Source organism: Aythya ferina, assembly GCF_964211825.1.
Source record: "Aythya ferina genome assembly, chromosome: 5".
NCBI lineage: Eukaryota > Metazoa > Chordata > Aves > Anseriformes > Anatidae > Aythya > Aythya ferina.
The window spans coordinates 9,793,461-10,081,818 of record NC_140301.1 but is presented as its reverse complement, the minus strand read 5'-3'; the positions used below and the strand labels follow the sequence as shown (position 1 = coordinate 10,081,818).

Genomic DNA, 288,358 nt, shown 5'->3' with positions numbered 1-288,358 from the left:
ACTACATTTTGTATGATAAATGAACACTATTGATTTTCATATAGGGCCTTTCATAATGATCATCTTAATATAAATAGAGTCGATTAAACATGACATTAAATATAAAGGTTTAAAGATGTTATTTAAATTGACAGATTTCACAGGAAAGACAAATAGAAAGCAGCTCAAATTAAAGTGTATCCCCTACCAGATATGAAGATAGATATGGAAGGCTTAAAAAAAATAAAAGAAATGTAAATAATCACAGTAAGCAGTCACAATTAATAAGAAGTCAGCAAGTAAAGCCATGACGTCCCCAATGGTTTGAAAATGTTGTAGGAACTTTTTCACTCAGATTGGTTAGTGGAGAAGAAGTTAGAGGAAGAGAGAATGACAGAGAGCCATGTAGTTTTGTTTTCCTGAAACTCTGAGATAAAACTTTACCTGTTCTACTGCAATGTGGTGGGAAAGATGATGGTAAGAAGCATAAGTACAGTTCTGGGAAGGAACAATTTTCAGTCTATTCAAATAAAGTGTCATAGAGAGAAATAATAAAGGCTGCTAACCTTTGTGTACTATTGGTACTGTAATTATTATAAATGAATACATTATAAGACTTTGTAAGAACACATTCTGGAAAAGAAAACTGCTTATTAATTTCATAAAATAGTTTCCATACTGGTTATTTGAAACACAGCATTAGAGCTTCCTTCTCATTTCTAGAAATAACTTAGGTGCTTTGAAGCCTAAGATTCATTTTTACTTAGGTTTTTGCTTAAGTCACTTTTGAAAGTGAAGCACAGCTTTCATCTTGCCTAGCTTTAATGACAGGAAGAAAAAAAAACAAAAACAAAAACAAAACCTAGTCTAATCTAGTTTTTAGGGTTCTTGTGTAACGATTCGACAAAGAGGGGCCTTTTTATCTCAATTGTCACAATCCCCTTTCACCCCAAGATCTCTTTATCTTTCTGGTCATATGGGAGAACCCTTTATAATAAGGTTATTATATCTGTCATGTTTTATAGTGGCTGTATAATAATGCTTTGTATATCAGTTCAACACTGCATTCTCTGTGGCTTGCACTCTACGGGAAACTAAAGGCTCTGAATCATGTAGATTTGCAAAGGCTTTCAACATTCATTCTCCCTGGATGGTGGTGAAAATTACAGACCTTTTTAATAATTTGCATCATTAAATTCCTACATTTAGAAAATGACAGTAAAAATGTATCTGTGCATCTCTACTTGCACTAACTTCAAGAAATACATATATTTTCCTAAGGAATAGAAATAATGTGCTAAATAATGGGAGTCAGCTTATCCTAGTGGGAAATTTTTCCTGTGTTTAAAATTGCTTAGTACTTTGGCACATTCACCTGACACATCTGACTGAGGAAACTGAAGAGGAGACTTATCTGACCTGGTACATATGGCAATGGTTGTCTTTTATAATTATTTTATTGTAGCTAACAAGGTTTATGCATTTACATTGCATAACCCTCCTTTGAAGATTTTCTCTGCTTTGGAGGGGAGTCCATCAGTATTTGTAACCATCTCATGTATAATTCTACTTTTTCAACTTCCTATTTGCATATTATATTTAAAAACTTTCTAAGCATACCTATTAATTTAAGTGCCTATGACCTAACTCTGATTAAAGCATTTTAAGAGGTATTTTGTAAACACTTTTTTTTCCCCATTAGCATTTTTTTCCCCATTATTTTTCCCCATATCCTTATAATCTCACTTATAAATAGCTACATGTGTTGAATCTGGATTCATTTGAATTATGCAGTAGAAAGCATTACATTCTTGTTTCTTTAAAATTTTCATTTAGATTTATTTCTGATTGTAAACAACCCCTCAAAGTCCAGGTATGTGATGCACAGCATCTTATTAGTTTTTCATATAGATTAAGGAAGGAAAAAAAGTCTTTTAAAGTATTACTGAGAGATGCATGGATAGTAGATATGTTACTAAGAAGCAATTGGAATGTAATGATTGATGGAGTAAAATAACTAATGCAAAACAGAGAAATTTGGATATAACCCTGTCGCAAACCTTACCCCAGACCTTACTATGTCTGCAAATCCTGCAGCTTTCAACACTTCACAATACCCTCATTTCACTTCTACTTTAGAGAGTTATTGACTCCAGGGTTTTGTAATACAGCTTCAGTAAAAGTTGGCACTTGAAAAACTTTCCAGTTTAAATGAGAAATTTGCAGTCTCTCTAAAAATAGGTATGACTGTAGTAACAGGAGTACAATCTTGCTTGTCAGTATTTTGCAATGGTTCAGCATTCAGAAGTTAAAATTACAATGAAGCAATGTTAATGGAAGAGTGCACATCCCAGTTTCCACATTCATTTAGTATTAGCTCCTGACAGAGCAGGTGTGCCAGTAATGGCAGTGTTTTCTACATCATGATAAGTATTAGTAGTAAATGCCATAGCCAAAGAGTTGTCATCTAAGTTTTTATTTTTTATTTTTTTCTCAATAATTTCACTTATTCTAAGTGAATGATGCAGTTTGGCCAGATCCAGAGATGATTTGAACAGCAGAAGAGGTTTATCTGCCCAGTCTCTCCTGTGATGTGACTGGAGTTAATGCACACCCTCAGTGCAGCTGTATTCAGGTGCCCAGTGCTTTCTAGAAGTGACAAGTGCAGGCAGTGATGCTCTTGCACAACATTCCATTTGCAGAAAGGATGTAGCTGTCATCTCCCATATTTTCCTTTCCTAGGGAAAGAAATAACCCAAAAATATCCTGCAATTACCATGTCAGGTCTTTTTGTCAGAAGAAGTTACTGTGGCTTGCGCTTAGCAATTGCACAGTAGTTGCAGAATGACTTCTAGATATGACTGCTTTTTCTGGCAGCAGCTGCTTCTTCAGCTGTCATCATACCTGGAGATCTGGGGACATAATCTTGTTCTGCAGCTGGGCACGTGTGAAAAAACATGAAAGTGAACGGGAGATGCCTGTCTCCGGTGTGGACCCCAGGAAATAAGTTTTCCAGGAATGGAATATAGGGCAGGGTTCTTAGAGGTTGAAAATCTCTCCCTGAGGGACATTTTGGAAAGAAGATAGGGACAGCCTCTGTGTCACATAGATTACACCCGTGGGAATTCTACTCTAGAGCATTTAAAACAAAGGTGAAATTGAACCAAAATCTCAGAAATATACTCTGTCCTTTTTTTTTTTTTTTTTTACATTATTAGCTCTCTCAGTTTGCCACTCTGGATATTGTAAAAGGTCAGTTGCCTTGTCTGATAACTTTCCAGTATTGCTTTCTTCTTGTCAAGCAGAAAGGAATATTGGCTTTATTCATTCCAGCTATCAACCTTGCAAATATTGCTACAATCTCAAATGATATTATTTACTGATGATTTTTTTTGTCCTTTGAATTGATGAAAGGGGTATTTACAAATGATTCAATTTATTTATTTTAATTTCTAAAGGATGTTCTGGTTCATTCTGCTATGAAATATTTTGAGGGAAAAAATCATACAGTTCATAAGAGTTTATGTATTCCTGCTCTATATCAAAAAGATTTATTTCTATAATCATTTATTTTGAGCAGGAGTCACATGCAAACATTTTTATTTCATATACTAACTAGTTTTCAATAAAAAGTGTAAGAGTTCAAGAGTAATATGAAAGTAAAGGGAATATTATGACACTTCTATCCAGTTCCTCTGAGGAATTTATTCTATTTTTATTCCACTCTTCCTATTGTAACGGGATTCATCTAGTCAGGGGCAGATATATACAGTGTTGCTACTTCTGAGTTATTTGCCTGTATTTCCTTCAGAGTTGATTGAGACAAACTTGTGTTCCCATGGCATGTTATCTTATTTATAAAATCTAAAATAATTCAAACCAGGTTTATCATATTCTATTTTATGAAGAATGCTAACAGGATTTGTTAGATATCATGGATCTCGAAAATTCCTTAGGTGACAGCTGACTAGCCTAGCAGCCCACCTACACTGCTGTGCACCCAGACTGGAAATCTACTTTCAAAGACAAGTGAATGAACGTTTTGTTCATTTACATGTGAATTCTGTCTTTGTATGCAAAAAGCAAGAAACAGCTTTTCAACTTATTGATGCTGAGAAGCACAAAATTTCACATTTCTAGGAGGAGAAATATCTTCATATGTAATACCTACGTGTATAGGTAGGTGTTCACAACATCCAGCCTAGATATCTGGTATTTCCATTAACAAACTATAATTGCCATAATTTCCTGCAATAAAGATGCCATGGATTATAACATTAAAAATAAATCAGGAGACTGGGAACTTGGTCATTCACATGCTTGTTTTGTTTTCCAGCGTGTCATGATGAGGCTTTAAATTTTATTTGACTTTATTTATATGTGTTTTTTTTTTTTTTTTTTTTTAGAAAAAAAAACTTAGATATAGAAAAAAAAAAAAGGAAAAACAAACAAACAAACACTGTTGCATTCTTAATGGAATACAGGGAAAATATAATCCTACACCAAAAAAAAAAAAAAAAGAATTATTATTTCCACTTTGTATCATCAGAATATTTTCTTTAAATTATAGCTTTCAAGCCCTTGATACTGTATTTTCCCAAGAAATATGTATAATACTTTCTTCTTTTAAATACACTGTATATAGTAAAGCTAGGAATCAAATGAGTCTGTAACTAGCTGAGTGAAAAACATCATTCTAATTTTATTTATTTATTTATTTATTTGCATTTTGAATCATTATCTTATTCACCCTTAAAATAGTTCTTGCAGTGAAGAATAAAACTGGACAATGTAAGAAATATGATTTGATAGTTTATTTCTAAAAAAAAAAAAAAAAGAAACAAAAACATATGGTGTAAGAGCAATTTCAACCTATTCATTACATTTAAAATATACTTAAGAATATTACATCAGTATCACACTTCTGGAGATGAATGGCTTCTATTCTTAAAAAGTAAATTTAAAAAAAAAAAAAAGTCCATTTTGCTGGGTAGGAATTCATGCTATTCCAAATTAGGGGCAGTTTGAGCTGTCTGTGCAGTTTTAATGAGAATCCACCAGATGGCATGGGAAAATGAACCTCATTAACAGACTTTTGTAAATGGTGATATTTCAGGTTTGCTGGCTTACTTTATCAAAAGTCTTGTTTTGAGGCAAAAAAAAATAAATCATGTGATACTAAAATGTTTTAAAATCAAGCATTGTCTTAAAAAACGTCACAAAATCTGTTTTTTTCCTGTGTCATCTTGCAATTTTCATTTTTTTTTTTTTTTTTATTTTTTACTATAATGTCTTTAAAGGCATTTTGTGTCACCAAAGTTCTGTTTAAGTTCTGACTGAATATATTTAAGCATGTTCCTAGCTTTAAGTACTCCAATGTGAAGCTTATGTTTAAGAACATTGTTGAACTGGGGACCCAAATGGTAAAATCTTCACATCAGTGAGCTCATAAGTACTGTCTTAGATTTAAGTCATAGATGATGGTCAGAAAAGGGCTGTGGCAGTCATTAACACTTGAGATTATTGTGTTAACTTCAAGACAGATGTAAAGTATTAATATTGAATTGGCATCCTTCCAATGTAACTATAGAAAAGTCTTTAAAAAAAAAAAAAAAAATCTCGCAAGAAACCACCTGTATTGATCTTCCATCACTGCATTCAGTGATTTTAGAAAGAAGTGCAAGTGCATAAAATTTCTACTTTTTTTTCTTCATTTTTATTAACTCTTTTAACTTTTTTTTTTTTTTTTTCCCTAGAGCTGAGAAAAGCCTATGAAATGGAATTACAGTGAGCTAAATAAGTACAGTAGCCTCAGGAATATATTAATTTTTATCATTAACATATCCCTATAGAAGTCACATTTAATTGTTTCTAAGTTCACTCTACATCATTTTTACTGAAGCTAAATAGGGTCAAGATTTAAATGTATCACTTTTTCAGGTTCATCTGTAATTAAACCTAAAATACTACACTTATGACCACAGTGCAGAAACATTACTCAAAGCTTGATCTCCCTAACCCTAATGTCAAGCAAAAACTCCTTCTGACTTTACATGGAATACTATCAAATATCAACACTCAGCAAAAAATTCTTTGAATTCAATACAACAGTATTGGCCATTCAGGCCATATCTACATGAGCAAATAGAGAAGCACAGTAGGAGGAGATCTCCAAAGCAAAGCAGTTGGTGCTGATGACTCAAAATCCCTAGATTCTGCAGAATAGCTCTGGCTCAGTTCTGTGTGTTCTGGAGCCTTTGACAGGTGGCATGAATTAATCAGTTTTGGTGGTACATTCTCCACTGGAGTTTTTTCTTCAGTGAGGTTCAGGCCACTTTTAAAGCAAACCTGTTAAGAAAGAACAAACAGGGGACTTGCTTCAGAAATGTACTCCAGAGCTGAACTAAAATGCTGGTGTGAATGAACTGCTTCAGAGGACATTTGGTTTGGGTAAGCAGGACTGACAGAGTTTTCTTTATTTGCCTTACAATGATCTTCCAACTTTGAAAAACAAAAAGAAAACAAAACAGAGCAATCCCCACAGGTGTATTCTGTCTCACCTCTGACTTGTTATGAATATTTTTATGACTCTAAATTTGATAACATAATAAGATTCTCATACACTTTCTTCCCATAGATATTTGTCTGAATATTAAATAAGAAAGGTCAAAATTTTCTGGCATCTTTCCTTTTCTCTTTTTCTGTTTACCTCAGAAGGAGTTGAATATTACAATTGAGGAACTTAGATGGAAGTCCCGATGCATTTTTTAGTTTTACTTCTGAAAGATGTACTCATCTTTGGTTCAATGTAGATAGCTACAGTCATCATTTCTGGAGAAATACAGCCCGAGCTTTTGACCCCCATCTCAATGAAAAATTGATGTTCTCTATGTTCAAACACATTTTCCCATATTCCAACTTAAGTCTGCTGCCTCTCATCCTCCCGCTGTCTATATTTGAGAAGAGCGTGGCTGCATCTTCTTTCAACCCTCCCATTACATTGTTTCAGATAGGGGGAATTCTCTGAGCTAACTTTAACCCAACCCTTCCTCAGGCTGATTGACCCCAGCCCTTTCTACAAGTGCTTCAGCCTCTCACCTTCTTATTAACCCAATAATGCTAACAAGACTGATGTGCTCCATTATTCCATTGCACTGGGGAGACCCAAACTGGATGCAAAGCTCCATATGTGGTCTCAGTTCCAGAAATATTGTCTTTGATTGATTGAGATGATATATATAGAAAAAGCCTTGGGTGATGCACATGCAACTTTCTGTCCAATGACATCTCTGCACTAAGTATTGCAGCTGACTGGAGCCATGATTGTATTTTTTTTTCTGTGAGTGTAGGTATCTCGATGTAACTTAGAGATTGCCTCCTGAAGTTTTGCTGCAGTCCTTTCTCCTTCTGCTCCAGGCAGCTCTACCAACCTTTGTTAAACTAACAAGGATCAGGCCTTGTGGTGATATTATCTATTTTTTTCTATTTTTTTTTTTTTTCTGCTTTCATAAAGAAGACAGCTTGGCTGAACCTCAAAGTTACAGGATGAACAAAAACTCAAGATAATTGCAATTTTAAGAAGACATCTGACAAAGGTTATGGTATGTAGATAAGGATTTCTGAGCCTGAAATAAGTAAGTGGGTTCAGTCAGGGCTCTTGTGGATTTTGCATTACTTTGTTGTATTGCTGTTATGACTTTTCAAGGGAAATAAATTACTATGTATGTTTTTTTTGTTTGTTTGTTTGTTTGTTTGTTTTGAAAGGATCAGTAGGCCCAACAGTAGCTGTGAATGAGTCCCATGGTGTTTCTGTGCACACACGTGCACGTATAGTAGAGTGCCTGCTCTCAGTTTCTTAAAATCTAAATTACCAAGGAAGCTGGCAGGTGGAAAAGGTGAGTGGGGTGCCTTGCATGATCAATGCCAAACTTTGTACCTTACCCTGACTAAAACTACAGCACAGTCTACCTACATATTGGAGAGTCTTCCTCTTAATCATACTTTAACTCTCACATGGATGCAATGACAGCAAGAAGTCAAAAGGTCTACTCAGTTCTGTTAAGCGCATAACAGCTCTTGCTGTGTTGTGAATTCTTCAGGTAAAAAGTTAAATTCAGGATGAATTTTAGTCCTCAGTGCAGGAGAACGTGTAGCAAGATAAACATAGCAAAACAGGCCTACAGAAATAACTCAAATAATCCTATCATCTGATTGTATAAATTAGGGCACACACCAAGTAGGAGATGTTTTTTTGTTTGTTTTGTTTTGTTTTTGATAGTCAGTTTTAGACAGATGAATTTGTCATGATTTGTCATGTGATAATCAGGACACTTTTTTTTAATTTAATTTTTATTTTTTTTAACTATAAAAGTGATTTGTAAGGAATTATTACCAGTTCTTTGCACAGATAAATGCACATATGCATATTTTTTGCAAACAATGACAGTGGCGCAGGTGTATCTTATACATCACTCTTCATCAGCAACAACTGATGAAGGCATCAGCCCACACAGAAAGTTTAAAATGCACATTGAGGGCAAAAAATTAATGTGCAGTAGTAAAAAATATAAATCTCTCAGATCAAAACAAAGTTGTATGTTTCTCTATTTTGATGACCCTTAAAAACAAACACACACACACACACGAACAAAACAAAACATTTTTTTTTTCTTCTCCCAGTTCTGATTGGGATAAAAATATAAAAGTTTGGAAGTTTGGTGGAATGAGAAAATAACTATTTGGATGATTGTACTTTCCTGATTCTGGCTATCTGTGCTGCAAATTTCAAGTTGAGAATAATTTTCTAAAGCAGAAAAGCAACTTGCTGCTTTAACTAGTTTAAAGATAGATATATTAACTGAAATAGAGCTTTACAATGGAGGAATTCATCATAGTTCAGCAGTGCTTAATGTAATGGTTTTGTTTTTAACCAAAACAGGGAAACCCAACTAATAGGGAAAGCTGCTGATTATAGAAGTGGGACTCTGTTATTGATCACAGATGGAAAGCTCATGACATTCACAATTGCTGATCCTAAATTTAAAGTTGCTAAGATTATTATCAAAGAACAACAAAAAAAGTAAATTTCTACACCGTGTTTCTTCATTTTCAGCTCTTATTTATGATTTTTTGTATTTTCACATCATAGTATTATTTTTTGATGTTTTCTTTGGGCATCTTTCACAAAAGTTCATCAGAAGATGAAATGTTTTTCACCTTTGGAATGGCACAGTAAATTAAAAAATTACTAATACAGTTAATATTAGCAACTTCTAAATGTCACTAATCCAACATTTTGACATCAATTTTCTGTCATGAGTCATGCTGAAAGTTGACATGACAAATAAATCTTTGTTTTCAGTTTTAGCAAATGAGAGCAATGTAAGAACAATGAACTGTGGCACCAAGACTAATCTTTGGTTTAGCTGTCTGTCTCCCAACAGTCTTTAAAGCATCAAACGCATTTCTTCCCAGTTACATGACTAATAGTCAGCTCCTGCAGAGAAAAATTATACTCTGGGACAAATCTACATTTATTTACAGCACTCCAAATAAAAAGTAAAAATAACCCCTCCCCCCAGCCCTGTTTCTACATATCACCATTAGAGAAAATAGAGTTTTCCCTACTGAGATTTTTTTTTTTTTTTGAAAGAACAGACTGGGATTTGTCTCAAAATTATCATAAGAAACACTAAAAAAATATTCTAAATCACGGTTTAAATAACTAGGATAGGGTTTTTTTCAAATTTTGTTAAGGAAAGTCAATTCTGATACTGAACCAATTTTGAGGAAGAAAACCCTTCTAATATTAAAATTGCCATTTACCAAAGATAATGAGGCAAATTCTGCTTTCCTTTTATCGGGTTATTTTTCTCTAAATCAGGAGAATTAAGAGAATACTTCCCATCTCAATTTAAAAACCTGATTTTAAAATACAGTGCTAAGAAAAAATTTAATTTTTTTAAATGACTTTTTTTTTTATCTTAGTCTAGTATTCACGTCAAAATTTGGAACACAGTAGATCTTTCTTTAGATTTAGAGAGATATTTTCAGATGTGCCTACTCCAAGTAGTTAATTGTGAACAGTTCTTGATTGTCCCTTTCCTAATGTAAACATGTTTCTTTAGTCTTTCGCTTCAAGAGATTCTGTCCTGATATGCAGTTGTGTCTGTAGTTCTTTTTTAAACTTTTTCCCATGTATCTAGTTCCTATACCTGAGAGCTGCTTCCCCCCCCCCCCCAGTAACTTCTGATTGCAGAAACCGATAACAGACCTCTCTTTGTCTGTGTGACTAAGCATATTAAACCTATGGTTTATGCTGAAAAATTGGTGAATTCCTGTTCAGTATTCCAAAAATATTGGATGCAATCAGCATATTTTTGCAGTAGTTTAGAATAGCAAAAGCAATTCAAGCAGCGTTAAGAAAAATAACTTATTTTTTTCTTATGTGACATGGATTTTTATTCTGGTTATTCTACACTATAGTATAGATCATGCTGATCCATAGAAATTTTATGGAAATACTTAGGAATATTTTAGGGGAATGATATTTTCCGGTGTTATCTGATTTCTTTTGTAATCAGACAGTGGCTGAGGACCAGGGCACTTGAAATGTACATTTATAATTTCCTAATTCTCCACTTCCTTTTCTTTCAATCATTTATGACCAGTAATTATCAGCATATCCTTCTGAAGGTTTCCATCTATTCGGTACAAAGAAATGAAACCTTCATCTTGAAGCATTTCTTAAATGTAAATTACTCATTTCTGTCAATAACACCTTAATTTTGTCTTTATTTTAGTTTTAATGCTTTTCATAGCATTACTATTTTCAGCTATTGTCTGCCTGTCATATCCGGCTTTCTCCTGTGTAATATTGTAATTGTATGTGTAAACTAAGATTCTTACAAAGAGATTGTTCTGAATATTTAATTATAAATAACGTACAACTTTGCTAGAAGTAGAGTTGACAGGACATAGGAAATGTTGATTGTCCACATATAAGCACTTGTATATCTCTGAAACTTGTTACTGAGTTGTAATTTTAAGAGGAAAGCATGGGTATCTGTGCATCTGGAGACCTGAGTATATTTCAGGCATTTCAGAGAACCTTGGCACCAAAGCAAGGTGTATTTTCACTGTGTGCATTCACATCCATTGCCATTTGCTTATAGACACTCTATAATGTATTGTGTGTTATAATAAAGTGATTATTGTACGAAATTGCACTTTATCAAGGACATATTTTAATTATGTGCCATAAACTGGTTAAAAATTTATTTTATTTTATTTTTTAATCTGAAGTATATAGTAATGCTCCTACTGACTTGAAAAGACTTTTTTTTTTTTTTTTTTCTATTAATATTATTATATTTTTAGACTACAAAGCTCAGTCTAAAGTCAGTAGCATTATGACACAGCCGCAGAAGATTCAGGTTTTGTAATGCAGAGATTTTACCTGCATCCCTTCAGTGTTTTAATGGTTGTTTTCTCTCACTTTGGTCAATGATATGACTCAGCTCACGTCAAAATTAGTAAGAATTATTGTTTGCATTTAATAAAAAATGTTCTTATTTCTACAACTGTTTTTATTTTCTATATCTCAATAAAGCACTCTGTGACCACCTTGATACCTGTTAGTAATAGTGAAAATACATAACAACAACAACAACAAAAAAAAAACACTTTTGTTTTTTACCTATGTTTTTTGAGTTAATCCTGGGTAATCTAATAATTCAGTGATTTAATTTTAATGATAACATTCAGCTTCGGAAAGGACAGATAATTCCAATGACGAGTGCAAAGGATTTTTTTTTTTTTTACAGATTTGGTCAATGGACTAAGAAATGAATTTTGACAGAACAGAAAACTACAAGACACTCATCAGTCTTCTGATCACTCTGAGTACATTTCTTGTTTTTTGTAAATGAATATCTCAGGCAATTTGCCTCTGACTTATAAAAATGATACATTAGGCTTAAAAGTAAAAATGTTGTCTTTTTGAAAAGATATTTAATTTATGAGGTTAACTACAATGAAATATAAATATTTGTCTGATAAAAGAACAAGCACTTCCCCGTGATAAAGCTATTTGCCACAGGGGCTCATAAAAAGAATACCAAAAACTACTAATAGGTAAGAGCATACATTCCATAAATTAAAGCATACCTGGTCTCTTTTTCTGACAAATGTTCTCGTTAATGCAATCTTTATAGAGGATTCTCCAGAAACAGTCCAATTTTTGGCACAGTCCACAGAGAAAGAGAAATGCTCTGTGGTTGGAATTCATTCATTTTGTGTCATTTGAACAGTGAAAATTAGGCTGGTAGAACAATCAATCCTTTGCTTAGCAGAAAAATGGACAGCAACTTTGACGTAGCTTAATCCCTTTTCTATAATTTGGGCACCCCAGTTTCCTCTGTCAAAAGCCTATCACCCATAATTAAAATGGCGTCATTTCTCTGTTTAATTCATTCTTAATGGAGTAATAGAAATATAATTCCTATAAAAATCAACAGGGCTTGTGTCACCAGACCTCAGTACAAGCTGGATTGTGTCCTTGGTGTTTTCATTAATAAGAATCACTACTTGCTTATGAAAACCACAACATGTTAATAAAATGAAAAAAAAAAAAAGAATGCAGCAGTTCAAGGTAATTTAGTGTAAGTAAACCTTTTCTTGAATGAGAAATGCATAAACCTTTGCCAGATAAAAAATCTTGCTCTGCTGTGTCATGCTGCAAAGTATATTAAGTTTGGTATCAGGTTCACTTGGAAATTGCTGCAGTCTATGAATGTGAAAGTAAGTATAAACTCTCCATTTGTTTTGATATATTAGCATGTTATTTATTTCAAGGAAAGAAGGACAGGAAAATAAAAGGATGATGAGTACAAATAGTAACTGTGAGTAAAAAATAAGAAGTGCATTCACTATCATGTGGGATACCATAGATATTACTCTACATTTCAGTGTATAGGTCAATTAAAAAAAAAAAATAAAAATAAATAAAAAAAAAAAAAACACACATTCTGAAATGCCTGTTTATAGTAATATATTTATTCTTTTGCTTAATTATTCATCCTGGAATTTTCACAAAAATTAGCATTTTGGTTTTGGCAATTCTAGTTATTTTTGAATACATACAGTTTCTGAGAGTTGCTTGTTCTTGAATGACTATCAAAATCCCACCTACAGAAATCTGCTGTTATGTTATTAAACTGTTGTTTGTGATGAAGTTTATGTTCTATCTCATAGAATCATAGAATCATAGAATATCCTGAGTTGGAAGGGACCCTTAAGGATCATCAAGTCCAACTCTTGACACCGCACAGGTCTACCCAAAAGTTCAGACCATGTGCCTAAGTTCACAGTCCAATCTCTTCTTAAATTCAGACAGGCTCGGTGCAGTGACCACTTCCCTGGGGAGCCTGTTCCAGTGTGCAACCACCCTCTCTGTGAAGAACCCCCTCCTGACGTCCAGCCTAAATTTCCCCTGCCTCAGCTTAACCCCGTTCCCGCGGGTCCTGTCACTAGTGTTAATGGAGAAAAGGTCTCCTGCCTCTCGACACCCCCTTACGAGGAAGTTGTAGACTGTGATGAGGTCTCCCCTCAGCCTCCTCTTCTCCAGGCTGAACAGGCCCAGTGACCTCAGCCGTTCCTCGTACGTCTTCCCCTCAAGGCCTTTCACCATCTTCGTAGCCCTCCTCTGGACACTTTCCAACAGTTTCATGTCCTTTTTATACTGTGGTGCCCAGAACTGCACACAGTACTCGAGGTGAGGCCGCACTAGCGCAGAGTAGAGCGGGACAATCACCTCCCTTGACCTACTAGCGATGCCGTGCTTGATGCACCCCAGGACACGATTGGCCCTCCTGGCTGCCAGGGCACATTGCTGGCTCATATTCAACTTGCTGTCTACCACGACCCCCAGATCCCTCTCTTCTAGGCTGCTCTCCAGCGTCTCATCGCCCAGTCTGTACATGCAGCCAGGGTTTCCCCGTCCCAGGTGCAGGACCCGGCACTTGCTCTTATTGAACTTCATGCGGTTGGTGATCGCCCAGCTCTCCAACCTGTCCAGATCCCTCTGTAAGGCCTTTACGCCCTCATTTGAGTCCACAACTCCTCCAAGTTTGGTGTCATCAGCAAACTTGCTCAAAATACCCTCTGTTCCTACATCCAGATCGTTTATAAAAATATTGAAAAGTACCGGCCCTAAAATGGAGCCTTGAGGGACCCCACTGGTGACCGCCCGCCAGCCTGACGCAGCCCCATTTACCATAACCCTTTGGGCCCTGCCCGTTAGCCAATTGCTCACCCATCGTATGATGTTTTTATTTAGCTGTATGGTGGACATTTTGTCCAGTAGGATCCTTTGGGAAACTGTGTCAAAAGCCTTGCTGAAGTCCAAAAAAATCACATCAGCTGGTTTCCCTATCTCATTGTCCTTCAAACAAACAAGCCCCCAAAATGCCCAGGTGAATCCATCTAGTTCAGTAGTCTTTCTTTAGCAGTGGAAATAACAGATGTTTTTTTAGACAGAGGATATTTTGCACATAAGGTAGCTCATCTTATTTGATCAGTTGCCCTCTTGCTTTCACCACATTCACTGTTTTGGTATTTACCTGAATGTGTAACCTATAGTTTGTGGGAATAGACTTTGACAGTCTCCTTATCCTGATTTACTCTACACCCATCCGTTGTGTGAACATTACTGTAGATTACATGGTTGCTTATATTTTAAACAAAGCATGAGATTTACAGCAGTACTTTGCTGCATTCAGAGGAACCCTTATGCAAGTTTCATGTCTTCGGCCTCTCCCATTTGTGAGCTCTGAAATCCTTGCAGAGACCAGGAATATGAAGCTTGATCCCACAAGGAGCAAAGAGTTCACTTCTGGGTGAAATAGAGAGCTTATCGTTAGCTTATTTCACTTCAATATATTTGATCAGGTTAATGTAACTGTTCACCTATTTAAAGTTAAATATGTGCTAAGGACTTTGCCACACCAGTACTGGAGTGCTGATTAAGCCCCTGATTATCCTGCATACCCAAGCACTGGTCTGAGAAATAAAGTTGAGTTTTTGCAGTGGAAAATTCCACTAACCTGGCACAATCAAAAGTGATTGTGCAAGCATAACAGTTGTAAGTATGTTAAGCAGATAAGGGGAAGGTCCCACTGTCCCAAAATAAGGAGGATAGCTACGAAAAACAAGACGAGCAGTGAGAAATCAGTAAAAACTAACAACCATGGGCCCTCTAGTCATGAGAGAAAAAGAAAAAAAAAAAAAAAGAGAGAGAAATTAACGGTTGATCAAATAAATTTGTACGTATATGGTATAGTAATAAACATTGAGTAGTCTGTGAACCTGTAGTACTCAGCTATTGAGGAAACAGGACAAAATAAGCGTTGGGCAACAAGGAATATAAGGTTATGATATACTTTTGTTCTGTGCTTCTGCTCGCAGGATGCCTGCCATTGCAATTGCAAATAAAAATGCTACTTCACTGAGATCCTTGCCTGTGTTATTGGCTGCAGAGTGCTTTTCACACTGGGGGCACCCAGGCCTGGAGATTCAGCTGAGATAGCAAAGCCAGTTGATCACAAGCAAGATCAACACATTTTCCTTCCTTGTGGTCGCTTTAGTGTCATTCCTTATTTCAGTATAACAATAATTTAAATTATCCTCTGAGGAACTGTGGATATCCTTTCTGGAGCCTGACGTGATGCCACTAGCACTCTCACAGGAAAGGGCTGGCAGCAAAAGGAGTCCCCAGGTGCTGTGTGATTTCCTTGTCAGGTTACCTTTTTTACTACTCATTTGATAACCTCTGCTCCCTAGAAGAAGCATCTATAGAATAATAGCATTTGACAGGTAGGGGATAACATTGATACCACCACAGCTGTGTAATTTCTGGTGTTCTTTCAAAACATATTCTTATTTCCTAACTTAGGATTCCTGCTTCCCGCTGCTGCCAGGGCTGGTGTCCCACATGCTGGGCTGCCAGCCATGGTAGGGAAAAATTGGTGGCAGTAGCTGGGCTGCAGTCAGTGATTTGCCTCATTAGGGCTGAGTGATGATCAGAAGGGTGAATGACTGAGGCAGGGGCAGCTGGAGGCCCAGTGCAGGGCGGTGAACAGGCTGAGATGGCAAGCCGCAGGTGGGGCCTTGCCAGCTGGGCTGGCACCACACCTGTGGCACATTTCCACATCAGCTTTTAATGGATCGTCAGAGGCAGGGGGTGTTTCTGTAATTTGTCAGGAGAAAGGAGGATTTTTGTGGGAGAGAGCATATAGGATACTGCTGCAGTCCTCTTTGATGCATTGTTTTCTTTGTTAAAGTAAATCCTCTGTCTCTGGCAGGGCCCTGGAAGGGTGTGCGTGGTCAGCAAACCAGTCAGAGGTAGGTTTCTAAAAAATGTTTTAGTGTTTCTGCTGTAAGGTTGAGAAGAGTAACAAATGACAGAGGGGTATTTTTGAACTAATGAAATGAGGGAGTCATGGACTGTGGTTGTCAGCTCAACAGTGAGCTGCAAAGGTAGCATGAAAAGCCCTTTTTACCTGGGTGTAGCAGTCCTGCCTTGCCTAGTGTATGTGGTCCTCTGTTAGGGCAGGAAGGTCTCAGCTGAGATGCTGCTTTTGTGAAGGGTTTTGGAACACAGCCTGTGTTGCTGGGCTTGCTGGAATCCGTGTAAAATGAGTGTGTTTGGCTCAGAAGGGCTTCTGCTGAGCTAGAGATCAGTCAGCAAGTCCAAGCAATAGGAAAAGGTGTTAAAATATTCTTGAAATCCTTAAAGAAAGAGGTGAAGCCTAGTCACGAAGCATGAATTTTACTGTCTTCAAAACATAACCAACCTTGTCTTAAGAGCTGAAGGGAATTTCATTAAAGTAGCAGGTTGCTGCTGTTTGCTTACAGCTAATACTGTGTGCTGTTGGCAACAAGTAAGGTGGTGCTTCCATCTCAGTAGTTCTGTGTCTGTCTGATGTTTGTCTTAAAGAAACAAACAGTAAGTATCCACAGCACCTACAAATGGGAAGAGAACCACCAGTTTAAGATAAATTCTAACATAAAAGTCTGCGTTCAACGAGCATATAGAAGAATTTATGTTCAGTAACAGTATTCAAGTTCCAATATGGCGTAGATCAAGAATTGTACTGAAGGGAAGATAAATGCTTGAGACTTGGATTAGATGTAGTAATACATATTTATCTTGACTCCCCTTCTGCTTGAATGGGTACCATCCCAGATTAAGTGGGTGAAATCACACTACTGTTCAAGTGTGAGCAGAGTTTTATGTACTTAGAGTAAGGGCAGTGAATATGTGAACTATGTGATGAAGCACCACTTATAAAGGGTGTATATTTTCTCATCAGTAGCTGTCTTCGATATCAAAACCAGCAAGATCTGAACAATAACAAGGGATTTTGAACTGTGAAGAAATAATTGGTGTTTTATTCTTATATTGGAACATCTTGAGTATGTGAACAAAAACGAAAGGGCTCATAGAGTGTACTTACATTGAAAAGAAACTGAATTAATTTTTCTACACTCAGATATCCAGTCAGGATTCAGGTTAGACACGGAGGAGACTAGGAAATACAGTTAACGCAAAACTAAATGTGGAGGAAAATCAGAGAGCATAATCACTCTCAGCAGGTAACCACAAATTTGCTGCAAATGTATTTTCTGGTACAAAATATTAAAATATTATTTTCAAGTATGGAATATCCCAGGAAGTACTACTCCTGTAGATAACTATCAGGTGAAAAGAGTTAACAAGCATTTGAGGGCAAGTGTTTCTTCTTACGTAAGATTAAGGACGTTCATTTATTCCTCCCCCCCCCCCCCCCAGCTTTGGTGAAGTGCTTGGTAAGGTTTTTCCACTTTTTGTTTTCTTATTCTTTGAAGCACGATAATCCTGACTTTAGAAGGAGTAAATACAGTAGATTGCTAAGGATTGGAAACCTGTTTTTAAGAAAAAAAGACAAAACAAAAGCAAAAAGAAAAATTATTAGCGTGAGGGTAATAGAGTTGTCTTTGGTGTGGGGGTTCATATGTTCTAATGAACATACAAAAAAACCCCTGTGTGTACATAGAACACCATAGCTAATTTAAACAACTCAACACAGAAGTGCTGTTAGTTTGAACAACAACAAAAAAAAGCACATTGACAAAATCTCATTACAAGCTTTGCCTCTGTAGTTACAGTTGTGCTAAGTTGGACTGCTTAAAAATGTATGGAAATTACAGTGTATTTTGCTAGTACGCTGTCCCATAATTATTTCTGTGAGCTATGTTTCTAATATCTGCAGGATCTGTTTTGAGAGGCATTGCAGCTCTTATTAACTGGCTATTGCTCTTGATAAAATCGTGTTGGTTCTTGTGGTGGTTTTACTTTGGTGGGTGGCTGAGCTCTACCACAACTGCTCTCTCACTCCTCCTGCTCAAAGATGAAGGGGCAGAAAATACAATGAAAAGGGCTCAAGCGTTGAGATACGGACTGGGAGATGGCACAGTAATTATCGTGACAGGCAAAACAGACTTGGGAGATAGTAAGATTTATTGCCTATGACTAACAAGCTAGAGAAGTGAGAAACAAAGAAACGAAACCAAAAGCACCTTTCCCCTCCCCCCATCCAGCCTCTTCTACCTCCTCCCCTCAAGTGGCACAGGGGAATGGGTGATATGGTCAGTCTACAGTGCTTCTTCTCTGCCTCTCCTTCTTGGTCACTCTCACCCCCTGCGCTGTGGGGTCCCTCCCACAGGATGCAGTCCTTGCTGAACTGATCTTATGGGGGCTGCCCACAGGCAGCAGCTCTTCAAGCACTGCTCCCACACAGCTCTGTACCACGGGGTCCATCCCTCAGGAGCAAACTGCTCCAACCTGGGTCCCCCACAGGCTGCAGCTCCTGCCATACCCCCAGCTCCTGCATGGACTCCTCTCCACAGGCTACAACTCTGGCCCAGAATCTGCTTTGGTAGGGGTCTTCCACAGGACACAGCCTCCTTTGGTGTAGGCCCACCTGCTCCACTGCAGTCTCCTCCATGGGTTGTGGCGTGGGACCCATGGGCTGCAGGGGGACATCCTGCTTCACCATGGTCCTCGCCACAGGCTGCAGGGGACTTCTGCTCCAGAGCCTGGAGCACCTCTCCCCCTCCTTCTTCACTGACCTTGATGCCTGCAAGGCTGTTTCTCGCTCCTCTCACTCTCTTAGCTGCTGTGTGGCACAGTGTTTTTTTCTTCCCCCCCCCATGTCTTAAACATGTTCTCACACACACAAGTGCAACCACCACCACTTATTGGCTTGGCTCTGGTCAGTAGTAGGGCCCTTACTTAACATGGGGCAGCTTCTAGATTCTTCTCACAGAAGCCACCTCTATGGCCCCCTGCTACCAAAACCTTGCCATGTAAACCCACTACAGTTCTGTCTTTAATGTGGCTGCAGCATGGAGCAGTGTGGTTTACTGCAGTTTAAAAAAAAAAAAAAAAAAGTTGTTTATCTTAGGTATACAAACAAAATATACCCTGAGACTTGATTGCATTAAAATAATTAGTTTGTATTTATGTGGTATTTGCACTTAAATTTCCAAGTTCTGACTACCAGAAGGAAACAGATGTAGTGTAGTCTAACAACTCAAGAAGTAATGTATTTTTTACATTATCACCTACTCCTACAGACAATAAATAAAGGCTTTGAAAGCTAACAATTGTGTAAAGCATTCCTAGTTGAATGGGCTCCTGCCTCTCTTGAAGATATACTATAGAGAAAGCTGCTTTTATATCATCTGGTAAAGCCTAATTGCATCAGTTGCATCTCACTCCTGTTCCAGATGGGAAACACCTGACATGCCTATTCCTTGGGTGCATTATTTATTAGGTGGATGGATGGTTAGGAATGGATGAACTAGAGAGGTTTGTCTCTTTTTTTTTTTTTTTTTTTTTTCAGTTACACAGGGTTGCTTTTTCTGATGATTATTTTTTGCTTCTCTATTTCTGATGTACTATGGTATGAATAGAACCATCTAACCATCTGTCTATAAAAGAGTGGCTACAGGCTTCTCAATTTTTCCCATGTATTTCAAACTAAAATTTAATCTGAGTCTTTTTTGATTTGTCAGCAGTGCTGAAAAACTTGAGCTGACAGGGTGGTGCAGGCAAAGCTCAAAGAGTTACCAAGTTTTCTACAAACCAGCAGCAGAAACTCTGCTGTTCTTGTCTCCCATTGGGAAAGTAAGTACTCGAAATGCGGTCTTGTTTTAAGATCATGGTGTAAGATGGGAGGAAGTAGCTGACTGTGGTGATCTGAATCACTGTGAGGAAGGCAGAATTCCATGCTTTACATGGATGCTTCAGTCCTCTGTATTTCAGTACGATTCTTTAAGAGTACAGGTTACAGAATGTGGCCATCATGACAAAACCCCAGGAGCTGTTTTAATGGTAACTCATGTTGGAACATGTGAATATTATTTAACAGTGACCCCAAGTAGAGCATATTGTAGTGACAGAACCTAGAGGTCACAAGAGGTGAAGCCATGTCACAAAATTTGTTCAGAAAGATGTCCAAGAAGTCTTCAATTATCTGGTACTTCTCCATAACTGTGACCTTTGAAAGGAGCATGTGTGGTAATACCATGATAGGTGGCTGTAGCCATTCAGTGAAGCACTACTGTATCTATGATAGAGAACATCAAAGAGTTTCTTGGAGCTTTCAAGGTCTTTGTAGAGCAGATGAGCGTTTTCAGGCAGTTTAATAACCTTAGCACATCTTTCACATAATCATTCCTTGTCTGGCTCTTAGCTCTCCTCAATTTAAGGGCACAGCCTTTCATTAAATAGCAAGGCTGCTAGCTGAGGATCTGGAGCTAGCAGGTACGCTGTCCTAATTAGTAAGGGAGCAAATGGATAAAAATTTCATCTCCACTGCATCCAGATGAAACAAGATTATGGCAAATTACTGAGGGAAGAACAGACATCAGCGTGTGTGTATAGGTAGATTATGATGCTTGGGGGAGTGAACTGCTTGTATATGCTGATTTGCCTCTGGCCAACAGTTAATACTTACGTTATGCCTTGTACAATTGTATTGTATAACAGCTGATTTTGAGATGTGATTGTAGTCCAAATGTCACTAGTTTATAAGGTAACTTGGATACACAGTGCAGTCATGGCTCTAACTGCATTGTATACTGAGATGAAAGGGGACTGCTTCACAGTGCTCTCCAGCAGGGTCAGTCATAGTGTTGTTTCTCTCTGAACGTGTCACTTGTATCAGTCTTCTGATGTGATTTATTTTTCCTTGGTAAAGAAGAGAATAGCTGAGTGTAAAGTCTTGAGATGTTCTTAAATTGAGAATGTTACAGATTACTTAGGAATAGCTCTATCCTTATCTGTGTGCATGCTTAACAAGAAGGAAGAGTTATATTTGTATATAAAAATAAATATATGGGGTATTTACTAGTCCTTGTTACCTAGGCAAAGGAAAATATATTCAGACCCATCAGTGCTGGCAAACATCGTTGTCAGTTTAGGGTAGGAACTAATGGCAAAAGAAGCAAGTGGAACGATTGGTTTAATAGAGTCAAAAAAGAGATTGTGAAGAGACCATGCAGTCTTTATATGTATTTACATATATATAAAATTAACCAAGCAAATGTTGCAAACCAAATAATTTAAATCCTCGATTTCCATTTGTTATTTTAAAATGTATATATTTCCTATATTTCCTCCTGTATATATTTCCTCTATATTTCCTGTGTAGTAAATAAAGTGTGTTCATGTAGTGTCACTCTAATATTGTGAAGATACTCTAGGATGATTTGAATGATAGAATGATATGTCTACCATCATGTGATATAGATCTATCTCATGGTGCCATGGAATAGCATAGTATTGAAGTGTACATGCTGATAAAAAACTTGAAATCAGGGAGAAACTGCTCCACTGTTGATAGGTCTTGGTCAAGTATGCTGCATTGTGTTTGGTTAAAATATATCTATTACCCTTATCTTACTGACAAATATAAATGTGTGTATTATTTGGTGAGGTTTAGGCCAATTATTTCGCTTGGAGGGACTTTAAATTGTCTATTTCCTGGTTGTTGAGGAAGCCTAAAGATGCCATATAGGCATTCACAAAGGAAAAAGGTGGGTAATTTTTCAGGAAGTCGAATCATACAATGTACCCTTGCAACAAAGAAGGCTGAATGGTATTGTAGACAGCTTTAGGAGTGTAGCCAGCAGATCAAGGGAGGTGGTCCTTCTCCTCTGCTCAAGGATGTTGAGGATGCAGAGTCTTCCGTTCAGGGTTCCCCAGTACAGGAGAAAGTGGCCCCTAGTGAAGGGCCACTGGAATGGTTAAGGGGCTGGAGAAGCTCTTAGGAGAGAGAGCAGGGACTGTTAACTCAAGAGAGAAGATTGAGGGGCATCTCACAAACGTACACATATGTGAAGGGACTATATAACAGAAATGGAGCTAGGCTGGTTCTCAGTTTGACAAGGAAACCTGATAGTCAGCTTTTTCAGGTGCTCTTGTGTCTGCTCCAGCTGAAACTTAGCAGTGCCCTGAGATGTGCACTGGTCAAAGGAGGTCACATGATGACTAGTGAAAATGACCAAAAGTTGTTTCTATTACCTGAAAAAGATGTTTACTGGCACCACGGTAGTCATTGGTGTAATCTAGGTAATTGACTAAAAAGTCTCAAAGGGAGTGAGAATGAGACTTTACTGAACAACAAAATGTAATTCAAACAGATTTCCATATTCTTAGGTTGTGAGATGTGGCAGGATCACACTTTTACCATGTTATTGCATCTGATTCTGATGTATTACTTCTCTATGAAGTGTCTAAGAAGTTTCACTCATGCCTGAAATATCATCTCACCAGCCACCAAGAACAGGTGTAAGCTGAACATAGGTTGCAGGTAAAAACAAGTCACTGGATATTTTTGAACACCGTTTGAGGAAGTTAAGCATTGCTACTTTAGGACTGTTCTTCCAAAAAAAAAAAAAAAAAAAAAAAAAAGAAAATCACTTTTGCGAGGTTAACAGATTTTAGAGAACAATGAATGAGAGTGAGTGTATTATTTCATGAAAGAATGAGCTACTGTGTTAAATAAAGCATCAAGTTGTATTGTAATGGTATGTTCTTTCTGTCTCTCAGCAAAAAAAGAGCAATTGGTTGACCTAATGACTAAAAGTAACCAGTGTATCCTGACAAAAAGGAAGACATGTTTTATTTTCCTATTAAAAGATTGTAGATGGTTTCATTCAAGGTGGTGTAAATAGAATGAATGGTGTTTCTGTTCAACAAGTTGGTCTTCCACATGTATATCCTAAGGCTGCTGAAGTACTCTTTTTTTTTTTTTTTTTTTCAAAACTAAAGAGAAGGGAGAAATATTTTAGGCTTGCAACTTCTTTGCATTGTGTAGTTAAATAAACAATACAACTTATTAATATTACGCTTAGTTTAGAAAACAAGCATGTCACTCTGAAATGCAATTTATAAATATACAGATCTTAAGGAAAATTGCTTTAGTATTCATCAGAAAATAATTTGTTGATACAAAAACTTTTCTGGTAGGTGCTTAGTCTAAAAGATACCTTTCCAGTGAAATTCTGATTGAATAACTTTTCAGTGATGCTTACCTTACTAGTGCAGAAATATTGCTCGCCATTCTCTTTGTGAGTGGTTCTTGAGACGCTTCCAGCTGTGGTAACGCAACTTTTCACTAGAGTATGTAACCCAAACCTTCAATTTATATTTATATTTAGTGTCAAAGTTTATTGTGCTCAACTTATTCAGAAGAATTAACACTTTTTTATTCTTAAGAATTACACTTAAGGAGGGGGCTGAGATTCTGGCTTTCGTCTTCTGTCGTATAAGCTAACAGGAAACCAGAATAAAGGAAGTAATGGATACAGAAAAGATGTGTAATACTGATTTCTTTTAAACAAACATGGGGAAAAAATAGATAAATATTACTGGTGATGTATAGAAATCATTGAGGGGCACTGACTTTTACTAGCACAATACTGAAGTGCTATGCTTATTCCAGGTACTGAAATAGTTCTTAACTGCCAGTGTCACAGGGCAGTAGATCTGAGTGGGTAATTCAGTGACTAAATTATATGCATCTATTTTAAATATCCAAGAGGGAAAAAATATTTGTATATATCGCTTTGTGGTTTTAATTCAGAGAATTTCTTTGTTGCTGTTGATATCCTCTGCTGTGTGCTCAAAATTTAGTTTCAAAGGTGTTTAGTGACATGACCTGCTATGGCTGTTGAAATGAATGATGCCTGCCCCTTGTTGTTATGCTTGATGTATATCTTGAATTAGGCTTAGGTTAACAGCAGCAGATCCTGAAGTGAGCACGCTTAAGAACTTGATTGATGAACCATTTAAAAAAACAAATACTCTGAACTATATCGTCAAACCCTATAGGTAAATACACTGGTGTCAGCTAAAGGGCTTTGTTGTAACTTTGGTAGCAGTTGGAAGGTAACTAAGATTTTTCTTTGTGTTGTGATTTAGCCAATATGGTCAGAAAATGATGATTAATACCTGTGTGTGTCAGGGGAAGGGGTCAATGACCTGAGGAAGTATGACTTTTTGACTGCTGCTTTGATTGGGCCTTGGCAAAACATCAGCTTCTATGAAGCAATCCCCGTTGTATCATACAGGCAAGTTCTAATATGGGTATTAAAGTCTACGAGCCCAACTTTTCTATCAGAATGACTTAAGTTCACTTACCATTCAAATGATAAAGGGATAAAAGCTCAGCCAGCATTATTTAACTGTTAAAATGTGATCCAAGGCTTGAAGTGTGCTCTTCTTGGGGAGCAAGGAGGGTATAAAAAGATGTAGGTCTGCTGCTGAACTTTGAAGGATCAAGTCTTGTGAAGTAAATGATCTTGCTGAAGGAATCAAGTCCCTTCATTACCAAAGCTGAGTCTGTTGAGGTAGTGAGTCCCTCTTGCTCTCCTTTTCAGGTTCCTGATTTGATGGTGCCTGGGGGGGATATGCAGTTGAAGGTGTGATCCAAAGTGACACTGGTGAGCTCTTAGCTTGCTGCTGTTGGTGGCTGTGTATCTAAAAGCACCTTTTGGCCAAACTGAGTTGGATGGGAAGTTTAATCCCTTCTGAACTGTGTTGCTGCCCAAGTGCCAAGGATCGTAAGATACAGTGCTCGGGGCTTGGAGGGGGGAAAAAAAAAAAAAGGGTGGTGGTGGGTGGCTAGGGGTAGGGATGGGTTATTAGCGTACAGAGAGAACTACGTTATTGTGTTGAGTAGGGGGCACAGAAATTTTCCTGAAGGCTCTTGAGAAATACATGTTAGTATTACCGTAGGTAATGTCAGTTGGTAGCCAAGTACAATGCGGTTTTGAGAGCTAGTTCTTGGTTCCTCAATGTGCAGAAAAAGCACTATGATGCTTGCATTTATTGTTGGTCACATGCTCAGAGAGCTGCCTTTGCCTTGCTTGAACCCTGAATTTCTAGCTATGTATCTGAATTCCTACATATGTACTGGTATGGTGAAACCAGTTGTAGTTCTGGCGTGGTGCGTGTGCTCTGTACTACTCTTATTCAGATCTTGTTTGTTATACAGTATACTTCACTAAAATATGTTAAGAATGATTTTTCTGTTCAAGCGAAGAACCCGTTCTAAAATGAATATCTAAAATATTGAGTTAAGTACATCTTCAGTATTCAACGATGAATTGAAACTACTGAAATGCAACATCTGTCCACCCAAGTGGTAGCTAGAGCTTTTCAGGTATCATTTTATTGCTATGGATTCTTCTATGAATCAATTGGTTTCTTTTAAACGCTTGCTTCAGAAGGCTTGATTGTTAAACATTCAAAGTACCAGCATATGGAGCCAAAATAAGGATAAAAATTTCTGTTCTTGTAATCAGGTTCATAAATGAGACATCTATTTCTAGAAACCTGCTTATAATTAAGTATTAAAATAGGCATTTTCTGAGATGCAGTGCTGCTTCAGAAAGAGAAAATATTTTTCAAGATCATAGTGTTCAGAAAACAGTCCTATTAGATGGAAATGGAAAAGAACAAATAATTAAGTAGATTTCTTACTAGTTGTTAATCAGTAAGAAAGCTTCAAGATCAGGGAGTTCTGCTGTTTCATTCCAGATAAGAAAGCAGGTCAAGACACCTTCAAAATACCGTTGTTTCATTTTGACACCTAAAAGAAATTCGTTAGGTATAGCATGCTTATGAAGGTAAGAATACTCAGTAGTTTACACCTTCTGCACGTACATTGAGGTTCTTATCTCTGAAAGTCCTGCTTGCAAGCAGCAATACTCCTGCATTTGCCTCAGGTTGCCACTGGGTATAGAGTTCTCCCTCATTAGTTCTACTGGGGGCATTCAACTGTGTAGTGGCACTACTGGTGCTTGCCTTAAAGGAAGCTCTACAGGGAATCGTGGTATTTTTGTATTTACATAGTGCATGTGCTTTGCTTGTTGTAAAAAGTCTGGATAGATTTTGTGGTGAATTCTGCTTCATTACCAGTGACTCAGAATGATGCTAAGTGGGATTTGGCATGTGTTATGGTTTTACTCATTGAACAAATTACTTCAGTCGTGGGAAGGGAAGGAGTTAACCAGTGGATGTTTATTGTGAAGGTTTTCTCCCTACTAGATAGCTCTTCTGTTGCAGACCTTTGTGGGACTTATGATCTGTAGCTTCTCCCTGCCCTGTAGTTGTTTGAGTAGTGGGTTTTTTTTTTGTTTGTTTGTTTTTTGTTTTTTTTTTTTTTCATGGCTGGTCAAATAGTGATATGAGGGTACTACAGGTTGTGTTCTGTGGTTATAGGCAGCAGAATAACAATCATGGAGTCTCTAGTTGGAAGGGACCTTGAAAGACGATCTGGTTCCAACCACCTGCTATGGGCAGGGACATCTTGCACTAAACCAGGTTGGACTAATCTGTCCGTGAAAACCTCCAGGAATGAGGCACCCACAGCTTTTCTGGGCAACCTGCTCTAGGGCCTCAACTGGTCCTAAAAATAAAAAAAAAAAAATAAAAATAAAAGTAGTAATAATAATAATAAAAAGGCCAGGATCTCTTTTTGAAGTAGTGGAATAATACTTAGAAAAAAAAAAATCAGAGTAATCAGAAGTGAGCTTTACAATGCTAAGTAATTTTAAATTGTTTTTGTGTACCTCCTCTTAGCTTGTTGGCAGCTTATGCTACTACAGAAAGTAAGGTCTGGAGTCCAGAGGAAATTAGAAAAAGCTTCATGAGTAGGTCATTTTGTATCATCGGGAAAGGTTATGATAATGTTACTGCTGTAGTTATATTAGATGGATGATGAAACCATTCCTGTGAAGAACCAACTGAGGACAACTGGGGTATTTAGGAAAGTGGAGGCAGTATCAGAGAAAAAATAGGTGGGGGGAAAAAAAAAACACAACACTGCAGTTGCAGACAGTATACTAAAGGATATTCCAGGAGGCTGAGAAGGTAATAGTTTTTCCTGTATGCTATGGCAGCGCTTGAGCTACAATCCTCTTAGTGTTTTTAAATGAAGTTCATCTAAATGTCATTTTCCTTCATTAGGAATGGGGGTGCTGAAGGAATATGTGAAAATGGCTTTGTAGATGACAGAGGAAGGATTTTTCTGGATGGTACTCCTTCACGTTGCTCTTCATTATATGAATGCCTGATATAGGAGGAGCAAGAACTCGTATAGCATGGCAAATATATAATTAGACTTACATACAGAACTTTTTTCTCTGCTTCTGCATTGTCTGAAGCAAAACCTGTAATTCCCTTATGGAAAGGGGAGCTCCTCAGTGGTAAAAAATAGTTGCTTAGGCTTGAACAGCAGGGAGCTGCATGAAAATCATTAAATGATAATTGGACAAACTGGAAAGGTGGATCACTGGAAAATGGAGGGGGTGGTAATAGAAAGCAAAATAACTATTTGACAGCAGGTGTTCTTCTCCCAACAGGACAGGAGACCAATCTTTGTTTCCCAACAAAAAATAGAATGGAGTGCCAGATCATAAAAATCTAACAAATGAGGTTGTGACGTGTCCTAAATAGATAGAGAACTTCTTCACCATATAGAAGGAACTGGTGTTGTATATTGTACAATTGCAAGTGAAAATCTTGTAGAACTAATCCTTTGCAATAGCTCCATCCATATAACACTGTGTTATTGACCAAACTACATATAAATAGCTTTTGATGTTAATCCAGCTGCTGAAGAAACAGGAACCAATGTGCTTTTTCCTTTTATTCAGTTATGTGGCTGTATACAAGAGTTGGTGCAAAACAATCTGCCAAATCCAATATGGTGTTTTTTCACAAGAATTCTTCTGTATTAAAATGACTGCAGAACTGTCTTTTGCAGAACACTACAAACAGTGTTCTGCTTGTGGAACAGTAGCCTTAGGAGGGATTTGTTGCCTTCAGCTCTGGAAGGCCTATTCATTTATGCAAGTAACTTTAATGCAAGCCTCTTGGAGGAAAAAATGGCTAACTTCTTTTTTTTTTTTTTTTTTTTCTCCAATGAAATTAGTGTTTCATTGAAGAACAAGAAGGAAAAGAATACATCTTAGGCCCTGATTTACTTGTATGTGTTTCTTGATACTTGTGTTTCAGTTCTGAACACTTTCTATTTCACTGAATTTGTTAGCAATCATATGAAGCAAATAAAGTCCCCAGGTCCTAAGCTTCTGCAGTCTGAATGAATTTCTATCTGTATCGTTTTGCACATGGCATGATGTACTTGTAGGGGAAAAAAAAAGTAATAATTTGTTTTCTTCTTGGTCTTTATTTTTGCTTTTGTATTCCATCATCAGGAACTTCTAGTGATTGATTGGCTGGTTTCATAGTATGACTGTATAAATTTGCATGCAGTTTATTTTTAAACATAATAACCTATTTCTCAGATTATCTACGTTAAATAGGTACATTGATCAAGGAATGTATATTGACTTAACTGCAATAGCCACTGGCTAATCTTTGAGATGACTAAGTCTTTTGGTATTTAATACTAATAGGTTCAGTTTTTCTTTATTAGCTCTAAACATGAAATTCCGAGTAATTGAATTATTGATTTTTAGTAATGCTTAAGGCTACTATTGATGATACGGAGCTTTTATTTCTGTGTATATGTGCTGTGTGTGTTCTAAGTAAATAAGAATTGGAGGGAAAAAGTTGACAGATTAACAGCCATGTTTCAAAACTAAATGAAGGAAAAGTAGCCTGCAGATGAAAAACTAAAAAATTCTTACTGATGTTTTCCCATGTTTAGTTTTAATTACCTTCTGACTCTTATTCTTGTCTGTCCAGCTTGTTGGAATGAAGCTCGCTACCTGTTTTTGCATTGTTGCCCAAGGTGATATGAAATAAAATAGTGCTGACATAATTTTGTCACCACCCTGTTGTGAAATAATACAGGAAGGTTAAGAGAAAAAGAGCTTAGAGGTAATTACTTCTGAAGCTCAGCACGTATTGGGTAACCATTGGTTTTTATGCTTATAGTATGCTGAATATTTTCTGGGCTGAAATGGGTAATCCTTCCAATTCCTCTGATTCCTGCCTTGTTTCTAACAGCTATTTCCATCAAAGAGATGGGATGGAAGGTGAACAATGAAAAGGGGGGAGGGGAAAATTGGTGCGCTATGAATCTTTTATTTTTTTCTACCTCTACTAAAAAACTTTGTAGTGGGAGGAGGGTAAGAGTAAGATAAGGCACTGACAGAGCAAAGAAGAGCTTTGCTACCATTATCATAGGTGAAAAAAGAACTCTCTGACCTGTTCTTCACCCATTAATTTAGACTGCTGCTACTGCAGTACCTAAGGATTTGGCCAGGTTTTCTTAGAGCATCTATCTGAAAGTGTAAATTTCATCACACTGCCTTGAGCAAGATTATTTATTGTAAACCATTATATTCCTGTGTACTTTCTAGAATGTGACTTCAGTTCCAATACGCAGTACTTGTACTGGTTATATAAAAACTGAAATAGCAATAGAATGATGAAGGTACCGACTTTCTCAACTATAGAAAAGCATTGAAGGGAAGAGAAGCCTCTCAATACAGACATAGAGAAACATGCTGTTATGAACATCCATAGCAATATGTAGAATGGGTCTGCAACTATTTCAACTCATGGGTGTTCTTGTTGTAGTTTTTCTTTTTTTTTGGATGAGCTTCCAGAGCTGTAAAAAATCTTTCCTAGTGAGCTCTTTACGTGGACATTAATGAAATATGCGATAATGAAAGTTAAGCATTATGACCTTTATAATGGGAGACCTTCACAGATATAATGGTAAAAGGCAGAGCAGTATAGCATAATTTTACTAATGAAAATATCTTTTACCTCCTCTTGAAATACACAGTCACGATTTTATTTAGACAATATAAATAAAACTCTGAGAGCACAATGCTATCTCTTGTATGTTCTTGCAAGGCTGGTTATTTCTGAAAATAGCCACTGAAAACTTGGAAATTTAATTCTGCATTATGATCTGTTCCTCTAGACTGAAGGAATCATACAGGTTAATATGCACATCTGAGGAGAGTCTGAAGTTGTTTTAGTTGTTCTTTGCACTCTTCACCTATCCCAAAGTTTAAGTGCATTCTCTAACTGTCTCCAACTAGCTTTGCATTCAGTCAAGGTCAAATACTGATCTCTCTATTGCCAGGAATTTCATGAAAAAAAGCATGAAATAATCCTCAGATAGTGATAGGGATTTATAATGGAAATGCTATATCAAGTAACAGAATTGATTACAGATATTCTACCATGGAATGAGGAATAATGTGCTAATGTGTATACATCATTTAAATATCAAACTTTGAGGATAGAATAAGCCCTTGTAAATCATAAGACTTCTATAAGCACCCTCAACCCTTATGTAAGAAAAGCTTCCCAAAATGGAAATGTGTCAAAGTAGTATATTTTGCATAGTTAGCATGTTATTTGATAGCTGTAGTTAATATCCTTAAAGCATATTATGTTCATCTAATAGCTTGGATAAATTTGAAGTTGGTTGATCTCTGTTTCAAGGGCCTTTAAAAAAACAAACAAACAAAAAGTTTGATCTTGTAATAAAAATACTCATCTCCTAATGCATGGAAAGTTTACTAGCCCATGAAACAGATTGACCTCTGATTCAAAGGGTGTTTGGCCAGCCTTGCATGGGCTTGTGTTTTCAAACTTCACAGTTACGTTTCAATAGGTGTTTCTGACTGTAGAAATGAAATATTTTGCTGCAGCAATTGTTTCTTTAATACACGATACACTGCTATGGATCATAAAACATAGCTTTTTGTGTTTGTGGTGCTTTTAACTTGCTGAATTCTCAAGTAATTGCTCAACTAATAATAATACGGCATATGTAATCTGAGCTCCTTGTAATTAAAAATACTTTCTGTTTAAGTATGTGTACTCTGCATTTTCAGTTAAGACTGTTAGAGGGATCTCAGCATTTTTATAAGCTATAATGCCATACCAAAGAAATTTGCTTTGTCAGTTCGAGTGCTGTTGTAATAAATGATTGTTACTTTTTGATCCTTTCTGCTGTAATTAAAAAGCAGCCCATCAAAATACTGACAGTGTAAATGCTCAAACTTAGTAATTGTTCAGTAGTAAATGACTGAGCCAGTTTTCAAAGAAGAATACAAAATGTAAATTACATAATGTTCTCAAATTTTTCAAGGCTTTGAAAGCTTGTCCTGCAGCAGCGAAGCTGGTTTGAGTTATTAGTTCTCTGAGCTACCACGCTGCAACTGTTGATGGGCTGTGCTGTCTGCACCCAAGTGAACTTGATTCTCCGTGGTTTTTCTGAAGTAGTTAAGATGTGCTGACATAGCTAATTCCTTGAAATGCTCTGTAGCTATAACTTGCAGAAAGAGCAAAAGAAAAAGCGAGAAAGAGTTTTTTCTAGCATTGTTGTCCAAGAAATCTTGTCAAAGATCTGTGCAAGGATGCATCTCTTAATAACTTATAAACTATTCCCACAAGGTCATTGGACTTGAGAGTGAATCTGTATGTGTGCACAGTTATAAAACAGGATAAACCCTGAAGCCCTCCCACTGTCAATAGATGAATTTCATAAATATCAAGTATATTTGATTATTGTGCAATTTCAAATGTTTTTGCCCCCATATGACAACTGAATTAACAGATTGAATTTAAATGCTGTTTTCAGTTGCTACTGAGATGACTTGAAATTGCTCTGCTTGGTTAATCTATTTAATGCTGCTTTGGCTGTAACCAGACGAGATTTTTCAGAAAGGTGGGAGTCTGAGGAGGTTGGGAAAGGGGAAGCAGAGATGTAGATTATCCTTGACCTGAATTTCAGGGTTTGACTGTATAGTAAACCTGCAAGTGTTCTGGTTGAGAATGGGAAAATGGGACCACTTGAACTCTTTGTCCTATACTCAGTTTCTCAGAGCCTATAATTTAAGTTCACAAGAACTTGCAAAACCCATCATTGTCGCTCTTCTTCTTGTTGCTGTTCAGATCTCACCTCTGCTTCATTTCATTTGTCTCCTGTCAAGCACATTTGCTACTTGGATCACCACCTCACAGTTGTGAGGGTAATTCTTCTTGTGACATTTCTTCTTTTTATATTAATAGAGAATTTTACAGCTTCCATAATCTTGCTGCTAATCAGAAATGAACAAGTCAATTGCAAGTGATACAAGGATCGTTCAGTTTAAAGGCATAGGTTGTTGTGTTTTACAAATGATGTTCTGCGGTTCTTACCCTCTCCTAATAACAGAAAGCATGGAGGTACAGAATCTGTATCTGCTTTCTTTTAGCTTGAGAAAGTAATGTTTTATTGCTTAATTGGAAACTTTTATGTGGAGGGAAGGAGTAGCAGAAGATATGTCACTGGCTTCTCTTTTTTGCTTCAGGATGTTTTCAGTTAAATCAAAATATACCTCTCGGTGATGCAAGAAGAATTACAATTGTAGACATCCTGTTTCCACTGAGAACTGCTAAGAGGCATAGTGCCTTAAATCTCAATTGCAGGGGTAGAGAGAGCAAAATCGTGAGCTGCAACTTCTGATGCATGGCTGAGATAGTGTAAGTAGAGCTGCAAGTCCTAAATCCCTGATAGCAGAGCTGACTGGGAGACTTTTTTTTAAAGTCCACCCCATTCAGAGTGTTCATCTACTGGGGCTTTGCGGAATGCTGAAGTAGGTAAAGATGGAGAAACTACTGAGGAGTTTTCACTCAATCAACAGAGGTTCCTCTAAGGATTTTTCAGCAGCAGAAATTTAGGTTACCATCACACAAATCTGAGGCTGAGGATCTGGTCAAGGGTGTTTCCCTTGGATTTGGCATATTATCAGTTCAGCTAGGGTAAGAGTATGACATGAATCCCATACTTGACAGATGAGTCAATGACTCCTGCTTCTCAAAGGAACAACAAACTTCCTCTGTTCTTACAAGAAAAGAGAATGGTGTTATGGAGGTTGTAGAAAGTGTGTGATAAATGTGATTTTCCCTCTATGATTTGGTTACCATTTGCAACTGTAGCAGCAACATATATATATCTATATAAGAGCTGGATGAATGTTGAGTACCATTAAAATATGTAAAACGTTGAAAAGTCTTGACTGCACAATGGAAGAAGCAGGGTATATAGGAACTTTGAGAGTCTCTTTTTATTATGGTTGGTCAAGGTAAACTTTAGGTATTTCCCTGATCACATGTCAGACAGCAATATTGTACCTAAATACATGGTATAAAATGTCAATGCAGCAAGGAAAGCTGTGTATTGTATGCACCTTCTTATCAAGAATAATTGGTAACCAAATACAGAAACACACAACCATATTGTATGTTTTTATATAAATATTTTTAACTTTGCTCTATTCTATTGTAGTATCATGCCAAAAGCTGTTTTGTCTGAATATCACACTTAGTCTTTTTAATATCTACATAGATAAATATGGAGTCAAGCGCTTAGTCTTGCGTGCCATCTTAAGTCACCTTATATGTACTCATAAATGTATCATTTTTTTCATCTTTTCATTTTCACAAATGAAGTTGAGCTTGTTTTAGGCTATCTACTTGCACGTTGGCTGTTGGATTTCATTATGCATGACAAAACTGATTCTCATCCTGCTCTTGCATAGGTGTAGTCTGTTAAAGACCTGATTAAACCCAAGCCCCAAAGAACTTCAGCTGCAGCATGAGGGTTTGTGGCTTTCTTTGGGTTTGGATTCCCCCATGATGTGTACACGTTGTTTTCCAGGAGAATTGTGTGTCTAGATGAATAAATGCTAAGACTCAGCATTCACTTGCAAGAACTGTTGACTATTTGCAAGAAGCAGGACTAAAGTAAAATGATGTGCCAGAGTTAATTACCTGCCCAAGTTATTCATGCAGGGAGAAGGTTTGCACAGTTAATTAGTTTATTTTTTGAAGAGGCATTTATTGTTTTAGGAGAAGTGTAGAGAGCTGCATTGCTTAGTCCTGAGAATGGGTGGATTAGAATCCTGTTGATTTTGATAAAACTTCATTTATTATATTTAAAGATATATCAAATGACCTTCTCTGATTAGCCCTAACACCATCTCAGAGGAAAAAAAAATAATTATTATTTGTGCCACTGATTAGATGAAGCCCCAGAAAGTAGGGCTGTCCTGAACATACTTTGAACCAGAACTACAGGATGAACAGAAGAAGCTTGTGGATAGGAAAAGCTATTCAGCAAAATTAAGTAATAGACAGAAGTTATCAACCAACTTCTGGCCTTGGTTTAAAAATAAATAAATAAATGTGAGTTGATTAAAATTACTATAGTACGCTATGTTAATCAATAGAAAGAAGCTGGGCTATGAATATGCAGCAGACTCTAAGGTACTCTACATATGGTTTTGGTGCTCACCAGCAATTATGATGAATAGTTTTAGTGACTGTTAATGAAACAATAGTTCCATACTACTTCATAATACACAAATCTGGTCAGGTTTGGAAGGTCACTCTTTCCACAGCAGCAAACTACTTATACTTCCTGTACACATGGCACACGTCTAATTTACCATCCCCTTCTCTGCAGCATCTCCCTTCAGTCTTGAACTTTTAGAATTCATGAGCTTTGAGTGAGTGATGGCTTCAAAAGTAGGTGAAAAACATCTTGGTTCCAGGCATTGGAGTACCTGTAGCTTTATGCTCCTGGGATATCTAGTTTTTTGTAGTTGAAGTATTCAGTGAGAAGCATAATAACCAATTACTGAATCAAATACACTGTCTCTGCATACTGTATGGTAATAGATAGCATGTTTAGATGCTTTTACAGCAGAGTTCATTGTACAAAATATTGAGACATTTTCTCTCCCGAAGTATTTATAAACCAAACCCGTCTCTGTTCCCTTAACAGGGAAAAAGAAGAAAAGAAGAGGTATCTGGTTCCAGCAGAGTGAAATTGATTTTGTTTTGAGGGTCAAAGCCTACAGTCAGTAATCAAACCTTAGTCTGAATTTGTTTTACTATAGTCATCTTCTCCCACTTAATGATATGCTGAAGTTTTTCTTGAAAGTTATCCCTCTTAGTAACTTTGAAAAGATTTCAAAAAAAATTAATGTTGCAGGAAAACTTTAATTACTGTTCAATTAAGTCTGGCAATGACCCCTGAAGGCTTGAACAGGCTGTATTTAAATGTGCATGGCAAATACAGCTCCATCTTCTGCAATTTACACAGGGTCAATGAGTTGGAATAGATGACCTCTATGGGTCTGTTTGAAGCTAAATTATTCTTTGAGACTCTTTTTGGCAAATATTTAAAACATGGCATGAAAATTGTGGCAGTTGATCTCTACCTTTTGATAGTTAGATGATTTACAATTGCCTGCATCAGTCTTTGGGAGAAACTGCAATGTACCACTACGTGCTTTCTAGAAGACCAAATTTACAAAATTGCTTGACTGATTTACTCATTCTCTAATGTAATTTAGACTAAATGGTTTTGTGGTCTATTAATCCTAGTAAATTTTCTTTAGAAGATGTGAGGTCTTTCAGAGCCATTTCAGGGAACAACTTGGCTTGTGAGCAGATGCATAGATTCGCTAATATTGAAAGCGAGTGTGAGATGGGTGAAGGCTACCCTTCCCCATGGGAAATTTTCTGGCATATTTCACGAGCAAGACTGAACTGAGGAGGACTGTTCAGTGGGAGAACAGGAGGAGCAGAGCATCCTTCAATGTGCAGATATGGCAGATAAAGTTTTTAAATCATAAAGATTCTTTGATAGCTCTGATTATTATTTTTTTTTTTTTGTAGGTCTTGTTAAGCAGGGTTTGCAGTATATCTGATGAATGAAAATGGAGATCTTGCTAAAACTGAAGGGTGAGACTTGTTCTCACTCTGGAAATGGCATTTGATGAAGACAGCTCTGAGCTGGATTTGAACTTGTGGTGCTTAGTGCTGTCTGTCCTAACACTTTTTTTCCTTTTAATGATATAAGCTTCTAAATAGTACTATGTAATATTGAAAACCTGCTGTGGCCCTTGCTCTAACAGCTGTTCCTAGAGCTGTGATTTCTGTGTTTCTTCTGCTGCAAGGTGTTTAGTGGCTGCAGAAGGACATGGGAATGCATGTTAACATACTCTGGAAGTGTCCTACAATTAATTTGCAAAACACTTGCATATCAGATTTTCTGATAAAAGGCTAGCTCTTTGCTGCTTGGCTTCCTGTATGTTGCTAGTCCAGTTGGAAATGACTTGTGTGGCTGAGCAGTAATGAAGGTTTCTTTGATATTCAATGAGCTAATTCAGTTTGCTACCTTCATATTGACTCTCCTTTGAACTTTAGTGCAAAGAAAGAATGATGGTGAGGGATTATTCAGGAAGCAATACAATTTGTGCAACATGTTATTGTAGTGACTACACCTCACCATCAGCAAAGGTTTTGCTCTGACCATGCGTATGCATCATTTGCACTGAGCATGTGTCTCTGGTTTCTGGCTTTCCTCAGTATTCATGCTTTTCCCAACCCTTGCTTTGCTCGGTCCTCTGCGTTTTTCCCCTGCTGATTAGCCATATCTGCAACAAGGGATGTAAAGACTATGTTTCAGGAGCTTGGACATCTGAACATCTTTTTCAGTATTCTATGGTACCTTCTTTTTTGTTGAGGCAATATAAATTTGTAATAAGTAAATTGTATGATTAGTACTTTGTCTGTCTTCCAGACAGTTACAGGCACCTCCCATCTTTCACTCTGACAGTTCCAGGAAAAATTCTGATTGTGACTGTTTGTCAGGTAAATAAATAAAAAATCTGAGACTTGGGAAAGTTTGACAGGTGTGGTGTAGATTTGGAAAAAAAATAAAATAAAAAAAATATCTGTGAGTGCGTATGTTGAGCTGACTTCATCCTTGTGCTTTGTGTAAATTGGGAAGTCTTCTATTGAATTAAAAGTTGGAAGGGGGGTGCAGTTGAAATCCCTTTAGGTAAGGGAATATTTTATTTAGTGTGGCTGGCTAGCGTGCTTTGCTGGGCCTAGAGATAGTAAGATGCACTTCAGCTTTGACCCTGAGCTTCACCTTCACTGTGTGAGGGTTTTCAGGCTGCAATGCTATCCTGAGCTCAGTAGTGGGATGGAAGAATGGGTGGGGAGCAAGTAGCAGATTTCTCTCAGAAGCCTTAATTAAGGGGGAGGTATATGAACCAAGACACCCCTAGCGCAGTTGCATTTCCTTTTGTAGAACCTCTTTGTGGAGAGGTATATCTCCCTAGACTCACCAGCTTTATTCTGAGCTCTTGTGAAAGGTTCCTTTGCTCCCTTGTGTGAATTTATTTCCTGGTAGGATGGGCTTAAATGAAATACTGAGAGAGGTGTGTGACCAAGGAGGAGGACACTTGGATTAGTATGTGCTGTGGAACAGGGAATAAGAAGTAAAGGAGTGCTTTTTATCTGGATGACAACTTTGTTAGTTTCCCTGAGAAATGGGGGATCGATTTCAGGAATTATAAGTAAGACTGAACAGCTGATATAGGATATTGTATAAAGAGAATTTAAAAATAAGCCTGGTTTAAGTACTTTACCTAGCCAATTCCTGGATTATTTTTTATTACATTTTAAGACACACACATACGTGTGTGTGTGTGTGTATATATATATATATATATAAATGTTGGTTTGTAAATTTAGGGAAAATATGTCCATTTACCCTGCTTCTCAGTCTCAGCTGTGCCCTGTATTTAAATACAGAGTTGAACTCAGTGGTCTGATGATCGTATTTGGAGTATTTGAATAAGTTGAGCAAGGTGCTACTTAACACTGTTGATGTACAAGGATGAATGTCAGGTATGTAGATAGGCAAACATACAGCATGTGTAACTGAGATAGGCTCCAAATAAAAATTCCTCATAAAGTAATGTTTCAGGTGGCTTTGTATGAAGCTGAATGTATTGAGAAGTACAGATGCCCCAGCTGGATTCTTAGCTTGAACCACTGTCAGGCCCTCAGGGCATGCATTTTCAGCAGGTGAGCCACATTCTTAACTGCCCTCATTGCAGCCTTTTGTGAACCAAACCATATATCCTACTGGTAGCTTTGTTTTTGAGATTGCAGATCCTTCTTATTAAAAATTCTTTTCATCAGCTGAAGATTAAGCTAATTAGAGGAATCCAATAGACTGATACCTGGCTGGGTAGCTGGGGGGAGCAGGATACTGTGAACTTGATCAGCTTCTTTCCTTCTCAGCTGTCTTCATCATAGCTTTAAGTTTTCTTATAAAAATGGTGGATTTTCTGCTCTTAGAAAGCAGAATAAGTACTCAGTATTTAGGGCCATGTATTTTATTGCATTATACATCTCCTAGTATCATAGTCTTAAAAGAAGTCACTTAATATACATAAACAGTATGCAATAGCCCCAAGGTTTGTACTGCTTTTTATAAAGGAAGAAATGAAAATCCCAGTTAAATATTTTTGCAGTTGTTCAAACAGTCATTGTCTCTGTAGTAACTGAACATATGTTGCTGGAATAGCTCATTCTTATCAGGGCAGCTGCAGGAAAGATAAAGGAAAAGGAGTGCACTGTTATCTTTTGGGGGATGGGTTAGATACCCATTCTTGATGGAAAACTAGTCTTGCTACCATTATTACTAACATGCAGAGCATTAGTAAGTTAGACTTGTTTCTCTGAAACATGAATTAAAAATATCTGTAGACCATGTGTAAAATCAGCCCACATTCTTATAGTCCTGACTTAGTTGTTTTTTTTTTTTATGTCCAATTCTGTCAGTCGTAAAAATGGCTTCTACTACGTGGACTAGTTATCTGAGACAGTGTTCAGGTCTGTTGTTGCCTCTCATATAGCACTACACTCAAAGTTGCAGCAGATCAAAAGCTTGTGATTAGGATCTTGGTGTTTTGTATCTGTCCTGGAAGCTTCTTCACATGGCGCATAGCTCTTTGGTGGTTTGTGTAAAGGTTTGCTTACAGAAGATGTGAAGCTTAATGCACTTGTTAGCACCTGGTTGTACAATGGGTTTTTTGGTAGTGAAAACATGGAGCTTAAAAGCTTGTAAACAAGCATAAAACTGATTCTTGTCCTTATGCCTTGGCCAAATGTTCTTCTTTGTCTGTCACTGTTTGTTCTTTCGACCACAGCTATGCAAGTCTTTAGTTCGGTCATTGCTCGGAAGTTCCATCATCTGTGTAAGGCGTGATTAAACCTCTTTTAAAAAGTGTGTGTGTGTAAGGAGCATTAACCTGGAGATCCTTTAGGACCCCAGATTCTAATAGACTGCAATTGAAACTTGAGGTTATGCAACCATTTTCAGAACCTTTCTGTCTTTCGACAGAAATAAGTCAATAATTATTAGAAGTATTAATTCCATTAATATTAGAACAATGCTCAGGATATGTTGGGTATATAGGAAATGAATTTGTATGTAATAGTAGACTGAAGTGTCAACACCAGAACTGATATTCATGCGGAGGGCTAGTACTGTTCTCATTTGCATTGTTTCTACATTTGGACACTTTGAATAATACTCTGTAACCCATACTCAGTTTGTCATAGATTTTCAACTTTGATATCATACTTGACTGTTCCTTGCTTCTGACCACAGTTAAAGGTACTGAAAAAGAGTTCAGAGGGTTCAGTGTTGGGACATACCAGAATTACTAAACATAAAAGCACCCTTAATGAGAAACAAATTTCAGTTACAATGAAAACACTTTGTCCCTGATTAGCGTGCTGCCATGCTCTGAGCTTTCCAGTTGAACTGAGAAAATAATAAATTAGATGTATATGCATGAGTGCCTGCGCATGCATGTTTAAAGAACAAAACAAAAAACAAATGAAAAATCAAGAGCCAAATTGCTGCTATAAATGACCAACTAGAGAGGACTAAAAATACTACAGAATCAAAAGACTCAAAAGGAGAATAAAAATACAGAAAGCAAAGGTGAAAGATGAAAGGAAAGTTGCAGAGAAGGTTATGGTAAATAATAAGAAATTTATAAGCAACAAAAGGTCAGTGAAGAAGACAGCCAGGCCTCTGTTCGATAGCGGCAGTAATTTATTGACAAAAGAAAGTACAGTGCTAAGAAATTAAATGAATTCTGTTTCACTGCTTGCAATGGAGAATCAGGGTGAGATGCCAGATCTAGTAATAAATATTCCCAGAGTGTAGAGAAGTAGCGAATAAAATACGGGCTGGGCAAAAATACGTGCTTTAGAAATAAGTGTCTGATCCAGATACTTAACTAGATGGCACAGCTAAAGGTTGAGAGTCTACTTGTGAGCTGTACCTAGCACTGCTAAGGAAACCTTTTGCCTTTTTCATGATTTTTTTTTCTTTTTCCCTTTCTCTTCGTTAGAGAGAAGGTTCTGTAGGGTCTTCGGTTTCTGTAGAGTTTTTTCCACTCATCTTCCCCTGTTTTCAGCACCCCATGTCCCAAGTCACTGGTGAATAGTGTCTGGAAGAAAGAAGAAACCAAGTATGGTCACAGAGGCTAGAGATGCTTGTTGCAAATGAGTATTGGCAAATGAGAAAATGAGGAAGACACAGCATTGGGAAATGCTTTAGATGAATGGCACACTGTACAAAATTTGTGATCTGTTTCAACTTCCTGAGGTGAAGCTGAAGGACAAGTAGGCATTATCTTTGCACTCTGTTTCAGCTGGGCTTAGCTGCAATGGGAGAAACGCAGATGGCAACTGCAAGTCCATCTTGCAGAAAAAATGGTAACTGCAGGAAGAGGAAGATGATGGTGAGTGAAGCCCTGGTGGTGACAGAACGTGAAAGCTGTCCTCCCTTCAGCAGTTAGTTAACCTCTGCCTTGACCTAGACCTGGAGAGATTAACAACTGAGGGAAGGGTACTTTGGTCCATGTTGTAACTTTGCTTCAGACAGAATTTTTGTAGTTTCCATCTGGATGCCACCAAACAAAAACATTCTGATATTAGGATATTTTATGTGAGAGATGAGCATGTGTTTTTTATTTTTTCCTGTAGTAGTGACTAGTGCCAAAGTGACCTGCCATATGTGGTGGCCTTCTTGGACTTGACGGTAACTAGAACTTCTCTGGGGAAGTGAAGGAAAAATGAACATACATGTCTGTGAGAGAAATGGGAGCAGAAGCTGAAGATGAGAGTAGGGAATGTGAGTGTGTTGAACACGGTAAAAATGAAGTAGAATTTCAGAGAGGTAGAAAATGTATTGATAGTTAGGGGAGGGCAAAAGTTTTCCAGGATGAATGACTTCTGAAGAGGAAGGAGATGATAGGAGCAGATGAAATGCTGCAAGTTCAGAGTCTTTTTGCTACTGTTATTTTTCACCTTTGTTGTTCTTGAACTGTAACAGAGCTGCGCAGGCTTATGAGAGTTTCTTGGCAATCTGAGGCTTTTCATCACTAGCCTTCCAAGCCTTCTGCTTTCCATGACTGGCTGCAGAGAAGTGCTACGAGGCTTTCATTGTTGCCTTCAAAATCGGTGTACTACCAACTGTGAAAGAAAAGAGGTATCGAAGGACTAAATGATTGTTTATGAAGTCTTCATAATTCATTTCCTTTTCTTATGTCAAGTAGTTTTTCAAAGTTATGTGTGCAAACAACCTAAAATACTTTGATCTTTACTTGTTTCCCATGTGAGTTTGAATATACCTGAATTGACAAGTAACCTGTGATAAAATCTGATAAGCTAAGAGCCGTGCATAACTTGATCTCTGGAGCACAGACAGCTTTGTTACATAAAGCTTATCCATGCTTTGATAAGGTACTTAGAGGGAAAACACCAAAATGACTTAACTATTTCGTGCACTCAGGAGCTTCTAGAATTCCTCTTATAAAACTTGAAGTTACAACCTGCTATGTACAGGATTTGTATGTAGTAATACAAAAAAAAAAATCTTCATGCATCTTTTAAATGTAGTCTGAATTTATTAGATTGATCCCATGGTATCTGATAGCTCTAACAGTGAATTCAAATATATTTGGCTGGGGGGAGCACTTCCATTTGTTTAGCAAGAGACCTCTGAATTCATTTTAACACTGGAAATGCGAGCTACAGTATATAAAATATTATTCCACATAATGTTAATTAAAACCAAGACTGGACCATCATGATGAGTTTCTCGAGTATGGAGGTGGACCAGGTATACCTGTGGTACTGTTACACACCTGAAGCTGTATCTCTAGCCTGTTTTGTGTAATGTTCCTCACCAGGCCATGCATCGACAATGGCAGCTGAAAAAATTCTGTTATGTTATCCCTGTTAGTATTCAAGTATTTACTTTAATATAATTATGTTTATATACGTGTGTTTATAAAGTAAGTGTAAAGAAGTGTGTACCTGTGTCTTATAGGGCTCTTTTTTAAGAGCAGTGATAGCATAAATCACTGGTCCAACACCTGGGGCAATGTTGGTTCTTACAGCCTATTATCTTGTTAGGTGATAAGAACACTGCTATTCAGTGAATGAAGTGTGACCTTATGTTGGAAAGATGAACTTGATGGGAATGAGACAGGAACTCACTGCTCTGTCTTGTTGATGCTAAACAATTTATTTATTTTAAAGTTGCTGCTTAAACTTCTGACCCTTGCAACGTGCAGAACTAAGTTCATGCCAGTTATCTAGACAGCAGAGTTGGTGCTCTAGGTTTAGGGATGCTATAGAAAATGAGGTGTGTTTGCCTGAGACAGGTTTGTATGTGAGAAATGAAGTTATCCTCCGTGGATGCTTATTTTCCCTGCCAGTATTAATTACAGCAAGGCTTTAGACCCACCTTTTAGATGTTTATGGTGTCTTTACTGTCTCCTTTGAGCTAGGATAAATCTCACAGTAGTTTCCCTTTTGGGGATAAAAGGAATATAGTTTGTTTCTCCATTTAAACTGAGGCTTTTTTAATGACTGCCTTGCTTCACACAGACTGTGTGTCTAATGGTTATTAACTAGGTAGAGAAGATGAGACCAGAGGAGGATTAGCAAGCGGTGTTTTTTTATTATTATTATTATTCCTTGAGTAGCACCCACACGTTGAGGGAATTGAGTGAAACTTGTTTTTCTTCACTTTTTTTTTTTTTTATTTCTGCATCTGCCTTGGTTTTCTTCCCTCTGTTCTTTTCTGTCTTTATTCCCTTTTACCCCCCAACCCTCTTGTTACTTTTGCTAGCTGGAACATCTGAAGAGTTATTCTTAATCAGCGAGGAATTGATAAGTAAAATGCAGGCTGTTCTCTGCGAAATCAAAGACATGCATATGTGTATGTGCCATAAAGGAGAATGCTGGGAAGACTGTGGATGCTATTTCAGTCAGTGTTAAATAAATGCAGCTTTGTGTGCAGCTAACGAATGGCTTGCATTTACTTCTGGGCACCAAGAGGAAGGAGACTTAATTGTGCTGTGTTTCTTCCCCCAGGAACAGCTGGAAGAACATAGTATCTAATATTTGAATTTTATCACACGTGCTTAAAAGCTCTTACTTGTTTTAATGTTATTATGGACACTGTTTTCTGAATGGAAGGATTTATTCAGTCTTTTTTTCTGGTACTTTTTATTTTGGCAACTGGGCATGTAGCTTCAATTTTCTTTTCACAGCATTGATTGGGAAGTTGCTGCCCCTACCACATACTAATGCCTGTCAAACACTCGGTTCATTCTGCAGTCTGAAAAAGTTTGAGCTCTGCTGTCTGCCAGCGTTACCGGAGCGCTGTGGGCTTGCGTTCCAAGGAGCTGTCACGCCGTACATTGCTTACAGCTCTCGTGCATCCAGCCGCTTCCCATGTGATTGTCTCCTTTGAGAGTGAGCTTCCAGTTGGCAGCACCTGGTCCTTAGCACCAGAGGCTCCGCTGGGAGAAAGCTGGCAGGGAAATATTTGCCAAGAGTTTTAAATATGGAAACTGTAACTGAATTAAAGAGTAAACTATGCTCAGATAATGAATAAACTGTTTCATTCCAATGCAAAATGTGTTGCCTTACTCTCATCCCTAAGGAAGGTGGTGGGTGCCAACAAACTCATTTGAATGGAGAATGGTGTATATAACTCCTCTGAAATCAAGAACTGGGAGGAGGGCTGGAACTTCACAGTGTTATTTGCTATCATGTCTTATGTGCAGCTAGGATAGATAGGCTTGAGGGGTTTTACCTGCAAGAAGGACGAAGTTTGTGTTAGTGTGATGTGAACTTCTCCCTAGAAAAGCAATTTACCCACCTGCAGCTTTTTAATGTTAGTTTATTTTGTGCTGTTAGTGTTTGGTTTTGTCAGCTTAGTATATTGTTTCTGTCTTGCCCAACATTTTCAGAGCTTACTGCATTTACTGATGAATAGAATAATCCCTCTAACTTTTTAATCCTTAAAGCTTTTTTTTTTTTTTTTTTTTTGTGAGCTTCAATTTCTTAAGGCCTGATCAACTGCAACAATTAGGATTTTTGCTGATTCAGGTGTTGAGCTATATTAGTGGCTAACTTCCTTAGCCTTTGTAAAATATCTCAATATTACTTTTTCAGTAAAGATATCACAGAAGTGTTAAATATTGCTGCTCAATAGCAGAAACATTTTGTAAAGCTAATCCTGTATTTGAATTCCTCAGTAATGATATTTCTCTACCTATATAGTAAGGGACTTGAAAGCAAGTCCATTTATCTCTAAAACTGTCAATTTAACGACAGTAAGCAGAAGGGCAGAGAAGGAATACTAAGGAAAAAAAGCTCTGCTTGAGACAGGATAGCTAATAAGAGTCTTTTAAAGCTGGTGATAACTACTTCTTTTGTGTAATGATGCCAAACAAGAAAGTGGAGTTACTGATTAACGATTTGGCAAGGTTCTACTGAGTAATACACGGTTCTGGAATTTCATGTGTGCCAGATCCTTTTGAATCCGATTAAAGAACAAGCTTTGATTAATGAACAGTTGGTTTTTTTTTTTTTTTTTTTTTATTAATAAATGGTCCCTTCTCTCTCTACCCCTTTTTCTTCAGCAGTTGCTGGCTTTAGTTCTCCTTTGATTGGCACGTTGTGAGCTGATAGCATTGAGTGAGGACAGCAGAGAACTTCTGCAGAAGCTATATATCAAAGCTGTCAACGGCTTCTGGATATTCCTTAGGGGGACTTCTTTCCCAAATTACTTTCAGTGTCAAAGAGGGCAGTACTGCTTTTTCTCACAATAGTTTTTGTTGTGTAATGATGTAAATAAGCTACCGAATTCATATACATGGGGCTAAACTGTCTGGTATGAAGTGCTTCCCTATGCCTTTCAAAGTGCTTAAAACATGGCATCATTGGTTTGTTTGATATCTTGGCTAAATTAGGTCTAAAAATACCTCTTATGCTGTCAGGTCATGTCCAAAAGGACATGGTTTGGTTTAAAATAGAAAATAAGAAGTTCTGAAAGCTGTTATGAGGTTATGGTAAATTCACTGTGAAAGTCAAGGAAGAACTTCATTAGGTAAAAGTTGGACATTTCAATGTCATTCTGACAGTAGTTTCTGGCTCTGTATAAGGGACTTAAAAGATAGTGTGCTGGGAGTCAAACTGAGCTTAGGTTGTGCTCAGCTTTTCAACACAAATGTGGCAAGATGTACGTCTTTGGTGTTCATACAGTGAGTCTCAGTGATACTGTAAGTTGTGATGGCTGCTGGCTAATGTGTCAGATGAACTGAGATCCTCACGGTCCTAGATTTAAATGACTTAATTTTAACCCAAATTTGACTGTTGGTGTTCCTTTCAAGCTATTTCTAATCTCCATCTATTAGAGAGCTGTATCTTAACCTGGAAGTAGGCCTCTATTTTTTTTTTAGTTTTACAGCAACAATGACAACATGAGTTGAAGTAGAGAGCTTTCTTCAACTAATCATATAGCTTATACTGAAACTATGTGAACATGCAGCTGGCTGGCTGAGCAGCTTGCTCGCTATGTGTAGCTTTTTTCAGGCTCTTCCTCTGTCAGTTTAAAAGCAGTAATGAATTCTAAGAAGATCTGTTGAACAGAGAAGTACTGTGTTGTGCATCCCACATAATAAATATCTAAGTTGTGCATTGCCTTCTGGCTTCTTAGACTTGCAGTCTTTCCTCGGCAGACCTATCCCAAGTGGTCTAGGACTAGGAATACTAGTATGCTTAGGAGGCATGGTTTGAATAATGAACACTTATTTTGAGTTACTTGTTAGACTTCTTGCCTTGGAGACTGTATTAATTAGCTTAAATGCAGAGGCTTTCCTATCAGTACACAGATTGTGATATTTCAAAAACAAAAATAAGATAAAAAGGATGTTAATCATGTTCAAATAACTAGTGAAAGGATGGCAGATTGTTCAGGATGTTATTCTGCTGGGACATTTTGTTCCACAAAGCTTCTTTGCTGTTATGCGTGGCTCATGTATAAATGGTTACATGTGATATGGTGTTTGAGGTAAGTGACTTGTGTCATAGAAAGCTGCTGGAAAAACTGGGGTGCACTTGAGATGTCTGGAATTTTCCCAAAGGTGAAACCAGATCTAAATGACTGGACCAAGTCTTAAATCATAATGTAAGTACAGACATGCAAACCTGACAGTAAGTTCTGAACAGTACCATGCTTTTCAATGTTGTAAGTAGGGTAAAGGTAATCAAAATCCATTCTAGCTGGTAATTTTACTTAATGATTAAAATCAGGGCTGCTTTGGTATTAGACTTGATTGCATTTACTAACTTTGATTATTAAATCTAGTCTCTAGTTCTTCTAAGTAGGACAAAGTTTTTATTCCATGTGGACTTCTCAGTGCCCTCTTCATATTGAGAGTATGCGTAACTTCAGTACTTTTTTTCTAATGCAGAAGTGAAAATTTGAAGAAATTTTGAAGGGTTCCAGCATTTCTAGTCACCCTACACAATTCTAGGGGCAAACCAGGGCTATTTGAGCAGAGATTCCTGTCAAGCTGATTCCCAGGCATTTACAAGGTGTGTTTCTTTGTATAAGCCTTTATCTTCTAGATTTATCTTGTAGAACAACTCTTCACTGTAACTCTATTTTATTGGTTTTGTTATACCTACACGTGCAACAAAAAATCTCTGTACAGAATAATCTGTAGTTCACTGCAGCTTGTACATTGCTCAATATTCCCTCAGTCAGTTTTGATTTTTTTTAATCTTATCAGTTTTGAACTCCATCAATTAAACTGGCTAAACTGGCACAGCAATTTCAAACACATCCAGTATTGTAGTAGTTGCCAAAATCTTCTTTTTAAAATTTGTTTTTCTTCACTTATATTCATGAAAGAAAACTAATTTAGGTAAGTATGCCAGAAACTTAGGTAAAGTTTCTGGTGAGCTTATAGTTTTTAACTGCAGTTGAGCACCTTCTTTGAAATCCAAGTCTTTGGAAATAATAACATCAGAATTGAAAGCAAAACATTTGTTGCTTTGCACTTGATTAGACTAAAGGAGTTTATCTTTCAAAGAATTATCTTCTGGTTTCATCTCTATTTGGAGCTGGAAGAAAGCTAAACTGTCAGACTTCTCTTAAGGTGTCATCTACCACCATTCTACCACTAATGCTGTAAAAATAGTACAGTTCTGGCTCTAAGTATAGTTGGAAGAAGTGTAGGGATCTTGTTTCATGTTTTCTTAAATTAGTTGTATTGAGGTGCAGAACATGTGGAAATGTTTTAACAGTCTTTAGGTCACTCTAGAAACTATGCAGTGAAGAAAGAGCCATAAGGCGTTCAAAATTAACCTAAATTTTTCATTACAGATAATAATAATGAAAAGCCCAATGAAACTGGCTTCTGTGTGGAAGAGTACAACTTGATAAACTTCAGAAATGTACTGGTGTTTAATAATAGGCTTTGAATAACACACTGCTTTTAGTCAGGGAGTTGTGATTGCATGTTTTTATTTTGATGAATATTGACATTTTCAGCTCGAGAAATGAGTCATTGAATTACGTCCAACCATGTCTTTTTCAGTTGCTTCTTTTTCCTGAAGTGCATACGTGCTTTTTGCCATGATGTTTAGGTTAGGTGCTAAGAGCTCTGTCAGTATATCCTCTGTGCAGCTTAATAAGCTTCACTTGCCTAAACTTAAGAGTCTAGAAACCCTAGAAACTGAGAGTCAGTCACTGCTCAGATGTGGTTGGGGACATCAACACCCATGTCTGTGTCCTAACAGAAAAATTTAACCCTGTTGAGGTCCTGATTAAAAGTCCATATCCATAGTCAATCTGCAGACTTTGCTGAATGGACAATGGTGTCTTTTTGTTCTGAGGAATTAGAAAACACTCAAAATCTTTCTGTTATTCAAGCTGCTTTTGAAAACTGTACGTCTGATTTAGTTGATTGGTTTGTCTGCTTTGAGGAATATATAGTATTTCTTATTAACTCCTCTGGTAGGTATGGCTGCCTTTTTTAAGGACAAGGGAGAATAGAAAACTGCAGGTATAGCATATAGCATTACGTACATGTCAAGCATTGTGCAAGACCAGGGTTGATTATCAGAATGGGAAGTCTTGCCTATACTGGATTTTTAGGTTATCCTAATGAAAAGGTTTTGATTGGTGCTTTTGTCCTTTGTTCTTCCATCAGTTCTTCAATGCTGAAAAAAATAGCCCCTAACCTTAGAACTGTTGTGCACCTACACTAGATTTTGAATCCTTATTATTATTAATGCTAACTGTGTGGTGCTGATAGGTGCCCGTTGTGAGCACAGTAATGGTTAGGAAGCCTGTATGTGCTGTTTTCACGTTTCCAGGTCTCTCCCAGTGTGTGGAGAGAGGGTGTGAATAATGAGCTGAATTACGTCGTTCTTTTCATTTTGTAGCTTGAATTTTTATCTGCTACATTTAGGAGGGAGTTGGTGTTAACGTGGACATGTAGGAATACTTGAGGTGAACAATGGCACATTCCTCAAGCTATTTTTTTGAAGTGAGCTTTAAAAAAAGACAACATATGCAAAAACCTTTTAAATTTTAATGTAATTAGTATGAAATAACAGGGGCATAAATGTTTGGTTGGGTTATTGAATTAATTTTCTTCTAAACCTCCAGGTCCCCAGTAATTAATATTTTCATAGTTATTTGAGAAGACAACCATCTTCTGTTCCCAATTTCCTGGAGTCTTTGCCATCTTGTTAAATTTCTCAGTGTTCCTAAGCTGTGCTGGGTAACAGTGACAGATGCTCACCAGCCTTTGCAGAGTTCATATTGTAACAGGTCAGTTATCCTCAAGTACTGGTGCTACAAGCCGCGTTTTACTTTCATTTGTCTTGGATGTGGTACATTGCCAATGAGAGTCAGATCATTAGTTGGGTTTACGGACCGGCAGCATTTTTAAAGCCAGAATTAAGTTACTTTACTTTCTCTTTTGAAACTTGGTTCCTTTTGAACTGTTGGAGTACGCTCTACTAACACTAACAGTGGAGATGATGGGGCATCATACTTCTGGTTTAACTCTGGGGGTTGTTATTGAAGCAGTAAAAACAGACTGATACCTAAGAAATCATTCCAATATTCCATTGGTAATACGGTAGTTATAAGTTTAAAAAATAAATAAATAAAATGATGGCAGCTTTCTATGATGTTTAGCACATGCTAATTAAACAAATGACTCATATTTCTTGAAATTGAGCTGAAATTGTCATAAGCACAAATGTTTAAGAAGAGGACCCTTGTTTTCCCCATCTCTAGTCAAGTAACTTACAATAGACCAAAACTTGTCCTTTTAGTAAACAAGTGTTTAGACTACTGGTAGTCCTCCTATAAGGTTGCAGCGTTTCCCAGCTATATTTGTAGTTACTTATAAACAAAACCTAATTTTGAAGCCCTGGACTTGGATTAGGTAGTGTGATCAATGTTAGCAGATTCCGAGACCTAAGAAGTGGTAGTCACTGAGTTGATATTCCAACTGTTATTTTAAGAGCCTGTTTAAGAAATGTGTCAGCATCTAGTGCAGTTCTGAAGCATGGGTCACGTTCTCCAGCAATCTTAGCAGGCTTCACATTCAGTAACTTGAATTTGTTGTTCACTGTACCTTGCAGTGGCTTTGACAGTACATGTGATTGGCAAAAATTAGAACAATGGAGAACTGTCGATGTGGGTGAATGCTCCAAAACAGAGCTTTTCATGTGTTAAACACAAGTCTGCTACCTTCTTAGTTGCAGCTGGTATGTAGTGGTTGTGAGCTTGGACAGCACTTGATCAACACCTGGTTTCCCAGTAAGACACTTATGGTAAAGTGTGATACAGAGCCACCAGTCAGAGGCTGGCCATGCACTGTGCTTCTTCACATCAGCTACTTTGAGTGGGAAAACCAGGAGGTTGAAGACCCAGATGAAGGAAGTGGCTGGAAGAAAAGCATCTGCAAGTCAGGGAGATAGGGGAAGACACATGGCGGGGGATGCTCAGGGGCCTTTGTTGCTAAGTCCCTGGACTAGTTACTGTACAGTGTGAACCAGTGTGACTTTCTGCCTGACCTTTCTGGTTCTGCAGTAAACAAGTGGGAATGTAATGCTGCAGGGGGAAGAAGTGGGGCACAAGCAAGCTAGTGAGTGTTAAATAGTCTAGTGAAATAGATCTCATCTCCACGACCTTTTAATCAATGCCAGTGGATCACTGTTCTCTGTGTCACCTCTGACAGCAATGCCTAGGCATGTGGAATCTTAGGATGGCATTGCACGTGTTGCTGTAAGGCTCTTGGTGTGAAAAAGGAAAAAATTCATCTTGCCCACTTGTATGCATGTGTCAGTGGAAGAGCTGAGAACAGAGTCCATAAGGAGTTTTCCTACATGACATGTGCTAGATTATTCCGGTGGTATGTTACTGCAAAGCTGCTTGTTTTAGAAGTTGTCAACAACATAAGCTAGCCCAAAGTCAAAGGAATTCTGAATAAATAGCTGCATACATTAGGCACTGATCTAGCTACATGCAGATGGCAGAGGCTAATGGAGAGATGTTCTGATTATGGATACTGGTTCACAGACAATCTGGATTCATATGCAGTTACCCACAGAGACAAAATTAGGGTTTTCTTAAGTTCAACAGTATGAAGAAGTTTTGTAGTTCTTGAAAGACAACAGGTGTACGTGCAAAAAAAAAAAAAAGTAAATTCCACTTGCTGTAGAGGAAAAGCATGGTTGCAATGAGATGTTTGTATGTAATAAGTAGTGACAGTGTTTTGTGGCTGAAACTGTCCAGGCACTGAATTCACAGCTGGTTTCTTAACCCCTGTGCAGCAGGGTGTTGTTAATGCTTTTGAAATGTTGCCTTGGCTAATAATATGTATTACTAAAGTCAAGTTTTGTACGCAAAGGAGTAGGTAGACTTGTGTGATAACTTGGTTTAAATGAAAAGAAGTTAGCCATAGACAGCCTGACAAGCTGCTGGCCTCCTTACAGTCATCGAGGAGAACAGCAATTGTTTTGCTGGCTGTAAGGAAGTTAAGAGACCAGGATTTCTATCACTCTTCTGGTTACCAATACATGTAAAGGAAGTGTAAGATGTAGGCATTTAGGTGGCATAACAACATGCATTCTGATAGCTGACAGATCAGAACATGCTGTAAAGTAGTACAGACCTGATACTCATCACCTGATTTGGAAAGCAGATCACGAACTCCTTTAAACACTATTCTCATTTAAAAAACAAACAACAACAACAAAATGTTACTATAAACAAGATGAGGCTAGAATTGCTACCACCCCCAATTCCCATGACACATTGAGGACTATAACAGCTGTCTTCAGATCACGGTTTACTAAATCATTGAAGTTACAGAAGCTCAAAACCTTGATTTATTTCAAAACATAGTTAAACTGAATATATATGCAAATGTCATCATTATAAAATCTCCATTTTCTGGAGATTTTAAACAGTCAAAAGGAGTTTGAGGCATAATTTTATGATGCATCTTTATTACATAGATGTTATGAACCATGTTACTGGCACTGTCATTAACAACAAGTGCACGAAAGCTACTTAGAGCATCAGGTAAAGCAATGCTCCAAGCAATTTTGAGTATCCTTTGATTTCTTCAAAAATTATTTTATTGTTTCTCCAACACTTAAATAACCATATTCCAGTATGGTTGAGGAAGCAAAGCAGGATTAATCTATGTATCCGCTTCACAGATGGATAGTCAGAGTGCTAAAGAGTAGGTGATGTACTGGAAAGCACTGTACAAGCTGGTATCCAAATGAATTCCTGGTTATTATAATTGGGTTGCTAAATATGCTGCATCTGAGGACTAGTTGTTCCTGGAATGGAGTGTGGGTTGGTTTCTTTGCTTTTTGTTTTGGAAATAAGGTCTTGGAGTCTTTCCTAGGTACTTAAAGCAGGATTATACCCTCTAACTTGTTTTTCCTTAGTTATTTACTGTCTATATTAGCTTTTTTTTTTTTCTTTTTTACTCTAGCTGTCAGTGTCTTCTTTTTCTTTGTAGGTAATGTGTTGGAAGTCAGGTATCGTGAGGGGCTGTTATTCCTGTTACTTTTATGCTTTAGCATGTGGCTGACTAGGTGTCATGTGTGCAGTGCTAATTATTTGTTGTTGGCTCTGCATGAAAAACTGAAGTTAGACTGTTCTATTATATACAACTAAACATGCAAGACTACATAAAACTTTGCATGTGGTAAAACCAAGCAATCTGAAAATGACTTTTTTCCTAACAGAAATCCTCAATTAGAGATAAACCTTATCTCATTACTCCTGTGCGTAGTGAAAGAGAAGCAATTATAAAAGGGAATATATAAGAGTGGTTCTGCCAACACCAAGTCTTCATGTGCTGTGATGTTAGTGCAAGGAAGAACACTAAGAAATGTCCCCCATATAAGTTTGCTCTCAAAAGCAACAAAACGTTTTAAGGGAGCTGTACCATAGAATTGGCTTCTACCAACAGAAATGAAGTTGAGGGGCAAACAAGTAGCATTGAGCAGAAGTCCTGGCTAGAGCTGAAAGAGGTGTAAGGTGGATCCTCTGCCCGACTACTGTGCTGCTTGCCAGCAGCTCTAGCTAACATTCTGTAAGTTGGAAAAAAAAAAAAAAGGGGGGGGGGAGAGGGGAGGATTAATGTTACATTTGTATGCAAGAGAATCAGCTACAAAAATAAATTAGATCAGATACGATCAATGGGTATTGCGTACAAAAGATGAGTTGAGAAACACTATGGGGGTTGACTTGTTTTTGAGCATTTTTTCATAAAAGTGAACATCAATATCTTTTCACTTCTATTTTTCAAATCTAATCTATTGTATTTGGTTTCAAATACAAGATAAAATTAAATTATGTGAAAAAATGTAAATGACAATTTGTGACTTGTTTCTGGTATAGTAAAGATCATTGTAACATGCTAATTGTGAAGGGTAGACTTCTAAATTCTGTATTGTTAACACATTTCTAAACTAGATGTACTGAAGTGTATTATTAGTATATTTCTCATAAGTACAAATAAAATAGAGGATGACTAAAGTGACAATTATAGCATTTTTAATACATATTTCTCAGTGGTCCACAGAGCAATCTGCTTTGAAGGAAATTAAGGTATAAGAGCAGGGTTTGCTCAAAGAAGAACAGCAAGGATTTTGTCAGATGTTTTTAGTCTCAAGAAATGAAATCTACCGTGTCTCTGAGTGACTGAACTCTGTAAAGGGCTTGATTCTGCACACAGACAGTAACCAGAGTAAGATACCGCGGTCATTAGAATGCAGCCTGGTGCTTGTTCTGAACAAGTCTGCCATTTATGTCATTACACGTGGTGACTCATCTGCACGACATCTGATGATGTACTGATGATGCATGCATCTGACTTCGTCAGATTGCCTGAGTGTTTCCTTTGAGCACCAGTAGTCTTTATATATGTGCTTCCCCCTGTTGAAATTGGGAGTTGCAAATTCCCTAAGCATCCTAATGATAGCTGAAGCAAGTAATACTTGTATTTCCTTTATTTAACTCCATTTGCAATATCTAGTTGGCTGCTATGTGTCACTGGGAGTTGTAAAACAAAACAAGAAAAGCCACAAATGAAACGCCCACAAAAATGTAACATCTTTTGCATCACAAGGTTTTTTTTTTTTTTTTTTTTTTTTTGGACAAAAAAAACAACAGCAATACCTTTCCTGAAAACTGGACATGCATGTAATGAAAGATGATACTGCTTCCATCAGCTGTAGTTTTCTCAGGGCAAGATCAGCCTAGCTTTATTTGTCGAGTATTTAGTCAGCAGTTACTTGCATTCGGTATCTGCCACTTACAAGAAATAAAAGATTCCAAATGCCGTAATTGAAGGAAAAAAAAGGGGCTCTACTATTCTAGAGAAAGGGAGGGGTTTAAAACTGAGGCCAAGATAATGCATTGAAACTAACACTTAACTGTTTGGTTCTTCGCAGGGGGCGGGGGGGGGGTGGTAACTATTGTACCTTAAGCTCTGCAAACTGCAATCTAAAAGTTGTAGAAGGCTAACGAGGTTTGGACAGGAAGTTAGCAGTGTCACATGTGGTTCACACTTCTGTAAATCAAATTTTTTCTGGTTGTGGTCATCAGTGATTTGATCTAGTACTACTGAAACAAACCGCAAAGCTCCCATGGTAGGTGAAGTGCTTGGGTAGAGCTTAAAAGCATTCTTGTTGGCATTACTTCAGTTTGATCCTGACTGACTTGAATAAAAACCACTGAAACAAAAACCTCTTAAGGAAGTATGAGTTGGGACTGAGTACTCTCTGAGTGTGGAGGCTCTTCTGAATCCCACTTTGTACACCCTCCTGAGTTCTTTTACTATTTTCATAAAGACAGTGATAAATTTCAAGACATGGAAATTCACATGAGCTCATCAACTAATTCTTGGAATATGGATATCCTGAGTAACAACTGCTTTTGCAAGTCTCAAAATACCTGAGTTTTCCTTATGCTCATTACAGTCCAATAACATTTATTTTCTGACTGGGATTGCTACCTCTGAAAAGGGACGCATGGATGTAGAAAGACAAATTGAATGCTTGCAGCAAACAACTTCTCTGTGGTGTTTTACAATATGTAATAGAGCAAGCAACATGCGTTTATTTTCAGGAAGTATAATTGATCTCCCAGACATCCATCCTGAATATTGGGGAATAGATTGAAGATGACAGTTCGTTCGGGTGAGTTATTCAGTTCTCAGCTGCTCACAGTAGAGGGACAACTGCTGGAATTGCAGAGAGCCAGCTTCTTAATTGCTCAAGGCTGCATTAGAAGAATTCATCACTACCTCCAACAAATTGTTTTTGGAAGAGAAGCTACTTAGGCTTGTGCAACAACATATTAGTAAGAGTAATCAATAGTGAAATACACTGTTAAATAAAACCAATTAGAACCCATTAAACTATCATTTCACAAGGAATATCCTATCAGTATTTAAGCAAGAATTGGAGGCTTCTTTGTGAACTGAAGCATTACTCTTCAGAAGTAACAGAAATGTGTGAACATATTTACTTTAAAAACTTTCAGCCCATGTGCACACAGAGCATTGGTCTGTATTAGAATGAATGAGATGTTCAGTTATACTCACTATCCTGAGAAACTTTTCTGCACTGCAGATTTTATATTATTTTATAAATGGACCTGTACACTAGTTGGCTTTCCAAGTCTTGCAGAGATCTCAATTTCTGCAGAGCCCTCAGGCTATCTGACTTGCCTGGAAGTACATGCTGTGTAGAGGTTCAGCTAGCTGGGGTAGTGGCTGTGCTTCAGTGTGGCAAAGGAATGCTTCAGGCAGTTTGATGCAAAATGAGGGATTTAGCATAGAGGGACATGCTGCTTAGAGTAGTATGCGCTCCTATAGCGAGACAGATTTTGGAACTAGAGCTCACTTTGATGGGCTGCTCTGCAGGTGGGTATGAACAGATTTAATATTGAACCTGGGTAAAGGTAGACTTCAGATGGTGAAACGTGACTTGTGCTTCTGTTTAATCTAAAAGTCAAACTTCCCACAGATGGTAGAAAACAACAGTTTTAGGAATGGAGTGCCTCTACTGTGATCTAAAGCTAGATGTTTTTGTCAGTCTTCTCAACAATATACAATACTGAGAATGTTTTGTTCAGTTGTAGACAGTGTGCTGTTTGTCTTCTTTTCATGATGAGGACAGTCATAAAAAAAATTGGTCACAGTGACTGTTGTAGTAATTGTACAGCCTAAATGGCTGATGATAATTGCTCCAAGATAAATTAACTCTGTGTGATTGTCTTCTGTGTGTGTTTTTTTTTTTTTTTTTTTTTTTTTGTTTTTGTTTTTTTTTTCCCCCCTGAAGAATTCCCTGGGAGTGTTATTCACTGGAAAACAGGGCAATTCTGACCTCGGGATGAAATTCAGCGAGTGGTTTTGTGATGCTGTGGTTCTGTGCTGGCCTGCTCTTGAATACATTAATACCTACAGTTGGAAAATTGAGCACCCTTTTCAGTAAATGAAGGATTTCACTAAACAAAAATAAAGATCCATCTGTGAATAATAATAAATGAAAGCTTATGCCAAATGAATAAGAAGTTTTATTGTCACTTATTTTTCTTGCTGCATATGCCCTTTGGTTGAGTGGAGATGTTTCTGTAATGCATACCTATTCTGACAGGTACAAACTCATTTCCTCTAATGGTATAAATAAATAAATAAAATAATGAGAATACTCTTGCTTTTGTGAACTGCAAAAAAGTACAGGCAACACAATACCAAGTACACCATATGGCAAGACGAAGCACAAGTCACTGAAATAAAATATGTATGTATCTTTTAGGTATATATCTGCCTTGTAATTTTGATAATTTGCAATTACTTTTGATAATGGGAGTATTGCTCTCTTTTTATACCATGGAGATCTTTTTTTTTTTTTGTTATTGTTGTTCCCTTCACCAAAATGGTACCTTGTGTATCTTCATGTTAACAATAGAAAGAATCAATATGGGGGCAGAATTGCTGAAGATCACCCAATTCTGTCTTCAGAACTTTGTGTCAGCTTTACAATAGGTAAATGTTAAAATGCTTAGTCCATCTTGTGATGTCTCTACTTTTCTTGAAGCAGAGTCTTGTTATTGGGGGCAACAAATGAATGTATTCAGATGAATTTATTGGAACAAAATTTTGGTTTCCCATCTACTTGAAGGAGAAGCAGTAAGTTTCAGTCATGCTGACAATATATGCAAGCACAAGATGAGGCCAGGTACTGTTTAAAAGTAACAACTGACATGCTGGAGAAGTATGCATACGTGAAGAATGGAGGAAGAGGAATAGGAGAGGGAAGGAGATGGTGGGTAGAGATAATGTGACATGGAAAACTTGATATGCTTTTAAAAGTAGAGAACGAGTAGAGATGAAGGACTTCGATAAGAATTGAGTAGTTATTTGTAGGTTTAAACTTGTAATTAGAAGAAAAAGTATTAAAGGAGGGGGGTTGAAGGTGAGAGCTGGGTTTCTATTTCCAAAATGACTCCAAGATAACAAAAATGAAGTTGTCTGTCCTAGTCAGAGTCCAGATGGACAGTATTACAAGTTGATTATAGTGATTGCTATTTTTCTTTATGAATCACAAGCCATGAGTAATAGCTGTTATGTCACCTTTCCATGCAAGCATGCATAACACTCTTCCATATGCATATATTTCATTTTACCTATAGTCATATATAGTCATATAGGCACATACTGGAGAATTTTGGAGATACCAACTGTCCTTTCCAAAAAAAATATCCCATTTCTTAGGGTTAATGGTCTTGTCTGCGACACTTCAAAGGGAAATGCAAGCTATAGAATAGTTTAATAAACCTATAATATAACAGATAGGTGAGGTTTTGTTTTTTCCATTTTTTTAAATTTAAAGGATAGTTGCAGAGAAAGTACATTAATTGTCAGTGATTGTTGTCATTAGTTTCTGTTAGAATTCTAACTTGTTAAGATATTGCCTAATAATTTTTTAAATTAGCTGCAGAAGGCCAGGCTGTTCATAAAAGAACAGCCCTGACCCCAAAAATTTGGCAATGATAGCTTTGCTTACCCATGACATATTAGACTGAAATACAAAAGAAAACGTAGCTGTGTCACAGGACTTGAAGTAATGAAGATGGGGGAGAGGATACAGAAATGATAGTGTACTGAAACTGAAGCATGACATCAAAAACCCTGTGGTTCATATAGCCATGGAAGAAGCATACTGATTGTTAGAATCCATGCTCCTTCAGGAAAAAATATGATATAGATAAATAATTACCAAGGAAGTTGGAAGTTGTTGAAGTTGCTTTCCATCTAGTTTTGTCAACTCTACTTGACTTCTGTATGGGCGTTTAGAGAGAAAATGGATCTTTGTTAGTCTGAGATAACTTTGGAACATAGTTCTTCAACAACTTTGCTCATTTCCTCTATGGTCTGTGTGCTTGATCAGCATATTACTTCTGCCTGCTTAGCTGTGTAACAGTGACTTAGTCAATGACAGTATTTAAATTTATGAAGACCCTGGCTCCCAGTAGCTTTTCCCCATTGGGTCTCACAGAAGGCAATGCAAGATTAACATTCACAGGCCCCTTTTGATCCTGTAAGAAAATGCAAATGAAGGACCAAGTAAATTGATGGGGGTAGTACAGACAAAAGGGCTTTTTTTAATGCATAACCTAATGAATAGCTACCACAAGGTATTTTTGAGAGTAAGGCTAAACATTTGAAAACCAGAGATTCAGGTTTTCTATTGAGACTTGTTTTTCCCCTGCAATTTCTGTTTGGGATTTGAGCATGAGTTGTCTGTTAATTTCAGTAGGCCGAGGTTCCTAAGAGTGCCTCCTGTTATTTTTAATTATTTACCTGGTTGAGAAACATAGGACTCACGTTACTATTCTGCTGAAAAAACACCCTTTGAGATCCTGGTGTTAATAATTTATTTAAAAAATAATCCCTACCTAAAATTATATTTAAAAAAAAACTTGATTAAACACTTGAGAGAGGAACAGTACTGAAATACTGCTATGAAGGATGTTCACCTTTCCTTGGCACTTAATTGTTAAAAGAAATAAAGGCTAAGAGTTGCTGAAAGAAATGAAGGTTGAGTTTTTCAAATGAGATGTAAGATACTGTGCTTAACATAAACTTCAGTATAATTGGAGCAATCATTTCCTTGAAGGTGTCAAAACCATATATGACAGATGAAGACTTAAACAAGCCCTCAAAGCCTTCTGTAGACTAGGGCTACAGATTTTCAGGGTTGGCATGAAGCCTGCTAGTTCATGGCACTAGTTCTGTAGAGTGAATAGGGTATTAAGTTGATTAAAAAAAAAAAAATAAAACACCAAAGTCTGTGTTCTGGAATTGTTTCTTTGTAATAAGTACTGTTCCAGCTACTTTACATGTATCCTTGAAATAAAATCATCTGCTGCTGCACACAGAAGGCTGACTACTTCCACAGCTTCAGGTATCCCCAGAAAATAAGTGGATGCACCTCAAACTGAACCCTGAGATCTAGGTCCAATATAAGGCAGCATGTTCTAGGTATAGTGTCCTTTTCTTCCTCTTAGGAATTCAGAAGTAGGATTTATTGTAGGCATTAATTACTAGTTTGCTTCTTTATCTCTTTCACGTGCATATAGTGGGGTTGTCTGCCTGGGTTTCTAACTAGCAGAACATAACTGTTTTTGTAGATATTTGTATGTGTTTTTCTTTTTTATTTTTTTCCCCACCTTCCCTGCTTTATGTCAAATTAAATCTGTGGGAAAAACTTCCTGGGAAAGACTCTTCCAGCCCTCCTGCTTGGAGCAAGATGGTCACACATATAAGAAAGCCCCATCAACTGTAACCAAAGCTGTAGTTTGAATACCTTAAATATTTAACATGCCCTGCATTATGTTCTTGAACAACATGTAATTAATGATCAAACTAAATACAAGGTGTAATGGTCCTGTTTGTAATTCATGGCAAGGATTAAATTAGCATGTGAGTGTGTGAGTCTGCCTGAAAAAATAACCAACTCCTAGAAATAACCAATTAGATTGACTATAACTTTTAGATGAAGCATGGTGAATTAATAATAAAATTAAGCTAATAAAAGAAGGGTGCCTAGTTCAAAAAAACAGTGGATGTCTTTCTCTGTAAACCGAAGTCATATTAACCTTGTAATTCGCATGCAATAAATTCCCTGATCTTTTGTCCCAGTATGTGGAAATGAGAAAACTATTTCATTTGCTCTTATAATCACTAGAATAACCCAGGAAAAATAGCTTTTCCCATTTCATCGCTAGTTAACGTAGCTAGAGAATCAAAGCTATGGAAATGACAAGAGATGAATTCATCCTGCTGTTCTCTTGTTGTATAGCTGGGATTCATGAATACAGATGTGACTTATACCACTGGATCGTTATCTTGTGAAGCTAGAGATCCAGCACTGCTGCAAGTTACTGCAACTTCATGAAATCCTGATGTATGCTTCTATGAACAAGTCTATTAAACTCCAAAGTTGTGTTTTAATTTTCTGAGTGTTTCAGGATCTGAAAATTGGGTATGCTTAAAAATTAGTTTCTTTTGTGTTTTCAGGAAGGCATTTGCAAATCTTGATATGACAATTCATTCTGGAACTCAAGGGTGAAATTTTGTATAGTAGTCAGGTTGGGAATTTTTAGGTAGGGTCTAATATTGAGCAGGATCATTCTGAGAAGAAACACCGAACATGCAGAGACAAACTTTATTCATCCTCTTACTCTCTTAGCACCTTACAGCTGATGTGGAGGATGTGGTCACAAGGGTTTGTCCTGTCCTATCATTGAGAAGGACAAATGCAGCAGCCCTCATTTCTGGTCCTTTAAACTAGGCTGGTGCTCTGCCTAAGCATTAGGAGGTGGTCATTTTCGCCTTCTTCACATGTCCTGGACCATTCTGCACATTGCTCATGATCCACGTATCACTCTACAAAAGTATTTATCTCAATGTCCTAAAAAACTTTTGGTAAAATCACTCTAACTGGCTTTAGGGAGGAGAGAGACTTGACTTGATATGAGTGGTAGGTTACTTTCCTAGATCAAAACAAAGGAAATTGGAAAAAAAGACTAAAAAATGTTGCTTACAGCATGGGAAAATTATTTTCGAATAGAACTTGGAGCATGAAGAAAAACTTACTAATAATTTAGGAAGGAGCATTAATGGGCATTGACAATAGATCCATTGGAAAGAATGGGAAAACCAATGTGGAAAAACAAATAACTGGCAGATTTAGGGTAGATAAATTTAAGAAAATGTTTCTACAATAGAGTTATGTAGACTCATAATTGCTACAACAAAATTCCTGCAGGAAAAGTATTTTATTGCTCTTTTAAGAGAACAGTGAACACCTCAGCTGCTCAACACTCCTTCCCTCCTTCCCACTCCAGCCCCCCCAAAAAGGAAAACCAAACGAAAACACACAAAAAAATAAGTCTACTGAAGTCATTAAAACTACTTTACAAGAATTATAATGGGAGTACACCTATGTAAAGAAGCATCATAGCATAAGAATAGTACACCAGATAAGCTGAAAAATAATTAATTTAACAAGGATGGGGCTTAATACTCATTTAATAATAGTTTTCTTATATAAATTCTTTTAAGGGAACTGATTTGTGCAGAATATCAGATGGTAAGGAGTTAACTAAAATGATTTGTATATGAATGTGACTCTTAGTAGAATAGGCTAAGAGAAATAAAAGTTTTAAAGTTTGTTTTTTTAGACATACATGTAAACTGTAACCCTCAGAAAGGACATTAACTATTAACTGAAGTTAATCTGTACGCAGGAATCCTGAATAGGGGTTATCAAATTACTTCTACGAAATGCCAAAAAAAAAAAAAAAAATACAAAAATTGTTTTTGTAAAACTGATATGTTTTTTCTATTTTGTAGCTTTGAGAATATATGCAAAAACAAAGCTCTGAAGCATATCACCTTAGTTCATTTTTTAGACTAAGTACATTTCTAACTGTATGCTGTAATATCTATTTTTTTAAATCCTGTTACAGTTTTCAGGTTTGCAAAGACCACATTTCTGTTAACCTGATAGTATAATTACATGAAAAACGTCTGTCAATTATTCAGATGATTTACAATTATTCACTACTTACAATGAGTTTTTTATGCAGCTGACTAGAGACCTATGCGTCTTCCAAGGAAGTTATGAAGCAGTGTTTATTCATCACCACCTGCTGATTTGAGAGCAGTAAGACTCACAAATATAGCTGCTACATGGCTGAAGAATATGAATGCCCAAAAAGGAGAATGGCTAAAGAAAGGCAAATATATATATGTGCATATATTGATGTATATTGTATATGTATATATTTGTGTATATATATAATATACACAAATACGTATATGTTTGTGTGTATGTATATATATATATATATATATATATATATACACGTTACACACACAGTATATCGTCAGTAACATGCCAATTGGATTTGAAAGGTATATTGCCAGGCTGTACAAAAACTATAAGCAGTATCACCTTGTATGAAATTCAAATAAAATTCTGTTTCTTCAATCTATATTTCTATACAGATCTTACTAACTGAAAACAAAAAGTGCTACAATTTTGACTGTTTAGTTTGTAAATGTTTGTTTTCAGATGACGGGTCTCCTCCACAGCTTTATGGACTTATTTTCATCTTATTTCTTTCTCCCAAGTTTTTTGTTATCTATCCCCCAACAAGTAACTTTTAATTTTTCAAAAAGATATTACTCTTATTATTACCAAGAGAGACTGGTCATTCTTCATGAGTCTGATATATGGCATAATCCTGCCAGTTGCTTAGTGTATTTGGCACTTAATCAGCCTTGTCTGCTTCTAGCAAGAGCTGTACTGCAAGGCAGACTGAGTACTTGAAATCCAACAAGGTATTACTCTGTCTAAAATGGAAAATAGATTTTTAAAAATTATAAACTCAAACAAAATGGATGAGTGGTTTCAGAAAGCTGGATGAAAGTATTAGGGATATCAAACCTAAACTCCAAAGGGTTGTACTCTAAGCCATATTTATCTGCATATGTTCTTCGCTAAGTTCTAGATCACTCATAATTATATGGAGATTTCCAAGTTTCACAAAGTCTAACAGCTCAGGAGATCAAATAGCTCCCAATGGAGCTTAGTTTATTTTATGTATACATTGGTATATTTTTCTTGTTTCCTCAAAAAAAAAAAAAAAAATAAATACAAATGTCCAATTTTATTGGAGTGGAATTAAATGCCTCTATAAGTTAAAATAGCACTAAGATAAGGATTCAGTTATTTTGTTTTTAGGGTATTGTAATTACTCCTAGTATGAGTAATTTAAATAGTTGAAGTGGAACGAGTGTTTTGTCTCCAGTTAAATTAAATCCACCACAGTTACCTAAGCTATCTAATCTTATCTTGCTTCAGAATATTTCTGCAATAAGGTTCAGTCAAGCTGCCTGAAATTATGGCTGTAAAGTTTTGAGCAAGGATGGGGAGAAACAGTAACGTGTTACTGAATGTGTAATAATAATGTGGTATAATCTCTAACTGTAGAAATGTGGTTTTAAGACTCTTGTATTGAGTACCGTTGAAGATTCTGCGGTAGGCTGAGTGGTTTATTTTGTGGAAGGATGCCAAGGGCAAGAAGTTGAAGAAATATTAAAAAGTTCAAAGGTTAGTATAGGGATATTAGAAAGATTTTGGTAAAGGAAGGGATCTTCCCTAGATGATGACAAACACAAAATGGGAAATCTACTTCCCTAAGTCCTATAAGTTATGTTTTTTTATCATGTAGTCTGCACATTAACCTTTTGATGGGCTTCATGTGGTTGCTTACAGTGCTCTGACAGGTTGTGTAATTAAAGATAATTGTATGCCTGGTTTATAACCTGGAAAACATATTCTTTCTGTTAAAATCTGACAGAATGAAGCCCAAATTAAAAAACTACAATAGCAGAGTCCTGAACCATCTAACAGTAAAGGTCATTTAGTATGAAAATATAAAGATCAAAGAAAATACATGAAAGCTTAATATGGAATAAGTTATCAAATTTTTAACAGGAAAGAGTAAACTGAAGGAAACTATGAAGTATTAACTTGTGTATTGCAGATACACAGTACTTTCTGAAGTTATTCCTACTGTTTATACAACTTTTCATTGCCACTTTTTTAAAAAGAAAAGAGTTTTGCACATGAATCTTCACTAGATAAAGAAAAGTGATTAACTCAAAGATTGTATTTAAAAAATCAAACAATGATTGATTGGCAACCTAGATGCGTTCCTTTTCAAACTAGCAGATTTGCAACAATCGTGGTGCTTAATTTTAAGGCTATAGTAACATGATACTTCATCCTTATTCTCCAAGGGTCTCAGCCCACGAATGCTTTAACTGTGGTTTTTAAAAACAACCAAAAAACTTCTGTTATACCTATCATCATAGACAAGTACAAGCCTGAAGAGCAAGCAGCAATGTGTCTAAATTGATTTGCAGATAACGTGTTTTCCTATTTAGAGAACAACAACAAAGCCATTTACCTGTTATTGTTTTTTCTCCTTTCCTTAATTTAATTTTCCTATTTAAGTCATTGACTATAGGTCAATCTTCTGCTGGGTATCTTGGCTACAAGAAATAGTCAAGATAGTCTCTCAGTCACTTATTTAAAAATATGAAATGATATGCTGCTTTAAGTGCAGAGGGGTTTGTCTTCTGAGAGACTCAGAATACAACCTTGTAAAGATAGACCTAGAACTACCAGGAAAATGCTTTGGATTTGGTGCTGTATGATTTCAGTTAACATAGAAAATTGAATAAATTAACAAATTTAGGTGAAAATATAGGAGAAGATAGTTCTAAATACATGATTTCATAGTTGTATCTCACATTTAATGTGTGCAGAAGCTGAAATGTGTCTTGAAGCAGAACTTTAGGAAGCTCACTATCAGTGGGCTGAAGAAGGTATTACCACCTACGAGGTACTGTATGAATGTGCTCAGCCCTCATGTCAGACAGAGGGAGCTTAAACAATTCAAGTGGAGGGTAGTGTTCTGAATCATGGTAGGTACTGTAGGTCAATGTATTGTTTTACTCAGTTTAGGCCAGAATGAAGACTCGCTTTTCCTAGTGAATTACACTGTGAAGTGCTTTTCCTGCAGGTCTTTATTGAAATGCAAGTGTGGGCCACATCAGCCTACCTCATGCAGAGTTCAGAAAAATGACTTTTCCACAGAACCTACTGTGGTTAAAAAACGGAATTGGAAAACTGCATAGTAACACAGATAGAAACCATTTTGCACGCTGTTCTTCAATGTCGACCTTTGCATGAGCTCATTGTGACCCAGTTTTGCTATGACAAAAAAAAAAAATCATATCCCTTCTCCAACCTTCTAACCAGGGGTAATAAAACTGGAATAGTTGTTAGACAGGTAGGCTGTTGCAAGAATTGATGTTCCTTGAAAGAAAACAATGATCCACCCAGCAATAAGGTGACTGTTTGCAGCTTTTCTTTTGTATCTGTGCCCAGATACAGTCCCTTGTATCATTATTGGTTTCTCCAGTGTAGCTTTTCATCTTAATGCTGGTCTATTTTCCTTTTACTTTCACTAATAGAAAACCAGGTTAGGGAGGAAAGATGAGAGTAGACAGGGGATCTGTTGCAATGATGGGTGTTGTGTGCTTGTGTTACTCTTAAGGGATTCACATGTGAATATTTTTTTTCAGATTTTAAGCCAAATATCTGTAAGGACAGTGCATGAATGAGTGCTCACTTTTAATGATGAATGGAAGTAATAAAGCAAAAAAGTTTTTCCTGTAAATAGAAAATAAATCTATCCTGAAGAAAATAACAGAATTGTCTATATATCTAGTTGGTTACACAGCGTTTAGTGTTGCAGTCATTTTAACAACCATTTAAGCATGGGAATTTCAATAAGATTTTGGAGATATCTGAACTCTGTCTTGAGGTATCTTGCCTACACCCCTTGTTTAAACTTTTCCAAAATAACCATGCATAAGATGGTTTTCCACACTTGGTGTGTGCGTTTCCTTTCTGCCCTGCAGCAATCTCAACATGGAAGAAGAGGGCTCACTTGCCTTTTTCACTATGTTCCTCCATATCAGTCTTTTAGATTTTTCAGTTATCTTAAAAACAGGCTTATTCACTATTCTTTCAAAGTTACTACTTTGCAGGATTACTAGCTTTTGCTTTTATGTGAACATAATTTTACATCCTGTTTCATCTAAACAAAGTGTGGACTATGGCTTGGGAACATTTTTGAACTTCTTACCTTATCACAGTAGTTGCAAGGTGAGCTAGAGAAACAGCTTAAGGATTGCAGCTCTATCTTCTGGACTGAGCCAAAATATATTAATTAAATCAAAGTCTAATTGATAATAGACATCTTGGGTGACATATGGTACGTCCTAGGCTTGACCACGTTCTTAACAATGATAAAATGGTGCATTTTATGACATGTAGAAATGACATGAAAAAGTAAGCAGAAAAAGTAATCATAGATGCCACAGCTCTGAAATTTAGTTTTTGTTGGTTTGTATTGTTTAAAGGTGAAGAAATTGTTGTAAGGTAATTAACTAGAAATACTGTGACTTTGGTTTTGATTTGAAAGTCAGGAATGCTGGAGTAAATGAAGAAAGCTCTTGAGCATTATTTTCTCTCTCTCTCTCTCTCTCTTTTTTTTTTTTTTTTTTTTTTTTTTTTTTTTTAAATTTGAGGCATTGCATTAGTTAGTTCTATTGTGGCTCCTACAATGAACCTTTTGAGTATAAACGTTTTGCAGAATGGCAAATGATGACAGGAACTGTGAAACCTAAGCAGCACAAATGGATTACTGTCATTCCGTAATTCATGACTAAGTTAAGGCATTTTTTAAATCTATCTTAGGTGAAAACTATTGAGAATCGTGAAGGTATCAGGACTTCTATTTTCCTAGCCTTTCAAAAACTATTTAATCACTTTAATAATTAACTATTTTCTTTTTGGTGACTACTTTAAGGTCTATTGCAATATCTGTGTAGGACTGCATCATGCTCTTGATGAAATATAACAGGAAAAACAGGGTATCATCTATCAACTTTCTAGACTCACTGAAGACATGGAAATATGTTAACCTCTTTTATCAACCTGATTAATTCAATTAAACATTTGCATTCACTGAGTAATGTCTTTATTTATTTATTTATTTATTTTTTTGGGGGGACGATGTTGATTGACTATTAAGTTTACATCCAGTATCATTCTCTAGATTGTCAGGACTTCATTTTTGTTTTTAACTAAGGCACGTTTACTCATACACTGCCATTAATGGGATTGCAGCTTGATAGCTGATTCTTCTTTCATACAGATTAAGGGGTTGGAAACCAGAATTAGACTCAAAGCTTTGTAACTTAGTACTGTATTAAAAAGCCAAAATAAAAGCCAAACAAACCCTTCTCGATATCTAATCAGATGTGAACAGTAACACTCATGAAAGGATTGAAGTCCCAAGTTACTTTGGGTTGGTTTAAGTAAAATGTTATTTTTATTTATTTATTTATTTATTTATTTTTGGGGGGGAGGGGCTTAAGTAAATGTTTTTCAGCAGTATTTTTTATTTTTTTCTTTGGAAAATGTGAACTAAATAAAAAGCTTTCTAAAATAATTTTTAGACTACTTATTCTCTTCCCCCCACGCCCACATCCTTTTTTTTTTTTTTTTTTTTTTTTTTGATGGCATTGAATAATTCAGTGGAAAATTACTAAACGGTCTCAATAATGCTAATTGAAATTAAAAGGTAGTGACACTGTAATTAATCTAGTGTTCAACTTCTTTTTGTACTAGTGCTTTTAAAATATGCCTGGTATTTTTAAGTAGATGTCTAATTCTACATACCTACTGGTTTTAATTTGAAACTATAGATGAGTAAAGAAAAAGAATTCCTGTGTTATGAAACCTTTTAGGTCAGATTCTGAGAAAACAGTGATTTAGCTGAATTCAGTAGAACCATTAAGGTTTTCATGAGCTCAGTTTCTTTCTTCTGAGCTTGTATTTTCATTGTCTTTTTCAGTTTTCACTGTAGATAGGATCACAGATGGCTACAGAGAAGTACAGATGCTGTTTTCCTACTGTGGTTTCCAGTACTGCACAGGGAGGCAAATGCAATGACTTAATATCTGATTCTTTTCAGGTAGATCGAACAAAAATGTCCCTGTCATACTTGTTTGGTCTGTTTGACTGATTCTTTATGCTGTTCATTGCCATACATTTGTATGGACTCTGTAAGCTTTAGATGATGAATGATATGTACATAAAATGTATGTACAATTAGTACAACAAATATATTGAATAATGTGGTAGTCTGATATGACTGCTTCAGACGGCTTTTACTTTGTGTTGAAAAGATGGTGCAATTGTTCTGTTATAATGCAGAAACCTGCAAGAGTTTTTAACTATGCAATTATAACATAATATTAGTGTGACAATCTCACTGTTGATGTAATGCAGCAATTTTCTCTGAGTTCCCATTAATTCTGTATTTATGACATATTGATATTATCTTGATAATATAATTCTAATGCATGTCGTATCTAATAAAATTTGATTTAGAGCTGCACTTTTGTTGGCTTTTCAAGAACTATTTATTTCATAGGGTATAACAGAAAACAGTTGGAAATATTAAGAATTTCTCTTTACTTTCCCAAGGAAATTCAGTTACGTGCTAGAGCCTTACACTACTTCTGCTTTATTGAGAAAAGTTATGCAGACTTGTTAAGGAGAGGGTATGGAAAGGTGCATATGTATATCGCTGGTACAAATGAGATCATGCAGTATGTTCTAGTATAACTCTGAAGATAGCATGGAATGTTGTCCTCTACTCACAGTCTCTTACAGTATCCTCTATTTGGTCATAAAAGCACTGCAACTACCTGTATATTATGAAACAACAAAGGAAAGCAAGCAAAATATAGAACAAACTGGAAAACATATTTATGAGCATCATAAATAGCTATAACAGTTGCAGGTTGACACAATAAAGGTACTGTTTATGCATTTTTTCCTACACTAACAGTAATTATACTGCACATTATCTAAATCTCCAGTTATACTTTTTGTTATGACTGCTCATGATTGTATGTAGCACAAAGTCATAAATATTTTGTGTAATATGGGATTCCTATTGAGAAGCTTATCAGTCTTAGCTTCTCTGTGATTCCCTCTCTGCTGCCCCCAAAATGACTCAAGTTATTTCACACCATCAGTTCCTAAAAGGTCAACGGTGATCTAATAATATATTATTTTATCAAAAATGCTTACGTACTCTGGGCATATGAGTCTCAGTAGCATGGATATCAACTTTCATACTTGGATCATTGGGATATTTGTCAAGTCCAACACTGAAATAGCCTATTGACTTAGTTGTAAGAAGTTTCTTGGCTCACGTTCAATCTCATTAGAACTGTAGAAGGCCAAATGCTTTACAATAATTGGATTTAATTTCTTTCTCAACTTTTTTTTTTTTTATTGATAACTGGTGGTGAGTTAGGATTCGAATACAGTACTGGGAGAGGGAATCTCTCCTACATGTAAGTATGGGTGCCCGCCAGCCTTTAATGTTGTAAATTGAGGGGGGAAACAGCAAGCACATTTTAAATGACTAAAAATATTTTGAAGAAAAATATTGGTTTAGCTTTTATAGTGTTCTTTATTCAGTGCCTTAATTTCCGAGAGAAAGCTTTGTGATGCTGTAATGAATTGATGATAAACTACTCGATGCTCTACTGAATTGATGGTAAGTATGATATATTCAGCTTAAGAATTCTTAAAAACAAACAAACAACACTTTCTTACATTGTAAGAACTGTTCTGTTCTCAGACAAGGTCAGCCATACCTAATGTACCAAAGAAACATTAGAGAAGTACTCTCGAACTCAGACTTGAAAAATAATAATAAATACATAAATAAAATATCAAGTTTTTACAGCAAGTTTTAACATGCTTCTGACATACATGTATGTTGAACCTTATACCCAGAGTTAGTCCATCCATTATAGAAGAAGTAGCAATGATTCCTGACCTCTTCATGGCTACTCAAATGTGACTGAAACTTGTTATCCTTGGCTTATTTTGCTGAAAATGCTATTAAACTACTGTTGCCCAGCCTTTTTGGCTTTTAACCCAATTAGTCTCACAAATGGGAAAAAACAAAACAAAACAAAACACTTTTTTTTTGAGAATTGATTTTAATTTTCTCTGGGAGGATTACCAGTAGCTTTTGTTTTAGAGAAGTCAGACTTAAGCAACTTAACATTATGTATTAAGCAAGGGATTATTTCAGATTTAAACAATAAATAGTTTTTTAACTACTTGTGTGTGGATTGTCGTATTGCCTTTGTATGCACGTATTCTTTCTACCTTCAGCATGTAATGCATGTTGACTTCAACTGCATTCAATTTTGGTATGAGATGGCAGATTTGCCCCAAGGTATCTAGTGGATATAAGAAAACCTGATCCCTGAGATGCTGAAAAAAAAAAAAAAAAAAAGAAGCTCTAAACTGCTGTCTTGAAACACTGTTTCTGAAGATGTCTTAACTCACTTTTTTCTGACATTGGTTAACCTGGTAGCTTTTGTGATTTAGATTTCAACTAGTCTAGTAATAAAATGAGAAGACTTTGCGAAACCTTGGATTTGATGTGCTTGATAACGCGTTGTCTGAATAACACAAGTGACAGCATCTCCATGTTAGAGGCATAACCTGTTTCAGATATGTGAGGGGCTGTTATATTTATAACAGCTTCTGCTTCACAGGCTTACAAATGAAAAAAAAAAAAAAAAAAAGAACCTTTTAGGTTTTCTTAATACTAAATAGTGCACTGCAGGTTATTTGTAGATGTTGAGGGCTCATCTAGTTCTTGTACTTGTAGAATTTAGGCATCAAGAAGTAAAGAAGACTGGATTTTCCTAGTGCTGTTTTCTTTCAACTCCTCCATTCTCTCTAGCACATGCGAACTGTGAATTTATAGTGAAGTGATTCAGCACTGCTGACTCAATGGTCAAGAAAGAGAAGTCCAGAAATTCTTTACTAAGTTGGCTTTGATCTTGTTTCCTGCTTCCTAAAATCCTAGAACTTTTGGCCATCAGTAGTGGTTGGATCAAGTCTTGCTGTCACTGCCAGAATTACTGCAGTTGTAATATTACATAAAATGTAGGATTTTGTTGTGTAATAAAGCTAGGCAGCTAAGGTATGTTAAGTATTTAATATATAATCAGTGCTGTTTTGGACAGTGGAAAAGGAAATAGAAGTTTAAACGAATGAAATCAAACACTTTTTTCAATGATCACATGCCTGTGAAATTGCTCGTTTCTCTGCATTTCAACTGCAGACCTCAGTGGGCTGCATGGATTTGCTAAAGGTCCATGGGATAACTTGAGTTGAAAATCTAACCCGCTCAAAGCAAGGGTAATTATTAAGTTAAATGTATTTTTTTATTATTATTTTAATGAGCTTCTGAATTGACTGGTTCTTAGCTACCAGCGAGGAGCTACCTTGAAAGTATTTTAGAAGTTTAAATGACCTTCAAAATAACTTGGCAGCAGCCATTTCTGAACTTTGAAATTTAAGCTGTTATTCCAACACTGATAGGGCATTTTTCTTTTTTGGTATTAAAGTTAGGCACACTTCTTGGGCAGTTGCATCTTTCATTTAGCTGAATACAAATGAAGTATCAATGAATTCTGAGTTCATATTTCCAACTTTGTATTTATTTATTTTTTTATAGGATGGTATTTAAGCTTCTTACTGGAAAATTATTTTAATACTTAGAAAAAAATAAAAGTAATGAGATGAGATGACATCAGGCTTCCTCTAAAGATGCTTGTGCAAGTCCAATGAGTTAGCTGTGATTCTGAATACTTACTATTCCATGTGTGTGCTTGTAAGAGTATTAATAAATATCCTGTCTCACCTGAAACATACTTTTACATGCAAATGAAGGTGGTTTTAAAGAAGAAACTGGTAGAAACTCGCCCATGTTTTACCCACTTCTGTCACTCATGTGCCTTCCTTTCCCATGCAAACAAGTCATTCAGAATGAGGGTATTCCTACAATATTTATAGAAGCACGTGTTGAAATTTTATCTGTGAATCAGTCACTACAAACCTATTATTTCACAAAGTCATTTTTGCTAATGTGTCAGGTCTCAGTCACAAGAGCATTAATACAATTAAAGTATGCAGTTGATGCAGCTGCTTGTGTTTGTGCAAGTTGATATGAAATACTGGGCCCAAGTACTTTCCAATATTTCACCTAAGACTTATGTTTTGCCTTACTGCTTTGGTAAGAACATTTTGCTCTTCAGCATCTTAACACACGTGCTGAGATTTCAGTTAAATCAAGGAGTACTTCCAAAGGCAGAAACTCGGTCTACTAGGTAAGGGAAGAATGAAAATGTGGAGTCAGGAAAAACAGAAGAAAAAGTTGTAAAATGAATGCTGAACCTATTTTTGAAGCTGTAGTGAAATACTTCTTGAGGGGAGAGAAACGTGAATCCAATCTGAAGACGGAAGGCTGGAGAGCCTTCCTACCCCTCCCTAGGTGTGAAGCAGTTGTTCTTGGTAGTTGAGTAACCACAACAGAGAACTTCTGGCTTACTTTGTAAGAAAGAAAGATTAAGTAGGACTTAGTTTCCATCACCTGCTTTATAAAACTTTATGGTTCTCTTTCCTAACTAGCATTTTGTAAAATAAGATTGTCTTATTACTATTTATTATTATTCAAGTATTTTAGATTGGTTTGCATTTACTGGCTCCTACTCTTCCATCTTTACAGGAGGACTAGTTCTTACAAGCAAGTTTCTGGATCACTTATCTACAAAGGTCAGTGGTCCTAAGATATTTTTCAAAAATATGTAAAATGTACCTGATTTAGGAACTACTAACACAAGGGGCAGAGAAAGACAAACTCCCATTGGTGATGTTAACCAACCTTTTAACAAGGCTGTGCATGTGGCAGTGTAACAGGAGACAGTTACTTTCTGAGTCATCAGCAAAGAAGAGAAACTGGTTTCTGTAGCTCTTGCCCCGTCTGCTCCTGCTTAACAAGCTTTACCATCTCAGAATTTCACTGGTGACTATTTTGCATCCCTGAAGTCTGCAATATGTCCATTATTTAGCTCATAAGAGCTAGCCTTAAGCATTGATGCCTGCTTTTCTATTTCCTGTTATTTAAATTACATGTTATTTAACTTGCCATTTATCAGACCTCAAAGATTGTTATTACTTGGTAACTCAGTGTCTAGTATTTATCCAACATATTGCAGTTCTATGTCTTACTATAAAAGCATATCAAGTTACTGTTCTAGTTATCTATAATGATGCTACAGTTCAACGAAAATAGATGTATGTGTGCATTTGTGTATCTATGTTTGTATACAAACAAACTAAAATCTGGCATTCTCTGAACTGCAGTAGTGATATAGCATCTAAATTATAATACAGTCTGCTTAATAGAGTACTGGCTATGAAATTGGCATGATTGAGCTCTACCCAAAGCTTTGCTGCAGTCATAGTCTTACACTAATAATAATGACACTAAAAGTATACTGAAGTTAAATGTATTATATTTTCTGAAAAGTTCTGCCATTATTCTTCTGAAAATATTCGGTGTAAACTCTTGTGAAGACTTCCACATTGACAATTTTGTTGTTGTACAAGATATGTTAATGGGCTGCTTCATTAAGTGCATTTATAGAAATTTCTATCAGCACATATGCATTCAAGATAACTGAATATCACATACGGCATTACTTCATGATCCTTTCTTTTTTCTTACTGCTATTTCCAAAGAATGAAAGTAAAATTGGAACCCCTGCTAAAATAGTTACTTTAAAAAAAAAAAAAAAAAAAAAAAGGCATAAGTGAATGTTTTTCTGCTCTGGCAAACGTAAGTTTGTACTGTATTTTGCAAAGGGAGAGAGTACATTTCTCTCCCTAAAACAGGAAAACAGGTTACGATCTTCCCATATTATCAGTGTATTTAGTCAAACTTGCAAGAGTCTGTTTTATGACTACGTGGCACTTCTAAGGAAATGCATAATTTTTCAGTTTCATAATAATCTTTGCATTGTTTTATTCTTATATATATTTCACGTGTAGGTATTTGTACAAGAGCATATATAATCACCTTAATTCTTCTTGCTATGCTAGGAGAGTGATTATATATTCAATAAGACTGTCAATACATTTAAAAAGGGAGAAAATTTAATTGTGAGTGAAAATAAAATATTTTTGAGTTGTGTGTGTAATGATTTTATATGGAAAGTTTCTATCAAAGCTCTTTGAAGTTTGTTATATGTCAATGTGATCTCACACCTTTAAGTATGCATAGCACCAAACATAGGCTTTGTAAAACTAAGAAATTCTACAGTTCTCTCCCATTTTTTTTATATAAATAATTATTTTTGTAAGGTGTACCTCATGCTGTTAAGATAAATCTCTAGAAAAAATAAAACAACAACAACAAAATGTCTGGAGCTTAAGATCTGGGTCAGTTAGATGTATTGGAGGGCTAAAAGGATGCCTTTTTATGTGTCTTCAGGTGAACAGCTTGAGCACAATCAAGTCTGACAACAGTAGCATTTAAGATGTTAAAGTGCCTTGTCCTTAATTATAGAAGAAGTTTGCCTCTAAAACTCCAGCTTTTCTTATATCTACCTCCATTCACCACTGCGCATTTCCCTTAACAGTAATAAAACTTCATCTGTGCATATTAGGGTTGCACTTCCTGTGATTCTGGGTTAGCCACTGCTGCGATTTAACAGTCTGGTTGTGTACAGGCTGTGCCTAAGCAGACTGAGATTCCCCATTCCCATATTGTGACCTCAGATGGGAAAATTCACCGGAAATACCTTCACACCAAGTCTGATGTGTTCATAGGCTGAAAATGAGCTATGGCATTATATCCTTAAGTATCTTTATAGGATATTCACATGTAAGTATGACTAAAGTAGCAGTATTGGAAAGCATGGAAAGTTCCTAGTTGTCACTTCTGATCAAGGTGTCGAAATTATGCCAAGAACAGTAAAGTGATGTCTGGATGCTGCCAGACTACTTGTGCTGGTGTCACTCAACTTCACGTTGAATTCCTTTCCCTTATAAGGAATCACAGAATCACAGAATTTCTAGGTTGGAAGAGACCTCAAGGTCATCGAGTCCAACCTCTGACCTAAGACTAACAGTCCCCACTAAACCATATCCCTAAGCTCTACATCTAAACGTCTTTTGAAGACTTCCAGGGATGGTGACTCCACCACTTCCCTGGGCAGCCTGTTCCAATGCCTAACAACCCTTTCAGTGAAGAAGTTCTTCCTAACATCTAACCTAAAACTCCCCTGGCTCAACTTAAACCCATTCCCCCTCGTCCTGTCACCAGGCACGTGGGAGAACAGGCCAACCCCCACCTCGCTACAGCCTCCCTTGAGGTATCTATAGAGAGCGATAAGGTCGCCCTCCTCTTCTCCAGGCTGAACAAGCCCAGCTCCCTCAGCCGCTCCTCATAGGACTTGTTCTCCAGGCCCCTCACCAGCTTCGTTGCCCTTCTCTGGACCCGCTCAAGCACCTCGACGTCCTTCTTGTAGCGAGGGACCCAAAACTGAACACAGTACTCGAGGTGCGGCCTCACCAGAGCTGAGTACAGGGGGACGATCACCTCCCTAGCCCTGCTGGTCACACTGTTTCTGATACAAGCCAGGATGCCGTTGGCCTTCTTGGCCACCTGAGCACACTGCTGGCTCATATTCAGCCGATTATCCACCATCACTCCCAGGTCCTTCTCTGCCTGGCAGCTCTGCAACCATTCCTCTGCCAGCCTGTAGCTCTGCTTGGGGTTATTGCATCCCAGGTGCAGGACCCGGCACTTGGCCTTGTTGAACTTCATGCAGTTGACCTCAGCCCATCGGTGCAGCCTATCCAGATCCTCCTGCAGAGCTTTCCTACCCTCGAGCAGATCGACACACGCACCTAACTTGGTGTCATCTGCGAACTTACTGAGGGTGCACTCGATGCCCTCGTCCAGATCATCGATGAAGATATTAAAGAGGACCGGCCCCAGCACTGAGCCCTGGGGGACGCCACTAGTGACTGGCCTCCAACTGGACTTGGCTCCATTCACCACGACTCTTTGGGCCCGGCTATCCAGCCAGTTTCTAACCCAACGAAGCGTGCGCCAGTCCAAGCCATGAGCAGCCAGTTTCTTGAGGAGAATGCTGTGGGAGACGGTGTCAAAAGCCTTGCTGAAGTCAAGGTAGACCACATCCACAGCCTTTCCCTCGTCCACCCAGCGTGTCACTTTGTCATAGAAGGAGATCAGGTTCGTCAAGCAGGATCTGCCTTTCACAAACAGGAAGGTGAGAACCTTGATCAGAAACCAAGACTTTGGAGAAGGCCTCTTTATTGACCCTACCCCCAAAAAAGACGCAAAAACTGAGATTAATTCCTGAAGTTGCAAAATTCCATTATGTGTGTTAAGCATGCTTAACTTGAGTCATAAATGATTCTCTTGTGATTCATTTGATGTACTACTGCCTTCTCCTGTTTTTTCCACCCTGTATGCGTGCATGTAAAGGAAAGGTGGAAGAAGTTTTAGCTGCTCATTCATAGGTGCCTGAGAGGTGTCTAGTAGCCTGGGAAAGCTGGCTTTTTCTGGAAGAGAAAATGACAAGCTGACTGCACTTTTTATGACCTTTTTACTGTTCTGTCATAAGTATCCATGGTAACATGACTGTTTCTTTCATGCTGGTATTGTAGCATCAAAATAACAATAAATGCTGATTTCAGTTAATGTGGTTGAATAGAACTTGCTACTATGTGTGCTGGAAAAAATACTATACTTGGGACACAAACAGAAGTTGTCAGACATTTTTTTTTTTTTCTGTGTACGTTGCCTTTCCCTTTTCATTTCTTTGTTCTCCCTCTCATTTGATCAGGAAGTGTGTGTAATTTAATTTATTAATTCCGTCTCTTTGCCACGTAAGTGCCTTATTAAGGGTCAAACTTTGCTTTGATAAAATCCCAAATTACTCCTCAAAGAGTTGAATGCAATGACACAGCAGCTTACACTATGGAAACTTTTATGCAAGTGATGTATAATGTAGTTTTTGCATGCCTTTCATATGACCCCCAAAATACATAGACAGCTAGAACTCCCTCTTATTATGATCAGATATTGTTCACTTGCAGACCTTTTTTTTTTTTTTTTTTTTTTTTAATGTGTGGAAAGTTTATTTTTGTTTAAATGATGTGTTTTCGTATGATTTGCCATCCAGTGAACTTCATTTGTGTTAGGGCAGGGAATACTTCAATTCTGAAAGCATCTTCATTGGAAAATGTCATTTATTTATTTCTTTAATTGGGATTAAGTAAAAACAGACAAAGTGGGAAAAAGAGTCTTAAATGCTCTGAAAGTCTTACGAATTGTTTCTGGTGGGTGAAGGGTTTTAGAGATGACATCAATGTTTCCAAAATATAATTGGAAGCTGTTTGTGTTCTCTGAACTTGATGTGGTAGTGGGGTGAATGAATATGTAATTGAAATATAACTTGTGAACTGTAGCTGCACAGAAGTGATACCTTTCCAGATCTAGTCTGACAGGTTGATTTGTAACTTGACACCTACTTCAAAAAATTCCTGCCTCTGTCTCATGAATCTTGTGTAGATTGACTTCTAACAAATGGAGACTCTGATTATAAAATATTGGTGTTTCTTTCATTGCATTTTCTTTCTCCTTCCAGGAAGAATTCCTAAGATCTGTTCTGCTACTACAACCTTAAAGCAAAATGCTAGCCACTGCGTTCTCATCCCTCCCTGCCTGCCACTTAAACGGCGAGTACTAACAAATCCTTCAGGACGCGACTAGAGCCAGCGTGTTGAATAATCACAGGCGATCAGGCTGTGGGCTTGCAGCAGCAGCTTGCTGCCTCGTGACATCACTCCTGGAGCTCAAATCCCACTCTGAGCTCCCTCCGTTAGTCGGTCCGTTGGTCTGTCTGTTCACACAGCTACGGACCTCACACGCCGGGCAGGCAGCTCCCCCAGGCAAGGCTCCGGAGCTGCTGGGAGAGGAGAAGGGGTAAGAGACAGTGTGAAGAGCGATTAGTGGGGAACGGAACAAAACAGCGGAGCTACAGCATGAAATTCATCTGTGCTTATTACTTGCTGCCTCTTTTTCCTGCACTAGTCTTCAGCACTAGGTGAGTACAGAGAGCTATTTTGTGTATAGTTCTCCTGTTTTGTTTGCTGTTTATTCTTTTAGATTCAGTATTCCCAAGAGAAGTAATATGTATTTCATCTTGTACTAGAGTAGTAAGTTTAAAGTGCAGTTATTGTTTTTGATTCTTATCTTTCCCCTCACTGATCCTCTGAGAGATACTGAATCTTTTACTTGGCCTTTCTGGGCTTTTTATGATGTAAAAGAGCTGCTCCAATATAAGTTGACCCAGAGCTTATGAGGTGAAGGAAGATAGTCAACAAATATAAGCATCGTATGTGTGTATCTATCTATCTATATATATACACACATACACACACGTATATATACAGCAGCAATAGCAAATACACTGCTTCACAGGCAATAAGGAAGCCAAAGACCTGAAATTGAGAACATGTTAACATTTTCCCCTATTGAGTGCGGAAAAACAAATACTTGAACAATCTCATCTGAGTTGAGGCTTTTGCATCTGAATAGAGACCTAGGGCTTAGCTTCTTTACTGTCAAATACAGGTGAGATGTTGCAGTATTATATCAATGCTAGGAAACGTGTTAAAAAGTTACTGCAGTCTAGAAGCATTCCTTTCTGTGCAAGTATAATATATCACTGAGAAAATATGAACAAAATCTATTGCAGCCTAAAAATAAAAGCTGTTCTGACCGTGCAGTGTTCTGATAAGATAATGCGTATTGCACAGTTGCTCAGAGATGGTATGGTCTCTATGCTGTTGATATAACCTGTTCAGCAAAGGGAAGATAACACCAAAACACTCTATCTCATTGTTTCATTCACAGATGAAGAGTTAATGCCAGGTGTGAAGTAGATATGTCCTAATGACACTGTCCTCAGTTCAGGCTGCTTAGATTCCAGTTGCTTCTCAGAAAATAAGCCTTAATTTTAAGGAAGGTATTTCTCTACTGTGCTAATAATAAGCAACTTATAAGTCAGTAAAGCATATTATCAGAAGATAAAGGCATTTTTCAGGAAATTATCTGTTCCTTTATTCTTGGTCTTTTCTTGTAAAATGTAGAATGCTTATTTGAAGTGTCCCCTAATTCCGCCCCCCCCCCCCACCCCCCGCACTTCTTGTTTCAGATTCTTGTTTCAGATCTTAATTGTTTATAGGGTTAAAAAGAAAAAAAAAAAAAAAAGTGCCTGCTAAGTACTCAAGGTAAGATGTAGCAGGAGCACATCTCTGTATGTCCTCAAACCCAGGAAAGTGATAACCAAAATCTGAGTGGGAAAAGACCTGAATGCAGGGAGAAGTGATATCAAAATGTTTCAGTTATTTTATTATTTCACTCCCTTGGGGGGGGTATAATTTTTCTGTAACACTTGTGATTTAAAGACTGCAGTGCCAGTCAGTATGAACAACTCCAATGCTCTTTGAAATACAAAACTCAGAGGAGAATTGTAACATACAGTGATTCAATAACTTTCCTTTCTGATTTAATAAGCAGTCTAAGCACTATTCACTAGCAGCCAAGTGTGAAACTTCTTGTGAATTCGTATTAATAGTTCTACTCATTTGAAAGTAGTATTTTCTTCTCTGAATTATGCCACAGTTTAAAAGAAGCGGGTGGGTGGGGTACCAAGCCACTTTTTGCAAATGCGAGTTTGCATCTTGCATGGTTTTGTATAGACTAAAATCTAGTGAAGAGATGTGGAAAATTAATATAATTTTTTATACTTTATAGGTTTTGTAAAATGCCAAGTAAATGACTTCAATGTACAGGGGACTGAACTGCGACAAGACGTCTAGTGTAAAACCCCAAAACAAGTGCCTCTTATCTTTATGAGGAAAACATTTTTCTGTATGAAAACACAAATTCATAAAAATTTGTAGTTCAGTTTTTCAATTTTAGTCATATTTTCCCCCTCCAAAAGAAAAAAAAAAAAAAAAGAGTTGGGCAGAATATGAAGGAATATGAAGAATATGAAGTTGTCACGTGAATGTTAATTATGAACAGTATGAGTTGGAGTGTATATATTCTTAAGAGTATAACTTTGTGACTCATGATGATTTGTATTCTTATCAAAGTGAGGGATGGAAATGATCAGAGAAATTCCATTTAAAATGCCCCTTGAGTATAGTATGTGTTGTAATGTGAAGTTTTGCTTTTGATACTAGATTGATCACCGTGTTCTAAAGGATATTGGCACTCTACCATAGTACTGGTGATTTACAGAAGTCTGGAGGCAGTGGACTGTCCTGGTCAGCAGCTGCCATCAGTTGCCTGACTTTTAACTGAGTTAGTTTTTCAACAGCACGTGTTAGAAGCTTAAAAATGATACGGTGCTATCAATATGCCATCTACTGGAAAGAGATTATGTTTTAATTTGCTCTGGTGGAAGACAGTTCAGTTAGCATTTCTTGGGAACGTACAGTTAAAGCATTCGTTGGACCCAAACATAGCAGGTTTTCAGGAGCAATTGAGTTAGAAAAAAGCAGGGTCTAATATCCTGCTGTGTAAAATGTTTGGCTAAGGAAAAGCATCAGCCTCATGGGGCAAAAAGTTTTCCATTTTGAGTTTTTGTTGCATAAGTTTCTAGAGAAGCAGAGTATCCCTATTTAAAGCATTGGTGTTGAAACCACTGAGCGCAGTAGTTGATGCAGAAGTGTACAGCAGCTTTTTCTTCTTTGTCACGCAGTGAAGCTATCGTCTTTTGCATCATGACATGATTTTATAGTTTTAGAAGACCACAGCACATCTTCAAGACTAATTATAAACAAATAAGATTAGATGAGTTGAATGATGTTAACACTCATGTTGACTTTTCTTTATTTACTTGTCTTAATTTACAGTATTGTTAAAAAGTGGAATACACAGCTATTTCTCTAAAGATTGTGTCATTTCTGATTTTCAGAGCTGTATGTAACTAATAGCTTGGCATAGCCTAAAGCCATATGCATGAACTAAATGTTAAATTGCTGGAAGTTTGTGTTCTTGAAATGGACACTTTTCTATACTAGTGATTACTTTTAATCATATTTCAAGTTTGTTCGTAGTGCCAAAGAACAAACGAGATTAAGGTATATTGGTCCAGTTAACAGTGTGTTTAGATGGAAGGAGTAAAAATCACTGCTCTGAAGCCCACAAAATGTTAAAGGGACTAAATTTGTAAAGGTGAAATTATTTTGGTACAAACTATCCTGAAGCTTGTGTTTCCTTATCCAGTTTTCTATTTCCTTGGACTGTTTGGTTTGGGCAGATGTAATGTGATGATGGCGCATGTGTTACTTTTTTATACTATGCTGAAGTCTATAAGTCTGACTGCATCAAGTGCTCAGTAAATTGACATGGCATAAAAGAGGTTAAGGCTCTGATATTTGCCTGTGTGCTTTTGTGGATGTAGATGCCTAAACCTTCAGGCTGGGTAAAAAATTATTTGTAGAAGGGAGTATCTGCATGAAATTACTTGTTTGGGTCAGTAACAGATCTGCAGTAAAGGTAATCTTGTATAATGAGACATGTCCTTTTTTAGCTAGAAGGGCCTTTTTCTGCGTATTAATTAAACTTCACCATTGGAAGGCCAGATATTTAAATTCTTGATTGCCAACTTTTTTTTTGTCCAAATGACAAATATCTGACTCTTCAGAAGAGGCTTGGTGTGAAATAACATTCCTTTTTATCTAGGACAGTAATGAAGACTCTCCTGTCCACACATGAAATTTGACAGATGCAAAGTACTTAAAAAATTTGAGGTAGAATTTTACAGTTGAGAATAGGCCTATAAACCCAACAAGATGCACTTTAATAGCAATTTTAATACTAATACAGCAGCGTGTTAAGTGGAGATACAAATAGCATGGCTACAAAAGTCAGATCCTGTATTATTTTAATGGCAGTGAAATGGCTGGTGCTATTTTTTTCCTAATAGCTCAGTTCAATGATAGTCTGAAGAAACTGATGTTATAAAGCAATCTAGAATTCAGTGGCTTCAGAAGAAATGCTACCTTTTGTTTTACTTTGGGATAACAGCAGTGTACCAATTTCTGCTTGATAGATGATGCTTAATGAAGGTATGGGTTTTGATCTATGTACGCATGTTGTTGGAAGTCATGCAAATATCTTCAGTTCACTTACCTTATGAAATATGAGAACCTGACTCAAATGCTAGCTTTTTCCCTGTAATGAGTTTTTGAGGTCAGATATTTCCTTTACAGTGTTTGTTGGTTTGGGGAACTTGTATAAAAGAACATGAAAACACAAATATCTTTAGCTTCTGTCAGATAAAGTTTTATGAAGAACTCAGTCTGAGACTTGAAGAAGAGTAAAGGGGAATGCCTTTGGCTTTTTACTGGGGTGTGTCTGTATTTAAAATCCTTAAATCCTTATTTTCTAGTTCTTCACCTTTCCCAACTTAAACACCCTTTAGACTATAGCCAGATGTTCAAAGTGACCTTTTCATTTAGACTTACATGAAAGTAGGGAGAACCCTACCCCTTGCTAGATTATGAGGTAGAAGACTCAGACTTACTGCGTGCTGATATCCTTGACTATAGCCGCTCCACTGCAATGTGTCTTAGCCAATGACTAAAAGCAACTTTACTCAGAGGTCTCAGGCTGAGGTCCAGCAGTGTCCGTTCTTTTCCTTGTGACTCAAAGTGAACTGTGCATAATGGTAATGTGTTGTAGACTGTTTTAGCAGAGAAGAATGTGGGTTTTTGCTGTAAGCTTCACGGATAACGAAGACTGTTTTAATATTGTGCTTTCCGTATTCTTCTTGAAATGTAGGGGTGTTGACTCTACAATGTGTCTCCAGCTCAGAATTCCTTTCACCCTTATTTCAGCCATCTGAATTTTCTAGACTGCAAGCGTGTTTTGCTTTTTATCAGTCTTGGATGATTACACGTCTTGGGTTAACTGTTTGTAAGTACTTCAGTTGCAGAAGTGGCATTCAGTATATGACTCTCAACCTTTCTATACATGGAGAAAGCACGCTCCTTGCTGTGGACTGTGTTTAAAAGTAATGGAACACATTTTCCTGTGGTACAAAGCCATTATTTCAAGGAATGCACTTAGCTCATTATCTACTGATGTATAAATGAGGACCTAATACAGCCAACTGCTTGGTTTCACTACTTGGTGAAACAAAATCTCTTCCTTCTTCTAGGAGAGGTTTTGAACTTCAGTGGTATTAAAAAGAAAAAGAAAAAGAAAAAACCTGAAATCAATAAATAAAAGCTAAACCAGGCTGCGGTATAATGCAGGCATTTTCAAGGTAGTTTTTAAATAAGGTAGTTCGGTTACATCTATATTTAATAAAAAAGCATGCCAGAAACTGCTGTAGGTTGACTTCTTGGCATCAGAATGAAATTGCTTAAGGCTAGTTTGGGAATACCTGTAGTTTTACTACAGTTTACTATGTAGATGCATGTAATCTTAATGCTTGCCTTATGTAGTATACACCAGAGCAATCGCACATTTATTCTACCTTTCTCCTACTTGGGGTGGGGGAGTAGTAGATTCTTGTCAAAAGGTTTTAATTTTATGGGATTTTCTGCTATGATGGTGAGGCTAGTTTCTGGTTAAGAATGATGACCTTGGAATTGGTATACTTTAAATGTTTTATCCCAGGCCATAAGATTACATAGCAAAATGCTCCACAAATTTGAGCCTGCCAACGTAAATTAAAAGTCCAGAAATCAAGTCTTTATCGGTTTGGCCAGAAATACTACAAAATAAATTTTGTAATACTTTGTTTCTAACAGACAAATCTGAAAGGAAAAAGAGGGAAAACAAGTAAGGGAAGAAAGGACACTGCTTCAGGAAAAAAAAAAAAAAAAAAGTAGCTTTCAGGAAAGACTTACTGTAGATTTGATCTAATCTACAGTTAAAATTTTCTTGAAGTTCCATGTAATATCAGGTAAATCTCGAGGATCTCTAGAATTCAGTTTTAAAGATGTAATCAAATGTTTGGACTTCTGCTTGTTATGCTATGTATAAATATATTTCAGCTCAGGTGGCTTGCAGTGGATCTACTTTTGACATTTTAAATGCATTCTCTGTGTTCAGAGAAATTATAATGCTGATACTTCCCTATTTCTTTCTCATTTATTAATTCAGACAGGGATGAATTTAAGGATACCAAACTAAATTTGAAATCCCTCTTTTGGTAAGAATGTGGATTTGATATTGTTTCTATATTTAACAGAAACCTGTTCCCAGACAGTAATCGTTGTGATTTATCTGTAGACAAATAAATCTCATTTATGCAACTTGTCAGAAAACATTTTCTCCTCATTGTCAAGTTTTGCACAATGGGTGTACAAGCTGCTTTGCAAGGGTCAGATCTGTAAATGTTCTCTGTATAGAAGACAAATAATGTATCTGTCAGAAAGAATGAAGACACTTCATACTCTCCTTCAATCTTAATATTTTTCAAAGGTTTAAGAAGTGTATTGTTATGTTTGCAATTTCAACATTTCAGAGTGGCAAGTACTTTTTAGAAATTTTAAAATTTGGCATTGCATTAAATAGCAGTTCATGGTACTCTATATATTTTTTTTTTTTACCTTTGCTTCTTGAGCTGTTAATTGCCCACCTTCTCCCTTTACATCAATTCACTCCCATGTTTAATAATCTTTATTTTTTTGTGTACTGTCTTAGAGGGAACACAAAAAAATTCATTGTTGATTGCTCTGCTAGATTTGCTGAAAAAAACTGTTTCAGTGAATCACGAGAGAAATCAGTGGATACGGGTTTTGAGCTGAAGAAATAAGTCTGTGGAATTTCTCAATATTTTATTTGCTAATATTGATTGATTCTTTCTATGGAAAGCAGTATAGTGTAACATCAAAATTCTGATGTGTTTTGTTTCCACGTGCTGTCTTAAGAAGATAAGACTATTATGCTGCCAGTTGGTCTATTTTTACCAAAACAACTAATTTTCCTAGCCATTCACATACTTTCATTGCTGTTTATTATGAATACTCATGTTTTGCCAATTTATGTTCTCAACTTCAATGTGGGGTGTAGATAGGCTTGTTACTCATTTGCAGAGTAGGATAGTAGAAAGTGGTTAGAAGACAGACTTACTCAGTTTTAGAGAAGTTGCAGCATTTAGGAAACTGCAGAACAAACACCTTTCACGTTTACTTGGACACAGAGCTGCAGCAGAACCTTACTCTATGCAAACTTCTCCCCGGCTACCACACTTCTACCAAACATTGTGCTGTCTCTGGCTTAGCTAATAATCTCACCTACAGACCATCAAAATACCTTCTAATTAAGGAGAGGTGTTTATTATACAGTACAGTCTTTGCAATCTTGTAGTATAACCCTTTAACGTTTTTGCAGTAGCCATTAGGGATCTTTGAAAAACTTGGTTCAATAGTGTAAGAGGCCAGGAGAGAGACAAGTTGCCTAGTATTATTTGGGGTATACAATGTTCTTGTTTGCTGGTACCACATGTGTGGATTCACAGTATGATAGTTCTTTTCAAGGGCTTTCGTCCCATTGTTGATGTGAGTGATAACAGAAGGAAGTAATGAAACTTGATCTTGGAATTGGTGAACAGGAGGATCTAGAATGATGGTAACCACAGTAATATACTGTGACCATGTTACTAAGCACCTTATGCTAAGACTTTTTTTCTAGTCCTCATCGCATTTGAATGATTTTGCATTTGTGCTTATTTCAGACTAGCCTGTGGTAGCAAGCTAGAGGGGAAAAAAAAAAAAAAGTGAGATTTTACTGAAATGTAGATGAGAAAAAGTGTGAAAATCAAATTGGCGTGACGCTGAAAAGCAGATGTGCTCTGGGTGACATTAGATTGGCTGTTGAGGAAGATTCTTCCTACTGATGCAGCATAATGTGTGTGCTCAGAGTGCAAAGAGAATGTCTCTCTTGAAAATGGAGAAATAAAATCAATTCTACTAGTACCTAACTTAGAGATTTTTTTCTAGAAAAAATATTTTTCAGGATAGGGTGAACCCTCGGCCAGGGTACAAATCAAACACTGAATAGCTCAAACCTTTGAGCTGTTTTGCTGAAACTAATTGGTTCGTGATTAATTCTAATTTTCTGTGCTAAAATACCCAAGATATCCATTGTATTCTCACCACTTCTTAGTGACTGGCTGAGTCTACAACTGTAGTCTACAACTGTAGTCTACAACTGTAGTCTACAACTGTAGTCTACAACTGTAGTCTACAACTGTAGTCTACAACTGTAGGTCTACCCCTCTATTCTGTAGAGTACACAAGTTCCTGGCATGCTCTCCATAGAAGATATGCACTGTAGCTTTTTTTTTTTTTTTTTTTTTTTTTTTGGTTTTGTTTTCTTCTTTCTGTGTATATGAAGGAATCCAAGTTCTGCCTAGGGACCAGACATTTCAGAAAGACTTAAAGTCCACTACAGATTATATTCTTTAAATGTGTGGAATGAGTCTAATCTTGATGCCTTTTGAATTTCAAAAGGGGGGAGCATGTTGGCTGTACTAACCTTGTGAACATAAATGAGAGAGCTATGTACTTTGAAACTTAGATTGTTATTTAGCTGTTGAGGTGTATAGTGGATACCAAATAGTCATGATGGTTAGAAATCAATCCTAACCCCTTTCAGAAAGCCTAGCCTTGCAGCTAGCTTTGTTTCACTCAGAGTGAGGAATAAGGTTATTTGGCTTAATGCAGAGGTTAAGGCTTGGGAAATGATGCTGTAACCATGGTGCCCAGATGACAATAGAGCAAGGGGGCTATTAGAACCCATGGTATCCTTGCTGCTTTCCTTGGGTTTTCTTCATTTAGTGTCTCTAACTTCGCAATTAATGCAGCCTGTACTGTTTAATTTGGTGAAAAAAACAGCCTGAGATACTGCTTTCTGTGAAAGCTCTGCATTCATACTTGAATGATGTATGAAAAAAATACTCAAGTGCATAGAGAGTGAAAAGAGACTTCTTTGCAGTTGCTTTTTTATTTACTTGCAAAACAACTGTCTGCTGTTCAGTATGCACAGATGTGTTCTGTTTGGCTAAGAAAAGCTTATGAAAGCAGACAATTTAATATTTTTCTTTAACTTGTGCCTTTCTCTTTGTCCCTGTTTCAGTCATCCTACTTCCTTCGCTAATTTCTACCCAGCTGGAGCCCTTTTTGCTCAAGGGAGTAGTGCTATCAATTCCTGGAAGGGGAAAGAAATGTTGGTTTTTCTGAGTCCATTTGAAGAACTGATTAATATTTCTTGAAAACATGCTTTTTTTATTCAGTTTTTACAGCAATTTAATTCTGTCTGTTTAAAGTGATAGTATATGGCATTACACATTTCATATGTGCCGAAGACAACATTTAAATAGCTTTTGAAATTGCTAGGAAGAAATACAAGATGGTGTGTACGCTAGAAGGAAGTGCATAAGGAATACAGGATTCTTTTGTCAAAGATGAATCCCACAGGACTGGTTTATAAAATTTAATCTGAAAGACTTAGATTGTCTGCATCAAATAGATGATGTACAGAAGCTGATACTGCAGTTGGGATTAAATATAATTTCAATACGTTCACCCTTTCCTCTAAGAGCATCGTATGGTTCTTTTGTTGCTTAAACTTGATTATATCACATGTTAAAGTGGTACCTTTATATGTAATATAAGTGGTACCTTTATATGTAATAGAAAACCTTTCCCAGTAATATTAAATATAAAATATACAGGAACATGATTTTTTTTTTTTTTGACTGGATTAAACCTGTGGAACAGTGTAGTGTTGATGAGAGTGGTTGCTACCCAAGGAAGGTGAAAAATCTTGAAGGAAGCAGGATGAAATAATTTCCATCTGCCTTAAATGTCTCCTACTTCTAGGGAATTAAAGGATCCTTAATGTAGTTTGAACTATTCCTGTAGAAGAATATTCAAACCGGTACCAAGGTCTTTGTTATTTTGAATACTTGCAAAAGAGCAATTTGGAGAAATAAGGAGATAAGTTTTCAGCATTTAAATTGGTAACTAAACTGGAAACAAGTACACTCAAACAAGCAATCCCCCAACCACCTAACTTGCAGGGAAGTTGTCAGGAAGTTTCTCTATATGGTGTCAGAAGTGAGAAATCACCATAGCTGTTGTAGGACCTAGTAGGATGAAGATACAATATCAAAGGGTTGGTAGTGGGAAAATTCTTTTTAATGTCTGCTAGAAGGAAGTAGATAAAAAGCAATTTTAAGTGATGAATGACTGAGCTGGAGTATTGATATGAATCTGGAGACTGTCTTTTTACCTTTGTCTTAACAAAACCCAGCTACATCAAGCTTCTGTTTAAAATACAGAAATGAGTAATGTTACATATGTAAGATGTGCATAAAACTTTGAGAAACTTGGGAGTGTGGAGGAAAGGAGACTTGCTCATGACTTAAATTCTGGTATTGGTCTAGGTTTAATTCTTTAAAGCTTAACAAGTTTTAGAAAAACGCTCTGTACGCTTCTTCAGACTTGATAAGTGACATATACCGAATGTTCACTTTAGGATGTATCTTTCACTTGTCAACAGATAACACTAAGAATCTTCTTAGCTGTTGTTACATTATATGTGTTAATGAGGATGGAGAGAATTCTTACCTTCTTAATTTGATGGAAAAGAGCAGCAGCAGGAAAATTCCTGGATCCGAATTAGATGCAAAGTCATCATAGTTGTTACTGACAAAAATAAACTAGAGATTGCGCAATTTGATACAGTTCCACTAGTGTGTTTTTCAAATGTAAAAAGATCTTTTGCTTCAGGAAAAATAAATAAATATGTATAGTATATGTGCATGTGTGTAAAGGATTTCTAGTTGTAGACACATAACGAAGTATAAAAAATTGATCTTTGGCCATCTTTTCTCAGTGGCTTGAATTAGATGTGTGCTTCTACTCATATACAGTTAACTGTTTCAGAATAGCTGAATTTTTTTTGCCTTTTAAAAAAACAAACAAACAGCTAAGGCATCAAATTTGCACACATCTTTTGCAGTCAAAAGTATCAAATGATTTCTACAAATAACATTAGATTTTAATTATTTTTTAATATTCTACCACTTCCTTCAACTGCAAGAAGTTACACTGGAGACAAGCATGGTTTCTAGCAGGTACCATAATAATTCAACATTAATCTAACTTCTAATATTGCAGTGTTTCCGTTGAACAGTTTTGCACTTAGTATAAAAAAAAAAAACACTATTGAAATGCAGGGAATTTACAGATCTTTTTAATGTTGATACTGACATTAGTTGTTGCCATAATGGAATTGGCGTAGCACTCCTGAAAAAGTAATGTGAGAAATTGCAGTTGCTTCCTCCACAATATGTTTTCTGTGTCATTTTTTTCACTGTGTTGGGTTATCACTGTAATCTTCTGTTGCATCTTGACACTTTATGAAGGCTCTTCCAAACCATCCCCATGATGTATGTGGATGCTCTTGTCTCAACTGGTCTTGAAGCTTTCATGGTCTTGACATTTGTATGCTACAAAACTCCAGAGAAAGATCTGAGTCCATTTGGGTCTCAATTTTTTACTTTATTTTTTTTTTTTTAATGAACTGAGTGCATTTAATATAACACCTAAGTGTATGCTAAAAATATGTTCCAATTTTACAACCCAGTCATTTTCTAAAGTGTATTTCAAGCATCATTGAATTAATAGGTGAGATGAGCAGAATCCTGTATCTCTTTTTGAGTAATAATAAAAAGAACTGATGCAATAAATAAAATAAAATATACAATAAATAAATAAAAACACTATGATACTTGTGGTATGCCACAATTAAAAATAAATAAATAAAATATTTATAATAGTCCGGTCAGAAGGGACCTTCAAAAATCATCTAGTCCAACTGCCTGACAACTTCAAGATTAATAAGAAGTTCAAGCATATTACTGAGGGCATTATTCAAATGCCTCGTGAACATTGACAGGCCTGGGGTATCAGATGCCTCCTCCCTAGGAATCCTGTTCCATTATGTTGCAGTGTTTGACCATCCTCATGGTAATTTTTTTTTTTCCAAATATCCAATCCGAACCTCCCTGATGCAGCTTTGTGCCATTCCACACATCCTGTCACCAGTTGCCAGTCTGAAGAGACCGGCACCTTGTTGTCTGCTTCACCTTCTCAGGTGAAGATAGTAGTGAGGTCACCTTTCTGCATCTTCTTCTCCAGACTGGGCAACACAAGCCTCCTCAACCTGTCATCACAGGACATGCTTACCAGCTCTTGTGTCAGCTTTGTTGACCTCCTCTGGACATTTTCCAGGTTCTTAAGGTTCTTAACATCCTTTTTGTGTTGTGGAGCCCAGAACTATACACCGTATTCAACGTGAGGCTGCATAATGACCTCCTGTGATTAACATGTGTATATTTATGCTGGTGTACAATGGCTGAGGATTTAACACTCCCTTTGGATGTTAGAATGATTGTTTTCTGCTTCCAGTAGTTCAGGCTTTTGCCCTATGTTACTGTAAACTGTTCTTAAAAGGGGGGTAGGGGTGGGGGGGAAGCTTACAGTCAGTCAGTGATTTAGGATATATACTTACAGAAACCACTGGGACTAGAAGCTGTTGATCTACAGACTTTTATCAAACAATAGTAATACCAATTCTGCAAGACAGATGACTGAAGCCAAGAACATTGTTTATTCTTTCACCATTATTACTGTGCCTTGCAGCATCACTTGGAATAAAGGTAACTCTGAATGAAGTGTTCAATGTTGTGGTTCTAATTTTTGAGAGGAGGAGAAAAGTGGGAAGACTTCCTTCTATTTCCTCTTTTTTTTTTTTTTCTTCAAAAACATTATGGAAACAAGAGTTTGGTTTAAGTATAAAATGAATTAAATCCTGCGTTCATAAAAAAAAAAAAAAAAAAAGGATTTTTTTGACATTGTTGTGATCACTGCTAGTTGATTTGTTTTAGTTTTTCAGCTTGCCGCTAGTCCAACGATCATGCTAATAAGTTCTTGTAAATATCTGCTTGAAAGAGTTGAAAGATGCAGATTTACACTGCAGCTCAATTTGGAGTATGGGGGAAAAAAAGAAAAATATAATAAAAACAGGATAATTTGTGGGGTTTGGTACAGTTCTACCTAGTAGATTTGATGGAAATTCTCCCTGGTTAAACTATAATGAAGAGTAGTAGTTGCTGTGACCAGTGTATAATGAGTAGAGGACTGTTGTGAATTGTAGTCAGTCATCTTCCATATACTGAAACACAGGAAAATAGGAAATAAGTCTTTCATTATAATATATAGGAATATATATGTGACACATCAAAATGCAGTCTTTTAAAGATCAATAGTAAATGAAAATATCTTCAAAAAAGAAAATGACGACTTAGATTCTGTTTGGTTAGAGATGCATTCTGAAAGCTTAATCCATTAATGTTTTTCAGTGAATGTTATCTCTCTCTACAATCTCTCCTATAAGTTACTGAAAGACATTGTAATTAGTGTCTGTATACAAGAAAGCTCTTACTTTTACAAGAGAATTTGTTGCTTTGAAAAAAAGCAATGAGAATTAAAAATAAAAATAAAAAATCTGCCTCGCCCTTAATGTTTTCTTAACGATTGCTTAGACAACTTTGAAACTTCAGGCCGTGTAAAAAAAAAAAAACATTTTATTCACAACTATAGACCTGATCCCATGTGATACTTCCCTGAAAGAGACTTCAGATCAAATAAACTTTTAGCCATAAATGAATCCATTTATAGACCCTCACACTGCATGAGTCCTTTGCCTACTTCTGGTTTGAATTACTATCTTTGTGATTCTGAGTAAAAGGTTTCTTCTTATATACAAAAATATATTTAAAGCATTTACAGTACCACTATTACAGTGCATGTAAGGCTGCATTTTTTAATACCTGGTTTCAAACTACAAGTGGAATGAACTGTCTGGAAGTTTCTCCTTAGTAAGAAATAGACTTGAGTGACTCTGTCACAATGATGGAGGAAAGTGGCCTACTAAAATATGTTAGCTGTAAAAAGATCCTGATGGTTTTCTAAGCTCCATGTGTCAAGGTTATAGTTCTCCATGGGTCAAGGTCATAGAAATGTGCCTTGTTCACGTGACATGTAACCCTGAGAATATTAATTGTCTTGGCAGGATTCTACCGGAGTAAAAGCTGTAGCTTTAAATGAATTATTTGATCATCTTCAGTAATAGCTAGAAAAAAATGCTCATTTAACAGCTTTGGAGTCATAGTGCCATCCACCGAGTTGACCAAATTGCCGTGACTCTTAAAATAATATAATGTTCCCAGTGAAATCCTTATAGCCTTGATGTGAGGAAAAAAGATAAATTGGTATCTGGTATAACAAAGATAGAATGAAGGCAGCATTGGAAGACTTTGGATAGAGAATTCTTTTCTTACAGGGGAGATGGTTCCAAAATAGTTTTCAGATTGGCCTTTGATACTTAATTCTATTTTCTCCAGCTGGAAAATCTCTCTGGGATAATGCTTCTAGTGTGAAGGACAGTTCGTTTTTTAACCCTTGTTCAACTATTCCCTGCTAGAAGAACCTAAGTGTGATTTTTTTTACTTATTTGCTTCATGATTTAGATCCTCAAAATTCTGACCTATATTGAATTTCTGATCTACTTTTATTTCTCTTGTAAACCTTTTTCCCCTTACACATATCTGATTTACCACTCCCTTTAGTAAGCAGCCAAGCACAGTAAAGATGGAATGAATAGTACACAGATCATTTTCCATTTTTGTTCAAAAAGTTTCTTGTTTTTACAGCCTACTGACATTTACTGTGCTGGTTTTGGTACAGAGAATTGGGAGACAATGTGAGATTTTTTTGTCTTGTTTACTTGATTTTGGGACTATGAGGAGACAAGGCAGATTCCTGATGCAGATCAGAGTGACTGTCATTTGTGTTATGCGAGTAATCTTTTGGTCTTTGCCCACTCCCCTTTTTATTTTTGACATGTGTGGTATCCACATGTATGGATATTGTGCTTCAAGAAGTTAAATTTTATAACTTCAGATTTGAACAAAAAGTACAGAAATGAACCTTGTGTTCTCACTGTCCCAACCTCATGGAATCTTGTTGCCAAATGTACGACAGCTATCACGTATGTTAAGCAATCTAACTTAACTTTCCTTTCTGTTTCTGAGTCATCTGATTCCATGAGGTATGAAGCATACTGCTTTTGAGTCTTTGGAGTTTGTTTTTTATTTCTTGAGTGATATCTATGGTGATCTGAAATATTTGTTCCTGATGAATAGTGAATGAATGTACGTAATTGTTGTGAAAAGTCTACCAAATACACAGCATCCTAAATATACCCATAACAGTTTCAGTTCATTTGTCATTTTAAGGCTTTCTTTGACCTAAACATTGTTTTGCTGTTCTTAACTGCTACTGAGAGTTGTTCATGAGGTATTGTTAGATACCTGCATAACGTGAAAAGTGAAACCAATAATTGAGAGAATGTTTACTTGATCAGTACTAATTTAATGAGTACTGAGACAATGTGGCTTTTAATATGTAAAAATTAAGAATACAAGCATCACATAGGCTGTACTTCAATTTATCTGAGAATTCAATAGGGAATTCAAAGGAATAAAGTGAGTATCTGTAAGTAATTGGACATTGCGCAGTGACAGGAAGAGCTGTCTATCACAGCTGAAGGATGGCTCTGTTGAAAACAGGATCTGGTTATTCTAGTGCTTAAGTTGTGGCTGGATCTGTGCCACCAAGAAAAGAAGAAAACAACACTCTCCATTTAAGACCCTCCCTCTGAGGTCATTGACTACGCTGCAATGTGAGAATCTCTGTAGTCCATTCCAACACATAAAGAGATGCGGTACTGTGTTTCAGAGTGGAATTGGCTCAGATCATCAGCTGGCATCTGCAACTTTATTCCTGCTATGGATCTGGCCGTGCACCAAATGGAGACATCTTTTAATTGTAAGCATTGTATCTTTGCCAATTCAATGATCACTTTCTATATTTTTATTCAAATCGGTATTTGAGACATGATTCTTAAGCTGAGCTGTTAAAGAACAACCCCTGCTTAACATAGAACAAGAAAACCAATAATGTTAGATCCCATCTTGTTTCCAAAACAAAACTAGCCTCTTTGAGGAAACTGCAATATATAAAACAGGGCTCCCTCCAGACTCTTCGTGTGGGAACATGCTGCGAACTTCATGCAGTTCTCCATTTCAGACTATATTTGCTTTGTGTCTGTATTCACTGTGCAGTCTAATGCTTACCTGCATTCTTACTCATCTGCACAATTACTTTCAAAATGCTCCTTGTTTGCTCTGTACCAAGCAGAAGACATGGGAATGGACAAGACAAAACCATGTGTTTATGTGGGGTATAATGGTGCATAACACATCTGTCTCCTATCACTCACCCTCTTTCACTAATAGAGAAAATCAGACCTTGTTAAGAGCAGAATCTTAGTTGAAGTGAACTGTAATAACTGAGTTTACTTTTGTGGATGACACTTTCCTTTTCCTTCTACCCGCTTTAATTGACAAGCTTAAATATTCAATAAATTGGGAAATAAGATTAGGCTATCAGAAATATTCCCAATAAGTGCTAGGCAGTTCCGTTATATGTTTCAAGTGTATGGATCTTGGAAAGATATGGGATAGAAATATGTTATAAAATTATCTTACACTTAGGGAACTGAGTTGAAAACGCCTGCTTCAGCTTTCATTATGGGATGAAAGGAACAGGGACAGAAAATCAGTTCAAATTGAAGAAAGAGAAATAAGGTCTGGTAATGGGGTGAGAGAGATGGAGCTTGAAATCCGATTTCTTTCCCTCAGTGCTCTGATACTCAGTGATGTCATGTATAAAATACTAGTGTCAGGAAAGATTCACGTGGTTTCACCAAATGACTAGCATATGCTGGACACACCACAGTGAGAGAGAGAGCTAATAAATGTTTTCTATGTGAATGCAAGACTATAACTATGGATTTTAATTCCTTCACGAGCTGAAGCATGAATTGTTGAAGAACTTGCTAAATGAAACAGAACTGAAACAATGGGGCTGCAAAGGAATATGTCCTTTTGCTCTCCTGTGTTCTCAGCGTGATGGTTTATGCAGCTGTGAAGAGAGGCAATGTGTCTGGGGCCTGTGTTTGGACAGTCTGACAGGTGGAGGTGAAAGATTTGCTCAGCGGTTGCCTGGAGAAGGAATTGCTGCTGAAAACCTAACTTGCAGGAATACAGCTGTCATCAGGCAGTGGAATTATTTCCAACAGGTAACAAAGTGCACTTCTGGAGGAACTGATAAGTAGGGAAGGATGAAGAGGAACATTGCTTGACAGAAACAGATCTGGAAACAAGGGACTTGTAAAAGACTGAGCTATAGCACTGGAATTTCCTTTGAGACTGACTGTAAAATTTATAGGAAGAGTTACAGAAATAAGACAGACGATAAAATTAAACATGCAATCATATGCATGCATTTCTCTAATTTAAACAATGACTCATTATGAAAGCCTCACTGTTTTCAAGTAAAATGGCTGAAGAGACAGTTTTGCACTTTTTTTTTATACTGTACTAGGTCAGAAATGTCTTTGCTTTGTCTTTGCAATAGAACTTTGTCTGGATGGATTTCAACACAGGACCAGGGTCATGCAACTGTAACCAAGGGAATTGCATCTCACGCACATATACTTGTTTTACTGTGTACAGCAGTTTGGCAGATGGTCTCAAATTTTTCTGCACCAGAATCCCTGTTATTCTTGTGACATCTTTCCTCCAAAGAATCTTATGGGAAGAGGACAAGGGAAAGGCTTTAAATGAGCAGAATGTGCAATAGGAAGGATAGACTTTATCTTAAAAATGATGAGGGACATATGCTGATGAAAATGCATCTTTTTTCTCCTTCCCTCTTGAACTATTCCACTGGCATGAGGAAACAAGCTTTCTAAATGTATTTTGGTAAATCTTGACAGAAGAATCTGAACAGTTTCACTAGAGCTGTGCTTTGACAATAATGAGTAGAAAATATAGGACTTCTAGAGAGTGCGACATCAGAAGTTATTCTGTTCAGAAGCAGATAACTTTCTTCAGGAGAGGAAGAAAAAAAACAAACACCACAACTATGTCTTTGTCTTCTGAGAGAAAAACATAGGGGAGATAGGATTTGCAGAACTGGGGAGCAGAGAAATGCTATGTTTTAAATGGTCTTTGAATCAAAGCTACACTAACTGGTGGCAGTTGTTACGCTGTGATACTTTCAACAGTTGGCAGGAAGATTCAAGTAATGCCTGCATGGATGAAACATTAAAATTAATAGGTCATTTGCTTTCCTAAATGTGTTCCATGTGCATTTGCCTGCCTACCGTATTTTTCAGTATTATCTATGGCCAAGACAAAACCCACTCCAACTGCAGTCACACCTCCAACCCAAATCCAGCTCAATCAGAATCCCACTGACAAAACATGAAGGAAGCTGTTGCACTTGAATTACTTCATCATGAAAACCCGTGTTATAATTGAAGGACTTAGTTTTACCATGGTTGCAGTCTATCTCAGCTTTTGCAGCTCTTGAGTCAGTATTTGTAGCAGAGAGTTGTAGGGAAAAGGGTACTGCTGAGATGGTGCCTTTCAAGTACTGATAAACTAATTGGAAATACTTCCAAGCAAAACCATTGCTCTGTTTTTATAATGCCTTGACTTGGCTCAACTAAAATAATGTAAAATATTGTTGTTGATGTTAACAGCAGTACAATCAGCTACTTGGTGCTTTTCAAGGACCTTCCAGTTGAAGAGCAGAACACATTGAAGTTAATGCTTGAGTTATATAAAGGAAGTAATTGCAGACACTGAAAGCAAGCTGTGGTGTTCAACCAATAAAAGTTTAAATGCTTATTCTTGGGGGGGGGGGGGGGGGGGGGGGGGGAGGGTGGGTAGGGTAATATTGTTAATGTAGAAATCTTACACTACTAAGAACTTGTTATTTTTTGCATAGAAAATGTAACATGAAAATATTTTTTAACTATTCCTTTAAAAACAACATCCTTCAAGGGCAGATTTCATTTGAATGCCAAAGGGGAATTGTAGGAGAGAATTGAAATAAGTTTTGAATTACCCTTTTTCTTCCCAAAGATCGTTAGTAGGCTTATGATGGAAATGATGTGGTTCTTATTGGAATATTCTGCTTAGCTTATCTTTGTTTTTCTTTCATTTTATGTAGGCATGGCAGTGTAATATCTGAAGCTTTGGTTTGGAATTTATGTTTCAGAATTATGTTTAACTCTGAATAACCAGAGTTTTGTATAATGAAAAACTGGTTAGGCATTTCAGATTTTGATAATTTGATTCCACCTAAGTATACGGTAGTGAAACAGCATCTGTTTTATGTTTCAAAACAAAATACTTTTTTTTTCTTTCTGCCTTAAGGATTTTTATCTCTTGAGTTATTTATTTTTGGAACATCAGTAGGAAGATGAAGCATAAAAGCATACAGTGTCTTAAAACCTGTTATAAGAGCTAGAAAGGGCCAGAACCTGCCTCTTCTAATCAATCACAAATGTTTGATTGATCACTAATTAATTGCTGGGGCTTCCAGTTCAAATTATTGAATGGAAATATGTCTTAAAATACTAATGCACCAAATATTTTATTAGAAACCCAGTTTCTGATAAAATTTGTTACTGGTTAATGCATTCTTTAATGGAAAAAATAGCATTAAATTGCTTACAAAGGAAGCTATTTTGTGTTACTTAATATGCAGAGATGAAATGTAAGTTTTCTGCACCTCATCAGTTGGAAATTTGAGATTTCTAATTTAATGTAATTTTCAGGACCCAAACTGTAGTGTTAGAAAAAAATCTGTTGTGAACAGAAATGTCAAAATTATTTCTAATATTCTATATAAATAATTTCTAAAATATTTCTTGGTGTATTTGTAGATTGGTAATGTATTAGCTGCTGCTTATGTTATTTCAAAATCATATTTCTTTAAACTTTTATGAAGCCATGTCAAGTCACTGTAGTCAACTATTAAAAATTCAATATTTCATTAGAGATGTATATCTTTAATGTGTTTTCATGACTTTTTACATGTTTTAGAATAGAAAAAGTATGAAAATGTCTGTGGGGTGATTCCTTAAACAATTATGTAATAATGGAGAAATAGAGTAGATTGAAATTACAGGAAGTTTGACCTGATCCTGTATCAAATATGGCTTTGTTGATCTTTGTTAAAAATGACTTGTTTGTACTTTCAAACTAAGGCGTTGCAGTTTTGCTACATCTTTTCATTTTATCTTTATAGGTCCTCTGGTAAAACTTATGTTGTTACTACAGGAAGAGAAGATTATGATCTCTGTAACTCTTGTGTTGGTGCAACTTCTGGGGCTTCATGAATTGTTTCTTTTCTGTTGTATAATTACTTGGCAATGATGGATACAGTATTTTCTGGAAAAAAAAAAAAAAAAAAAAAAAGAGAAAACTGAGCAGGAAAAATTTGAAACAGTGGTAACTAGTAATGTTTAGACCTTGGCAGGTAAATGACTTCTTGAGAGATTCTTAAGCCTGTATAAGCCCATGTAAACATTTAAGTAGAAATGGCAAAAATAACAAAAACATACTTTAATAATATTACTTAGTTTTTGTGTTTCATTTACTGTACATGGGTCTGGCTTGAAATCAGAAGGAAACCATGCTTTTTACTTTATTGAAATCAGTAGCTGTACGTACCATCAAGAGCTGTAAACAGTTACTGGATGAAATCCTCCTGACAACAGTTGAGTATTATAGCAACATAGAAGTCTGTTTCCAGTTTTCTTGAGGATAAAACAAGATTGCAGTTCTCCTCTGTGATCAAGTTACTTTTCAGTTACATACATTTTTCAATGGATCAATATCTAGATGTTACAGAAAGTTGGTGTTGTATACATAAGTAATTTCTAAGGAGCATTCAGATGCATTTTTTAATGTCCTTTCAAAAACAACAAGGTAAGGTAATGTTTAATGTTAACAAAAGAGGCAAGAATTTCAGTGCTCCTATATAAATCAATGCCTAGCTGCACTCAATTGCAAGTCAAAAGGAAAGTTGAAATATAAACTTGACCTAAGAGTCCTAACACAAGAAATCGGTTATGGTAGCAGAGTTGAAAACTGAAGAATACTTGCATCCACACTTAGTGGGGAAAAAAGAATAACCCATTATTGCTATTGAGTTCAGGCAGTCTGGTGACCCTCAAGTGCGAATGATGTTAAAAGGTGCCATCTGTCTTGCTAACCCCTGATGTGAGGTATGAGGTTACCAGCAAAGTATGAATCTAATTAATGTATACTATCATTCTACTGACTCAAAACGAGGGGTATAGCAGGTCTTGTAATTCAAATTGCTTGTATTACTTGTACCTTAAACTAGTACAAGGAAGAGTTAGGCTTAGCTCAAAGGTCTGTAGTGGCCCTTAGGTTCTCCTGCTATATTTAGCTCAAGAAATGGTTTCTGAAGGTGATGGCACCCAGAGAAATAATGTCTCTTTCTAGTCTTTTGTTTTGTTTTGTTTTGTTTTGTCTACTAGTTGTTCGTAGTGTCCAAGCAGATAGAGATCAAATTGGCAAAAATGTAAGTAGAGGCTTATTATTTCTCATTTTATTGAGAAATAGCTTTCTCCAGTTAAGGAGAATGTTCTGCTCTTTTCTGTTCTGGCTATATTACGTAATAACCTGTTAATGTTTCCAGAGACATTTCCTGCTAAAAATGCCAACCAGATTGTTCTTAAGATATTCTGCCTATGACTGCAGACACATTTGGCTGCTTTGTTCCTCATTTTTTTAGCAGTAGAATGATGGTGGGAAATAACTTTATTTCTCTGTACCTTTTAATTCATAAATACTATATCTAAAACTCTTTGGAAACTGGTGTTTATTCCGGTTACATACTGGCGAGGTCAAGAACTATGATATTATGGATAATTCTGTACACTGTAGATTGAAGTGAAATACATTTGTGAAGTGTCATTCCTTTAGAAAGCTTATAGGTTAAAAAAAAAAAAAAAAAAAGCTTTTCAGCTTTAACTGCATACTTGGAAGCCAAGACAAATTGTTGATGATTCTATGGTATGGCCTTTATGCCATAATACGTGTCTACCTCTGGTAGAAACAGAAAATTAATTGTAGTCTTTTATACATGTAACCTCTACCATGTTGTAGTTTGGCTACAAATCTTTTCTAAATATATTTAAAAAAAAATAAAATAAAAAAAAAAAAGAATGAAAGAGTACGTATGACTCAGAAATAATTTTTAGGTGTTACTGTTTTAAAGTAACTGAAAAAAAACAAACGCACTATTAAACTCTGCAGGTGTGATAATCACATTTATGCATATAGACTGTATAATTTTTCATTAATGGTATAGATTTAGACTGGTGAATTTGCTACAGATGTCAAGATGAGGGGAAAAAAATGATCACAAATCAGTCAAGCTCCTATTGTGCTGTCCATTTAACCTGCACAGAATTCATGCTGTAATGAGGATAGTGTAGGCCTTTTAAGTGAATTCACCATAGAAGACTCTGTCTTTTAACATCACAAATCCAACAGTTCTTAAATCACCTACTCTTCTGGTTGACTTTAATGCAGATACATCCCAGCAAAATAGCCAGTAGTCATAATGGAGACGCTTTCAAGTTTAATTACTATTAATATTGCATATCCAACAGCACCAATTTAAACAGCTTCCCCTGCTACAAGAAAATAGAAAAACTGATTGACAAAAGCAGAATTGCACAATGAATTTTCAGGCTGCTGTCATACAGAGGAGTAGTTCAGACATGCTTTCTCCAGTTTTCAGTGTTAATTAGGAGCCCTTTGGTTGTGGACTGGGTGTATGGTTAATGTTCTTTGATGTTAGCTAATTAGCTTTGAATTTTCAGTACACAGTGCAAGTAATTGGAATATTTTGTTCAAATGAATGGAATAATTCCTTTTCCTGTAAAAATAAAAACATGACATAGCTGTCCATCCAATAGAAATAAAGGAATGGCTAAATACAAGTCATTTCTTCTTTATTAATTCCTAATGTCATATTATAGCTATTTTTCATCTCTTTCTTTCCAGATATAAGTTAAAGCTGTAGCTAATTTGCCTTGAGGGGGGGGAAAAAAAAAAAAGTAAAATGTGTTTGTATTTCCTTGACAAAAATGTCATTAGACCAACGAGTTATATTTGTTCAGTAGAAATATATAGTTGCTGTTGTGTGAATCAGACTTTCTTGTTGTTTTAAATGATCCCATACCTGTGATAGCTCGCTTGGTTTTATCTGCTGGAAAAGACTGACTTCAATGAAGACCAGCTAGTGAATGGTAAATGACCTTAAAATAAATTTCAAGTCCTAAGCAAAGTCCTTCATGTCTTGATGAATTTTGTGACAACACAGCAGTGTTAACATGCAGTTAAGGAAGAGATGCTTGTGTCATGCTTGGAAGAAGTGTTCGGACTGTGCACCTAGATACATGGTCTCAATTTTTGGGTAGACGTGTGATTCCAGGAGTTGGATTTGATGATCCTTATGGTTCCCTTCCAATTCAGGATATTCTATGATTCTTTTTTCCCATGCGTTATTCTCTGCAGCTTCTTCTGCTGACAGCTGAAGCATTATGTGGACTTTTTCTGAGCTATGACAGAAAAACCATGTATGTTATGGTCAGAGGTGTCCTTATCATCTTGGAGAAACTGATTTGGCCTCGAACATTTGAGTACGAGATTCACATGGTATGGGGAATCACACAGTAGAGGGATATCCAACTTGATTTCAGCTTTCAGTAGGAGAACTGAGATGGCAGCTGAAATACATCACACAAGAATACTTCTTAACATCAATAAGAAGAAATAAATAACTTAGCACTAGGATTTTTATTTTGTCTTCCTGTATTTCTGTTTATGGAAGGACAGACTAAAAGCACATAAATAATCGTGACTTGTAAATGAATTTACCTTGGTCATAATTATTGATGACCACTTTTTTTTTTTTTTTTTGACTTATTATTTTGTAGAACTATTTTATTCAAAGTAATGCTTATGTAAAGTAAAATTAACATTTGAATATGCAGACATAAGAATTGATGGCAAAATTCTTTCTGCATGGATATTTGCAGCAAAAAATCTGAAGAATAAGAATTACCCTAATGTGGGCAGAATGAAAAACACCTTAATGTGAATGGCTTTAACATGTCCGAACTGTAAATTTTTCTGTGCATTTATTTGCATGCAGAAAAGTGGATAGATGGTGGTGTGTTAAATAAATGGGTCTGACTATCTCTGAGAAATAAATGGATATAGTGAAATAGGCTTCCAGCTCTGCCTCAGGGTCCTCTCATGCACCTGCAACTCTGAAGGAGCGTGGGAAAAGTGAGAGTAGCTGGCATGTGCGGGACCATGGAACTTTTTGACACCATGGTAGGTTGTTAGGAAGCCTTTAAAGGCATCCCTTGTGACCTGAAATTGGCTGGACACTTTTCTAGTTCATGGAGAACACTAGTCTAGGAAGTCAGGAAAATAGCTTTGTTGCTTATGTTGTACCTTCTTTCCTGTGGCCCATGATTCTTAAAAATTCATCACAGATTTCTTCAAGGTAGTTATGAGTTAGCTACATTTCAAGTTCTACATTGCAAAATTTAGAACATATACCAGCATGCAACAAAGCAAACTAACTTCTATTAACAAGGAATAATGGTGGTGTCACCCTTTTCAGGTAGGAACAGAATAATAGCAAAAAAAATCTCATGAATAGATATATTTCCTGTATTGTAAGCTGCAGTAGATGTAATTGTGATGTGATTGTTGATAGGGTTTTGTAATACCCTAGCGATATACTAGTACTTATGTAGTGGTTAAGTCTAATGTTGCGACTGTTATTCACATCAGATAGTTTTCTGGAGATGATTGTAGTATATATATATAGGAACTGTTTAAAGAGACGCAGTTGTGGATGAATAAATGACAATGGAAGAATTGACTATTAGTACACAAACAAAATTTGTTCTTGGAATTATAGATTTTTTTACAGTTCTTTAAGTTGTACTTCACAAAAAAAGTTTTATCTTGAAAGGAACAACAACAATATACTACAATATTGAATCAGTATACATTGGATTTGTAGGAACTTTATATGTGAAATTTCTTTCTTTTTTTTTTTTTTAATCTATGAAAAGATTCTTCTTTATAAGCATATCGTGAAGTGTCGGGTTTATTTGTTTTTGTTTTATTCATTTATTTATTTATTTATTTCTCCCTGTATAAAATAGGCTGTAGTGATCCTGGGACATGTTCTTATAGATGAACGTTTTCCTCTGACTTGGATGTTATTGTGAGAACCTCTTGGTGTTTCTGTACTTTGTAGTTTTCTCTTTAAAAAAGAAATGTTTTGTAGATTAAAAAAAAAAAAAAAAAGTATTAAAAAAAATGCTTGCACAGTAACTAGCGTTAAGCACTTGAAGGATCCTTTTGAGATTTTTTACTCCCTAACATTTATAGCTTTGCTCTTATTGTTTCAGTGTCTGAGAAACACCCCAGTAATATAAGCAATATGCAGACAAAATGTCTGCATATTTAGATTAGGTTGCTAATGCGTGCATGTAGGTGCTGGCTGTAGCTGGGTCTAGCTGGGAATGGAGTTTATTTTCTACATAGCAGTGCATATTGTGCTGTGTTTAGGATGTAGCTAAACCAGTGCTAATTACCCACAGATGTTTTCACTTCTGCTGAATGGTACTTGCACAGCATCAAGGTTTTTTACTTTCCCACCGTGCCCCCCCATGCAGCAACTAGGCTGGGATGGGCGAGAGGCTGGAAAATGACACAGCCAGGACTGCTGAGCTGAATGGCCCAGGGAGATATTCCTTGCCATGTAACGCGTGTTGATGTTGGTCCAATCCATCACCACAACGGTGCGTGTCTGTGTGTCATAATGAGCAATAATGGTGCAGAAGACGTGGAGGAATGTTTTCTTCCAGGGTGGCTGTTTTTTTGGAGGCTGGGTATGGATCTGCTTGTGGAAGGTAGTGCATCACTTGCCTTTGTATCACTCGTTAACTGTTTGTTTTTTGTTTGCTTGCTTGCTTGTTTGTTCATTTGTTTTTTGTCCCCTTTCCTTCACCTTTTAAACTGTCTCTATCTTGACCCATAGATTTCTCACTCCAGCTTTTCCTGTTCTCCCTGCTGTTCTGCTGGGACTGAGGCAGGAAGGAAGGGCTGTGTTGGGTGCATATCTGATGGCTGGGGGTAACACACACCAGTAGTGTAAGGGTTGCCTAGTCAAAACATTTGCAGACAGAGTACTGTAAGATGATATTTTGAGACACACATACACACATTTAAGGTTCCTTATAAAATGCGTCTTATAGGCAACCAGGCCTGAAATGCAACTTTTGCTTTTTAGCTTTTCTGAAGAGCCTGGAACTCTATTTCTTTTCTAAGAGCTTGGAAAATATTGATTTGAGAGGAATATATGGTCATCTGTACACTAAAAGACAAATATGAGGAAAGAGAAATGGCATGAGCTGGTTTTCTAATCATTCAGTAGATTGCATATCTCTTGATACTTATGTGCTATAGCAGTCTACTCTCTAATACTATTCTTTGTGTTCTATGCAGTATTAAGTAAAGTTTTTGATCTTATTAAGAATCATTTTAATGTCTTAAAGTTAGATTTGTTCTTAAAGTCTGTACTCCATGGACTTTAAAAAAAAAAAACAAACAAAAAACACAAAACAAGGGTATTTCTGTAAGCTGTTTCATGGGGGGTGGGGTCTGGGCATTCTTTGTTTACTAAAGGCTTTTTATGTTTAAGACAAAGCAAAGTCTTTGTCATTTGTTTTCTGAAGAATTCAAGCTTTGGTGTCAGAGGCTGTCTTTTTGATTTGTGCAAAATACTAAATTATTCTTACGATAACTTGTTGTTTCTTTGTAGTTGCTCAGTGGCCTTCCTAAGAGCAGCATGCTCTTGTGATCTCTTAGGGTAGACCCAATGTTCCTTGTAACTTCCTGCTGACTGGGAATCAGTAAGAGAAAGCCAGCTATTCACATTGTAGGTTAAGTTTACTTCAGGGTTTGTGTGCATATTTCAAACAGAAATTGGAAAGCAGTGCTTGGAAAGGCAATTATTGTTTGGAAAAATGTTTCCAGGTTATAATAATTAGGTTCTACCTTAGTATTTGAAGACTCTTCATACCATAGGATGTTAGAATCAAGTAGATTTTGTTGAAGCAGATTGTTTTTTCAATTTCTTCTTGGCTGCCTCATTTCTCATTTGTCTTTGCTAGCTCACAAGTGGTGCAGTGTTGAGGGGTTTGAGTACAGAAAATGCAATGTACAAAACCACCTTTGGATAAAGGAAATCCAGACAAATGTTTTTATCTTAGTCAGATCGTGTTTTACTCATGTCAACTTTTTAATTTGTAGGGTTAGATTTTTGATGGAAGACCTCATATGTGCTTTAAATTTAATCTGCTGAGGAAATATATAACCATTTAATTTGAGTTAGATATGATTCTCATCTGGAAAAGTCCTTTGTTGTTGTCGTTGTTGTCACTCTAAATGGGAGTACTGTGATACAGAATGTAACATGAGTAATTCAGCTGGATAAAAGCTTCTAACACAATGACTTTGTAAGTCACCACATGAAATTTGTAACAGCCTGTGGTTTCTGTATTTGTTAAATGGGAAAACTGTTTAATTGCTTCCATCACAAATAATTCTAGAAGAGAATATGTTTAAGTATTTTAAATATGGAAAATGTTAATCTGGTATTCACAGTTGGGGTTTGGAAATGTTCACACCTTTATTTTAAAATTTCATTTCAAGCTATTACTATATTCATGATAGTCTAGCTGCAACTTTCTTAGTAACACTATACACATGGGAAGTTTTCATACGTATGCACTGTACTTTAGCTTTTGTATTGCACAAAGATAACTTGAACACCTGTGATCCCTTTAAGCTTTATAGTATGATTCTATGATAATCAGAGAGAAAAAAAAAATAGTGGCTTGAACTCTGACATTCCATTCACAAAATGGTTTAGGGACAGTTAGATCAGATAGCAAAATGAAAAGCAACAGTGTTCTGTTGCAGCACTAGCATGTGAAGAAACTGGTATTTCAGAGTGGAGTAATCATTTTTCTCTTCCATTTATATTCCATTTTATGGGAAGCCAAGGTTTGCACTGAAATATTCAACTGTAATGAGCATATAGTCTCATTCTGGCACTCCGCAGAATCATTGATCTACTCACAGCTCACCTTGCAACAGGGGTATTGCAGCAAATAATGCTTATGGTACTGATCCTATTGAAAACATGCTAGTTTTGCTAACAGTAGTCTAAAATTGCATGCAAGTCAGCTGGGCCACTGTGTCATTGCAAATGGTGTCTTGGATTTGGCTAAAACAGCATAATTTTTCTGTGTATAAGGTTTTAGTTCTGTCTAAAATTTTTGAAAATTACTGTACCTGTAATGTGGTAATTGGTAAAAGACATGGAGGCAAAATAGTAGTGTACTGTGACACACAGAATTTCTGCTGATATGTTGCTAATGCATGGACTGTCTACTTTGCTGTAGTGGTCCATCTCTGATGGTTTTGAATCAATAACAGGACTTGTATCTCAAATTTTCCATTATAGTATGTTATTATCAAAATAACATACTAGTTACTATCAAAATTAATAAGTATAGAATAAGATAAAGAATAAGTAGAAGATAAAGTGAGAATTAGGAATAATCTTGCTAAAAAAATGATCAGATATTGGTTGAAAAGATAAAGCTCTTGCTACTCTAAGGTGGGGCTGCTATCAATATAAAAGCTACCTTTTTCTGTATTTAATGTCAAAGATGTGAACTGTAATTGTAGAACAACAAAATGTATTAAAATCTATTTATAGTCTTGGGTGACGTATAACTCAATATAACTGCTGTAATTGTAGCTGAGAAGATTTTTTTTTTTTTAATTTTTTTTAATGTACACATTGAATTGTTTTGGACTCGTGTTCAGTTCATTCTGTTGTATAGGAATCACGTGCGATATGCATCTGTAATTCCTCTAAACTGCTAAAAATAAATACACTTACTAAAAGACTAGGGGGGAGGGAGGGTGGGGGGGGGGGGAGGAGTAGGAAGCAGCCAAGTGCAACAAGAGATGGCTTATGCTCCATAAGAGGGAAGTGCTTCTTTCCATTAAGGATGTTTTAGGATCTTTTAGGATCCTTTTTAGATATTATCTGATAATTGGGAAATTCTTTAAAGAGTTAGTAGTGTTTATTTTATTGAAGTTCTATCTAAAACAACTTGAAGCTTCCCGTAGGTCCATTCTCATATAAATATACCCTGTAGTTTATTTATTCTGTAGCAATATTATAAAAGTCTGCCTCTCTCAGTAGCTGTGGCATCTTCCTTCAGCCCTGCTTGCTGCCTCTCACCGACAGTTGTTATTTACTGAGTACTGGCAGTCATCTAAATGTTAGGCAAGGGTAGCCTGTGACTCAATATATGACCGAAAGCATCAAATAATTTAGTTTTCTTTCTATTAGAAATTTTAACCGCCAAAAAGCCCAGTAGAACAAATCTTCAGAACATTAATATGTGTTTATCTTGGTGCCATTTAATATAGAACATAATTATTTCACCTTATGTGCACAAGACATATAAAGACAATATAAACAAATAAAGATATAAAGACAATATAAACAAATCCTCAAGGTTAGTTGCATTGTTGCAACGTTAGGTTTGGTATTGACGAAGGGGTTACTTTGCCTGCTTCTTCAGCATGAAGCAGAAGTAACTTGCTAGAATTATATATATTTCAGACAAGTTGTGTTTAATAAATTGAGTTGTTAAGCAATATTCAGTATTGTTGCCTTTAAGCATATTAAGAGTCTGACTTACTTGGAAACTTGATTTAGACTGGCAGACCCATATTTATGAAGTCCTAGAAAGACTCTCCCATACCATTTTCACAGTACACTGCTCTTGTGTCAGAGGCCAGGGAAGACAACAGATGACTTTAGTGATTTAGCAAATTATGCTTCTAGAAATGTATTTATATACAAAAAAAGAAAGTATTAAATGTATGTAAAATCTTGGAGAGAGTAAGAAGTACGTAATAGCTGGAGAGAGAAAATATAAATAATATAAAATGATCTGAAGTTCTGTTGCTGTTGGATGCTTTGGTTGTTTTGGTCAGTATTTCATTTGTCAAAGCATTAGTCCTTCTGCACTGCAGTAGATTTGTACAATTTCTTTAATAATCTTTGGGATGGGGGTGGGGGTGTTGTATATTTTTTGTGCTTTGGAATAAAAACAATTGTTCTATGGAAGCCTTCATACTGAAACATTTGTATTGAAAATAATATAGATATAGTTTGAACTGTTGATAAATGTATTGATTAGCTCCTTTTGTAAATTTTGTTAATGCTTCCATTTATAATGGAAGTAGAGCTATTGAACTGAAAGCAAGGATAGATGAGAAGGGATTTTATATGCATTAGGAAGCATTTTCATAAATCATATTAATGAGAGTATTAACTTTTAATGGGTGCTTGGTATTCTTTGCATACTCTTCTAAGTAGGTAATGCAGATTATGGTTGCCACAGTGTAGCAATGTATCAGGGCTGGCCGCAATTTTCCTATCAAAGTTACAGAACAGATTGGGTCTTGCAAATAATATATATCATATTCATCTGTTTCTGCATCTTTTAAGTAAACAGTTTTGCAAGGGGAGCAGGAAAAAAAAAGGGCTCAGCTGTCAAACAACTGTTTCTAGTTATGTTGTACAAAGCTATTAAGAGTTTCAATGGAGAACCTGACAAGGTATGAGAGGCATGATGTAGAACAAGAGCTTTTTTCACCATGTTTGCCTCCTTTCACTTGGGGCTTAATCATTGTGCTGGCTGTATTGTTTCATTGCAAAGTGTTGTAGGGTTTTTTTTAACCTTTGGAGGAGGGAGGAGGTTGTATATTTTTGAGCTTGTTTAGGGGGGTTGCTTGGAGGAAGCTTTTCAGCCATATTGTAGGATAGTTTGCTATCTGATGAGGGATGAGGGGACATTTTTATTATTGTTATTATTTTTACTGGAGGGTTTTTGTTGTTGCTCAGGGAGCTCTTAGGAATTAAAGGGTTAAAGATAATGATCCCTGAAAGCTGAATCATTTTTCTCATCTTCAGAGTTAACATAAGTGGCTTCTGGAAGTCATATAATTCTTTGAAAGAATGTTTTTGAATTCGTATAATGCCCGTATATTACAGGCCATTGCTGAAAGCTTAAGCACCTTGACTCTTCTGAATCTGTGAAATTATGCAAGAGAATTGAACTGAACCATTCAGGTGCTTGTGTTGTTCTAGTACCTTGGAAATACTGGAAGTGTGCAGCACTATACCTGTAGTGGTTATTTGGAGGCACCTACTGTTCTTTACTTCAGCCTTTCATGCGGGATTTTACTTTGGTTTTGTCTTCTACCTTAGCTTTAATTTTACTGTTAGAATGCTCTATTAATATTACTTGTTATTAATATTTACTTGGGTTTTAAAATTCATATATAAGAAAAAATAGACCAGCCAGTTAGTTTTGCTTTTATGTATATTTTTCTGTATGGTTTTGTTCTGCATTTCCTTTCAGAAAACAACACTGGATAAAACTGACTTCATAAAGTACCGTAAGCATTTTAAGGAAAAATATCGAATACCATGTAAATGATGATTTTTTTTTAAAGTAAGATTTATTCCCACATCTTTATTTTTTCTGTGAATTTCATAATATCGCTTCTATGTTTGTCATCTTCTTGTCCTCCTTTCTTCACTTCTTTAGACTATGCTACTGAATAATGCTTCAATGTTATTCAATGTTTGATGTTATTAGTAGACCAGTCAAAGTGCTTTACAGAGAAGACGACATACACTTTTTGGAGGTAGAATTTGAGCTTAGTGGGACAGTTGAAAATTGAGCTATCAGAATATCTGATCTCTTGTCAGCTAATTGGAGAACTAGAGTCAAGCTACTCTTTAGTTGAAGTGTAAGCCTGAAGTCCTTATGTAGCGTTGAAGGAAAATAGTAATTACTGATGCATAATCCATTCACAGCACTTCTAGAATAGTGTTTGGATAGAAATAATAGTGAGAACATAGCATACCTGAGCAGAATGGTTAGCCATTGCCTTCATACACAATGACATAAGAAAGCAAATGCCAAGAGGCTTCATGGTGATTTCTATGCACAAATACCACCTTGCATATGAACTCAGGTGAGCAGTTTATTTAAAAAATAAGACCAAAGAATTTCATAAATAATGCTTTTTAACATTCATTAAAACCATTGCTGAGCAAATGGTATTATATTCAGACTTAGTCAGTTCAAACTGTATTCAGACCTTATTTTAAACCTGTTCAAAATTTCAGTTTTGGAAACTGAAGGGATTTTGGTTAGACATGAAACGTGAAGTTTAATTTTTGTTATAATTAATCTTAGTAGTAAATTTATTTATTTATGCATTCTCTGGGTAGCATTCAACACCATACAGCAGTCTGTTTACTTTGTATACTTATATTGTGTATGCACAAGATAAAGGAAAATAACAAATCTCCAGATACTTATTTCACTCTATCTATAACAGCTGATGCCAAGTCATTTTGCATTAGTAAACATACATGACAACTCTAAATTTCAAACCTGAAGTAAGAAAGACATTGGATTATTTTTTTTTTAAACTGACATATTGAGTACAAATCTGTGGAAACATATGCAGTGTTGAAGCAAAACAAAAAGAAACAAACAAATCTGTCCTTTACCATTGTCTTAGAGGATAATGAAGTTATTAAAATGATGTACCCCAGGATGAAGTTTCCTGTCACTAAAGGTGCCACTAAAGCTGTCATGGCTGGTGTCTGTTTGCAGGAATTTATCTTGGCACTATTGTTAACCAATGCGTGCGGTTGGGAGATTAAGACAGAATGAGGAGACATGAAGATGATCAATACAGTCAGCACAAGAGTAATAACTGTATCCTCAGTTTTAAGATAAATCCTGTGTCCCTGAAGCAGTTACAAGCTATTTCTAACCATTTACAATTCTGGACAAGCCATTTCAAGTTCCTGATGATGATTTGTTGAAACTACGTTTACATTAGAAATATTTAAATATGGGATGATACTGCTTTTGAAACCAATGGATATCGCTAAGCCATCAAATGAAACGTGCATGTTGCAAGCTTGCTTCCACAGCTCTACTTGTTGAAGGATATTTAAATAGTTTTTATGTTAAATGAGTAATGTATCCCCTGTGCTAGGAAAAATGCAGAAGTATGGTTAAAATAATCAGAGATAACAGTCATGGGGGTAAAAGACAACCACAGAAAACTTCTTGCATGGTTGTTGATGTTGGTAGTCTTAATGAAATGGAACAAACTATTTCCTAAACTCTTCTCAAATAGCGTAAATTCTGTATTATTGAGTCAAATAAGTATGTCAGAAATTAGAAGAATAAGATTTATGTTGCAATATTTGACAATGACTTTGTATGAAGCACAAAAGAATATGAAGTGTAAAGCTATGACATTGACAGTTTGTGGGAAGAAAGCTGCTATCTAAAATTAATAATGCAACAGACTTTTTTCATTTATTAATGAGTGTGTCATGCCAGATGGCATGAGTAATGACTACAAATGTAAAGCAACTTGTATTGGTAAGAGACATGCTAAATTAGAGACATTCATCTTGAATGTTTTGTTTGATTATGATTTTTAAAAGTGGAACTACTGTGATGTCTAAAATTTGGTGCACACTTGAGATTTTTGACAGAAGAAAACAGCAAACAAGGCTAAAAACAAACATTGACTTAAAATGTTGAGAATGTGTACTGTGGAATGTGGTGTCATTTGAATGTTTATCTTTAGAGATGTGAATAATTAAAAGAAAAAAAAAATAACAAAAATCCATTGTTTCAGTGGTTGAATTCCTGCTTTGTTTCACAATGCAGCTTGACAATTTCACATTATGAAACCTAAGCTAATCAGAAAAATGGATTGATGTCAAATTTAAAAGAAACCAAGAAAACTTGTTTTGCAAAAGCGGTATTCAAAATATTGCAGTCTGGTGATTTTGAACATTTCATCTGTAGGAAAGACATCTTTTATATACTTTACGAAGTGTTAATTTTTCATTCTTTTTCTCCACCTAGAAGTTCTCAGATATCATGGATGTACTTAATAGCTCGTATTAGTGTATCAAGAAGTTGAAGGAGAACCATATATACATATATATATATGCACATGCGTATACATGTGTATATGTATATATATACATATACACAGGATGGGATTGTGATTAAAAGTACCTGTATTGGTTTCCAGCTCCTTATCCAGCTACTTATGGCTTTGGAGGTTCATTTTAGTAGTGAGGTATATTGCGTGGCTTATAAAGAGGCCATATAGTGTGTGTATTACCTAGTTTTTTGGCTATGTAATGTCTCAAATGAGAAGGAAGTACAGATCACAGAATTGATTTAAAAAAAAAAAAAAAAGAAAAGAAAAAGAAAAATCTGTCTAATCTTGGAATTTCCTGTGCTTGTTTTTTTTCCTGTGTAAGAGCAGAAGAGAGTAGTGAACATTGAAGTTTTCAAAGTAAATCATATTCAAGTGTTTGCCTGGTGAGCATTCTACCCTTATTTTGTGATCAATACCTGCAAATTGTGTGACCTTGTGCAGTTAGAAACATGAAATATCCAAATTATATTGGATCTTACAGCAAAACATTCCTGCATGAGAAGTAGTTGGTGTTTTTTATCCTTGTCAACCAATGTAGGTAGCCCTTTAAACTAAGTTAAGCAAAACTTGTCAGGAAAGAACTGAGTGTGGATGGCCACCTGAATACACAAGAAATGCTCCATGGTAGCTGTTTCTACAGAGAGATGTGGAGTCATAGAAATACTGTAAATGCAGATCACACACTTTTCTATGACTTTGCAGCTATAAGCAAATGGGGACTGTAAACTTGCAAAAATTCTATCATACTTGTCCACTAACACATCTCAAATAATGCTTTTGTCTTCACACTGATAGAGGCTGCTAGGGGTTACAGCATTAGTACTCTATATTTTTAGTAAATGAAATTGTATCCTGGTCCTAACAATGCTACATAGAGAACTGTAAGTGCTTTGCATTCAAATAACTCCATAGCACACAAAAAAAGCACATGTCACAGAAACTGGCAAACAAATGGTAGAAAAATTCACAAGAGCAGTCAACATGGTTAGCCCTGCTCTGTAGGAGCTACTAATGCAGGCATTTGACATAATCAACCAGGTTCCTAAATAATCTGATTTTTAGGAAAGGATACAAAACAAACATGGAAAAGAGAAACAAAGCTTAAACAGTAGTTGTGCAGCAGTTCATACCAAGTGGTTTTTATCTTCAAAGAAGTCTGCACTGTTTTTTGTATACCACTTAATTTTTTGGAGCTTGCTGTTCTCTGTCTGACGTCCTCAAAGGAAAAGATACTCTGTAGTGAGAAATTTGTGAACTGTGATTAACAAACGTGAGCCTGTAATTAAGTAGGACTGAAAATATTTTCCATAGTACTGTAAAAGACAACGTACGCGTGAACATAGTTGATGCAGTATAGTTTATGTAACATGTTTTGGGGCTGTTTTAGAAGGATAGTCAGTGGCCTGGAAGTCATTATATGCGGGTCATTTTTCTAATGCAAACTTCCATATAAGATTTGGGGTAGGCTGTTTAATCTTCATGCCTGTGCTTGCTGAGGTTGCTTCTTTTTCTGTGTAACTTGATCTAAAGAATTAGCAATATTGTACTGTATATATTGAATCCCTGATCCAGGACTTAGCATGCAAGATTTCAATAAGCATCAATAGTAATATGTGGGGGTGAGAGACAGAATATCTGTACAAAGAACTTGTCTTGCCTCGATAAGTATTTATTTTTCTTTATAATTGACTTGCACTCAGAGGAGGATGTACCTTTCCTTTATAACACTAAAGTCTAATTCATACAAACCATCCAAATAAAAGATCTGGGACGTAGCAGAAGATCGATTTTCTTATAAAAACACTTTTTTTGAAGATTGCTAATAGAGAAGACACCACCCCATAGTTTCACGACCCAGCCAATGCTGGATAGGAATCCATTTGTACCTATGTGTTATGTACACTACGCATAAAATAATAAAGTGTTTCACAGGTTTAAATTCTCTTATGAAGAAGTGGGACATATTTTTTTTATTGTTCTTCAAATAGAAGGGAAGTACAGAACTGCATATTATGAAGTGGAATGTGGTCTATGGTGGTATGACAGAACTGTAAGACAATGGGTTTGTATGTAGCCATAATACAAATCAAAATTTCTGTGTGCAGCTGGAAACCTGAAAGTTCATTTAGAATCTGTTCTGGTCTAATAATTTTATATGAGAAGATGTCAGTTGCTTGATAGCTTATTTCTGTTTGAGGGTTCTTAGGTAGACCACAGGCATTAAACATTTTCTGTCTGTCTTTCTGTCTATCTTTCTTTTATCTGGTACAAATGAAGGTCTTTCTTATGTTTTGAATTGCTATTTCAGTCAGGTAATGTCCTCTACTGAAAAGTACAAGGAATGCTAGTTTGTCAAAGAGATGTCCCCTATGGTACTAGTAAAGAGGAAGACAACAATTCTGAGACTTCAGGAGCTTGGAAAAACTGTCTTTAATGGACTGGGATGAGACGGATTACAAACTCTGATGCTGAAATCTGTAGTATGGCCTTCTAGCTGTTTTATATTATTCACTTTCCTTATTGGTATCTTCTGTCTGTTTTGGTACTTTCGCTGTCCAAGGTTACAAATTCATGGTCTTCTTCAGTAATTTTACTTTACAAGTGAATGAAATTTCATATACAAGGGCCTAGACTGACTTATCTGATATCTCAGTATATTTGCATCAATTTTGTAAAAATAGAATATTTTAAGTTTATTAAATTGAAAGAAGTTGTGTAATTTCTGTACCTGTTATATGAAAAAGAAGACTTCTTGTCTAGTGGAGCTGTCATTACTCCATCACTTTATATAGACTGCAGAAAGAATGATCACTAATTTTAAGCAGACTGTTGAAATTTTTATCTACAAACGCACAAATAATATCATTATAAAAAGGGCATATCCTTTTGTGTTACACTTGAACAGCTTATTTTAGTAAATTAAGGTAGTCCAGTCGATATCAAGAGACTTAATTATTATTGTTAGCTCTGCCATGGACCTTCTAATCTGATCTCGAGCATGTTTTGCACTTGTGCATTTCTCTGTTGCCTCACTTGTAATTTGTGACTTGTCTGTTAGGTATAAGCAACGCATGGTAGAAATAGTTTGCTTCAATAGTATTTTGATTGTGCCTTTCTTGTAAGGACCTTAATATCAAGGTCAGTATTTTGATCCTCTGTCATGACTGTTGCACAAAAAATAGCAAATCAGAATTCAATTTTAGATAATAAAGCAGAAAATATCTGAACTGTTAGTTTTTTAGCAATGAATCATAATTGAGCCTTTATCTTGCTTTTGTCCATATTAAAAACTGCTTTCTTCTACTTGTTTATCTGCAAACCTTGATTATTGGGCAAGCAATCAGAAACTAATGGCTTTAATCTCTAAAGCTGGAAAATAGCAATATATTTATCAACGGGACACCTCATTCTATTGATGTTTGCACTACATTTATCCAATTAAATTTTGCTTATCTTTTAAAACATTATAAAATTGTTGATCTTAAATCATAGGCAAGACAAGCTCAGCTGTAATTATAACTGCTTCCTTTTTTAAACAGTATGGAACATGAAAATTCATTAGGAGATGAAAACTCAGAATAGGTTTTTGGCACAGGCAGGATATTCTCTTGTGTTTTGTGTCCTCAAAACATAATACTAAAAAATGTTTGGCTTGTAGCGTGCACTTGTTCTAGATACAATCTGGTAAGACGAATGCAGAGATGATAATGTCAAGTAGTTAGCCATGGTATTTCCTTAGTAAAATGTTTGTATAGACTTCGCGTACTATACAAATTCATGTGACTTCTTTTCCACCATCTTTCCAATTAATGTGACATGTAAGATCCACCTCTGGTTTTCTGGTGTCTAAATGTTTGAGTGTTACAGCAGCTATTGCTTCCAAATACTGATTAATACTGATTCAATCAAATTTATACATCAGAAACAAATTGAGTTTTATAGGTGTATAATAATGGAGAATTGTAAATCTTCCTAAAACTCGAGTCTGTCCTATTTCTTCTTCTACTGCAACTTCTATGATGCCTACTTCAAATTATTCATACAAAAATTCCTTAAAAATCAAAAAGCTATTGTTTTCTCCTATTTCATAAAAACAGAAACAAAGGAGTGAGTGGAGGTCTGAGGTGCTCTGTAATATGTTTTGTCTTTCTACAGCATGTCAATTACCACACAGCTCCTGTATGAGCACACCAAATCTGAGAAGTCTTTGGTTACATTGTTCCTCATGTCAGAGAGTGAGAGCAGAGTGAAATAATATACACAAAATAGAGGCCATGTGGTGATGAAGAGTCTATATCTGTGCTACCTATCAGCTAGGTGACAGAAAACTTTAAGTGAATCCTGTTCAAGTAAGAAAGCCATGCACACAGAGAAAGTAGGTTGTCATTGATGAGCAAGGTGATCGTTCTAATAGGTGTCTGACACTGTTTTATGATTTTTATCCAGCATGGATTTTAAAAGCAATAAACCTGTCCACAGATAAGTGTAACAAGGAAAATACCCTCACTACCACCTCCAAGTAGGTCTTTTTACTGATTACCTGGTGGTTTACTCATGTGAATAAAAGTTAGACAACAGCTACTTGAGTCTCAAAATACCAATGAAGATGGGAAGTTAAAACCAGTACTCTGAGTAGCAAAGGTGAAGAAAGGAAACAGATAGGGAGTGTTCAGAATACAGTTTCATAGAAAAAATGAGTAATTAATAAACACAAAGAAAAATCCTACCTGAGGAAGTCATGATGCTGACAGAATACTGCATCTAGAAGGAGACATGCCAAGTGACAAAAAATCAGGAGTTAAATTGCATTAGCCTTCTGAAGAAAGTATCTGAAGATAGTAAAATTTTTATAATATACTTTTTTTTTTATTTTAAACTCATGATGGGGAGAAAAAAAAAAAGGCAGTCTCATCCACCTGTTGTTAAGAGCACCTTGCTCATGAATGATAACACTTTCTTCATGTGCATAGGTTTTATGCTTTATTGATGTTCATCTCAAGTTTTCTGTCACCCAAGTGATGGGTGGCATGGTCTTAGACTCAGCAGCAATTTGCATTCATGTGCAGTTAACGTCTGGTAGGTATTGATGGAGTTCATTTTGAAATGAGTGGAGGACTGATCTGGTTGGAAGATATTTTCACTAGTGAATATGATTTTGAGGTATTGTCCAGATGGTAACATTAAGAATAATTGTCATAAGGTAAAGAATAAGTAAGAATAATTGTTATAAGGTAAATCTATTAACCGAGACAATAGTTTTAAGTATTTTTAAGCCTGAAAACTAGGCAGGCAGCAGTTCCTCTCTAGTTATTTGTTTAACACAGTATGAATTCTTGAGTCTAGACCACTAACATATTTGGATTTTCAACATGAGTCAGGCCTGATCTGTCTCTTAACTCCACGGTGCATTACCCAAAAACTTTTTTTGTAACTCAAAACTTTTTTGGAACTCATAAATATACATGCAATTATTCTACCTTCTCCTGATAGCTCTTTTCACAGTGTATTGGGAACACTTAATGTTAATGCTAGGAGATATTTTACATAAATTCCTCTTTAATTTTAAGGTTTAATAATTCCAAAACACACAGCTTCCTGGATTGACTGTATGTGCAGCTGAATGTGTTAGTGTCAGATTATACTTACCATCAGAATCATTAAATATAGGCAAATTTCAAAGGTCAAATAGCATTCCTTTCAGACACCGTTTCTTAATTTTTTTTAGTCTTATTATATGATATTAATATCCTTAGGGATTGTCATTATCAATCTAAAAAACACTGTTGGGCTTGTGGTATTGGTTTTTTTGTTTTGTTTTTTTTTTTTTTTTTTTTTTTTTTCCTGTCATTTGGAAGGAGAAAGAGAGAATTTATAAATGTTCAGAGGTTTTATGTTTATTTTTTTAATTTGTTGTTTGTTTTAATTTGTTGTTTGATCTGATCTTTTTCTGATGAGAGGAAGAGTTGATTTGTTGAGTGAAAGGACAGATTTTGATTGAAATTACTTATAGGTGGTAGCAGTGCTACTCTTTTGAGTCAGCAAGTTTGTGAGCAGATGAAGTGCTGGCTGTTATCACAATAGTGTCAGGCCTCTCCTGGTTTTGGTTTTGCATTTCTTTATATATGCATTGGTAGATGTGTTCTCACTTATTGAGACATATCAAGAAATTTGTCCTGGATTCTTCCTGAAACTGTATCCAAACCCTGATCTTTTATCTGTGACTGATGGTGCGTAATCACTGTTGCTGGCATGAACAAGGAGATAGGGTCAGGTGGTGACAGTCTGTCTTAAACTTACTGTGCAGGGAAAAGGAAAGGAAAAGATTCTCCTTGCTGTTGTCACTCAGCTCACCAACTTGACATTAATGTCCACACATGGACCTGGCAACTCAATTCCTACAATACTACTAGTGCTACACATGCAGTGTATTTTACTGGGACTAAGAGAGGCAAAAGCTTTCAGGGTAGGCTTAGGGTTGTTGTAGCTGCTAGCCACATTTGTGCGTAGCATGACATTATTCCTTTCTGCACCTGCAGCTGTGGTGGTACATGGAGTCTCTGCACAGCAGTGCAACACCTACTGTGGGTGAGCCCTGCAGAGTTAGTGCTCTGCATCTACGCGCGCGCAGCCAATCTGAAATCCAGTCTGTGCTGTTGGATACTGTTTGCATGTGGCCATAGCAAAGCTGTGCTGCTGAGCTGGCATCCTGGCCATGTAATGTTAATGAGCTCCTCATTAACTGTGGCTGTGTTGAAATACACTAAGGGGTGTTGGCAATCTGCACTGATGCAGCAGCTTTACTTTCTTAGGTCTGTCTCTGCTTGGGATTTGGAGCTCCAGTGACAAAATGTAAGTAGAATTTCTAGACCTTTATTTTGAAATGACTTAATTTTTCGCATTTATAACTTTGAAAACAAAATGGTAAAGGCATTTGGGCAGTGGAAATAAACTTGGCAAACTAAAGGAACTTGCAAAAAATATATATCATTTTGTACACATTATCATCTCGATGGTGGTACTTAGTATAATGTCCAGTTAATAGCTTGATTCATTAATAGGTAATGTTCCATGTAAATATTATATGGCCAGTTTCCTAAGTTTTATTAACACTCACTGGTCAACAGTTTCTAAACTTGATCAGATTTTTCTCTGGATTGATACTGTCAGATTAGCAAAGTATTAGTGAAGGGTTTTATTCTACTTTTATTTCAGACTTAAAACGTTATTAAAACCCTTTCCAATTGTTCATAAATCTGTAAAGCTACAATGAATAGTAAAAGAGCTGTGTAACTATTATATACAATACGGTAGAGATTCATTTTTCTCCTCCATTATCTGTCTGTTCAAATGAACAGCCTGCGAGTTAATCTATGATAAATGCACTATATTTAATGCAATGGGACAGTCCCTTAATTTGAGCACCTAGCATGGTGTCAGCCTAAATCTCCTTCAGCTGATTTAATTAACAAAGCTCCATGTTAATCAATTTGCAATTAAACTTTTTCAGACTTGTTCTAGGAAAAAAAGAATCCCTTCACAAAACAAAAATTAGAATTAGCTTGGTGATAAGAGTAATTTACATGTTTTTTTTTTTTTTTTTTTTTAGTAAATGTGTTAAATGGTTGATGAATTATTCAACACTTAGTGTCTGTAGCAGATTTACGGATTTTAATGAGCTTTCTTAATTTGACTTCACATACTACATTGTACTATTTTTGCATATTTATTAGTGGAAAAGGATTCATAAGCAAAATATATTCATTGATATATTATCTCTTAGTAATAACAGCAATATTTTTTTCCATCCATAATTATTTATTACTTCAGCAGTGCAGAAAGAACTTTATTTCCTATGGGTTAAAATTATGTGACTTGTTAGCTAGTTTCCTGATGAGGAGTAAGAGTGAACTTCTTTTGACTGCTGGTTTCAAAGTTCTCATCCAGATGCATTTGGTCTTCAGGTGCTTCTTAGTTGCAGCTTTTCCAGCATGAAGATACTGATTTCTGTATTGCTGTGTTGAATGATAACTTTGGAGGGGACAGAAATCATTTCCTGGTATGTTACATTCTTGACCTATAAGTCCACCTTCTCAAAACCTGCTTTTACTTTTTCAGCAAGATTCTGTGGGCCTTTTTTCTTTTCTTTTCTTTTCCTACTCTTAATTCCAATCTCTTCACAAATGTATCCATTTATCCATAGCTGTTTGTTGTTGTTTGTTTGTTGAAATATATACTGCTTGACTTGAATATGTCCTGGCTGAAGTGTGCAAATCTCACTTGAAAATCGTTACATGGCGTTTTCAGAGATTTTTTTTTCTCTTTAAAAATGTAGTAAATGTCATATGTTCACATATTAGAAGTTGTCCATTTTAGCGTAAATGATTTGTGATGTTGCAAACTGAGAAATCAAGTAAATTTTAGCTGACTTTAATCACTGTATAATAAGTTCCTTAGCTTCTATAAGTTTCAATACAGATAATTCCAGAACCTTCATCCCACCAGTACCTCTAAGAGAAGACAAATGGCAAGTCCTAATGTAGCATGTAATTGCACTTGTTTGTGGAAAGATGAAATATCAAATGGATTTCAGTAACTCAAAGTAGCTTTCTTAAATTGCGCTTTGATGTTCCTGTTTAAGAAGTCAACATCTGAAATAATCCAGCCGATATATTACAGCATAAATTGGTCTCAGGAAGTTAGTTTCATTTTGTTAGCACTCCATGTGTTCATAAATGGTGAGAAAAAAAAAAAAAAAAAAAAAAAAGATAAATGAAAGAAAGTAACTCATGGACAGTAGTAGAAAAAGATGGGAACAGAACCTAATTTCTCTGACTGTAATGACTACGTGCCTTCCACCTGCTGTAGCCTGTCTAGGTGATCATGTGTTCCTCTAACATCAGGGTAGTCATAACTACAAGGATGTGCTATGTAGAAGATTTGAATTAATGTAAGCTTTGTGCATACAAAGAGCCCTGGTGTTTGCAAGAGCACAACTAACCATGTGCTAAACTGGGATGTTGCAGCAGACTAACCATATGTTTATCATTTTGCTGATCTGAGATTCAGTGTGAATTGTTTAATTGAGGATTTGAATATAACATAGTTTACAGTCAAAATAAATCCACTCCAGTTTAAAAACTCCATGTACACAGGTACCAGAACAGGATTTTGATTTCTATAAAAGACTGACTTTGTTTATATTTATCTGAAATGTGAAGAAGCAGTCTAAGTGTATACAGGTGTCAAAACAGGATAATTTGTGTAGCTCATACAGCTGTATTTGCTCAGCTTCCTTTGATTTCTTGTGGTGTATAGAAATCACATTAGGAGCTTGCTTGAGAATCAGTGGTGAGAATCAAAAGCAAATGAAATCTTATTGCTAAAATTTCCTGTCATCTCACAATTCACTACAACACTTGAATAAACTGATGGCTTTGTCGTTTGGGCTTTATAGGGTTTATTTCTGTTTTGGGGTTGTTCTGAATTCAGTGTTATTTGCATGATATTTCATTGTTGGTTTCTGTGATCTTTCTCCCTTTCTGTAGACATTTGTTTTGGCTGTGGAGCAGACAGGGAGGTCTTGGACATGGTAATCTGCCAGTAATCTTGAGCAATACCTTAACAATAATTTATTCATTTGACTTCAGGGAAAATGAACAAGAGGTCAACAGTTTTCTGAAGAGTAAAGATTCTCTGCTGATAAACTCTATTATAGCCTCTAGAGCCACACAGATGTCTCAGGTTAACTGCACACAATACTACCCCCACCACCACCACACCAGCCAAATCCTTCAGTCGATCATCACATACCTATTTATCTTAAAGGGAATTTTAATATTTTGCAAAATACTTCCCTTGTGATCCGTTTCTTTTTGGATTTTTATGGTTTAAAAACAACAACAACAAAAAAAAGTTGATGGGGAAGGGGAAAAGTAGGCTAAGTAATTATTTCACTAATTAAGGTACTGTTGGGAGCAAATTCTTGAATTTGAACCTGCATTTTTTCTTTATTGACTTTAATCATTTTTATCTGATTTATCTGAAATTATTGTAGTTCTTGTAAATATCTTAAATCTAACAGGGCTGTTGAAGTTCTTGATCCCATTTATACAGCATGAAACGACATGTCTTCACTGAACATCTAACTTGAATGTTGGTTGTAAAAACCAATGATTTCCTGTCTTTTTACTATTTTTTTTTTTAAGACGCAAACCTATTCTAGAAAGTTCTTATTGATTTGCTTTATGCCCGGTATTGTACCTGAAGTTCAGGGGTCATGTTAGGTATATTACAGACACTTCTTAAATGTTCCCAAACCATTCCTAATTCTCTTCAGCAAAGGGACATTATGTATTCATAGAATCATTCACATATATTTTGTTACATGTGCAACGAACATCAACAGTCTCAGTGCTGAGCTCTTATCTCTTAAGAAATGGATCTACTTGCCCATTGTAGAACATTTAGGAGTGTTAGGACTTTGTATTTTTTTCTTGTGTTCTGTCTTTTACTGTTTGTGTCATGGCTTATTTAAACCATATGGGTTTTGTTCCCAGACAGCATGGTGTCTTGACGACAAAAGATTAGAATAATTAACAGTTATTATGAACATAATTTTCTATAAAAATGTTGAGAAGTGAAAAACTTTCAAAATCATGTTGGATTTCAGAAAAAAATTGCTCTTCAGAAATATTTGTACGTGTTGCCTCCAGGATGAAACACAAGCTGAATATAAAGCAGTGCCTACTTCAGCAAAACATGAAGATCTGCTGGATCTTCTGGAAACAGCCAAAGATAGTCTTGGGCAGTTTGAGATAAAATCACGGGATGAAAACAGATGAGACATCAGACCCATTTCTCTTAAATGTATCATTCAGATGGCACCATTATTTCTTTTTTGCACTTGAATTTATTCTTGCCTATTTATTTTGCTTGCAAGCCATCAGACATATAGAAATAAAAAAAAAATAAAAAAAATCAGATTCTAGGGCTCCCAGGAGAATAGCATTTTTTGAAGATGAAAACCACTAACTTCTGAGTAAACCCTCTGCAGCCCACAGGCATGCGAAACAATAATGTGAAAAATGAATGTCTGGAAATCAGAATATGAAATAGTTCTTAATGATGAAACTGTGTCCAGTTCAGTTCTGAGACCACCAGTACAGAAGTTCTGCTGTACATAATTTGTATCTAGTGTGAAGAGGACACAGGGAACTTCCAGTCTCCCCTTTGTTCTCTTCAGAATTTAGAACACATGCTGGAGCATCTCGTATTCCTAATGCTCTTTAAATGTGAACTTTATAGGAGAAGCCTGTGGATTTGATTCAAGTCATCACAGTTCAGTGGTTAGAATAGTTTTTTGCCTCTATTATGTGTAATGTGAACAAAAATTAGTCACCCATGCCAGTTCTCCATTTTCTTCGGCACCGCACGGTTTTCTCAGTCAGTTTTTCAGAAGAGCTCAGAACTACCTGCCTGTTCAGTAATGCTTGGTATCCAGCAGCTACAATTATAGAGAAAGAAAGCTGTTGGATACTGAAAATTAAATAAATGAAAAATCCCCAAATACTGATGCTGAGACATTGTGGTGGTTAGGAAGGTGTGCTTCTTCCTGTGGTTGGCTCACAAGCTAAACTAAAAGTACTGATTATATTCTTTTGTGTATTCCATTCATAAAAATGATAGTGTATTTATTTCTTTTTTCAAAATCATTTGTTGCACGTAAACCCTGAGCTGAAGTTTACTTGTAAACAGTTTTTTTTTTTTCTGTTGTTTTCAAAAACAAACAAAAAATATGACTATTTTATAGTGCGTATCATACACTGCAGAAAATGCATCATTTTATTACCAACGCTGAAAATAGAAGATGATGGCTGGAAGCACTGTGTGTGACCTTCTGGCCATATATCTGGCATGTTCATAGCATGCACAAGAAAGGAAAGCAGCAAACTAGGAAGGTTTGATACCATCTATTTTTCACTTTTTCATTTTACAACAGCCTGTGCTGTGACTCAGAGCAGTATGCACTGAGATATGTCCGTTATTATTGGAGTAGTTTGAGGTAGTATGCTTCTATACTTAATGTTTTATCTTAATAACGCTGTTCTTGTTCAAATGCTGATGAGATCAAGGTCAGAATAAAGTGTAATTTGTGCTAACTATTGTGCAAACAACAAGTGTAGTATTGGCTTCATTTGTCTATTATGAAAAGAAATGGGGGGGAGGGGGGGAAAAGCTAAGAGAGGTGTAACAGCTAGCAAAATATTAATATAATGACAAAAAGTAGTTCCACTATTTTCCTGGGGGAGGAAGGATGGCTTAGATAAGTCAAAAAGATAGTGTACTGCAGAAGACAAGAGTGGTAGAGATTATGTTGGAAATCTAGAGATGTTTTATTTGGGATTCTGTACAAATGATTATGGATAACAACAGAAGCTTCAACAGTTCTTTGTGAAGAAAAAAAAAGTCAGCACAGTTCTAGCAATCAGGAAATTCAAGAATTTTTAATAGGTCTAGGAGAGTTTGTGGTACTGTTGGAATGTCATGCCTGTGTGTGTATATATTTATATATATTACATTAATTTCAAGTAAAACAAAGTCTGAACCCTGCTACTTATGGTTGTATGTATACTTACATATACATAAAGTGGCAAATGATAATCAGATATTTATCTCACTTGCCTTGCTTTTAACTTTTTTTTGAGATATTGGAACATAGAGAAGGAGGTCCTGGACTGAGGATATTTTCTATCTACAGAGCTGTATCAAGGTAGTAAGAATGTCCTGGAAAGAGTAGTTAGCAAGCTATGCTTAGATGTTAATTTGCAAGAGTGCTGAGAAAGTCTTCCTAATTATTTACATCTACCAGGTAGTACCAAATTGCAGATATTAGCTTCCTGACCCTTGCTGTGATTTGAAACAATTTTAATAAGAAGGAAAACCATTTTACTCTCCTAAACCTTGCCCTGATATTTCTGCCATTTTTTTTTTCTTCTTGCAACTGTAACTTCTGTGAACTGGAATCTTTTTGTGAAACAAAATGCAGTGTGTGGTGGCAAAGCAACCCACCTAGTAGAAAATAATCAAGAGAACAGGAGAAAGAATTGATGCACATATTTTCTACATGATAAAATAGTGCTGAGATTTCTGGGAAAAATTTGGAACCAGCTGTGTGTGGGGCAGGGCCGCTGACTAGGGTGTAGTGCTTTAGGAACCAGGGTCCCTATACTTGCATTGTGTGGCATGCTGTTGTACAAGATGTGTTTTCAGAGTTAATTTGACTGTAGGATTCTAGACAAGCTTTTTGAAGTCTTGTGTATCATATGTTAGTCACTTGGCCCTGTGCTCAGAGACTGCTGTATTCTTCTCAAAGCGCAAGTGAGTTTGTGCTTCATTGTAGGAAGATGTGCTTGGGTTGATCTTAGGGTGCCAGAATCCAGTGTTGTCTGACCAGGTTCTTTTAGCAGTATAATGAAATCAGAATACAAGTCTAAGTAACACTTAGCAAAATGTAGTAATTAGAATATACAGTTCACTCACAATACCACTGTGGTCCCATTATTACCTGGCTGTGTAATATGATTGTTGTCGCAGTGCTGAGCTTCTGCAGCTGCTGGGGAGGAATACGTGGACTGAAGCTAGCTCAAGCCCATTGCTGTCCTCCAGTCTGTTGTTAATTGTTCAAGTTTTTTACTCTGTGGTGGCCTGAGCCACATATTCACTACCCCCATGCTGGCCTGGCAAATTCAGGGAGGCATTCACACTCTCTTAATGAAATAAAGTATTTGAGTGTAAGACTGACTTCACAACACTCTGACACTACTCATTTTTAAACACTTGTGGTAAATAGCACTGGGGTAAACACTAGAGGGGATTGCTATGGTTGTTGTAGCTTTTATGTTTTAGGACAACTTTGTGCAGAGGAAACAATGTCTGTCTCTTCCAAGCAGATTGTGTGTAAGAAAGGAGCCTAGCTTTCCTGAAGGCTTGTGCATTTTTGGGAGTTTGCCAGCAGTATGTGGAGACCAGCATCTCAAGTAGGCCATTTCTGAGCCAACTTTCCCATTCTTATTCCCTTTTGCACTGCTTTGTGGTCGTATATGACATCTGAATTAAACAGATTTTATTATCTGTGTTCTTCTTTGTATAACTTGGAAATGTAGATCCAAACATATTATGTTGGATTAAAGACTCAGTATAATTACCAGCACTGCTAAAGCCATTGCTGTAGAACAGCAAGTTGCCCAAATGGTATACTAATAGACAAACTTTTTTTTTTGTGTGTGTGTGTGTGCCTGGCCCCATTCTCTTTATTTTAAACGCCTTTTCCTTTTTTCCTTTTCCTTTTCCTCATGAAGATTTGATCTTTTTGAATCATTCTTCTGTTCCTTTGATTTTTTTTTTTCTGTTGTATTTGAGGCCAGTTATGTTAGTAGCATCCTAATTGGTTTTAATAATCAAAAATGTCACGTAAGTAGTAAGCGAAGAACAGTACTGCACATTTCTCTCTGGAAGAAAGAATACTTTGCAGTATTTTTGGGATGCTTAAGACCTCTGTGAACTGTTTTTCTTCTTCTTTTTTTTTGTCCTCTCCCCCCCACCTCCTTTTTTTTCGTAAGTTAGTATCTATGGCAAAATGTAACCAGTTGAAGTCCACTGTTTGTGCCAATTTCTACTGAAAATCACTGTACAGAAATGTGAATAACTTAATGCCTTTATTTTGGCATGTGCAGTAATTTTTCATTCTCTGGAGTCTTCCTACTCTTTTGTTACCTCCAAGTCTTCTCTCTGATGAAAGTTGCTTTACTTCTACAGGGACATGTAGGTTGTGCTTCTCTACAGTATGATGCTCTGTATTCCCACGACCTGGGCTGTATCCTTCTGCACATAACTGGATACCACATGGGCTGTGCCCAAGCATTCATCTTGGCAATCTTTCAGACGCACACCCAGATTGGTATCCAACTCACAAGTCAGAACGCTTGGAAAATCCTGTTGCAGAGCAATGTAATCAAATTGCTGTTCCTTTCATACAGTGGTTTTTAATGGGCATGCATAGATTTATATATTGATTGCTGCAGAAAGCGTTATATAAATATGGAAGTGGGGATAAAAGGCCCGAGCTTGAGAAGAACATGGAGTTGTCCCCCTGTTTTCAGTATTTTTATTCACGTTAATCGAACACAAACCATTGAAATCTGTCAACTTGCCAGATACCGCACAAAACAGTAGTTATTTAGTATGAACAAAGGGAGAAAAATCAACCCTTTATTTTGTTTATTTAGCTCTAAAACATATGAATGTTTATTGTTCATGTAGCTTAAACAGTGGGTTTAAAGCCCAGAATCTGTATATATTGCACAATATGTTTAAATATATAAATAAATATATTTAGCTCAATATGAGCTAAAATGCTCATTTTAGCATTTTTTTGCTCCAACCTGTAACTAATAAATCTGGAATTGTTCAGAGCAGTACAGTGAATTAGTTGTCTCATTTTATCTTTTGACACTGCTATTACACTTCAGATGTTGTTTTCTGGAGGAGACCATGGTTATTGTTTCAATTTTAACTAAATCGGAGAAAAATGTCCATCATTTATAGCAACTCTGTTGTATGTTGCTCCACTGCCCTGCATGAATGAATTCTATATGGAAAGAAGAAAGGAGGGTCAAGGTATAGGTCAGATGTAATACATGATAGGCTGTGTGTTGGAAGAAATTCAATGCTGCTATGGTTGGTCAAACATGGTTCTGCCCTGTTCTGAGATAAAGTTGCAGTTATGAACTCTTCAGGTAAGAAATTACTGTAAAGATCTTATCTAGATGACAGATGATTGTAATAAGCTTCTTTTATACCACATGGTGGTATGTTGCTAGAAGGAGTAATGATAAACTGAGCTCTATAGAAAAAGAACCAGTACTTCAGGAAAGAGGTTTTTCATTTATGTGGTGCAATAAGGAGAGAATACAATAGAGAAAAAACATCTACACCTTGAGTTACTTGAAAAACTTGGATCTTTGGTTTTATGCTAGATGTTTATTACTGATTTTCTTTTTCTTTTTTTTTTTTTTTTTTTTTTTTTGAGTCATTGTATTTTCTTCAATACAATGAAAGCACTCAATCAAATGAACATATGGAAAAGACGATGTTGCACCTGTGGCCAATAGGATTTACATATGACAGTATTAGCCAAAGCTCTTGGGCTTTGTTAGCTCAAAGTATAACTCCAGTCTGCTTAAAGAAGTCTGTAAAATCTTGTTCAGGTGTGCAACTGTGTTCACAGTACATTAGCATAAGTATTCATGCAGTGTTTTAAGATCATTGGCTGAGGGCTATTGTATGGGCATACTCATACTACAAAACCAATATCCAGCTTTTAATTTAAAAAGCCTTAACAAGAGCTCTTTGCATAGCAGTGTTTTCATTATTCTGTCTCTTAGATGTCCATCAGTGTGTCAATAATGGACAGGCAAATTACTTGTGTGACCAACAGACTTATTTTTACAAGGAGTAATGTCTGATTAATGTTCGTGGTAGACATGTCACCAGAAGGGAGACGTCTTCTCTGTAAGATGTTATTTCTGCCCTGTTGTTATTGAAGTTGCATTGCTACCAACATGAGAAGACTAAGATATGTCACAGCAGTAATTGATTGCATTAGTGCTTCTGAAATCGTATCATGCACAACCTGACATAAATCTGGTGTGACTAGATGCAGAGCTAGACCTTACGTTACAAAAATTCAGAGATGTAGACATGAATCTAGACACATTTATAAGATCACTGGGCAGCTTGCTATAGAAGCTTCACTGAAGCAAAGAATCGATAAAAAGGTTTCTCTTCTGTCCAGAGGTAGCAAACATATTCTGTCCATGGGATTTTTGGGTAACCAGAGTTTGCAGTTTAGTGTTCACTTTGAAATGGACATTGTTTGAAAACATGGACAATTTATACCAAAACACCTTCCCATAATTGTGATATTCACGATATTTAAAAAAAAAAAAAAATCAGAATAGTATCATGATAGCATCATCTATTTATGGATTTAAAAGATTGGTGTTTGCATTTTCTTTTCTTTTTTAAAAATTTTATATTAAATTATATTTAGTATAGAAAATACACATTAAAAATAGGCATGTTGTTAAGGCATTGAGAGCATTTTCCCACTTAAAACCCACATACTTATTCAAGAGTCATCTGCATCATATCTTTGGAGACTCTTTCAGAGTGGGAGAAGGCTGGGAAACTAGAAACAAGTTTACAGGCCATACAGTCTGTACGTGGAACCATGTGTGCTTATGTGTTTTAAGATAATCAACTTTAGAGTGAAATTCCGAATGTCCTTTGTCTCATAACATTTTAGGTATTTTTTAAAATAATAAGTGTATCATTTTTTCATTTATACTATGGTTTCAGTTGGAATTAGTGTGAGTTTATACAACTCCTTAAAAGATAAGGGAATGCTGTGTTCATATCTGTTTATCATGGATTGTGGACTTTTAGGACAACAGAGTGTTCGATTGACTTTGACTATTTCCTTGATGAGAGGCAACAACCAGCTCCAAATAACCTTGGCACTGAACTTGAGAACTTCCTATAGGTCAGAAATGTTCTTGATGAACATCCTAGGAAAGAATTACAGTTTATAAATAGCTGCCAATGAAATCAGCACACCTTTGCATCTCTAAGAGTGGCATGTAGAAGCAGTGCAAAGCACTATCTGTGGCTGCATGGTTTAGGGCTTGGTCTGCTGAGGCTATCACTAGTCCATTGTTGAAAAAGAAGTTTTGAAATTGTGTACAATTATTGTCCTATATATTATGTCTTTTGAGACTTGTGAGGACAGAAAGTTTGAGTAGCTGCACTGAAGTGTGTGAGCATGTAGACTACTAACTCTAGGGGGTGGAAATAGATCTCTGTATGAGCTTTCTTTAAAAAAAAAAAAAAAAAAAAGTTTGTGGTGTCAACTTACTTGCACATTTTGATTTAGTCACTTTATTTTCTGTTGCATTTCTTTGTCTTTTTATACAAATGGTTTTGTTGCTGAAAGGAGTTTTGTTTGTTCTTAACCTTGGTTTAGGTTTTCATGATTCAGAACTCACTTGAAACATGGTGATGTTGTCACCAATTTTTCACAGTCCTTTTTCTTTCACTCTGTTTGAGCAAGTCCTCTAAAATTTGGAAAACTGTGAAATCCACCTCTCTGATCAAGTCTGAAATGTCAAGTATGACTTCATAAATCACACTTCTAAAGGACTAAAAAGGGGAGACAAATCTGAAGAAATCAGTAACTGTCACTGTATATTTGCAATTTGTTTCTCCACTTACTGTTAAAAATTCCTGAGGATTTCTGAGACTATTATCACCGGTTATAAATGTTCCATGTATAGAAGTCTTTCTTGCTCCTAGTCCCATTATTATTTATTTATTTTTAAACGCTGTTAAAGAGACTAAGTAGCATGCATCTGCAGAAAGGCTGGGTACAGCACAAAAGCGCTGATTTGGCAGTACAGTTTTTGCTTATTTTGCTTGAGGGGTTTGAATAGATAGAATGATATTTGCCATGAACACTGTGCTTTTCTTAGACCCTTTGGCAAAGCCAAAACAGACCTCTTTCAATGTTTCCTTAAAGTATTTTGGTGCTCATTTTTTTCTAGGGGACAAGCAAAATCAGTTGAAGCATTCACAAAATTTCTGACTTCTTAAAAGTCAACCATCTGTTTTAAGTGAGTTAAAATGTAGTGTAATAGGAAAAAATCTCCAAAGAATTATGAAAATGTTGTTATTGTAACGGTGTCACAAAGAAAGCCTATTGTCATTATTGTCCGAGTAATATGCAATTAATTAGCATATCGGTTTAAAAGAGTGTGTGTATGTAGGCAATTATATGAGTAGGTTGGCTTACATCTGCAGTAAAGTAAGCCATTGATGGAAAATCATTTTTAAATGACCCAAGCCTGGCATTTCTCTATTTTTTGGCTTCTGCCAAGTGTTTCATGAAGATTAACGTATCCTTTATTAACTAAAGAGTCAGATTCAAGAAGCGGTGTTACTTTTTTCCTCTCCAAATGAGGAAGGATTTTTTTCATGCCAAGGACTTTTTACAACTTTATCTGCAATAACTTTTTTTTCCTTGCAGCTTGCAAGGATGCTTGCAGCTTTTTCAGCTTCTCATATGTCAGAGAGTGATCCTTTGCTGAAACGTGCTCGAGGACATCCATGTCACTCTTGTATTGGGGAGCCCAGAACTGGACCCAGCACTTCAGCTGTCTCTCGCAAGTGCTGAATAAAGGGGAAGCTTCCTTTCCCCCAGCCTGCTGGTGACACCTTTTTTAATGCAACCCATGACCCCCTAAGCCACCTTTGCCTCAAAGGTATGTCAGTGGCTCATGGTCACCTTGGGATTTGTCTTGACTCCTAGATCTTTCTCTTCACAACTTCTGTCCAGCAGCCTACTTTCCAGCTTCCTTCATTAAAATAATAATAATAAAAATGAGGTCCTAAAATTCTTATGTTCCTTTTTAATGTTTTGTTTCCTTTACTTTTGTTAAAGATAACATGACTATGCTGTGAGGTTAAAATCTGATAGAAACACTTCAGATTAACCTCAAGTTAATGCCTATTTCTCCATTTAGAGCCACACATGCCTGGGTTCTTCAGCACAGATGCCTTTGCAGAACTGATGACTTGAATTAACCCTAAATGCCACTTCTTAAAATTAACTTCCTGACTAAAACAATGGAAATATTAAATTTATTAGCCAGTCTTAGAAGTCAGAAATTATGAACGGATGTTGAAGTTTTATTACATTATTTCTAATATTAAGCATGCTGGCTGAATTTCTGGATTATTTTAATTATAATAAATCTGGCTGATCCTTGTATTGTAGGAAACTCACTTTTGAAATATTTTCTGAAATCTCTCCTCAAAACAATTATTATTCCATTTCTTATTATAAGTGCCATATAGTTGCTGACCTGTGTTCTTCCTAGTGAGCCAAAAATGATTCCTGCAGTCAGCTTAGAGGGCTGAAGATACTAAATCTCATTTTAGTTAGTGCTAATAAATGTGGGTTTTGTGATGCACTTTGCAGAGGTGTATTTTTTAATACAGCATCTGGGGACTGCCTAATTATGATTACTTCCTCGAGAGGGTTCTGTATACTTATCCTGTAGCTGTGAGTCTGAAGTAATTGTCTTCACGCTTTTAAGCCTGCTTCCAGCTTGTGTGCTATACTATGTCTTGTGTCAGTTTTCTATTTCCATGTATTTTATTTTTCTAAAAATTTAAGATGATTGAATCCAAATTTTCATCTGCCACTTCTAACCCTCCCCCCCCCTTTTTTTTTTCTGAATGCCAATGAGGTATGTTTATGCATCATTGCGTTTATGATAATGTATTTTAAAAATAATTGTGATTTTTATCCAGGTATCACAATTGCATTAGATACTTTAATTTATAGAACTTTCTTTAGGGAATGCAAATATTAAGTAGTGTGTTTCATTTCTTAGATGAATGAGAAATTGCATTAGACACCAGCAAATCAGTTGTTCTTTGAAAAATAGCAAAGCTTGTCTTGTAAATTCTTGACCTTTTCTGAGTTTATTGCAACTATCGCAAAGTTACCACTGCAGTGACACTGATGATGAGCATTATGTATTGACATATCAGGAAGTGTTAATTGTGTTAATTTTTAATCAGTGGAATAATTATACCCTCAATCTAGAGCTGATTGAGAGATACATATAGGCAATACAAAACAATTCTGGATCTGAGCATCTGCTCAAGCGTCACCTTGCAGTCTCTTCTAAAATTTTGGCCAAAGGCCCAGCTGCTTCTGTACCCTTATTAACATAAAAAAGTTGACGTGGCCACCTTGTAGCCATGCAGAGATATGTCTGGTCAGTCCTTTATTCTCAGTGGTGGCTACTTCAGAGGAAGAAGGAAGCTCTCCCTCATAAATCTCAGTGTGAATCAAGACACCACAGGGGTACATTTTATCTAGGCCTAGGCCATGATGATGTGATGTTGTCAAGTATTATTACATGTTTTGATTGTACAGCTACATAATAAGACAATTATAATCCACCAGTATTTTGAGTTCAGACTGTATTCTAATCCATATATTTATCTGTGTCTAAGCCACTCACTAAAATTTTAGGAACACTGTAAAATGTGAAAGAAAATGTTCAGTAAAACGTGAAATTAAAGATATTTATGGCAGCTGGATACAGTATGGATGGATGAACACAAAACATATTTTTCAATTTATGTTGTTGACTTGTTATTTTTATAATTACTGTTCTCTATAAAGCAAGTCAAACTTTCTGAAAGCAAGTGCAGTAAATAAAGGCAGCATTAAGGTTGTTAGCTGCAGGTATCAAAATATGACTGTAAGCTGTGATACAAAGGCTTGTTCTGAATAACTGGACAGTTAGCTTGTCTATTTTTATCTCAATGGGATTTAACTTCATAAGTTCTTGGTCAAAGAAGCAATTCATATGGAAATTTACTTCACAATTGCCTTTTTGTCCTTACAGCACTGTCTTTGGCAATTTTTGAAAAGAAAAAAAAAAGGGGGGGGGGGGGTATCTGTAGTGAAAGGATACCTGTAAAGGTTTTTTTTGGTAGCAGGACTTAAATCTGAAATTAATTACTTGTTGGTCAGAAATTTACTTGTCTGTTACCACATTGCGTAATGTTTGGGCCAAAGTGTATGATCACTTAGGAATTATTGTAGAAGTGGTTTGATTGTATTCCATACTTCATTCGATATTCTGAATGCAGCCACCCACCCTAGGGCAGGGGCAGTCCCCAGGAGATGGCAGTCCACGGGTCACCCATGCCAGAGCAGGGATGCTTTGGAGGAGCTCCACTGGAGACTGGTGCTTGAGCCCTGAACAGCAGTAAGAAACAAAGAGCAGCAGACAACTGCTGAGCACCACCCCGGCCTGCCTGAAATGTAACTTGTTGTGTGCATAAGGAAAGCTGAAATGAGGAGTGGGGTTAGGGAAGGTAAGTGTATGGTTTAGGATAAATGTGGGGAAGAGTGAGGAAAGGCATTGACTGAAGTAGTTGCTTGATTGTTCATCAGATCCTTTATTTTCCATACCCAAATCAGTGGTTAAATGTTGCTGTTAGTTAGCAATAAAGTAAGTAGAAATTGTCTGGGTTGTGAGAATTGTCTGTGACAGCCACAGAAAAAGAAGAAATAAGGAAAAAAAAAGCCACTCTGATTCATGTAGTTCAGAATTGGAGTTTCCAGGGTCTCTGCTGAGTATCTAGGTATTCCTGACTCAAACTTGTATTTAAGCAAAACAATTACTTATACTATGGTACCTTTGAGAGATGTAGAAATGAAAAGCCAACTTCAAGGTCAAGCTTTCAGTTCAATTTCTGATTCAATTTATTTATTTAACCTGAAGAAAACTCATGAGATGTAAAACATTTGACTTCTAACATGATTCTTGAAAGAGGCGATAAATTTATACTTGTACAAAAACATTCAATATAAAGGGCAGCTGTCAAAAAGCTTTTGTACTATATAATGAAATGAGGTTTTAAAAAAATATGCTGAGTTCAAATCCAAGATCCCAGTCAAGTTAAATGATTAAATGGTGAATATTTTTGAAATCAATAGCCTTTTCAGTCAAGGTGCCTTTCTGGAAGTTCTCTTTAATTTGCATGATGAAACTCAAATGTGAGAAGTGATGCACAGAAATGCAGAAAGAAGTATGTGCAAGTCAATTTTTTTTTTTTCTCATTATGTGTTAATGCAGTACTTTTAGATCTTGTGTGCCTTTTTTCCTTGCACTACAGTAACTTCCTTCCAATAATGGTAGCTCAATCAAAAGCACTAGTTTGTTGTTGTTGTTGTTAATTTATTGGAAGACATGGAGCAGCTGGAATAAATACTTGTAGCTAATAGTGAAATTCGGTTTTCTCAAAATATCTCTTTTGCAAGTTACATTGTTCTGTCTTTTTTCAGTCTAGGTATTTGCTCAGTGTTTCCACCTGTTATAGCACTTCAGCATCTTCTATGGCAAATGTTAAGAAACAGATTTCACTTAAATGGGTAACATCAGTTGAAAATTTAGTCCATTGCTTGTTTCTGTCCTTGGTACAAGATTCATAATCTAAGCAATGCTTTACAAATCATGTTTTCAAGGAAGAAGTGAGTCGTTGGTGCTTGTGAGAGCATAGTTTTGTGCATGAAGAGGTTCGTATATGTCTGAAGTAACAAATGTCCACATGGAAATTGCTTTAATGTGAGCAAATGCTGAATGGCTCCTGTCTGGAAGCTGCCAATATGGTGGTTTCTCTCTATACGTTTTTAAGCTGTAAATATATGTACAGGAATAATAAGGTTATAGAAAAAAACATTAGCAGTGCTTAATCTTCTTTGGCAGAAGGCGAAGAACTAATTTTTCTGTTATCTGCAGGCACACAACTCAAGTGTTTTTTGCTTTGACTTGGTTATATGTTAAGGAGGATGAAATGTTTCCTCAAATACTGCAGTGCATTTTGTTCCCTATTAAATGCAGAATGAGTGCTTAAAAGCCAGGGCTTATATTTCTGTCAGCACAATCTGAACTGAGAATGCTCATGAGGTCAGCTGCTGAGCAGCAACTGAAACCGTCAGAACTTTATGAAAGCTAATTTGGTAAAAATACAAAAAGCTCCAAGGAATTCTGTGATATGCTTAAAAAAAAAAAAAAATAAAATAAAATAACAAAATTCAGAAACAAGAAAAATATTTGAAGTAGAGTTTGACAAGAAGTTTGTGGCAGCAACAGCTGCACTTCAAAAATATGTAAAAATCTTTTGACGTAAGTGTATGTGTTCATGCTGTTATCTGTGTGGCTGTATCTCTGGGGATTTGAATTTGTATATATGCAGTTCCAATAACACTTCCAAGAACACTTGTTTGAGGGCCATTCTTTGACTTGTGAAGGTGATTACCTTTGCTTTTTTAGTGCCCTGTTAAATTTTTTCTGTTGAAATTATTAGTCGAGGTATTGAGTGGTTACACATTTATACCTAGTCCAGTCTTTAAACACTTGGCAACTTTCTTCGGTACATGTTTTTGGGACTGCCTTTGAACGAGGGATTGCAGTGTGTGGAGGAGTCACAAGGGGGTGAATGCTGGAGGCAGGTTTGTCTTAGTGACTCCAGCAGGGTCTTGGAATTTTATGGCATACCAGCATCTTCTGCTATTCCTTCTGTGACAGAAAAAGAGCTGGATGTGATTTTCTTTATTAGGTATTTGATGTTACATTTAATAACAGCAAGTGCCATTGTCATTTTATATTTCGGCTTTTATCAGGAACACATTTCCTACTTGAAGAAAATATCTATCACTTCAAGCTTTATTTCAGTTAAAATCCAATCCTAGCTGAAGTGTAACTGTTACAAATACACTCCGGTGCCTGTACATATATCAGTCTTAGTAGCCCCATGAAATTCAGTCAAGGTAAATCACAGTTCCGTGGAGTTGGGGGGTCTATTGCCGTGAAAAAAGCTAAGTGCCTGTAACATGGCAAAAACACAGTTGATGCTTGACAGCAGCAAGCACTGGCATCCAACATGTGGAACAAAGTGATTCCAATCAGAATTCTGGAAAAGTTACAGTATTTTAACTCACATATCATTCTGACCTATGTTTGCAGTGATAACTCTGTTTCAGCTGTTTAAGAAATGTAGATGATAGTTGCTTTTGAGAAGCCCTTGCATTTTATACAGTGATACTAAGCTGAGTGCAAGGGCTGCTTTTCTGAAGGCTTGTTTAAGAATGGTGAGAAGTTTGTGTTAACATCTCTAATGATGTTCTCTGTTTTTTTTGTTTTTTTTTTTTTTAATCTTGTTTTGTTTTTGTCCTAAATTGTGTAAGTGCCATTAAGTAGTGGTAAACGATAGAGAGCACAACTCCACAAGAAAAATGGAAATTCTAGGGGTAGAGTAAAAATAAAACAGTGAATCTGTAATTTCATGTTTAGTGAACACATTAGGGGCTTTTCAGAATTACTACCATTATAAATTAGTTATTACCTATGCTTCAGTCTAATCTAAGTCCATAAACTTTTGGCTGAAGTATAATTTCAAAGTTTAATAAAGCCATTATTTATTAGTATATGTATTTTTCCTATGCTATGCTGAAGGACACCTTTCCTAGATGTTGGGAAAGTGTGATCATGTTAAATTCAGATTGTCAGTATGCCCGCAAGACACAAAAATAAGCAAGACAGACTGAATACTTGAAAGATTTTCAGTGGAAAATGAGAATATCAATAAGCAGAGTATTCTGTTGTTCTAGCTAACAGAAAAACAGCAACTGTTTTGTGCGTATCCAACTGTTAGATTCAAGAGTGAAAATAAGCGTAAGTGCACTTAATTACTTCTGAAAATGTTTTTGTAATTGAATGAGCATGTTTCTTCTGCAGTGTATTCTTGAATTGTCCAAAAAGGCTTCAGTTTTCACATGGCTGTGTGAAGGTCAGTTTTCTTTGGGCATTTTTTTTGTTCAGGCTAGATTCTTTAATAATCTGTCCGGTAGATCTAGGTCAACTTCATAGCTCATGAGTCTATGAGCTATTTTCAGGAAAGGTATTGCTGTTGAACTTGTGGTCAGGTCCATAACCTTCCCTTACTGTTTCAGACTTCTAGAAGAATGGCTGTGTAGGAAAAGTTTCTGTTCACAAACATTTAATTTGATATTATGCCAGGAAGAGAAAGGGTGGAGCATGGTATAATATTTTAGTGGTAATGAAGTTACGCCTGGGATGTCTTTGGTACTCAAATTCAATGTAAAAGTATAGTGAAAAGAGTTTGCAGTCTGGTTCTTATATGTTGAGTTTAGCATGATGAATAAAAAAGTTATTTATTTATTTAGTAGCTCGCAATTTTAGCTGTCAGAGTAAACGTGTATTGGTTTACATAGCTTTGTAGGATAAGCCTTCCAGTAGTGATTTGGTGTGCTTAATGTTGGTTCTGATTATCTCATACATGAGTTATATTCTGGTTCATGCTCGCTAACTTTACAGTCACTGTTGTTTCATTCTAGCATAAGACAGAGCAGAGTAAGGATATTTTTTTCATACATAGCTATCGATAGAAGCGTACTATCAATGGGTTGTCATTTGCAGCAGATTGTCAGTTCTTGAATGTGGTGCATGATTGAGCACCGTTCTGACTATTTGAGGAGGTAAAAAAACAAAACAAAACAAAAAAATAAAACATAATGCACATGATCAAAAATGGGTAAAAGGAGCAAATATTTGTTGACTTTGCCACTTTGTTCTAAGTTTTTCTTAAAGGCATCTTGTAGCCTCACTAACTGAGACTAGCTGGAAAAATAAGTGACATCACATGGATATTATAATCATGTAATTGATTTCAACGTGGTAAATGTTAGGAAAACAAATGAATAGCGTTTGGGTGTTTTTGTTTTATTTTGCTTTTTTTTTTAATAGGTGAAAAGGGAAAAATGTGGTAGTAGGAGAGGGGAACTACTAGCATTTTACTTAAAACAGATGAATATACTTACCCCAAACTCATTAAATGAAACTTGAGATATCTCTGTTCTGTAATATTTCTGGACCAACTGAGTTAGAATCTAATGAAGATCTGTTCATTTTTTTCTACCTGTTCCAGTGCAGCCCCTGAGAGCTGGGAGGCATGGGACAGAGCAGAGTTCTGGATGTCAGACTTGGTATGCTTCATCTGACATTCTCTGTATTTTATCTTAACACTGATAATGAGATCTACTCATTAAGAATAGAAAAGGTAGGTAGGATTTGGAGAACAACAACGACAAAAAAAAAACCTGTTTTCTGTCAATGCAGTTTTTAGTGTGGTATCTCTCAATGCTTTGAAGATATTGTTGTGATAGGCTGCATCATCTAATTCTAACAAGCTTCTTGAGGCAACTAACTAAACCTGAATGTGCTTTGTCTTGTGGTTTACAGTGTTTTCTTCTTCAGTCTGGTGCATCTGTTTCAGATTTTCCTGCCTTTCTTCTTCATGTGAATTCCTCCCTCATGAATTTTAGGGTCTCATGCCAGATTGAAGGGTGTGCAAGGAAAGCCTGACAGCAGGCAACAGAGTGTCTGAGAAGTTTATTGTACCACTGCCCATAGTTTCCTTAGGTCTGTTTTGTGCTTGGTGTTAATAAATGACAGTTTCCTCTCATGTTGAAATATGAGGAGGAAGATACAATAAATGATGGGCATAGTTATACTCTGTTTAAAATATGCTCCAGCTAGGGAACTTTGCAATGACATGCAACAATTTGTGGGGAGATGAAACATTTTTCCTTTCAACTAGACATTAAAGCTCTTATTCTGCCTTCTCTTTCAAGTTTGGATTCTTTTGACTACCTGACAGATGCTGTTCCTCTTTGCAGTTTGCATGTTTGGTATGTAGTAGAAAATAAAGATGAGATTGGAAGATAGTTAGTAATCGTTAATAAATGTTTCTAGGTCAGTACTGGAATGGAGGTGTGTTGTTCCCCCCTCAACACACAGAGAGGTTACAGATACTAAAATTGAGAGTAATTAAACAAATGTATTCTAATGAGTACAGAGTTTTGGGTTGCCTTAAGAATCTGCTATATTTCAGTAAAAATTGTGTTTTCCTCAAGTGTAATAGCACTGTTGGACTGTTGTTTTCATTGTGCTTGTTATCTTTGAAAATCTTTTCATTTTGGAAACAAACGTGTTACTCCATTGTTCTTGGAGACGGAAGTAATAATGTTTGTGCTTCTTCCTGCTGACAATTCATAATTTTCTTAACTTGAAAAAAATACATATATAATGATGTAATATTATAGATTCATAATTTGTATAGTATCATATTGTTCTCCTTGGTCATCCTTGATGGTCTTCTGAAAGAATGACTTGTTAGTTTGGAAAGGACAACATTGCTTTCAAGCTAATTGCTGTACAGAACAAAAATAAGTTCCTTGAGGTTTAAATTGCACATATAATTCATAGCAGACTGCAGTCTGTTTGCTAAATATACCTGGAATACTAATTATAACCCTAATAAAAATGGTCTCTTCAGACCTTACGATGAGCTGCTTTGACAATTGGGAACCTGCAGGGTGAGACTGTCTGCAGTAGTTCTGTGTACCGAGTGTTAGAGGGCTCAAGTCTGATTCATTAACTAACAGATTACAACAAACATTAATCTTTGTGCCTTCCAGCATAAAGCTAATGATAGCAAATTCCTAGTCTGTGTATTTGTGCTTTCAGTTTGGCTGCGGGAACTCCAAGGATGACTTAGTTCTATATACATTGCTCATTAGTGCTATGTACCTGACTGAGTAGGCCACAGATAGTGAAGCATGCTTATAAACTGAATTCAACATCACCAGAAAATGTACAACACCTGCTTAGCATAATGCTGGATGATGTCAGTCTTTAAAGGTGTCTTTGGGATAGATAGCAGCATTGTACCCTGATTATAAGCAAAAAGGACTATGCTTGCTAAAAAGAGCCAGAAGTTGCACTGCTTTTTTAAAATGAGGATTCATTTTGCTGTTTCTTCCATAGTGTTTACATCAGGGATTTGCCTGGGAATTCACAGTTCTGCTCCACTGGTGTGTGAAGAAAGGAGCTGCTAAAAGGCCCCCGGGCCTTAGTGTGCTTTCTCTGTCGTCCTTCCCTGTAGTTTAAATATGATGCCTTTCTTACCACTTGGCAGTTCATGACTTTGAGAGGAAGCATTTGAAAGGAGGAGGGTGGGAAAGCACTGTGGGTGGACTTCGTTGACACAGCCTGCTTCACTGCTGAACCTGGACGTGGATTTGGACTGCTGTGGAAGTTAAATATTGTAGGAAAAAAAATGCAATTGTAAGCTTAAGAAAATAATATAGGATCAAGTTTGGGTTGTTCCTTGCATCAGATATCTCAATATGACTGATCAGGGGAAGCTTGTACTTTGAGGCTGTTTCACTAAACAAAAGTAATTTCCTTGGGAGAGACTCTGCATTAAGATTTCATCATTAAAGCCATCAGATTAATTTTTTTTCCCAGTTTTATAAATTTAATGTAAATATTTTTCATGGTTCTCTAATTAAAAAAAAAAAAAAATGCTCTCCGTAACACAGACAGCTTTGTCAAAGGTAGCTTATGCATGCTTAAGTTGTAAACAGGCATTACACAATAAAAGTTCAGTGTGTAGAGGATACTGCAGTTATCAGGGAGAATTTCAGTTAACTAGACAGCTAACTTGGGTTTGGCTAAAAACAGAACTTAAATACAGCCCTTGTTCTCCCCCCCTCCCCCCCCAATGTACATGCTCTAACTTTTGCATTATCTTCCTTTTCTCCGAAACATGTTTGCTGAAGAACATTAGTTTCACAGCCTGTTTCAGATTATGCAAAAGAAAATTAACTGTATATGATGAGTTAGACATGGATTTTTGAATGCCTACAGTCTGCTGATCATAATTTCCTTACTTTGGCTACATTAAAAATAGAAACATAAAAATACTTCACTTAGAATATATGAACTTAATTCTGGACTTTTAAAAGCAGACAATGTGAATGATAATGGATCAGAATTTAATATATCCTTAGAAAGTGGCACTGGGGAATCACTCAAAGATCTCTCAGGGAAGCACATAAGCTTTCTTGAATACAGCGATAAAGAAAAGGTTGTAAAACTTCAGGGAAAAAAGTACACAGGAAGCTAAAAGAGAAATCCCTCCCTTACAGTTGTTGTTCTCCTAAAACCGAAACATTCTTCCTCACATCTTTGCTAATCCCTGGATGTGTGAAACTAGCTAAAGGTGCCTTTAAAGTGTTAAGCTGTTAAAATTTGTGTCAGGGAATCATTTCTGCACTGTCTGTATTGAAAAATACTCATATGTCCCCAAGAGCAGAGTACTTTGACAGAATAAGTGTCAGTCCTTCCTTTCCTGAAGAAGTCTTTGGGCGATGCCAGCTTATATCCTGTATAAATTATCTTAGAGAAGTTCTCCAAGACAACCAATATGAGAGGAGACATTCAATATCTTCCTCAGGAGGTGAAGGTTACCATTTTAGGGCCGTTTCTGATCCATACCAAAGTTCAGATTGCTGATTTTATGATAAATGTCAGCATCTAATATTGCTCTCCTGTAGCTATTTTTGAATGAAATAGAGCAATTTTCTTTCTAATTTGCAAATCTGAGTATAAAATAGTGCCTTTTGAGCTTAAACACTTCATTTTTTGGAGGTAGGAGAGGGATGTATTTCCCTGTGAAGCTCAAAGAGGCTGGAGGTGCTCTACAACTGAAATGCAGATGTTGAGAATCCTGGTTTATTTTCGTCTTGTTCCCTGAATCCCCTCCTCTGCCAGGGGCAAATGCATGCCTGCAATATCTACAGTATGGAGCTCTTCTGTACCTCCAAACTACAGAACAAATAAAATAATTACATAAAAATGTTGAACAGAAGGGGGACAGAAAAATCATTATCACATAAAATTTTGTTATCCTTATATGACGGTTTTGAAAAGGGTTGTCATAGTAATGATGGGTAATAAGAAACCTTTGCAAGTGACCTAATAGAAGCAATGTGTCCTAAGAAATCAGCTACAGTTAGCTCAAGGAAGAATCTTTGCTTCAGGCTCAAACATAGACATGCATTAGGCTGCAAACACAAAGTAATTGACTGCTCCTGTTCCACCTGTTTTTTCTCCTTCTTAGCCTTCTGTAGCTAAGCAGCAAAGGTGAATTCATTTGGAAATAATTTAAAAAAGAAAAAAGAGACTTGTCTTCAACAAAGAACTTCTTGTCACATTGGTTATTTAACTGCTCACTGTGCTGGCATGCATGTTTTTTGCTGGAGCTGAGCAGAGATGGGCTTAAGCTTCTATAATGAGATTGGTGCGGAACTTCCACAGACTCCAGTCTCATAGAAAGTTGCTTGTGTTCTAATGTTGGTTTGCTTTGTCAACCAAAAAAGTGTCATGCATTTTTCATATCATAAATATACATTGAACTGTTGGTTTTACCATATGCGTTAAATTGAACATGACAGAAACAAAGCAAACAACCTCAAGGGTCAGAAATGAAATGATGTATTCTGGCTTCTTTCTAGGGTTAGTTTTTTGGTTGTTTGCTTTACAGGCAATAAACTGTACTAAGCATCCTGTACTTTTAGACGTAAGCTTGTTAATACATTTTAGAGATGGCAGGGTAGAAATAATTAGTTTTGGTTCGATAGCAAACAGACAAAGTTCAAACAAAATATTTCTGTTTTCATAACACCCCTACTCCCACCCCCCAGGATTGGAAACTGATCTGTTCAGCTCCTTGAAGTGTTCTTTGTATTACACAGCTGTGGATTTGTTCTGCCTTTGAAGTCTTATATGGGAAATATGAAGCTAATTAGTTACTCTGAAAGGTGAGATGATGAAGAACCTATGAATCCAATTTATTTACAGCTGTTTTACTTTGTACAGAATAGAATGATTGAGAATGGCTTTGATTTTTTTTTTTCTTTTGGAGGAATCATTCACATAAGGAATAGTATTGTTGTACTCCTACCATCATGAATGTTTCTCTTTAAAGGGAGAAGACCATCAGCAAAGCATGCCAACAATTATCAACTCTTAGTGATCTAAAACATTGTTAAGTGACATTGTCTGAGATGAGAGCTAAATTAGTGGAAAATGGGATCCTAAATCTCCTAGGTACTAATAACTAACTTGTTGGATATAGGGAACATACGAGCTTCTTTCTTTGATTCTGTGGGTTCATTACTACTTTTTTTTTCCTTCCAGCAAGAGTTCCTTGCTAAATCAGACCAAACAAGAATACCTCTGAAATTATTACAACTGCATCAATTAGCATTGCCATGTCCCTCCTGTCAGGTTTTTCCATTTGGAGGTAAAATCTAGGTATCTTCAGAAGATAATCTGTCAAGTGCAGTATTCAGTTCTCTTTGGCAAATTTTTAGTGGCCCAACATTAATGAATGTTCCATCAGTCCCTGGTACACACAACATACAACAATTGCATGCACACCCAACTCTAATAGTGAGACCAGCTTTAGTAATAAAAGGACTACTCAATCATAAATAGTTAGAAATTAATAGTTTTCCTTTTAATAATGGACAATGCATTTTAGGTAAAAGTGCATTGGTCTAACAGGCTAAGTAAGAAAAGCAAATGAAAAGCCTTGAAATTTGGGGGTAAGGAAAATTAATCAAGTGTAGTTGCTAAAGTAGGGCAGTTTCCTAATGACTATTTCATGTCATGAAATGACAAGAGAGAAAAGTGTATGAATAGTAAAATCGCTACTGTTTTCTCCTCTTCGCTTCATGAAATTAATCACAGAACAAGCAAAAGCATAAGAATTCCCAAGTATTGTTTATAATATAAACAACAGACAGTAAGATTAACAGGCAATCCCTATGTAGCTCTTGGTAAATTTGCTACTAAGCTTATACTGCAAACAATAAATGTTATATCACCAAACATTTGGAACTGTTTTCTTGAAGTAGATTTCAGAAGATGCTATCCTTTGAAGTGTACACGTTGTTTTTTAAGATTCAATGTGCCTAGGGTGTGTTATTTATTTATTTATTACTGGAGAATGTTACTGGAAAAACACAGGGTTTGTACACAGCATTATTTCTATAGAATTCCATTAAAACATTGAGAATTTTATTGCTTGTATAATGTGCGGAATTATCTGTTTTATTCACTACTAGAAAGGATACTCGAGTCATTTTGAAGGGTCTTCACTACAATGGTAGCTACACAATATTTATGACAAGGATGTAGTGTCCAAACAACTTTGCTCTTAAAACCTTTCAATATTAACTATTAAAGACTCTTAGCATTTAAGAAAACAACAAAATGATGTGTATGTAATGATTCATCCAAACAGGAAAACACAGTTTGTTATGGATTTCCTCACCCAGGTTCCAATTAGGTCCGTATCAACCGCTCCCATTAACATAATAGTGAAGTTGGCCTCTTTTCTATAATTCATGTGTTGCAATTGCATCTACTGTTTGCGTGTTTGTGTTGTCTTTGAACCTACACCTGACCATATGAAAAATAATGTATTTTGCACAGGGAAAAATAATCTGTCTGTTCAGAGAATAGTCTTAGATGGTCAGCCACCTCACTTTCCTACTGTTGTACTTCAATTATTTGATTTTATAACAGCCTTCAGTAATTGAACTGTCATAAATAAGCTGTTGTGTGCATGCAATGATCGTTTCCTGAAAATTGCGGATATTAGCCAAGACTTGCAACAAGAATAGGGAACAAAAAATGCAGGCGAAAGATGTTTGTCTCTGAGCAAACCTGTAATTTTGTTTTTCAAGTTTTGATATAAGATGATGCCGTTGAGTTCAAGAGTACACCCTGCCACAGAGTATGCTGCCTAACTCTGGCATCACTGCACACATAAGAAGGCAGAATTGTGCTGGGTCTCGTTTGTAGCATAAGCGGATGTGTGAAATGTACAAGTTTGAAGGATGATTAGCAAAACACTTTTATCACAACATCATTTTTTATTTCTGAGCTACACAGGAGTGTGTAACTGTATGTGTGCAGGATTTTTTTCTAAATTCTCCCAACTGGGAGTATATGAATATATCATCAAAGCTCTACAGCACCTCTGCTGCTCTGCAGTTAATGAAATAAATATAAGATTCTACCTACGATAATGAATAGCATATATAACTAGCAAAGGCTGCGGGTATTTTTCAAGACTTGAAGTGCTTTCAATTTGATCCTCAAGAGAAAGGAATATAGAGGAAAATACCTTGTGCTTTGGTTAGATGTGTTTTTAGATATAAATATGTACGCATGAATGTACAAAGCATTTCATTTCCCTTGGGTACAATTCCTTTCTGGGTTTCATGTGAAGAGGTGCACCAGGTGGAAGGAGAAATTGGTCTGAAAATACATCTGTTATTTTTTACTTTTGTTAGAAGAGTGAACTATTCACGGGGAGGGAGCGAACAATGATAGAATTATCAGGAAGTCAATACACCAGATCTTGTTGCCTGTACAATTCATGACGTGGGATATGTTAAATACAGCTTTCACCCTGTAAGTAGCTAATCCTTTCTCATAGCTAAGAATACCAGTATATAATTGAGTATAATTGAAATCCTTGATGCATATTTGTTGTAGTTAAACATCTGGGTGTAAATAAAACAAGGTAAAATACATCACTCTGAAAGACTGGACTTGTCCTTGGTAAGTGATCTCATATTGTAATTCCCCCTGAGAAAACCATTCTCAAGTTCAGGTACAAGCTAAATCAATAAACCCTTTAAATTGCTGCTGGCTTATATAGGTTGTACGCATTTTCTAACCTTCTTGGAAAGTGTAGGGGTAAATAGAAGTGCCTCCTTTACAGCCTCCTGAAAGACTGACTACTGTTCACTTTGATGTGGGAATTTGTAACTAATCTGTGCTAAAGCTTGGATTGTTTCTCACAGTCAGGCTACTCCTCAGTACTACATCCAAGTGCAGTAGGAAAGGTGTTTAAAACTAAGTGTTTACAGCAGGGGATAAGATCTTCCCCAGGCCTTTGCCTGTGATATTTGAGGTCCAACAACAGCAAAAAAGCTTAGTTGTCTGTGGCACTCAGTGTTTCCAGAGAAGTGGAAGCTCCTCAAGATTGAACTCCCTGAAGAGTAAGCCATATCAGAGAGAAGTTGAGTATAAGGTAAAGCTAACTGATGTAATTTATTTAACTGGTGCAAGATATTTAAGTGCCTTTTGACCTTCACTTCTTCCTTATGTAGCTAAGTGCTTGCACGACTCTGTGCAGGAGGGCAGATTTAAGACAGGAGAATACATACACACTAGCTGGACCTGATATTTCCATGACCTTTATTTTTCTTGAGAGGGGAATTACAGAGGAGGTTTTTTAAGTTGTGTATAGAGTTGATCAAATTTGTATTCCTGAACAATTTTTAACAAAACTCTTTATTGGATTTTGTTGTTATAGGAAAAAAAAAAAAATGAACGATCTGAATGAAATGATGAAATCTGGCATGTCAGGTGTTGAGGAAAATGTAAATACAGTACTATCTGTAGACTGTAAGTTGGAGAGTGTACCGATATTAGTATGCTCATAACTAGGGAAATCTCTCCAGCAGATGTAAAAAATGACATCGTTGAAGCATTGCTAGAACCAATTTTTCCATAGTTATTTTGAGCTCATTTGAGTGACAGCCACAAAAGACGATACACAAGTTAATAATAAAAATAAAAAGTTGTGGAAGTCACAATAAGAAAAATTATAAATGTTGACAATTGTATTAAGTCATGTCTGGCTTCTGGCTGAGTTAAAATAGGCTGGAGCTGAAGGAAGCTCTTCCTTTTGGGGAGAGAAGTTGTGGTGGTTTTACTCAGGTGGGCAGCTGAGCTCCACCACAACCGCTCTCTCACTCACACAAAAGTGACGGCCAGTATATTGAACCAGCCTCCTTAGTTTGCACATATGGTGAATTTCATGCACGTTCATGTGCCATTCTCTGAAACAAACCTTTGATCTCACAAAGTGCATTGACAAAGAAGTTCGCTATGTAGCATTTGCTTCCATTGATCCTGAAAACCTATGCAATGGAAATGTCATTCAGAGCAGATATGGAATGAGAAGGGAAACAAATGTATGTTCACAGCTGTTCTGTGTCAATTAGATACTCTCCAAGCAAACTTGGTTCACATAGCTCTTGATGTAGCTGGAGAAGGGCTTATATTGCTGTGAACCTGATAAAAACTTTAAAGTGAAGTTAAGAGGTAGATTTTGTTCCATCTACAAGATGTACCAGGTGCTAGTTGCTGATGAAGGAGGCATATGTTGAGGGAAGCATTAGTGCATGAGAAAAGGAAAGTCTGTAGGAAGTGAGATGGGCATTTGCTTTTGGTGTTTGCTTCTTATGTATATATATTTTACACATAGCTGCATTTCACCAATCCAGAAGGATTTTCTCAACAGCAAATACTAATTTGCATGAAACTTGTTAACAATGTTTTTCTTTAGCACTTGTTTTACACTCTGTACCTGGTAAATTTAGCTGTTTCCCTTCTGATCCCATCCCTTGTATTTCTCATTTTGATGTATGCAGAAAATAAGTATTTTTTAAAATTAAAAAAAAAAAAAATTAGTCAAAACTGTTAGGAATACTTATATTTGCACTTGGTAATGTTTTGCACTATAGTTTATGCTGTGACCTTTGAAAAACCTCTCAGATATCTGTAGTTCTCACAGTCTCTCTAAAAAGCAGGAAAAGTTATAAAAGTAGAGTGATATACTGCTGTTCCTAAAGTGAGTTAACGATGAAGCTGCTATGGAATCAGTGTCGAACTGTCAGAATGGTATATTCTTGTAGTTTTAGTTTCTTATTGCTCCGTGTCACAGAAGCATCATGGTCTTGCCTTGAACGAGAGCTGTGTGTCAGGGCTTAGCAAGCCCTGTCTAAGAGGAGGATGCGAGCAAGAACAGGGTGGCGAGACTCGGTATAGGCTATGAATCATCAAATGAGAGCAGAGTAGTAGCTGAAACTGCTGGAATGCATACCACGGTGCCAGGGAGGGCTGATCTGACAATAGGCTTGTATTAACAGCTGGCTGTAAAGGTATGTGTTTGCCCCAAGCTCAAGTGTACCCAACACATGAGTGGCTAGCAGGGAGCATCTTAAGCAACTGTATTCAGTTGGGTGTATGTACGGCTTTGATTGTGAAGCTTGTCCTGACGCAGCCTGTCCCTTGCCTAATCCATTTAATAAACTGAGGCTACTAATGTCTTGTGTTCCTTTTCCCCTTGTGATACTCTGTGTTCACTAAGGATGTTCACTCTCATGAAAAAATGATCCAGTTGTGATTGAGTCATTTGGATAATAAAGCGATAGATGCTATGGGAAATCCAAGGTCAAAACAAACAAACATTGTTTATAAAGTGCTTTAGTCACTGAACAAGTAAAAACAGTGGGAACACTAATGTCAAGAAGGGAGCAGATCTCCTGAATACTCTGTCATAGACTTCAAGGGAAAACCATAAAAGACTTGATTTAAGGAGTGCTCCGAATCTCACCTACAAACCAGTAACGTGAGTTTCAGAATGGATGGATGACATGGTAATTAATAGTTTCCACTAACCTAGAATTTCCATCATGAAGAAAAAAAAAATTTACCCGGATTTTTGGAAATATAAAATCTGTCTTAGGAGAAAATACATGAAGTAAACCTAAAGTAAAGAATGAAAGCATATATGTTTTGCTGTTCCGTTCTATTGTGTCATTTTTTGGAGTCTATCGATTCACACATTATTCTGTTATTTCAGATCTATTACTGATGAATTGCCAAGTTACACACAGATTTTATTAAGTACATATTTTATTAAGCTTAACTATGTGAAGACTAGTTGTGTACAGTCTTGATAAAGGGAAAAATCAATATCAGTCCAATGGCAATATCAGTTACTTAACTTCCGTATCACTTTTCTTTTTGTGCAACTTCTGATTCGGTAAATTTTTGAGTGGAATAAGAAAGGAGCACTTTACAAGAAAAAGGAGTAATGAATTAATATACGTTGCTCTATATATCTTTTACAAGGAAAACCACAAAGTAGACAAGGCAATGTTTTTTGCATGTACCTTATTCTGGATAGATTTCTATGCCTGGATTAGAGAGGATTATACCTCTGACATATAAATTTGCAATATTTTGGCAAATGTTAGATACAGAAATACTTTTCATTTATTTTGCATTTATAATTCTTTAAAATCTATTTAAATAACTTATTTATTTATTTTCAGCATTTCTCTTTTTCATGTTTCAGAAGTTGACATGTTTTTGAAATTGCCAGTTCTTAGCTTTCTGGGTAGAATTTTTTGTTCCTGATAATTTGTGTTCACTAGTTTTAGACTTAGTTATTCCAGGTTTCCCTCACATAACTTCTGCTGAAAACAGACCTCTCAGAATTTTGTTGTTTAGGAGTCAGAGACAGCAGCGGTCCTTAGTTGCTTGCTTAGTTGTTTGCTTAGCTCTCCCAATTGCTATCAAGGACTTCTTAGTACTTTTAAGCTGCTCAGGTATTTGTCTTTTGTTTAGATTTCAGCCTGCTGCTCAGAATTTCATATTTATTTTGTGCTGCTTCTATGTCTTCTTAGGCACTCTGACTTTTTTAATCCTGTTACATTTTATGCAACCCATGATCATTCCTATGGTACTGTACCTTGATGCTTAACAGGTACCGCAGTATTTGAATTGCCTTTCCTTTCTCTTTACTTGCCCTATTGGAAAAGAAAGAGAACCTGATGATCGCATCATGTTGAAAATCAGTAAAGTAACATCATGGCTAAAGTCAAGATAACAGTTTTGATTGTTTGGCCAATATATGACCCTAACAAGAAATGCTTTTTGGAATTTATATTGTATTAGAAATAGAACTGTATCATATCTAAACAATTCAATTCCAAACAAATGTGTGCTATATCAGCAACAAGTTCAATAGTTCTCAATGCAATAGAGGTCTCCTTAAGTAAAGATTTATAAGAACATGGATGTTTATACAGAACAGCAATTAAATACATAATTAGGTTGTGTGCATATTTTAAGCAAGTGTTTGAAGTTTATTGAGGACGCTGTTCAAGAAGTGGCGAATAATTTGCAATAAATCAATTGCAAATGAAACAGGTATCATGGATGTGTGACTGCATCATTGCTGTGCCAATATGAAGAAAAAAGCAACATTTTAAAAAATTCTCTTTGGGATCTTGAAGTAATGTTTCAAGTACTCCAAATCAACAGCATTGCAGAACACGCAGTCTTCTGTTTAGTGCAAGCTCAAAGGATATATTATTTTGAGAAAAACTGTTTTCACTGTGGACTGAACCAAGTTAAAAGTGGCTGGATACCATAAAGACAAATTTAATGTTAAATTGATCATAGTTGTCCTTTCTGGTAGAAAATGAACTATACAATTGCTTCTGTCTCTTCTGTTTATTGTTCTGGTGCTGCTGTTAACAGGGTGAAGAGCAGGTACAAGGACAGAACTGCTGGCAGAATTGCTGAGCAGGTAACTTACGCATTACAAGGAGATAGTTAACTTTTTTTTTTTCATTTCATGACAGATTCTGTAAAACAAATCTTTAGATAAATAGAACAGAATATTCTTACTCTTATTCCTTCAGGAAAGAAGCCTCCTGAAGTGTTTTGTGGAGTGTTTCTTGGGTATAATTATCTATCAGATAGATTAAAAACAAAACTAATGAAGCAACAAAAACAAAATCATAGAATGGCTTGGGTTGGAACGGACCTCAAAGATGACCTAGTTCCAACACCCTTGCCATAAGCAGGGACACCACCCACTAGATCAGGTTGCTCATCTAACCTGGTCTTGAATGCCTCCAGGGATAGGGCGTCCACAACCTCTCTGGGCAACCTGTTCCAGTGCCTCACCACCCTCTGAGTGAAGAACTTCCTCCTAACCTCTAATCTCCCCTCTTTCAATTTAAAACCTTTTCCGTGCATCCTGTGAATATCTGTTTGAGCAAAGAGGTGCTTTCCATCTCTTTTAGAAGTCTTCACTTACTGAGTGCAGGCAAATGACATGTGATACCAAGCGGGTAGCTCAACATTAAGACAAGTCATGTTTAGTTTTAAAAATTGAGTGGATAAAATTGATTCAAATTAGTTAACCTTGTACTGTGTTGCTAGCCTTTGTACAGCCAGCGCAAATGTTGAATGGACTTTGGTAAATCCAGATCTGAAGAAAATACTGCTTGGTGATCATAACACATCTTGGTATGATTATAGGATTCCAGCTTGCATTTAAAGCAAATGTTCCTTGAGACATGTGTCTGTCTAGAAGTAATTATCCATGATAGCCATAGGTCTTGTGCATGTTTACAATTGTATGTGTCTTGGAGTGTGTATATACGGACTTGTGTATGTAGAATCAAATGATCTGTGACTAATTTCTCATCTTGTTGCCTCTGTTATTAAAAAAAATATATATATATAAGTTTTAGAACTTTGATTTCTAGAACTGTTGTCTGATTAGAGATGACCGGTGACCTTTTCTAAACTAAGTTGCTGAACAGTGAAACAGATTTTCATACTATCCACATTGACTTTTTTGCTAAGTGACATAGTATTATCTAAATTTTATCTTTATTGAGATAACAGCTTAGATAGAAAAAGAGTGGGAGGTTTCCTATAGATGTCAATATGCTGCTAAGTCTATTTTTATTAACAGCAGAACTAAATGTAAAATTCTAAACCAAGCAAGAGAAGAAATTATATAGCTAGCTGTGACAGAAATGCTAGCCTGACTATTGTCAGAGATGTTGGAAGAAAACATTGTTCATTATCTCTTGAGAATACTACAAGAGTACTGAATTGAAGGGTAGTAACATTGAGGTCATAGTCAAAAGTTTTAAATTTGCAGCAGGAAATCTGAACAGAGGAAATATTATAGATAAAAATGATGAAGAATATCAGAACTGAAACATAATTATGTTAACTATCCAGAAGAGAATGTTTTTTGAATGAATGTTTTTTCTATTACAGACTAAACCATGTAGAACTGATATGAAAAGTATCAGTTCACATGCAGTAGACAAGTCTATAGTTATACAGTCTGTACTTGAACAGTTGTAGTGAGTTTGATAACTTAGAGAAGATTTAAGTGTCTTTTCCATTTTATATCAGTATGGATTTATGGATTCAGTAAAGATTCATTGCTATAGGTAAAGTGCCTGCTGAATGTTGGATTAAAGAAAAAAAGGCTTGGCCCGCCTTTCTATGTTTGGAAGGGGGACACTTCTTTAGCATGTAGTCACAGGGTTCTAAACAGTCCTTCATGAAGTTTACTTTTGTGGTCTAAGCAGTTTTCAGTAGATCAATAGAAGTGTGTTTGTTTGTTTGTTTTAATGAAGTTACACAGGACAGGTCAACTTGTTGTTTCATTTCTTGTGGCCATGTATCTAAGCCAACTACAAGTTTTCAGAAGTTCTCCTTCGGTTTCATTAGTCACTGATGGGAACTGACATTTGCACGTTTTCCCTGGTGGGTCATGGATTCTACAGAGTCAAGAGTCTGCCAAAAAGATGCGAGGTTATTTTTGTTTTGTTTTGTTTTACAATCAGTGCATGCTTAGTAGTCATGTAAGTATTGACAAAGTGGTTTTTATTGGAACTGCTAATAAAACAAGCCTGGACCACATGCTTATTTATTAGTCTTAGTAGGTGGGGTGAAATATTCCAACCAAATATTTTGATGCACAAACTACGGAGGTCAGATAAATAATTTGCCTTGGTTTTCCCTAAATCCACAACTTTTTGGCTTCGTTTAATTTATTTTTTCAGTTTCAAACACAATGTTCAGATAATTCCCAAATACAAAACATATAACATAGATGCTATTTGAGTGCGGAGAATTTTTGTATCTGACAAAGACTGGATTTCAGCAAGGACTTATCTACTGTTCATTTTAAAGCTTATGGGATTTTGTTTTCCAATTGTCATTTTCATTCATAATTGACTGACATCAGATTAATATACTATAATATTATTATAGTATAATATTATAATATTAATATACTTTTATTATTTTTATTAACTATTATTATATTATAATATTAATATAATATTATAATATTAATATACTATAATATACTATAATATAATAACTGAGTCTAGACGGTATTATATCTATAATATATATTATAGATATAGTACATATTGCCTACTTCATTTAGGTAACTGGATGATTTTGTTTGTTGGCTAATAATGACTTCCCTCACACTGAATTGCTATATCAAAAATACTCATTTATGAAGAGAAAAAGCAAGTGTGGTGTCCTGTTATCATTAACAGTGATTTCCATCTCAATTTTGCTTATTTTTACAAATTTAGAGATCCTTATCTTCAACTTCCAGGTATGTTGATTCAGAATTGTGATGAGTCTTTCTCACTTGAATACAAACTGCATCCACGTATACCCATCTGCCCTCAAGAATCTCTCTTAAGTGATTGTTTTAGAAACACCTGGGCCATCCTGCACTTGGCAAGTGTACTTTGTAAACAATATTGTTGTTTATGATGCATGGAAAAGAATGCAGTCTACTATTTTCAGAACTATCGGTGCTTTAAAACAAACAAAAATGCCTAACACATTAGAGCTGTGTCCTTTTCATAATCTTACCTCACTTTATTTGAATTTACAGTAGGATGTCCTCAACTGTTAATTGTAAGTAGAGCAGAAAAATGAAAAATAGAGAAAGCGTCTTTTATAAGTGACAACAGATTACAAGTGATATAAGAATATGTGACAACGGATTTGCTGAAAGATGCATCCATCTAAGCTTCTTGTCTTAAACTGGAGGTTTACAGTTGTTTTAAATGTCTCTGACTGCAATGAAAGCTTGTGTACCATAAGTAATTGAAATCTGTATAAAAGTTGTCATTTCAAAGAAAAGCTTTGTAAACAGTCAGAAAACAAAATCAATTTTCCTTTGTCCTGCTATTCTATCTAATATTCAGTGAGAAACTTGATACATATTTTGAAGACTAAAAGCTGCACTTCTGATGTTTAAGGAAATAACAGTCAGACATGGAGTGATGGAAAGGTGGAGTTGCTACACATTAGTCTCTTACATGCTAAAACTTAGAATCCATTGAAATGTTTTCTCTGATACATTCAGTTGTGTCAGTAAGAGTAATAGAAGAGTCAAAACAGCTGACTAAGCTTAGAACTATAAGGGAATGTCATTCACTGAAAACAAATGATATCGGGATTTACACTGACACTACGTCAATAGTCTGGTGATATATATGCGAAACAGCTTGCCATTACAGTCTTGCAGATTACCTTAACATGCAAAGTATTTCTAAATTATTCTGTTTTATAATATACATTTTAAAAAACATATTCTTAATAAAATGTTTAATATTTGTTCTAGTCTTAGGTAAGTATGCTGATAATGACAATTTTGCAGAATGATGTAACTGGTGTAACCTACTACTCAGAGAACAGATTTAATCTCTGTATAATTAACTAGTGAAGCTCCTAGAAATAGGTTTAAACTTATTTTCCCCATGTGTAGTTTACTGCAAAAGAAGTACAAAACTCAGACAGTTTTTAAGTTTGGAAGGTTTCTGAAATTTGCTGGAATTTTGCAGTGTTTATGGCATAGTATGGTGCCACACTGATTGAGTCAACTTTTTCCCAATCTGTCCTGGCACCCAAGTTGGGCATAAGCCTATCATTCAGTTGAGAGCTTGTTTTTCTGGTTGCAAGAATCCATTCTCTCTTCACACTCCCATAACACCTCATCAAGTCTAAACATTTGCCTATAAGCCTCATAATTTTACTTATTTTTCTTTCTCCTCAATGATGAAGGATGATGGCATTCTTCTTAAAGAGCTGTATGATTCAGATACCTAGATAGAGCTTTGATTTCCCTTCTATACAAATCAGAGGAATTACTCTGTTTAAGTCTGGTCGAATTGCTTTACGTCTTATGACTTTTTTTTGTTTGTTTTTCTTAATTAAATAACTATCTTGTTAATCACATTCAGAGGAGTTTGATATTTGTCAGAACCAAATTCTGTATTTCTTATATTTATGGACTTCTTAGCTTGTGATTTAGAGGATTTCACATAACAAATACTGCTACTATGTCATGATGGGAACAATTCATTTTTTAATATGAATTTCAGAAAATAACAGCACAGCTACAGGATATGGATATGCTGTTGTGGAAAAGTGACTTCTAGAATGGTCTGTCTGTCCATATTTAAAATTATATTGCATATGTGTGTAAGACTTTCCAAAGAGAGTTCATCAAATGAGAGGGAGACTGAATTTCAGTTACTCATAATTCAAGAAGGGAGGAATAAGAAAAACAATTGATTGCTTAAGTCTTTGTTTTATCTTTGCTTAAACTCAGTCCTGGGAATACTTTTTTTATTAAAGTGCAAAAGTGAAGATATATTTAATTTTTTGAAATGAGAGTCCTTGAGTAGTTGAATAATCTAAGTGATTCATGACTCAAAATATAGTATACCATATAAATACAAAATACTATTTTTGTATTGACGAATTCACTTTTTTTTTTTTTTTTAATTTTATTTTTCACTTTAAATTGCTCTTGGTTGGTCTAAATAACCTAACTTTTCAATGTAGAAATTGCAGTCGTATTATAAATAGCCATGTGCAAAGTTGAATTTTACTGTTATCAGATACATGAACACTGTCCATGGACACAGTGCTAAAAGCCAAAGATTGATATCAGGAGTAATATTGTCAACAATTTAAGGAACAATTAAATTAACAATTCTTTAGCAATTGTCAAAGAACAAGCAATTTAAAGTTCTGGACAGGGCTTTAATTCGAAGTGATTATTTAAGACAGTGTTACCACCTGGTTGTTTTTTTAATGCAGGGTTTCACTTTAAACAAAAGCATGACATTTTAGTGGCAAAAGGCTAATACATGTTTTGTGCTTCTTAAAGAAGAATGGAAATGGTGACCATACTGAAACTACCTGACCATTTTAGCAGGAGGAAACCCGTGCTTGACCTCTGTTCATTATCAAATTAAAATAGGAGTATTCTCTGAAGCTTGTCAGGCTGGTTACACTTAATATTGTTCCTGGCACCGAGGTGAGCCAGCTCTTTTACTGTGATGTATGCCTCATTAAAAATCACATATAGCTGGGGTGGTGACAAAAGCTGTAGGTGTTCATAAAGCTTAATGCAGGAGATTTTATATTTGTTGCACGTAACAACTAAAAGGTTATCAAGTGTTCTATTATTGGCTAGATTTAGTTCAGTAAAAGTAAAGTTTAGTAACGTAACAGTAGGTTGTCACGCAACTTGAGAGAAACATCTGAAGCAAAATGTGGGTTGTAAATAATGCTGAATTGTGGCAGGTTCAAATTCTCGGAATATGGATTTTCCTTGTAAACCTGTGATGTGACTGACTTGTGTTTGATCACATACTTCTGATAACATTGGTAATTATATATCAAGGACAACCAGATTGACTGCTGTTGAGTTACTACATAGGTTACAAGTAATCGAGTCCTGACATAATCTCCTTGCATGGGCTTTGCCCTAAGTGTTCATAAAGCTGTTCTCAGAGGCACTTCTTATTCCCCAACAATATTTCCAATTTTTCCTTTTATGTGGTAGATGAACAGAACAGAAATGGTATGAAACCACCATTTCTTCTAATAAAGTTCATTCACAAATTGAGAGGAAAAGCAAAACATATCAAGAGGACAAAATAACTTGCTGAAAGCTGAGTACTTTATTTATCAGGTAAAGGAAGCATTACGTTTTAGTTTGTGTTTTTCCATCCTGGGAAAACTTAAGATATTTTGTTATTGGGGGGTGGGGAAAGCCCTCTCTCCTCTCTTCTTCTTCAGCTGTCCTCTAAAATAAAACTTCTACTGAAAAATGAAAAATTCAACCTAGTGTGTGCTGATGATCTTCACTGAAAGTATTGGATATTACGCTGCAGGCCAAAACATCCCTGTTCTTATTTTTGCAGCAGTGAGAAAGTGGAGATATTTGTGTGTCATTAGAAAAATGCAAACTCAAACAGCTCCATGCTTTTTGATCTGCCACATTCTGGCAGTGTGAGCAGAATATAATTATTGGTCAAACTTAAAACTTCAATATAAAGTAAAGATACTTTGCGATAAAAGGAAGATATCTATGGTGATTAGGTAGCATATTAGTGACTTGCGCTGCTTAAGAGCATACTCAAAATCCATTAAAAGCATGTTAAGATCACCATTTAACTTCAAGATCCTAGGTCTGATCAGAAAATAGCACCAGTGTTGCAGAGTTGAGGTTCTTTGTTCCCCTTCTTTCTTAGAGACACTAAGAATTACTTGCAAGTAGAGTTACTGCAAGGTCAGTGGAAAAAAAGACTCCCTACTGCACTTGTACAAGGAATAGATGTTTACTCATCAGTCTTCTTCAAAACTGTGATTTTAAATGAAAAAAAAAAAAAAAAAAAGTTGTTTTATAATTATCTGAGATGTCTGCTTTTTAAATGAAATGGCATGTGAGGGTTGGATCCGTATTTCATTGAACCTAAACCAATTTATCAGATGGATTTCACTGGGGATTTTACAGAAAACTTTAAAAACTATAATTACTTTCTAAGTAAAAATTACCATTTTAAAAAGGAATAGGCGAAATATTTTGACTTACTAATTAATTCATATTTAAGTTTGATTCCTCTTAGCATATTTTTGATTCTAGTTTGTACTGCAGGGAGGTTTCAGTCGGGGGAAATTTTTATATGAAATTGTCTTTACAAAGTTCAGACAGCACTGAATCATTCTTTCCCCAAATTACTGGATGTCATGAAGCTTCATACTGTGAAAGTTTTGCTTGGCTTCGTGTGTGGAATATCTTTCAAAACAAGAAAAATCTCACACTATGCCATCATTCCTGTTAAACACATCCTTTCTGTCTCTTTTTCAACACAAACAATACACAATGCCAGTGTTTTGGTCTGGTTTATATATTCAGATGCAGCACATGAGGTTAACATTTAACGCATCTGTTTATCTAAATTGGGAGAAGGCAAGTTGTTATAAAGGGTAGGTGGAGGGGGGGACCTTCCCAACATACCAATTTGGGATCTTGCTGGAGTTAATTAAATTTGGATGAACTAAGACTGTTTTCAAATACATTGAGGAATGTTGCAAGAGGATCTCATGCTTTTGTTTTCTGTGTTAGACAGGGCTATGAAGAACTGGAGAGACAGCTGAAGGAAGTCTTTAAGGAAAGGAGCAATATCCTTCGTCAATTGTCGAAGACTTCTAAAGAACTTGAGGGAATTAAAGTAAACCTCCAGGTTAGGTTACCTCTGGGTTTTTGTAACATAGGATTGCACCCTATTTACTTGAAAAATTTGTTGTTGTTGATCTTTATATGCAAATAATAATTTTGTTGATTTGCACTGAAATTAAAATGGATATTTTCAAGGAAAATGCAATCTGAATGAATCTGAAATCCCTCTGACTCAGTAAATAAAATAAAATATAGTACAGTAGAACAAAAAGAGGAACAGAACCAGAATAAGCTGTCTTAGTGGGCTTACCCTGCACATTTACCCTGGCAGCTACTAGGAAGGGATTTCCTTTACTGTTGTAGGCTGCATCTTTGCTGACAAATTGCATATACACAGCCTAGTGTAGCTGCTGACTTTACCTTGCTGATATGCCATCTACGCAGAGTCACTGGATTTACTGCAGGGGATTACTTTACAAGTTCAACTGATAAATTGTATTAGATGAGCTGGCAGTCAGCCAACTAGAGCTGAGACACTTCTGCATTTAACCTGGGAGATTTTGGGGGTATTGTACATAAACTGAAAGGACAATAGTTAGATTAAGTTCACAGTCAAATCAGCACATCAGAGTGAAAAGTAGAGTAAAGATCCTGCTCTGGATCCGAAGTACTGAAATCACCAGATGATCACCCAAGAGCTTGTTTGTCTTTGACTGATACGGTGTGCTGGTCTAGTGAAAACATTCAGGCTCCCTTTAAGTTGAGATTTTTCCCTGTATTACATGCCTTTTTAATGGATGGTATTTTTCTGACATTGCATATTTACCTTTATAATATTTATAATATTTATAATATTTACCTGGTATAAGCTTGCTGGGAAAAAATGTATGGTGTAGCATCCTGCTGTCTGTTCACAGAAAAAATGGGTACTGTGTGTCAGTAATATACTGTAGTACATTATTGTGTTATATCATCTTACAAGATTTCTCTGGTTCTAATTAACGTGAACTGTTACCTATAGAACATTTTCTTACTCCCCCTCCCCTGTCCCTTGCTGCCTTAAGTACTTTACCAATCCTTCTTTTATTGTACTTTTTTTTTTTTCTTATTTGTTATAGAAATGTGATTCACCATGAAGCTACTTTATTTTAGAATGGGATTTTTTAATGCAGCAAAGTTGAAGGTAGTACTCAGCAAAATTATACAGTGAGGTATTTTAGACTTAATGCTTCAGAGATGCAAAGAGGTCTCTGGTGTTATATTTTGTACTCACACTTGTATTTGTCTTGCCTTCTTAATGTTTTTTTTTTTTTTTGTTGGCTTCTAAACTTATGTGATCATTTCTCACCTAATACTTGAGACACAACAGGTGTTCAGTTAGCAGTGCTGAGTTAGGCTGAAAAGTCAGGCTATTTCTCCTTTTGTAACCTTGTCTCATTAATACCTGTAATTCACTGGGAATGTTTTATGAAAGAGGTCCCAATTAATCATTTCACAAATGAAAAGCATTCAAGATCTCTTTGGTAATTTGTTTCTTGCTTTGTTACCAGTCTCTGAAAAGTGATGAAGCATCAGCCAGAGGTGATGTGCAGAAACTTCTGGAATTGGGCCAAAAGCAAAGGTAGGACACACCTTCTTCCTTTTCTTTCCTTTCTAGACAAAAAGATGTAAGATTACGAAGGCCATCCGTCTTTCTGCCTTAAATTATAGACGCTAATGTAGTCTGGGTGCTGCTGATCACAAGAGTAACAGTAAAATAGAAGCAAGGAATGTTATTCTGGGAAATTTTGAAAACAAATAACATATAAGCTGATATTGGACATATACGAGGAAAAGGCATTAAAATGCTACAGTGAGATATCTCCTAATGAAAAGGGTTTTGACCCTTCTACATGACAATTTCTATTTGTTAGTACTGTTATTTCTCAGCACTCTGTGACCTAATTCTCTTAAATATTGGAATTCAAACATAACTAATATAGAGAGCTGTCACTTCATCTGAAACAATGTTTCTCAATGTCTAGAGAGAAAGACATATATTAAAAACTTAATGAAGTACAGTGCCTACTGCCTTCATTGATAGAAATGCAATACTTAAATTCTTTATTCCTTTTTTTGCTGATACTGCATTTAGTAGAAGTACATACAAAATTACACTGTTGTATAGAAGGCTTGTAGTACAAGTAACCTTCAGTTACTTCAGAAGTAACCTTCAGTTCTTCAATACAAAACAAATTGAAGCCATAATGAAATACCACAGAACTTTGTATTTTTACTTCCATGGAGAAGGATCACATACATCAGAATCTTTCAGATATTCCAGATGAATCTATTAAATGATTAATACATTTAGCTCAGCTATTATCTTATTTAAACACTTATATGACTTTGATACAACTGAAAGGTATATTTCTCAGCACCATAGCTGCCCTTGCCATGGGCTCTATCCTTCATACATAATTGTGTTTTTGCAGTGGTTTGACTGTTGTGCAACTCTTATAAAGTAGTGACATTAATTTATTTACAAGTATTAAGACTACTCAGTGAATAGATGTTCTGAGTTGCTGATAGGAAAATCCAGTGGGCTAAGGGAAAACTGAATACATTAGTCATATACTCCCAAGTTATTTTTATAATAACTGTCTTAAATCTCCCCTTGGTCCCTAAGTCCATCCAAAAGGAAATGTGGACTTGTGCTTCTAAGGGTATCGACTACTGAGTATACCACTGCGCAGCAGCAATTCCCAGAGACAGACTGGGAATCAGTGCAACATGCAGGATGCTACTGAGCAACCCTCACTCACCTACAGTAAAGAAAAGGCTTTTAATATATGCTTCAAGAAAATGCCTTGGAACTATTGTGGGTACTTGAAAACTGTTTACAAGCTCACTGTACTTTACTATGAGAGCTATGGAAGTCCAATATAAGAAGCAACTGTTAACAACGTTCAAAGGAATCCCCCTCACAGAATTTAACAAATGGTCACAGTTTATTTGCTGAGAAACTCAGGCAAAACTTCTGCAGTAAGTCAAGAACAGTGAACATAGGGTTCCACTTAAATGTGCTGTATTTGAATCACGATCCAAAATATATTACAATATTAATCTTACGATCAACTTGGTTTGGACAAATGTGAGCTCTGTCTGGTCTGTGGGCACTGCTTTGATTATTTCCTGTGGTGATGGATGATACAGTAAAGTTTGGAGTGCTAAAATCTTGGCCTGTGCTAGCTCTGCTGACTTCACACTAGATTTTTTTTCATTCCTTTTGTGTGAGCTCTTCAGTACTTCTCAAGTTGCAAGTAAAATTTGGTCACTTACTACGGTGTCTCCAGTCTTGTTATTGTTGTACACCATCAACATTTTGGAATGATCACATCTGTTTATACAATAAACAGAGCTGTACTGTGCTGATGATACATTGGTTTCATGCTGCTCAGTCACTATCTCAATCAAATCTGTTTGTACCAACCTTCCCAAAATTGCAAAAGTAATAGAGGTGTCAGCTAAGAAACAGCAGCTCACAAATTCTGTTCTTGTCTGAAGCCTTCCACTCCAATGTACTTTTCATTGGGTTTAATTATCAGCTGTATATAAAACCAGTTCTATGTTATATAAACCCAGTTCTATGTTGGTCAATATTCCTGGAGGTTTATCCATGCAAGCAGCAGCACTGATAATGCTCTGCAGCTGTTTGGAAATATGTCACTCTGGTACTTTGTAACAGCTCCAAAATGTGTCATGTAGGTACAAAGAGATGGCCAGCAGAGGATCTCAGCTTGCTGCAATCATCTTTGGAGACATTTTCTGATTAAATCAGTAATTCAAAGCTTTTTTGATTCAAATAAACAGTCCAAACAGTTATTTTTTTCTCTTGTTCAGTTGTATGCCAGAATCTTCTACTGAATTTCCTCTTGTTTCTCTCTAGAAAGAGCCAAGTGAAAGCTGAATTATATCAGAGTATTTTTTTTATTACTTTTTTAACAAGTTGTTGATATTAGTGTGGTGCCAGTTCAGTGTATTTTCAGTATCCTGCTTTTCTTGCTCTTATTGTGCCAATCTCTTGCTAGAAATTATGCAGTGGCAGATGTTTTGCACAGCGTGCTGCTTGGTAGATGTGAAAGGTGTAGACAGTTTCCATCGTAGCTAATTTGTCTTGCATTGGTACTACAGTTCATGGGGTCATTGTAGTGTTATTAGCAACACCTGTAGATACAGCACATCTGTCCATTACTCTGAATAATTAAAGGTGTCTTTTCTTGAAAGTGAATAATTTCTTAATGGATAATTGTGATGAAGTTTGTGTTCTGTGTTTTCAACAAACTAGGGAAGAAATGAAGTCTCTCCAGGAGGCCTTTCAAAAGCAGCTTAATGAGGCAGCTGAGAAAGCAGAAAAGCAGCAAGCTACCGTGAGTGATTCCCTGTCCCTCTTCCGTTATTTCTTTCTTCTGTCTTTTTTAAACCTCCTGCCTCAAGAGTTTGTTGTAATCTCAAATATGTTTGCACATTAAAAAATTAAAAAAAAATATCTTATGTTTCAAGTATGTTAGTACTCTATAAGCTTCAGAAGAAAGGATGTGGTGAAAGTCAAACCCTAAGATATTCATCTTCACTAATTTCTGTAGGATTTAGGTGCATGTACCTCCTCTCAGAGGTTTGGAACTAAGTCCTTACACTTATGAGGTTACCTTTATGGACCTTCATGTCTCATCTATACCAATTTATGTTGTCATACAGTCGTTGATTTTTTTTGAATTGCTACAGATTTTCAGCAAGAAAATAAACAGCAGAAAGTTTGATTTTGACCACAGTAGATATAATCCTCACTACACTGAGGTAGTAAGTCCCATTAAGATTTCGTGCTTTAATTCATAAGCATGATAATTCATAAGCATAATAAATAAATAGTAGGATTAGTTGGATTTGTGTATAGCACTGTAATGCTATGGGACATACATGTAAGTAGCCAGATTTTGCTATCATGGGAAAAAAATAAAAACTATCTTTGCTTAATGCTTACCTATAAGTAGGTGAATATTGTTAGGTTCATCAGTAGTATTGCTATAACATCAAGATCACCAAGCATAAGTTGACTAAGTAACTTCCAGATGTTCCTTCAGACATCGTGTTCTGTGATTTTTGTTCTGGGCCTACAAACAAGCTGCTAGAAGGTTTTCTAGAGCTATTTTTAGTTTCATATTGTATAATTGCTAATTTATTTGGTAATATTTTACTGGCTTTCGGGCTCATGAAACAGCGGTGTGTCGTGGTTTAACCAGGACAGGTTTGAACAGAATTAAATAATTTAACAAATATTTAAAAATTCCTTCCTTCGCCTTACTTTGTTTTCTATGGGGCTTTATGTCCTTGGTGAACAAGATATGAATTTATTATTTTAATTATTAATTATTTAATTATTTAAGAACTAATGATACTCCCACTGAAGCTAATGGATAGGCCTACAATGTTTTTACTTGAAAAAGAGATCTTTGGTCCAGTTCAGTAATTGACCCAGGGTGGGTAGTCATATGAGGTCTACATGTTAGATGTAAAGTGGCATACTTTGGATTCTTAGTTTAAGGCAGCTGGATCGAAAGCACAACTCCCATTTTCAGGCTCATGCAAGTAGGATATGAGTTCCTCGTAGACACTAGGATCTGGAGTTTTGTGTAATGTACCTTTTGATATGCATTTGGGATGCAACAAGGACCTGCCATAGATGCTACAGCTGGGAAGGCACATGCAAGTCCTTCACTATAGAGTTAAGCATTTATAACATCAATGCTTAACCTGAATTTCCATATAGTTTTGGATTGTCATTTATATGGGTCATGATGTATTTTGGTTTTAAATATATAGTATGTGTTTATAATATATAATAGTTTTACATGCTCCCTTCTAATTAGAAAGAAGGTAGATTTTGAGGTAAGTATTTCTCTTGCAGGTTTTTTCAGTTGAGATAATTATTGAAAGTGGCTACCCCCCCCCCCCCCCCCCCCCCCTTTTATGCTTGGAAGTCAGGAGGGTAAAGATACTGTTTTACCTGTTCCTTCATGCCCCACAACATATAATTACTGGATTGCTGACACTTGTAGGCTTCTACAGAGAAAAAATCCCCCCTCTGTTCTTGATCAGGAGAAAATCAGTAAACCGAATGCTGAATTGAACCTTGAAAAGAGCATCTTGGATCTTTCTTGGTAATCAGGGAAGACTATATGCATGTGTATATACATAATATATATATTAATAATATATATAATAATATATGTATATATATATAATATATACATATATAATATATATGTATATATTATATATACATATATATATATTATAATATATAAATATATATATATTGTGTATAAATCTCTCTATATATTGTATATAAATCTGTGCTTCTTTTAAGATTTTTAACTAAGGCAAGATATATTGTCCTGAAATAAGAAATTAGAACTTAATCCTCTCTGATAAGTATGTAAAACATGCTTTTCCAAAGTTGTCTTTTCCAGATGCACTGACACTTTGGTGGCAGAGCAAATTCTAGCCCTACAAATTAAGAGTGGAAAACTTTTTTTTTTTTTTTGAGTCTCTATATTGGATTTTGATATTGAAAATTAATCCTCCTGTGTTAAATAAATCTCAGCTGTAGTGAATGGATTATTGGCTCTGTTTTTTTTTTTTTTATGATGTAATGCTATCTTTTTACCTTGAGCAACAGTGCCTTGCATAAACTCAGCCTCCAGCATAGAACTTGGGAAGAGCACAAATCCATTGCAGGAAAACAAACAAACAAACAAACGAAATAACAGCAATGAAAACACACACACGCGCGCACACACACACACACACACAAAAAATACACTTCCTGAATTGATAATAGAAATGAACTTGGACTTGTCAGATGGTTAGAGAAACTGAACTCTTGAGCTGTATTCTAAAACTTGCCAATAACAGAGTATTAAATCTGGCATCGATTTTAAGGAAAGCAGTGCTGGCTCCTTGGTTTGTGACATTTATTTCTTTATGCCACAGGGTACGATGTACATAATGAAACTCACCCATACAGTGAGACTGAATGAATATTCAAAAAGTGCTTCAGGGTCCTCAGATGAAAGCTGCAATAGAAATGAAAATAAATATTATTACTGTCACAGAGTGTTCAGATGGTTTCTCTGTTTCCTGTATTTTTGAAAGCAATATGACTGCTTTGAAAGAAAGTCTAGGTACTTCAAGGCAAGCCTAGCTGGAGGATGGGAGCTTGAATTTAATTCTAATTCAATGAATTGTGAGTCTTGTTTCTAATCAAACTTAAGCACATTTTATTCTACAGGACTCGGTGAACTACATATTGATTTTTATCTGAGTAAATAAGAATGGAAGTACATTTCTCAAAGCCTTCTGCATTAAACACTGGAGAAAACAATGGTTGTATATATATATATATATTCATTTTCTGCTCTTTTTGAGGAGACATAATACAATGCTTACAGTATGTTAATTGTTTGTATATGTTCAGTGGGGAACGTATGATCTGTGTGATGGTAATGACTGTCTCAATTATGTAAATCCAAAAGTGTATGCAAGAATTTAGAAGGATTACATCAGTCAAATTACATGAAAAATAACCTGGAAAGTATTGAAGGGGTTGGAGAAAACTAAATGAAAAAAGATGTTACAGCAATGCATTGAACTTTAGAACCAAATCTTGTGCAACACACAGCAACACTTTTCACTAGCATTTGCACAAATGATTTGTCAGCAACAGTTATAAAGGATAGCACAAATGTAATGAAATTTGTTGTGCATGTTTAGCTTGTTATCTATTTATTTATTTATTTATTTATTAACTATTGAGGATTAGAGAAGCCAAGCATGTTAGGGCATGCTTTTTTTTTCTTTTTTTTTTTTTTTTATTTTCTATAAATTATATGGCAGAATTAGGTTCAATTAATTTAATTATCCAGGATAATTAAATGTGCAGAGGAAAAGTGTTGTGGTGGGGATAGTTAAAAATTTCAAATAGTCCTGTGTTGCAAAGTTCAAGGTCAAATGCAGTCTTACAGAATGTTTTGTGTTGTGAGGAGCTTCTCTTGCCTACCAGCCAGTTCACAATATAACTATCGATTTTTCTCTCAAAATTCATTTCTAAAATTGTTTATTAAGAGCATTCTGCCAGATTTAGGTGTACAATACATATACAAAATGTCCTGTCTGTATAGGACATACCCATATAACCTGTTGGCCTCTTTAGCCAACTAGTAGAAGGCTGATAGAGCATTTTGGTATGCATTTAATAATTACCAATGCAGTTTAGAATAGGTTTTAGTGCAGTTAATAAAGTCAAATTATGTGTTAATGAGAGGTGGAATTACTTCTTCAAGAAATATAATTAGGGAGCACGGACCAGTTTTAGCTTTTGTTAACAGAAACAGAGGACAAATGACACATTTATGTAACTTACAAGTTACAGTGAACAGTTTTTCATTGAACTTGAATACATAGGTTTGTAGTGATTCTATATCTCTGCACTAGGTTAACAAGCTCTTGAGAACTTTTTGTACAAGGGCTCTTCACTTGACTGTGCTTCATACTAACTATTAGTATTCTTGATGATACAGTTAATTTTTAGTAAGAAAAAAAATTTCAAAGCTGCTTTCCATTAACTTCAAAGTCTACAAAATGAGATAGACTGTTCTTGATGAGTGAGAAAGTAAAGAATGAAACAGGAAAATGACACTGAGGATGGGAAGAAAAAAAAAAAAAAAAAAACAGTTAAGGTAGTACACGCCTTCTGGTAGAACAGTAGGTAGATGAAGCATTTTTCATTTTGTTCCTGCTGCTATTTTATATCATGGTAACAATTTTTAAAAACACATGGTGACGGACTTGTTTGACAATACAATTGTCATACAGTCTGTCAAAATAAAGCACAAAATATGTCAGCATAAAATCTTTTTTTTTCCAGCTTCTCAGTCTTCACTATGAAAAATTAGAATTAGGTAATAGATTGTGCCTGACTTACAAAAAATAAACAATGATATGGTTAATTTGATATCAGTAGGATGTTCTTAGTAGTAAAATACAAATAGAACATGCAAAATGGATTTCAGAGAGATTCACTGACAAACAAGAATCTTTAAAGCTATCTTCAACTCATGCTTACAATGCTTTTCATAAGAAGATAAGACATCCATTTCACCTTAATGTGTTTTGTTCACTAACAGTTCTTATGACAGGTCCAAGTCCTAAATGTCTCTGACAAAAATGTTTCTTGATTAAAATACAGCTTACAACTTAAAAGTTACATTCACTGAAGAAATTCTAATAGGCAAAAAAAAAAAAAAAAAAAAAAAAAAAATATGTTTAGTTTTGCTTTCAGAAGAATTTAACACTTTGCCAAACACTTTTTTCCAAAGGTGGGATTTTTATTTTTTATTTTTTTTAAATGTAATAGTGTAATCCATTCTCTCTGGCTTTTGGAATCAATTCCTACAGTAATTTGAAAATAAGATGATGAAAATGAATAATGAGTATACTAGGGCTATGAAGTATTACTGAAGTAGTTAAGTATTGGTGTATTTCAGTCTTATCTTAAATGTTCAGGTCTTAGTCCTGAACACTGTACAAGATGTCTGGAGGTAAGCGAGTAAGTGTACAGCTGAGCTTTGACTGTGCAGTAATGACTTTATATTGGTATTCCTTCATCCTTCGTCTGTAGTGAATAACTAACTATTGTCTGACTCTTAGAATTAGATCACTGCCATCTGCTAAAGCATTCTGTATTTCGATAGGGGAAAATTTAATTTGAACGTTTCAAGGTCACAGACTGCTGTGAGTAAAGGCTACTGGATGGAAGCTGCTGCCTTTAATAAACATAATGAGCTCTGAAGCACACAAAGCTCTGAGTACCTTGGATGTCTGTCTCCAGGAGACAGAAGCAGTGTCCTTGCTTAATATTGCAAAGTTCAGCCTTAGAACGCCAATCCATTTTCATTATGTATTTTCATAATTACAGCTAGATAGTAATTAAAGACAGCCAACATTAAGAAAGAGCTGAATGTCAAGCAAGAAACAAGAGCAGGTAGGAAGTGGAAAAGATGTAGCTTTAAATAAGGGTAGATTTAGGTTAGATATTAGGAATAAATTATTTCCTATGAGGGTGGTGTGGCCCTGGAACAGGTTGCCCAGAGAAGCTGTTGATGCCCCATCTCTGGAAGTATTCCAAGCCAGGTTGGATGGGGTTTTGGTCTGTTGGGAGGTGTCCCTGTTCATGGCAGCAGGGTTGAAACTAGGGGATCCTGAAGGGTCGCTTCCAACCCATTCTGTGACTCTATGTAGAAAGTTTCATAGTTTTTTTTGTTGTTTTTTTGTTTTTTTTGTTTTTTTTTTTTCAGTTTGTGTATGTTTACGTTAAAGCTGAGCTTAAAAACTTATTAATGTGTATTATTCTATCAAGATTTGGAGACTGAAAGCCAAATTTTAAACTTGTTCTTGAAAAGCAGTTTGCGCACTGTAATTTGCCCCTAAACTGTACATTATGACTTCAGATTCTGAAGCAAAATTATTATTCCCTGTCCTTGGGACTGACTAAAAGCATCATGCAGATAATCTGGTACAGCCTCATCTGCCTTAAAGCATGAAATTATAGACATAGATGTACTTAAATGGATAGATAGATTATCTCTGTAGTAGTTCTAGTAGCCATGCCATATAAATCCCTCCTATATAGCTCTCTACCGATATACATTATGACTAAGTGGCTCTTCAGCTGTTAGAGATTTAGTAGAAGAGCTCTAAAAATGCTGCTGTGATATGCAAGCAAAAATGAATGGTTTCATAATTAATGCTGCTTAATAATAAAAAAAAAAAAAAAAAAAAAAAAGTTTAATAAAGCTTTGAAAAAAAAGAGTGTTCTTAGAGTTTTAGCTTACTTGACTAATGAAAATGTGTAAGTTAGAACTATTTAAAATGTCTGTAAAAGTGATATCAGATGCATGTATATGTGAGGAGCAATTAACGTAAATTACTGGTTTAACTTGCTAGTTAAATTAACAGTTTGGGGGTGTCATAGATATCTTTTCACTGGAAGAACCGAACTTATATTTACAGGCTATGTACAGAGAGCACAGTCAGTAAGTCCATTACCATATCTTTTCTGCTTTTTCATATATATTCTTATTTAGATAGAAGTGATATGCTCTGAAGGAATATTAGCATTCCCTTGAGAATTAGGGTGAAGAAAAAGAACGCTCTTTAACAGAGCAATATATTTTTGTAAGCATCAAATGGTAGTTCACAAATCTTTTAAACAGCAGAAAATGTATCATGTGAATAGTTAATTTCTTATTTTTTCAGTTAATCCTGACCTCATACTTAAACTATGACTTCTATTGTTGTGCAAAAACTTGTTATTTATTATACATTGTACATAGACCAAATTTCATTATTTGCAGACATAATCGCTAGAGAAGTACCAAATCTTCTGTTAAAACATGATCCTCACTGGTATCTGTACATAGTGTTTCCATAACCTACCTAATTATTTAGACAACATTTGGGAAGCACTTAAAAAAGAAGCTCTGTTATGTGTGTCAGTCTCATGTACCCCCCACTGACTTTTCTCTCTTAAGTGATAGTGTTCTCTAACTTCTCTTTTGATATTGATAAGAGTGATGTCAAGCCCAGTGATGGCTGAATTACTGACATCTACCTGCTTGAGTGTGGACATGAACAACTGACAGATTGCACAGATTGACTGTCATTTTTGATCTGCATCATATTCAAAACTTTGTTCCGTGTCAGCTTATTTGTAGCCTAACTCAACATTTGAAGTAATTTTTTTTCTGAGATTTTGTTTTTCTTAAGTTTCTTGCAGTGGCAGATGTGCTGTGGTTTCCCAGGAATGTAGGTAGAGCATTGGATCAATGGTGGAGAGAATAATGAATGGGGTATTGAGTATAAAAGCATGAGAATTGTGCAAAATGAAGGAAGATGCTTGTGGATACCTTACAGTAAAGAGACTGTGTTGATTTAATCCTATAATCACTATCTCCTTTTTCCCATTATGTTCTTTAAGTCCAGAGGAAAGTCCATTCTTAAGAGAAACTTCGGCTGATTTGTAAACTCTTTGATAAACTGAGATTGAAAGTTTTACCTCCCAAGACAAATGTTTGAAATAAAAAAGGACAAAGGACCAAATTAAAACACTTTATATAAACAAATTACACTTTATTCCACATATCAGTCTGATGGGAATTGAGAACTTCATCTTGTTAGGGCCAGTAGCATAGCATTTGAATCAAGTAACTGTTAGAAACCTGCTGTTATAAATGTGGTGTTCTTAGATGGTTAAAATATTATAGACTACAATGTCAGATAATATTTTTATTAAAATCTTTAATTTTCTTAAGATCACCTGGGACTTCACTGCAAAAGACAAATACTATATCTACTGGTACAAAGCCTTATTATGGAGTTATTTTCTTATTTTCATTATTTTCATTATATGTTTCATAGTACATATGATAGTGTGTGATAGATTATCAGTAATAACTGTGACCTATTTGACTGTGACAATTTGATTGACTGACAATAATTTTCTAAGATACTAGAACACTATTTGTTAGGGCCAGATTTAATTGTATTTTTTTAAGCCATTAATAAGGTCAAAAAAAAAAAAAAAAAAAAAAAAAAAACTTTGAGATGATGTTTACCTACATTTCAAAAACTTACTCAGAATTTTTTTAAAACTTCTAGATTAACTTTTTGAAGACTGAAATGGAAAGGAAAAGCAAAATGATCCGTGACCTCCAAAATGAGGTAAGAGGAACATGGAATTGTCAACAATAGATGCAAGAAGATATTTGAAAATACGTTTCAGGTTTTGACCGTTATTGAATATGTTTAAGATTTTACTCAAATATTCAACAGAGAAAGCAATGAAATGTATCAGTATTTATCCTACTCTTGCATTAGAATTGTGGAATGATGGAAGTTTCAGTACTTACTGTGATCAGCCTCTGCAGAATATCAAGCAATAAGTACTATATTTCATCACAGAAATTAATTTTACTTATAACATTGTGGTATTTTAAGAGTGTAAAAAAATAAGTTTAGACTGAATGATCTAATAAAATGAATTATAATGATTTCCATCTTATTTTCTAATACAGTTTTTTAATTCATACCATACATATATCTGCTTATTAGCTGAGGATGAAAAATAGTGGATGATGATTTTCTCTTTTAATCCACATCTAAATGAAAGGTTGGTTTTGACTTGGGGTAGCTGTTTTTCAAAAGCATGCTATGAGTGCTAAACTTACCCAAGGATAGTATCCTAAGCTTTTATCATATTTGTATAAATTCAAAAGCACTGCATGAGCCTAAAAATAAACTTCTTGACAGTAAAGGTGGAAAGATAAAACAGGAAACAATGAATGTTATTTAGATTAGTGACTGATGCTGTAGCCTATGAAGTATCCTGGAGTACCCTATCCATAGGTATTTTTCCTCTGATCAAGTTGAAATGAGAATGGGGTTCTTCTCATTAGTTTGGTAGAGAAACTGCTGGGCTTAATCTCTACAATAGGAATATAGTCCTGAATGGCTATTTATTTTTTTTTGTCTTTTAATTGTTTTTATTGTCTTTTTGTTTTACTAATTTGCATGGGTAGAAAAGCTTTTATCGGAGGAAATAAAATAATAGAACATAAGAAACTTTAGTATGTTTCTGTTTTGTTTATTTCCACGTAATAGAGACATCAACATTTTCTATTCTAAACTTGAGTCACATGACACCTGCTTTGTGGAAAGCATCAGAAACTCATAGCACATGTGCTACCTAAATCTGTTGCTATATAAGCATTACAAATAGAGTATACATGTACGTACTTTCATTATGCACATTGTACAAATTTTACTGTCCTCTAGATACCAAAAAGAGAAAAGAGCTAATATGGATGATGCTGATGATGCGGGAGGGGGGAAAGGGATGGAATGGAGAAGCAGAAAAAAGTGATTAAGTACACAAGTATATATATATATATATATATATGTATATATATATATATATATGATTGTACAGCAATGAGACTAATTTGCTGAATTATGATTTTTCTGCACTTGCACTTCTTTCAAAGCAAAGACGGCAACATACAGTTCAACTTTATGTTGGCTTATATTTGTTTGGTGATCTTTGTCAGCCACTGGCACTTCTATGAAGACTTCATTTTCAAGCTGCATGTGAACAACTCTTTCTAGGAAATAGTACTAAAATATTTCCCAGGGACTGGATCACATATACATACTTTTAAAACACTTTATGTGGAAAAATGAATACTTGAAACAAGTAAAAAAGTACGATTGTGCCATTCTTGTAGGACAATATTTGTAATCTTAACTGAATGTGGAAAAATATCATATGATTTCTGGACGGTTGTCACTTAAAATTCTTCTTTAGGTTCACATCCTGAATATTGACACATTTAAATACATATTTTCTCTACTTCAAAATGCTAAACTTTATAAATGAAGAAAAAAAAAAAAAGTATGCTGCTTGGAAAGTACTTCTTGCACTAAGACAGCGTTATTGAATTTATTTTTTTTCAATTTAAGGGTCACAAGGGAAATTGTAGCATGGCTTGCACAATATTCGTAAGAGAGAATCCGAACAGGAGTAATGAACCCACATCTGGTGTAGCTCCAGTTATGAATGGAGAGTCTGCATAATGTGCACCAACTAAAGGAAAACTTTTGACTCTCTAATAGGACATTCATAAAAGGAAGTTAATGTCTAGGTAAAATTCACCTAGGGTAGATGGTACCGCCTTGGCGAGATTGTTTGATGATCAGAATTCAGTCTTGAGGTTTAGTAAGTATTTTCTGATAATAAAATTGCATGAGAAGTTATCAAGTGCTATTTTTAGGCTTTTGCAAGGCTTTTATATGCCTATATATTTTGGAAAAGCAATGAGCTGAAGCTGGAAAAGAAGAGGGCTGGATGAAGAGGAGTGTGGGAGAGGTGAAGGTTAATGTAAATACTGATTGTATTTCCATTCAGGTATAGTATATGCATTCTATCCAAACACTTTCACATAGATAAATACTGGAAAAGTCTGCATAAGTTATATGCTTTTTGTTTGTTTTTAATTTATTCAAACTATCTGAAATATTTTCATTTTTTATGTTGTCATCTTATTAGATGTTCTAACAACTGTAGGAAAAGATTGTAGGCACTGTTTATTTTGCATATATTTTAGGAGGAAATACAGAACAGTATTTGTGATTAAAGAAGTGATATGATCCTAGAGTGGCCTGGAAATCAGAAGCTCCAGAATGCTTTCCTTAGAATCATAGAATCATTCAAGTCTGAAAAGAGCTCTAAGATCATCTATTCCAATCTTTTAACCTAGTACTGAAGTCCGCCACTAAACCATGCTACTGAGTTTTAAATCTACATGTTTCTTGAAGACCTCCAGAGATGGTGACTATATCACTTCCAAAGACAGCCTATTCCAATGCCACACAGCCTTTTCAGTAAAGAAATTTCTTCTAATATCCAACATAAGTTGACTTAATCAATAAACTTGCCATGAGATAGATTTGATTTGAGAGGATTGCTTAGTCCTGTGCTGTAGCCTGGTGTGTGGAGAAGGAACTAATAGCTATGCCTATTTAATGTTTTTTTATTAAAACTCCTATAGTATGTTGTCAGTTGCCTAAAAGTCCACTAACAACAGATTTTTTCTGGAATTTCAATTATTGTTTATTGAACACTTCACTAAGGACCTCACATTTTGATGGAGTTGGACAAAATAAATAGTATGATTTTGAGGAAACTGTTTATCTAAGCCCTACCTCCAGTCACTGAATATACAGTATGCTTTTAAGAAACCTGTTAGTAATATTAACTATGCTGTATATTTAATTAATAGATCGTATTTTATATATAATTAAAATACAGTTCTGTCTGCATACAAATGGACAGAGACAATAAAAATGGAATTCCTTTCATTGCTACTGTTGCCCTTCTTTCAAATATTGCATTTACTGTCTATTTATATTGGCATATTTTTAATTCAGCAATCTCAGACTCACCCATGACTGTAAAAATTCCCCATTTAGTTCTGGTGTTTCAGCACATTCACCTACTGTCATTCAACTCTGCAATTCATAGATAGGAACAGACAACAGCAGCATTGTAACTGAATGCAGAAGCTGTGCTGTAGCATATGAGGAGAGGACAACGTACAGAAAGGTAATTTTCAGGCTGCTCAAGGTTTTGTAAAAACAGTTGGCAACAAAAATTGCCCCTGGTGTGGAGGGGAAAAAGTGCTGTATACAGTACATAGTAATTGTGTCTAAAAATTCCTCTTTGAGTTCTCTCAGTGCTTCCTACAACACTTGAAAAAATCTGTAAGTCCTCCAGCTGATAAACATTTTTGTGTAATTTCCTTGAGTTAAGCAAGTTAGGAATTCCTCCCAAAATTTAATAAATGCTATCATTACCAATATTCTGTATGGAGAGCTAGTGAAACGTTATTCAGCTTTGTTACATGGATGTCATCATTGCCTCACATTGTATTTAAGTATAACTCTGTATTAAAATAATAATAATTAAAAAAGCTCTAATGTAAATCATTCTATTGCATGTGATTAGATGTGATATGATGGTATATTTTCTCATCTGTGGGGAAGGTGTTTCTATCTATCTCTGTGTATACCTATATTAGCGTATGTTAATCTCTTTACACACTCTACTTAAAACTATCTTAACTATCTACTTAAAGCAATCGCATGTTTTTATTAAGTTGGTATAGCATTTTATATCAGGCAATAGCTTTCTTTGCTGTTTAGGCTGCAGCAGAACTTTGAAGAACATGAATTACATGAAAGACACATAGTAATACAGGCAATACAAACTAAACCAGGAGTGGAAAATGGATTTGGCTGTAGCTCCCAGTAATGTGTTCTTTCTGCTTAGAAGCATAGTTTTAAATAACTACCTTGTAAACAATACGTTTGTTCTATTCATGTATAAATTGTGCTTATAGCTTTAGTGTCAAGTAAATCATCCTAAAACAGAATTTTCTTCAATCTCTCTGTGCTTAGCTGCACTAATAAAAGGCAAAGTCATAGCAGTTTAAAGTCCCACCTGATCTGTCGGGAATTTCATGCCCTGCAGGGTGAATTCAATCGAATTGCATTGAATTATGGTGGAAAAAAAATGAACTCCCTTAGTGAAGCAGAAATGAAATTTTAAGGCTTTGAAACTTCATCCCGACACTATCCTATGAAGGACATTGTAATTCTTCGCTCTTTGTACTCAGTATATAAAATTAACTGTGAGTTTTCTAAGTATAAAACTCTGTCACCATGCAGGAAAAAAAGTTGGGTAAAGTTCTGCTCCCTCTTTGGATATTGCATTGGTTCTACGTTTCAAAAAAAAAAAATTAAAAAAAAATAAAAATATTAAGTATTAGAGGGAGTGTCACTGTCAAAGAAACATTAAATAAACAACAAGAGTATTATTGCAGTTTCCAGTAGCATAGTCTGCTAAGTATCTTTAAATTTAATATTACTTCTTGCCTTATTGCAGCTTCATTTGAACTTAAGAAAAAAAAAAAAAATCTAATGAAATGATATTTAAAATTATTTCAGTATGATTTGTCCTGAAAATGATGGTGAAAAGCTGGAAATGCAGTGTAATCAAGTGAGGATGTCTCTTAGGACAGTACTTGAGATCATAAATAAACAAATCCTGCTGTATCCAGATTCTTAGTGAGATATACTTGTAGTGACGTGATAGCAGCTGCAGCTACAGTGAATGTTAGAATAAGCTTTTGTTTTTAAAGGTCAGTTTTCCTGACCTTGTATACCCAAGAAAATAGGATGTGCTTTTTCAGATTCTGTTGAAGGATAATCAGAAAATCAATTAAGGTATTTTAATGGATAAGTCTGAACCTCTCTCTGTCCTAGGAACTGCCACATTTCTGCCACATCATTTTCAGGCATCTAATTCACAGCCAGGAGCTACAAGAAATTGCAGTAGACATTAAAATATGAATGTTTAGATAAAATGCATTCTTAATGGATGAGAAGATTTTAAATGAAATGTGTACCTGTTAGGCATCTATTTTCATCCAGTGCTTAACCACAACGTCTTGGCTGTCTTGTTTGATTTTGTGCAATATTGTTTGTATGTTGACTTCTCAATTAATGTTGAAGGTCATAGCAGTGTTCTTTTGTGATCTTTCTGAAATCATTCTGATATCTTGATTCATCAAGTGTTTTTCAAGCACTCTTCAAGCACCCTACTAAATTCTTATTTCTGTCATCCTCATTCATTAAGTCCAAAATTGCAAAATGTCTGAATTCCTTATTTTGTCATACTCGTCTAGTCTCAAAACTGTGTAACACCTTTTGATCCCAATTTAGGCAGTTGTCATTTGTAGCAAAACATCATCTGCAGAGAAAAACGTCATTTCCAGTCTGTGCTTCCAATACCCATTTCCTATGGAAGGAAATGAAAATTAGAGATCCTGGGTACTGGTGCTATGTAATGTGAGCTTCTATAAAAGTGTTGAAGATCAGATTGTTTGGGTCTTTGGTACTGGGGAGATACAAGAGTTGTCTGATACTCTGTTTTGTCTTATTTCTATGTCAATTTGGCCAGTATATTTGAAGGTAAAGGAAAAGAGTAGTAAGTCCTAGTAGTTTCTTCACTTTATGCTGTTTCAACCAGGCAGCCTTTTTGAAATTTTATAATCAATGTAAAACTTCCCCTGAAGCTAGTGTTAATTTTGCCAAACGGGAAAAGTTCTGATCTAATTTATTCATGTTATACAGACAGGTGGAATAGCTGGTTGTTGATACCAAGATGTTGAAATTACCTAGCGGGAAGACCACTTAAAAGAGGGTAATATATATATATATATATATATATATATAAAATATATAAATTGATACTTTAACATCTTGAGTAGACAGTATTGATTTTTATCCTTAGATGACGTAATAAAAGAGTATTTAATGATTAAATTTTCAGAGTTCATAAAGAGAAGGTGAAATTGATACAATTTCATCATTACAAATAATGCTTTCAAATACCAATGGTTGTCACTTCAGATTAAGAAAAAGGGATGAGCCCTGAGAAGCTCTGTTATCCTAATTTAGTGTCAGACTATTCTTTGCCTCTGAAAACACCACACAATAGCATAAGAATTTTCAAAGGTATATATGGCATAAAAAACGTATGTTTTATTTATTTAAAACATTGCTTGAGAAAGTTATATTGCACTTGGAATACAACAATGCTGTTGTGGGCTGACAGCTCTCTTGATGTTATAAGTAGATTTCAATGGAAGCCAATAAGAAATTAGAGAAAAAAGAAGCCCCAGCTGATCATGTTATAGTACTCTATACAAAACTCCCGTTGTTTTCAAGAGAGAAGGTGTAGTGTTTGCATTTTCTTTATGATCATTCTCTTGAATATAAATGAGGTTATTTGCTGAGTTCAGTGGGAGCAGAAAGTGATTTAGAAAATATTTTTTCTTCTGTGTTCTTCAGAGGTTTAAATTAAACTGGACTGCTGTGGTTTTTAGTAGCTTTAAATCTTAATCAAGATGAGGTATAGCTTGAAAAGTTTAACTTTATATAGTGAAGCACTTTTAGACTGAGGTTTGTTATTCTGTGACTTTTAAAAAGACTTTAGTTCCCTCCTTTGGTTCATTAATTTGATCAAACTACGTGCAATATTTGGACTGATAATTCTAATTGATATATAGATATTTATGGAAGATGAAATGATAAAAATAACAAAATATTTAACTGTAATTTATGACAGAACTATTCTAGAATAAAACTTCTAATGGAATTCCTGACTTATCAGTCATGTTGTCACATGAGTTGAAGCATCTATCAGGCTTTTCATCGAATGCAAAACCCTACCAGCTGTTTGTAATGCAACTCCACAATGTCATTCTTAAAGTGGTAGAATCATAGGAAATTATTTTTTCCTGACAGTAAAATGAATTGGTTTCAGCTACTGCGCATTTCATTTCAGCTTAAAACCCTGGGATATTTGTAAATACAGGCATTTTCGTCTCTGTAAAAATAAACTATTTAACTAAAAAATGCAGTGTTTTGAGGAGGGCTGTTCAGTTTGTTTAGCTCACACTTAAGTATCCACTTTCTTAATGAACATCTCAGCCTTGCCGTGGAATTGCTAGCCTTACAAACGTGGAAGCATTGATGGTTCATTGCAGTGGGAACAGAATGTTTTACAGTCTGATTGGCCACTTCCTACACAGCCACTCCAGTAAGTCCACATATATTATGTTACTGGTAAGAAACAGTTCACCTTCAGTGTCCAGTGAACCTTCCACTGAGTCTCAAAAGTAGAAATTGTGCTATTCTGGGGGAAAATTGGTCATTTTCTGTTATCCAGAGCATTTTAAACCACTTTGTTGTGGAATCTTTTCTCCCACACTACTCCCTTCAGAACATCATTCCACAGTATATGAGGCTGCAGATGCTATTGGAGAAGGAAATATTAAATAGATCACTTGATTTGTCTGTAATTTAAACCGTAATAACTTGAGTGACTTGCATGGTTTTTATTGAGTTGTCATTTAAGTATTGATATTAAGAAAATTTGTTTATAGCTGTATTGTAATTTATAAAAATAATTTTTATTAGACACCTCGAAGTGGCTTTGCCATAGCTGTTGTAATAATTATGCTCACTTATCAAGTTTGCCTATAGAAATCTTCCCATGCACTGTCTTCAGTTTCTGCAGAAGCCGCTCTGTGATTTTCATAGCTGAAAATATTTAAAACAACAGCCAATAATACTTGAACTATTCACATTTTTAATTATCTAGGATATTGTAAACAATTTAAAACATGCAAAATTTAGTAGATGTGGAAATGTTTCTTGGGCGTTATGATAAGAGCTTAAACAAACAGGTGATGCTGAAAGTATTCTGTAAGATGCTATCTTCTCTAATCTCAGTTTGTGTTTGTGAATAAGGATGTCTGAGTAATATTTTATTTTTATCAGACAGATACCTGAGCTCAGGTAGAACCTACATAGAGTAAAACAAAAAATAACAATTAAAAAAAGGCAACACCCCTGTCAGATTGCTATGGTTCATCAGCAACCTGTGCTGTCTTTTTTTTTAATGTTTTATGTTTACCTTTTCACATATAGAATAGTTACTCTGTGTAAGGCTGTAAGTGTACTTCTGTAAATTTAAACTAGGTGTTCACTTCCTGATTATGTGTATATGTATTTGTCAGTATATTTAAATTAAAATCCTTTGCATATAGGTTCAGATACATATTTGTGTATCTGAATATATTTGTGTATAAGAATATACTGTGACCTTCAATTGCTTAAAGGCATCAAAAGATTTACAGTTGATACACTTGAAACTGTATTGGCAGTTTGCCCAGAAAACTTTCTTCTTTCTGGTATTCTGGCTTCTCTAGAGCCTTTAGCACCTCCTGCCCTCCTTCTGTGCTGACCTTGGGATCTGCAGGGCTGTTTCTCACTCCAGCTGCTGTTGTGCAACAGGTTTTTTTCCTTTTCTTAAATCTGCTTTCATAGAGGCACAAACAACATGTCTTATTGTCTTGGCTCTGGGCAGCAGCAGGTCCCTTTGGAGCCAGCTGAAACAGGCCCTTACCTAACGTGGGGCAGCTTCTGGCCTGTTCTCACAGAGGCCAATCCTGCAGCTCCCTGCTTCCCAAACCTTGCCACATAAACCCAATACACATACAAAGCCAGGAAAGCAGATGCATTTGACCGTGCTTTTTTCCTCGTAGTATAATTTGTGCTTGCTGTGCATTTGTGCATTGCAACCAGAAGATTCACTGTATTTGTGTTAGCCAATGGCAAGCTCTGAGTATTTAAACTGTAGATTTTCTGCTGCTGACCTTTGAGTCTTAGGAGAAAAGAAGTGAAGATCTGCAACCTGAGAGTTAGTTAGTCCCTCCTCCCTCATCTGCCCAAAATGGGCCTAATGAGATCAAGGAAACTCTACCACCTAGGAATGGAATTTATATCCTGTACCTGTTCACTGGAAAATTTTTGTGTATTTTTAGTGTTGACGTATTTGTAACCAATACTTCCTTGCTGTAGTGATGTCTGTCTGTCATGTTGAAATAGGATGGACCTTCACTAATGGGGTAGTCTAATGGGGTAGCATTTATTATTATAAAATATATATTTTTAAACTCACTTTTAATTTCATAAGAAGGTAAAATCTGGCATATGTATTCAATGTGAAGAGCACGTTATTTTTAGCAGAAATGTAAATAAAATGATTTGGGAAAGAATCGGTCAAATCTGGAACTGCCAAGGCGGTTATAAGTACCTATCGAAAGCTTTTTGTGAGCTGGTTCTGCATAGTTCCCCTACCTGTATGCCTCTTTGGTATACTCTACAGAATCTGATTTTCTAAAACCTATTTTATTTTTTAAGATTCATGCTACTCCTTTAAGCATAATTTTGTGAATGCACAAGAATTGGCTCACTCAGTTGGCTCATTTCATTATAGTTAATTGCATCCTTTCTGTGTTAGAGGGTGACACTTTTTCTTTAGTTGCACAAGGAAAAATAAAATTTCTTGAGCTTTCTGCCATTGCAACAAGCAAAAGCACCTCTAGCTTGATACTCAAAATATGCAGAGTTGAACAAAAAGCTTTATTATTGCATTCCACCAAAATGTTTGCTTAGGTAGAAAATACATTTTAAATCTTTTTGTCTTGATGCATATTCCCAGTGACTGCTGCCAACTCTTGTTTTTGTCATTTGGGGGAAAAAAAGCAAGTAATTTACATTTGAAAGAGGCAAGCATGTATGTGCAGTTTGTAGTATTTGCACTGCATTGCTTCCTTCTGCTTAAATTCTCTGCACAGATCATACACTGTGTGAGAAACAATCAGTTCAGTAGCACTTGGTGTGCTAAAGATTTCATGGTTACTGTGTTATAAAATAATACTCAATTTTTATGGTGGTTTAAGCTCAATGAATGATGTAGAAATTACTCAGTAATTTGAAGTTAATTATTTATAATCATTAAGTGTCCCACATTTTTCTCCTTTGGAAAATGTTTGATTTCCCTTTAGTCATTCTGGCCTTTTTAATTATTAGAAATGGACCTGCAAGCAATAGGAGAAAGGGAATGAAAATTTAACTTCACTCTAACCTTTGGTTTTGTTTTCTGTTATTGTTACTGATGCTTTTTATATTTTAACTTTTTAAGTTTGATTTTGTATATATTTCTATAGCTAAAATATTTGGTTTCATTTATTTAAGGTTGACCTTGAAATAGTGTTCTATATTTTTCATATTTTACGTCTTAATTCCATAGGTGAGCAGGGGAGTCAGATACAACACTCAAATTCTGCAGTGTGAAGTAGTTTGTCTTTGCAAGTTTATATGCAGGGCTACATATTTATGGAGAGAACTCAAGACCCATGAGTGTTAAATGTAAATGCTTAGTTTACATCGTTCTTTTTATTTATTTAATTTTTAATCATAAATCTCAGGAAATGAGCTTTGTGTTGTTGCAAACACTGTCTACAAACACTGATTTTAAACAAGTGATTTTAACAATCTGTATCTGTATAACTCTTGTGTATTCAAGCCTTGGCAGAGATGATTTGTCTATCTCATAATTCCCAATAGAAGTTTATGAAGGATTTGGACAGTTAGATTCAATTGAATTTGTTGAGCTTTGTTTGCATCAGGCTCTCTCAAGTACATAAGTGTTTTCTAATTCTCTAACCTGATAAAGCCATGATATCAGTGTTACCTCTGAGATGGATCCCTGGATGCCTTTGCTGAAGCTTGTATGGTGATGGCTGTCAGCTGTTCCTCTTCACTGGGCCCTAACCTGGCTGCTGATTGTTCTGTCTTATTTTCCCCTTTCATTACTTCCAAATACATTTTTATCTCTGGTTAATCAATTATGCCAAATAACAGTCCATAGGGCCACTTCTTCTTCACAGAGTAAAATGAGCTATTATCAGTTAAATAGAATAATTATATTGAATATGTTAAATACAACACATATGCATAGAATACATATAAATATATGTATTCTCGTAAAAGAGAACAGAACCACGTAACTGCCTGGCTTGGCAGATCTGAAGTCTACATCACCATTACACAGTCATTTTTAGAACTCCCAAATGTGATAGCCAACTTACTTAAGTTAAACAATATTTATGACCAAAGAAAACTTAGTCTAAATTTTACTGACAATTTTTAGGATTTATAATTGTGGACAGTAGATAAAGATGAATATCCCCTTTGTTTTGAGGAATATAATAGCATTTTTGATAACACGAAACACAAAATGGAAAGAGAATGGCATTTTATTTAAACCAGGAGACAGGAATGGCATAATAAACAGTGTTTTAGCAGTACCTTTTTCTGTTCAGTTGAGAAAATTATGAGGATAATCAGGTATGAGTTTTACTATGTTGTTGGGCTCCACGGGTAAGTAATTGTTGAACTAGTTTTGTAATAGCTGTCATAAATAAGCCTATAAAATATACAGCGAAGGTTAATTTATAGCAACAATCCCAACTGACAGTGCGAAACATAGAGCTGTAATCTGAATAGCACAATTCAAGAGGGGAGAGGACAAATGTGACTTCTCACCTGGTCTGAAAAGGTTTATACTTTGCCAATTCAAAAGGAGCAGTGCTTTCTATACCAGTAGGAACAGGACCTCAGAATATCTAGCACTATGACTGCAGATGATGACTATGCCAATATATGTCAGATGAAAAAGAGCACTGTAGCAGGTGTGCTCCTACAGCAACAAAGATATCTACTAAAAATAAACTGTGTTTGTTATTGCTTCTATGTAATGTATTGCAAGAAGCAAAGGTTGTAACAGTGGAGTTTTTCATATTCTTGTCTTTATGTAACATTTATCTTCTCTTCATCCATACTGATTGACTCTGTGCATTTAGCTGTCAAAAAGAAACAAAATATTTCTTCCAGGAAAATGATAGTAAGCATAATCAGTTTTCAAGATGACTAGCAGTGGCTTTCCTTTTGTCTAACCAGGAAACTAAAAATGATTGCCATCTTACCAGACTCTAGAGGAGATAAGATAATCAGGCAGACACTAGCTAAGTCACTTCACATGCCTGTGTTATAAGAAGCCACAGAAAGCAAAGGCAATAGTGTGTTTTGGTGGTGTAGTTCATTGTGGTGGAACAAAACCATCTGAACTACACCTCGACTTTGTAACAAACTACCGATAAAGCCAGAATTCACAATGACAATGGGCATGACAAGATTTCATCCAGCCAATATCTCAAACCAGGAGAGTAAACATACATTTATTCCCTTGCAGTTATCACCAGTTCTTAGTTAAAGTACAATTAGCAGTTTCCACAGTGACCCTTCTAAAAAGATGAAACTTACCACGGAAATGATCAAATAGGAATGTCTCAGAGTAGATTGATGTAAATGTGTTTTATTTATTTATTTATTATTCTTATTTCTATTGTATGTGGCTCCATCCGTTCCTTCCCACACCAGCTACTGTTGGCTTTGACAGAATCTCCATTTACCATTAAGTATTGAGGTAAATTTTCAGCAGGAAAAATGTGTTGCAGCTGTTACTAAGCTGTGAAGCATGCTATTAGGAAAGGACTGGTAAAAATGGTGGAATTACTTTGGCCCATACTAGAGGCAGCATGAGAATTAGACTGGGGATATTCTAGATTATGCTTGCTATGATTTTGAGGCAGCTGGCTCTCAAACCAAATTATATTTCCATTTTAACCCTCTGACCCTGTAATAACCACAGCATTTAGACAAGCACCAGCTAAGCAGAAAGGAGTTTTTAAAAACTTTAGATAGGTTTTACATTTCTGCCTTCCTTCTTTGCTTGATTTACTGTGGTTTTAATACAGTTGATTCATTCTCACCACCACCACCCAGTTTTCCCTTTTTGAGAAATATATTATCTTAATTCTTTGCTTCTGAAGCCTTGAAAACTTTGCACATTTATTTTTACAGGCCCTAAACTCTGTATAAATAATGAGTCCTGATCCTGCTAGATTGCTTTGTAGGCTAATGCAATATTTTATTTAGTCCCATGAATAATTATTCCCAGAGACTGTGATTTTCAACTACTTGATCAAAGGCAATAACTCTCTTCTGTTCACATCTCAGAAATCTGTGTTTGGATTTTCTTTGTTTAGAACATAAGGCTAAAATGATGGTTCATATTCATGTGTGTACTCCCAACCATTTCCCTCAGCCATGGTCTCAGTTTAGGCTACTTGAAAGTCATTTTAATCCTAATTTGACCTCTAGACCATACATGGAGATAGTGTTTCTCTTCTAAAAAACAAAACAAACAAACAAAAAAAAACCACTATATATATACCTTAATAAAGTAAGGGATTTCTCTTGATGCCAGCTTTGATTATAGTATTTTTCTCATCATTGTATTATTTTCATTGTTTCTCTGAAATGGGGATCAAAAACAGCTAAAAGGCCTTCGCAGCCTCCTTTACATGAAGCAAGGGTCCAGAATACTTTATGAAATAAACTAGTGTTTAGATTTTTGCATAAATTGTTAGCAGATCAACCAAGATCTACTTATACTGAAAAGGAGGATGTGATAAGAATGAAAACACAGACAAAGGCACCCTCTTGTTTTTCCATGCTTGAGGACATATTGGTTGTTATTATTTCAAAACACAGTCAGTCGTGCTTGCCAGAAATTGGAGTCTATCAGTCTATGAATTTAGATCCCGAACGTGTGGGAATTTGAAACTACACAGCTTTATTGTGGGTATGTTACTTGGGTTTTGAGAAATAATTATGGGTTCCAGAACATGCAGGTGTTGAGCAGGAAGTTCATTAAAAGACTGCTCTTATGAAAACCTGTCTGAGTTCAGAAATACTGAAATATATTTTGCAGATAAAATCATACCCCTGTTAAACAAATACTATGCTTAGCCAACTGTTGCTTCAAGAAGCATTCATAAGAACTACACGTTGTATGACCTCAAGCTAGATCTCTAAGATATTTCTGAGAAGTATGTGAGTATGAAAGTTATTAAATTTACCGGGCAGATATGTTGCTTAGACTACCTGCCTATGACTGACAGACCAATATTTTACTTGATATAATTGGAATGGGTAAATTACATTTTTACATCCTTTCTTTTTCAGGACAATCTGAAAGTCTGCTCACCGTGAAGTTTGTTCTCTTGTCCAAAGTTCTGAATGTTCAGTTTCAACTAAGATTAAAAAAAAAAAAAAAAAAAAAAAAAAAAAAAAAAAAGAATTGAGATAGAAAGCAGAACTGAATTAATAAATAATCAGAAATTAATCCTACACAGGTTTTTGTGGGTACTCTTAAGAATAGGTGTCCCAAAAGCTGGCATATTTTGTAAAAAAAAAAAAAAAAAAAAAAAAAAAAGAAATCACAGCCCTAAAGTAGCAAAAATTCAGAAATTAGAGCATCTCTTTGAAAAGATGGATGTTGGATCCATAGTCAGCAAGAATGGAATCAAGCCTTAGATGGTCTGCAATCTGGATGAGAAGGCAACGCAACAGCTCTAATTTCCTCATCCTGAGGGAGATCTGAGCTGCTGAGCTTGTGAATACTGACTAGACCAAGACCTGCCCCGAAGCATGGTATTAGTCATGTGAGATTTTAACACTGGATTGAAGGGCTAGGGAGCAAAAAGAGAGACCAGATGAACAAGCATTTATGTATTTCAAGTATTTGCCTGTGTGGTTAGAGTTTCTTGTGTGTGACCTGCTTGCAACTTGGATTTTGTACAACAGTGGTAAACATAAACATGAATAAGACTAGTTGTCTGGCACTAACGTAGAACTAATTGGTGTAATTCAGTTAGCTAATTTCAGTTAAGCTACCACCGTTCACAGCAGCTGACTATTTTAATACATATTCAACAAAATGTTGTAGTCTCTTGCACCGTTTTTGTGCTTATTGTTGTTCTTGACTCTTACTAGCTTATTTCCATGTTCATGTCACTCTAAAATCTGCACCTAATATGCACACAGCTGACATGCTTGGCCTTTCACTTTTGATGTAAGCTTTTTCTCTCCTTCTGGGAACAGTAAACAACACTGGACAGTTCTTTGTTTATTATCTCTCTGTCTTGGTAGAGGAGGAATTATTCACATCTGTTCTTTCTGTGTGTGAATGCATGGATGTTTTTAATGTATTATAGGGACAAATAATGTGCATTTGTCACTTATTTTGCTTTATGTTTTAAGGTATTTTGATGAGAGAGCAGGCCTCTTTAGGCGTTTGAAGCTTTGGATATTGGGGAAACACCACAAAAATGTTTTCTGTTATTATAGCTGCATTTGCCAGCTCCCAGCATTAAAATCTCAGGCTGAGTCATAAATTGTATACAGCTGCATGAAATTTTCTGTGTTTAGTAATTCAAGTAATTCATAGGAGTGATGAACTGGTGCGTGATGTTCTTAAATCACCATAGAAACTAATTGCTTCCTCACCTTATTTTTATTTTGTATTATGCATAGCTTTGTTATCACATACCTTGCTAGTGTGTACATGATGTGGTTAGCCAGCGCTGCTAACTGGTGTCTGGGGGGGGAAGTGAGCTCACGGCTGACATGACACAAACTGTGATTCTATATGGATGTATTCCTGGAGGGACAATACCTGGCAGAGTTTCTGCTGCTTTTCCTGATGTTAGTAGATGAAGGTAAATTTCTCTTCATCATTTCATTTTGGGATGTGCACCATTTTAGTCCTAACAAGATGAAGTTTTTAAAGCACTCATTGTAGTTCTTCAGATATATAATCCCTCTTTATTATTTCTACTCCATTAGCATGTAGTATTTTCCCGTTTTAGCTCTGAACCAGGAAGGAATCCAGAGGAAATGCACCTACACATTAATTCTGATGCAATTCTACACATCATTTATCACACACTGAAAAATGTTTTGCATCACAATAATCTCAAGCAGGAGCAAAATGTAAAAGTTCCTTAGGTACATTCATAGTCTACTGAATATCTGTCATGATGAAGTTGAGGTGGGAGAAGCAAAGAAGAGCTTTGCTGTTGTGCAGATTTTTGTGTCTAATTCTAGCATGAAAGATCCCATGAATCAATATAAAAATAATTGTTATTATGCCTATATTCTATATGTTAATATAATTAATGTGCCTATGTTCTATCCAGGAACATCATAAATCTAGGAAATGTGAAATCTCTGTTTCTCATAAAGCATGTTTCCAGTCCTAAAAATGCCTACTAATATATATAGGTGGCACTTCCTTAAGCTGCAGGAAACACAGCCAAACATCATCTGCGAATATCATTTACCAAACAATAAGTTGAATACAATTTTGAGTGATAATTTATTGACAATTGATACTGATTTTTCTGCAAAGATTACAGTAAGAAAAGCAGACAAAGATTCTAAATGCAAACCCACTCTCCTCTGCTTAAAGAAAGAGCAGTCTCTAAACTGGAAGGTAGGAGCATAGCACCTTTTTAATTCCTGTGTTGTTACACAAAGTAAGCATTTTGTGCTAAACATTTTAAACTGTGATGCTCTTCGTGGACAGATGTAAAAAGCTGCGTTTCCTTTCAAGTATATCCAGGGAATATCTGAAATATCTTGCTAATAATGCTTTCGAGGTCAAGCCTCAAAAGCAATGTCTTTTCGTTGCTACCTGATTTAGAAGGAATAATTCCTGTCCTGCATTGCAGGTGCCGGCAGTGGTCAGGAGGTGACCTGCATGTTCTGAGCTCTTTGAGGTTTGGTGGAAGTTCTGGTATCAAGCTGTCTGGAACTTTTGTTGCAGAGATGAGATGGAGCTAAATGCGAAGTTCATCAAAAATAATAGAATATTTTTGGCATTGTAAGTGTCCCCAATACTTTCTGAGGCAAATTAAGTTTTGCCATTTGCACATAAGTGCAGCTATTAAGAGAACATTATCAATAATAGTTGATATTTGAAATGTGTACAAAAGCAGGATAACCATAAAAAAGCAGGATAATCATAAAGAATATCAGTGTGGTTACAGTGGAAGAGATTTCTTTTGAATACTACATTACTTTACAGTGTATATATAAGATATTTCAAAATACTAATAATACATTTTTTCTGAAAAAAAGGAATCATGTTTTTCTTTTGTAAGGCACAGCTGACTCTTTGTGAAATTTTGAAGGCATGTCTTTTCAAATGTTACAGCCAGAGATTGAGTTTGGGGGGTTATCTTTTTTAATGCATTCAGAAATGTGTTGGTCCAAGTGACTTCAAAGTTACACAATACAACCTCTACCATTTAATCACAGATTGTCTGAGGTAACTGGTCAACACATCCCCTTTGACCTTAGTTAAACATCAACACTGAATCAAGCCATCAATATGAAAAAAAATGCAAGAGTTAATCTACAAAGAGAAATATGTTTTGTGGTAATAATTTCCAAGAACATTTTGTTGTCATTCCCTATGTGTCAGATCAGCTACTTCTAAAAATGGATGTTGTCCTAAGAAAATGTTTATTTTAAAATACGAACTTGTTAGCATTTTAGGACATGACCCCAACTCCTGCTGAAACCCTACCTTGTCTTGGAGATATTCACTCAATGGCATATTCATTAGCAGATGACCAGGCAGATGTTTGTTTCAAGTCTTCTTAGAGGAATGGTGTCTAAATCCTAATGTTGACTGAATAGGTTTTCTTATGAGTACTAAGAAATGTCTTTTATCTTTTTTTCTTTCTTGCAACTGTCATGATGTTTTTAACTTTTTAAGGTCAGAATTACTTTGAAATATTTATTGTTGTTTTCTGAAAGTATTTTGTTTATACATTGTAACTTGCTCCCAGAAACCAACAAAGTTTAAGCTGTAGTCAGATCCCCTTTTTATTCTTCTCATAAAAACCTTTAGCAGCCCAGTATGAATTTTCTGTACCCTATGTTTCTGTACTGAGCTAAATAAGGGGAAACTTTTTCTGACTTTTCAATACTCAGAAAAAGTAGTTCAGTTTTAATTACAAACTGAACAGTAGTTCAGTTTAAATTACAATATACTTATTTCCTCCTCCCTGGCCAAGACGCAATCTTTGCATTTTAAAAAGTGTATTTTCACATGATGATTCATTAAGGAATAATATTAATAGCTCACAAAGTGTCAGTCGCATCCTCTGAATTAAATCCTACATTAGACTTTGCATCTTACTGAATGAATTTTAGGAAATAATTAGAGTTTAATGGAGATTTGACTAGAGTTCTGTGCCAGTGGCCTAAGAATATCTGTCTATGCAAACTCTTCTGTGCCTATGTTTGCATTAAGTGAATTGTTCCCAGATGTAGTCCACACTGTCTATAGCCAGCAGTCACCCTGGTAATGTAACCTGGCCATTTCAAGGCTAAAGAGATCTCGTGCCTTGCTAGCCTGAAGCGCAGGTAGTGCTTGTGTTGCTGCCTGCACCTGGTGAGGCTGCTGGTGTGGTTACACCTCTGATGCATTGAAGATATATGGGTGTGCTTTATGTTTTTGCTATAGATAACTAACTATGGCAAATTGTTACCATGAGTTTCACAGCAAGGGAATGTGAATTCAGTTCTATCTCATCTGACAAAGGTGTTGGATCCACCATTGCTTTGCTTCTTGAAATGAACTGTGCCCCTACAGAAAGTATCACCTTTCAGCCTTGTAGTACTAGTGATAGTGTCTGCATAGCATGTCTGAATTCAAAATAGTATTTTAGAAAATACTATAATATCCCGACATGAGAATTATTATACTTCTAGAAATCACTGCAAGTGGGCATAGACTGTATCAGGACAGAGGCAAGAAGGTATTGTCTATTATCTCTTATGTAGGCACTTTATCCCCAAGTATATTGAGTGACCACAGCATGGTAGAAGTAGTGTTTATTGTGTGGATCAATTCAGTAGAACGGCCATAGGGATATCTGTTTCCTGATTGAAAGATACTGTAGTAAGTTCTCCAAAACAACAGATGTATGCTTTAGATGTTTTTAGATTCCACTTGTGGAACTGCTACGTTTAAAAATTAAATACATTGGCTGAAAAGTTCTGTAATAACAAATACTCAGTGCACTGCTACTGAGAAAATTCCTGAGACAGAGCCTATTAATATTAAAGCAAACCTGAGTGATATGACTCCACAGAGAGCAGCGTAAGTGTATTCCTTAGTCATTTTCTGCCCCTCTCCTTTCAGATCTATGTCATTTATGTTTCAAGACACATGTTGACAATTCTGGGGTGCAAATGTAAAAGGATTTAAAATGTGCTTAATGCAGCATTTCATCCCCTGCTGCTGCTATAGAAGAAAACAGGAAGATGCAGAGCTGAGTGTAACCAGTATGACCCTTCACATTTCTAATGGCAGAGGAGCTTGTTTCTTTCAAAGATAGGAATGTATATAGTTTCTTTGTGCATTTGGTCACGTTCAAAATTTTCTTTTCATTTCTGACCTTAATAGAGTAGTCCACTTTTATTTGTATTTTTATTTTTTTTTTTAGCCTAACCTCTAGCTTGTAGCAGTAGTAGCTTCTGCCACCATTTTGTTCACAAATGCCAAACATATAAAAAGAAGAAGCTTCGGGGTACCATCTACCTAACTAGGTGCTCTGCTTTACTGAGTCCACACACTGTCCCTGGGGCACTCAGCTACCTCTACCAAAGGGAAAGATCAAAGAATTGTCAGGTTTCTTCTCTAGATAATCCTGCATGGCATAGGCAATTATGTCTCGTATCAGTTAGAAATTCTGTTACAGGATGTTCTATATTTAATACGCTGCTATATTTTTAATTAGAACATCTAAAATAGAAAGAATTAGAAATGGCATTTTCTTTCCCGTAACAAAGTTCACTCGAATGGCTGGAAAAGTGTAATTGGAGAATTACCTTAGTTCATATTTTTCTGTATCATTCTCTCATCACGAGCTGTCTTTACTCAGAGATAACAAAAATAAATGGCCCCAATCCCTTGAAATACAAAATCAGAAATCACCTTGAAGAAAAATACTTTGGCCAGTACACTGACTCATTGCTATAACAAAAGAAATCATTCTCTGAATGATTAGAGATTGAGAACTTTTTTTCATTTAACTATTTAAAATATAATTATAAAAGACTGCATGTACCAAAGTTTCATATTTCATCATAACCTTAAAAATAACAACAGTCATTCAGGAACCTGATTTTCTCTAAAAACAAGTGAGAGTTGTGTTTTTTTCTTTTTTCTTTTTTTTTTTTTCTGAAGAAGTGTATATTTGCAATCTGTCTGAATATTAATATTTAGGTGTGTGTTTCAGTGAATCTAAGAAGTCATAAAATTTCATTTCTTTTAAGTTAAAAGAAAACCTTTGGAATACAGAAGGGTGAAACAAGTTTCTAGGTATTAGATAAGTAGTAGTGTACCATGAACTTCCTTTTACAGTTGAGATCTCTTTCCAGACTTATTTATTTGTTTATTTTCTGCACATGAAGGTGAGAGCAGAGAGAGATTGAGATGCTTACAGGTCACATTGAAGACTAAACCCTACTTGACAAACACCAGGAACAAGTGCATCTCCCTAATGACTGTCTCCATTAATAAATCATGGCATTCTGGGCTAGCATCATTCTGAGTGATTTTAATTTTAAGGATTGAACAGGAAATATGTCTCACCTTAGATGATAGCTGTAAAGAGCAATACCTGTTGTCACTTACAGGCATGCAATTTAAAATACAGGCTAAAAAAAGATGAAAAAACATATCCCATGTCTTTAAATGTAGCACAAAAAGTAGTTTACATATATTACTACAATTAGTATCACTGCTCAGAACTTCTAGAGATTTTCAGCTATTTGTTTACCTGAAGAAGAGCTAGTCCCAGAGATTGCTAGATAGCTGTTCTTTGCAGCTGAGTAATTGTGTCACGAATTTCACTTGAATTAGATTTTAGCTTTGTGAACTTCAGAGCATGAGAACTTGTGGTAATTTATGAATGATTGAGACCTAATGACTTGACTCCTTAGATACCATTGTCCATTTTTAGTATAAAAGACTGTTATGGAGAATCAGCATCTTAACTCATTGTTTAATAATGTTAGTTTTAAAACACAAGATCAGTTCTCTAATCATGGTTTGAATGTTAATGATTTGTCAGTGAATAGGAAGAGAGGACATGTGAAATAAAAGTGCCTTAAACACTTCATCTTGGGAAGGGGAGAAGATTGTCATGCTAGTCTCCAACGCATGCAATACTCCTGTGGTTAGCTATGTTCTGAATCAAGCCTGGTGCTACATATCAGTGAATAACTGGGGTTTGGTCTGCAACTAGTTATCTAGACAATTCAGTGATGCAAATACTAGCAGTAATAATTATGGCAACTGAATCTTCCTATGAGATCATTAAGTGATCATCTGCACTTTGAGTGATCAATGATACGCTCTTTAGAGACACAAATGCCACTTAAAAGATTAATCTTTTTAGGAATAAGCTTTTATGGAGAAGCCAGAACTTGGATTTTGTGTGGAGACATTAGAATGTAAAATATATTGAAAGATTCTGAGAAAACAGCACGTATATGGGCAAGCCATCACGGAAGTACTTTGTAATTGTATAACAATATTGTTATGAAATAAATGAAATGCATTTTTTTTTTTAGCCTACAGAAAAGCTTCTACCTTGACTCTAAACTCCTGTTTTTGTCATTGAATGGTGGGCAAGCTCACATGTACACACTGCACTGTTGCATAGTTGCGATGGAATCAAATCTCAACAAGTGCTACAATTATTTTCTGACTTTTGAAAGTTGTTTTTTTACATAATCTGGTGAAAATGTGACTAAAAAAAAACAACTGTATATAATGGATCCAATCCAAGATGTTGCCATCTGATAGTTTATGAATATAAATGTATACCCACATATTTACCTTCACTTGTATATGTATAGAGAAAGAGATCTAAAAAAGGCAAAATTCCAGATTATTCTAAATGTATAATTTTTTGAAATCAGTCTATATATCATTATCTGTGTAAATTATTCTATATCTCCTTCAGTATCTGTTCCTTATTCTGATTCATTTAACACTGTGCTATCATCGTTATAATAAGCGTTTTATGATGCTGCAAAACTGTGATTGTAGCCATGGCTGAGATGTCTTCAGAGTGTTATTCTACCTCATTAATTCAAAACAAACATAAATACATTGATGGAGATATTTGGAGGTGATTCACAGCAATGGTAGAAAATACCCACAACAAAACTCGCATAATGAAGGACTTGAGTTGCAGTAGTGCATATAGAAGTGGTTGCCTAAATTTATCAATGTTCTGAACTGGTCAATGTTTGATAGCTGATCAAGTATAGATAGGGGGTAATGAGATTACATTTTGGTTTTACACATTGGGATGGTATAGGACACAGCTGCAGGAAATGGAGTGTCTCAGGTGTGAGGAATTGCTTATTTGGTAGAGAGGATATTTTTGTGTAATGTTAGGCTATTGCTACATGTACTTGTCATATGAGCACGAAGATGAAGGGATGCAAACAAAATGGTATTTTTCTCAGGAAGAAGCTTCATGTGTCCGGGTATGTTTGCTGACTCTGTGCTTCCTTTTCTCTGTGTGCTTCCTTGGAGTGCAATTTATTCCAGATTAGTGTTTGAAAGAAGCTGTAGACACAACACTTCTCAAATAGGCAAGGAAAGTCTTTGCTCATTTCACTAGAAGATTTGGTATCTTAATTTGGTATCTTAATGCCTGGGCATTTGTGGAAATAGTGCACTTCTAAGTAGCTGTACTTGCATCTCGTGCTGCCCAACACAAAATTCTTGCTAAATGCTCATATAGGCAATTTTCATATGTTGTATATCAAGTTCTTCAGTTGAGCTGGGCTACCTGAAATTCTGGAGGAAAAAAATAGCAGCCTCTAGCGTTGGAAAGGGTAGATACACACAGTGCAATATATACGGTATGTTCGGGGAAGCTTGCTCTTATGTGCCTTTATTTTGAACATAACCTCATTATTTTACAAAGCAAAATAAATAAAAGTAAATAAATAAATAAATTAGAAGATTAAAAGTTGAGATACACCTACCTAACTTTATGAGGAGCAGCATGACTTTTACTTGGGGATTACCTAGTCTGTTTGTCAGCTGTTGGGTGCACTTGCATTAGACATACTGCACAGACAGATGTGTCAGAGGACATTTGTGGGCACTGAGAGGCTGTAGCCTGGCCATGGTCAGAGTGGGCTTTTCCCAGGAATTCAGAGCTAGATGGACAGCGGTGGTGCTTTCTGAGTTTAGATCAAGACAGATCTGGAAAACATGCTCTTCATATCTGCCTGGTCCTAAAATACCCCCTGGTGGGGAAGAGCTCTTTGGCTGTTTGGCTCACTGACCACTGAGAAACTGAGGGAGAGAGAGAGACCCAAACATCCTCAAGAATATTAAGGCAAATATATCCTGAGGGGAAAAAAAAACTCACCACATCTTCACTGCCAGAAAAGAAAATGTAGAATTTCATTTTGCAAGGTCTTACCTGAAAACCCTCACACAGTAGAGTGCAGGAAACTCGATCTATCTGTCTTAGAAAGATGAATGGCTGAGTCAACCCTGATGGGATTAAAGCTCTTACACTGTTTCCTGCTATATAAAACATATTTTCATCATCCTGAAATATAAAGGTAACATCCAAAGCAGAGTGAGTACTGGTACACTGTGGAACCAAATAAATCCAGGTATTTGATTCTGGACCATTGGTGTCTTCTGATTTTACCTCCTAAGGGCTCAGTGAGCAGCCTTTGTTTAACAGAAAATGGGAAACAGTTTTCATTTTGGCAATTGGCCCTGACATTCTTGCTGAGTAAAGTCCAAGGATTTTTGTTGTTTTGGTGTATTTTTGTTTTCATTTTGTTGTGTTTTGTTGTTGTTGTTATTGTTGTTGGTTTTTTTGTTTGTTTTTTATAGTATGTCCATAAGAGAGAAATGTTGCAATGATGAGTGGGAGCCCAGTATGGTTTGACTTGTGCTAGTCAATAAGGGGGGGCAGAGCTAAATTTATCTTGTATACAGCATAAAACTGCTGTCAGACCTCAGATAAAATGTTTGAAGTGAAGTTGATTGCTGGGAATAATTTTCTAAGAGAGTGTGATTTTCTTTGAACATAGTCTGTGTCCTCATGCTTTGAAAGGCTAGCAGGTGAAGTAAACTGGCCTTCTACTGATGATGTTTATGTTGTATAGTTTTGTTCATCTATGGTTGAGATGAACAGGTTTGTTCACCGTTGCTATTTCAAAGAGGTAATATAGATATTAGGAATTATGAAACATCAGCATCAGAATATTAAACCACTCATCTATGTGGCTAGAGGTCAACATAACCTGATTTCAAGAACAGACTCTAAAAATTTATGTGTTTTCCATAGGTGGTGTAATTTCACCCTTCTGTAAATTGAGTATAGTTTATATCAGATAACTGTTAATCTCCATAACTTCATACATGATATGGTGATAAATCCCTTGAAACAGGACCCAGAGGTAGTTTGTCACAATTAGGACACCTCAACTCATGCTTCATGAGGTGTTTTTTCTATATATTGAATGAGGAGAGGATATTATGAAAAATACAAAATATATCTATATAATGATTTTAATAATATAAGTCGGCAGAAGAGGAAAGAACGAAAACTGCAGCTGTTCACACACTTCTGTTGAGCTTTTAAGTGCTTAGTTTGTGCTTTTCTTTTTATATCTCAAGTCTTCTAATAGAAAGTTGGGAATTAAAGATAAGAAAATAAAACGTACCGAAAAACCCTATCATGCCTTTGACCTGTTATGCATTGATACTGTAGGGTGAAGGTAGTGATGAGTGGGAAGGAGACCTGAATGTTATTGACATACAAGGTGGTAAAATTCTCTAACAGCATGGAAAGAAATAACCATTGACATCATAGTTCCTTCATTTTCTAAGGCTTCTTGGACATGGAATATCTTGCTAATTTTCTTCCCTCTCTCTCTCTTCTTTGTAGAGGTGATGTGTTGGTAAAGGTTATTTTGGTGTACTGCAGAAACTTTATTCAAGAGAATAAATGACAGAAATGAAAGAGTTATTTTCAGAAGTTTGAAATAAAGAGACATCAGTTAGTGATGGGACTTCGTAGATCAGGTTGGCAGTTGGATTTAATGATGTTTAAGGTCTTGTTCAACCTAGATGGTTCTGTGATTTTGATTCTATACACTCCTCCAGCCAGAGCACAAGATTATTTTTTCCTGTAGCTTCCAAAGGCATGCTGGCAGAACAGCTGTCCCTACAGCTTCTTCTATCTGCCTTCACATCAGTGTCCTTGTGGGGAGGTGTTTAGGCAACCTTAAGATAGAGAGTTACTTTCAATATTCATATAAAGAAGTCCGTTCTCTTTAAGCTTAGTCTCATGTTTTGAATATAAGATCACAACCCAAACAAAATATGTGAATGTTATGTCGCTATTGGAGGAAATGAAAAAACATGCACTGAGGCTGAAAAAATTACCCCAGAATAAAGCAGAAAGCTTAGGTTCAAAATGGAAGTTCTGCAAAGAAAATGTTAACGAATCTGATAAACTGTTCTTGAGAGCTTTCATGTTTCTGAAGGATGATGATACACAGTTCTCACATGTGGTTCTGCTTGTTTTGGAGTGCACATACGTTCAGCTGTGTGAATGGACAACAGGAGTCCTGTGCACATGGCAGCAATTTTCTGCACCAGAATTTAGCAGTGAACTGGAAGTATTGGTGCAAAATTAGTAAATGAAATATTAAATACTACAGTAACTTGGCTTAATGATGACATGCAAATGTTTCAGCTAACAGTTTGTGCTATACGCTTTTCAAGATGTTCAAATACATTAAGCTACCTATTTAGTTTGAGTATAATGGTATTCTTTTTGTAAATCTAAAAGCCTATCTCTAATTAAAATCATTCCTGTATATCATTTTAAGAGACACTGTTAAGGACATGTTTACAGACAATTAATTCTTGAAATGTGTTGTTTTTTAAACTGGAAACATCTATGACTTTTCTGTTAAAGTACTTCAAAACAAGTAAGATACTTGAAACAAACTGTACAATGATAAACTTTTTCTTGTTGCTGTTCTTTGAAGGATATGTAGTTGAAGAATAAGAGCCATCATCTTGAATCATTAACAGAGACATAAGAGTGAGAAGTTCTGTCCTGAATTTCTAAGCATTTATAACCCAATAATCTGATTAATTGATCTGTTTTTCAATAAACCCATTCTAGCAAATTTACAGAACATGTACCTGAGAAGATGCTTCATTTCGTATTATTTAAGTCAGAATCCTGATGAAATGAGGCTCTGGTATACTACATGTGTTTTTAGTGGTATACTTCACATTATTCATATTATCCAGAGTCACATTATTCATATTACTCAGAATGCAATCCTGTATTTAACAGTGACATGTAATTTGCTAAGTACCAAAAAAACACTCCAACTTGAAGCAGGAGGTTGTCAGTTGCCTCTGACAAGCACCTACTTGTTACGCTCTTGATAACCATAACCTTCAAATGCTTGCTCTCCTTTCTAAAAATATTAACAAGTGCGGATTAAATCACAGGTGTTTTGTGGTAACCCCGATTTCTGTTTACTTGCTTTAGGCTAGACAGGATTGACAAATCCTTGTAGGCCTAGGTAAAGCTCCAAAATTATGTCCATCTAACTTAAAATATTTTCACAAAGTTTTGTTTTTGACTACATTTTCCTAATCGTATTTTTCTGTTAGACTACTTTGGCATGACACGTGAAAATTGTGATGGTCATCTGCTACAACATATGTCCTTTTGGGGTGGTAGGCATTCAGTTCTTCATGTCTTGGGTTACTGCAAGGCCTCCACAAAACAGTTCATGTGGAAGTTAATTTTGAGCTGTTACTGTGTTGATAGAAGTATTTCTTAAAATAGCTCTCACTTGGCAAAAGGAAGAAGAATGAGTAAAAATGTAAAGATGACAACTCACTCTTACTTTGGTTCTTAAGTAACAGAATCTGCTACCTTAAACTGACCATTGTCAGACTATAGGGAATCTGGAGGGTAATGAACCTAGTTAGTCAAGACAAAATGATGATTTAACATCCTGGGTTAATTAAGTGCAATTTCCTAATGAGACAGTGCCTTTGGCACATCTGGTTGGCTATCAACCTGAGAGGTGATGCTGATCTTTTGTGAAAAAACAGTGACATCCAACAAGTGATCACAGTACAATAAAGATCTTTAGACATACCCCTGGTGAGTAATAGATTTGCTGGGTGTGCTTCATCTCTTTGTTGGGAATTAATTTTTTTTTTTCGTTTACCTTTGATCCCCTTGTAACTGCTACCTAACTCCCTTTGTGCAGTCTCGTTCTGTTTCTGCAGTGGTTAGCACTCATAAAGTACTTATCTGTGACTGGAGCCACCACATCATTTTCAAAGAATAAAACGTAATCAACCATGAGACTTGAGAACAACATGTGTTCTCTTTCCTTTTACATCCAGCCCTTTGTAAATCACATTTTGTGCGAGGCAGAATCTGTTGTATTATTCGAAGTAATATCCCAGTTGCTTTTTTTTTTTTTTTTTTTTTTTTTTTTGCATTAGAGAATGGTGTCAGCTTGAAGTGATTTATTGTTTCTGCAGCAATATGTATAAGTGCAGAGTAGACAGCAACAGTGAAATGTGTGAAACAAGATGTCATATCTTTTCATTATTTTGGAATTGTGCAAAGGATGTTTCAATTGTTAGTTTCTTTACCTTGGATTTAAATAGAAACTTATTTCAAGAAAACCTCCAAGCTACTAATTCTGGAAACAAAATGTCCAGTGTTTCAGTGGAATACTAAACTAAATTTCAATTGATATCCTGAATTAAATTATCATTTTTTTCCTAACACCACCATATGCTTGTGCAAAATATTCACAAAAGCTACTGCTGTACAATAATAAATATAAATTTCTGAAATGTGGTGGGCTGGATTTCTGCATGGATGTTTACAGTCTGTTAGCACAGGAGAAGTTATGTTTTGTGTGTTTCAATTTTTTTTTTTTTTTTTTGTGTACGTTAGCATTTGAAGATCTACCTATCAAATATTTAAGTTTCGGAACGGTTTTTACAGGTGTTCACACTGCAGAGAAATCTTACACTTGACTGTCAATTATAGGATAATGTGAGTGAAGAATGCAGAAGAAATTACAGAACTATTACAAATGCATTTTTATAAAATTATATATGTATTTTTCCCCTGAAAATGAGAAATATTTACAACTTGCACATGAAAAAGAGTACCAAGTGGTTAAAATGCTATCAGCTAGCTAGTGTTTTAAACATTTTGATTACTTACTGTTTTAAATTTTGAAATTTAATGAAAAGTTACAATGCATTTGATCATCAGGGCTAAATGTTAAGATCCTTGGACCTATTACTCAGTTGTTATAATGATTTATTGAAAATGATATTGAGCTATGCCCTTGACATCAGGTTAGGATTAGAGGGTTTTTTTTCTTGTTTTTATCTCATATATACAGCCTAAATTGCTTGCTATTGCTTGAGAGTATTGGAAGGTTTCTTGTGCATTCCTCTTTCTATGAAAGCATGTTTTAGTGCCAAGTTATAGACTTGCAGAATTTTGTCAGAGAGAATATTGTGCCATGATGCAGCTATTTTATCTTCTTATTTGTGTCTTTTTCAGTGACTTGAAATGTTAGTGATGTATAAACAAAACTGGTATGATGAAATATTTAAAAGATCCCTTAAAATTTCAGTAACTCTCAGTAATAAAACTTTTTTTTTTTTTTTCCCTCAGAACAAAAGCCTCAAAAACAAGCTTCTGTCAGGAAACAAACTTTGTGGTATTCATGCAGAAGAGGTAAGGTTGTTTTCTATTCTAAACTGAGTATACCCAAAAGAAGCTTGTATCTAAGTCTCTTGTGCTGAGTTCTTGTGCAGAGATTATATATTACGCATGCGTGACGACTGTTTATCTCAACTTCCTGTGGCTTTGCTACATGCAACTCAAATATATTAGCAAGCTGCAAACTTAAGTTTTAGGCAAGTACGGTAAAGTTTGTGCATAGTCCTTAAAAGTATATATAGCTCTTTAAGGGCTATATTATACATCTATAATACATATAAAACTAATTTTATTTCCAAGATCTCCATGCCTACAATAGCACAGGAATTATGTTTTTTTTTTTCTTGCTCTTTTTTAGTTCCTTTTTAAAGTAACAGAAACAGCCAAGATCTATTACTATCAGTCTTTCTGATGGTTCATAATTTCAAAGATGAAGTGTCATATTACAAAATATTCTCTCTATAGAAGTGTTAAGACAGCTGATGATAAAAAAAGCCTATTTTTTTCAAATATCTAAATGTAAAAGTAACTGTATTCATTGGAGCAGTCCCTTTAGCTATTTGCCTTTTTATGAGTGTTTATTAGTATAAACACTCATAAAATCAGTATACATTAACATGGTTTACTCATTTGTATCAGTTATTTCATGGGGTTTTCTCTGCACATATAACTTCTGTAAAAGTAATTTCACCTTCCTAGAACTGAACAGAAGCGTAACACTTATATTCTTGACTAAAATTTTATATATTAAGGTTGAAATACCACATTTCTTTATCAAAGACTCTACTTTTAAACTTAGGCAACAAAATTTACGAGTTCCAAGCAGTGATTTTGAGTTATATTAGGTATTTAGTCTAACTGACAATCTGCAACCACAGTTTCTGAGAAATCCTCAGCAGTAGGAAATAATGATTTTTTGTTTCCAGATTGTCATAATCTGGTATCTTCCTATGTCATCATTGTTGTTTTCAAACATGCCAGAGTATTTGAGTATAAATATATAGTCTTCCCTTGTTTACTGCTTTAAAAAAAAATAAAAAAATGGCAGCGAGCAACATAGCATTCTGCTTTCCCTTCTTGTTCACATTTTTTGTTCCTAGCTGTATAACATAAATGTACATATAATAATAACATATAAAATAAAAAAAAAAAAACTAAAATAACATAAATGTTATACAGCTAGGAACAAAATGTTTTTAATGTTGGGTAATTGATTTGATTATTTAATATTTGCTGCACAAATGTCTTTAAATCTGAGGGTGAAGTCTAAAATGAAATTAAGGTTATTGTAGTATGACAAGCTTTGTTGTCCAAGAATTTCAGGAAACCAAACCAAAGCTAACCACCACTCAAGGCAGTGGATTGTGAATGTATTTTAAACCTTAGGAAAATCAGGCTTGATGAATTATCCTGGCAAATGTGTGGTTTTTAAGTGATTAGTGCCACTCAAACAAACCAAGATTATAAGATTTCAGGAGCATCCTTCTTAGCTGTTGTTGTTTTGCCAGTTAGGTGGTGTAGGCCACAAAAATGCCATGTATTTTCTGTTCTTTAATTAGGTACTATACTTACCAAGCATAATAACTATGTACCATTAGTACATAGTACAATTAGTATTCTTTTAATAATTAGATCAAACACCCTTTACGGATAGAACTGTCTAACAGGAAGCTCACACTTCATTCTGCTCTCGCAGGCTGCGTACAAACAGTCTCAGTGTGCCCTGGAGATGGTTTTGAAGGTGATGCCTCCAGACATCTTTTCCTGGAAAGTACTAAACATCTCATGTCTGAAATATATAAACCAAACAGCTATTCATAATAGTGCGTATACATGCTTTAGCTCAGTACCATTTTTCTTTTTCCCTTGATTCATTTGTCTGGTTTAGACATGTTATCCTGGAAAAGCAACTGGCTTTCATGTTGGTTACTTCTCTGCATTTTAAAGCTGATCTCGTTTCTGTTGTTGTCAGATCTTGCCACGGTTTTTTCAGGTCTTAAAAGTAAGCATTTGAAAGGAAAAACACTGACTTTTATTGTCCTTCCTTTCAGTCAAAAAAGATTCAAGCCCAGCTGAAAGAGCTTCGATATGGGAAAAAAGATTTGATTTTTAAGGTGCGTTTTCTTCAACATAACTTTGCTAAGATATTGGAATTGCTGTAATGTTGAAGTAATCTGGGAGTATAATACCTGCCTTGATTACTGTAGGTCTAAGGAATCAGTTGTTTCCTTCTCAACATACTAAAAAGAGCTCAAAACACCAAAGGCAGACATAAAAACATAATGTAATTTCAGAACTGCTACCTATTTCAGTTGATTTTTTTGCAAATCACTCTAACAGAGTTAGAATGCTTTTTATTAATTGTTTTCTGGGGTAAAGAAGAGGAGATTTAAAGCCTAAATGATTCTGCTATCTTTGTTTTTAAATAGACAAAAGAAGTGGTAAATATTAAGTTTGTTTACATGTTCAGATAAAACAATGTTCTAGTTCCTTTCTGGTTACCAAAATCTATTGCCCTATTTTATAGATTGTGTAGGGAGAAGTTTGTTCCCTGTTAAAGAGGGACAAGAGGATACATTCTAATCTTCTGTAAGTTATTCTCTACTGTCACAGGGAAATACTGTCTGGGGAATAGTTCCGTGTCTGGGATATAGTTCCTTTTATCGTAGGAATAGTGGCCTATGTTTGGCCATGTAAATTTACACTGCTTCCCCTTACCACTGCATTCCCACACCATTCAACCTTATATTTTCTGCCTGCCTTATTGAGGGCTTTAGGGAATTGTATTTCCTGTATAGATGTGATTGTTGCAAGCTTCTCATAGCTGTTCGCTGGAAGGATGTACACTTGAGTCTAAGATTTTTACAGGGCATGAGGGAGCTCTGCAGTCTGTGCCCATTAAGCTATTGCTTTCTCTGGTGGAATTAATAATGAAGAACCCTAAGAGGGTTTTTTGGTTGTGATTTTTTGGTTTTGTTTTTCATAATCAACATTGAGAAACAGGTTCTTAATGAGCTTTAAATCGCTAACTGTTTTATAACTTCTTAAAATTTAAACTGGTAACTCTTATTGTCAATGAAGCTACTGATTAGAGGTTTGGGGAATAAGTGACCAAAACTTAACAAGTGGTAGTAAATAAAACATTACTTCTTAATTTTTGGCATGTGTTTACTCTCGTGTTTTCAAAGCGTTTTATAATCTTTGTTATGTTGCAAGGATGCATGTATATCTTCCTACCTATCTATCTGTATGATAAAGTGCCATGTGACTGATAAGCAGGGGGAGTCACTAAAGTTATGTTCTCAAGGCTGTGTAGTTGTCATCTCTGTTGACATTAGAATTTGAGTTCCTTTCTCTGTCAGTGCTCAGTCCCTTAAAACATGCAGTGCAATAACCTTAAAGATCTGACAGAATTGGAAATTTGCTACGTGTCTGAGCAAGGAAAATAAGGAATGATTAATACTAAATTTTCAGCCAAGAGTTTTGATTTTATAGCTCTCTTTTTAAGTAGGTACCTGCTAGTCCTGAATGAGTCCACTCTTAATAATTAAACTATTCTAATTAATAGTTTAATAGTTAATGTAATATGCTGATTCATTACCGTATACTTAAGTTTCAATACTTTGCTAAGATAAAATCGATGTTTGTTTCTGGCATTCATAACAACTTGTTTCCAAAAGTACTCCTCCACCATTCCCTGTCTTCACGTCATTTTGTTACATTGTCCTAGAAACCTCATGGTTCACTAAAATAGAGAAGAATTGAAAATATGTTTTGGTATTCTTGAAACACAAGCATATGCGTGTCTGATATGAATACGACATGTAGAAAAATATAGCCAGCATCTACTTTGACTATCACCTTACACAAGTCTCTTGCATATTTGAAACCTTTGTTCTTTTAAATGTACAAGGTGCAAACGGTTAATTGTTATGGCTTGAATAAATGTTTGTTTATTGCTTTGTTATGAATTCCTAAGGATTGTGTTTGAGTTTCAGAAACATCAATTCTATCTACCATTTAATGTTTTCTTCTTTGGTCATTTAAATTTTGAGGCAAAATACACTGTTCACCACATTTTTAGGATGACAATCTAAATATTATGCCCTAATAAGCTCATCATCAATTACTTTAGTAGGTGCATGTCAACCATTGTTATCCAATGATATTGTGAACATACATAGTTCATTTCCTTTGATCATTAATAATTATTTTAATTAATCCTCAAGTGAAAGTGCAGATACAGTCCTAGAAAATCAAGTTGAACTGTGAGCAACAGCTAAATAAGCCTATTCTACTGATGTACACCATCTTCGTTCCATAGTATAATCTAAATAAGTAAGTAAATAGCATCAGCTGTATAATAAATTAGGTAACTGCTAATAAATACTCCATATCTGGTCTTACCATGAGCAAGGTAATGTATAATTATGCACCCTCTACTGAGGAGCAAATTGCCTTTGTTCCAGTTGGGTACATGCACATGGCCCACTATTGAAGTGTAGGTGCTAAATATGCATCGTAAATACATACCTGACTGTTTGCCTGTGGCCCTAGGGGGTCCTTAGAACGCTTCGCAATTTTAGAGGTGCCCAAGCGATAGCGGTAAAGAACCAACTGTGAAACTGGTTCCAAGAAGACAAATGCAGGGGGTAGGTTATGGGGGGCATGTGGCAGAAGCAAAGAATGAGGTGCTCAAACAGGGAAAGGTGGGGAAGTTAGTGGAGGTGACCAGGAGAAAGGAACAGGATGGGAAGAGGAAGGAATGAAAGAAACAAGAGGAGAATCTTACTCCCTGATGTTGATAGGCTCTGCTGCTCCTCACAGTGATCTAGCTTGTTTCTGCAGTGTAGCCTTGAACCCATACATTTGCATGAACTGCGACATCATGTGTTTAAAGAGAGATGATCACTTACCTTCAGTTTTCTCTTTTGCTTCTAAATAGTGCTTCAGGTACTTGAGTGCTCAATACCTCTAAAAGACTAAACCATACAATATTATCTTCTCAAACTTGGTCTTGTTTCATAATTACCAGCGGAGGCCTGTATGAGAAATGGTAGTTTAAATATAATGTTTTTCTTTCAGGAACTTATTTGAAGAAAGTATCATGGTCTAGGAAAAACCCAAACAGACTTTCTATGGAAGGGGCAAAGGTTGTGTTTAAAAGACTTACCTAACCTGTACTTTTGCCCATGAATTGCATCTGCTTTTGTTAATATTATCAACTAGAGAATTCAGTTGGGTTTGTGTATTTGAAAAATGAGGCCATTCATACATTTTAAAGGTTTCTTTGCTATATTGAGAGTATCATAAAATTCATTTTTTCCCCTGAAAAATGCTTTTTTGGAGGGGAAAAAAAAAAAAAAAAAGCATCATTGTTTTCCTTCAACTTTACATATACATTGATTTATTCAGCACAAAAACAGTGCTCTTGTCTTGTTGGTGCTTTCACGTTGCCCTGTAATACTAAATGAAGGTGATAAAAGAAGGTGATAGACTGAGGACAATTTCATACGGACCTGTCACATCAACTTTTCTGAGAGAATGCTGCAGCTCTTTTCACTTTCAGACGGAATCTCTAGCCTGCAGTGTGCTTGTTCATCTCACTTGTTTCCTCAGCCTCTGAAACTTCTGTGACTTCCCTGGGGAAATTGAGCAGTGCTGCTTAGGACAAACAAAACAAACTATTATAAAATATCTGTTATAAACATAGCATAATACAAAATAATTAGAGGTGATTTTTTTTGTTTGTTTATTTGTTTTTTCCTCAAAGGGATTTTTAAACTGGTGACGTTATTAGGGATATGTTGTATAAGCTACAGACTGACAACATCACATAGCAAAACAATCAAGTAGAATCCGGAAGAGGAAATCTCTCAAAGAAATTTTGCTTTTTAAATTAATACATGTAGACTTTTTTCCTTGGTTCTTCTTCCCAGTAACCGTTTGCACACCATTACTGCCTGATGTTATTCTGATCGTAACTTGTTTCTTTTGGTCTGTGTCCATTTACAGTGACATTTGCAAGTAGACACAAAAGTCCAGTTGGGCATTTCATCCGTACATTTTTTGTAGTCTGTACCCACAGTGTTCTTTGCTTCTTTTACAAATACTATCACACATTCAGCAGTGATATCATCTTGAGTCATTTATCCCTACTGTCCTATATTCTGTGTTTGCTTCAGTGATTATTCCTGTCTGTATTTTACACTTTTACACTTGTCTTTAGGGAATGTCATCTTATTTTCTTCAGTTTGTCAAGATAACTTTAGAAAAAAACCATTCTCCTATGACATGTAGAGTTCTGGTTTGATGTCACCAGAATATGTGATGAGTGTAAGTTTAATTCATGGTTCAGTTCATGAATGATATATAACAGATAAAACTCTGTCCCTTAGAGAGCTAGTTTGATTATTCTTTTCAGTATTTTACCAAAAATGATTGTTGTAGTATCTGTAAGTTATAATCTCTTCTTCTTTCCTCTTCCAAACATGGGTATCGTTTCCTCTTTTCCATTCTTCAGGATCATTAAGATTATTTTTATTCATCTTTTATTCATCTACTCTTGGCTGAGCCAGTGAGGGGCTAGGGTCCCAGAGCCACATCATAGCATACCACATCATACAGCAATAGAAATGATGATGTACAAATGTGACTAATAGAAGACGGCCAAGTGAAAAGTCTTAATTACTCAGAGTGGTATTCAAAAAAAAAAAAATCTTTGTCTAAAACCATTTGTCTAAAAATGTTAGGACAAGAACTAAAAATAAATGTAATTTACCAGGTACTGTGCAGCGTACAATTTAAATTTGGCTGAAAAATTAAGAAAAAAAATCAGCACACAGAACGGAGTTGAAAAGAATTTGGAAGACAAAGGCTTAAGCTACACTGTGTAAAAGATATCCTTTGAAATCTGCCCCAGACCTTGAGAACTACTACTACTAATAATTACTAAAAATAATTACTCAAAATATTGCTGCTGCAAGTAGTAATTATTTCAAACTATGGTTTGTTCTCTTGCAGTGAGGGTCTTTGTAGAAGAAAGCATTGTGACTACAAGTGTTGCAGAATGTTGCTCTTCATCTTGAGCTATGGAACAATTGTCTTTATATAGTATTGCTAAAGGTTTGTGAGTAATGGATCCAGTGATACAGCGGTTATACAAGCAGATCAGGATCTCAGCAAGCTCAGAACTTATGGAGTGCTTTGCGTTTCATGCTCTAGTTCCATTTGTATACATTGGTTTATGTAGAGCCAGGAAGTAAGATTGATGACCCTTCTCCTTTTGAAGCATTTGCAATACAAATTGCGCTAAGTGCTGCACTTAGTCTCCATGGTTTAGGATCCCCGTAGCTCTTGTTGCAGGCGGTAGTTCAGTCTTTGAAGCTGCTAGATGTTTTTTCTTTCAAGTGATGAGGCTTATGATAATTTTATTACAAAGCTTCTGTTAATTATTCACATACTTTTCATGAAGTCAGAGCTTTTGTACACTTCTAGATGTGTAGTTGGATGCTACCCAGTACTGGAAATAAAATTCTCCTTTCAAGCTTATCCACTATTTGTGATTGGATCTGGCTACATATTGGGTGTAGGAAAACACTTCGAGACAGGATATTATTTGTTTTTCTCAGTAGTTCAGCACTTTGAGATAGGAAATTTAGATTGGCTAAGTTGATTTTTGTGAAATACATTAGCTCTATTGCATACATATCTGTGGCTGAGATAAAAGATGGCGAGTGGTGGCTTGATTACTTTTCAGATAACTCTCTTGTTGAGACAGTATACCTAGCATGGGGATAGTTCTGTCATCTATTACTGTGAGTGAATACCTGATTTCATGAAGTGCAAGATTTTTTTTCATCTTGTTTTAGTTGCCTTTCTTTTGAAGTAGGTCAAAAAACATTGAGTACTTGTGTTTTGGTTTTTTGTTTGTTTGTTTGTTTTTGTTTTGTTTGGTTGGTTGGTTTTTATTTCCCTGAATGGTGGAGTGGTGGTATAATTTACTAACAAAACTTAGAAAAATATATGTAGAAAGTCTTATCTAGACACTTTTTTTTTTTTTTTTTTTTTTTTTTTTTTTTTGCTTAGGGGCTATTTCACAGATTAAATTAACATTTCTTTGCTGTCCCGTTTTTTCTATTTCAAATACCATATCTTATTTTTTTGTATACTGGTTCCGTAATGTTACAATCATTCATAATGTGTTAATGTTAGCTGCACGGTAGGAGACTAAAAATGCAGGCTGAATTGGTTGTGGAAAAATACTTAGAATGCTATTTGAAGAAAATTGAAAAAAAAAAAATAAAATATATATATATATGTAATGAGATGTGGGATACAAGAAAGTACAGGGGTGTCACCATGTGTATTTCTGTGTAAGGATGTTGGTTTATGTATTTGTAACATAATTTATTATTGTCTTTATTGAACAAAATCTCCTTCTGTAATTTTATTAATAGCTTCATGCAATTCCAGAGAACAGGTTTATGAAATGTGAAATACTGTTGCAGTGATTCTAGTCAAGTCTATTAGTTTATTGTTAGCGATTTTTTTTTTTATGGCATAGTTTTGAGCATTAAAATGTGTTGAATTTTTTAATGAACTGAAAAATCAAATTTAAAAAGTTTCTGTATGGCCGTGAAGATGTAGCCTTAACAATATGGATTTGCATTACAAGTTAATGTGGTCTTAAATAGCTAGTCTGAGTTACTGTGAGATACAAGACTATTCAATGGCCAGCATGAGCTAAAGTTACTTAAAACTAGCAGCAGTAGCTTTACGTTTAACTGGCAGCATTCAGCTATTCAATCAATTTGCATACTTGGTCCAGCTCCCACCAAAATGAGCAGAGTTCTACAATCGATATCAAATTGAAATGGATTGGGACTTTGACTGACATGTTCTAAATAGCTTAATTCTAATAATGATTTTGAGTGTGCCCAGTAAAGGTGAAAATTTTAAAAATGTTGTCATGTAAAGTATTGAAAAAGTTCAAACTGCCCAAAGGTCAGAGAGAAAATAGGTCTGAGGGAAAGAAATATACCAAGCTGAAAGATGACTTAAAGCCTCAAACATGTACAGATACAAACATGTATTAGGAGAAAGAGGGAACATTTCCCATGAAAGCCATGAATGTGGATCCAGGTGTTCTATATGTCAAAAAGGGACAGGCTTCTGGATGAATAATGCCAGGGTCAGACTTACACCGTCATTTTTCTTCCATGTTTAAACTTCTGCAGTGGTAGATGCTGTATAAATTCCTGAGGAAAAAATGTGTTTTTGTGGAAATATTAGAACTGAAGACTTGTTATGCTGAGAATACTGGGATGAGACAAGCTGTCAGCCTCCATGCAGCAAGGGAGGGAATGGTCTGGCAGAGGCACAACAAATTGTGAACAGGAAAACCAGGCACCCACAGCAGTACACACAGTGGAGAAAGCCCCCTTCACCCTCCAGCACTCACTGCAAGCTTTACGCCTGGCTCAGGGCACATGCCATGGAACATGTTGGCCTTCCCTGTTAGTGGAGAGGCTGGAGGAACAGCCAAGGTGGTGTGTCCTGAACACCACATCCCTGTTGGCACCTGGCACTTGTGGGTCTCCAGATCCAGCCGCTATCCCAGCCCTGGGGCTCTACACCAAACCGTGCTGTGGGGTGATGGCTGTGAGAATGCCTGGCTTTGGGCGTGTCCCACATTAGGTGTTCTTCCCAGCAGAGCCAACGTGGAACAAATGCTGAGGCATTCAAAATCAGATACATAAAAATTCTCAAAATAATTGGAGCATGTCACTTAGTCTCCTTCTGCTTGTTCCTGTTTTCTGGGTTGTTGCTGACAGCAAACAGCCACCTATACAATGATCTGCAGTATAAAATTCTCAAAATGAATGCAATAAATTTAATATTCATTTTGGGTAGGATTATTGAAAATTGTGTTACAATTTGTTAACTGATTGGAACCACTTTAATTATTTATGAATATGCTGGTGTTAACGATGACTGTATATGTTGGATGGTTTGGGCTCCTCTTTGTTTCTCAGCTGAATATGAAGTGCTATTTTAGAAAATGCAAGCTTTGAGATAGCTATCTCATGAAAGGCACTTCTAAGTTAAGTGACATTGCCAGAAATACTAGGTCTATTTTCTTTCATATTTTCCTGGCTGAACTGTACTCTTGACTAGAAAGGTCAGATCTTAGAAGGAAGCCTCAAACCCAAAGAGGTAAAGTTTCTGGCAAGACTTGAACCTCTTTCAAGAAAAAGGAAGTAAATATTCATAACACGCTACTGAAAAAAGGCCCAGAGCATACCGGTATGCCTAAAACGCATTTTAAAATGCTTACTTCCTCAAAGCAGGTGTCCTTACTACCTAAATTAATAATATAATTGTTTAAAGAAGGTTGACAGGAAAAAGAAAGAACAACAGGTTGTTTTATTCATGTTGATTGGTTAGCAATGGGCAATAACATTTAATGCTAAACCATAATGTGCTCTGGCCTGAGCCAATGGAAGACCAGGCACAAATGTTAGTGTTGTGGCTTCCTGTGTATTGTCTGAGTGTGTTTCCACAGGTAAACAGCTATTTAGTTTAGAGCTTGAGTACTTTTGTACAACCCCAGAAAAATACCATCTTGCTTTCAATGTAAATGGTTTTAATGTGAAAGAAAAGTGTGCAGGCCAGGGAACTCGAAGTGAAACTTCCACTATAAAACCCACAAAGGTCTTATTTCCTTTTTCGTGTATACTCAATGCAGTCACAAATAAGAGAGAAAAGCATGGTGGCAGCAACAGGAATCAAGAAAACTTAGAATTTTACAGAAATGATGCTTCTAACTGACTTTTACTGCTGTTGGAAGTGCTTTAAGTGCAACTGAGATGTTTCTGAACATCTGGCTATAGGTGTACACCTGATTAACAGGAATCACTGCCAAAAAGTTTTATTCTCAGTTATATTTTACATACTCTCCATACAGCTACATACTCTGTGAACAGTAGAATTCAGAAGCATGAGTCTGTGTTTTTCTAAGATACAAATAATGCTTACAGAATAAGCACAGAAAATTTCTATTTACTGGGTAATTTATTCAAGTTTAGTAGTTGTCCCAGTTTTCAGTTAAATGGTTTCCAATTAAAAAGTTGTCCTAGTTAGACAATATAATGAATTATGAAATAAAATGTTGTACACTAAATATTTTATCATTTTTCAAAGTATTTGTTTAATGACCATTTTTAAAAAAAAAGTTCAAAATTCAACGTGATAAAACATCACTTAGTCAATCGTGTTCTTTATTAAAGCATTATCTGTGATAACTTTATCTTCAATAACCAACAATTCTTGGTATGTGTAAAAAAAAAAATAAGGTTAAAATGTTTTATAATAAACAGCCAAATTAAAACGTATCTTAATCATCCCCTGAAGAAAATTCATAAAGAGACTAGAAATAGTTACGGTTATTTTAAGCAGTTAGAAGTTAAAAACAAAAACAAATAAAAACAATAAGAATGCCATCACCATTTACATTTTATTTAATATTAAATGAATTTGAACGTGTTGCATAAACTTTCTGTGGAAAAAATGCTAAAAGCTTTTAAAAATATTTTTAGGCTGTTCTAATGGTTGTTTAGTATTTTTAATAGCCATGTCTCCCTTTTTTTTTATTTTTATTTTTGTACTTATGCTTGGAAAAAATTAAATATGGCCATTCTGTGTTGTGTAATTCACAGTGAGTAAGGGTACGTATATTTGTATGTGGATTTGATCTAGAAAAGTGTACTTTATGGATAAAAATTGCTCAGTGCATTCTTTCAGAGGATGAAAAACTGACTTATCTCAGGTTTGTCTGTAAGACCTGACTCTGTGAAAATGCCGAAGGGAAACAACATTTTTGTTTTCCCAGACCATGCTTTGCAAGGGTCTTTTCCTCCCTATCAAAACTTGCCTTGTGTAGTTCTACTGGTATTTTGTATTTGTTCTACATTCAATCTCTAAGGCACATTAACTGAATTGGGGTCCTTATCAATCTTTTTAATTGAAATAGCAGTGAAGCTATTGTGATAAGAATCCAGGCTTGATAGATAAAATTTTCAGAAAAAAAAAATATATATATATATTTATAATAAAAAAACCTCATTCTGCCATTCGTGGATTTTTAAGTAAATAAACATCAGTATTTCTAAGTGAGTAGTTGATTAGAGGGAAAAAAAAAAAAAAAAGAAACATTTTTAATGCCAGGATTTTATTGTTACTTAATGTCAGTTGAATGGTTATCTGACCATCTGGCTCAATATCAATATTTTGATATCAATATTGAGCCAGATTATCAATATTGGCTCAGTAATCTGTGAAATAAAACCAGTATATGTGAAAGATACAGTTAAAATTTGCCCATCATAATACTATGGTATTACCAAAAATAAGAATGAGGATAAATGAGGATATGTGCATCATAAATGATGCACATAGACAAACTTTACTAATAAATATTAGCCTGTCCTTTGGAAGAATACCTTTTCACTGTAAACTGAAAATATTTTACTTGATATGAGTTGTGTTACCACTATGTGTTAGATTAATTAATTCTTTTTAATGACAGGTACCAATTAAATTAAATTCTTTTCTTCCAAGTTGATTTTAATATGACTGCAGTTTCATTGAGAACAATGAATTATATAGTATTAGACATTCTTCTGAAAAGAAAGAAAGAAACAGCTGTCACCTGTAACTACAGTTACCTGCTTTCTATTAACTACCCAGCTTTTCAGTCACCTGAATACATATCTAAGAAGTTACATATCTAAGAAAACCAGACACCTTGAAATGTGTAAATCTAGTCCACTGATTTAAACTTCAACACAGATGGTGCTGAATAGAAAAGTAGTCTAATTGTCTGGCCCACAACAAGTGGCAATCCATCATCCTCTTTGTAATCTTAATCCTTAGCAACACACACCATCAGAGATGCCATTGTGGCCTCTCACCATATAAACACTATTTTGTATAATTTCATTTTTAATGATAAGTGGAGTTATATATACTCCTTTTCAAATGTTACTCATATTTTAATATGTATTAATTTGTTTAACTAGTGTAGAGTATTTTAATAAGTAACAATAACTAAAATGTTAATGATGTGAGAAATTACTTGGTCTAGTTCTAGTATCTAATGAGAACTGTTTCTGACAGAACCAAATTTAATTTCAGTCTTTAAAACATAGAAATGTGCTTATTGTCTGTGTTATGTACTATCTTTAGTAACAACTGCTGATGTTGCTGAACTTTAGGTAAATTCTTGTATGTTAATACACATTTTCCTCTCATAAAGTCTAGTTAAATTATGCAAAATCTAATGAAATTGAGATTCATTCTGTATTGCCTGCTCTGTCATGCTGATGAGCTGAACCACTTGTCTGATCTCTGGTGTGCATGTGACAGTGACTAGTACGAGCTCGATGAAATGTGATGCAGTGGAAATGATGGAATGTGGTCACGAGAGACTTCCCTGCATTTGAGCAAGAGGTTGACTTCTGCTTTGAAGCAAGATTGCCTAATCGTACATGTTTTTGACTAATGAAACTGTACCTGCTCTGATAAATCCACAGATAAATGTCTAATCCTGTTTTAAAATGTGACTAAGTAGTTGTTTACATGATCAGGGAAATAAAAATGTCAGGCTTTTGTCTTTTTATCAGCCAGTACAGCCTATGCCTAATGCTAACAGACATCTCCTGAGGTATCTGCTAACAACCACAGGCCTGTCAAAGCTATATGTATCACCTACAGTATGTGCTGCAAGTAGTCATTGCACCAACATGTAAACCAAGTTAAATGTGCTTTGTGGAGCGTAGGCTAAAACAGCATTTATGTTGTGTGGCTACACGTAAAGCTGTGGTACAGTCAGTAAAGTATGTCTGATCTTGAAAAGTCTGTCAAGAAAACAGAGTCTGGGTTAAACCTGTGAAACCTAGTAGGTGAGGGGTGGCAGTAAAGAAAGCATGATTGCAAATACTTGGTCAAAATTGAAATGTGTTGCTCTTCCTAAAAGAGAAATGAGCAACGTATCCGATTACTCTCCGTGCACAAAATGTGCATTACCTAGTCAGAATTTCAGAGAGAAGAAAACCTGATAGTCTAATACCTGTCTACTCTTCCCTTCATAAACTGGGAAAACAAGAAGTAGGCTGTTATTGCAAAAGTAATAGGAAAAAAAAAAAAAAAAAAAAAAAAGGAAAAGAAAACTGTACCATCTTCCTTCTGGTTACATAGTAATGTGCTGTTAATGACAGAGCTGAGAACTGCGGGAATCTGGGAGCTCCTACTGCCCCAAAGTGGGAAGCTCCTGCAGAGAATGAGTTTCCCTGAAATGAGAAGCCTGTTCAACTGTGTCTCGTTCCCAGGGAAGGAAAGAGGAGAGAAAATCATTGTATTTATTTACTGAGTTTTTAAAGTACCTCCTAAATGTCTGCATTCAATATATTGCATATACTTTGTAGAAAGCTAGATCTCCTCCCAAAGGACTCGGCAGGCAAATAATGTGCAAGGTAAAAAGCAAACAGGCCTTCTGAACAGGGTGCAGACTGGGTGCCTGAATCTGACTTCAAGTACGGATCTCCCCAAATGCTTTCTTCCTATGTATTGCATAACTAGCTATTCCTGTGAATTTTCCTTTCATATCTCAAGGGAATGGAGATGAAGAAACAAATCTGAAGTTAACCCCTTGCCTACCAGCAGATAGTAGCATCTCATAAGGAGTCCACATGCGTGAATATTTGGATGCTTCCTAATTCCTGTGTTGATTCCTAGTTATGTTACTGTTAATAAGCCCATGTTTAAAAGTACAAAATCCTGTGTTGAATTACAAACAGAAGTAAGATAAATGAACAAAATAATGAAACCTGTTTGAACACTTGCGTTTTTCAGAAGGATACTATGGAACAATCATAAATATAGTATGAAATATCTTTTACTGCTGACATTGAAATTAAAGAGTAAACTTGTGTTCACAGATTCTGCAGATTTGAGCCCTGTTCCCACATAAAAATACATGTTCTCAAGGAAAAAAAATATATATCCCTCGAGGCCTTGTCTTTTGGCAACCAATTCTGACCCAATTCATTAAAATAAATAAATAAATTGTAGATTATATCAGCTTTTTCTTCTTTATTCCCACAGGCACAACAGCTAACAGATCTGGAGCAGAAACTAGCAGTTGCAAAGGATCAATTGGAAAAGGCAGCACTTGACAAAGTAAGAAGTGTAACGTGATGTAAGCACGTTTGTCAGCTGTGAATGTTTCAGTGTAATTTGACAAAAACAAATGGAATTATTGCAAAAATTCAGATGCATGCTTAATTGCACATACCTGGGAGTTACCTTATTGAAGTCAGTGGAACTAATTACAATGTGTGAAGTTAAATTCAGCTGCAAGTTATTTAAGAGGAGGGAAATCAAGTTAGAAATAAAGATCTCAAAGACCCACTGAAAGCAGAATGCTCTTTATGCATTCAAATGCACTAATGAGAATATGCCTGTTAACTGATATAATTTTATCTGAGGTTTAGTCTGGATAGAAATGTCTGTCGCTTGTCGGGATCGACTGATGTGACAGAGTGAGCTCTTCAGAGGGCAGAAGAGCACTCTCAGGACGGGAGGCCATGAGAAATCCTTAGGAAAGCAGTTTATCAGACAAGAAAACACTTCAATATACTTCTGAAGACTATTCTTTTAAATGTTTGTATGTACATATATATATTGTTTTTAATAGTTTTCTATTTTCAAGTTCCATTAAGCATGAAGAAAGTATGCCCCTTGCATGAAAGCATTTTTTGTTGGTTATCAGTATTACAATAATTGAAATTGTCCTTTTGATGAAGGATTTACCTCCAGCACTTCAAAATGTCTTCTACATGAGCAATGATCACAGTAGCACTATCCAAACCTGAGTGTGTTTCTGATATATCAGCTATTTTTTACTTGTACACTGAACTGACCTACTCCACATATTAATTGAAAAATGTATACATATACTCAGGCATTCTCCCTCACTAGCGCTGTCTGTGGCAATAACAAGAGGGCAGTGCTTGTAGGAAACGTATTCTAAATGCAGTTATTATAATGCAGGCGCATCTGAAGGAGAAAGTAAAGAACGTTTGACATCAGGAACTTCTAATGAGAATGCTATTAAGAAATTCAATCTGCAAATTAAAAGGGGATTTGCAGCACACTAAGCTGACTTATCTGACCCTATGTTTCATTCTTAGGAAATATTATAGAATTTTAATTTCGGGCTAGGCTTACTAGAAGCCTGCTGTTGTCTTCTGGTAAATAATCACTGAGAAAGTCTTTGGGATGGCATCATTGCTCACATGCTGTGCAAGTGCAGTGGAAATGAAGCAGGTAAACAGGAGTTAAACAACAGTGCAAACGAAGGAAAAGGATGAAGTTCACATCAGTGAAATTGCGAACAGCAATATGAGACTAGAAATAGCCATGCTTGACTAGTTCTAACAGCAAAGTAATAAGACTATTTAAGCTTCAGGCACCTTTTTGCCCAGGTCGCGAGCTTTCTTGCTGAACTAAAAATAGTTAGAGATGTCCAATCATCCATCCATGTCTTCAGTGAAGACTTGGCCATAACCGTTTTGAGAATGTTAGCACATGTAGTTTCTGCTAAAGGAATGGAAAAGGTGTAGAAAGCAGAACACATTTTTGGAGCATGAGCTATATTAGAAATGAATAATTGAATGATTGAGTCTCAAACTGTGCCTATAAATAGGCATAAAATTGTATTTTTCCTTTGGGAGGATATCAAAATTCTCTTCTAAATATTTGTTTTAAATAATTTTTGCACTGATGGTAGACTTAGTGTTGCTCAGCAGTGTATTTATAATGCAGCATTTTTCTAGTTCCTGTGAAGGATCCTTGGAAAATTGACATTTTTTGAATTACCACAGCCCAAAGTATTCTGTACTGCATTCAACCACATACCAAGAGTATAAAGAGGTCTAGTTAATATAAAAAAAAAAAAAAACATGCATTGTGTTTTGACAGTGTTTTTGACAGGCAGACAGTCTATTTGACCCACGATTGGGTATATCCAATGTCACCGAGAACTTTGTCAAATGACATCTTTGGTTCCGATGTTTTTTCTTTAAGTTGTACTCTTGTGCTGCATTTATAAAGCTATTATCTGCAAAGTCAAAATTGAATTTTGCTACCCTCAGGATGAAAACAAAACAGATTATTATGCTTTTACATCTGTAACGACAAAATGGCTGGCTGTAGCCAAGACAAATTAAGCATTGACGAACAGCAGAGTGAGGTGAGAGGATGATAAATTAACAAGAGGATTTTAGGGATCAAGAGGCTACTTTCCCCTCAGAATCAAGAGGAGTCCATGTTTATTATCCTGAACGTGTTTGCTGGTGTTTAATGGTGGTGCATCAGGTGCCCAGGCATACACATGCAGGGCGTAGGAAGCATTCAGGGTCATGTAGTGCTATAATGCTTGAGTCCATATCTTCAGGCCAAATTAGACAGCCTGCTACCTCTGCCAATTTAGCTGATTTAGGCTATGTCAAATGGCAATTTCTGTTCTCTGTGTAGTCTGTTCTTGAAAAGGCAGATAAAAAGATATATAACAGAAAATAAGAGTGCTCAGATTTTCTCTTGTCACTTAAAAATTAAAAGATCCCAAATCAGATGGATGAAGTAATCCTTACTGTTTTACACTGCCATTAGGTCAAAGATTTACCATCCTGGCTCAAGGTTCATACATTTTAATTAGTTGCTCATACAAAACACTGGTCTCTTTGATGATAATCTAGCTTTCCTTCTCACTGCACACATCTTAAGTGAAAGACACTCCATTTTGTCTGTTTGCAAACAAATGAACACCTTTCGATCTCCTGTTTCTTTGATTTTCCTTACTGAGCTCTGTACGAACAGTTTTTTGTGTCTGTCTTTTGTCCTGCCAACTGAAGTGTTCCCTGCTGACTCTTGTTTATTTACTCCTTTTTTTTTTTAATAAATGGTGATTATTTCTTTCAGACTGTCTCAGTTATGTGATAGAGTCGAGTCCCTAGCTGAATTTCAATGGAAGTTATCTGACATAAAACAAAAATATTAGCCAGGATCTAAGACTAGTTGTTCAGCAAATGAACGAAACCAAAATGATGTATGCTAAATCCCATTGCTTAAGATACTTATTCATACAACTGTGAAATATTTTTATATCATACATATAACATTTGACATGTAGTATGTTATATTTTACACATCTATTTCCCATCAGTTTTTGCCACAGTATACTTCATGATCCTTTATGCATCTCTTTATGTATCTTCTAAAAAATCTTTGAAGGACAAAATGAGTGGATGTATTCTGTATTTCTAGGTGTAATTTTAATACAAACACTAAAAGCGAGATTTTTTTTAACACCAAATGCTGAGTAACTCCCCCTGAAATAAGTATAATAAAGTTATTTCAATAACTAAGGTTTGACGTAAGTGATTTGCAATGATAGAATAAAGATTTAAAAAGAGATTTCTCCAGTACAATAGTTATCTTACTGTTCATACTGCCTCCATTTATTTCAGTGACAGACTGTTGTTTTGATTAATATATCTATCTGTATTTTTATGAGCAAAATAGCAGTATTCTTTCTCAAGTTACCAGCACTGTCTTGTAATTATGGGAATAGCAGTGTATTCTCCAATTGAAAGGTTAAAGCACAATAATGGATATGGACAATCATATTCTTAACAGATTTGAAATGCCTGTGGCCTATTATATGGCGCAGTAATATAATATGCACATGTATGTACATGAGGGAAGTCATACTTGTGTTGGATTAAAATCAATCTTTATAACATGAAAATTACTAATTATTCTGAATATTATAAACAAAATTCCATGAAAGGCTTGTCTTTGCAATACTTGTGTAATGTGATTCTTTCTATTATATGTGAAAATATATTTGTTGTATTTTTGTTCCTTTAAATATAAAATATTTAATAAGTATTTGCAATAAACGATATGGATAAAATGCATGGATGAAAGGGAAGAGTTCCATGACTTTTTAAAGTTTCATGTTTAATAAACAATAAGTTTATCTATTTAAAAACTGCATTAAACAGCCTTAATTTTTCCTGTTAATAAGAAAAAACAGCAGCTGGTTCTAAATGTGGTGTTTAATGTAGAGAGAGAAAGCAAGCAATTGTGTTCATTATAACACATCTTGGAGAACTGGTGATTTCTTATTTTCCCCAGGAGTCACAGCTGAAAGCTCTGAAGGAAACTGTGCAGCTTTGCCTGTCTTCTGTTCTGCACAATCAGCCTCCTGCTATGAATCGAATGCCTACAAAACCAGCTGCGAAACTGACACCCCTAGCTACAAAGGGCTCAAAAGTTCCATTTCAAATGACAAGCACCAGCACCAAGGTATGGTTTCTCCCTCACTTTTTTTTTTTTTTTTTTAAGCATCTTTGAGAGTTTGTCCTGTAGAATCATCAAACTGGAACTAAGGAGGATTTAAAATTCATTGAAAGATTAGGATGAATTTGGAAGATAATTCTAAGCCTGTTTCCGATGTCAATAAACTTTTACAAAGTTGGGAAGTGGGTACTTTTATTTGCTGAAGAACAAAATTCTATCACTTGCTAAATGGACCATGTTTGCATAACAAATCTACGAGGAAGATGGATTTACATCAAAAACAAGTGAGAATGTTAATTCATAGGATTATTTACCTGCCAGACATTGATAATGTGTTTGTGGCATTACAGCACTCAACAGTGACACCGTTTGTGTTTTTCATAAAAAAAAGTCTAATATAAAACCAGAAAACAAACTGGGAAACCCAAACAGAATTTGCCAAAAGGGATCTTTTACTCACACAACATGTCCAGGAAATGGGAACAGAGTTTAGGAGAAAGTATAATTTTAAAATAAATCTTTAATGCAAAGTGTTTTGAGTAAATAGATTAAGACATTTTAATGCAGTCAAGGTTTAACAGTGATTGACATCTATCCTGATAATTTTCATCTCCAGGGTTACATTTTGCTTCTGTATTCAACTGGCTCAAAAAATCTAGCACAAGCCTGTGATTTCAATTACAAAAGGAAATGTTACAGAAGGATGATGGATGGACAATTTAATATCCACCTTAAATTTTCATACTCTTTCCTGAAATAAAAATGGGAATTGCCAATTCATAGTCAATTTGTAATTTTTATATAGCAGCTGTTAATAAACACTATTAGTACAGTGGTTGGAGCCAAAAATTAGTAATCTTTCAGGGTGTAATGAAAATTGAAATATAATTTCAGACATCAGAATATGATTATAAAACTGGATCTCATGTTGCTAGTCTTAAAATAATTATTGGAGGTTCCTTAACTGTTTTACAGGAAGAAAACTTCACTTCAAAAAAAAATCATTAACTCTTGAAACAAAGCAGTGTATTAATAGCAACCCATGGGAATATCAGTGCCTATTTAGATTAAGATTACTGGTTCTCTACAGATCTAATCTACAGATTTTAATCTACAGATTAAGATTACTGCAGCAATGTGGGCTCTTCTCATGGGACTTGCAGGCTGAGCCCTGGGATCCCTGGAGCACATTTTTCCTAATGAGTGTGTCTGTAGAATGGTCTGCTTTCTTCTTATTGTCTTTTTCATCTGGTTGCGAATGTTTGCGCCTGTCATGAAAGCATAGGTGCACTGAAAGATAAGGCCGAAAAAGTCACTGTGCCTGTGTTTAATATTGATATAGGGTCAGAGGCTTTGAAGTATTTGAATTCTCTTTGGTTTTGCAGGTATTATTGTAGTGCAAAAAAGGAAATGTGAATACAATGTAGAGATTAAAATTGCATTTTTTGACATTTGATTGAAACAAAATATTCTTCATTCTCTTTCCATAATCAAATAGATTTTGTGTTTAATGTTCCTGTTTATAAAATGTAGCAGTATTTCCATGCTGCAGTCTAAGTCCACTCTATCCCACAAGTGTTTAAATAAGTTATACTGTCTCTTTAATAGACATTGCTCACATTTCTCTGCACATGGCATATGCCATGAAAATGTCTGCAAAAATAATGGTTTGCAGTCCTGCTCTTCCACACATTGACACCTCATTATTATAAATCTGTGCATTATCTGTGATTTTAAAACCATTGAAATCTGCTACTGTGAAATAGGTTGTCAAGTAATCATAGTCAGTCCAGAATTATACTCTCTACATCTGTGCTGTATTATGAAAGGCTTCTTTTTTATGACACCCATTCTTATGCATCTTTTCCTTGGCTTTGTTTTACTCTTAAACCAAGTAAATCTAACTACAGGTGTATCGTTTTCTCTATTACATTTGCATAAACATTTTAATATAACAGGATAGTATTTATGTGAATGTAAATGTGTTTGATTACTTTAAATAAGTTTTCCTATGTCAAAAAGGGAACTTCAGATGAGCGGTACTTAAGTGTCTTGTCATGTCTGATAAGCAGCAGTTTAACCTTCAGGAAAGAAATGATCATTTGTGTGGCAAATATCTTATTTCAAAGATATTCTCATCCAGCCTAAAAAGTGTTTTCCAGAAGCGTCAAACTTATTTTATATCTGTGAAAGAGTACATGATATAATGTATGACATCAGTATCATTTCGGAACAGTCATCTACAAGATTGGGCTGCTTCTCATTAAAAACAATTTGGATATGAAAGTTGTATTTCTGTAGAGAAGATGCTTAAAACAACATGGTATAGATAGGATAATTAGAAATTAAATTGACAGATTTCTTATGAAAGGTTCATTTTAAAAAGATGATTTGCTAAGGAGTTATTTGGGTCTTTCAGGAAGCTAATATGAAGAAATCTAAGTTTAAAAAAATCAATGTAAATCTGTAAGAAAAAAAAGTGCATAAATCAGGGGGAAATATGTTGATCTGGATAGCTCAGGAATTTGGAATAGTGAGTGGTAATGGGAAATTCTTACATTTAAATCATAGATAGAGTTTGCTTAAATTGGTCAGAAGCAGTATCAGTCTGATGCACATTTTGCTATGTTTTAAAAGAGTTAATATGTAAAATTTACTACAGTGTAAAATACAGGATTGGCAGTAATATTTCAGACCAAACCCACTTGAGCCATCATTTACCCATCATAACACAGATGTCAGTGGTGAAAGTATTTACCATTATAAATGGATTGAAGACTGTGTGTGAGTTCAATGGCAGTAACACCTCCAAGGAAACCACACACAATCAGAAAGTTGGCCATTAATCTTGATCTATGAGGTCTTTAACTTTCTAGATCATGACAATTCTTTTTATTATACAGTTTCTTTTTGCACCATCATGTCCCAGCAAGTAACCATTCTGTATTCTGGAAATGGAAAATCTTCCCAAGTGAGTTTAGAGTTGCCAGAGCTGGCTTCAGTGGCAGCAATTTCCTTGCCTCATTCCCATGAACAGAGGTCATGAGGAAAGGGAAAAATTATGATGATGAGGAGGGCTAAAACTCCACTTTGCTCTCCCTTTAAATCTCTAAATGAGTGCCTAAGGACCTGGAATCTCATAGGCATTTAGGTACTGGAAGAGTGTATTGTTAATGGATAGATATTATAACATTGACTAGATTACCCACCACGGGAAATGTGGTTTGGGGTAATTTGTGAATTGTGTACTGGTTCTGCCTTCCTGTTGAGGCCTTTTCTGCACTAACTGTAGCTTGGCATAAAAAACAACTCAGAAGTTGTAGAGCTCTTCTCAAATATGTGGAGTTATTAGGTGGAATGCATTCTTACTCAGTTTGCTTTAATTCCCCTTTCTGAAAAAAAAAAAAAAAAGCTAACATTACACTTAATAAATATTTTATTTAATAGATATCATTCAAATATATTTGGCTGTGGAGTGTAAAGATACCTGTACCTAGAATGGAACCAAATAAAATTCAGTAATTTGGAATATTAATGGTATACCAAAATCAGAAGTGAAACAGAGAAAAAGTTTCTATTTGCAGTGGTGAGGTTGAATACAGAAATAATGGACCGTACGGTGACAAGGATACCAGAATAATCACATTGCTCCGGGGTGTTTTTGCCTAACTTTGTTTCACATATTCCCCAAATGAATTCTTTAATTATAAATGCCCTGTGGGTTTTTTGTATTTTGTGAACTGCACTATTTTAAGAGTAGAAATATCCAAGAATTTCGAACTGTGAAGAAAATAACACCCCCTTCCCATACAGTGCATAATTTGAAAGAACATATTAAATGCCACTTCAGTGTCCTAGTCTTGATAGAGAATATATAGACTGAGTATGAATGAGAACTATCCTGTAGAAAAGTAGGGAAACGGCTATTCCAGTGTGAATGCATTTTTAAAAGATAGCAAAATCTCACAAAAAAATTACACTTTCCTCCTGGCAACTGCTGCAAGGAGCTCTTGCCTCTGTATTGGATATTCTGACTATTGTGTATTCCAGCATACGTGGATCAATGTAAAAATCCAGAAAATTTGAAGTACTGTGGGCTATCATCCTTTCTCCGAGAAATAAATATACTTCATGTGCTATCTAAATGAGTTTCAGGAAATTAATACTAGCTTTAAGCTTAGGAAAGTGTTCTTCTGGGCCTCAGCTTGTGAAACTGTTCAAGGAAGGTACATGTCTGGATATTTGGTCAGAACAGGCCAGACAGAAAAGCATTTTGGAAGGGCCATGTAGAGCCCGAGCCCAAGTTTTCTGTGTTGGCACTTCCATGTATTTAGGTTAAATTTAGGCTTGCAATTATTTTGAAGGCATAATGAGCATCTGCTAAAGACACTGACCAGGGCTGCTGAAAATATGAGATGCCTTTACTGTGAGGAATCTAAGTTTCCTGACTTAACTTTTTCAGGGTTTGGTGGTGGTTGTTGCTGTTGTTTGTATGTGTGTTTTTTAACCTAGAAAAAGGTTATGATTCATCTAGTGAAACAGAACATTTCTTAGGCTCTAGACCCTTAAACATTTCATTCTACAAAACTAGAAATGATTGATATAAATATTTTATATGAAATAATGATAGAGTAGTTAATTACTTGTACTGAATATTAGTTATAGAAAATTGTGTATCATATTACTGATAAGACTAGGATATTATAGTGATAATTGACTAGAAATTTGAAAGGAACTGTAATTACATGTGTAGATTTCTTCAAAATATGCATAAACATTTTGAAAGACTGAAGAAACATTTGGGATGTGTAGGTTGGGTCCGTCCATGTTTATGAAGGATGAACAATTTTTTTTTATTTTCATATTTATTTGTAGATCGTTGAAAACTAATACAATAGCTTTAGATTAAAGAAAATATAACCAGCTGAGTGTAGCAATATATCATCTCATCCTTTTCCCTTTGTAGGTCAGAACACAAACTTAGAACAAATTACTAAAGGAAATAATTTCTGTTTTCTAAAAGTGGAACTATTACTGATCAGATAATGTGTTGTAAGATTCCAGTACTCCAATATTACAATATATTATATTGTAATATAAATGAAGGTTCTGACTCCTGAACAAAGCAGCTGAAAATTTGTTGCTCAAGAAACTATGAAAAAAAAAACTTGAATAAAATTGTGGATTTACTTGTGTCATAAGTCTCTAAAAGCTTTTCAAGTACATCTGATTATTTTTACTTAGGGGTGACCTCTGTTGCTACAACATGCTGAAAAAATAACTAGGAAATTATTTCTCTTTAGGTAGTAAATTTCAATCTGACTTGTATTGTGTCAGGAAGCATTCCAAATTTTGTTGGTAATAACCCCGCTTCAGAGATCAAATTACAAGTCAAAGGTGTTCTTTTGAAAAATACAAGATGTTAGGCTGAATTTAAAAAAATGCTAGTGTAAGGGATTGGATACTTGACATTCACAATATGCATATGCTTTTTGGTTACATAGTCTCTCTTTCACAGGAGAAAACCAAAGCTCTATAAAGTAAAATATTTATGACTGTTCTTTTCCAATTTTCTATTGATTTTGCTGAGTACTTCCTTGCTGTTGCCCAAATCACTTTGATGACATTCTGCATCTACGTGGTATTTCGTACCACGAGGGCAGAGTAGCTCAAGGTTTTCCTCTTTTCCCCCACCTTTCATTTTTCCCTTCCTTGTTTCTAAGTAGTCATGATCATTTCTCCTAACATACCACTTTTGAGCATTTTTCTCTCATTCTGCCTAGCTAAATATTCCTCTCTGAGTCTCCTATTCTTTCCCTAAACTTAATAAATTACATGACACAGTTTTTCTATAAAATGAATATTCAGGCCTCAGGGTCCAGTGTTGTCTGAGGCAGGTTTGTTAAAGGGTCTGTTTCAAAAAGATAATAAAATAAAAGCTTAGACCTGAAACTGTGATGGATTTTTAGCCTGTTTAGTTAGCTGTGGTGGTAAGTGAAAACTCCATGTAATTGTAAAAACCACATTGAGCAAAACTTCTTTGATGTAAAATTGAACTCCGGGATAATACAAACCAATACAGATGTAGCCATGTGTGTTTGAATCTCTTCAGAAATTCTCTGTTTTAACAACAGAGGAGAAAAATAAATAAATGTGTACCCACCTTTACCAGAGGAAACAGGGTTTAAGCTAAGGGCAAAAAATACAACATGTGTGGCCAACTATGAGTAAACAGAAAAAACGCCAAGGACAGCCTTAGGAAGGCTGCTTCTGTGGTAGCTCACTGCTTTTCTACATTTGTTTCCTCCACTTTTATTTCTGACAGAGTTAATGAGATATCACTGGCACCTGCAATTTCAGTGAACTGTAGTTCATTGCATTCAGCACAGGGATTGGGAAACAGTAATTAAAAAAAGAAAAAGGCTATTAATAAATGCAGAGTCAGCCGTATGTGTAATATGCAGTAGTGACATCCAATCATATAACCCTTTCCTAACACACAAACATTATGAAAGTAAAATAGCATTGAAAAATGACATCTTCCTTTGGTTTAGAATTTAATTTCAGAGTAAGGAATACATGTGCCCTTCTAAGGTACTTACATTACAGAGCTCAGGTACTAAAAGTATCTTTAAGCCTAATGTAGTAAGAGATTTGTTTTTAGAAAGATGAAAAGTAATCTAATTGCAGAAGCATGACTAGCATAAACTATTCGCTCATGAAGGTCTCTCCTGTTCAGTTTTTATAGCTCTCTGTAGGCTTATAGACTTTTATTATCATTTTGATCAACTAGATACCAACCATAGTCTTGTATTAGTTTTGCTTTAATGATGATTCATAAGAGAACATCAACAGGTTCTCATACCTTTTATTTCCTGAATTTGTTTCAAATTGAATGTTTTTCATATTTCCTAAGAAAGCTTCCACATAACTTTTTCTAGAGTCCTTTTTCTTCAGTAACTAATTTTTAATAAAATTTTATTATATGCAGGAAAACATTTAACACCAGATATCGTTAAAATGAAAGCTGAAGCTGTTTGATTTTATTGCTTACATTTAAGAAGTCTTCATTATTAGAACATTATCTTGACAGTAAGTTAGTTTTAGAGATTTTTTTTTTTATTTTTTATTTGTTAACTAAGTACAATCAAGGGAAGCTGGAGGGGGAAAAAAGCACCTGGCATCTCTTATGTAGTCCGTATCCCAGAACTACATCACTCTCATTGAAGTTGCTGACATGATCTTTATAATTACCCTCATTTCATAGATTAAGTGTTTGACCTCTCTCCTTCTTGTAATCGGGTATAAGTAGCTGAACTGGACCATTACCCGAGGGATCCTATGACTCTGAAATTAGCAGAGGGCTAATGGGTTGAGGGCTAATTTGTGACTACTGCTCTTTCTCTGGCTGTTAAATGCAGTTGTTTGCCTGTGTATGAGGAAATGTCTCTGAAGAATGTCTTTTGTTTTTTGTTTTTTGTTTTTTTTTAGATTCATGTTTTATTTCTATAAAGTCTCCCACAATACTGTGGACTACTATTTGACAGTGGCAGAAAAATTGATGGGAGTATGGAGCATGTCATGTTTAAATTTCCTAAAGAATGTGTAAAATACTACCAAAGTAAAAAAAAAGTCATTAGGTATAGCTAATGGTCTTGCATGGACCTGGGGTAATCTGGGATAAGCAAACAATTTACATCCATCTTCTCAAATTCTGCTCCAGTCTAAAACCAGGCCTCAGTGCTAGAGCAGCCTCAGGCTGCCTGTGAAGATAAATAGCTTTCTGGAAAAGCTTATTATTCTTTTTCTTTAGCAGAGGGAGAGGAGATCCCCTTAATTTCATATCAGGTATATTTTTAGTGATTCCTGTCCTCTCCTACTGAAGTGATGGACTTTTTCAACATGTTTGTTTGTTTGTTTGTAGTCTCCCCTGTTGACAGTAGAGATGATTGGGTACAAACAGAGTATTTTTAATTTTAGTTCACGTTCCAATTAGCAGAGAGCTGGTAACACATTGCTTTATCTTACGACTTTATGAGCTGATGCGCTTGTTACATGTTCCATTAGAAACCATGGATATGTAGAAAGGCTGTCTATTGTAATTCTTCATTTTTTGATGACAGCAATGAAAAAGAAACAGAACTTTTTCAATTCCATATTAGTAAACTGGTTTTAAAATTTGTTAGTATTAATGCTTTTTTCTAACTATGTTCTGTGTAAAAAGATATAAAGTGTGCAGAAGATCTAATTAATCATTTTAAAAGGCTTACAAACTTGAATGTAATTGTGAAAGTACTTCCAAGGGGTAACCCAAGGGGTACCCAAGGGGTAACCCTTGTTACCCAAGGATGAACAAAGCTTTACGTTATAATTATTAATGTGGTTATCCTGTATACAAAATCTATTAATCTACTGTTGCAAATTTTCACTTAATAGGCGGAGCCAAGAGAGGTGCATTGGAGATACCTGTGTTCTCTTATTTGAGCAAAGACATGATTTGGAAAACATTCAAGGATGTATCAATACTTGAAAATTGGATATTTGTGCCATTAATACTGAATTTTCTAATAATTTGTTTAAAACCATTGTGCTGAACCATCAAGGATAAAAAATGCAGAATAGACTGGTGGCAAACCTAAGACAATCAAGTTCTATTCAGTTTTGAGTAATTTAAGAAATCACGTACTGGGCTGAAACTGAAATCTTATTCCCTAATTCTTAAGCTGTCCCCCTTTCCAAATTTATTGTTGTTTAAATCTCAAATGTTATTTTATTTTTCTAAGAAAGTAGTATTTTAAAGGAATGTGCTCTCCGTTCATGAAAAAGGTAACATTCAATTAAAGGAAAAAAAAAAAAAAAAAAGGCTTTTAGTATCAAGCCTAAACTTGTTCAGCTCTTAAAATTAAATAGGTAGTGTTTAAATTGAGTGTTTGAAATGATAAAAAATGGGGTTGTAAAGTTAATATTTAATTCTTTCATTAATAATTTTTGTGATGGTGTATGGATTATGTATAGACTCCTATTTTCTACTATTTTTAAAAAATATTTCTCGTTTCTGTTAATATAACTGTGGTCATGATGACAGTAGTGTTGTCAGGGACTTTTTTATGATGATATGATGATAGCTGTTTTTGTAAGATGAGCTTAAAGAAAAAGATGATTGGAAGGAAACAGTTTATCTTTGAAAAGCTCCCTTTAGCAGGATTCCTGCTTTTTCTTAAATCAATAAAGGGCCTCTTTTGAGGCATGCTTGGGGAAAAATACCCCAGTCTTGAAACGAAAAGCATTCCTGTTAACTCGGTTCTGTAACTTAGCTCCTGCTTCAGAAGGGTTCCAACTTCACTGAGCCTGTCGTCCTGTGGTCTGTGAGTCCTCTGGAACCTTGAAAATGCAAATGCTCATGTTTGTGACTGTAACTTCAGTAGCTGCTTACGTTCATCTGGGAGGCTGTAATTGCCTATAAAGCATATTCTGACACAATGTATTATTTCTGCTCTGAAATGTAAGAAGTGTTATACAGTGTTCATTATCCCCCAGCTAATTGCTTTTTCCTTGGTAAAGGATGTAGGAAATCAAGGTACTTATTAAAGCAACATGTTGATTTGGTTGCTTCAGTTTCTTAAGTATTAACAAGTAAAACAGCAATAAATGAATAAATAAAACAAAACCAACAACAACCACAAAAAACATCTTAAGATGTTTAGGTACGATAAAAGTTGTGTAAAATAAAGTTTTGAAGTTTTTTTTCTGCCTCGAAGAACAGCCTGTTTGAAAACTTCAGAAGTTGTAGAAAAGTGAAAAGAATTAGATAAAGGAGTTTGTACTCATGTTAAAATCAAAGAAGCAAAATGGTGCAGAGCTCCTTTTGTCCTTGTCCAAGGGAAGTTTCCAGCTGCCTGAAGGGGGGGGAGGGGGGGGGCAGTGGTGGTAGCCCCCTTGTGCTGTGGAGAGCTTCCAGCTCCCTGTAGCATGGATTGTGATGGGGTAGAGAGATGGTGTGCTGTGGCAAGATCACTTTGCCCATGGTTATTGGGAGCCTCCACCTTCCTCTAGGGACATGATGCAGTTAAGTTTGTGACTGTGTGTATTTTATTATCATAGGCCAATGATGTAGATCCAGACTCTCTGCCCTGCCTGGCCCTTCCCTGCTCTCCCTTTTCTGCCCTTGCTCACCTGGTTGCTCATCTGCTAGCCTGGTCTGGTGCAGCATTGTAATATTTGTCTGGCTTTGACAAGGCGTCCCCAACACCAGTGTGGTGCCAGGAGTATGGTGACTGCATGCTGTGGCATAGCCCTACCATCACCAGGGCTGGTGCATCGCTGGGATATGGCTAATCCAGGAAAAAATAATAATAATAATAATAATAATGAACAACTGATAAAGTGAGGGAATTAAATCAGGTAGCTCTAGAAGCATTTGAAAGAGCAGCAGCTCAGCAGAGGTTAAGAGGGAATTAAAAGCAGAAGGTTCTATCCACTACCCAATTTTAAGAACTTGTGTTGCTACTTGCTGCTGAAATTTGTGGGTTTGAAGGTTAAATTCTGGAAGAAAAAGGATTGTCAAATTGACTGGTTTCTACACCTTTTGAATTAAGACATGTCCAGTATCAAACCCTGCATCCATGAGTTGCTGATGACACAGAGGATGTCTCAGAGAGAACAGCAAGACTTGTGTCTTGCTCTTCCTGACAAGAATTAGAGATTTTGCTAGGGACTGTCATGTGCCTCTGTGTGCTTGTCACTTCGATCAAACACTGGAACAAAACACATTTATTAAGTTCTATCTCCTTAGTTCACTGCAAACTATTACATTTTCTGTAAGTGTCAGGACAAGAGGCAGTGGGCACAAATTAGGACATGGGAGTTTTCCTCTGACCATCAGGAAACACTTGAGCACTGTGCGGGTGGCAGAGCATTAGCACAGGTTGCCCAGAGAGGCAATGGGATTTCCCTCCTTGGAGATCTTTAAATGCCGCCTGGACGTAGCCCTAGGCAAGTGGCTTTGGGTGACCCTGCTTGAGCAGGGGGGTTGGATCAGGTGGCTTCCAAAGGCCCCTTCCAACTTCAACATTTCAGTGATTCCGTGAAAATGTTTCATAAAGGGTTAAGAATATACAAATAAAGGTCCGTGTGAGAAAGTCATTCAGTGCAATAGGATAGAACAAAAAGTACTCTCAGATGGGAGTTATTTTTTTTATATGTATGTATATACTAATGTTCTAATTGAATTGATTTGTTATTTTGAGGCAAGATAGGTTGACTGGGCATAGTGATTAGTAGAACAATGAGCACCAGCAGATGATGGTGAACAGTGCCCAACAAGTGGAAGAATAAGATCAAGCTGACTTTTCTCATAACAAGTTAGTGATGGTACCAGACTACTGATCTAGATGCCTTTCATCTAGTAAGGGAGATTGATCTAGGAATTGATTAAGCATTTTGAAAATTTTAAGAAAGGAAAACTCATTGAAATTACCATTTTCTCTGAAAATAAAAGTTATAGCATTGTCTTTGAATTTCATGTACAGCAGCAATTCAAGTCAGGAAGTCCAAATCAGGAGTCTGGTAAGAGTATTGAAATGATGCACGAAGTACAAAAAATAATTTAAATGACATCTGTAGCAGTAGTATTAGAGATTTTTCTTTAATTTTCAGACAACCGAAATGCAGCATACTGTTAGAATAGGATGACTCGAACTTTTCAGTAATCAAAAGCATATTATTTTAAAAGTAAATTTAAAAGAGTTGTAAAAGCTAATCTAAAGAGGGGAGAGAGAAGGTTTATTTATATACACATAAAATGCATTTATTTGTACCCATGAGTATCTACCTCCTTCTCTAGCCATCCTCAAATTTTGCATAGTACAAAATGTTAGGTACTCCAACTTGCCCAATCTACAAGAAAGCAGATGATAAAGTTTAATAATGATAAAGAGAACGAAAAATTCTAGGTTTAAACCATAAATACATGTGATCAGCATTTATAACTATATTAACAAGTTTTTCTCTAATAACGCTTTCTCTATAATTATATATATGATGGTTGAAGGAATATTTGTTCTATTTTTCAAATCTAGTCAAGTCTACTTCCTTTTCCCGTTGTTTTGGCTGCACACAAATTTGCAGTAAACATCTAGAACTGTTGCTAAACAAATGATTATTAGAAGAAATATAAAGTGAAATATGCCATATCAATTGTACTAATTGCATTCTGAAACTAGACATAGGTGCTCACAAGTAATTGGGCTAGTCAAAAATAAAATTGTACCTATGTACTCATGGCTTCTGATATCTGTTGGAATAATATTTTGGTATCAGTGAATATTGGCATCTGCTATGAATTATTTATACTGAGAATAGAAAAAAACATGCGGACCAAAAAAAAAAAAAAAGAAAAAAAGAATGCGGACATATAATCTCAGCTGGCATATTTGCCACAGAAGTTTTCTATAAAGAATTTGTTGTATACCTTAAGATTTTTAATGTACCAGTATATCATTTGTATAAAAACTCCTTTAAATTAATGTTTTCATTCATGTTCTCAGCACCAGAAATTTGGAAAAAAAAAAAAAAAAAAGTTATAAACATGCTGTGATCCGGTTAAATTATTTAAATCCAGATTCTGTCTGTTCACTGGAAAAACAGACTAGGCAACTTTCTCTCTTTCTCCTATCATCCATAGTTCATCTAGGCAGAATTAAAACCACCCTCAGTTCTCTATTACCCTTAAGCACTTTTTGGTTTTCAGATATTAGAAGAGCTGAACAGACAAAATCTAGACCAAAACAATACATTTCTTTACTTGATAATTTAACATCTGACATTGTGTCATCATTACTGAGTGTTCCTGGAAGCATTCTAATGCCTAGAAGAAAATGCCACCTGAAAATGCCACCTGAAGCTCTAGGACTTTGCTGTCCAGTCCATTGTTATTTATTAATTTAAATTGCCTAATGTGAGTTAAGCTCTTTCCAAACACTTGGAAAGGCACATTTTGTAGTTTTAAGAGCCTACAGGAAAAACTCTTTCCCTGTCAAGCTAATATATCACAACTGACTCCAGTGCAGTGCTGGCAAATTACATAGTGGCATGTCATCCCAGCAAGAGCCCAAAATAATGAAGAAAAAGGACATAGATAAGCACATGACGTATTACTAAGTCAAAAGTTACTAAGAGGAAATGTGATGAAAGAAATGATGTGGAAACAAATTCATGCATTAGTGAGCAGTATGTCTAATGCTGTCTTTTTCCCTTGTAAGCCCTGCCTGTTCTCTATTATGGAGATTGACACTATCTTGATGAAACTTGGTTTTAGACTACTTTTCATTATTCTAAATTATTTACAATAGGAATCGTTAAGCATGGGATCAAGGATAATGGTAAACTTTGAAAGGAAGAGATGTTAAAGATTAAGCTCTTCCAATTATACTCATCCTATTGTTCTTGAGTTTCCTTTTTTATTTTCAAATTTAACAATGACAATTATCTGTTCAATGTTTCACCAATCACTTAATGGAAAGGTTCTATAAGTTACAGATGATGGTATTCGTCAGGTCTAAATTTATTTACAAATACTGCTGTGCTGTTTATTTGGTCATCATACTAACATGACCAACAGTCAGCTTGGAAATAAGTGATGGCATTCTAGCAGGAATTCATTTTCTAGTTTTAGTACCCTTCAAATACTGAGTAGAAGGGGACTGAAATCTATGATTCTTAGTGCAACGGTATAACTGAAGAGAGAAGCAGGGTGTTTGTAATTGATATTTTTCTTTTCATAAGCTTACATTCCCATTACAGTAGTGAAGTGAAAACAGTAACCCCAGCTGTCTTTAGTTGAACTATCCTGAGGATCCAGAGCAGTCTAGCTTCAGCTGGCAGTGCATACAAAAGGCAGCAGGGAAAGCTGAAGAAGAAAGGAGGACTATCAGCCTTGTTGGTTAAAGCTAGCTGTGTCAAGCCCAAGTGACATGCAACACTATTTTCCTATTCTTCCTGCTTTTTAGGCAGATTCTTCAGTATTTGCTACTGTGCAAACACTGCTGAGTTTGTAGTGTTGACATAGAATCTCTGTTGTTTGTTGGTGTCGTTTTCTCCCCGGGACTATTTTAGAGCTTTCCAGTCATTGGTTACTTGATTAGAAAAATTCTCAGCAGGAATGTAGATGAATGTTTGTGATAGCAGACCTGTGAGGGATACACAACCACATTTGGCAGGAGCACATAATAAACTATGCCTGTAAGTACAGCTAATAGCTCAAACAGTAAAGGGATGAATTCATTTTAGAAAGGAAAACTTTCTAATATTTTAATCAAACAAAGTAATAAAAAGAAAAAACTCAATGCATTTCTAAAATGCATGTCCTTCAATAGAAGCACACATGTATCGAGCAGACCCAGCAGTTATATTGCAAACAATAACAGCATAATATCTTGATCCTGTGATTGCCCCACTATTTGCCATTTCTTTCTTTCTCTTTCTTTTTTTCTATTTTTTTTTTCTTTTGTATTGCTGAGAGTGTTGTTACTGATTCTTGTAAAGAACTTAAATCAAAATACACACAAAGTGCCTCTGCAACCTCTGTACCAACCTCGCACATAATTTCTCTAAATCTCTGTGGAGAATTTGAGATTTTTGCTAATGCCTTTACTTCCTTTGGTCTGTTTTACTGTGAGAGCACTGTGAGTGCATGTTGTGTGGGCTTATTTAATTATTTGAACTTTTTATTTATCTTATCTGCTGTATTGTAGCACGTGATATGAATTTAAGAACGTACCACATTTCTTTCTTTTTTAATCTTGAAAATGTCTAAGAATATTTTCTGCTTCAATTTCTTTCCAAAAAAGAAAGAAATTCTGCCATGAACTTCTTCAATTGAAATATAAACAACTAGGTTAAACAGGATGCTTATTCACATTTTTTGTATTGGTCCAAAATAAAGATTGTCTAGCCAGTGAGTTACCAGATTTTTCACTGAACAAGTACAATTAGAATGAAAATATCAATGGTTATATGTATATTTATACTTACATAGACATATATATATAAGCTTATATGTTCATTTATCTATATACATTTATCTGTAGCATTTTCTATATCACTTTCTCTTTTCTCATGAAATGGTTGTCTTTCAATAACCAGTGAAAGTTAATAGTCCATTTCTTTCTGCACTCATATACAGTGTGTTCTTCTAAGTTTATAAAGTAAATATCAGTGACCCATGTACATCAAGAAGAAAATCTGTCCCACGGTCAACAACATACTTGTCATGAGTTGTTGATTATAGCTTAACTGGGAGAAAAGGTGAATAAGAGGAAAATGTATTTGATCACTAATTCTCGTATTGTGAAACGGTGTTAATGGATTAATGTCAGAGGTGCCTCATCTCTGCATCAGAATTCCATTAGCTGCCCATGGGATCCAATACAGAAGAGCAAAAAAATAAATTTGCAAATACGATGGCTTTTATACAGGTAATTGCTCAAATTTATTAGATAACCTGAAGGAAAATTACTTTAGTAGTTAGCAGACAGTCACAACAAATAGGTGATAAATACAAACAGATATACAGATTGAATTTCATCTGACTTACATAAACTTTGGTTTAATATTATTTTCGGGGGGGGGGGGGGATGAAACAACTCCCTGTGGTGAATAATGAATGGATGGGTGACTCAGGAAAGAAGAAAGGAGAAAGAAAGTGTGAAGTAGTGAAATAATCTTGATAATTTAACACCAGAGAGAAACTTCTTAGCTTTATGATGCCTTTGAATTCAGACGGCTAAGAGCTGTGCATAAATCAGAAGAAAGCTTATCTGAAAATTTGAGTTTATTATTTCTAAGCTATTTTGCATATGAAACCATAGATATAGGGCTGTGGAATACCTCACTATTAAAGAACTATGAATAAGAAAACCACAGTTGTACTAGTTAAAAACTTTATCAGAATTGTTGCTGATCCAGAGTGGAAGTAGTATTATTCATAGAGAAAAAAAGAGCTATTCTTCCCTTGTGTGTTGTGTTGCAAGGTGTGCATCCTTGCTATTCAGTGCTACTAAGGAAGGGCTGATAATGAAAGAAACATGTTCCCCCTCTCTTCTCGCAGGTGAAGGAAAATAAAAAGGTTAGTTCTTTCTTAAATTCAGTACTTTTATTCTGTCCAATATTCACAGAATATTGATGGAGAAACATTGGTGCAGACATTTATATGTGAATTATGTAGCTTTCTAATGCTGTTTCTCTAACCACTGCCCCTCTATGCTTTGTGCCTTAGGGTGTGCAATACTAATATGAACAGCTCTGGAAACCTTTTGAATTAAACCAAATTTAACAATGCGGGAATTCACTGCTTGCATCTTTATACATCTATTAAAGATTTTCCTTTGAAAAGTGTTACTAAAATCCACTCTTCTTAAATTTCAGGGTCATTGTTCTTCACTCAAAAGTTTTCCCCTGGGGGAAGAATATGGCCATCATATGTTTTTTTTGAAGTCCAAGTCATGACCAAGTTAGTTGCTGAGTTAGTTACTGAGACAATCTAAAAAAATTGATTACAGCCCTCCAGATTTCTTTTCCTGTAGAGAAAACTATTTGCAACACACCTTTTTTCATGTTCTTCAAGACCCTTTGAAAAAAGTCAGTGATTTCTGGAGGGGTTTACACATGGAAGGAGAAATAGCCTGCCATTTAGAAGCATCTTATACACAATTAAAAACTGCAGATGTGTTCTATCCAGATGGAAACTTTACCTTGCTGATATGTTAGTGTTTTCTTTTAAAGGACAGTGAGATTTCTTGTTGTTTTAGGATAGCTACAATTGTTTGGATCTTATATTGTGGTTTTTGATAACTTACTGATTTTAGAATCTTTCTGAAGATGCCTTGGAACTGCACACCCCTTGAACCTTGTCCTTTCTTGATAGTGCAACCTACAGGAACACAGTCCAGCCTCTCAGCTGGTATGTCTCAATATCTATGCTGAGTTGTATCAGTATTCTTCTGTATAGGTGACTGGTTATGTCTTTATTAACATCTAGTATCCCAGTGAGAATATCTTGTGCTTCTAACTCTCGAGGAATTGTGCAGGCTCAGTTTTTTTATTAGGAAATGAGTGTGAAAACAATGTTTCCAGTACTTGTCAACTAAAAATGTGGGTACAGAAGAAGCAATTCTTGATTTGTCTCTACCTAAGAGGACTTTATACCTGCTGCTGTTTTACCTTTAAGGTTTAAAAGGAGATATTCAGTATCTTTAGTGGTATATCATAGTTATGAATTTTTGCAGTTTAGAAAATTCTTTTCAATTGCTTATGCGTTTTAAGTTGCTGTATGACAGAATGAATACCAAAGGTACATAGGAGTATGGTACAGAGTAATTATTAAGAATAGAAGATGACATAGTTCAATTGGAAGTGACCTTCAGACATCATCTAGTCCAACTGTTCGATCACTTAACTGACTGTTTACATGTTGGCATCCTCTGATGACCACAAAATTACAGATGCTAGAGTACAGGGGAGTACTCTGACACAGAGTACTTCTTTGTCAGTACTTGGGCTAGAACTTGAACTGAGTTTTGCAAATGGAGAGAAGGTAGTGCCACCTCAATTTCCATTTGTGAAACTAAAATCATAGGTTGGGCTATCGTGAAGCATAGTATAGCTGTTCTGCTGCTGAGATGCATGAAAAAAAAACAAATGTATTTTCGTGATTCATCTTGATGTGGTTCATCTTGATGTTTCTGTCAAGACATGACAGTGTAGTGGCCTAGAGAAGTGCAAAGATGGAAAAGTTTCATGTAATTCCCAATGCAGACTGAGTGGAAGAAAACTGTGAAAACAGAATATCTCAAATGCACAATTTTAAGATTAGACTAGCCTCGGTAGAGTGGCATCAAATTGTTTCAATATCAATTTAGAGACAAAAATAGCAGAAGCAGAACAGCCAGCTTTTGTGTGAAGTAGTCCATACAACAAAGTTACTGACTTGTGTCAAAAATTCTGTTGAAAAGCAATAAGGTGGTGATAGAAGTGCCATAAGCAATTCAACTTAGTCAAGGTGACCCTTTCTCAAGCAACGACGTTGTGCCTAGATATTTACAGATATTATATACCTTTTATATACCTAGATATTATATACCTTTTACCATTTACAAACCCATCATTTCTCAAGTTGCCCCCAATTCTTTTGGTTGACTTATGGAAACAGAAAAGTTGAAGTTTATAGTTGAAACACAAACAATTAATGATATGAATGCTGCAATTCTATTAGTAAGTCCTTCAGCAGTACAGTAATTCAAGAAATTATTTATGTGCTACATGATACATACAGTCTTATTTTTAGGCCAACTACTGAGAAGTTTCAGATAATAAATGTAATTCTTTTCTTGTCCAATTTAGAGGTTGTTCTACTTTTCCTTTTATGTCAGTGATGTTGGTTTCAGTGTGCTGGGTGCAATAAAATGCCTTGGAAGTAGTTTAATAATGATATTTTTATACTCTTAAATGTAAGTCACTCAGTGACTTACACACACCTTTGTGATATAAATAAGGATTTAAGGACCCACTTCAGAGAAATTTATGGAACAGCTGTTTGTGGAGTTAAGAATACACTGTAGGATGAATTATAAAAATGTCTTTAGTGCAACTTTGTTGTAAGCCAGTGACCAGACCGTAGTGCCATGAGATCCTGATAGATCCTTTCCTACAAACTGAAATCCTGTAGTGCTACATAAGCATTTTCTTGAAAATCTGTGACAGAACAGGAAATTAATCAAAGGGAATTCTCTGTCCAGAAAGTTCATGCAAATAGTTTGCATACGGGGATTAAAAAACCAAAGGCAAAGGACTTCATAGTAACTATACCCTTTTTTGTAAGGCACTGAGATTTCTCAGCTTGCCCTGAAATTGCTCCACTGGTGCCTAGGATTTTGCAGAAGCGAACCCATAATGTGTTATCAACTGCTTTCCACAGCAGTCAGCTGTCCTCAGAATATTCACGCTTCACTACATCATTAGAGGCTGTGCTAACCTTCATGACATGTTTGTATCATTAGCCCAGCTGACTTGAAAGAAGGGCAATTGTATAGCAACAGAACATTTCTGTCACCTATAAAAGTCAGGATTAACAAAAGCTAGGTCTGCAAATGGAGTAGAGTAGATCTAACGAGACTTTTTCTGACTGGATTGTACAAAGTATAATTTTGTTTTTTAAGGCACAAAATTTCATCTGTTGGATGAAATTCTCACAATAAAGGAGATGCCTTTCAGAAGGAGATGTCTTTTTGTTTTTCTCCTCTTTACATATCAGCCAAATGATTAAAGAGAGGCAGAAAATGTAGACAGCTGTGGGAACACCTACCTGCTTACACACAAAACCCCAACATATAAGCACACAAAGCAATTATTTTAGCATTTCCACTGGCTTTTCATACAGAATTCAGTGTCACTTACTGACGTGATAATACTGAGATCTCTCATTGCTTTTTACTGATAAGATGTTCTTTCTAATGGGCTTATTGTATAGGTTTTTAAATATACAAAAAAATTATCTTGATGTTTATATTAGAATAATTTAAGTTTATGAATAATAATCATAGAATCACAGAACTTAAAATATGAATGTGAAAAGCACGTTGGGATATTTTTTTAGCAAAGAAAAAGACCTGATTATGTTTAGCAGACTATGAGAAGTGTCCTTTAAATTCACTTCACAATTACGTCCTCTGCTAAAGAGGGAAACAAACAATAGGCTAACCTACCACTGGTAGTAAATGAGAAATTATCTCAGTGCTAAATTTCAATGCTAAAAGTTACATTTTTCATTGGATTAGCATTCAGTAACTGGGCACAGGTGTTTTTGTAATTAGGATTCATTTGGAAAATTTTACAGTGGTCAGTGACCCTCAAAGTTAAATAGCTTTTTTTGTTGTTGTTTTTATGATGTTATTGCGATGCAGTGCCATTTCGAGTAATATCAGAATACCATCTGTCCTCAAATATTTCGTCTAGATTTTTACACTGCAGATTTCTTCATGTATTTAGTTCTCAGTTCTGTTATCTGCAGAAGACTAAAAATATCTTTTTTAATTAAGAATCTTTCTTCTAACTGCACAAGTTTTTATCACCCAAAAGTGTATGGCAGCAGAATTGTTCTGTACACCGTATGTGCCTGATTGTCCTCCACAGTTATATATTAAATTTCTTACTAATACAGGTTAGTTCTCTTATCACTAAGGTCAAGCTGCACTTTAAATGACTGTTTTTGTTTAGTTTGGTCTTTATTCATAAGGAGATATACTGTAGAAAAGCACAGGCAAGGAAAAAATGTGGCAGCCTGAATGATTTTGCAGAGCAAATTTAGCTTGTCAAAATGTACCCAGACTGAAATTTTGCTGGGTTATTATTAGGTATTATATAGATCTAATGGGAGTGAATGAAAATATCTGTGGTAGTAAGAGCCTTAAGAAAATGCTGTCTGACTGTTTTTGGACTTCAGGCTATTCTTGGGTTGTGGTTTTATTTATTTATTTATTTATTTTAATGTGAAAAAGAGGTAAAATTAGTCCAAGTCACCATAAGCTGTTTAGGACAAGCAACTGGGGGTTTATTGTATAGAGGTATCCATGGTTTTACAGGTAGTAGCAGGTATACACTGTAACTCACCATATTATTCTAGGTTAAAATATTGTTATTTTAGGTTAAAATGTTTTGACTTTTTATTTTCATTCACAAATGATAGTGATAGTGGGAAGTCTGAAGACTAAAACAACAGAAGATAGAATTGCTACATTGAGCCAGTAGAGACTAAAGCAGCTGTGGTTAATCAGCTTTCAGTGCTTTGCATTCAGTTTATTACACATTTATACAGACTCAAAAAGTATCGGTGGCAAACCTTTTGTTCCACCTTCTGCAAAAAGGGGAGTAGATGTCATGCTTGAAGTATTTCTGCTTCAAGTGCTTGATAGCCTGGACATTATACACATTTACTTCGAAAACTACTGCAATGGCATGTATAACTTGAGAAGAACAGAAAAAGTGGTTCACAATCAAGAGTTTGGTTAATTTAGCTCTTTTTTTTCCTATATGCTGAATCATTCATGAGTGTTTGCTAGCATTTTTTATCTTGCTGCTGTTATTAGTGTTATGAAATATTCTAAGACAAAAGGACTATTAAACTCCTGTTAAAAACACAAACAACAACAGGAAATTGCTTCCTTACTTTCCTCTGTGCAAATGAACATCTACTCTGCTAACCACAGAGTACATGAAAATATAAATTGGGTGCTGTCACAAATAAAAAGAAAAAGAATAATTCATGCTTCTGAGAACTTGCAGTGACCTTCAAATCTAAAGATATCAGCAAGTATAATAACATTTCGTTCAACAATAACTGTGTCTGCTAGAGGAAAACTTGGGAAGCACATAAAAAAAGAAAAAAAAAAAAGAACAAACCCATCACTGCCTCTAACTCTGCTGAAACTGTCACCTTGTCAGACTTATAAAATGATCAGATTGTTTTTGCCATCAGAAATAATGGAAATGTTTTTTCAGTATCTCCTTAAGTGCATATGGCTATTAACATGCACACAACTTTCAACACAAGACACAAGTGTGTGTTTTTATAGCCTATATCTAAACAGTATGCAGAGTGCCAAGTGCTCCAGAGAAGAGGGTGGATAGCAGTATTACAGTTATGCTAAACTGTAAGTTTTCTTTGAAATGCTTTTAACAGTTCCATTCTCTGTTACTTGAGTGTGTAATGCAAAATTTCATTGCATCAGTGTTTATTGAATTTTCTTTTTATCTTGCAAGTTAGAAAGAATAAGAACCAGGGCATTATCATATCCTGTTTAGAGGAAAAAAAAAGTAAATTAGTAACTACACTGATAGCATTTGCTCTTAATGTTGTGTTCTGTTTCACACTTGAGTACATACATATATAAATGCACTAAATTATATCTAAATGAATATATTATATAGCATGAAATATGATCTTTGTATATAATATGTAAATGTGGATGCACAAGCGGGGTGTGTGTACGCTAATTAGATTATTATGATGGTCATTATCCATTAAAATGTAATTTCAGAGGAAAATATTTAGGTTCACCAGAGTCCAAAACTTTGTTTTATGGGGTTCTCTTAACACTATGTTTTCCTGAACAGCCAACCTAACCACTGTCTCCAATAATTTCAGTATTTTTAATTATCAGATATTTCATACAAGCATGTTCCTTGTATGATAAGGAGATGATATTTTGTCTTCAGCTTAATGCACATTATTATTTGTGGATTTCACAAGGTCAATATGAGGAGCAGTATTTCTGTGTGTTTTTTGTTTTTTGTTTTTTGTTTTTTTCAGATAATTCATGTAATTCTAACTCTTTTTCTCCATTTGTCTCTCTGGATTTTTGTTTATTTTTGCTTAATCTAATTAAAGCACATGACTTAAGTATTCTCTATCATGAGTCCTTGTTTGCAGGGAAATGGTAAATGCATCTTTTTGACTGCGTTGAAAACTGAGGTAGAGTAGATCATTACAGAAGCCTTCGTATTGATCCCGAGAAAACTGATCACATATGTTTTCATGGTCTCTTTTTTCATGGAAATGCAAAGAAAAAAATGCACTTGTTACAAGGAAGTCAGGCAACTGAAAATGTTCGTTTAAGGTTCTACTAGAAATCGTATTTAAGTTATGTGAAATACATAGTGCTTTCAAAATAAGCTGTATTAGAGGAAAAAAAATAGAATTTAGAGCATAATAGTAAATAGATGTGGTTTCTTTTATTTGTGCATAGCTAGGAATTTGGGAAATTGCTTTGAATAGGCATCCATTACTTATTAAGAAGCAATAGAATAGCTGTCCATTTGTTTCTGTACAAGTATGTTGCTTTGCCACAAGTCTTATCTCCTTCACCAGCTCCTTGTGGTTGTCTCTGAGGCAGTTGGACATAAATACTACATGCTTTGTGCATAGGTAATGGAGTTTGACTCCATATTGAAAATGCAACTGTATCTTGTATTACCAGAGGAAGATAAACTGTCACTACTTTCATCTTCTGCACCTCTTTCACATCTTTAATATAACCACTTTTGTGAGTTGGCTACACATAGTGCTTGGTTTCCCTAGAGAGGGAGAGGGTGCTTTGCACCTGTGTCTGAGAGTAGACTTATCTTCCAGCAGTCTGGTGTTCAAGGAGCACAATACTAGCTCTAGCTTCCTCTAGAAAGGTTGTTAGAGTCATTTCCCCTTGTTTTGAGGTGTTTAAGTAAATACATTGTTTTGTTTTGTTTTGTTTTTAATTATTATTTTTTATTTTTATTTTTTTTATCTCCTAGGGTGACGCACTTTAACTGGGAGACTTCTGATGTAGAAGCAAATGCTACAAACAGTGCTAGAAATCATCTACATACTTTACCTGTCTCTTTTCAATGTGACTGTATGAGTTCTTATATATTTATTTATTTCCCTCCATCTATTTTTTTTATTATATTATTTTCAAGAGAGGAAGAATCCTGGAACAATTAACAAAGAAACATGTTAAAACTTTAATACCCATATTAATGTCCAGTATAATATACCACTGAGAGGCAAGCCCACGTGTGAGGGAAAAATATGCATTTAGTAATGTTATGATAAGGATGATTCAGGAAATTATCTTCTAAATATAGTATCTCTCATCTCAAAGATCTTTTTGAAAGAAGAAATCCTTTCCTTTTGATGGATGTTCAGCCATTTGAGCTTATCATGAATGTTCATCTCAGAGAAATTTCATTACAAGCAACACAAATCCACGTGAAATGAGAAATGCATTCTTTCGGCATCCATGCTAAAGATGTCCTAACAATTTTCAGTTTTAATGGGGAGTGAGGTTGCCCTAGATTTGTCAAACTTCTGATGTTGTGCTCAATGCTCAGCATCAGCATAATGTACCAGAAAACAGCTATTTTCTGCCTTAAAGATGTCTGAATATAGTGCAAATGAAAAATTGAGGGGAGTTTTGTTTGCTTAAGAAGCAATATGTAGAAATGTAAAGATCTGGTACACTGTAGGATTTGCAGTCCTTCGAGATGAATTGCCATTTGTTAATGTAACTCTGTAGATATGGATTAAATAGGAAAAAAAAAAAAAAAAAAAAAAAAAAAAAACTTATCTCCTCCCACTTACTTTTGAATACTGACAGTGTAGTAAAGTTAGTTCTGTTGTATACACCTACACATGTATATACACATATACAATGACCATCACTGTCATAGAAATACAGATGATGATGTACTGTTATTGGTATTGGACTTGTCATTTATTTTTATGTGTTGGTTATGCTGTGAAAGATTTTCAAGTCAGGATGTAAAGAAACGTGGTACAATGGTTTGCCTTATATTCTCTGCAGGTAGTCATGCATATTTAACTGTGATTTCTGTTGTGGAGAGCTACAGCAGAAACATCTGAAATGTAAAGGGCTAGAAGAGCAGGTTAAAAAGTCTATTGTACAATCCAAAAATAACAATACTTTTGCAATTACAAATAGTGCAACTAAAAAGAGAGGGGGAAGGGAAAGATTGTAGGATTGATGCCTTTTTTTTGAACAAAATGAAGGCATTATGTTGCAGTTGGCCTGTGTGTGGTGTGCAGACCAAGTCCCTGGTTTCCAGGAGCAGTCAAACAGAACTGATTTTGGAAAGGGATATTTTTGGCTCTTGTACTACATACCTTGCCCAGAAAAGTCTGACAACTTCATCCACCTGCTACACATAAATGTGCTGTAGGTTTTTACATTAGTGCTGCAACTCCTTGAGCAATTTTGGATTTCTTAGGTATGACAATAAATCATATCTATCCCAAAGGAGTAAGACATCTCCCAAAAGAGTACAAATTCCTGAGTGCACTGGAAAGAGGGGACAACTTCGGCTTTAGGTATAGTTTAGGTTAATCAGAGCTCTTTGTAGTCCCTTTTGAAGACAGTGGTTAGCAATCCCTCTGAAGGCAGGTGAATAGAAGCCCGCCCAGCCCAGGGGGGACTCTCATGCTTACCTTGCTCAACATGACACACAGACGTCACAAAGTACAGCCAGAGGGACCAGGCATGCCAACTAGCTAGCAAGTCTTTGCCATAGGTAGTTTTGAATGTTTGGAGAGTGGGCCGGTAAACAAGTGTTTCTGGGCAAACTCCAATGATTTCAGCACTTAAAATTTATCAAAACACTCTATGAATATGCTTATCATAATGACAGTGTCTGTCACTGGGGAAAAATTAACTTAGATCTCATTCAAAGTGCCATGCAATCCTCTTATTAGATCCGTATGAGTATCCTTAATTAAAATAAAATTCCTCTTTTAATATGGAAATTGAATACCACCAGAAATCCTTAGTGTAGAAAACATTAACCTGTGATGGCCTAAATGACAGGAAGTAAATGTCCTGGTTTATGCTGGCAAATCATCCGGCAAGCAGGCCTGACAGTCTGACATCTAACATCAACAAACATTGACCAGAGAAAGTAAGAGTTATTCAGTTGTGCCAAAAAGCCACGTGGGAAGGACAAAGATCTGATAAGATTATGTCTAAGATAGTAAAGAATTGAACTGTGTATCAAAGTCAAAAGAGATAATGAAAGGTGGAATTCAGTTGATCTAACTTTGTAGGATTTTAGCAGTGATTAGAAGACATTATGATAAAAATGAATGCATTGAGAGGAAAGTTGGTAGCATGTTAAAAGTGAAAAATATATGAAGTATATGTGAAGGAAATTTCAAAGGCATGCAGCTCTGGGTGGGCTCAGAGGTGGGCTCTGTCATTTCTTCTAATACAGACTTTGGAAGAGAACGGAAAGAAATAATGAGTTTGGCTTGCTTTCCTGTCATAAGTATTCTGGAATTTTGGCTGCAAGCAAAGCACACACCAACTGATTTAATCAGCAAGTGTATGTGCTAAGTGCATTGTAAAAGATGTGCTTACTTGAAATATCTGAAATTTAAAGCTCACTTCTTAGTCATATTTGTAATGTCACACCAGGAGATACTGCAATTGCTAAAATACTTCAACGAAAAATGGTTATAATAAAATATTCACATGTGAAATCTTGGATTTAAAAGCTTTGAGGAGGGTTCTGAAGTCTTCAGGCAAATTGGGAAGGAATTCAGAAACTGTTTCCAAAACAGTTTCCAGAACAATTTGCTGCAGAATATTTGGTGGATTTTTTATTAGGTAACCTGTTTTTTAGTAAACAGGCTTAATCCAGGCAAAGTAGCATATTCATTTTTTATTAGGAGAAATAACTTTTAATAACAAAGATTCTTGTTGGCAAAGTCTACCTCAAAGACTTCCACATCATCGGCAAGCAGATAAGCCTTCAAAAATATTGATTTATCTATATCAACTTATTTTCTCTCTGGTTTCATGTAAGATGTCAGTCTTAGTGTCAAAGCATTATAGATTAAATCTACCTTCATAAAATACAGGAATGCCATATGTGATTCTGGAAGTAAGCACAGAACTTAAAGCTCCAGGAATCAGCCAGAGCCTGGCAAGACATGTTCCTGTCTTCTGTCCTTCTGCCACCTGGTCTTCCTGGTTCTGGTATACTTCGTGGACCACTGCAAGACCATGGCATTTCAATCTAGAAGACGTACAGATGCAATCAGCTTAGGGTAACCGTATGAAACGTAATTGAAGATGATGGTTGTGCAATAGCAGAGGTGTGGCAGAGGATAGCAGAGACTTGATGACTGTCAAGTAGGCACCAGGCACCAAATGAATCAGACCTGTTGCCATTACCGACTTTTGGCTGGTGTCTGAGTAGTGCCCGCTGCTCAAGTGGTTAAGCAGTTGCATGAAAACTGAAAAACATTGTAATTTATTTGTGGAGAGAAAAAAGGTCATAATTTTAGGATGGAGTGCTACACTCAAATATTTTGAATATTAAAGAGGATAAGAATAGGAAATTTTGTTTTCATTTTTCTGGAAGTAGTATTTGAAAACAAGACACTGGGAAAATGCTTCCTTGATGATAGTCTCACCTAAATAACTCACATTTCCCCTTGTTCTGTGGAAATTAGTTCAACATGCTGAGAAAGCTATGTCTATACAAAGACATATATTTTCTTCTGTTAATAAGGGTTCGAATTGGCTGATTTTTCTGGCCTCCTATGTGGATGTAAAGATGCAGGTAGTCAACAAGTCAGGTTAATCTGTGTACTATATGTACTGTGAATCATTCACTGTGCATACTCCTTTCGTTTTCGTTAGGAGGAAATTTAGATTTGCAGAACTGTAATTACTGCAGTCCAAACAGGCAAATAACTCAATACGGATAAAAGATCAGACATTAGATTATATTCATTATTTCACAAAACAATTTTTGTATTTATCTGTTTTGTCTGTTCATCTCATGATCATTTTTCTGATATTCATCTGTTCTATAAAACTAACAATTCCTCACTGAAGAGCTGATAAGCAAAGAAATATTACAAACAGTAACCTGTGCATTTTTTTCTCCTGTTCTGCAACGCTTTTAAAAGTTCTATAGTCATTAGTAATTCAATACAGTATAAGGGAACATGAGAAAGGATGGCTCAGCATTCCAAAACTCATGTCTGAAATTCAAACTTTTCACAGAGAAATTATTTTGATATGTTCCTTGCTCCCATCCCATATCTGAAACTTAACAAAAACAAACATCAACAAAAACAGAGGATCGTCCATGTTGCTTTTGGAATTTAAGTATTTTCTTGGAATACATTCTAGCAGAATTTTCTGAAAGAACAAGTCATAGAGTTGTGAGGGGTTTTTTTAGCAAATATATTTTTGGGAAATTCTTCTAAATCTCTGCTAAGTCATGTACATTACTATTGTGAGTTCCAGTGGACTTTGAATTAGACCTCTAAATGCAGATAGAAGAGAAAGAGCTTGTGAAAAAAAAAAAAAACTGTCATTATCACTATAAGATGAATACTTTCTAAACAAGTAATTCTGCCAAACTAATAGTAGGGTGCTGATACTGATCATCTCATGAAATTATGGTTCATCCAGCTATTTTACTTAGTTTCAGCAGAATATACAAGCATTCATACGCACATTAGAATTTCCAGTTAGTGCAAGTGATGTATTTTTCAGATTTTTAGGGATCATTTCTAATTGAAAGAATTCCTTATCATGCTATACCATACTCTACTATTTAAGGCCACAAGATTGTGAAGCTCTCAAGGTAATTAAAAACTACTGAGGTACAAATTTAGTAAAGGCTCTCTAGAAAATGCAGTGCATATTTTTCCCATTTGTGCCTCTTTGAACCTTAGAAGTTGCAGCAAATGTGGAAAATCAAGCGTAAAACATCTAGTATTTCAGTGGAAGGAAATTTGCTGCTTATATGAAGCAATAGCCTAGACTGTAGAGTAACTGCTCCATATAGAAGTCCATTTTGAGTTTAAGGAGGTAAATGAAAGGCATGAAATGGAGAACATTTTGCCAACTCACACTGACATGAGGTCCCAGCAGGCAGAGACTGTAGGCAGCAGAAATAATCTAAAGCAGTTCATAAAATGCTTAAACTCAATGCCTAAATGTGTCCTGGAATCCGCAAGAGGCAGAGAAATATGAGTTTTCAAAATTCTTTTCTTCTTTAACCCCCTTCCAAATCTTTGTACAAAAAAAAAAAAAAAAAAAAAGTAATTTCACTTGTACTGCGTTATTAAGCATTGATCTTCCTTAATAAAATACAAAACAATATACCACCAAGTCATTTCTTGTGTGGTCAGCTTTCAGATAGAAAGTCCTGACATTTATTTATGCAGAAGTAATCCTTTATAAAATAATGATTTAATAAGAATGCATGTTAAAGCATTTTTTTTAATAAAACTTGCTGAAAACGCAGTATATAAAGTAGTTAGCAATTTGCAATATCTGATTTTCGTGGTTCTCCTGATTTTCTAATGTGACTTCTATGAAGTTTTATCTATAATAACTGTTTATTTAATTTTATTTTTATTTCTTATGTCTAGCAAAATGCCTCATCAGAGAAAGAGAATCTTCACATGACCTCAAGAAAGGAAGAAAATCAGAGCATCCAGGAGTGCGATTCTCGAGATGTAAGCCAATTTATCCTAGAAATCAGGTTTTAATCCAGATTGTATGAAAACATGAAAACCTTAGATGATTAGCAATGTGCTTTATTTTTCCTAACCAAGCTGACACATATATCATAAGCCAGCTATTTTCTACTTTAAAGCACAGAGGAGTGAATTGTCCTTGTGGTCAATCCATGCAGGTATACTCTCTGGATTTCTGTTAAAGATTACTTAAAAGGACTTGTAGAGCTTTTCAGGGAAGAAAAGAAGTGGGAAAAGATGTGATTTGTTCATGCAGCTCTGTAGTTGATGAGCTGCTGCAGCACAGCAAGATGCATAACATTGTTTATGCAACATTTCCAAAAATAGTTGGGTACAGTTGTCACAGATGCTACATTTAATTAGGGAAGGAAAGGAAAAGAAAGGAAAATAAGAACTTTCAGGGAGACATTTAGCTTGAACACCAAGAGATGACAATATAATAGTGAAAGTAGGTAAGCGCTACCAGTCTAGGCAAGCCACAAGCTTTATTCTTCTCATGACACATCTGACAGAAAGCTAAGTCTTCTGCTTTTAGCAAGTCAAAAATCTCATCCATGCAGCATGGTGAGAGCTGGAACATAAATCCCAATTGCATTTACTATGGCTGCAAATAGAACAATACAAATAAGACAAAACAGGAAGGAAAATAAAACAGAAAAATGAGAGAGAGAATTTATGCTCAGAGTATATTTTCAGTAAAGTAGTTGAAAAAATATTGCACTGCCATGACTAATTTGAAGGTGCAATATAAAAAATAGGGAAAAAAATAAGACAGTCGTAATGGTTCTTGAATGAACTACTGAGCACATTGCCTTCCTCCAAACACAACAAACTTCTGTGGAGGTAACTGGGTAGCTTGCTGATAGCAATCATACTAGCATATAGCAGCATGAAGAAATGTTTGGAAAACAGATCTAGGTGATTGACCTACCCACTTTGTTGCTAGCACCCAACAAATTGTAAAAAGCTATTCTTATTACCCATTTATTGCAAGCATTAATAATTTATTCAATCATAATTGAGCTCCCCTCTGCCACAACCTCTAGAGGGGGCAGAGGCAAAGAAATTGCATATCCAGAAGAGTGCATAATTTGATGCTACAGCTTTCTTTATATTTAAAGATGAAGAAAATGTCCCTACCTACTAAAATCTGAAGAAGGATATGAAAGAATAAGATTTAAAATTCTGAAGCTGGAGCTAACTCCAAATGGAGGTTGGTTACTGCTTGGGAAAGTTAGGAAACATTTGATGGAATCCAATTTAGTTTAGGTAGAGCTTTGCAGACTGTTTGTGGAAGGAGGTTCAATAATCTTTTTACTGAAGTGAATACTTTAAAACAGCAAAAACGAGAAATTAAAACATTGCTCAACGTGAGAAAGTGCCGAATTTCTATGTCAAACCATGCAATGAAAGACACAGAAAAGATGCACTTCTCCATATAAGTAGGGATTTAATTATTTTGACTTGGGGGAGAGGGTGTAATTTTTTTGCTGCTACCAGCTAGTATATTTAGCCATTTAGTCAGTATGGCTCAAATTAGTTTTTTGAGAAAATGAGAAGAGAGAAAGCAGAGGAAGACTCCAACTGGAGTTAGAGGTCTTGAGGAGTTGAACTATTTGTCATGACTGAAGATAAATTAAACCTTAACCCTATTCCCTTTGTCCTTCTAAGTGCATTATAATTCACAGATAAAGAAAGTAGGCTGTATTTCTAAACTTGATTAATAAGATTAAGATTTATATCATTTAATCTCTCAATAATTATTATATTTTAAGACCAATTCTATGTTCTGTGGGACTCACATTTCCATTACATTTTAAATTTCTGAGGTGTGTTAAATCTGTGTTTGACAAAATCTCCTCTTTGTAGAAATAGCTGTAAAATTAGAGAAAGAATACCATAGGGGCATATAAATTCACTGTGCCTTGCTGGGTAATACTCCTTATTGGAAAATTAAGCTAGAAATAGTTTTGTCAGTCTTGTCTTGCCTTTAATTGTGTAGCTATATTTCCAACTGAAAAATAGGTATACTATGTAATATTAATAGTTTTATTCTGTTCACATAAGAAGTAAGATTGACACTAATATGCAAAAAGCTGTCTATGAAGTTTCACCATGCTGTGCTTCTAGTGTCTGTTGAAGGAATAGCCCTGAGAGATGAGTTACAAAATCAATTGTTAGGATAGCCACACCTGCAAGCAAGGAAACTGTAATCAGTGTGATATTTATCCCTAGTAGAAACAGATCTTGCAGTACAACTTTTAAAAGTCACAGGAAGAAATTAGTTTGTGGCTTGAGCTTAGAAGAAAAAAGAGGGTTTATAATCTTTGGAAAAGAGGGTGGGCCACGCTGTAAGGATGGAGTGGACTATAAGGACTATAATGATGTTGCGAGGCTGTGCAGGGACAAAATTAGAAAGGCCAAAGCTCAGCTGGAGCTCAAACTGGCTACTGCCATTAAAGATAACAAAAAATGTTTTTATAAATACATCAACACAAAAAGGAGGTCTAAGGAGAATCTCCATCCTTTACTGGATGCGGGGGGAAACTTAGTTACAAGAGATGAGGAAAAGGCTGAGGTGCTTAATGCCTTCTTTTCCTCAGTCTTTAGTGGCAAGGATACCCAGCACCCTGAGCTGGTGGAAGGGGATGGGGAGCAGAATGGGAGCATATTCCACCGGGAAATGGCTGGCAACCTGCTACAGCACTTGGATGTACACAGTTTGATGGGGCCGGATGGGATCCACCTGAGGGTACTGAGAGAACTGGCGGAGGAGCTGGCCAAGCCACTTTCCATCATTTATCGGCAGTCCTGGCTATCAGGGGAGGTCCCAGTCAACTGGCAGCTAGCAAATGTGACACCCATCTACAAGAAGGGCCGGAGGGTAGACCCAGGGAACTATACACCTGTTAGTTTGACCTCAGTGCCAGGGAAGCTCATAGAGCAGATTATCTTGAGTGTCATCACGTGGCATTTGCAGGGCGACCAGGCAATGAGGCCTAGTCAGCATGGGTTTGTGAAAGGCAGGTCTTGCTTGAGGAACCTGATCTCCTTCTATGACAAAGTGACATGCTGGGTGGATGAGGAAAAGGCTGTGAAGGCTGTTCTTGGCTGCAAAGCCAAGAACACGGCACAAGTTCTCACGTACCATTTGTTAGAAAAAGATATTGGGAAGGGAAAAAGAAAAAAATGGGAGCTTAAATGAATATGCTTAAAAATCAGATGTTGCTTAGAAACCTAATATTTCTACAATATTTTCTCAGAGCTTTGCAAAGAGCCTCTAATTGTCTCTCTGGTAGAAAAAAAAAAAAAACCAACAACAACAACAACAACAAAAAACGTGATTTCTGTCTTGGAAGAGTTACTGTAGTAAAGACTAACTAGAGAAGAACATGCAATATTTCAGTTTTTAAGACAAAAGATAAAGGGAAATGGCAAGTTGTTGGTCTCAAGCAATATTTCATGGTCTGTATGGCTAACCTTTCCTGTAGGTGTTTAAAATTGGCAGTTATGAACATATGTCAATTTTTCTTGTATGCATGTTCAATCTAATTAGTATAGTATACATTGGAATGAATACAGAGGAAATGTTGTTTACAAATAGGAAACAGACAGGACAAATGAAACGAGCTGATTTTTAGTTTAGACACTGCCAACACCTTTGTTGTCATGAAATTTGACATGACTTTTCTTAGCCAGAAGTAGGTAGGATATCCTGTAGTACATCTTGATTATTTCAAATCATCTTAGGTTTGTTCAAGACCATGAAATGGTAACTTACGTTTTATTAAAAATAAAAATAAAAGCAAATAAAAATCTGTTAGATAATTATTATATTTGTTTCTTGGCCTCGCCCAGGTATGTTTTCCCTGTGACTGGCTCCTGAAAGTCTCTGTACAGAACCAGAGTTCTGCAGAGCTCTTTTCCGTGTATCATTTCCCAAAAGCTCTTGCGTTTGTGTTGCTTTTTTTTGTTGTTGTTTGTTTGTTTTGGTTTTGGTTTTGGTTTGTTTGTTTGTTTGTTTTTCTTTTTTTTTTCTCCCAAAGGCCAACTACTTGTACGTAAGAATGTACTTTGTCTCTTTTTCACATCAAATACTTCTAATGCATGTCGTTTCAAACCTTCTTTTTGTAGTGCTGAATCCAAACAAGAAATATAAACTATTTCTTGGTTCTCTGTTCTCATCGTAGATTTCTTGCTCTGTGCCCTTGTAGACTTCCCTGATAAATAAAAGCGGTAGTGCTTTTATTTACTGCCTTAATTTCCTGCAGTAAATAAACATTGCATGTTCATTAATCATTCAGTGACAAAGGACACTGAGTATGGGACCAAAACTTATACGTTTCTAAGCAACCACAGAGTTTACCTTCATTTTTCTCTGTCTGTTTCAATTGCAGAGCTCTGATCACATTGTGCTTTCCCATCACTATCCCAAGGGAGTAATGACAGAGAAAAAAGAAATCACTACTGTAGCAAAACTTCAATTATAGAATTCTTGAAACGAATTCAGTAAGTTTGTACCCTAAATGAAGACTATGCAGGTCATAAAAAGTTACATCAATTTATTTTAATCATTCACTAAGTACATTGTGCACTAAAATAGGAGAGGGGTATGAAAAGCTGCACAACTGTATTATGAACACACATGAATACTCTTCATAAATACCATACACCGCATCTTCTAAACAATGTGGGTTAAAAAAGATTGAAATACGTATTTATTATAAATTCATGAACAGATCTTATAAAAGGTGTCCTAGAATAAAATGGAATCCTAACTTTCCTAATAAAATTATTTCCACAGCAGAATGGCATTTTAATAGAACATCATCTATTCTGAGTATATGCAAATTGTTAATGTTCAACTTCACAAATTGGAAAAGTTGTATTATTATGAGAAAGAAAAAGAAAAAAAAAAAAAAAAGTAGGAGTAAAAATATCCATTCAGTTTCAGAAGAAATAAAATATGTCAAAGAAGTATTTACTTCATGTTGTAGAAAGCTAAAATCTTGTGACCCAAAAAAATTCAGTCTGAGGTGCACAGAGTATAAAATTGTTATATGAACAAGTAGACCTTTAAGAGGCATGCAGCACATGTGTGGTAGACCAATGAGCATATGTGGTTATTGACAATTCATGTGGTTATTAACAATTAACAAAATATGTGGTTATTAAGAATTCAAACATCCAAGTAATTACAACATATGATAGAATTTGTACTTCTTGTCTAATGAGGAAATATAGCCTTTTCTTATTTTTAACGTATATTATTTGTTTTGTTTTCTTTTCACTTTTAATTACCCTTAGTGGGAAAACTTAGCTACTTTTAGCCAAGTTTGTCTTTTAAAGGTTTCAGGTCATTTGAACCAATAATACAAAACATACAGAAAGATCTGGAGACAGTAATTTATCTGAAGCTAGTTCTAGTGAGATATCTCATCTAAGCATAGTCAAAATTCAATGATGTTAAGCGTGTTTTCTTCCCGTGTCGATTATGCTGGTTAAAGCTAATCTGTACCATCCTAACTAAACAATTCCTCATGCTCCTTCAGCCTATATCCCAGATGGCACTTTGCTGATGGTAGTGACAGTAGGAATGATACAGCTGAGCAGCACCTTCATCATGTTTCTCAGCTGACCTGGCCACGGTATCTGGATTTCTTTGTATAGAACTAGCTGATGACTTTCTCCTCTCTCATGCTCTGCAAGCACATCCCGCTTTAACACCTGCTGAAGCTAGCAGGGGGTATAGTGATGTGAAGGAATGCTGGAGCTGAAGTGCTTGGTCTGCTCAGTCTGTACATTAGTTAGTGATACCCTTTAGCAGTGGTAGAAATATTTACTTGATTTCCTGTCCACTTGTGGTAAGTGGCATATGAGCAACAAAAAGAATTCTTATTCGCTGTGTCGATACAGTAGGATACCCTTCCAGTTACATTGTTCAGCAGTTTGCAGATGAAATTGCATAGTTTAATAGCCTAGGGACATGCTGAATTTTAACAGGCTTTCAGAAATTTCTTTTTAAATGAAGATGCACACTTGGCTGATCCACCTTTATAATTTATACATCCAGCTGTGAACCTCTCCTGCTCAGCTGTACAATTCACTCGGTAAGCTGAATACCATCACTTCTGAAATTTTGCATACTTTACTGATCAAGCTGCATATTTTATAACCAGAATTTCATATAAATTCACTTAGCTAATAAAATCGTGTAGTAAACTGATCAAGATGGAACAATATTCCCAGGCATATGCCCCACCCGAATTATCATATCTTGTTTAATCTCTCATATTGCTGTTGCAGATACTTTTTCCTGTTGCATACACAAAATGTATTGCTTAAGGCAGAATGCAGTTGTAGTTAGTGTTGTTCAGAATTCTTGTTGCTTTATGTTAGAGCTTTTAATATTAAGTGTTCAAACATTAGTTTTTTCCTTATGTCTCATGATAAAAATACAGCATGTGTAATATAATGAATATTTGTCTTCAGAATAAGCCCATAATTATAAATCATTTGGCAGATATACTTGAAAAATCAGTGACAGCAATTTAATGTCAAGGCAAATATTTCCACACATAAAATATAAAGATTGCTGTGTAATTGATTCATGAGTGAAATTCTGAGATCTGTCACTAATGGTTGTATACGACATATTAACTGTGACCATTTTTTATTAAAATAAAGCAATATAAGGGAATTGGTAGAAAAAAAAAAAATAAAAATAGAGAGAAAATGTCTCAGTAAGCTTCAAAGGAATGTATATATTTTTTTTTTTGTTTCATTGCTCTTCGATGTATAAAATTATTTCAAGATTTAGCCATAATTTACTTAATAATGATATACTTGAATAAGTACTGGCTATGATTACAAGCAATGAAAGTTTTCTTCCTGAATCTAGAAAGAGGCAATTGTTTCTGTGTGCACTTGCTAGGGAAACTAGGATTAAATGTCCTTGATTGAAAAGTTTTCAGGTACTGAAGAAAATAGATAGAGCAGAATCCCTCTTCATCCGATGAACCTCTGATGACAGTCATGATTAAAACTTTAATAAACATTGAATATAGCTGGATGAGGAAAACAATAAAATGGCTCCTTTCAGCTAGGTGATGTATGCACAACTGATATGCTGAAATCTTGATGCAAAGCATGGCAAAGTCACAGTATCTATCTAAAAAAATAAAAAATAAATCTAAAATCTCATCTTCAGAAAATAAAAAACCACACTGACAACATTTCAACACTTTTCCTTTCTGAAAGCAATTACTGTTTGGTTTGTGTTAGTTTCTACCACATCAAACTATTATTCTATAATACTGTATTTAGAGTTACCTCTCAAATGTGATGGAAAGAGATGTGCAGATGGGACAGCAAACAAACAAAATCTTCATAATATTCAGCATACAGAAAACTAATCCTCCTGCCCCCTTCCCCCCCCCCCCCAAAAAAAAAGTATTGTTATTATTATTATTATTTTAATCTATATATCACTCATGGCTGTGAAAGATATTCTAATAACTTGGTTTATTATTTTCTAATTTGTTTGAGGTGGACTTTATATGCAGTAGAGATTCTGTATGTATTTATATTTGTGTTTGTGTATGCATACAGGTATATACGTATATATATACGCACATATATACAGGTATATATGTGCGTGTATATTCATGTGTGTGAATATGTGTGGTGGTGTATGGAATATCTGTTAGGCTGTTTTTAACTCAGTTTATGGTTATGATGGGAGATGCTGTCTCAACTTTTGGAACTCAAGACTTCAAACTGAGAGTCGGGGCTTACACAGCTCATCCGTAGTGACTGGTTACAGTCCTGGCTATTGTGCTGCTGTTGACAGATGGTGTATTGAAGGTTATTACGATGCTCAATCTGCAATGAATTTGTTAATAATATGCAAGTTTTCACAATTCAAGGAATCAACAATTAATGTTTTGTATTTTAACAACAGAAAGATATAGTACTTGCTTTACTTAGAAAACCATTTCAGTCTACTATCTTTCCAACAGTGATCCATACGGTGGGTTACTCAAAAGGAAAACACTTGTGAGTGGAAAAATGTGAGATACTAGAAACATGAATCTCCTCTTCTTGTTTCCTACCAAGAAGGTCCTTGTTACCTGGCCTATGAAAAGAATCCGAAGGATTAGTCATTAGAAAATATTCTTTTTAACCTTAGTGGTTTGGTTTTTGGTTGGTTGGTTGGTTGTTTTGGGGGGGGGGGGGGGGTGTGCGTAAAGCAATCTTTATTTCTTTATGTCTTAAATGTTTTTCCTCCCCTATTTTTAATAATTTCAGCAGTTTTTCTATATCCTATGTATAGGATACAGATTTTCTATATCCTATATCCTATGTACTGTCTTGGTGAAATAAGTTACCTGATAATTTTTAGTATATACAGTTAGAGTGAATTATGGATTAGTAAAGGACTGTATATTTCCTTAGTGTTATTTATGTGCTCTTTACACAGACTGAACTGCTGTTCCTTTTTTGACCTGCAACATCTTTTACCCTCAGACTGTTCACCTGCAAGTCTCTGGAACCTTCACATTTTTCTAAATGTGACTAAGCTGAAAATGTTTTTATCTAGCTCACTAGTAAATATAGCAAATACATGTTTTGCCAAGACCACACATTTAAGATTTTGAAATGTTAAAAGCTTACTAAGACTTTCTATTCTGTCATCTCACTCTTTAACCTTTATCTAGAATATAAGCTACCTGTTAGTATTTTATTTTATTTTATAAAAGGAGTAGATGCTTTATCAAGATATTTTATCAATACTACCTGATTATTCCCTGTTCTGCGATGTTCATCCTACTGTTATTAGCTGTTGTGTATAGTGGGGAAAAATATGAAAAAGTACCACCACCATAAATCACTTCAATTGCATCATCTCCAAGGCTCACTTTAGTAGCTTAAACTTGACTAAAAACACCCTGAAGTACTGTGAAGTCTTTGACAAAATCAGTCTCTTCACAAGGTTTTGGGAGTGAGGCATCTAATTCCCCTCCAAGTAGTTTTCTTAATAATATGTTTCATGTTCATATTCACACCTGTTTGTAGATCAACTTCGTTAGAGGCAAGGGACTATCAGAATTTCTCAAGTGAAAAAACATAATGAATTTTCCTCCCCCTTGTCAATCTCTTACTTTTTAATTAACTTCAATCTAATGTCATTTGTACTGAAAGGATATTTATACAATTTCTTGATATTTAATTTGCATGAGAGGGTATTTATTTTCAGTGTTCTCTGCTGAATGAGATAATTTTTATCCTGCTGTGATTTACACTGCTATAGGATGAATTCAGACTTATTTCCCTTTTTCTGAAGAAAAACTGTCCAAGTAAAAAGTCTTGAAAAACATATCATGTAGAGACGTTTTTTTGTTGTTGTTTTTATTTGTTTTTTTTTGCTCTTCTGAACACACAGGGCTTATTCTATCCTAGATTAATATTATCAACCATAATCTCAGAAAATACGTATATAAAAGAAGTTGCTGAAATGTCATTAAGCTATATTACTGGTGAATTTGATGCCTTTTTTCAACAATACATCTGAATATGTCTGATGTGTAAAAATATTAAAATTTGACCTAGCTTCAAAAATTTTCCATTTATGCTAAAAAGGAACCATTGCAGGGGAAAACCTGCTAAAGTTTGAAATAAGCAAAATCACTGATATGTTGTAAAGAGTCTTCATGACTTTATTTTTTATTTTTTTTTTTAATTTTCACTATATTTGATTGGATAATTTTTTATTACCAAGTATAAATTTTCCAATCTGAGCATTGCACATTGGAACTGTGTTCTAAAAACTGCAATTTTAAAGGAATGACCAAAAATTATCCATATTTTACTGTATTTCACATTTTAATTTCTTCACCTATAGTGTCATTAATCCCAGTCCTGAAGGACTTGAATTTAATTTCAGTAGAATTTTCAGCACTAATAAGACTTAAGTCTTATAATGAAGATTTACCTAAAACTTATAATTCTCTTTGGTTTGCAATCTACTGTGTAATACTTCAAGCTTTTTATTTATATTGTTCAAATCCTTTTTCCCTCATATTAAAAAGCATATTGGCAAAGAAAATGACATTCTGGCTGGAATAAAACAGTGATGAATCTGACAAACCTTTCTATACCTTAAGAGTTCTCTGACTTCTCCATTCAATAAGCTCAACGTGTGATATATGCAAGAGATGCAGCAGTTCAGACAAAAGAACAGTAATAGAGGAGTCCTGAAGTCTAATGCTCTTGTTCAGTTCTTGGTTACTTTTTCCTCACTTACAATAGAAAATTGTAATTACTAACCTGTTTTAAGGGACCACTGTGGAATAAACTTCGCTACTGATGAGATTTAAACATGAGGAAAAAGAGCTATCTAAGCGTTAAATTACTAAACTTTTACAGCCACATAAGACTATGTAGAGATGATAGGAGAAAGGGATTCACTTGGCTACGATAACTTTTTGTTCTATTTCATCTACTAGGCTACAAACAAACAACAACAAAACCCACTGTGAATGTTCTAAGAAAACACAATTTTAGGAAAAAATCCAAAGTAATTATCTGTGACATCTGTATTGACAGGTTGGCAAGACATGTTTGGGGAATCGCAATAATTCAACATCTCGTTTGAAGACAGCTGAAACAGACAGAAGCTTTCAGGTATTCTGTTTCTGAGAAGTTCTTGTGTTTGTATTAAAAGGTCTTGTAAAGCATACAGTTACTTGTAGTATATATGCACATTCTACTCCAATGCTTCTGAGATAGATTTGTTTACTCAGTTCACAGACTTTAACTCTGACAGATTTCCATTCATTTGTTCAAAATGGCTCCAGGATATTAACAGTTTGCAAAACTATTTAATACTCGAAGAACTGAACTAGCTTAGTAGTCAACTGACATTTCAATAATGTGATGTCCACAGCACTGGGAAGGGGACGTTATCAAAACAGTGCTACATCTGCAATTATGTCAAAATGTACTCAGAAATCTTACCAATGCAAAAGTTGGTAAGAGTGGTAAAAGTTGGTAAGAGTTGGTAAAATGTGAGTTGTACTCCTGTGCTCTTCATTTGATAGACCAAGGGGGAGGAAAAAAAATAAATCTCATGATTATAGTGCAGCATCAGATTGGTATTGTCAAAAATTGTATTCTTCATTGTCAAAAATTAAGTATACTTTCTTAGTAGAGATCAGAATTCTTCTCTAGACACTAGCAAAGAATATCATATTCTGTTGTGTTTGATATATCAATTTAATAGAAATACAGCTTTGTGCAAAATTGTTATTGATTTTAAATGTCCTGTTTTATTTGCTTATCTGTGTTCATTTTGCATGTGCAATGCTTACACTGATGCTATTTTCACCTTCAGCAGAAGTTGCACAGCCCTCCGTGGACTAAACCTGAAGATAAAAAATCATCTGAGAGAAATGAGAAAAAAAATGAAGAATCAGTTAGTACAAAAGAAAGAAAAATTTAAATGCTACTAATATACATGTAATAATGCTCATTACTTGCTTTCATATTCATATTATTTTTAGTCCAGAGGCATGAATAGTACCAGGTTTATAAAGCATGCATTTTTCACTATTTTATGAATGTTTGTAAACTAGTCTAGAATAGACCAATTAGTACCTTTCAGCAATAATCCAAAATGGATATTTGAAGAAATGCTTTGTAATACAGTCCAGTTTTTGAACTATTATTCTACTTGATTAGTAATTGCATATTATAAATTAGCTTCTTTGTAAAAAGAAATTACCATTCTCAAGTATTTTCTCAGTCTGTTCTATTTCATGTACATTTATGGCAAGTTAGGTTTTAGATCAAGAATAAAAGGGTAGCTAAAAAAAAATCTGTGTAAACATAGATAAAGTACAATGCAGCTCATAAGAGCAACTGTAAAAATGGGACAGTAGGGCTCCATGTATATTTAACTTTACAGTAATACCATTGCAAATCTGCTAACTTAAACAATAAAAAGTGTTTGGTTGTTTTTTTCCTTTCCTTTTTTTTTTTTTTTCCCCTCTACCTGCAATAGGACAATTAGTCCTATTTTGAGAACTGAACTGTTGGCAGAAATGAAGAGTTAAAGGGATGGAGATAGGAAGAGTCATGGCATTTAGGATCCAAGCAAAAATTTTGCAGGTGGACCCAAGTAAAAATTTCTTAGCTTGGGTACCCATCCTGGAACTTCAGTTCCATCCCTTATAGTTGGGCTGACCTCTGCAATATAAATATACTTTACATGGTGAAAACACATTTTGACCACTGTAGGTGGAATTTTGATCACTACAGCAAAGATAAGCATTTTGGTTAGCGTGTGCTCTGTGACTTTTATGATTCTTCCAGTTTCGTATGGGCAACATACTCTATTACAATGAGTTTGAAAGCAGAAAGGAAAGGAAAAGGAAGAAAAGCAAGGTAGAATGCCATCTTTGTATACACATCACTGTCGATCTACTTTAGGAATTCATGTGTCTCATATGATTGAGATGAAAACCTTTCAAGAACTAGTGCCTTAGGAACAATTCACTGTCTGATGCAGTGCTTTTGTGCTTTCCTCTTGCATGAGGTGTTTTAAAAAGCTGTAACTTGTAAACTCCCAGCTCGCTCTTACAACACACAGCAGTGAATTACAACTGTTATTGGATTGAAAGCAGTTTGCTTATATTAGCTTGCTTTTCCTTGCTTTTGAATCAGTTCAAAAAGTAAATAGACAATGTTACATTCAATTTAGTGGTATTCTCTGTCCTGGTTTTAGCTGTTTAGATTTTATCTGTCTTTGAACAGTCTCATCCAAAAGCTGTCCGTTCCTCTCCGGTGTGAAACACATTTCATTCCGACATTTTGCATGTGTTCCTCTACTCAGAAGTGGGTATTGCAGAGCAGTAGGTTTTTCTGCCTGGAGAAATCTCAACAATTTTGAAAAGAAAAGAAACTTGTGAACTGATTAAATAATGGCAAAGTCACACTATTATCAAAGAAAAGATTATCCATGTAAAGTGTCGAAAAAATGAAATCCTGGCCACAAAGATAATCAGATCAGAGATGCTTGTTTTCACAATTGATCCTGATCAGCATCATCAAATCAATTATATCAAATATAATATGATTTTGGTGCAGGTGGTCTGGGCCTCATAGCAGTCATTTGCTGCATTTCAGTTATAGCTACAACATATCTGGCTGAAGATAGTCTTCTGTTTTTCAAAATTTCCCGTAAGCAAGAGAATTGTGATCCCATTGTATCTACAGCCAGCATCTAATTCCTAGTTCATTGTCAAAACCAGAACCTCTTTGTGTATGGCACACATTAATTGAAATGCATGAGGTATGGACTGAAAAGACCATTAAAACCGTTTCAGACATCCATCTAGAAAGGGCATAAATCTTCAAGTGTATCTCCCAGACGAATGAGGTAAGCTGTGCCACTTGGCATTCATTTTAATTTTCTGAAGAATTCAGCATTGTTGGTGACACAGCTACTATTATTATAGCTGCATGTTGCTCCTGTGCCAAGAGACAGCTTGGGGTTGGTGACTACAACATGAAAAAGCACACCTTATAAATCAACAGCAATCTAGCTTTTTTATTTTTGTATGCATGTATGCTTTCAGTGTTGTACTTTTTTTTTCTAAGCGATGGTGAAAATAGGTGAGAGAAAACCAAATATCAAATATCTATCAAATATATATAGGTGGAAATCCTTGCGTATCTTTATACCAGTTGTTTTTAGAATAATCGACATAGTGATTCTGAATTAAGAAAAATAATGAAGGATAAATAGATTTTCTTATCTGTGTATGGTATATCTAGTAAATTTCCTTGGTATTTTTTAAGTAGGGCTATTCTGAAGATTCTAGTCTTTCACTGAGAGGGTGGAACACATCTAAAGTGATGTCCTTCATGGTTATATGCATATATATAGAGAGAACTACAATGCAAAAAGATAAACATCTCAGTTGGAGAGGAAACTTCTGTTCAGTTTACAGGTGAGGAAAAAAGGTTTTGAAAAGACATCAGAAGGTATGAGAATTTCTGTGGAGAAAGGAGATTTTGAAAAATCTTTGAAAAGGGAAACAAACAAACAAACAAACACAAAAACAACACACAACTCACAATAATGCTTTCTTGTTTTAAAATTGCTTGTAACCAGAAAAAAAGTGTATATGTTTTCCCTCAGTGGATCAATAACCATTCTTTCACTCCAGCCATGAGTATGAGGAGTTTCACATCCCAGCACTGGGATAAAAATAAACAGACCTTACTGTTTCTTTTGATTTGTGGCTACTCAATGTTACCAAAAACATGCTCATAAAGGAACTTGAGTTTATACAACCGTTTATACAAACGGTTTATACCGTTTATACGGTCCTGCTTACTTGGTCTCTCTAGAATACTCTAAAACTCTTTTTATGATCAGATTCACAGAGAACCATGTGGCTGAGTCTACTTCCCTACGAGGACCCAACAAACCACAGAGTGGCACATCTTAAAATGTTTCGTAATGCCATGCAGTTGCTTGGCAACCAGGTCATGGACCATATCTTTCTCTTTGCAAATAAGGGTTACATATAAGACTTTTTCTATTAGATATTCCCCAGTCTAACAGTTAAAAGCAATTTCCAGCATCAGAGCAGGCCATTTTAAACTTCTATTTCAATTTTGCTTTTGCATAATAGACTTCACCTTTGAATTAATTTCTCTTTCTATCAGTCTGTATGCATTTGTAAACATATATGTGCATATACTTATTCACATAAATTTAGGTATAAATATGCATATATATATACACAACTATGGGTGAGCATGTATGTACACTTAAAAATCCGGAGAACAACGATTCCTGACAAGGTATTATTTAACATGATAAAATTGGTAACTAAGGGGTGCTCAATTGACCAAAAAGACAAAGATCACAGTAAGGCCTGTATACAAGAATAGAGCACTAAACACATTCTGCTAATTTTCTTGTTTAAAAAAAAAAAAAAAAAAAAAAAAAAAAAAATGTTTAAGCCTATTTCTGTTTAAAATGGGTCATTTTCTTCAGTAGTACATGGTATATCATTTTGTTAGGGTGAGCATACATACTTCATGACAATTGATTTCTCTTTTAGTCATTGAAAAGCATAAAAATAAATCTTAGTGCTTCTCTGCTTAAGGAACAATGAATTTCCAGTTCATTGTTGACTTTGATAGTGAATGTTATATAGAGAGGGCATTATCTTCATTTATCCAATAATCTATGAAGTCTGTAATTTTTTTCAGTAATAATGGGCTATGGAAAGCCAGAAATTACAATAGCAGTCCACTTCAGATGCATGTGTTACAATGCGGTCAGAAAGATTGACCATTCTATTTAAACAAGAACTTATTTGAATACGAACAGGAAGAGGCTTTCAGTGAGTCTTAGAAAATTAAACTTAAGATATATCAAGTTTTGTGATTCTGCCTGACCTTGTGACTTGGGGAAAGCTGCCTCACTTCTGTAAGTATTTCAGTAAGAATGATACTATACACTACTTACTATAATGTGGATATATCGATATAGGATTAAATTGCTTACTTTCCTGTTTTCATGATTATGAATATCAGATTAAAAGATAATATATAAACATAGAAAATAGTAGCATCCTTTAATTGCTTGCTTATTTAAAGAATAAATCAATCAATGAATTTATTAAAGTTCTTAAATTAAAATTAAAATAAATGGATTTCTGGAAAATTCTTGAAACTGTTATAGTAGAAAGAAATGCATATTTTAGTTATCTTTCTTCCATTGTATGTATTTTGAGCATTCTTTTTTCTATACATGTTGAAAAGATATCTATTTTAAAAAAAAAAAAAGTCAATGCCACTTTGGCTCCACTTATTAGTTAGCTTATTCAAATGAATATTATTTTTTTTAAAAAAAGGGCAACAAACATCTTAGCCATACCAAGAGATCATAAAATTTTATTTGAAAAGTATTCTTAATGGTGCTGTGAATCAAGATTATACAAATTAATTACCTATAAAATGCTTCAACTTGATTCTACTGTAATATTCTTACCTATTTTATTTAATATTTTTATTACATAAGTTTCATCTTAAGTCGAGCCATTAAACAATTCATGTGCCTAAAGTAAATCACATAGTTAGTGACTGTGAGGATAGTTTTGTTGTTCTGGTAATCTACAAATACGTTGTCTAACAGAAAATGTTTTTCCTTAAATTTTTGTAGGTTATTTTCAAATGCAATAATATCTTGGAGATTTACTTCAGTGTTTTCAACCCTGTTTCCACAGTAGGACAACAGGGTCCCACAATTCTTTATACACTGCTTCAGGAAGGTAAGAAAGATAATGAGAATTTTGTTTTTCTACAGTAAGCTTAACCTTGTACTACAATGATGCAGTGATCCCTCTGTGCTTTATCATGATTAATAGTTCAATTTTAGAAACTCAATATAATTAACACAAGAGATGAGAATTATTTTTTGGTACTTAGTGATCTAAATGAAAGTAAACAAAAGTAGCAATTTATTTATAATAATTGTCTTTAATTTATGTAGTTGCAGCACAACACATCCAACTATGTACAAACACAGGACACAACAGACAGAAACCATAGACCAAGATCAGCAAAGCCAGCACTTCGTCCTATATATATACGCGTATATGTATATAGATATAGATATATATAGGTACCTATATAAACAGGGGTGTTAGCATCTAATAAATACATGCCTGACAGCAGCCCAGCTCATACAGGAACCCGAGGTGCATCTGCCTGCACCTTTTCCTCAATAGGAGGTCAGCCAAAAATCCAAATTTTGTTAGAAATGGTCAAAAGCAAGAGCTTCTTAAACAGAGAAAAACAAATTTCCTGAATAAGACACAATGAGAGGGAGTTTGAAAGTCTGTTTGAAAGGCACTCCTGCATCTTCTCCTTGCACCCCTCCTCAACCTATCAGTTTTCTATCAGTATGGAGGTAACAGGAACATCTGGACACCCTTCCTCCGCACCTCACCCAGAACAGTACTCTGCCAGCAGGAAGCTTGCCGGCAGCCTCCTCCCAGCGCTTCTCAGAGGGCTCTTCTCTTGGCTGTCCTCCTGACTGCCTGCCAGCTCGCTCTTCCTTCCCTTGCTTTTCCCCAGCAAGCACAGCTGAAGCTTTGTCAGGCTCCCTTCTTGTCCATGAAACAGAGGGAAGCCTTTATTTCTGTTGAGTGTTGTAACTCTGCATAATCTACAGCACCATCACAAATGGTGAACCTTGTGGTGAACTTAAGTCCCACTAGTGTAAATTTTCTAGTCTTGCAGATGTGATCCCCCCAAATAAAATAAAAATAAAATCATACCAGTGTATATCCTTGACATGTTCCTACTCATTTCTAAGTTCAAGAACTGAACATTCATTAGGATATTTTTGTTATTAATTTTAATTCAGAAAAAGAAAAAGGTCAGCTTTCCCTGAACATATATGGGACAAAAGTTAAGTTGTTTTGACTGGAATTAAAGGAAAGGTTATAGATGGGCTAGGAGCCCCAGATGGAAACAACAATTCACACAATTAAAGTTGTGAGCTTCTGAAAATGGAGCCTTATAATTGGAAGTGTTGAATGATACTGAGGACCAAAGGTGTGACTAGCACTGGGAGCATCACGCCCGCTGTTTGCATTTGCACAATCCTGTCAGTTCTCAGCATACCTGCAAATGGGTGAGCAAGGTTCATGTAATGATGCATGTAGGTGTGTATGCATGCGTGTGGCAAACACGATGCGTTCCCACACACAACACTGAATCATGGAGTATTTAACTGAAACTACACAATAATAATAGTAATAGCAATAAGACTTAACAAATGCATGGAAACATGAATATTTGGCATGGATGTCTCTCTTTGTAGCTCTAACTTCCCAGGAATAGTTTTGATTAACACTATGACAAGCAACTACTATTTTGGCATATCAAGAAACATTTGGTTAAACATCTGTCTTTGTCAAATATTGACCTGTAGTATAAAGCGATATAATATACAGACAGATTTCATTTTATGCATCAGATAATATCCTCTTGCTTTCTTCCCCCTGTCTTTCTGTCTTTTCTCCTGTCAACCTGTCAGCTGGAATGTCAGTTTCAAGGATGATGTTCTTATTAAATCCTGCTAATACAATGCCACAGTCACATTCCATTGACAAAATACATGTTCTGCACATACATTTAGTTATATCCCTCAGGTCACTGACCTTGGACAGCTGATTGACACAGACCTTGCTGGATGAGCATCTGGCATCCTGGTTGAGGTGTCGCGTCAGGAACTGTTAGCGTTGAACCACAGTGTTAACATAGGCGCCGTGGCAGGCATACTTCACAGCAAATAATGCGATGGCATTTGTTCTGTAATTAAAGATGATGTTAAACAGAATCAGATAGGACAAGTGGTATTTTCCAAGTTGTTCTCTTTTATGGAAGGTTTGTTTAAGACCTCTTGGCCAAATACTTCTAAACTATGTGACACCAGCGAAGCTTCTGGGAACAAACATTCTGACCTGGAAGGAAGCACACATATTAAAACTAGCATGCAAATAATTTTATTAGAATTCTAGTGGATAGAAGATCAGAATTTTTTTTCATTTGGTAAATATACTACCTTGCAAAGTAATGTGATTCTTGATTAAAAAAAAAATAAATAAAAAATACATGAAAATTCTACAAACTTGAAATTTTGAAATTTAGAGATAGTGAAGGACTATGTTTTAGTAATGTCAAAGTTTTAGCAAAGATGGTATAAATTATATAGCATTCATGAATGTATGATGAATACAAACTTTTATATAAATTTAATATTAAAATTACTTCTGAAAAATAATTCTGCACATCAAATTATATGGAAGATTTAACAAAAGATCTCTATTGTGATATTTTGAACAGCATAATAAGATGTATTGTGTAATATAGTGAAAAACATATGTAAACATGAACATGTAAGATTGGTGGGCTCCCACAAAAAAAAAATAAATAAATAATTCTAGCAAAATGTTTCATGTTAGCAAAAGTGAGCACAACTCAAACACGTGAATGAAATCTAAAGTGATTTTTCAAGTGGATCTATTGCATCCATATTATTTTTTTATTTTTTAGAAGCTTACATCTTAGGTTTTTACATCTAAGTAAGAGAGGCCTTTCAGATTGGAGATCTGTACGTGCTTGGAGAATCTGCTCATTTCTCTATTTTTCTGCAACATCCAAGACCTAGAACTAGGCTGGGCATTTTGCTATTTCTTACTAATACAAGCATCAAAATTTAAAAGCTGAACACCAACTACCTTGAAAATTCAAGGTGAATTTGGCAGATGGAATTAAATGATTAATTATGATTAACTTCCTGAATGTAATATCTGAGGTTAGAAGGAGAGTGATTTTTTTTTTCTGCAGTAAACTCTGCTTTAGATGCTAACTATTGAAGCCACTGTTAAATATACTGCTGTTTACATTGTTTCCTTGTACCTATCTACTTGACTTGAGAAGCCATGTGCACAATGTGACGGCTTGTAGCTAAACCTCTCCAATTTTTTATGCCCTGCTAGAGCTGTGAGGTTTCCATCCTCTCTTGTAAATGAGGAAGTGTCTAATTTAGGCTTTTTAACTTGAAACAAATATGAGGTTCCCACTTTGGCTTTAGTTCTCTGTTAATTTCGCTATCATTTTCAAAACAGAATTTTTTAACTGTTGTTGATTAATAGAATTAATTAGTACTCACAGAGCAAACCCTGAGCCGGCCCTTTTTCGTATTAATTCTATTATGTAACTAATGAACAAGACTGGAATTTTGGTACTTTAATTAAAAATGCTTCTTAATCAATAAACAGAGGTAAGCTAAATAATAGCTTTACAACTCTGATTGCAGATGTGATTGCTAATAATAAACCATCTATTACTTATTTCTACGGTGTTAGCATATATGGTCTTCAGCTGGTGATAAGCTGACCAATTTCTTACGTTACTAGCATGCAGAGTGAAGCCGTTATATGTTTCTGTTAGTCGAGAGAAATCTAATACTTTAAAAAATCTTCTGGTGTCATTGCTCCACAAATGTGACAGGCAAAAGCTCACTGCTAGTAATGAAATTATATTGCTTTTACCTTTTCCAGCACAGATGAGATGGCTGCCATCTGTAAGAAATTCCCACATGTCCTAATATTCAGCTAAATTTAGAGGTGCCAGCTGGGTCCTGTTCTCAGGGTATAATAACCTTAATATTGTAGAACTGTCTTTGATGGGGTAAAAGGTACTGCATGAGTAATGAATTTTTCATTGCCAGTCTGTAGTGCACAGATGACAATCCTATATTTTAATGTCTGTTGAAATAAGCCTGTTTTTTAGTTTGTATGTTACTCTGCATTACTAACCTACAGTACCCTATTGGTGCTTTCTCTCACTTTTCTAGGCTTCTCATCCCCAGATAAACCTGAACTATCAAAAAGGAGGATGATGCTGAATTTATTTCATGCACAGTATGTGAAATCTAATTTCTTATTATTCCTCAATCAGGATGTGAAGTATTTGTTGGAAATGAGGCAGTCAGTACTCTTTAAAACTGTTCGGTGATTAATACAGCTGTCTCTTTCCTTTGTTCATTTCCTTCTCCTCCTTTCAGATATGGGGAAGAAAAAAAAAAAAAAAAAAGATCATCCTCAGGGAAAAATACTGGTTTGCATTACTGCATGGAGAAAAATAATTCATCAACTCAAAAAAAAAGCTTGCAAAAGCAAAACCAAAAATGTTTTTGCAAACTTGGTTTTGGAAAACTTTCATAGATCCAAATTATAATTGCTAGAAGCACAATCAAGGAGAAAAGATGCAAACAATGACTCAGCGGTCCTATTTTTGTTTTACCAGCTGAAATGCAATGCTACCTTGAAGTGACAGCTTTGGGTTCATTGTTTTACTTTTTATTTTCAGAACTTAAAACGATGAAAATACTTGGGAGAGTGACTTTTGGTAAAAGGTATTTTGAGCTTTAGACATTCCAGTGTGCTGCCAGGTAAGGGAAACTGTATATCATGGCACTGAGAAAAAATAAAAATTAAAAAAAAAAAAAAAAAAAAAAGAGCATATTTACCTTCTTGTAGCAGCTAGTAACAGTGTCTTTGACACTCCAACACCATATGTGGAATATGCATTTCTTAACATAACATTTTCTTTTAAGTTTATATATCTGTTCACTCACTTGGGATTCATCTAGAACATAGCTTCTATAGCAAGCAGAAAAAGCATGAAAGATTCAACTACTCCTGTAATTATATGCCTGTAAGCACAGATTAATTCATGGTGCTAAAGAAAGAGATTTTGTGCATTACATCTTCCCTGTGTTAAACTATTTTCCATACTTAATAAAATGAGTAGGGATATAGAAAATGATTTTCAAATGTCCAGATACATATGAGGAGGTACATAAAAAATTCTTGTATACTTTGCCATCTATTTTTAATTCATAAATATATTTGTTAAAAGCAGTGTGTATACACACACCCCCCAAACCCTTCTACACTTCATACAGTAGAGAGAATATAAGTAATGTAATTACATTGACATGAACAGTCAACCATAGGCCAAGTGATAAGATCATTAACACTCAAAAATCAGCTTTTAAAATTGGATTTGAAATATTTATGTGGTTAAGACATCTCAGTAATCTTAGAGGAAACCAGTTAGACACTTGGGTAGAAAGTGGTCTTGCTAGGCTGCAAATTTGATGAGCAGCTATTACAGCAGCACTAGAAGGCTGTTCTACAGTTATAAATTTGTTACTGGCACTATTATGCCTTCCTCAAGTTCTTGTACTTGGAAATACTTGTACCCAACCTTTAATCTGTGAGAACATCACTATGCTATGCTCTGATAACCACTGGAATTTTTCTGGCCTCCCTGGTTTGCAGGCTTGCACCTATTACATTGGTTGCACATGGTATCAATAGGTCTTGGATTCACTTCAAAATGAATTCTTGCTTCAAAAGATAAGAATAAAGTGAACTAAAACTTAGATGATGTTACTATTACTCTCACTCTTACTCTGTCTCATTTTTCTGAGAGCTTAGCTGCAATCCAGAGAATCAAACTTAAAAACACATAAAATGTTGTGATGTGTATATGGATATGCTCAGGGACAGACAATTTGATTCCATGGCAAATTTACATTTTCTGGTGTAGGACCCAGGAGCCTCAGTCATATATTGGAGGTTGATTTTGCCTCAGGTAGCATACAAAAAAAAAAAAAAATAATAAAAAAAAAAAAAAATATATATATATAATTAAAAAAAAAAAAAAAGTTGTCCCCATCACAGTCTGTGAAATACCTTTTGTAAGACAGTATTTGTTGCATTTATCACTAAGAATGTCTACAAGCAGAATTAGATTTCTGAGCAGTCCAAGTAAAAAGCAAGGAGGAGAACATATTAGGGATTTTATACTGATCCTTTTTGTCTTTAGCTGAATATGTGAAGAAGGAAAAGCACACAAACAGTACAGTAGGTTTGAGAGAGAAGTTACGTTTTTTTTTTTTTAATTTTTGTTTTGTTTGTTTGTTTTCCAGGGAATTTCACTGCCTTCAGCTGAGACTGTTGGAATTATTACAAAACGTCTTCACCAGGGATGCCTTGGTCTGGAAGCAATGGATTTGACCTGTCGCTGCAGTAGGCTTGTTGGCAGTTACCCAGTAAAAAGGCAAGTCTTGGGGAGCACAAGGTAGAAGGGAGGAAAACAGATAAGGTAAGAAAAATGCCAAAACAAAAAATCCAGCTCTGCCCTGTTTTTCTAGTCTGATACTCACTATTATTGTTCAATAAGACATTAAAACCAGGTGTCAAAGTACAGGCAATGTCTCTCTTCACATTCATTCTACATATCTGAAGAGCCCATTTTGCTCTTCCCTCCCTCTCCCCCCCACCCCCCATTTCTTAATCCCCAGCACTTCAAGGTGGGTGATGCACAGTCCTTCCACAGTATGTATGTACATCGGTCGCAGCTCTGGTGTCATTTTTCAAGGTGGGTTTAGGCACACCCTGCTTCTCTCTTTGTCATCTACTGTAGTCAGGCAGAGCCATTTTAAGTTGGTTGCTGTCCTAGAAATTCTGTCTCCAAACCAGAGGATGGCTCAGCTGGCAGTATGCTCACGGGGCACCGCCTTTGTTCTGCTGCTACGCAGCCACCCGGCACTGGGGACAAGAGAGCACGGGTGAGATCAGCCCCGCGTCAGGGCTTGAGACTGCAGTGTGGGAGGCTGCTCAGCACGGATGTTACAGTGAAGCACAGTGAAATGTCAAACACGGTAATTTTGCATGCTTTCTCCCGTCACCTCCCATTGCACTGCTAGGCAAACATTCTTAGTGTCATCTTGAGCAGGGAAAGTTAAAAACAGAAATCACTGGTTACTAGAGAAGAAAAAAGAACCCTTTCTCTCCACTCAGTTGCTGTCTTTTAATTAAAAATGTTTTTAATGAAAGCAGAAGAAAGCAGACATTGTCTGGCTGCCATTGTTCTAGTTGGCAAGGTTGAACAGCTTTAATCCATAATATCTGTAATATCTCATTAATTTAGGATTCATATTTCTTGTTTTTCTCCTTTCTTGCAGTCTCATTAATTACAGTCTCATCTATAGAAGCAAGGAATATTCTCAAATAATGGAAAGGAACATCTTTTTCATAATAATTAAGCAAAGGAATGGGGAGAGAAAGCAAAATTGCCATGCATCACACATACCAGTAAAGAGGAAATTGTGCTGTTAAAGAGTGTACAGGCTGAGCGGTAATTCATGCAGTCTTCTCTTTCTGATACAACAGCTTCTATGTTTTGTGGTTGGTAAAGGACCTGGAACTTGTTATTTCTGCTTGTCAAAATGGCATGTTAGGAGGATAGAGCTAGTCTTGTTTTATATAGGATTTATGCAACATTAATAATAAAAGTTTTAACCGTCAGCACTTCACAAAATCTATTGTGCTTGGGACTGAACGTGAAATATTTTGGAAGAGAATCTGTGACAATTATAATAACAACCCATCTTGATTATATATCGGGAAACAATTGTTGCATCTATTAAATTCATCACTGTCTTCCTCTGAGCTCCATGCATAAAAACAGCTGTATTTCCATTTCCTTTTGTTAACAAAAGGACTAAGGCACATCATCAGAGAGGACATGCACAGCTGCAGAGACAGTCTATATAATTTCCAAATGCACACAGCAGACATTTTGCGGCACTTAATTTCTGTGCCAGACTGGCCAGGCCAGCAGCACTGACAGGGTGAGCAATTCCATAAAGGTACCTTGGAGTTACTCAAGGAAGAAAGAGAGAGCTATTATGGATTGTCTTTCCAGCATCCTTTCTAAGCACTAACTACTGTTGCTGACAAAAGATCATAATCAGATGTTTCAAAGAATTCAGCAACAGATTTTTATATGGTATTTCTCTGTGGAAATTCCTGCATTTTTAGATAATCCTCTGGTACTGATTGTCAAGGATTTGATTGAAACTTGAAATAAGAGTTCATACTCTATCCAATTATACTTGTTCCTTAGTACCAACAGAAATTCTAGTTTGAACTAACTCAAGATTTGATCTTTGTGAGAAAAATATGTTTCTAAACAAAATACTCGTGATTATACTTAGTAGTTTAATTAAATCCAAAAGAAGAGTATCTGCTTGCCAGGATACACTTTGGTTCAATTTCACTAAGCTTTTTACCTCACAGATCTTCTATAAACTTTAAATGTATTTTATTTATTTACTTATTTGAATTTTAGATTTGTCTACACTTAGGCATTTTTACTCCTGTTTTATTACATAGGTAGCAAAAAGATGTTTTTTAAGCTATCTTAGCTGTTTGGTAAATTCTTAAGGGTTTTTATTTGTTTGCTTGTAAAGTAAAGAAATTAGTGTTTTTCTCAATATTATCAATTTTCAGATAAAAAATTTAAAGATGTGTATTTCTTGTTCGAAATTTTTGAAAAAGGTCTTCTATGTAAGATAAGTGAGAAGTACTTAGCTGTCAGGTGTTAAGGTGTTGCTTGTGAAGTATGCTTTTTTGTCTCTCTGTATCTGCTTCAGAATGCCTTGTCCCATTGGCTCATTCCAGACAATTTTGTGAGAGGACTCAAGGACTCTGATATTCAATGCTTTTATATGTTAAAAAATAATTATTCATTACAGGAAAGAAAGTCTAAATATGTCCAGGAGGGTTTAATGTGCCTCGTTCATCTGGAATTTCTGAAGAATTCTTCAAAGTACCCCAAATGAGGAAGAGGTTTATTTTGGAGTTTGCACCTTCTTATACAGAAAGGTGAACTGGCTTAAAAGTACAGACCCCGAGACAACCAGACTTCCTTGGTTTTGATGCTATAATGTGTAATTTTGTTTTTGTTGCTGTTCTTTTGAGCTGAGTTGTAGGGCTGGAAAGGGAAAGGAACACAGAAAAGAAGAGAAGGCGTGTGGACATTGAAAATATAAGCACAAAAAGCAGAGATGTTTTCCTTTTAATAATCTAAACTCAAATAGCTCAACTTGAAAGTTTCCTATAAAAAGTGATTTCTTGCATACAGAGGAAAACTGTTCTGTATTTCAAAACTATTACTGTTGTTTTGGATGCACCCAATTAGGCCAAACCCCACTGAATATTCTGATAACATTGCCATAAATTATTTGAATAATTCTTCATGTTGGTTTGGTTTGGACCTGAATTACAATTTTCAGTTTTTCCTGCCAAGGTGAAATTTATCGAGAAATATGAAGGCAAGATTTTGTTTCTGTTTGAAATTTTGAGCAAGAGCAAAAAAGTTGAGAACTGGAGATCAGTTATCTCATGTATTCTCTTTTAGTTTGGTGGACAGGAAAGTCAGAAGTTTTAGTTCAAACCCCTCATCTTTCATGCAGCCATTATTACCACCTTGACCCTAGTCATTCTCCCACTTTTTGCACAATCTTTTCTTTGTAAAGTAAACACAGACACTAAACAGTGTGTTAGAGTATGGTCTGCAGATCAAAATGCATACCCCTTGGAGAGTTCTGAGGAAAAGATATGAGAGAGTGGACTATCACTACACTGTCAAGTCAATTACATGTTAAATGTTAATAGTATAGTTCAAGTGACAATTAAGTGTCTCCAAGCAATCTATTTTTTTTAATGAATTTGCCTTTTAAAACCATAAGATGTACGTTTACATGTCAACTACCGTTTTATTACAGATTTTACAGATTTTTATTCACTATATCACTTTTTTTTTTTTTTTTTTTTTTTTTTTTTGTCTAAGCAAATTTGTAGTCATCAATAAGGAAAGGAAAAGTTCTTCATCCAACATTTAAAGTCTTACTATGAAATTATTATGGCCTGTTGATGAGTCAGTACTTGTGGAAAAATCTTGTGGGTCTCAATCTCCAGTAAGAGACTTTGGGTGATTCATTCCTGGGGTCCAGTGTGAAATTCCTTATGCAACCTCTGAAGCTTTGGTACAAGTACTCATTAATTGTATGAGTACAGATGATGGTACCATCATTGGCATGACTTTGGGGGTTGTCTTTAATGTGTACTTTGGGGGTTATCTTTAATCCGGTCCTACGGAGCAAATTAGCATTTGGGTGCCTCCTTTGGGGAAATGTTGTGATTTAATTTTGTGCAAAATGAATCCAGCTATTGTGTTCAGGGACATTGTAAACTAAGCAAGGTGAGGACAGGTGATCTGGAGATTTACATCAACAGTATCACCTCATCTGAACAGAAATGTTGATGTAGTAAACACATCTGTTGGCTCCAGCATTACGAAGCTAATGGTGTACTTCAGAACGGGATAGAGGATGAAAGTGTAAGCAGTGGAAGTTAAATCAGGGCTTTGAAAATTCTGTGGGTGTTAACAATCCAAGGTTAATTCTTCCATCCAGTGAAGTACATCTTCTTTAATGAGAAAGTCAGGCTGGCAATATTCTGTCAGCCGGATGTAGGGTATATTTTTAAGATTTGCATCTACAATTAAGCAATATTTGCACTGATTAAAAATGAAACATATTTATGTCTTCAGTTCATCTTTGGCAGCCAATAAAATTAGTTTATGTTTATGTTCAATCCCATCAAATTTGGTATGTCATCAGCATTATAATAGTCTGCCTTGGAGCTTTAAAGATACTTGGAATAACATTTCTTATTTTCAAGTGAAATGAGCTGGTGTTGAGCAAGAACTGTCTTTGGTTCAAATGCTGTGTTTAGCAATAATGTAAATAGGCAGTTTGAACTGCATGAAAACCATTGAGCAAAATTTAAGGGCTGCATGCATAGCTAGTGTCTGTTTCATAGCTGCTTTCTTTTTAATGCTTTGTACGTTTTTATATTCTTCAAATTCTTCATTCAGTTACTTAGTTGATGGTTTACGCTGTATTATTTTTTTTTAGCAGAGCTCTGTCCTTTAGCACCTTTTAGAAGAACCCTAATTTTCCAAATGTGCTTAGTGGAAATGATTTTGTAACCTAAAAACAAGAGAAAGGATGTAAACAGGTAGCATTAGGTTATTTTGGATTAAACCGTATTTTAAGACATCTAAACTACTCTCACTTTCATGGTATTATGAAGGCTTTGGTAAAGTTGATCACATATTTTTTATTATGAAATTATTTCCTTTTAAGTTGTACTTGTTAAAAAAGTAGCACACAGTTTGACTGTAAAATTCAATATGGGTCACTCTGCCTTCAAAACAGCACAGATAGGATTTTGATGTAATGAATAATGGTGCAGAACAAGTAAGCTGACCTGAGTAATAAAGAAATGAACCAGCTTCAAGTTTTATTCAATAGAGATTTCCACTGAAACAGCTCCAGCTGTTTCCATGAGAATTTGGAATAAATAAACTACCTTCTGGTGCTGCTGAGCAGCATACAAAGTAAAGATGTCAGTAAGTCAAGACTGGTATTTTAACTTAAGGTTCAAATAGCCAAACTAATGGACAAGTTCCTTTGTAATAGGTTGTATCCCCATGTGTGGCACTGGGTGAGAATGACAACTGAAAATGGTTCAGAGAAGCAGAAAATATCACGGATGAGAAAAACTGACCCAAAACACAATGGACCAATTTTGGTATGATTGGTCACGATCAAAAGTAACTTTATGGATTTAAATTATTCCTCAGAACAGTCCCAAAGTTTATTCTGCATGCTTTCACAGACACCTCTGAGGTAAGCTTGTATCCAGCCTTTGTACAGTCTTTGGAAAATGTGCGCATATTCATTCTAGAGCTGGGCAATCCTAGGAGCTCCTCTCACAGCAAAATAACAAGAGAAAGGAGAGCAGTGAAGTGAACCAGGAACTCAAGTAGCCTGTGCTGCCTCCGCAAAAGGGCAGGCAGCACACTAGCAGCTCAGGGCTTGATGACCTATGTATGACAAATGATTATCACATCTTCTGTGTGTGATTTGCAGAACACTGTAACAGAGCCAAAAATGCTGCCAAAGTGATGTAAACTGGAAGACATATGCTAAGAATAGAAGAAAGGGATTTCAGAGGTTTTTTTTCCCTGATGCAGCCTTGGTGGCCACATGTTTTGGACTAGCAAATTAGGTTCCAGTATATATAGAGATCTGTTTATTATATAGGGCTCACTGTGGGGTAGTGAATAAAACCCAAGCCATTGCAGTGTGAATTGTTGTCCCTTTCTTAGCACCGTTGCGTGCACACAACCCAAGATAGAGAAGCTGGAAAGTGCCTTCAGATGAGGTGGTGGAAGAGACCATGTACAGCCCAGGTGTTGAGTGCTAAAAATATTTTTTGTCAGAGGAAAAGATGAGCAGAAGGCAGAGGGGAGCAGTGGTGAGGGGAGCAGGCCTCTTGAGGCCTTGCATGAAACTCAGTTTTTATAAAGGGAATCCTCCACCTAAACAAACTGGAAGTTCAACTGGTGTTGCGCGCTCGTTAATGATCAAGCCAATGCATGCTTTCAAGTTGGCAGGACATTTTTTTTAACATGAGACACAATGTGGTAGCAATGAACTGGTCAGGCTGGCATTGGCTGCTCTTGCTTTCCCATGGCCCGGGTACCCCGTGCTTCTCTGTACCCCTGGCAGGTCTTTCATTACGGGGTTGCATCTTTCTGTGTCCAGCTGAGGTTTTGCTGCAACCCTACAGGTTGTTGTCTGATTTTTGTTTGTGTTTTTTGTTTGTTTGTTTGTTTTTGTTTGTTTTTCCCCAGTCTACATTCTGAAAATAATCTGAGACAACATATATAAACAACTTTCAACATAATTAATTTGTCCCAGAAATCAAACCTGGAAGCCTAGTAACCTACATTAAATGTCCTAATTCCCCACTAAGACATAAATCTCTGGATTGTTTTTAGTACACACAGACCACCTGTGTCACACAATCTGCTTTAAAAAAAAAAAAAAAAGTAGCAAAAATCTTTCATTTTTATATTAATTACATTTGTATCCCTCACCAGTGATTTCAGTGTAATTTAGATCTTATGCTGGTGTAGGGCAGCAATTGATTTTGATGGGACTATCTTTATGCAGATAGAAATTACTAGAACTTCATATAAATTATAATGAACATCGTACAAAATTCTTAAGTCACACACTGAATACAATTACATAGTGCAAATTATAAACTAATTTAGGACTCAAAATTAATATCAAAAGTGCCCTATGCTTGACACAGTATAAAAGAAAATGGAACAAACTCAGTCGTAAGTATTTTTAGTGGACTTTTCATCTTTTTTTAGAGGTATATCTCAGTGCAAAGTGTTAAAGCCAAATTGAAAACATATCAAGTGGTTTAAAAATGTATATGTAGAGGGTACAATTATATCCAAAGACCTAATGATAGCGAAGTATGCTCATGCAATATATGCAGCCATGAGGCTTCTCTGAACTTAAGTCTGCATAGATGCTGTACTGTATTTCTTTTTATAATAATTGCATATAGTTCATCTTAAATTTCAACTTAGAGTAAATGAATTGGCTTAAAGTTGTTAATAAAATGTTGGTTCATTTTTAGAAACATGGGGTTTATTTCCTTTGTTTCTGATAAACCAGGAACTCTAATAGCACTTGTAGTACGCTCTGTAACAAACATGCAAGTGTAAGCATGGTGCCTATGCCTGCAACTGTAGCAAGAAACAAATTTCCCCAGGAAAAAATATGAAGCTTCTTGCTCTTATTTTTTTACGCACCTATGTTGAGGGAAGCAAGTTACTCTCATGGTTGGACCAGATGATCTTGGACTTTTCCAACCTTAACGATTCTATGATTCTAAGTCACATTTTAGAGCAGTAGTTTTATTTGTGTGAGACAATCTTCTTCTGCCTTAGCACAGACATGGAAAACATCCATTTGCTCATTAACAGTAATGCCCCTAGTTTTTTCACAGAGAATGCTGAGCTGTTTAAGTTACATTAACAGTCTAAACCTAATGCCATGTTTAAAGAAGACAGATACAGAGCTTTATTCTCAGGGGTGGTCAACCTACAGGAATGCAAGAGAACTTGTTAGAGACAGGTTTCCTAATTCTCTGTGTAAACGTCAGCATTCAATGGTTTGCCTGAGACAGTTTGATGGAGAGGATTTCAAACGAAAACAAACCATCTCACATCACTGCTCCAATGTCCAGGTAAGTCAAGGCTTTGGTACTGTTATGGGCACGCAACAGATGCGGTGTTTCTCTCCATTACCAGGGTACAGCAGCCTGATGTCCCAGAAGAATAAAAATCACACTTACTCACTGGTCTTCACCCAGTAGTGGGCTTTCTGCTGTCCCCACTGGATAGCTTGTGGTACCTGTGCTACCTAACCACAGAGGAGAAGCCTCTGCAGTGTAATGCAGACAGATCTGAATTGAAAAACACACAATGGTGGCAGTAAGGGTGGGTGAAATGCATTTTTTTTTCTTCTGTTTCTGAAAATGTTAGTGTGTTATGTATAAGTAATTTTCCTCCAAAACTGAACAGAAAGGTTTTGGCTTTTGTGGTTGGTTGTTTTTGATTTTGATTGTTTGTTTTGTTTTGTTTTGTTTTATTTTCCTGGTGGAAAATCATAAGTAATGAATGTGACAGAATTATTCGGGTCCTGTGAACCCAAGAAGAGTGCAGGTTCCCTGTGGCTGTACAAAGTTCCTCAGCAGGGACACAAGGGTACTGCTCATGGTGCTCTGAGATGTTGACTCTAAGTGTTGTGTGGGAAGTTGCTCCTTCACTGACGAAAGAGAAGGGAGATTTCTAAAGAAACTTCTAAAAAACTAGAAGTAACCCGGTATTTGCCTTGTATGTTCATTTCTGCAAGACTTCAAAGATGCTTTATGTTACTAGGATCAGATAAAGGTCTGAAACAGTCTTTTTTTGACCCTTTATGATTCATAGACTGTTTTATTTCTGAGCCCTTTTTCGAAGTATGTTAGGCTGAGCTAGTATAAAGAGTTGAGAGTTGTGAGTTGCTGACTTGAAAGGTAGAGCATTAGAGTGAGACAAAAATTTGGGCCAGGGAGGAGATGGAAAAGAAAAAAAAAATGTGTAGAAAGGGGCTTGAGAAGAGGCAGAAAAAATGGACATAGGAGGTGACTGGGGAAAAAAAAAAAAAAAAAAAAAAAAATCTATTTGGAAGAGGCATAAAAGAACTGAGGCAAAGGATGTTCAGTATGTTTATAAAGGTAGTGAGGAGACTTATTCCCTAGTAAGCATCTAATGATTTCCACTGTCTGTGGTGTGCTCTTCCCTCAGTACATAACAGGCTCACGGGATGAAAACCTCCACGCTAATTCAGAGGTAGAGTGTACATCTAAACTGTTTATCTAGTGGGCACCCCCTGTCTTTTCTCATGAATGTTCAAGAAAACAAAATAGCTTTATCTGTAGGGCCTCAAGCACTGTCTGGAGATGCATGGAATAACAAGGTAGCACCGCAAAGGGCACTTCTGTCTCCTCGCTCTATTTCGTGAAATGTGAACAAGAAGAAAATAGGGAACAAATAAGAGAAGGAGAAAAGTGTCTCTGTCAAAGAATATACCATGGACAAAATACTCAGATGTGACCAGAACCAAGTTAGTAGAGCTATGTATGCCTGGAAAGCAGATTTTTTGCAGATCCAGGTAGGCCCTTTACTTGAAATACAAAGAAAGAGAAGAAAATGGCTCCCCCGCTGCTATTTGTTTTGGTGCCTAAACCAGAACATAGGCTTTTATCAAGTCTTGCTAGAGCAGAGAATACTTTAAAACAGGGAATATGTGGAGCTGCCCTTTGCAGGGGATGGTTGGTGGTAAATTGTCCTGTCAGCAGCTGGAGGCTCTCCAGGCCAAGACACTCAGGAGGACACCAACTGCAGCAAAGGGGTATTGTGCTTTGCTTGGCAGCACTGTCCTGTGTCCAACAGTATCCATCAAGCTCAGATACCCTTCTTCTTGAGAGCAGCTCATGGAATTATTCATGAGATTATTTGGTCGAATAGTCAGACTTCCTGTATGAGAGTCTGGCCTTCAATTTATACGTAGCATTGCCAAAGAGCTGAAGGACATTTTAACTCAAATGTTTAAGGAAATTCAAAAACTAGGTTAAAAAATAAATATTTTAAAATAAATAAATAAAGATAAAGCTGCAGGAGTGCTTGGCCAAATCTCCTGGGTTCCAGCTGCTGCTAAGAGGGGACTGTCAACTGGACAGCCCAAACTGTCTGGGAAAGCACGTGCCTAGAAGTCACTCTTTAACAAGAGGAAGGCAAATGTCAACCAGATTAAACAGGCACAAGAAAACTGTGATTTGCTGGGTTTGAAACAAAGCAGGGGTGTGGGTATAAGTTGGGGCAGTGGGTCAAGATGGGTAAAATGGGTCCCCCATCTGCAGGTGGAGGGAACTGGTGTCAGGGGAGAGTGGGGGCATGTGGGCCGCATGGCTCCTCCAGTGAGGTGCTGAAGGGCACTGAGAAACTGCCAGGGGCACGTTAACATTTTATAAAAGCCCGGCATTACAGTTTTGCTGATATGAATTAAGAATGTTTAGTTCCCTGATTGCTGGCTAATTATGTCATTAATCAATAAATCACTTCAATATTGACCTGGTGTAACCTACGTGAACAGAGCATTTTTTTTCCTGTGATACAAGTCCCCATGTAAGTGTTTCACATTTTAGTCACAAGACTTCATTTCATAAATCCAGATTTGCAAACCTGTTTAACTCAAATTGTATGACCAAAAGTACTGAGGTGGACAACAAGAATGTTTATGAATTACTATTTATTTTGAAGCTGATGTGAAACTAATTCAGAGATTGAAGAAAGAAAAATAAAAAAAGGAAAAAGGTGTTCAACAGGGAAAAAATAAAAAATTATCTCATCCCTCTTGTGATTCTGAACATCAGCCTGCCTTTCTTGGGGATCAGAGAAAGACCACAACACCCAAATTCAACACTGTCCAAACTTTTTAAGTAGAAAACATGTCCATCAGAAATTTGTTTCTAGATATATAAAACACAATTCCCTGGTAAATGTTTGTTGGAGTATTGGAAGCAGTGTACGTTGCTGATTAATGCGTGCTAAACAGGAAAATTAAATTATCCCCTCTCATAAGCTGCTGAACTCTAACTCCTGTAGAATAAAACAACTCTAAACTTTTGAATGAAATAAAACTTGTTTTTAACACTTGCACACAGAATCGCAGGTCCAGGGGGAGGTAAAATCTGCAACACACTGAATATCTGATCCTGTTATAAAGAAAACTTTGTATGTTTCACGTATTTGCTCTGCCTTTGTCAAGAACTGAATTGTTTTTATATTTTTAGTGGGTAGCATACAAGAAAAGGGACACGAGGACAATCACCATTCACGTGAAGAAGACCTTGCCACCCTTCTTCATGTTGAATCTGCTTGTTCTAGGAGAGGAAAGTCAGCATCAGGCTCTGGCCTTCATCTTCCAGGTAATTTACAGATAGCAAATTTACTTACACCACATTGGAGAACACACTGTAATGTTAGATTAGAATCAGAGGAAAAAAAGGAAGGTCATTAGATTAGAAAGAGTAAGCATGGAAATTTATATATATATATATATAATATATATAATCTGTTAGAGAATCAATTGCAAACTGCTTCACACAAGGAACAAAATTATGTTCCTGCTGTTTTTGTGAATTCTCCCATTTCAAAATTCAATGTCTGTGCACTGCTGTGGAGCTGGGGGACTCCCCAGGGTAGTTTGCTGCCTTCTTCTCGACCACCTAACACTTGCTCACTGAAGGGCAGTTCTTCATACGCCACTGGAAAGTCCTGACACCTGAGTAATAACACAGTTGATGAGAAAAAGACACCTCTGTACCTTATCTTTGTTCTTTTTGACCATTTCCCCAGCAGGAAAAATGTTTATTCATTTTAGTATGTCTCCTTCTGCATAACCACAGAAAAGCACTTTCATTACTGCTAATGGCTATTGTACGTTTTTTCTGCTGTGATGTGTCCTGACTTGAACATCAGTTATCTCGAAGATGAAATTATGGAAAAATGAGTCTGCAGCATATGCAGTTTGCAGTGTGTGTTGTCACTGCTTTCAAGGGCTGCTTAGTAGAAAAGTAAAAGCCATGGTGTTTGCTCACCCCAGAAAACTGGAGCAACTGCCTATTTTTACACTCTAATCTCAGCATGTAGAGATCCAGCCATTAAGCTCCTATCAAGGTTAATTAAAGTTTTGAAGGCAAAGGTTTGAAATGCAGACTTGCTAGAGAGAACCACATTTCCTCTAAGGATTAAATTCAACTCAGTCACTGCAGTGCTTTTCAGTTTCCTGTTAATTCATGTCTTTGTCCAGGTGGTTTTTACCCATCAGAATAAGACCTGAAGGGCTCAGGAAGCTCAGTTTGTGAGCTGGGGCCCTAACTCTTAGGCTGAAGACCCATAAATTAACCAGGAGCTGTCAGACAGCTCTACATGATCAAACAAAAGCCTAACACTAAGCTGTTTAACAATTCTAAGATATACAGCGATGAAAAGGGAACTAAAAGTAGGACAAAAATATGCACTATGATATGAGAACATTTGCATAATCTTTTGAAAACAAACTAAGTGCTTTCTCTTTCATTTTTTTCCCTTTATTTGTCCAAATAGGGTGAATATTCTTAAAAATGCAGTTTTAATAGATATATTGCACCAGTTTGGTCTTTCTAAAAATGAAATAGAAGATTCAGCATTTGAAATATCACAGAAAGATATTAGCTAACTGAATGCTAACAATTTCATACAGATGTCTACTTATCATGCAAATAGTTTATTTAGATGCAGAGACACATTAGACTCCAGTGATCGGGAAGTGAAAAACGGTAGTTGCTTCATGTTGTTTCAGCATACGTGACTCGAATTTCAGCGTGTTTCCTCTAGTAGTTCAGATAGCAACACTGAAATAAGCAACAAAAATGAGGGACACAAACTGTGTATACAAAGGAGGCTTGATTTCTAATACAGTGGATATTAGCGGTAGATGATGGGCTGCAGAAGAACAGATGCCTTTAAATCAGCAGAGCATTATGCAAACAGCTGTTAACAAGATAAAGCATGTAATTTCACCTACTGTACTCTTAATTTTGCTCCTACCATGCTGATCACATCCTGATTTCAGTATGACATTTAAAAGGAGGTCTCAGCTGGTTTATATACCACTTTATAACCCCTGATTTGCAAAAGGGTAACTGACTGATTCTACTTTTGAGTTCCAGAAAATAATACAGCTTATAGCCTTTTGTGGTACACGAATGGGTTTTCATTAGATTTTAAACCTAAACTGCTTCCTGACCTTTTCCCAATACTATACTTATTATTTTTCTCTCTAAATGAAATGATACTCAAACCCTAAACATTTGTACATCACTTTTATCTATTACTGTTCCTGAAGATGACTTAATTATCCTAATATCTAGCGTAAAGGTCTTGCTGTTGCACCTAATCACTGATAGCATGCAGAATGAAGGGCCTCCGTTTACAGATGGGTCAGATAGCCAAGTGTCCTAGCAGCACGTAGTCTACAGCAGAGCACTCCTCTGTGTGCTAAACAGACCACAGGATGTTTCATCTCTTGAAAAACACATCATTTATTCATACTGGAGCAAGTTATCTCTGAAAGCAGTGGATGAAAGCAGAAGTCTTTTCCTTGACAAAGATCGTCTTTTGACTGGTGCAAGTACCTGCAAATTCAGAAAGAAAGAAAGAAAGAAAGAAAAAAAAAAAAAAAAAAGCTATTTAGAAAGGGCTTTCTGATATTTCTCAGTGATTTTGTGTTGAAGGGAACCATTCTAGTCACCAGAATAAATTCTGTTGTTTACTGTGTTCAATATAAGTATCCAATTTTGTTTTCTTTTCATTCTCCATCATTGCCTAGCAAAGCTTGACTGATGATGCTGCCATTGAGGGGGTGGATGGACGCCCTCCTCCTCCTCTGCAGCAGCCTGAGACAGGAAGTGATATTCTTTTGGCCACCCATCACCACCAGTTGCCATCTCGGCTGGCCAAGAAAAGCAAGACGTCGGCAGCAACCTCCAACAGATCATGATGAGGTGATGCCCTCTCGCTGTGGGGCAGCTGGGCCTCAATGCAGCAGATCCGTAGGACGGCAGTACTCCGGGGTGCTCATCCCTGGGTCTTCTTATGAAAGATTTTGTGATTGGTGCTGATTTTTCTACTTTTCTGAATTGTTTTGCAATGTGTTGCGGAGTTGCTTAGGCCTTAGGGTAATAAGGCTTATATTTCACTACTGTGAGTTTTTTCCTTGAAAGTGGAAACTGCCAAGCATGAAAAAGAGAGGGGGAAGAAAAATAACATTGCTTTTTTTTTTTTATGAATCCCTGTTGTTTATTCTGCAGTGTACACCCAATATCAATTACTTTAATCACAGTGGAGACTGTGTGAATCCATCAGAGAGAAAGTCTATAAACATGATAAAGAAATGTCATATTGTCCTCACTATCAGTTTATCTTTTTTTTTTTTTTTTTTAACTCTCTCATATGTGACAGTAGCGATAAAAAATAAAATTAACAAAAACCTGAGGCAACGTGTTGTCCAAACCCCAGTTGTTTTTATGGCATATTTATGCATTTAAGAAGTTGATGTTTTCATCAAAGGAATGACTGATTCAAATAAAAGGCAATTTATTAAGGTAGAATAAAAGAATGTAATTATTTTATCTGAATTTTGAGTTCTTACAGTTTATTAACAAATAAAAAGATGTTCAAAGTGCTTACAATAAAAACATGATGTTTATTCAATAAGTTGCTGCATGTCACTTGGTTTATTTATAGTACATTTAAATACATAACCATATCAGTGTAAGAGCTTTGCACGGTTTAGTTTAACCACCCAGAACAGCTATAGTGTGTGTGTGTGTACATATATATATTTCTCATATTATTTTTCTGGATTTATTTCCACTGAAAGCCTCTTGGGGATTTTATTGGACTTGGGATTAGAGTCTCAAAGTGTGGCTGCAATGCCTGTTATTGAGAACCATGTGCATCACGTCCCTGACCCCACATCTCTGACAGTACCAACACTGACACAAGTGTTTTTCTCTGGAAACAGATATTGTTCTCTTGACACAATCTCACCGTGTGCATGAGTATAAATAATTTGCTGAGGAAGAGCTGTGCCTGTGACATGATGGAGCAGTTTTTGCCCTGGTTAGAACGTAAGCACGCAGAAGTGAAATAACAGCTGGAGGAGCTGCCTGCAGAGACACGATAGCCTCAGAGTCATCCCAAAAATGTTAAAGTAACAGTTTTTGTCTTTATGTTAGCATCATTGATGTTTTCTGTTTCTATCTAGCTGTGCGTAGCTTGGCACTGTGCACGCTGTGACTGATGCTCTCTCACCTAAGTGCCAGCTTTTGCTAGGCTGGGTGTGAGAATTGTGACCACAGGATGCTTGGTTGATTTAAGCAAAATTGTCTGGGAAGCCAGACATGAGCCAGCTTTAGACATGAGAGAGACTGTGTACGTGTCTGAACCTCTCAAATACTACCCTGTAAGGTATGCAAAAAAGGTAATATAAAAAAGAGCAGAGTGACCCCAGCCAGATTTTCAGTATGTGGTGTTAAGTATATAAAGAGTGGCAAATGAAGGGTGTCTGGGGACACGGGATTAAAGAATGAATACCCTAGGAGAGGAAAATGTTTTTCCCTGTAATTTCTTCTACTGCTGTTGCTGCTTTTCATATTATACTGCACCTGCTGCCACAGTGACATTTATAAGTCTGGAATCAGGCACCATCCTCCTGACCCAGAAAGCTTAGGTTTAATTGAGATAATGCAAACAGTCAATAGGAGAAAAGGCC

General features: G+C 35.7%; 2 protein-coding genes and 1 long non-coding RNA gene across 4 annotated transcripts; 2 read left to right on the top strand and 1 right to left on the bottom strand.

Moving 5' to 3' along the window:
- Window positions 1-78,449: 78,449 nt before the first annotated feature.
- On the top strand, window positions 78,450-262,059 carry LUZP2 (leucine zipper protein 2). Of its 2 annotated transcripts, none has more exons than XM_084520766.1 (12): window positions 78,450-78,582; window positions 159,535-159,652; window positions 161,139-161,209; window positions 163,916-163,997; window positions 172,345-172,407; window positions 201,459-201,521; window positions 203,558-203,620; window positions 216,672-216,746; window positions 220,770-220,940; window positions 249,931-250,017; window positions 260,647-260,724; window positions 261,437-262,059. In XM_084520766.1, the coding sequence occupies exons 1-12, from the start codon at window positions 78,521-78,523 to the stop codon at window positions 261,539-261,541; spliced, it is 1,038 nt and encodes a 345-aa protein (XP_084376892.1). In that variant the 5' UTR covers window positions 78,450-78,520; the 3' UTR covers window positions 261,542-262,059. The 2 variants fall into 2 exon arrangements, with proteins under 2 accessions (XP_084376892.1, XP_084376891.1); XM_084520765.1 differs by having other exon boundaries at window positions 261,434-262,059.
- On the bottom strand, window positions 163,229-186,871 carry LOC311437465. Its single transcript, XR_014693483.1, has 3 exons — window positions 186,833-186,871; window positions 166,647-166,703; window positions 163,229-163,512 (listed from the first exon to the last, which is right to left on the bottom strand). It is a non-coding gene; the product is annotated as an uncharacterized lncRNA (long non-coding RNA).
- A 14,305-nt stretch (window positions 262,060-276,364) lies between the features above and the next one.
- LOC311437463 (uncharacterized protein) lies at window positions 276,365-287,295 on the top strand. Its single transcript, XM_084520771.1, has 3 exons — window positions 276,365-280,935; window positions 283,833-283,967; window positions 286,412-287,295. Exons 1-3 carry the CDS (start codon window positions 280,921-280,923, stop codon window positions 286,580-286,582), a joined length of 321 nt encoding a protein of 106 aa, XP_084376897.1. The 5' UTR covers window positions 276,365-280,920; the 3' UTR covers window positions 286,583-287,295.
- Window positions 287,296-288,358: the final 1,063 nt, after the last annotated feature.

Coding starts and splice junctions, on each gene's coding strand:
- LOC311437463 (XM_084520771.1), top strand. Junction 283,968..286,411: donor CTCTGGCCTTCATCTTCCAG/GTAATTTACAGA, acceptor ATCATTGCCTAG/CAAAGCTTGACTGATGATGC.
- LUZP2 (XM_084520765.1), top strand. CDS start 78,521: ATGAAATTCATCTGTGCTTATTACTTGCTGCCTCTTTTTCCTGCACTA. Junction 172,408..201,458: donor TCCGTGACCTCCAAAATGAG/GTAAGAGGAACA, acceptor TTTTTCCCTCAG/AACAAAAGCCTCAAAAACAA. Junction 260,725..261,433: donor AAACAGACAGAAGCTTTCAG/GTATTCTGTTTC, acceptor TTTCACCTTCAG/CAGAAGTTGCACAGCCCTCC.